This window comes from Capra hircus, chromosome 8 (genome assembly GCF_001704415.2).
Source record: "Capra hircus breed San Clemente chromosome 8, ASM170441v1, whole genome shotgun sequence".
Lineage (NCBI taxonomy): Eukaryota > Metazoa > Chordata > Mammalia > Artiodactyla > Bovidae > Capra > Capra hircus.
In genome coordinates, this window is record NC_030815.1 from 110,739,073 (window position 1) to 111,020,313 (window position 281,241).

At 55.6% G+C, this 281,241-nt stretch overlaps 3 protein-coding genes across 5 annotated transcripts; 2 read left to right on the forward strand and 1 right to left on the reverse strand.

The window, feature by feature from the left end:
• ADI1 (acireductone dioxygenase 1) lies at positions 4,146–12,540 on the forward strand. Its single transcript, XM_018052723.1, has 4 exons — positions 4,146–4,370; positions 6,124–6,243; positions 10,454–10,633; positions 11,561–12,540. Exons 1-4 carry the CDS (start codon positions 4,251–4,253, stop codon positions 11,678–11,680), a joined length of 540 nt encoding a protein of 179 aa, XP_017908212.1. The 5' UTR covers positions 4,146–4,250; the 3' UTR covers positions 11,681–12,540.
• TRAPPC12 (trafficking protein particle complex 12) lies at positions 19,822–57,991 on the reverse strand. 3 transcript variants are annotated; one of them, XM_018052724.1, is made up of 12 exons: positions 57,894–57,991; positions 49,637–50,851; positions 44,089–44,205; positions 40,206–40,319; positions 38,547–38,685; positions 30,798–30,910; positions 26,504–26,576; positions 25,805–25,878; positions 24,115–24,213; positions 22,222–22,322; positions 21,550–21,637; positions 19,822–21,439 (listed from the first exon to the last, which is right to left on the reverse strand). In XM_018052724.1, exons 2-12 carry the CDS (start codon positions 50,843–50,845, stop codon positions 21,197–21,199), a joined length of 2,370 nt encoding a protein of 789 aa, XP_017908213.1. In that variant the 5' UTR covers positions 50,846–50,851; positions 57,894–57,991; the 3' UTR covers positions 19,822–21,196. The 3 variants fall into 3 exon arrangements, with proteins under 3 accessions (XP_017908213.1, XP_017908214.1, XP_017908215.1); XM_018052725.1 differs by having other exon boundaries at positions 57,861–57,984; XM_018052726.1 differs by lacking the exon at positions 57,894–57,991 and adding an exon at positions 56,325–56,346.
• TSSC1 (tumor suppressing subtransferable candidate 1) lies at positions 60,941–128,614 on the forward strand. Its single transcript, XM_018052728.1, has 9 exons — positions 60,941–61,111; positions 70,087–70,170; positions 77,719–77,851; positions 104,907–105,063; positions 114,515–114,614; positions 121,090–121,226; positions 123,590–123,757; positions 125,003–125,170; positions 128,150–128,614. Exons 1-9 carry the CDS (start codon positions 61,070–61,072, stop codon positions 128,322–128,324), a joined length of 1,164 nt encoding a protein of 387 aa, XP_017908217.1. The 5' UTR covers positions 60,941–61,069; the 3' UTR covers positions 128,325–128,614.

Genomic DNA, 281,241 nt, shown 5'->3' on the forward strand with positions numbered 1-281,241 from the left:
ACTATAAAAGAACGTGCTAGTGTTGTTTTGCCAAAGGAACACAGGAGAGGAGGGGTTATTTTGGGATAAAAAGGGATGCCTGAGACCCCTTCGATGGCCACTTCTGAAGGTTGGAGAGGGCCCTTAAAGGAGGTTAAAAGTGAAAAGGCCGCTTCAGCGTCTGTTAGGAATGAGACTTTGTGTCCAGCCACCGTGCCGATTACCCAGAGCTCCGAGTCTGTCTGTATGGGGTGGCCTTGGGGTCTGGAGCTTGGGCTCCGTCACTGGAATAGTTCAGGCGCACCTGGGTCATCTCTCACCTCATCCGAGGAGCCGTGGTCTGGGGTGCAGGGCCCCCCAGAGTCTGGTTCCCGGCCCATTGTTGTTGGGTCTGGGGTGGACCCTGAGATTTGATGGGTAGTGTCTGAGGACAATCCATTTTCCAGGGACCCCATTGTTTGCAGGTGGGGCAGGGTTTGGTGGGTGGCCAGGAGTTTGGGCAGAATTTGGCCCATCGTCCCATTTGGTTCCATCTAAAGCAGGGGCCTGGAAGGTTAGGTCCCATACGGGTGGGTCGAGGTTGGCGGGCCAGAGGGGTTGAATCTTTTTCTTGAATAGCTGCAGCGAATAAAGCATATTTGGTCCTACTTTCCTTTTCTTTTTCCTTTTTCGCTTCTTCCTCCCTATTATTGAAAACTTTAAAGGCTATTTCTAGGAGATCTCGCTGAGGGGTTTGGGGGCCCTTTTCTAACTGGCGTAGTTTGGGGCGAATATTGAGGCTGACAGACTTATGAATGGGACATGTAAATATGGAAGTCCAGCAGGGGTGGAAATATCTAGATTAGTGTACTTTTGGACTGCCTCAGCACGCCATGGAAAGGGCAGGGTTTTCATCCTTTTCTTGAGTCACTTCCCTAATCTTATCGTAGTTAACATGAATGTGAGAGTTTTTAGCATTCCTGTTAGTAAACAGGTGATCATATGATGTGGGTACCGGCCGCCGGCGTTGCCGGCTTGGTACGTCCACCGGGGCTCGGTTAAAGGGGCTGCATCATCAGCCCCCGGATCAGCCCTGTCTCGGTTATGGAGCTGGTCAGCGTGAGTCTGGGCTGCCTGCCACATCTGTTCCTTTTCACCAGGGGCTAATGCGGCGTTTAGGATGTAATAGAGATCATTCCAGGTTAAATGGTATGCTTGTGTGAGGCAGAGGAATTCCTTCCTGTATCTAGTACGATCTTCTGAAAAAGACCCCAAATTTTCTTCAATTTGGCTCATATCAGAAATGGAGAAAGGCACATGGAGGGAGCCGTGTAGGGCCCTCTGGTCCCGCTACCTCTCTGGGAGGAAACAAGTGTTTGCTTTGGGGCCTGGTTGATGGAGGGAGGGTGTAAATCTCTTTTGGGGTTTTGGGGGTCATTGCTTCCCGACTTGGAGGAGGAAGGAATAAAGGGTGGGTCTCGTCTCTGGAAGCCTCATTTCCGGGATGGTAGGGACGAGGCTCATCTGCCGGGTCGAAATCGGGGGCTGAGGGATTAGGGGGCCTTTTAGGAGCTTTAGATTTGGATTCTTTTGTAGTGGAGGGGGAGAGAGGGCACAGGAGGATTTGACAGGTAGAACAGTCCTTGTGTTGCAGGAAGGGGGACCCCTTCCAGGGCCGGAAACTGGGCTCTTGTCTAACACTCGGAAGTGAATTGTCCGAGGAGACACATGTGCTGACGGAGGAGGAGATTTTACTGGGACATGGCGCCTGGGTGGGGAGAGGTAGGGTAAGGGAACCCAGGAGGGCCGCTCTGCCACATGGCTCGCAGTCTCGGGTTTATGGTGATGGGATTAGTTTCCAGGTTGTCTTTCGCCAGTCATTCTGATCAGAGTCCTTCCTGGTGGTACACGCCTCGCTCAGCCAAGATGGAGGCCAGTGAGAAGGATTCTGGGAGGTGGTTGGACATGTGGTGTCTCCTTTTGACCTTTCCTGAACTCTTCCGGTTGGTGGCGGCTTATTAGTTCCGTGTCCCTTACCATGACCTCCTGTCGTGAAACAGCTCATGCAAGTGGTTACTACGGTGCCTGGCCGGGGAGTGGGGGTGGGGGGGCGGTGTCAGTCAGTGTGCCTCCCCTAACACTTGCAGAGAGAAGGAGGGCTTCTAAGCTCCCAGAAGGCTTCAGTATAGGGGACCTCCAACCATCTGCCATTCCATTTGAGTAAGTTAGTGAGATCTGATAAAATATTGAAATTGGAAGTTCTGAACTCAGGCCAGCGGTTTTGGTTATCCAGTTTGTATTGAGGCCAAATTTGAGTATGAAGTGACCTCAGTTTATGAACCTTGAGGTCGGTCAAGAGTAGAGGTTTGAGGTTTCGTTTCACACAGGCTAAGGGACAGTCGCACGGGACGGATTGGCTGCTGCCGCCAAGTCACTTCAGTCATGTCCGACTCTGTGTGTCCCCACAGACGGCAGCCCACCAGGCTCCCCCATCCCTGGGATTCTCCAGGCAAGAACACTGAAGTGGGTTGCCATTTCCTTCTCCAATGCATGAAAGTGAAAAGTGAAAGTGAAGTTGCTCAGTTGTATCCGACTCTTCATGATACCATGGACTACAGCCTACGAGGCTCCTCCGTCCATGGGATTTTCCAGGCAAGAGTACTGGAGTGGGGTGCCATTGCCTTCTCCGGATTGGCTTGACCCCATAGCAAATGGCTAACGACTGTCTGGTCGAGAGAAAAGGTTGTCACCTAATCTTTTGATCGGGCAAACAGAGAGAGAGAGTCTCTTAAGGAGGGATGGGCGTCCCCCAAGTACCTCCCCAGAGGGCCTTTGGGCCCGAGGGTTCCCTGGGAATGCAGAAAGGATGATAGTCTACGGCGCCCTAGAGTACCGTCCGAGCTTCCCTGGGCTACTGGGTCAGGTGAGAATTTGTGGTGGATGGAGGGAGGTCGAATGGCAAAAGGCCTCTGTCCTGGAGTTGGTCAGTCTTGCAAAACAGAGAGTGTAGAGAAAAGAGGAAGAGAGAGAGAGAGAGAGAGGCCAATATTCCTTGGGGTTCATGGGAACCAATGAAGGTCCTCCCGAGGAGGTATTGAAAGCCCGGGTGGGAAAGTGATCGAGGCAGGTTTCCACGCTCCGAAGGGCTGGCCGTGGAGAACGAGACTGAGAAGGAACCTCAACCTCCCAGGTTTCGGCACCAAAAAATGTAGGCTAAGGGAGTTACAGAAGCCGAGGTTCGGAGAAAGAACGAGACCGGCACTTTACAGGAACAGATCACCTTTAATGAGGCGAGAAGGGCAGCAGTCAGGTCAGTGGGCTGCTGAGCCAAGTCAAGAAGAGAGCAGGTATGTACAGAAAACATATATGCGGAGATACATCGTTTTGAGGGGGTCTGCTTTTCCTCAAGATTATTTTTTATTAGTTAGCTTTCAACAACTGGGGCAAGGAAATCCTGAGACCTGCTGGAGACTGGGATTGGCTGGGAGCTGAATGTAATCAATTTTAATGTCCATTCCTTTCTTTAGGGGAGAAAGTTCTTGAAAGCTGAGCGCCAAAGAATTGATGCCTCTGAACTGTGGTGTTGGAGAAGACTCTTGAGAGTCCCTTGGGCTGCAAGGAGATCCAACCAGGCCATCCTAAAGGAGATCAGTCCTGGGTGTTCATTGGAAGGACTGATGCTGAAGCTGAAACTCCAGTACTTCGGCCACCTGATGCGAAGAGCTGACTCACTGGAAAAGACCTCAGTGCTGGGAAAGATTGAGGGCAGGAGAAGGGGACTACAGAGGACGAGATGACCGACTCAGTGGACGAGTTTGAGCAAGCTCTGGGTTGGTGATGGACAGGGAGGCCTGGCGTGCTGCGGCCCATGAGGACGCAGAGTCAGACACGACTGAGCCGCTGGACTGAACTGAACGAACAGTGGGGAGTTTTAACCGGGCAGCCGTTCCCTCCTCCAGGGGATCTTCCCAACGCAGGGATCGGACCCAGGCCTCCCGCGTTACAGGCGGATTCCCTACCAGCTGAGCCACAAGCGAAGCGCAGCTGGAGTTTCAGCGGGCGGCTGTTTCGAGCCCTGCAGCTTTCCTCCAGGGACAGCGCCTCGCGCCCGGAGCCCGCCCGCCGGCGGGAAGGAGGCGCTCCGCCCCGGGCTTCCAGGCGCGCCCCGCCCGCCCTCCCGGGGAGGGGAAAAGGGGAGGGAGGGGAGGAGGAGGGGCGCCCGCGTGCGTCCAGGCTCAGGCCCCGACTCACCCTGCCTACCCCGGCCCAGGCCCCGCGCTCAGTTCGCGGCCATGGTGGAGGCCTGGTACATGGACGAGGCGGCCGACGACCCGCGGCTGCCGCACCGCGCCGAGCCCGCGCGCCCTGTCGGCCTGGAGCAGCTGCGCCGGCTCGGGGTCCTTTACTGGAAGGTACGCGGGGCCCGCGCGGCGGCACAGGCGCCCCTCCGGCCGCGCGCGCTCCGCCTTCCGGCCGGCGGGGCTGCGGAGCTCGGGGCCCGTGCTCAGTGCGCAGGCTCGGCGCGGCCGGGCCGGCCCCCGGGCCTCCACCGCGGGGCGCGCCGCGTGCTCGGTGCCGGGGATCGGCGATCGTGGGGCGGCGGGGTCGGCGTGAGAGCGGGCCCGGGGCCTGCGGGTCCCCGGCGCCCCAGTAGGAGGCCCGGGCCCTGTAGGCGCGGGCCTGTCCTCAGGGGCCCGGGCGGGGAGGCGGGAGGGCGGGTGGGGGTCCCTGAAGGGTCCCCTGTGCGTCTCCCTGGGGTGGGGGGCTGCTCGACGGGAGGCGCCGTTTGTTCAGACTCTGCCCTTCGGTCTCGCTGTCCACGGGACAGTTTTGGAGCAGGAGTGGACACTGGCCAAGCCTTGAAAGTGTCTGGGGATAAAGTAAGGCTGTGTTTTCAGCTCCTCCGCCAGGTCGAGTCCGGCTCCTCCTGGCTCCTGGTTATCCTGTGGATGGGAAGATCCAGGACTGTCAGAATTAAACTTGTATACTCGATCAGTCTTGCCCCACTCTTCGGGACCCCATGGACTGCAGCACGCCAGGCCTCCCTGTCCATCACCAACTCCTGGAGTTTACCCAGACTTAATGGCCATCTCATCCTCTGTCGTCCCCTTCTCCTCCCGCCTTCAGCCTTCCCCAGCATCAGGGTCTTTTCCAGGAGTCCTGTAGACTTGTTTACTCTGTGCTTCCAGCGCCCTGGGCCTTTTTGCGCTTTATAATGCCTTAATCTGGAGCAGGACAATAGTTGGACTGTTTGCCTGTGGTCTCAGTGAAGCGGTAGGGTGTGGGAAACTGTCACCCGGATGTGAAGGTGCACTGTGGGGGTCTGCTCGTGTGGGGGTGGTCGTTTAGAAATTCACTGCTCCGGCTTCTGGGCGGCTCAGCGGTAGAGGCTGCCTGCTGACGCAGGAGACACAGGTTGGTTTGGATGCTCTCACGTGTCTGGGGCAAGGACGCCGCAGCTGCCGGGCCGGCGCTCTGCAGTCGGGGAGCTGCAGCCACTGGGCCCATGTGCCGGCTCGCTGCAGCTCCACGAAGCCTGCACACAGCAGTGAAGACCAAGCAGAAACGCGTAAATAAAACTTGAAAGAAAGAAAAGGCAGCTGGGCCCGGGGTAGAAAGCCTCTTGTCTGCCTGTGGAACTTGGGTTTTATTTGTGGGCTCAGAGGGCTTCAGGTGTTTCGGCTCGCTGAAACAAAGTGACCATGGAGTTGCCATAGAGACTAAGGTCAGGCCGCCTTGCAGAGTGGACAGGAGGCGGAGGGACAGGACATGGCGGTGGGGGGAGGTGCCGTTACAGGCTCCGGCGATCGGAGCTTCCCCGCCTCCTGGTGGCGGGACTGGAAGCGTGCAGTTTCAATAGACTCCCTGGCAGCGCTGCTGGAGAGAAGGGAGGTGGGAATTCAACACAGCTGCAGGTTTTAGCCTTTAGGGGAAAGCATGCCAAGAGACAGAGAAAGGAGGGGAAGAAAGGTGAGTTTAGGACCAAGGACCAAGTGATATCAATGCAGTACATGTGGAGTATAACTATCCTGGAGATCCAGAATGTGGACACGGGACTAGGTAATAAATTCCAAGTATAATCGTATTGGAGATCCAGAAAGAGACTGTTTCGGTGTTTTGGTGTGTTCACGTGACCTCCTGTTTGTTGCTTGTTTAAACTTTTAGCTGGATGCAGACAAATACGAGAACGATCCAGAATTAGAGAAGATCCGAAAAGAGAGAAACTACTCCTGGATGGACATCATAACCATATGCAAAGACAAACTACCGAACTACGAGGAGAAGGTAAGGGAACTAAAGGGGAGTTGTTAATTACTCACCATTAGTAAATACGAGAGAAGGCAATGGCACCCCACTCCAGTACTGTTGCCTGGAAATCCCACGGATGGAGGCGCCTGGTGGGCTGCAGTCTGCGGGGCTGCATAGAGTCGGACACGACTGAGCAGCTAACACACACACACATTGATAAATGCAAGCCTTTCCTTCTTTTTAAATGTCTTTCGTTTTGGTTTATATGAGAGGAATGCTGGCCTTAGAATCAGCTGAAAAGTATTCCATCCTTTTTGGTTTTTTGGAAGAGTATGTCTAGAATGGTTTTACTTTTTTCTTTAAATGTTTGGCAGATTAGCCAATGAAGCCATGTGGTTTTTTTGTTTGTTTGTTTAGTTGCTAAGTCGTGTGTCGGACTCTTGTGACCCCGTGGACTGTAGCCCACCAGGCTCCTCTGTCCATGGGACTTCCCAGGCAAGAATACTGCAGTGGGTTACCATTTCCTTCTCCAGGGAATCTTCCTGACTCAGGGATCAAACCCTTGTCTCCGTGTCTAAAGGTCACGTTTTGTTCTTAGTGCGCTTGGTTATTATTGATTGGATGCCCGGCATTGTGATTATTCTCTTGGATGTTGGGTCCTTTTGTACCGGTAGAAATATTCTTCGGGTTTCTTCTGGAATGCATGTAAGCTTATTGGAAACAATTGGATGCTTTTGAGCCTTTCCTTTAAGATACGTTAGGTGTCCCTGAGCGGTGCTGGGTGTCGTTTAGCCGCTTTCTCAGGCTGACTTTCTTGGACTCTCTTGCGATCCCAGGGACTGTAGCCCCCAGGCTGCTCTGCTCCACCACACAGAGCCCCTGGGGTAGTGAGGTTTTTCCAGTCTGACTGGTGGGACAGGCTCTGTTCCCAGGTCGGCAGAGGCCCAGGAACTGTTCTTTTCAAACCTGAGGCTTCTCCAGCCGCAGCTCCTTTTCCTGCACGCGTGTGTGCACAGACGGGCTCGAGAGGAACCCTTGAGGGAGGCCCTCTGCAGGCCTCTGGGATTTTGCCATGGAGGTCTCTCCCCTTGGGCATTGTGTCCACACCAGCTCCCTCCGTCTCCCCAGATTCTCAATCCTGCTTTTCAGCTCAGGGTGCTCTGCCTGGGTGCCCACTCCCAGCTCCGCATCCCGAGAACTCTCTCCCAGTGGAATGCGGAGCAGGTGTGGGGTTCACCTCGCTGGCTTTCTGCCTCCCGAGTCACTCTCTTCCCTTCCCTGGTGTCTGGTGTTTTGCAAACCATCAGTTTGTACATGGTGTTTGTTTTGACTGTTGGAGGTGGGAGGGGAAGTCCAGTTTCTGTTACCCCATCTTATATGGAAGTGGGAGTCAGTTATTTTTTAAATTCTCGGTTTGTGTTGGTTCCCAGGTGCCTGTTCCTGGAGAAACTCACTCATCTTTGGCCAAGTGAGGAAACAGACATGCAGAGTTTGTAATGAGGCTGAATGTGTTCAAGTTCAAGGACGGCCTTGTTTTTGGAATTGTTGTCTTTGCTTTTTCAGGAGTAAGGTGACTCCGTTATGAAACGGCCGTGGCAACAGCAGTAGTCTCAGGATTTTTCTGTCTTGGTGAGCTTCGGCAGCTGTGTCGCTCCCAAGACTTCCTGTTTCCATCATGCTGAGCTACGAACTGGGAAGCCACGGCCTTAAGCCACTCAGCGTAGCCTCTTTCTCTTACCTGTGGACACCTGGAGGGGGTGAAGACCTCTTCCCTGGTTGTGTTGGTAAAGCCAGGCCCAGAACCCAGTCCTCCTGGTCCAGAGTCTTCACCGACCACCAGGAAGGCTGCCTCCACCCACACTGCCCCTCGCTAGCTTGGGTGTCTTCTGTGTGTTTTTGAAACAGCGCCTTGCCCTAGGATGGGAGCGGCGCAGCGACACCCAGGCTGCCAAACCCAGGCGTGTTCCATGGCGTTTCTCCCTTCACTCTGTTCTGTCCCACGTGATTCCTGCTGGTTGGAGTTCAGGCGTCATAGTACCTTACAAAAGGCCGAAATTTCTCACTGAGTGCTTGCAAGTCCTGATACCCTCTTAGATTTAAATTTTATGTTCTTACTTGGAATTTTAGACTTCCTGTCTTCTCACCAGTCCCCTTCCTTCCATAGGAGGGGCTTGACGGTTGTAAATCCTGGCTGTTAGATTATTCTTATCGTTACCACCTTCTATTTTATTTTATTTCTCCTGAAATAAAACCCTGTCCCTAACACCAGCTTATCTCTTGTTCTTGTAAAACACACTTCTTTACTCTCTGATTATCTCACGGTTGTCTTAGGTTAACACGTTTTGGGCAGGAATCCTGCGGAAGGAGTGCTGCATCTGCTCAGGGCACCCCGCCCGGAGGCCTGTGCCCGGGGTGGGGTGGGGGTCCCAGTGACCATGACGCAAAACTTGGCTAAACTGGTGCCCATCAGGGTTCCGTGTTGTGATTGGACGACTCTTCCTGCTCTAAGGAAGGAGTCTGTGGAGACTGACTTTCTGCCTGTGACTCTTCTGCTTGGTGTCAAACTTGGACTTGGTGTGAGTGAATCTTGCTGACCCCGCCCTGAGTCAGTTACCCTGTCCCTCCGTCCATCATCTTCCTGTACTGACTTGGCCGGCTTCTCTCCCGTCGATGCCCGTCAGTATGGGCGTGCGGATTCTTGGTTTCCTCATGGGCCCGTGTCCATTCCTGCCGCGATCCACCTTGATGTTCAGATCGGTCCAGACTCGGTGAGGCGGAGGCGGGGTGGGGTGGGGCCCTCTCTGTGGTCCTGCCGCGTCCCCGCCGTGTTCCCAGCCCCTCCATGCTCCCTAGCTCAGGTGTCAGGGTGTTCGTGCCCCCGGGCTCCTGCGGCTCGTCCTCGGGTCTCTCTCCTCCTGCACACACCACGGTGCCCAGTGGCGGCTGCATCCACACCGTTGGGATCAGCAGGCCTGTCCGTGGAGTTCCAGGCGAGTCGCGGTCCTGCCTTACTGAGGGTGTAGTCAGAGAGCTGTGTTCAGAAGCACTTAGGAGTTTTCTCTTCCTCCTGTGGTTGTGAGCATATGGCTTGATTCCAGATTTAAGGTCCCCCCCTCCCCGGGGCCCCAAGCTTGTTTTATTTTTATTTATGACTGTAAGATGTAAAGTGAAAGTGAGTCGCACAGTCTTGTCCGACTTTCTGCAAGCCCGTGGACTGTAGCCCGCCCGCCTCCTCTGTCCTTGGAAGTCCCCAGGCAGGAGTCCTGGAGGGGGCTGCCATAGCCAGGCTTAAAATGAAGACTCTACCAGAAGGCCCCCTCAGCTCCCCTTGGCTGGCCCGCGCTGCGCCGCGCCCTGCTGTCGGAGCCCGCGTGCCCGTTGACTGTACCATCCCGCTCTGCTCCTGCCTTCTGGGCGTCTCCAGTGTTCCTCAGCGACAGACAGCAAGCACAGCAGGGAGCGGCGCGTGCACAGCAGGGAGCGGCTCGTGCACAGCAGGGAGCGGCTCGTGCACAGCAGGGAGCGGCTCGTGCACAGCAGGGGGCCGCGCGTGCACAGCAGGGAGCGGCGCGTGCACAGCAGGGGGCGGCGCGTGCACAGCAGGGGGCCGCGCGTGCACAGCAGGGGGCCGCGCGTGCACAGCAGGGAGCGGCGTGTGCATGTCTTTCCGTGCTGTTGGAGGCGAATCTTCAGGGTAGATTCCTAGATGGGTGGCGGGTCAGTGCGTGTCCAGCTGTGCCCACCCCTCCAGGGGCTGTGTGCCCAGCAGCGGGGGGACCTGTCCTCACGGCCTCGCCTGCCCGAGAGGCTGCCGTTCTCACTGGAAGCGGGGATTTTCCAAATGTCTGTGGATCGTTCAGAAGGGTGGAAGCATTACGTGAGGAGAGCTTTGAAACCCTCTGGGACGAGAGGCAAGAAGTGGGGAATCTTAAGAAGGCCAGTTAAGGAGAAAGGTGAAGGTTGCGTGGGTGTTTACTGGCGCGTGCTTCCAACGTTCGTGCACATTCGAGCATTTTTATTGTGAAATGTTAGAGGATAGAGCCCCAGAAGACAGGCCAGGTAGGGATGAGCGGGAGGTGTTTACTGAGCGCCTTCCTCAGATGCACACGCCACTCCTGCCCCGCCGGGGTGACCACGTGCCTTCGCATCTCGTGGGGGTGGGCCGGGTGGTCCGCGCTGGGGCAGGGGTGGTTCCGGCCACCTCCCCCCGGGGGCCGCCAGCTCACAGAGCCCCCCACCCCCTCAGATCAAGATGTTCTTTGAGGAGCACTTACACCTGGACGAGGAGATCCGCTACATCCTGGACGGCAGCGGGTACTTTGACGTGCGGGACCGGGAGGACCAGTGGATCCGGATCTCCATGGAGAAGGGGGACATGATCACCCTGCCCGCCGGCATCTATCACCGCTTCACGCTGGACGAGAAGGTGGGCTCACAGCCGCTCTGCTGGAGTGTGGTCTGCGCGCCTGTTGGATGCTCAGCCCTGGCAGCGCCAGGCGAGGAAGCTGCCTCAGCGAGCGGCTGAGGGTTCACGGGGGCCGTGAATGTTCACTGGGCACGTGCCCAGGCCCATGGGAGGCGCCTCTCCAGGGGTCCCTGCTCCTTCATCATTCGAGAGCATGTCCGTTGGGCCTCAGCCGTCGGGCGCTGGAGCCATGGACACGGTCACAGAAGCAGGAGAAGGGTGGTCTGGGGCTCCCTCCGTGGGCTTGGGACTGACCTGAGACTCAGGGTGTGCTCAGCTTAAGGCTCAGGACTCGGAGAGGGCGTGTGAGGGAAGGCCCCAGCGCCTCTCCCTGAAGGTGGCCGTGACCAGGCCCTCAGAAGTCTTCTCAGAGAGACGGCTCGCTTGGCAGGCGAATGTGAGTCGTGCCCAGGAGCCAGCTGACTTCTGTCGGGGGTGGCGCCCCTCTTTTCTGCTCACTGCGCTTCGGGACGGTTTCCTGTCGGCATATAGACAGCCCCGGCCTGTGCGCAGCTGCCTGCTGGCCACTCTGGGACACACTCTGGTTTACTTGCGGAGTGGTGACCCCGAGAGATGGGTCCGCTAGCTGTCTCCAGTTCTCTGGGTTCCGGGAGAAAGAACCTCACGCGTTTGCCATCGTGTCCCCTGTAGGACACACCCCCGGACGTGCACCCTGGCTGGACAGGGGTGCAGGTTTCTAACCGTGCTGCGGGAGGGGCCCGCGTGCAAGGCGTGTGTCTGTCGAGAGCGTGGGCCCGATGCTGCCCTGTGGCTGCCTGAGCGTGGGGCCTCCTGCCTTTCAGAGGAATGTGCGTGAGAACGGGGGTGAGCAGCATAGAGCGTGACCTCACGGCTGTGTAACCAGCACTGCTGTCTGTGTCTCCCCAGAACTATGTGAAGGCCATGCGGCTGTTCGTGGGAGACCCTGTGTGGACGCCGTACAACCGGCCGTCGGACCACCTCGAGGCCCGGACGCGGTACCTGGAGTTCCTGGCACGGACGGCTTAGCGGCCCCTCGGGCCCCTCATGAGGCAGCGTGGAGTCTGTCCCTTCCCCCTGCTTCAACGCTGCAGGCTCGAGGCTGGGGAGCCTCCTCTGCAAGCTTGTCAGATCAGAACACTATTTTTTTGATCAGAACATGTTTAATGGACGGAGCTATGGAGCTGGTTGGATGTGCAACCAGCTGGAAATTTGGGCAGGTGATTCACTTCTCTGATTCGGGGTCAGGGGTCAGTGGCCCCACACTAGCTCGAGCCTTCAGCTCTGACCAGTGAGTTTCATCTCCCCAAATACAGCCACTTGCTGCCTGATTCTCGGGCTTTTAAACAGGTGCCAGGCGAGGCCATACCTGCCCTGTGCAGGCATGTGACAGTGGGTGCCAGGACGGGTGGACAGGTCACCCACTTTTCTCCCAAGACACAGGGGTGCTGGGGGGAAGCTGGCATGTTGGGGGACACGCACTCGCTTACGCCACTTTCTTGCTCAGAATAAAGGAGCTGCCTTGATGCTCTGCTGGCGGCTTGGAGCTGCCTTATATTCTGGTGCTTGTGGTTCCTTCAAGTCGCCCCGTTCGCCTCCATCCCCTGATGCGTGTGCGTGTGCGTGTGCGCAGCTGTGTCTGTGTTTCCTGGGTCAGCGCTGCTCCGCGTGCGGTTTCTAGGGTAAACTTGAACAGTAAATGTCTTCTACAATCAAGCCTTTGCATTTTAACAAGAATTGGTACATCGTTTGTATTTTTGATCAACAGTTTTGAGATACAATTATCTCATTTGTTATAATCATAGAAAACCCCTGAATTAGCCTGAGATTTGAAGGGCAGTTTGCTTTGGGTATTCTTTTAGGCTGGATTAAAAATCTTTCTGTGGAAATGGATATGTCATTGCTTCCACGTTGGTTTTGGCATGTTTCCAGGCACGGAGGGACCCCAGGCCTCGCTGTGTGGGTGAACGCTGGTCTTAGGGTCAAGCTGCGTGCTGGCCACACAGGGGTAACACCGTCAGCCCCCCGAGTCGGGGGCTGCCCCTCCTGACAGGGCTCAGGAGACGAGAGGGCACCTCGGAGCAGGGGTGGCTCCTCCTGTGGGCACCGTCAGTCAGAGAGACGATGGTGGTTTATGGATTTGCAGTCAGGGGCTCCAGGGGCACCCGCCTGGGGGCCGAGCTGTCCGTGTGGACCTGGGAGCACTGCTTGGTGAGGGAGACACGTCTCAACAGGTCACTGGACAGGCGTGCCCTCCCTGTAGGTGTGCAGCACTCAGGGGTGGCGTGCGGCTCACGAATAGACAGTGCGTTAAAGCAGAGACATCACTTTGCCTGCAAAGGCCCGTCTAGTCAAGGCTGTGGCTTTCCCAGTGGTCATGTACGGATGTGAGAGTTCGACCGTAAAGAAAGCTGAGCGCCGAAGAATTGATGCTTTTGAACTGTGGTGTTGGAGAAGACTCTTGAGAGTCCCTTGGACTGCAAGGGAATCAAACTAGTCAATCCTAAAGGAAATCAGTCCTAAATAGTCATTGGAAGGACTAATGCTGAAGCTGAAACTCCAGTACTTTGGCCACCTGATGCGAAGAACTGACTCATTTGAAAAGACCCTGATGCTGGGAAAGATTGAGTGCAGGAGAAGGGGACGACAGAGGATGAGATGGTTGGATGGCATCACTGACTCAGTGCACATGAGTCTGAGTGAACTCCAGGAGTTAGTGATGGACAGGGAGGCCTGGCGTGCTGCAGTCCGTGGGGCCGCAGAATCGGATACGACTGCGCGACTAAGCACAGATGGTAAGGAGGGAAAGTTAGCAGCAGAAACGCAAGCCAGAGGCAGTGGTGGTGCCCCACAGGCGATACTGTTTGCTGATCTGCAGGAAGTTGGGAGCAGAGCCCGACCTCACAGACCTCAGACACGCCTGGGCCCGTGAGCATCACTGTTCCTCCAGGCCCAGCTCCTCTAGGGGGTGGGGTTGGGGGGTGGATGCTGAGGGGAGCTGCTGTGCTGTGCCTAGTTGCTCAGTCGTGTCCGACTCTTTGCGACCCCATGGACTGTAACCCGCCAGGCTCCTCTGTCCATAGGATTCTCCATGCAAGAATACTGGAGTGGGTTGCTATGCCCTCTTCCAGGGGATCTTCCCAACCCAGGGATTGAACCCCGGTCTCCTGCATTGCAGGCAGATTCTTTACCATGTGAGCCTCCAGGGAAGTCCAAGAAGATGAGTGGGTAGCCTATCCCTTCTCCAGGGAATCTTCCTGACCCAAGAATCGGCTGAGGGCTCCTTCATTGCAGGCAATTCTTCACCAGCTGAGCCACCAGGGAAACCCTGCTGAGGGGAAGGGGGGGCACATCTCAGGAGGCTGAGCCCAGGGGTCTGCCCCCTCCCCCGGAGACCCTGATGTTGCTTCTCCCAGGAGCTCAGGCCGAACAGGCTTGCAGGAGCGCATCTAGGTGACCCCGGAGCCTCGCCCTCTGGCCTCATTCTCTGCCCCTTACGGAGGGGACTTGGTGTAGCCCGGTTTGGGGGCTCGCTCCTCGCACTGCTCCCTGCTCGGCTCTGGTCTCTCAAAGCTGGAGGCTTTTGTGTCTGCCGAGGGGGCCGGGGTCACTCAGCCTTGGAAGAGGGGCGCCGGGTGTCTACCTGCTGGAGGGCCAGCGTGCAGGATGTGACTGCCCCCTCCCAATGCCCCACAAGGTTCTAGACTCCAGCTTCCCTCCAGGGCGAGAGACTGGCCTGATGCTTTGCTCGGGGAGCCCATCTCCCTGGGTCTGAGATGTCCGCGGCAGACCTGGGGGCGGCAGGCTGGTTCCGGGAGGCCCCTCCTGGCTGCATCCTCACGTGGCGCGGGGCAGGGGCGGCAGCCCTGCCGGGTCCTCTTGAGACCACTGCCTGGGGTGGTGGAGGGGGGGCCCGTGAGCTGGGGGCCTGCGGACAGGAAGCTGACACCGCTGGTGGACAAGGGGGCCCGGGACCGCTGGGTGGGGTGATCAGCGCTCCTGATTAGAGACCACAGGCAGCACCGTCAGGACTTCATCACCAGCGCTAGTGCTGCGGCTGCAGGTGTGGGGGGAGTGTGTGTGTGTGCATGCACACGTGTGTGCAGGGGCAGTGTGTATGTGTGCACACGCGCAGGGGAAGTGTGTGCAGTGTGTGTGTGCGTGCATGTTTGCGCATGTGCAGTGTATGTGTCCACGCGGGGGAAGTGTGTGCACGTGTGCACGTGTGTGTGTGCAGGGGCAGTGTGTGTGTGTGTGCGTGCGGAGGGGAAGTGTGTGTCTGTGCATGTGTGTGTGTGAGGGGGAAGTGTGTGTGTGCGCGTGGGGGAAGTGTGTGTCTGTGCATGTGTGTGTGTGAGGGGGAAGTGTGTGTGTGCGCGTGGGGGAAGTGTGTGTCTGTGCATGTGTGTGTGTGAGGGGGAAGTGTGTGTGTGTGTGTGTGTGCACGGGGGAAGTGTTTCTGTGCACGTGTCTGTGTGAGGGGGAAGTCTGCATGTGTGTGCGTGCGCGGGGGAAGTGTGCGTCTGTGCCTGTGTTTGTGTGAGGGGGAAGTGTGCATGTGTGTGCGTGTGGGGGAAGTGTGTGCGGGGGAAGTGTGTGTGCGGGGGAAGTGTGTGCACGCGTGGGGGAAGTTTGCGTGTGTGCACGAGCGCATGTGTGTGCGTGTGCAGTGTGTGTGCGTGCATGCATCCGCATGTGCTGATGCAAATGTGCAGGGGAGTATGCTGTCACGCAGCGTTTCCAGGTGTTCTCCAGGCTCCACCTTAGGAGGCGTTTTCCCAAACATCCTCTTAGATGTCCAGGGGGTCGCAGAGTCGGCCACGACTGAGCCACTGAACTGAACTGAGTTCTTGGGTGCGGTGGCAACCGGGAGGACACCCAGGTGGCCTGGGGCCCATGTGCCCTGCGGCCCCTTCTGGAATGGGGCCTGCCTTTCTAAGGAAGGAGGCCCCCTACTCAAACCCCCATCCTTTGGTTTCCCCTCCTGGATTTTAATGAATGCATTTTATTTTTCAGGTTTCAAATGCTTGTTTGATTTGTGCAAACAGTTCCAAGAAATCCGGGGGCCAGACGGAGTCTCATCTGAGGACGCAGGAGCCCCACAGAGGCGCATCAGTGCAGTCCGGGCAGTCTGCGGGCACACCCGTGTCTTGGGGCCCGCGCCACCGTTAACTAATCCTGATGGCTGGCTGGTGAGGCAGGCCACTGAGGGGGGCCCACAGGGACACACGGGCAGAAGCACACCCTGGGGGTCCGCGGAGAGCAAAGGTCCCAGGGGGCGTCCGGGAGGACCCTGGAGTGGAACAAGCCTGTTTCCACATCTTGAGCGCTGCCAGCAGGCGTCTCGGGCTGAGTGCCCAACACGGAAGCCTCCCGTCGCTGGAGCCTCGGGACCTGACCTTACTTGGAAATGGGGTCCTTGCAGGTGTGACTGCACACGGCTCCCAGGGAGGTCCTCCCGGTGAGGGTGGCCCTGAACCTAGACCCGGGGTCCTTACCGAAGAGGAGACAGGGGGCAGAGGCCGCGTGGGCACCCTGAGGGCCAGGTGGGGCTGTGACTGGAGCCCCCCGAGCCAGCCTCGCAGAGCCCGGAAGCGCACTGCTGGCCTGGACTGAGGTGCGGACTCGGGGCACGTCCAGCTGCTCATCCGTGGGTGTCTGCTGTGGCAGTGTCAGCAAGCTGAGCCCAGCCCGTCCCCCATTTCTCAGGCGAGACCCGAGGCTCCGAGTGCTCAGCTCTCCACCCGACCTCCTGCAGGTCCCCTGGTCCCCAGACGCCCGTATGCAGGTGACCCCCAGTCACGTCCTTCTTCGAGGACCCCGAGTGGGAGACTCACAACATGGTGAGCCCACCCTGCTCACCAGCCACACGAGGCTGCCCGGCATGGCAGTCACCCAGGGGCACCTTCACCCTTCTTGCCCTGCACCCACCAAGTACCCTGCTCTCTGGAGTAACTGGGCGGGAAGTATGGGGGGAGCTCAACGTGGGGACAGTGCTCAAATTGCAGCAGGGTCCTGGATGAGGGGCCCTGAGGTCCGAGATGCTCTGTGATCAGTTACTGGAAAGGTTGGATCCATTTTCTCTAGGAGGGGGTCGTGGACAGGGGGAGGCTGGCACGTATTTTACCTGCTTTATTTATGCGTCTGTAATGGGTAATAGACTTGTCTGAGGTTCAAGGAGGGCCAATTTGCACATAATTCCCAACACCTGAATTGGCCATCTCCTCCTACACGTGAGACCGGCTGAGAGGACTTGGTCACCAGCAAGCTGGGCTGGATGCGGTCACGGGCGGGGGGTCCTTCCCGCCTGGCCCAGGCCTAGCCCTGGGGACAGCCTGGGTCTGCCTGCTGGTGAGGAGGCAGGCGGGGGTGGGGTGGGTGCCGCCCTGATGTGTGCTGGGGATGGAGGGGTGTGCAAGAAGCCCCCTGCCCTCACCTCTGGAGGGACAGAGGCCCTCTACCCGGGGAGAGAGGGGATGGCCTGCTCCACCCCTGCTGGGCATGGAGCCCTGCCTGTGGGCTGGCCCCCCGGCCTCCCCCCCGCCCACAGCAGCTCTTTGCTTGATGCTCTCGGGACTGCTGGCCTCGCTGTCCATGCCAGGCCAAGGTGCCAGAGGGTATCCTTGTCCTTAAACAGCCCCCGGCGCCCGTGCCGCTGGCAGTCACTCTGAGCCACGAGGCTCCGCATGTGTTTGTCTCCAGTTCTGCAAACGTGCATCTACAGATGGCTTCCCCGCTGGTCTGCTGGCTAAGAATCTGCCTGCCAATGCCGGCAGCGAGGCTCCAGTCTCTGCTCAGGGAAGACTCCACACGCAGCAGGGCAGCTAACCACGGCTGCCACGACTGCTGAGACCTGCGAGCCTAGAGCCGGTGCTGGGCAAGGAAGAGGCCACAACCACGAGAAGCCCCCACGGCTGCAACTAGAGAAAGACCACGCGTGGCAAGGGAGACCCAGTGCAGCCAAGAAACCACCACCACCACCACCCACGAAAAGATCACGTGTATCTGCAGTGTTCGTGTTGCTGTTCAGTCGCTCAGTCCTGTCTGACTCTAGGACCCCACGGGCTGCAGCACACCAGGCCTCCCTGTCCGTCACCAACTCCTGGAGCTTGCTCAAACTCGTGTCCATTGAGTCGGTGACGCCATCCAACCATCTCATCCTCTGTCGCCCCCTTCTCCTCCCGCCTTCAATCTTTCCCAGCATCAGGGTCGTTTCCAATGACTCAGTTCTTCACATCAGGTGGCCTAAGTATTGGAGCTTAAGCTTCAGCGTCAGTCGTTCCAATGAATATTCAGGACTGATCTCCTTTAGGATGGACAGGTTGGATCTCCTTGCAGTCCAAGGGACTCTCAAGAGTCTCCTCCAACACCACAGTTCAAAAGCATCAATTCTTTGGTAATCAGCTTTCTCTATAGTCCAGCTCTCACATCCATACATGACTACTGGAAAAACCATAGCTTTGACTATAGGGACATTTTGTTGGCAAAGTAACGTCTCTGCTTTTTAATATGCTATCCAGGTTGGTCATAGCTTTTCTTCCAAGGAGCAAGTGTCTTTTAATTTCATGGCTGTAGTCACCAACTGCAGTGATTTTGGAGCCCCCACAATAAAGTCTCACTGTTTTCCATCTATTTGCCATGACGTGATGGGACCGGATGCCATGATATTAGTTTTCTGAATGTTGTTTTAAGCCAGCTTTTCACTCTCCTCTTTCACTTTCATCAAAAGGCTCTTTAGTTCCTCTTCACTTTCTGCCATAAGGGTGGTGTCACCTGCATATCTGAGGTTATTGACATTTCTCCCGGCAATCTTGATTCCAGCTGTGCTCCATCCACCCTGGAATTTCACATGATGTCCTCTGCATATAACTTATATAAGCAAGGTGAAAATATATAGCCTTGATGTACTCCTTTCCTAATTTGGAACCAGTCTGTTGTTCCGTGTCCGGTTCTGACTGTTGCTTCTTGACCTGTATACAGGTTTCTCAAGAGGCAGGTCAGGTGGTTTGGTATTCCTGTCTCTTGAAGAATTTCCCACAGTTTGTTGTGATCCACACAAAGGCTTTAGTGTGGTCGATGAAGCAGATGTTTTTCTGGAACTCTCTTGTTTTGATGATCCAGCGGATGTTGGCAATTTGATCTCTAGTTCCTCTGCCTTTTCTAAATCCAGCTTGAACATCTGGACTGTTGAAGCCTGGCTTGGAGAATTTTGAGCATTACTTTACTAGCATGTGAGATGAGTGCAATCGTGCGGTAGTTTGAGCATTCTTTGGCACTGCCTTTCTTTGGGACTGTTTCCAGTCCTGTGGCCACTGCTGAGTTTTCCAAATTTGCTGGCTATTGAGTGCAGCACTTTCACAGCATCATCTTTTAGGATTTGAAATAGCTCCACTGGAATTCCATTACCTCCACTAGCTTTGTTCGTAGTGATGCTTCCTAAGTCCCACTTGACTTCGCATTCCAGGATGTCTGGCTCTAGGTGAGTGATCACACCATTGTGATTATCTGGGTCATGAAGATTTTTTTTGCACAGTTCTTCTGTGTTTTCTTGCCACCTCTTCTTAATATCTTCTGCTTCTGTTAGGTCCATCCCAATTCTGTCCTTTATTGTGCCCATCTTTGCATGAAATGTTCCCTTGGTATCTCTAAGTTTCTTGAAGAGATCGCTAATCTTTCCCATTAAAGATTCGCAGTCAGCAACATATCTATTTCATTTTAAACATGAACGGCATTTCAGAGTACACACATCCCTAACCCTGACACCTGGAGGCGCGGGCACGCCCACACTCATGCATACTTGGGTCTCCCTGGTAGCCACTGTGTGCACTCCTCAGCTATGGGCATGGCACACTTTCACTACCTTCTCTAAATCACTGCTTATTTTTTAAAGGCAAAACATTTACCAGTTTCGGTGACTTTTTCCCACTGGTTATAACACACACACACATTATGTAGAAACATAAGCATAAAAGGGAAAATAGAAATGCGTTTCAGCCCATCCTTCCTATGACTGTAGTTTAACATCAAGTATTGGTCTGCAGCCTTTTCTATTAACATATGTGTCGTGTAAACACACATTTGAGGACTTTTCCAGGTCATTAACTTTTTAAACGACATGGTCTTGTGTGAACGCCCCCCAGGAATGCGTGGTGATGAATGGAAACACCCTATTATCACAATTTCTGACTCCGTTGCCAGTTTATTTTCCATAAATGCTCCATGGTTTTTCTGCTCACACACGTGTGAGCGTGTGTTCCCACAAGGCTCCCCGACAGCTGCGGGGGGTGAGCAGCACAGCCCCCAGGGGTGTGGGTGTCTCAGCTCGGGTGATGAGCCCCGCAGACAACAGCTTCAGCAACAGATGCTGACCTGTCGTGGCCTGGGGGCTGGGGCTGCAGGGTGGTCCCTGGGCCTCGCTCCTTGCCAGGTCCTCTCCTGTGCGTCCCTGTGCGCCGACCCTTGGGACTCCATCCCACCTGGACACCCCCTTGGAGGCCCATCTCTGCAGAGAGCCATGCTGGGGTTTGGGGAGGTTCCGGGGGAGCAGCTTTTGGGGTGCCTCCTGGGTGTGTGATGTGCAGTTGAGGCCTGGATCTGGGATCGGGGAGCACGGGGTGTGGGTCTCCCCTGGGCTGGGACCCCCCCTCCCGGAAGGCAGGCTAACAGTACTTGATGCATTTGGTATAGAAACTTACAGGAAAACGGCGTGAAGCAGGCAGACCCCAAGGGTGAGCCCAGAGGCTGCGGACGCTCGGGGTGGGGGTGGGGGTGGGGGTCCCCTCCCTGCCTGAGCCGGAGGCGCCCCTCACTCTCTCTGGAGGTGTAGGCCCGGTCCTTGTGGCGGCCTCTCCTGTCTCTCCCATTTCACAGGGTAACTAGTCTGTTTCAACGACTGCTGAGACCGTCTGCCCAGGAGATGCCGCATTTGTGTGTTTACCATGGAAATAACTAGAAATACAGCTTGGCTCTGCTTTATGCAATACACGTTTATATCAGAATCTTGAGTGAACTCTGTTTTAAAACGTACTAGCAGAGCTCGGTAACTTAAAGGGCCCCTGCCAGGGTTCTTGAATCAGGTGCGTTAGACACTTTAATGGCAGGAGTGACGGTGTAAGTACGGAAGCAGACAGCGACCCCCAGAGCTGAGAGCAGTGACCCCTGTCCTGGCCCCACTGCACATGCAGACCCCTGTCCTCGCCCCCGCCCCTGTGCTGGAAACACGCAGGACGAAGAATGGATCCGCTCCCCCGGCACCAGACTTCTCCGAGGGGCTCCGCAGAGGCTGGAAAAGGCCCCAAGGGAGCAGCGTGGAGCTGCAGCTCTGGGGCAGGGGAACGGGCCCTCTCCCTGATCTACGAATCTCTAGAACGCTCTGGCTCGGGCGAGAACTGTGTGTGTTACGCGGTCAGCTCTCCCCTGAGGCTGCTAGGAGTGGCCCCGGGTGCCCCCGGCCCCTGTGCGTGCGCACCCCGTGTCTGCAGCCTGCCTGATGGAGGAGGCGGTGGGCAGACACCGGGCGGGAGGGCCGGGGTGTGCGCGGGGGCGCTAGGCCAGCTTGAGGCACTGCGTGTTGAAGCAGTCGCCCTCCGTGCCGGCCACGGCCTCCAGCAGAGCCTGCTTCTTCTGTAGGCTGCGCGACGACTCCAGCTCGTACATGGTGGTCAGGTTGAAGAGCACGCTCTCGTGCAGGTGCTGCCGCGGGTCCCGCCGGGCCATGGCCTCCAGCTGCCGCAGCGAGTCCTTGAGGCGGCCCAGGTACAGCAGGCACACAGCTGCGTTGTTGCTGGCCTGGGGGGCGGGGCAGGGCTGGGTGGGTGTGTGCGGGTGGCCCAGGGCCCCCCAGCCCTGGAGGGTGCCTGACACCAGCAGATGCGCCACCTCTGCCCGGGGCATCTTACCACTGCATTCGACGGGTCCACCCTCAGGATCTCCGTGAAGAACCTGTGCGCTTCGGCGAAGTTATTCTGACCGAGGTAAAGGAAAGCTCTGCAAATAAGCAACACAGGAAGGATGATCCAGAAGTCAGATGCAGGCGGGTGTGTGGCGGGGACACTGAGGGGGCAGCTCCATGAAGTGCAACCTTGTGGGGAGGGCGCGGGGAATGCAGTCTGTAATAACGCCTTATCTTTGTGGGCAGACAGACCATGACTAGACCAGTCATCCTGATCAGTGCGAAAGAGAGAGAAACATCAGGTCACTATGCTGTGTAACAGGAACGGATGGTGTTTCAGGTCAGCGACACTCGAAACAAACTCACAGAGAAAGGTTCCATCTGTGGCTACCAGGGGAGGAGGGCAGGGGCTGGATGAAGGCGGGCCGAAGGTACAAAGCTCCGCGTGAACAGGCGCTCAGCACCGCGAATGCCATCAACACCGCTGCGTGTTGCGTGTGACGTTGGGTGCGCCCCGTCTTTAACTTTGTGTCTGTGTGAGATGATGAGTGCTCTCTGTTCTGTGGGCATCATCTCACAATGCATGGAAACCAGGTCGTTCCTGTCCACACCGTAAACCTGCACTGCGCTCTTACCTACATCTCAGTGAAGCTGCGAAGCACAGAGCAGCAATACACACCTGTTCATCAAGACCGTGACTGTGCCCTGTGGTCCATCCAGTTTCTGTGTTACTTTCTCTACGTCTTGAAAGTACTTTTCAGCTGTTTTTATGTCTCCAATCTGCTTTGAAAAAATGAAGCAGTCAATTCAGGTGACAAACGCTAAATCCACACCCACACAGACAGCTCCCCAACGCCAGGTGAGGATGCTGCAGACATGATTAGACAGCAGGCACGGCGGAACTCTGGAGCCACTTACTAACTGTCATTTTCCATTAAAAAACAAAAAGAAAAAGCCATTTAGGACGGAGCAGGATGTCAACATCTGTCCACGTGTCAGAAAGTGAGTGATTAAATTATATAAAAAGGCAATTAAAAAGGCAATATAATAAAAAGTACTGTGATATGTCTAGTAAGCAAATAAACAAACCCAAACTAGTTATTTGAAGAAAAAACATGAGATAGTAAGTGGAAGAACTAATCAAGGAAAAGAAACCGTAAGTAAAATAGAATTACAGATATAACAGAAATGACCTCAGGTAAGATGAAGCCAAAGTGATTATGAAAGAGGACTGCTTCACAGAACTCTAAGCAGATGCATGTGAGCACATGGAGCAGACATGCGATCTTTATTTTGACACTCTAAGTGAAGAAAGCTGAGCGCCGCAGAATTGATGCTTTTGAATTGTGGTGTTGGAGAAGACTCTTGAGAGTCCCTTGGACTGCAAGGAGATCCAACCAGTCCATTCTGAAGGAGATCAACCCTGGGATTTCTTTGGAGGGAATGATGCTAAAGCTGAAGCTCCAGTACTTTGGCCACCTGATGCGAAGAGTTGACTCATTGGAAAAGACTCTGATGCTGGGAGGGATTGGGGGCAGGAGGAGAAGGGGACGACAGAGGATGAGATGGCTGGATGGCATCACCGACTCGATGGCTGTGAGTCTGAGTGAACTCCGGGAGTTGGTGATGGACAGGGAGGCCTGGCGTGCTGTGATTCATGGGGTCGCAAAGAGTTGGACATGACTGAGTGACTGAACTGAACTGAAATTGCCAAAATTGATCCCGGAAACAGAGAAGAAACCTCCCCCACACATGGAACACTAAAGCTGTTAATAAGTTGTCCCACAAACCCCAGGAGTGTGGCTCAGGCCTCTTTGAGTCAGGTATTCACATCTTCCAGCAACAGATAATTCTACAATTATCTGAGAACAGAGAGAGAAAGAGCAAGCTACTTCTATGAAGACAGAAAACAGATACTAAGTGCTGCTGAGAACAGTGGGTACACACACGCACGCACACACACACGCGTACGTGCACACACACGTGTACACGCACACACGCACGCCCACACACGTGCACACACGCACACGTGTACACACATGTACGCGCACACGCGCACACATGCACGCGCACACACGTGCACACACGTACGCGCACACACGCACGCACACGCACGTGTACACACACGCACGCGCACACACGTGTACACACATGTACGCACACACGCATGCACACACATGTACGCACACACACATGCATGCACAAACCCAGACCAACGGCAGCTGCAAAGAGCTGGGCCCGCCCCCGGAGCGCAGCCCTGCGTGTTTCGGTGGTGGGAACTGAAGATGCTCCCACACCTGCTTCTCCCTCCTTCGCGGGGAGGAGGGCGCGAGGGGCCCTGGGGGGTCTGGGGAGGGAGAGGAGCCCACGGTGGCCAGGTCCTCGCGTCAACACGTTTCTACTGCAACAGGGCAATGCCTCAGTCACCCGTCTCTGCGCTGCCTGATGGAAATCTACGTACATTCACATGTAGCAAGTGGCCTCCCCATCACATCGAAGCTGGAGGCTTGATACTCAGTACCTACAGGACTCGCGCTGAGGTGCAGCCCCCTGACCCCCTAGTCCCTCGCACCTGCAGGAAGATGCGGCCGATGCAGCTCAGCACCTGCGGCTCCTGCTCTGGGTGGAACTGGACGACCGCGCGGTACGCGTCCACGGCCAGCACGTAGTCCTGCGGGAACACTTGAGAGTCAGGAGATCCCGCTCCGCGCACATGGAACACACAGACCTCGTGAGAGGGGACACAGCACCCACCAGGAGGGGGGTGGACAGCCCAGCGGGCCCGGCTCCGGGGTCTGGGCATGGCCCCGGTCCCCAGAGCCCTCCTCTCCCGGGGTCTGGCTGTGCGCTCGGCCTGGGGGTCTTTCTCCTTCCATCCACCGAGCAGCAACTAGCATTTCACCCGGACCAACTTTTTCCTGCTTCTGTCAGGCTCTGGGGCCCAAGCTCGGACGGCAGGCGGCCTGTCCTGTCTGTGGACGCCGTCCGGGGCTCGTGCCAACAGCTCGCTGTCTCTTGACGGGTGCGGTCGCAGACCACAGGCCTCCACGGTCTGTCAAACCCCTGAAGGTACTTCTCTCTCTTTACTTGCCTCCACCTTCGTCCTCACGCAGATGGGGACTGCAGTCGCTAGTTTGCTGACTGGGGTGTTAGATGACCGGGGACGCTCCACAGGAAAACCAGGCGCAGACCCGCCAGCCTGGCACCTTTGAGTGAAGCTCACTGGAATGAACTGGACCCCTGGTGCCTGTGGGGAGCCGGCCACACCCGCTGCCCATGCCCCACGCGTGTAAGTGCCCGTGTCCATGAGAGCGTGCAGTGGGCGAGGGCCTTATCCTGGGGGTGCGGTGGCCCCGGGCCCCTCAGTCTTGGACGGGAACCCTGGGGCGGCTGCAGCGCTGGGCTCAGGTGTGCTCCCAGGAGACCAGCCGCCCGTGACCCAGAGCCCTGCCCAGAGCTGCTGTCGGCCGGAGGCCGTTCCTAGAGACAGCCCCCTGCTGGGTGAGGATACGCTGCCCCTTCAGGGACATTAGCTGCACTGAGCTCTCCAGGGAGAGTGCCGTCCACTCTGGTCGGGCAGCCGCGGCCTGATGGTGCCGTGAGCGGCCAGCGCACAGGGCTGGGGAGGGCAGGGTGACCCGTCTCGGGGCTGGGGGACGTCTAGGCCGTGACTCGGGCCGCTCTGCCTGACAGCGTTCCGGGCGGACGTTCGAGGCTGAGGCATACGGATGGACAGCTCATCATCAAAAAGGTAAGCGACTGTCAGGTCACCCGGCAGAACTGATGCCAGAGCCCACTGCCCCCCACCTGCGAGGCTGGCTCGGCACCACGGCCTCACGCTGCTGTCTAAACGGGCTTGCCCGAGGTGGCAGCCGGATGCACGTGTGCCAAGGCTGTGACCGCAAGATGCTTCACTCCTTTTTAACTCAAGAACACGAAAGAATCATCTAAAATTTCACATTAAACCGCATTTGTAGTACAGGCACTTCTGAAGCACCGTGTTGGTTCTGTGCTGGGTTCCAAGAGCACAGATAGCAGGCGGAGTCAGAGCAAGGGGACCCCCTTGGCGAGCACAGGGTTGGGAACCCGGGGAGCACAGAGCGCGAGGACTTCAGGAGCCCCATTCAGACCCGAGTCTGCGGGGCTTAGTAGAAACTGAAGCACGTGGACCCCAGGCGTGCCGCTGGCCCCTCTGCTTGCAGGCCGCATGGGGGCCCTCCCCCTCCGAGGGCCTGGGGCTCCCCACCTCTGGGAAATGGTACCTTCATGAGCAGCAGGCAGTTGGCCATGGAGCACGTCACCCGGCCCAGGCGGGACCGCCACAGCTGCACGGAGGCTGCAAGAGAGGAGGGGTGAGCGCCCGGGGACGCGGCCAGCAGCCCAGCCACCGACGTATGGAGCCCCCACGTCTGTGGCCCTGCCCTGGCCACGGCTTCCTGTGCGGCCTGGCACACTCCTCGGGCTGTGCTCTCGACGGCCGCCCAGCTTCAGGGGGACAGAGCCTGACTGGACCAGGAGACGAGCCCGTCGTGTAGCAGGGCCGCCCCGGAGGGTTGTGGACAGGAGGGGCTCCCCACTATGGGGCTGTGGGCAGTTACACGTGGGTGTCAGCACCGCAGCTCTGGTGACAGCAGCCTGCCTGCCCGAGGCCTGGGTGTCCCACCCGCTTACGTGGAAGCATCGGTTACTAAACCAGCTGCCTCGCCGGGCTCTGAGGGCTGGCGGGGGAGGAGACGTGGGGTGGGAGGGCGGAGAGGCTGGGGCAGGCCAGGCCCCGGGAGGACCCTCCTCCTGCTGCCGGGACCAAGGAGCAACTCTGAGGTAAGAACCTCCTAGAAAGGATGCTCGTTCCAGGAGGAAAGCAGCGAGGAGACGCGCGCGGGAGAGGGTGAGTGACGCGGATGGAGGCTGCGACCCGGAGCAGGCGGGGCCAGCCCGCCGGGGACGCGGGCAGCACTGACCTTGCCTGTTCTCCTGCGCGATGCTGCGCGTGGCCCCGTCCTCCGCCAGGCCCTGCTCCAGGTTGGCCAGGATCTGCGGGACACGCAAGGACAGGAGTAAGTCTGCCTCTGGGCGCTCTGCTGAGATGCTCCAGGAGCAGCAGGTTTCTCTGTCGAGGAGGGTTTCCCGGGGACACGAGTCAAGCATCGCCGCTCGGCACGCACGGGGCGGACGGCAGAGAGAGCGGTGGCCCTCTGGCTCGAGGAGGGTTAGGGCTGATGATGCCCGCAGAGCGCCCGAGGAGCCCAACACGCGGAGCGTGCGCCCGCTCTGTCTGGGAAGCTCCAGGTACGGGACCCAAGAGGACGATTTCTCACTCCTGTGAAGCATCAGTCTCGCTCCTCCAGGGCGTCTGGGCCGCGCGGCCCTGTGTCAATCTATCGCTTAAGTTCTGAGCATCTGTTACTTTGCACCGCTTTTCCTGTTTGGCTCATGGCCCTGAGTCACTTCTTTTGTGACTGTTCCCCTGGAAGAAAGGAAGCTGCTGCCCTGGGGATCTGGGCAAAGGGTGGATCCTCACGGCGGCAGAAAGAGGAGGACAAAGCTGCCAGCAGTGAACGCTGTCTGCTGGGGAGGAAAGTGAACCCATGTTAACAGGAGACGGGCGGAGGGCTCCTGGCTCTGTGACGACGCGCTTCAGGCACGTGCTCTGCAGAGACACCCTCGCTCTGCGGCTCACCCTGCCCTCCGCGGCTCACCCCAGAGGGGAAGCTCGCCGCCAGCAAAGCAGCTGCTCCAGGCTCTCCCTGGCCTCGTCCCTGTGCCCAGGATGGGCCACTGGGCCTCCTCGCCCTCAAGGGGCTGCGCTTCACACCAGGAGGAGGACGACGTGCCGTGAACACAAAGGCCTGTCCTACCGTGACTGCTCGGGACACACCTGTGTTACAAGTGTAACAGCTGCAAAGACGAGCTAGTTGGTCCAAACCAGGCCACATTTTCCAGCTACTTATCAGCTGACTCCTGACCAGGAACAGCAGTCTTGATGGCCCACTGAGAGGGGACTGCCGGGAGCCAGCATGGGGAATCCCGCCCATGGCAAAGGTCATGAGGAAGGGGGCCTGACAAACGTAAAGGCGGGATCAGGCCTCAGGGGTTCCCCCTGACTTTCTCGAGCATCTACCCCCAAAACCAGAGTCTGCCTGCTTTCCTGCGTTCTGCTTTCCACCTACTCTTCTGACATTTAAGGGGGCTGTCCCCCACCGCCTTCCTCTGAAAGGAGTTAACTTGGAGCTCCAGGTAATAAGTCTCCTGGGCGGAACAAGCGTGTTTCAGTCCAAAACCTCTCTGACGGCTCTCTAGCCTGCGTGACAAGTTTGTCCGGCCTCTTACAATCACACGTAATTGTTCACAGCCTCCCAACCGTGAGAGGCACGAGATGTTTTGAACTTTCCAAATACAGAGTCTTTTGAGAAGTTATAAATTATTAGTGTAGTATCAGTGGGTTGTTAGAAATATACCGGTGGAGGGTTTCATTGTTGAGCCAATATTTGCTGCTAAGTCTCCAGATCCCTTGCCCCTTAAATACATTAATTGATATAACTGGCATATGGAAAAATAAGTAGTGACCTTTGATATTAATCATGTTAGACCTTAAGCTAGTAAATTCTTTTCTTGATTATAACCCACCGCACCTTTGCCCTGTCAGGAATGCAACTTTATCTGGTGCCTTTGGAGGGTGGCACCTGGTTTAAGAAAAATCACCCTTGGAAAAAATAAGTTTTCTGGTTGACTGACTGTTATCAGAAAGAAAAGGCCATAAAATGTTAGCAGGCCCCTGGCCAGAAGATGATGTAAAACCACCTAAGACCTTTGTATGCATGCATAAAGAGTGCCTGGTCTTGATAAAGGTCAGGCCTGTTGACCCCGCGTGACTTTGTATTATCCATTGATCTCTATGTATAAAAAGCTTTCCTGAAAAATAAAGAGTTGGACCAGTTCCTGGAAAGACTGGTTTCCCCGTGTTGTCTCTTCTCTCCCTCTCCTTTTCAGGCTGAATTCCCATCCGGAACACAGAGGCTTGCTGTGTCTACTAATTTTGCCTGGGCTTCTAAGACCTGAACGGGGAGGCGCTTTGCGTCTCCACTCCTTCGGGAGACCGGGAAGGCGCCTGCGGCCTCACATAGACGGTGCAAGTCTCTTGTCTTGAGACTTTATTGGCTTCTCGTGTAAACCAAGGAATACATCCTCTTTTCCCTATTATTTTCTCCACTACATTATTCTTCCCTAATCTCTCTTTATATCTCTGAATAATTATCAAATCGCCGACGCCGTCCCCGCTTCAAATTCCCTGGATCCACTGGGGCTGGACCCTGGCAGGGGACAGTTACAAAGCAAGGCTGGAGGCGCCGAGGAAGGGGAGCAGGGGCCTGGCTCTCCCAGCCCAAGGGCCGGGCAGGCTCCGGTGGGCCCGCAAGGCGCAGTAACGGGTGTGGGTCGGAGGCCGTGAGCCTCTGCCTCCCAGAACCACCCAGGCGGGCGGCACCCAGTGCGCTCAGCCTGGGAGGTGCTGGTGGGGGGCAGGTCAGCCCCACCCCAGCTCCAGGCCAGAGCACACAGCTCCCAAAGCAGCTGCAGTGCCGAAGTAACAGTGGCTCTGAAAAGTGAAGATGCTGCCTGGAGGTGAGGCGGGAGGACTCAGGAGAACATGTGGGTCTGGGAGATGGTCCTCCACCCTGCGGGCGGGGCTGGCGTGACCAGAGCTGAGAGGCTGCACCTGACCACCTCGCCCCCGCCCTGGGTCCAGCTCATCCTGGGCTGGTCCTGGGTGGGACAGGCACCCTCAGCACCACGGACAGCAGCGGAGGGAAGCCCAGGGCCCAGGAGGCTGGCGCTTGTCGGTTCTGTCCAGGAGAAAAAGGTCAGCCTCTCCTGGGCTGCGGGTGGGGATGGTCTAAGGACTGGGTTTATGTATGAAGTGTCCAGTCCTCAGACCCCTGGGCGCTGGCCCTGACGACTCACTAATGACCCACTGAGTCCACAGAGGGGCTTAGATTCCCCTGGAGCATTCTGGGACCTTCCCAGACCTACCAGTCTCTTCCAGACTTCTGGAAAAGAGGCTTTTCAAAGTGAGAAGAGGCTTCTTGGAGCCGCCCCAGGCCACTGAAGGAGCATTAAGCACTCCCAGGAGCCAAGTGCTGGTCTGCATCCATCATCTGACTCCATGGCAGCCTAGAGGAGACTGGGGACATTCCTCCTCCCGACACGAGGCACTCAAGGCTTCCAAGGGCCAGTCATCCCGCTAGGAAGAGTCTGCCTGGCTCCGAAGTCCCTCCAACCACGGCCTGTTGATGTGCCCGGCGAGCATTATACTTTGCAACAACACTCTTCCCAGTCAGCTCAGAGTGAGAAACTTCAATGACAAGGTAAACCAGCCCTCACTTCCTTCTGGGAACCCAGAGGACCACCCAGGAGCTCCAGAAGTGTCCACCAAGAGCAACTGGGGACCGGAGGAGTTCAGCAGGTACAAATAACCCCATTTTATGAATCTGTCAAACGTCGCCACTCCTAACTGCTCACAGTCACAGCTCCGAAAGCCCCCACCCTCCAAGAGCACTGCACCTGGGCCAGCTGGCAGGGGGCGGGCAGGGGGCTGGAGCCGGGGAGACCCCAAGCCAGACATCTCCGCCCCAGCGCTCAGGGGAGCAGCCTGATCTGCTGACGCCGCTCGACGCCTGCCACGTGACTGTTGCTTTACAGCCAAGAACAACCCGGGATGCAGCGTTGAACCTCAGCTGCCTTCGGAGCCAGAAATACGAGCGGCAGCTGCCACGTCGTCATGACGGAGTCGTCATGAGTGTGATTTGCGTTCACTCTGCAGCGCTTCCAGCCTTATCTCCTTAAATCCAGCTGCAGCGCCTGCGGGACATGGAGCAGGCGCCCGGAGCCTCCGCAGGCGTGCGGGCGGCCGGCAGCCCGGGCACACGCTCACGGGTGTCGTTTCTACACCAGAGGAAACGCTTCTGCGGCACATGTTCACGGGTGTGACTTTACACGAGAGGAAACACTTCTGCTTTTCATTTACTGAGGGCACCAGGAAGCAGGGTTTGAAGCCTCGAGCTTTGCCAGAACCCACCCACCATCCCCCAGAACAGCTTCAGCAGGAAGAGCAAGCAGCAGGGCCACAAGGAGCTCGGCCACCTGCCTTCCTGGAGGGGGACGCGGGGGTGGGGCTGGGGGCAGTGTGCTGTGAGGGCGGGCATCGGGGTGAGCGCTCCACCAGGCGGGCGGGGGCGGCCCAGCCGGAGCGGGGCTTACCTTGCTGCAGACGGCCTTCACCCTGTGGAGCCGGTCCAGGGACTCCTGGGGGTTCCCCAGGTACTGCTGGAGCTCCGCGTGCAGGATCCGCATGGAAAAGGGGACCATGGAGCCTGGAAGCAGAGCCAACGCGGAGTCAGTCTGTCGGCCGCCGCCGAGCGCAGCCGGGAACCCGCCCCGAGCACAGCCGGGAACCTGCGGGTGTTCCCGAAGCAGGGAGGACAGCCCCTTCATTTCCTGGCGAAGCGCACAGTGATGCCGGTTCTCGAATGGGTCCCAGCTCCCTCGGTAAAGCGTGTGTCACAGACGACGACCACAGGAGGGCTGGCCGTCACCTCCTGCCCACAGCTACGCCCCAAACGTGTGGAGGCTCTCACAGTGAGAAAAATAGCAGAGGCCACCACCCTGCTCCAGAACAGGACACTCGTGGACCCTCTGTGAATAGGCCAACATCTATTTAAGAAGTTAAATTAATAAGTAATAACTTTCCAAAACAGAAGGCACCAGGCTCAGACGGTGGCACTGGTGAGTTCTATAGAACATTGAGGAAGAAGAGGTACCAATTCTCTACAGTTTCTTCCGGAAAATAGAAGTGGAGAAGATGCTTCCTAATTTATTCTATGAGGCCAGCACTGCCCATGTATCCAAACCAGACACTATCATAAGAAACAAGAACTACAGATCAACATGGCTGATGAACACAGATACAAAAATCCTCGGCAAAATTAGCAAGTCAGATCCGACTAAATCGAATATACCAAAAAATCAGAAGTCAGATCTAACAGTGTATAAGAGAAATTGTCCACCATGACCGAGTGGGACTCATTCCGGGTGTGCAAGGCTGGTTCAGCGTTCAAAAATCCATGTAACGCATCATGTCAAACAAGCTAAACGAGAAGAATCACACGATAAATCCAGAGGAACAGAAAAAGCATTTGTCAAAATGTAACATCCATTCATGATTAAAACTCTCAGCAAATGAACAGTAGAGGAAAACGGCCCCAGTTTGATAAAGAACGTCTACGAAAACTTACAGCTCAGCTCAGTTCAGTTCAGTCGCTCAGTCGTGTCCGACTCTTTGCGACCCCATGAATCGCAGCACGCCAGGACTCCCTGTCCATCACCAAATTCCGGAGTTCACTCAGACTCACGTCCATGGAGTCCGTGATGCCATCCAGACATCTCATCCTCTGTCGTCCCCTCTCCTCCTGCCCCCAATCCCTCCCAGCATCAGAGTCTTTTCCAGTGACTCAACTCTTTGCATGAGGTGGCCAAAGTATTGGAGTTTCAGCTTTAGCATCATTCCTTCCAAAGAACAACACCCAGGACTGATCTCCTTTAGAATGGACTGGTTGGATCTCCTTGCAGTCAAAGGGACTCTCAAGTGTCTTCTCCAACACCACAGTTCAAAAGCATCAATTCTTCGGTGCTCAGCTTTCTTCACAGTCCAATTCTCACATCCATACGTGACTACTGGTAAGTGACCTAATTAATGGTGAGAAACTACACGCTTTTCCTCTAAGCTCCTGAATAACGCAGGGACGTCCCCTTTTTACTGCTCGTACTGAACGTGGCACCGGAAGTCCTCACTAACACAGAGCAGAGAGCCAAGAGATCGTGCCTGCACGCTGTCTGCTCTGGGCCCTCACGCCACCGTCTCTCCACGCAGCGTCCTCCATGGCCTCGAGCCCCCACCAGGACACCCGCCCTGGACCAGGCTCCCACAGCCCAGGAGGTGGACAGCGGTGGCCCTCCATGTGCCCCCGTGACTTGCATCTGGAGTTGGGACTCTACTCAGACCAGAGTAGGAAAGGTGGGCAAGGAATAGCCAGCACCGGTGTCCTGTAAACACGTCACCCTTGCCCGTGACCTTCCTGGGGGGCCCGAGACGGCCGGGCTCAGGTGGGAGTTGGCTTCCCCCTTCCTGGAGGGCCCGAGACAGCCGGGCTCAGGTGGGAGTCGGCTTCCCCCTTCCTGGGGGGCCCGAGACAGCCGGGCTCAGGTGGGAGTCGGCTTCCCCCTACCTGGGGGGCCCCGAGATGCCGGGCTCAGGTGGGAGTTGGCTTCCCCCTTCCTGGGGGGCTCCGAGACGCCAGGCTCAGGTGGGAGTTGGCTTCCCCCTTCCTGGGGGGCCCTGAGACGGCTGGGCTCAGGTGGGAGTCGGCTTCCCCCTTCCTGGGGGGCCCAAGACGGCCGGGCTCAGGTGGGAGTCAGCTTCCCCCTACCTGGGGGGCCCCGAGATGCCGGGCTCAGGTGGGAGTTGGCTTCCCCCTTCCTGGGGGGCTCCGAGATGCTGGGCTCAGGTGGGAGTTGGCTTCCCCCTTCCTGGGGGGCCCGAGACGGCCGGGCTCAGGTGGGAGTCGGCTTCCCCCTACCTGGGGGGCCCGAGACGGCCGGGCTCAGGTGGGAGTCGGCTTCCCCCTACCTGGGGGGCCCGAGACGGCCAGGCTCAGGTGGGAGTCGGCTTCCCCCCTCTCTCTCTTGGTGCCACTGGGCTGGTGCAGCTCACACATCTCAAAGGACAGAACCCACACAGGAAGCACACACAGTTCATGACACACACAGAGAAAAGTGCCCCTCCCTAGAGAAAAACACGGCTCAGAGTCAGGACAAGAAAAGGGGCGGCAGGAGAAACGCCGCCTGCTGCTTCCAGCTTGAACAGCGCAGCGGGAGAGCCACTCACTCAGCAGGTTTTGGTGCCAAGCACAAGTGCAGGCGCCGGACGCACAGATGACGGGACGTGGCCACTGTCCCCAAGCAAGCCCTGCAGGCCCGTCGATGAAACAGCAGACACTGCTTTGACATAAGTCAGGCCTTTCCTACTTTTGTTTGTTTGTCTTAAAGAAGTACAAACAAAAGTACCTTTAAACTGGCTCTCGGTTCCGCAAACCCGGCCTCGCTGTGTGTGAAGAGACACCGGGAATCGGTGAAACCCTTCACGCCAGCGGAGTCCAGCAACACGACCTGCACGGCACCGTGCCAGCCAGGGGCCCGTCTCCCCAGCACGGAGCACGCACCTTGAAACAAAGCACGCGTCAGAATCTGGAAGGAAACTGACATCCTGGAAGGTCCCGTGTGTGGTCATGACCTGCCGACTTCTAGGTTAGTATAAACACTGTAGGAGTGCTTCCATGAATCATTTAGGAAACGCTAAGTGCAACTGCCCCTACGCTGTTCACGGTCTGGAGTCCCCTGCAGGACTGCAGGCCCGCTCGGCCGCCAGTGCCGCAGCAGGTGCCCGAGGAATCACAGCCCGCTGGGCAGCGGGCCTGGAAGGCAAAGCAAGAGGAGGGATGCCAGCCTGACCCCAGGGGCCTGCCTCCCTCAGCAGGCGCAAGACTTCCCGGTGTGGATGGGCTGAGCCTCTGGCCACCCACTGGCCCATGTGCTGGGCACGCAGTGCCTTCCCTCCAGCGCTCCGGCCACCCACATGGGACAGGGAGCTGGACATGGCCAGGCTGCTGTGGGGCCCAACGGGCAGACGCGACGGCACGGTGCCTGCCGGACACCCAGCAGAGCACAGACTTCGCGGTCAGCAGGCCCAGCTCGCCCCTGCAAAGCTGGGCAGGGCCTCTCGCTGTCCAGGCGGCAGGGCCCGCTGCCTGACCGCTGCTCTGGGCTCGCTTCCCTGCACCCTTCCTGGTCTCCCTGACCCCTGGCACCCCAGCTTTCTGTGCTCCGACGTGGGGACACAGGTCGGGGACATCTGTGCCGGGCTGATGGCATAGTATCTCTCACCCATGCCTATGCTGGAAACAAAGAGCCAGCCTGAGAGAGTCCCAGATAACTCATTACTAAGGCCCCAGGGACGGGGAGCCTGGTGGGCTGCCGTCTATGGGTCGCACAGAGTCGGACACGACTGAAGTGACCTAGCAGCAGCAAGGGGTTATTCAGTGCTGCCCCAAGCCCCGCGGCAGACGGGGAGTTCAGGACGGGCCAGGCGCCCCGGTAGCATCTCGAGTGCTGGATCTGATGCAGGCCGTGGGCACGTACATATCTCCCTGTTTACTGCATGTGGAGGAGGGCAGAGGCGGCTTCGCCCCGCTGTCCTGATGGAGACGGAGCCCGACCGGAGGCCGTGTCTCTGACCGCCTGTTCCAGGAAAAGACTGCAGACACCAGAGTCCGCAGAAAGGGTGAGCCGTGTGAAAGGCGGCAGGACCCCGGACCAGCCTCCTCAGACTGAGGAAGACACGCCTGACTCGCACCCCTTGGCAGAGTGCTGGCAGACAGAGGTGAGCCGGAAACCTGACCTGTACAGAGGATGTTCACCCCGGGGTGGGGTGAGGGAGGTGAGTGGAAACCCGACCTGCACAGACGTTCACCCTGGGGTGGGGTTAGGGAGGTGAGCGGAAACCTGACCTGCACAGGGGACGTTCACTCCCGGGGGTGGTTCCGTCGCCTCACGGGAAACAGAGGGGGACACCTGGAACGTGCTGAGCGGTTAATTCTCGGCCACCGCGTGAGCTCACCTACTGATCAAGTGTCTGCATCCGGCCTGGGAACCAGACATGTGCGTTGCATGATTCTGGAGGGAGGGCAGGCAGGGCCTAGAGAGCAGTGGCGGCTCACCCTTGTGGACGCGGGCGGGAGGGGGCTGACGGGGGCCATGGGGCCGGCAGAGCCGGGTGTGGGGACACGCGGGCCCAGGGGAGGCGCGAGCTGTCTGCTCACGGGCCCCAGTCGGGGCTTGTACACACCGCGGCCGAGCACCGCACAGATGTGAGCAGCCTCCGACCCAACCTGTAGGCCCCGACGTACAGGGACGCACCGACAGCAAGGAGGAGAAGTGGCGATCCAGGGGGAGGGCGGAGGGGGAGGACGCGGACCAGGGCCGCGCGGGGAGAGGGCCACAGGAAGGGCTCCCCAGGCCCTGCCCCAGCCCGCTCAGGCCTGGGTCTGTTCAGTGACCTGTCATCACTGTTTCATGAGAACAAGGAGAGATTCCAAACAATCAATTAAAAGGCAGCCTCAGTGTGTGGAAACCACACTCCCCTGCAAGGAACTCCATGAAATCGCTGCAAATATCAGAGAAAGACAGAAGACCAATGAAAAACGGAAATTTCATGATATTAGCTCGTGATTGGTTATGACTTGTTATGAATACTCTGAATGGGAAAAAGCTATGCCCAGTATTTAAATAAAACATATTAAAGCTCATTCATAAAGGTTATTTGTTTACATCGTTGTAGCTTCTTTTTTACAGCACAGTTTAATGACCTGCTTTGCTTATGTACTGCAACCTAAAATGAAACAAATGAATCAAAATATCACATTTACGCTTGTTATACCACAAAATGGAAAGAAAAATTGGTAAACGTTGAGCATACCACTATGGAGGAACGTTAACACACTTTAGCTAAAATGTATGTATGATTTATGTCTATTTCATAACTTAAATTAGCTGCTTAATGGTGCAGGGCGACCAGCTCCTCTTTATCCCTAAGACAACAGGCTGCAATTCCAGCCGGGATGGGAAGCCTGCTCAGTCTGTGTACTGATGTCCCGAGAGCTGGGGGTGGGTGGGTGATGCACTGTCCCATGCCTGGGCCCGAGGGCCTGGGTTCTCACTTCACAGGAAGCTGGGTGTCATCTCTGCGAACCTCTGTCCCCGAGGAGAGGGAGCAGGACCACGGCGCCCACAGGACCTGGTCCAGCGCCCTGCCTGGTATCATCGACCAGGACCCCGGGGCTGCGGAGTGCTCGGCATGGTCAGGGCTGGACGTGTCCGCTGGCCACCCTGGAAATACCTCCTTCTCCGCCTGTCATTCTTTGTTAGAAAACATGTTTGTTTATTGACCTGTGCCAAGTCTTAGCTGTGGCACATGGGCTACAGGGACTGAACCCATGTCCCCTGTCCTGGGAGCTCGGGGTCTTAGACACTGGCTGTACGGGAAGCCCCAGCTCGTCTCATTCTTAGCCTGCAGTAAATTCAAAGTAGCTGATGTATGAACAGTTGTTTGAACTTACAATTTACGTGGGCCTCAGCAGGAAAAGAAAATCCGCGTCTTTACGCAGCTGTGAGCGTTCGGGCGCCTGCCTCTGTGCTTGGAAGTCTGACTCTCTGCCCACCCCTGGGCCCAGCACAGGGTCCCACTCACGGTATGGCTGGGGCACCCAGGGGCAGTGAGGCTGGGCGCAGGGGGTGTGCAGGCCAGGCAAGGCTGACCTGCCCAGAGCTGGGACACGGTGCCAAGAAACTGTTTTTCCTTTTCCCAGGCTGGAGGGAAACATGGCTGCTCCTCGTCAGAAGCACGGAGAGCCGTCTCTCGATCATCAAAGCTTTCAGGCAGAATCTTTTGAAGAGAAACATCCCAAACCTCCCCTGTAAGGTGCCCCTCGCCTCTCCCTGTAAGAAGAGGTGACAGAGCCTGACGCTGAGGGGGCAGGAGGCTGCACACTGTCTTCTCTGGGAGGGACGGATCGCGAAGGCTTGGAAATATGGACGAGAAAGTTCTGGCACTCACTCCCCAGTGGGGACGCGGCCCCCGACCGCAAGGGGACGCTGGGCCCCTGTGATGCACCTTACGGAACAGAGGGGCTGCGGCCTGGTCCCTGGGCTGAGGGGCGTCCCGGTGAGTGTGAGGGGGGTCACAGAGAGACCAGGTCGGGGGGTCCTGGGGTGAGTATGGGGGGGACACTGAGGGACGAGGTGGGGGCTCCTGGGGTGAGCGTGGGGGGGGACTCTGAGAGGAGGTGGGGGCTCCCTGGGGTGAGCATGGGGGGGACTCTGAGAGGAGGTGGGGGCTCCCTGGGAAAGTGTGGGGGGGACTCTGAGAGAAGGTGGGGGCTCCCTGGGGTGAGTGTGTGGGGGACTCTGAGAGGAGGTGGGGGCTCCTGGGGTGAGTGTGTGGGGACTCTGAGAGGAGGTGGGGGCTCCCTGGGGTGAGTGTGTGGGGGACTCTGAGAGGAGGTGGGGGCTCCTGGGGTGAGTGTAGGGGGGACACTGATGGGCGGGGTGGTGCCCTGCCTGCCCCGTGGAGACACCGTCAGATCCACCGCAGGGGTCATGCTGGGTGGGACAAAGCCAGGTGGGCATGGCTCCCACCCATTGCTTAATGACCAGGACCGTCCGCTCCGCCCGGGGCTGCACCCCTGAATGTTGCTTATGGGGCTCCTGGCTTTCATCCCTTCCCTCTTGGTCTTCTGGAGACCTTCTGGACCTGGGGGCCCACTGGGGGCTGGACGTTTCACTAACGTGGGATGGGGCCTGCTGCCCCTCCTGTGTCCACACCGCCCGGCTGCCTCACCACCACCATGAGCCAGCTTCGTCAGGGCGACCACCGGACGCCTGCCCTGTTCCGGGCTTGAAAGCCTGCCTCACCGCCTCCTCCATGAGGGCGAAGTTCCCGCAGTCAGAAGGAAGAGACAGAACTTTAATGCCAGGGAGGTTAAAGGTCTCAAAGTCCCCCACGCTGAAAATCCTCCTTCAAGTCTGGGGAAACTCGGGGCAACACAGACCAGCTCCCGTCAGCCTGTTACGTGAGTGAGACGGTGACGATGGAGAAAGCGCCAGGAACTAAGACAGCGCAGCACCAGCCTCCCCTGCGTCTGCAGAGACGAGGCTGAGCTTCAAGGAGACACAGCGCAGAGAAGCAGTCGAGCCACAGGCCGAGGGGAGCCCAAGCCACCTGCCCCCTTAACCCCACATCTGCACAGAGGCGGGGCTGAGCTTTAAGGAGACACAGTGCAGAGAAGCAGCCGAGCCACGGGCCGAGGGGAGCCCACGCCACCCGCTGCCGCCCCTTACCCCTGCGCCCCGGGTACACGTGTGGGTAGTACTCGTAGTAGAGGTCCGGCTGGTCCAGGTTGCCGAAGGGCTCGAACTCCATCTCGGCGTTCTGGAACAGGCCCAGCTTCACCAGCAGCGCCAGCCTCACAAACCAGAGCTGAAAGCACAGAACATGAGGCACGCGACGGTTACCTACGCAGAGCAGGCCCAGCGGTTCCTATTCCCCACTGAGTGCTTTAAAAACGCAGGGGCCTCTTTAAACCTTCAGTTTACTTTCACTTAGGCTGTGCTGCAAGGCCTGTGGGACCACCGGACCGGCGAAGTCCCCAAGGCCCTTAATCTGATGTCAGAGCTTGATTTCAAATAGGTTTAAACAAGGGCTAAACTAACAATCCCTGGGGGCTGAGCTGGTAGGGAATACCCCTGCAACGGAGACCTGGGCTTGATCCCTGGGTGGGGAAGATCCCCTGGGGAAGGGAAAGGCCACCCACTCCAGGATTCTGGCCTGGAGAATTCCATGGATTGTACAGTCCATGGGGTCACAAAGAGTCCGACGTGACTGAATGACTTTCACTCACTTCACAAACTAACGCTCTTTCTTAGAAGTTTGCATAACTCCAAGTTTATATACATGGATGTGGAAAGAGATGCTCCCTGCCTGAGGGAGGGCAGAGTCCAGCGGGGGTTGGGGAGGGGGGTGGAGGGGGGCAGCTGGGCTGAGCGGGGGAGGGAGGCGAGGGCACTGCTCAGGGACCTGGACTGTCCATGGGAAGTGGGGAGACCCATGGGCACACGATGGGAGCAGGGGGGGTGCACAGGCACACGATGGGAGCAGGGGGGGTGCACAGCCAGCTCCAAGTGGCTGGAACACCGGGTCCCTTCTGGAAAACGATGGCCGCCAAGTGAGAGGGCAGGACTGGAGACCCTGGCAGCTGCGGGGGCTGCGGGGGTGACCCGAGTCAGCCTCGTCCCACTAATGAGAGAAACGAGGTTCAAAGAGACCACGTGGCAAGGGACAGACAGAGAGGCTGGGCCCGTGGGCTGCCTGGTGCAGGGGGCAGGGGCGAGAGGCTGCCTGGGGCAGGGGGCTGCCTGGGAGCAGGGGGCTGCCTGGGAGCAGGGGGCTGCCTGGGAGCAGGGGCAAGGGGCTGCCTGGGGCAGGGGACTGCCTGGGAGCAGGGGTGGGGGGCTGCCGGGGGCAGGGGCCTGCCTGGGAGCAGGGGCGGGGTCTGCCTGGGGCAAGGGGGCCGGGGGCGGGGGTGGGGCGGGGTGGGGGTGGGGGGTGCCAGGCGGCAGGACTCAGCGGTGCTTTCGGAGCAGCCGTGGAGAGAGTTGGGCTGGGCCCATGGCAGCTGAAGCCGCGTCCGCTGAGGACTGCCCTGGCCGCGGGCACGGTCCGGGAGCATGGCCCAGCCGCTGCGCCCGGGGCCTTGGAGCCCAGCCCCTCCCCTCCCCGGCTGTCGAGGGACAGCCTGGGGGACGGTCTGGCTGGGGAGGGGGCTTCCGGGGACGCCAGCATGAGAGACCACGGCCGGGGCGGCGGGCTCGAGGACTCAGGCAGCCGCCCCCTCTCCTTGGAGGGCTTTCCTGCCGTTCAGAAGCCCACTCTCTGCACATGAACCACTGGAGCCTTCGCTGTTTCCAGGTGACGGTGGCCTGGGGAGGATGCGGCCGTACCTGCAGGGAGTCCGCCGTGTGGCTGGTCGGCAGCCCGCTCTTGCCGTAGCCTTGGCCGTGGGCCGTGAGTAGCCGCCCGCACAGGTCCACCGCCGCCCGCCAGTTCTTGCAGCTCTGTACGACACGGAGAGTCACCATGGGGGCCACGCCGGGGCCGGTCACCCAGGGGTCACGGGACGGTCACCACGGGGATGGTCACCCTGGGAATGGCCACCACAGGGTCACGGGGATGGCCACCATGGGGTCAGTCATGGGGACAGCCACCACAGGGCCGGCCACCATGGGGATGGTCACCCCGGGGACAGCCACCACGGGGATGGTCACCCAGGGGTCATGGGGACGGCCACCACGGGCTTGGTGCTCAGACGTGCAGGCCACACAGGCACCAACTGCAGACGCCCTTCAAGACAAGCCAAAGATAAACCCTTAAAACGTAACCACTGATAGAACCCCAGGGGCAAAACTCTTGTTGGAAAGCCCCGCTCTGCCCCCAAACCCATCAGGCTGTTTCCTGTTTAGCAAGGTAACTCCACCTTGTGATTCTTCTTAAATTAAACCACAGTCAATGTTTCACGCTAACCTGCCCTGGACACGTTTATTTGTACCTAAGGTCTGCATGTGGCCCTAAGTGGTTCTAAACGTTTAACAGGACTCTGTGCCGTCAACATGAAAAACGACCAGTGAGTCGTGCGGACACATCGCGATCCAGGCTGCGTGTCCACACGCAGCTCCCTGTCGGGACTGGACCCATGGGAGCCCAGCTGAGGCGGCACGGGGTTCAGGGACTTGGTCTCAGCTGCTCGTTGCTGCCCGAGGGACGCAGGAAGGAGGGCCACCAGGCCGACGGGAGGAGGAACGCCATCAGAGGGACTGTCCAACCCCTGAAGACACTGGAAGTGGACGCCTGGTGTGCAGTCCCCAAGGACAGGCAATGCCCACTGCCTTCAGCGCACAGGCCGGGCCTCGGGGCCGCCTGCGTGCCGGAGCGGGTGGACACTCACCCTGGGCCCTGTTAACCTCAGGCCAGAGAGGGAGCCGGACGTTAGCCTGCTGTGCCCCTTTTAAAGGATGCTCTGGGCACTCTGTGCTTGCAAAGTGCTTCTAGAACAAGAAGCTGAGGGCACCTGCAGACCGAGTCAGGCCTCCGGTGTCCTCAGCGAGAACTCACGTTTCTTCTCATGATGCAGTCAGCACCAGCTCCTTGAGGAGGAAGCCCCTTTCCTCGTCTTCCTGTGAGTGTTGTGTATTAGTGTGTGTCTCTGTCTCCGTGTCTATGTGTGTGTATGTCTTTTGTGTCTGGGTCTCTGTGAGTGTGTCAGGGTGTGTTTCTGTGTGTGCACGCACACACACCCAGCATAGCTAGCGCAGCTGGATTGGGAAGCGTGCTGGGCGGCCTTACTCCCGGCTCCGTGGTCATCTGGCCGTATGCCCTAACACACCCCACCTGAGCCCCCGGCCCCAGGCTCCTCAGGGCTCCTCCTGACTCAGCAGTCAGGCTTGTTAGCGCTGAATGACAGTCCACCATCATGGGACTCACCACCACCAATTCACCTGCTGAAAGGCAGCTTGCGTGCCTGACTGCTAGGTTGCTTCAGTCGTGTCTGACTCTGCAACCCCAGCGACTGACTGTAGCCCGCCAGGCTCCTCTGTCCATGGGATTCTCCAGGCAACAAGGCTGGAGGGGGCTGCCATTCCCTCCTCCAGGGGATCTTCCCCACCCAGGGATTGACCCTGTGTTTCTCGTGTCTCCCGTGCTGGCAGGTGGCTCTCTACCACTAGTGCCGCTGAAAGGCACCTTGATGGCTTCCGATTTTTGGCCAAGGCGAATCGGGCTGCTGTGAAGATGTGTGTGGAACCTGTGAGTACAGGGCCGAGGCGGGGGGTGGTGGTGACTGATTCAGTCGTCCGTAAGAAGAAACTAACAGGAATATTAACACGTTTGCTTATTATCTTCAGTTAGGGAAGAAGCCACTTTTTAAAACACATTAACTAAAATTTATGGCAGGACCATAAGGCTTTTCACAAGGTACGTTTTACTATTTTTAATCATTCATTCGGCTCAGGCGCTCGGTCGGGTCCGACTCTTTGCAACCCCATGGACTGCAGCATGCCAGGCCTCCCTGTCCGTCACCAACTCCCGGAGCTCACTCAGACTCACGTCCATCGAGTCAACGATGCCATCCAGCCATCTCATTCTCTGTTGTCCCCTTCTCCTCCTACTTTCAATCTTTCCCAGCATCAGGGTCTTTTCCATGTTTGGTGAAAAACCTGTTTTTTAAAGCTAGAATTTAAATATACTGTTCTAATCTTTAAGCACTATGGAGAAAATCTTATGAAAATCTCTTCATTACTGTATACGACATGCAGAGCTCTGATATTAAAGGTAGTTATATATGAGAAAAAAGATCTAAATTTCAAAATATTGGTTTTTAAAACTAGGAAATAAGATATAGACTCTGTTTGAGAAACTGAACATATTCCAGAACTTCCAGAAGAGGAGAAAAACAGTCCAATAAAAATCACTCAAGTAACTAACAGTAGGCACCCAACTTTTCCCACCTGTGACTCAAAGGCAGTCATCAATGTCACAGGTGACACCACGGACGCGATTAAAATGTCCCTCTCCACGGGCCGCGACATCATTTCCCCATAAACGGCAGTCTTGGAACACTCTGACATTACTCAGGAAAACGTGTTGAGAAACTTTCCTAGTCTTAAAGACGAATGCAATTATTTTAGGATGCAATTAAAATACCAGGGCAAGGGAATGGTCTTTCCTCGAAGACATTTCCCGCCTTGAACAGGCCTCCGTGCCAGCATTGTTACTGTAATTGCTACCGGCCTCAAGTATTTTCAAAGTATGAAAAAAATCAAACCAAACCACATATACTTGACACCAAGAATGATGAAAAGATGTAAAAAGATCGCCTGAGGACTAATGACAACGTCTGTGTGAGGCTTTGCGTGTCCCGTGCCCCGTCCAAGCTCACAGTTACAAGCCACGCTTCAAATGCAGCCGCTGGCTCGTGACGCTGCCGCACAGCAGGAGTTCAAGGCCATGGAAAGGAGTGACAGCGGCCGCCCCCAAGGCAGGAGGGCCGTTCCACTGACGCACGCGGCCGTGCGCACCGCCACCTCCCACACCTGCGGCTCCATGAGCAAGGGCCAGTGCACGTGGACTCACAGACACCTGCAGATGAGCCCCCCTCTCTCCCTTTTAGAAACTGAGTATCTCCTCAGCTCTCCTTCCCACAGCTTCTCATTCATGGGAAGAATTCCAGAATCACTTCAATGGAAGAAACTCAATGAAACGTGTGATCTACATTTACTTAAAAAAAAAAAAAAACCACCACCTAAACTTTACTGTGAAAATGTCAGCAAACCACCTCGGCGAGTGTTTCTTTGCCCTTCTGTAACAGCATGAAAGATGCTGTGGGGCAGACGGTTTCCAGCGGTCACAGGCCGCTGGCAGCACCGCCTGCCCAGGTCGGGGTGCCTACGCTCAGTCTCCCCGTCTGCTCAGCCAGGGCGAATGCACTCACTCTTGTTAATGAGTAAAGAAAGGCTTTTTGTGCGCTTCCGGGGAGTCTGCTAATTTAGTACTAAACCTTCCACACCAAGTGTAGAGTTCTTTCAGAAAATCAACGCACGGTGGCTTCGCTCTAGTTACTTTGATGGAGCAGATTTAGTCACAGCATATACTGCCTCACAGAATTCACATGTTCTATGATGCTCTCTAGTGCTCAGGACTGGTTATCTGATCCAACAAAACTCCATTTCTGTGCAAGGGCTCAGGATGAGACACTGAAAGTGACCGGCCCTTGGAAAAACATTATGAAGGGAGGAAGAACTTACAGGGAAAATCAGATACACTGTTACTTACAATGAGCTGCTTCAGTCCAACGAAAGACTGCTCCACCGAGCTGGCGGTCAGGACCTGTCTCTTTGCCGCAGCTTTTTCACCCAGGAAGCGCAACATTAAGTCTTTAACTGCATCTCCCTGGAAAGATTATAAGAGAAATACGTCAGGACAACAGAACGCTAATTAAACTCAGCTAAGTGATACTCACAGCTAACCAAATATTTTTTTCCCCCACTGGCGTATGGAGGCTAAAATGCAGTTATGGTACAGCTGAGCTGCAACTAACCAGACACTATAGCGCCCCGATCGCTGGTAAGACGTGTTGTTTAGAGTTGCTTTCTCCTGGAGAGGAGGTGGTAAGTCAGGAGTGGCTGTGCCGCGCTGGCCGGGGTTCGTGGTGTGAGAGGGGACACTGCCCCTGGGAGGAGTACGGTGCCCGGCGGGGCCCAGGCTGGGCGGGCAGGCCTGAGCCTTCTGCCCACAGCCCACACCACAGCCCCCTGGCCTGGGCCTCTGGGGGTCCCCAGGGCTCAGCCAGAGCAGTGAGTGGTGGCCTGGGGCATCGCCTTCCCCTAGGGCCATGACCCCCAGCCCAAGGAGGGCCCTCTGCCAGAGGGCAGCTGCACAGGACTCTGCACAGGGGGGCCTGGCCCGGCCTCGGGTCAGCCCCACCTGCGCCCGGGCTGAGCGACTGTAGGGGGAGCATGGTGCCCAGGGAGAGACTGGGAGGGGCGGGGACATGCCACTGATACAGAGGCTGACAGGGGAGAGCCTGCAGCTCCAGGCAGCCTGTGCCTGCCCAGGGCCCCCGACTCCTTCCCATCAGGCTGCGGAAACGAGTTGAAGCAGCTCTGCTCAGAGGCAAGGCTCCTCTCCCATGATTGCCTGCATGGCCGGTGCGGGCCGGGCACGCAGGAAGGCTGCAGCAGGCTCAGCTGCCTCCTGCTGCTGGAGGAGGGCAGTGGGGGTCCCGGGCCCTGACCCTGGAGTTCAGAGGCCAAGCTGCACCTCCTCCTCACACGGGGCAGAGGCCTGGAAGCAGCAGGGTTACGGCTTCTGCCTCCAGAGAATAAGGTGAAATATTTTAAATGCCAGGCCCCGGCAGGGGCTAACTGATCCCAGAGGGTAATCAGAGGGCGGAGCAAGGAGGCAGGCACACGGCTGCACAGAGCTCTGCACACAGGCGCCTCCGAGCAGACCAAGAGCTGCATCTGTGCAGAGGGCCTGAGAACCAGGGAAGGGCAGACTCACCTTAAAGCTGCGGAGCTTGGAGGAGCAGTCTGAGTCCTCCGACCTCGCAGCGCCCTCAGTAGCGAGCCCACACTGCAGATGCCACCTGCCCTTTCGGTTCTGCCAGTCAGTTAGCACAGGACGCTCAAGACAGGGGCACCGTGGGGCTGACCAGCACTCACCCTGAAAGCCCACAGACAACAAAACCTCCCGACACAGATCGGCTCCCACCGCGTTGCTCGGCTGGGGCGGTTCTGACACAGGGGTCCTGGCGCCTTGGCTGTAGACCCTCCACGGTCACTGGAGTGAGGCGAGCGGCTTCCTCCCGTGATGTCTGGAGAGCTATCTCCCTGCACCTGGGGAGGACCCACCTAGAACCCCACGGACCCCTTCCACTCAGCACTCCCTCGGGTGCGCCCAGGGCAGGGCAGTGGCAGACCGTGCGAACGGGAGTCTGTGGCTGGCCCTCCGCGTGCAGAGGATGGGCCGCTACCCTCCTGCTGTGTGCAGACGGCTTCAGCGGTGCCTTGGAGGTTTTAGTGGATGACGTCCATGTGGAACACAGAGCGGCTGACTCACGGGGCATGGCCTCTAAGCTCTACCGTCGGGGATGCCCGGTCACGGGCAGCGGTGCTGGAAGGACAGCGCCCGGCCATGAGCAGGAAAGCGGTGACGGCGTCTGCCTGCCTGCCGGGTGGGACTCCCATCACATCCACATTGTGGGGGCTGGGGGTAGGATCCGGGAGCAGAATCAGAGCCGGGTGGAGGAGAGGCCCGGCCTTAGGTCCAGATGTCGGGTTCACAGAGCCCCCTGCGAGGCCAGAGCACCCCAAGGTCCCCCACTGTCCCCGTCACCCCCTCACAATTGGCACCAACTCGCTGCCAACTCTGGTCTGTGGAATTCCCGCCACCCCCCCACCACTGAATGACCTTCACAGAAATACTTTCCAACTTCCATCCTTTCCTGGTCTGAACATTTCTGAATAGTCATCTCCCCACCAACTTTGCATCCAGTTCTTCAAGAATACAGGCCACCAAGACTCTGACTAGTTAGAAATGCCGGCACTCCTCTTTTGAAGCTTCTGTGGTTGGATGCAGTTAGATGCTCACCTGCATGGCCTCAACCTTAACTCAGACTGCTCTAAGAAGCCACTTCACAAAGAAACAAGATAACACTTCGCCGCTGCCCACATTCCATCCCTTAAGAAGTGAAAGTGACAGAGAAGTCGCTCAGTCGTGTCCGACTCTTTTGCAACCCCATGGACTGTAGCCCGCTAGGCTCCTCTGTTCATGGGATTTTTCCAGGCAAGAATACTGGAGTGGGTTGCCATTTCCTTCTCCAGGGGATCTTCCCAACCCAGGGATTGAACCCGGGTCTCCCGCACTGCAGGTAAGCTCTTTACCGTCTGAGCCACCAGGGAGCTCATTTGGTACCAACGGGTGAGCGATCTGGAAAAACTGCGAAGTATTTCAGAAAGCTGCTGTAGTGCTGCGCCAGTAACAGTCGCGTGGAGAGGGACGTGTGAACAGGTAAACCCAACAAACACTTGGCTGGCATCTTAAAAGCCTGGTGTGCCGTGAGTTACCACACCTGTTGGGCCGATCTAACTCCTCTGGAATATAAACACAGCATTTCTGGCGTAAACCACACACTTTTTCTTTTCTATGAAAAGTTCTCTGAAAGACAATACACGACTGAAGAGACACAGGTGAAGAACTGACCGGCACAGTGGTTCCATGGGAAAGTCCAAGGCCTTTCGGGAGCTTTTCTGAATTCGTATTTCAGTCTACCATGAAGCTTCCAAAACAATCACTGTGGACTACAAGAGGCACGGAAGACACCGCTCAAGGATGTTAAGGGAGCAGAAAGGACACGCAGCGTCTCCCAGCGGCCGCGGGGTGGGTCCTAGCCCAGCAGCGGGCGCCTGACCCTGGCTGACCGCCGAATGTCCTGCTTATTCCACGATCAGCCACGTGGAGGCATCAGAGCTCCAAGGGGCTGTCACAGACCCCAGGCTTCCCACTGGCAGGAGCGGCCTCCAAGCTCGAGTCGCCTGGGTTCACCCGGCAGCAAGCATCAGCACTTTGTTTCTCGGCTCAGGAGTCACCGACCTGCTTCCCTGAAGGGTGTCACGCGGCGTTCAGCGCCTCTGGCCCACGAGAGCACCACGGTCAGCCCAGCCCTTCGGGTGGCCAGAGTGAAGCAGCTCTGTGCGGCACCAAACACACCCAAGGAGCCCTGGGCCCCGGGACCGCTCCACAGACCACAGGGTCAAGGCATCAACGCTGACCCACCAACGCCCCTGACATCTGAGCCCATAACTGGGATTCACTGAGGAGGCCCGGGAAGGCAAATTTACGCCCAATGCATTCTGCTGGAGAGGGCAGGGAGGGTGCCCGGCGAGCCCCCAAGGAAGACGCGTCTTGTCAGCAAGTACCCGAAGAGAGCACGCAAGGACGCCCACATCTGCGGGCTCTCACATCAGCTCCCCACAGAGACCTGGGTCGGGAAGGTCTGCTGGCTAAGGGATAGGCTGCCCGCTCCAGTATTCTTGGGTTTCCCTTGCAGCTCAGCTGGTAAAGAATCCGCCTGCAATGTAGGAGACCCTGGTTCGATTCCTGAGATGGGAATATCCCCTGGAGAAGGGAAAGGCTACCCACTCCAGCAGTCTGGCCTGGAGAATTCCATGGAGTGTGTAGTCCATGGGGTTGCAAAGAGACTCAGAGACTTTCACTCACACTCCCCAGAGAGACAGCCGGCCAAGCTCACCTCTCCAGCAGCCGTGTTGCTTCTCCACAGGATTGGCCTCGAGGGGCCGGGGCCCCACCCAGCGTGGCTTTCCGACCAGGCCACAGTGGGGGAAGGGGAACGCCTGCCCTGGGAGGGGCCCCTTCAGTTCCCGGAGTGGACAGCTCAGGACAGGAGGCACAGACCCTGCAGAACCCAGCAGACACGCAGCCGAGCTCACCTCAGGGGGATGTGCACACAACCATGAAAATGCTCCCATGTAAGGCATGCTGTGCGCCTCCCTGTACCTGGGCTCTCAAATCTAACAAATCAAGGATCTCACTAAGCTTTTTATTACAACATCATCTGCATTTTTCACAATAAATAAAAAGACTTATTTGAATATAACATCATTTTTGTGCGCGCATGCGTGCCAAGTCGCTTTAGTCGTGTCCGACTCTTTGTGGCCCCGCGGATTGTAGCCCGTCGGGCTCCTCTGTCCATGGGTTTCTCAGGCAGGAACACTGGAGTGGGCTGCCACGCCCTCCTCCAGGGGACCTTCCGGGCCCGGGGACGGAACCTTACCCCTAGGTGTCCTGCACGGGCAGGCGGGTTCTTCGCCACTAGTGCCCCCAACGAGACCGTAGCATCGTTTTTTCAGTTGGATATGTAAATATTCCACTGAAGAGACGAGAAGTGGTGAACACATTCAACTAGCCTCCCGGCAATGGACTCTGAGATGCTTTCAGATTCTTTCTAATTTTAAACCTCACTCTGATGGGCATCCTGAAAGCTGGCTCTTCATACACCAGTGAGATTCTTTCCTCATAAATAATGACTCGGGGTGGGGTTTCTGGGTCAGAGTGCGTGCATTTTAAAATTTAAGAAAGTTTGTGCAAATTTTCAGCCCCCTCAGGGCTGCCTAAGCTGGCTATTTCCTCACATTCTAATCGACACAGAACAATAAATAACTCGGACAACAGAAAGGGAAAATAACTTCATCTTCTTTGATGACTGGTAAGATTGAACTTTTTAATGTTGTTATTTACAATATATAGTATTTATTTTATGACTACATATTTATAATCTTGTGATTTATCGAGAGACCGTCTGTATTTTTTTTAACCAAATCGGTAAGAACTCTTCCAATATAAAGCACCTTGCGTGTAATGCAAACACATTTTTCCGTATCTAAAAGGAGAGGAAAGGGGATTTATTATCCACGGGAGCTCAGCACCTACAATAAACTGATCACACAGTTTACAATTTCTCCAGAGACCTGTCGTGCAGCTGCCTTGCTGGAAACTATTTCTAAGACTCGGATTAGCACTTTAAAGACCTTCAATCAGAGAAATCAACAGGGTTCCAAATTACCTAGTGGCATCACAGCAAACACTCTCAAGATTAAGAATCTCGGGAACTGCTGAAAACAATCAGCATTTTTCAAAGCTCAACAGGCCTTTTCCGTATGAACATACATGAAACAGAATCAGATGAGAAGCAAGGAGATTGGCCGGGGCTTTCCCGGCTCGCAGAGTGCGCCCACCGGCCCACCTGTGTGCCGAGAGCGCCTACCAGCCCACCTGCTCGCTGAAGACCCTCCGCCCTCACCTGGATGTTGTCGAACTTTAGGCCAGGCATGGTGAGGTCCTCCTTGTCCACGAACACCGTGCCGTACTGCTGCGTGGCGACCGAGGTCAGCACGCTCCTGGTCGCATCCCCAGGGATCCAGGCGTCGCTTCTCCGGTCCATCTCGCTCATGCTCAGGGCGGTGGCAAAGGGGTCCTCGCTGCCAGCAAACACCGCCTGGATCTGTGAGAACGGCTTTGGGGACTGCGAGATCTCCAGAGGAACCGTGGGGACACCCGACCCTGACCTCTGCAGCCCTGGGGAGGAGGCAGCTTCCGCGGGGCCCGGCGAGCTTCCTCCCACAGGGGTAGCGGCCAGTGGGGACAGGCTTTCCGGAATGGAAGGGCTGGCGTTGGGGTTACTGACGGAGATGAAGGTGGAGGTTGTGAAGGAATCAAAGAAGTCCGAGGCCAAGGAGCTGCTGCCGGTCGGGTCGCCGAAGAACTTGCTCAGGCTGGGGCTCGGCTGGACCACCTGGGGTGGGGTCCTGGGGGCAGCCTCGCCGGCGCTGCTGAAGCTGGGGGATTTCACCATCTGGGACTCGAAGCCGTCACGCAGGGACGGGGGCTGGGCGCCGGGGGGCGGCTGGCTGAAGATGGTGCACATGCGCACCTGCTCGTCCTTGGGGGCGGGCTGCCGGGGGGGCGCGCCCGACGGTGGCCCTGCCGCGGGCTCCCGCGCAGCCCCCGAGCCCGGGTCCGCTCCGCCCCTGTGTTCAGAAGCAGGCGGGTCTCCCTCATCGCTGCGCTTGGGGCCCTCTCTCAGCGATGCTCTGCTGTCAGGGGTCATGTCCGAGACGTCCTGGGGCATGGTCCCGCCATCACTCTCACTGCCGTCGCTGAGTGAGCCCAGCTCGCGCTCTTCTGCGCCGGGCCCCAGTCTGTGATCACCGCTGCCCTCGGCGGGGTCCGCCATGTCCTGCAGACACCCCAGGTCACCTGCGTCGTCCTCGCTGTTGTTTGGGGAGTCGGAGATGAGCACACTCTCCATCAGGGGCTCATCAAGCTTATCTGCGAAATTATTCGAGTCCTCGGACTCGAACTCGTCTCCGCCGAGATCAATGGTTTCCTCGTGGTAAAGAAGCTGCCCCTGGTCTCCCTGAGGCCCCTGCGGAGTGATGCTCTGGGCTGGCCCCTGGGCAGGCGTGCTCTGCTCGGGTACGTGCTGGCTGGCACCTTCGGTGTTCTCCATGGCCACCTGAAACAGACAGACATACGTCAACGTTAACAGCTTCCGTCTCGGTCACTATTAGAATGCCTTCGTCTTACCGAAATCTAGATGGCCCTGAACTACATTCCACAGGGCAATGCAGTAAGAGAACTCGTCATTAACCCATCATTACATAGACTGGATCCTTATGACAAGAAGCAACGACTTCAGCAACAATTAAAGAACCCCATATTAAAGCTACGATTCTTCAAAATCTGACCTGTGAAGTTGGCATAGATTTTTAGAATGGACAGTTTTGGGGAATTTATGGGATACTTACTTATTGATAAGGGAATGCAACCTTTCTCAAACACCCTCTTCCAACAACACAAAAGAAGACTCTACACATGGACATTACCAGATGGTCAACACCAAAATCAGACTGATTACATTCTTTGTAGCCAGAAGTGCAGAAGCTCTATACAGTCAGCAAAAACAAGACCTGGAGCTGACTGTGGCTCAGATCATGGACTCCCTATTGCCAAATTCAGACTTAAATTGAAGAAAGTAGGGAGAACCACTAGACCGTTCAGGTATGACCTGAATCAAATCCCTTACTATTATACAGTGGAAGTGACAAATAGATTCAAGGGACTTGATCTGATACACAGAGTGCCTGAAGAACTATGGACAGAGGTTCGTGACACTGTACAGGAAGCAGTGATCAAGACCATCCCCAAGAAAAAGAAATGCCAAAAGGCAAAATGGTTGTCTGAGGAGGCCTTACAAATAGCTGAGAAAAAGAGAAGTGAAAGGCAAAGGAGAAAAGGAAAGATATACCCATTTGAATGCAGAGTTCCAAAGAATAGCAAGGAGAGATAAGAAAGCCTTCCTCAGCGATCAATGCAAAGAAATAGAGGAAAAGAACAGAATGGGAAAGACTAGAGATCTCTTCAAGAAAATTACCAAGTGAACATTTCATGCAAAGATGGGCTTGATAAAGGACAGAAATGGTAAGGACCTAACAGAGACAGAAGATATTAAGAAGAGGTGGCAAGAATACACAGAAGAACTGTACAGAAAAGATCTTCACGATCAAGATAATCACGATGGTGTGATCCCTCACCTAGAGCCAGACATCCTGGAATGTGAAGTCAAGTGGGCCTTAGAAAGCATCACTACGAACAAAGCTAGTGGAAGTGATGGAATTCCAGTTGAGCTATTTCAAATCCTGAAAGATGATGCTGTCAAAGTGCTGCACTCAATATGTCAGCAAATCTGGAAAACTCAGCAGTGGCCACAGGACTGGAAAAGGTCAGTTTTCATTCCAATCCCAAAGAAAGGCAATACCAAAGAATGCTCAAACTACCGCATGATTGCACTCATCTCACACACTAGCAAAGTAATGCTCAAAATTCTCCAAGCCAGGCTTCAACAGTATGTGAACCACAAATTTACAGATGTTCAAGCTGGATTTAGAAAAGGCAGAGAAGCCAGAGATCAAATTGCCAACATCCATTATATCATCAAAAAAGCAAGAGAGTTCTAGAAAAACATCTACTTCTGCTTTACTGACTATGCCAAAGGCTTTGACTGTGTGGATTACAACAAACTATGGAAAATTCAAGAGATGAGAATCCCAGACCACCTGACCTGCCTCCTGAGAAATCTCTTTGCAGGTCAAGAAGCAACAGTTAGAATGGGACATGGAACAACAGACTGGTTCCAAATAGGAAAAGGGGTACATCAAGGCTGTATATCGTCACCCTGCTTATTTAACTTATATGCAGAGGACATTATTCGAAACGCTGGGCTGGATGAAGCACAAGCTGGAATCAAGATTGCTGGGAGAAATATTAATAACCTCAGATATGCAGATGACACCACCCTTATGGCAGAAAGTCAAGAGCTAAAGAGCCTCTTGATGAAGTGAAAGAGGAGAGTGAAAAAGTTGGCTTAAAGCTCAACATTCAGAAAACTAAGATCATGGCATTTGGTCCTATCACTTCATGGAAAATTGATGGGGAAACAACGGAAACAGTGAGAGACTATTTTTTTGGGCTCCAAAATCACTGCAGATGGTGACTGCAGCCATGAAATTTAAAGATGCAAGCTCCTTGGAAGAAAAGCTATGACCAACCTAGACAGCATATTAAAAAGCAGAGATGTGACTTTGCCAACAAACGTTAAGTCTAGTCAAAGCTATGGTTTTCCCAGTAGTCATGTATGGATGTGAGAGTTGAACTATAATGAAAGCTGAAAGTGAAAGTGAAGTCACTCAGTCGTGTCCAACTCTTTGCGACCCCGTGGACTGTAGCCCACCAGGCTCCTCCGTCCATGGGATTCTCCAGGCAAGAATACTCGAGTGGGTTGCCATTTCCTTCTCCAGGGGATCTTCCCAACCCAGGGATCGAACCCAGGTCTCCTGCATTGCAGGCAGACGCTTTAACCTCTGAGGCACCAGGGAAGCCGAGCTGAGTGCCGATGAATTGATGCTTTTGAACTGTGGTGTTGGATAAGACTCTTGAGAGTTCCTTGGACAGCAAGGAGATCCAACCAGTCCATCCTAAATCAGATCAATCCTGAGTGTTCATTGGAAGGACTGATGCTGAAGCTGAAACTTCATACTTTGGCCACCTGATGCGAAGACTGACTCAACTGAAAAGCCCCTGATGCTGGGAAAGATTGAAGGTGGGAGGAGAAGGGGAGCGAGGATGAGATGGTTGGAAGGCATCACCAACTCAACGGACACGAGTTTGAGCAAGCTCTGGAAGTTGGTGATGGACAGGGAAGCATGGCATACTGCAGTCCATGGGGGTCACAAAGAGTTGGACACGACTGAGTGACTGAACTGAACTGAGTCTTTCTGGATAGTTCGGCAAAGAATAAAACTCTCTGACAAGCAATTCCATGTTTACCAACTCACTTAAAATATGTTTTTAAAGAAAACACCATCTGAAAGAAAGCAAGCCAAGTAGAAAGGAACACTCAGTCTGTAACAGTATTTTGAATCTCTTCAGTATCTTTGTTTCTATTCCAATCTGACTCTGAAAAGTCAAGTCCACCTCTTTCCTTGTGATACCGTCTACACAGATGATGCCCAACCCAGGGTAAAAATTAAATTGTTTACCGTAATTTCTAAATAAAAACTACACCTTTGTTAGAAACCATTACCAGAGGTTGAAGTGTTGGGCCGAAAAGTCTCGTAAATCAGTCATTGCTATCAGCTGAGCCACTGTGTCTGAGTCATTACCCTGCACTCCATGAAAAGACAGGAAGCTAAGTTACCGCGACACACGTGCCACCGCCTCTCGCCCCCGCCACGAGAGAGGGATCTAGGTGGAAGTGGGCAGTAGCGAGAGCCCCACCTCAGTCTTCCGACTTCTTTCCCCAGAAAACCTTAGAAGGTGCTTGTCACTCTGACTCTTCTGAAGGCACATTTTCTATAAACCATTTTTATCAAACACTGAGTGATACGATATTTATCACCTGTAGCTGATACAATACATCCTAACTCTCTTTTCAGCCCTCACGTTCTGAGATCTGTCCTACTCTTGTTCTTCTTTCATTTTCCAAGTGTATTTCCTCAAACCACGTTAGAGCTTTGCTTTGTACCTCAATTTCTCCTCCGCTTTTAACCTTGAGGCTCATTCCTGCAGCAGCACGAAGCTGTGAGGCCTCAGTTTTGCTGACAATGCTCTACTCTGAGATGGTTCCACAACCTCGTATCCATTCTTTTTTTTTCGGCCACGTCATGCGGCACCTGGAATCTTAGCTCCCTGAGCAGGGATCGAACCTGTGCCCCATGTATTGGGAGCACAGAGTTTTAACCACTGGGCCGCCAGGGGAAGTCTTGATATATCTATTCTTCTTGAGGTGTTACGTTTTTGAATTCAAACAGTGCTGCTATGAACATTCCTGTACATGCCTCCTGCTGTACGTGTGAAAGCTCATGGGGGCGTTGTGGAGAGTACAATTCTTCGCCAGGTAACTCCGAACTGTTTTACTAAGTGCATGTATCAATTTCCATACCTGGCAGTGGTGAGTGCAAGTGATCTTCCTGTTCCACACAGTCACCTACGCTCGATATTTTTACACTTCTTAGTATCTAGGTATTAAAAATGCCTACAAATCAACAGGATTATAAATGATCCAACAGAAAAGGATCCTGAACAGAGATCTGAACAGGGTGAGAGAGATACACATCTCACAAGCATTTGTCCTGTGACCTAAACAGCTGTACAATTTGATTTTATTAGGATGATTCCATGGTGTACCAATTGTTACAGTAAAATTAAGCACCTCTCTTCAATCTCAAGAGGCCTGGCTGAGACAAATATGGTCCCATTACTTGTGTGTCATGGAGGAAGTCCTGCACGTGGGCACCACAGGCTGTGATCATGAACGCTATAAACAGGAAGTCCAAACAAAATGCCGCCCTCTTCCTGAAGATTTAAACCCTGGAAACAACTGCCTGTAGATACCATAAGAAAGGGAGAGTAGTACACTCAAACTGCAGTGAAAATGAATGAGCTGTCCTACAGCAAAGGCTTCAGTGCTTGGGCCTCACAAATCTAATTCTACACACAGAATGGGCAGAAAAATAAACAGTACGACGACTTTCTACCTGAAGTTCAAACAAGGATATCGAACAGTATATTATTTTGGGAATACAAACAGAAAAACGAGGTGATGAAAATGCACCGCTGGACTGGGGAGCGGGCTGGAAGAGGCCTCGAGGAAAGGTTCGAGGGGGGCGGCGCACGGGTCTCAGCCGTGGGCAACGCTGGTGCCAGGAGCCAAGTCTGCACTTGACTTTGTGTTTCCACGTCTGTTACATGCAGCCTTTGCATCTCATACTCTAAAACCTGAAAAGCACATGTATCTGTCCTTGATTTGCATGAGATACAAATCTTCGCTTCTCCTATTGATTTAATAAATGCCCACATGGCAGTAGCGGTAAAGAACACACCTCCAGTGCAGGAGACTCAAGAGACACTGGCTTGACCCCTGGGTTGGGAAGATCCCCTGGGGAAGGGCATGGCAACCCACTTCAGTGTTGTTGCCTGGAGAGTCCCATGGACAGAGGAGCCCAGTGGGCTACAGTCCATGGCCGCAGAGTCAGACATGATGGACCGAGTAACACACAGCAAACTCAAAACCACAGGCGTGGCTTTAAGCTCACACCAGCATCAAACGCTAGCAAAGAAGTCAGACTTTCTCTTTGTCTGGTTGATTTCTTTGCACATGAGCTTAATTAATGCCTTAAAATATTTTTTAAGTGATTTAAATTCGCTAAGAACAATGAAAACTACTGCTCTTTAGGCTCCCTTTCTGGACACAAGACTGCAATTACAAATCTGTTACCACACTGCAATAATGGAAACCGTATTTCCATGAAAAAACTGTGCCATGAGGTAGGACTCTAATTACAACCTGAAAAGCCCCCATGCGGAGCACACTCACCAAAGAGCAAGCATTTTACATGTATTATCATATTTAAGCCTTAGGACCAACTTACAAAGCATAAGCTCCATCACAAGCACAGGCCAAGTGATTTGCCTGATGCTGTCAACGGATGCGGACGGGATTCCTGCACAGGAATTCCTCTGCTGTTCTTGTACGGCTGCTGAGACAGGTCAAGATTGAGAGCAGAGGGTGAGGCAGGGGGAGCCTGGAATGACTGCTTGAGGCTTGGGCTCACTACCAAGTAAACTGACCTCTGAAAATGACTTAATCCTTTAGTCTCTGCTTCCGCATCTGAAGATTGGGATCATAAAGATTAAATAGCAACGGATGCACAGGAATCAGTAACTATCACTTTAATGAAGAAGCAGAGTGGTAACACGCTGTCCTGGAACAGTGAAGATCCTGCTAGGGCTCACAGAATGTGAGCACTGGTGACCGTGTTATTCTATTTGCAGCGGTCCTTCCCCCCAGCCCATTACACAGAGAGCTGAGCTTACTGCCATACAGCACAGCCTCCTGAATTTGCAAAAAGAAACAGGTATTTAAATATGATGTTTCCCAGTAGCCATAAGCAGGTGTGAACTGCAAGTCCAAGGAAATGCTTCATTGGGGTTAAACTCTTGTGGACTAGGTGAGAAAGACAGGCATAGAGCACTTCTTTTAGCCTTACGCTCTACATGTTTTCAATTCTTCTCAGCATACATACTCCACCAGCCAGCTCTGTCCTGCAAGACGCTCTGGAAAGCGTCAGCCAGCTTTTACATAGAGACTGACAGGCCTTTACACGGACCATCGCGTCCTGTCCTCACGACAGAGTCCGCTTGGGCAGGTTACTGTAAACGTCCATCTACAGAAGAGGAGGCCAGGAGGAACGAGTCACCGAGTACTACAGCTGGGCCCCGGGACGCAGACCCTTCTGAGCTTTCGGCGCCCAGTGTGGGGGCCGCTCCAGGGGTGTGGGGGCCGCTCCAAGGATGTGGAGCCAACGGCCGCCCCTGCAAAGCGCAGGCACCCAAGGCTCGCGCTCCGGCCATCCTGGGCCCCGAGGGAAGCGGGTCACAGACGAGTCCCCGGGGAGGAGAGAACCCCGGGCAGGAGAGACCCAAGCCAGGAGAGACCGAGGAGCAGCGGAGACCTGGGGGAGAGACCCCAGGAGAGACCTCCGCGGAGGAGAGACCCCCGGGAGAAGAGACCAAGGGGGAGGGGAGACCTGGGGGAGAGACCTCCGGGAGGAAAGACCCTCGGGAGCGGAGACGTGGGGGCAGAGACCCCCGGAGGAGAGACCTCCGCAGAGGAGAGACCAAGGGGGAGCGGAGACCTGGCGGAGAGACCCTCGGGAGGGGAGACCCCCGGGAGGAGAGACCCAAGGCAGGAGAGACCGAGGAGCAGCGGAGACCTGGGGGGAAAGACCCCCCTGGGAGGGGACACCCCCGGAGAGACCTCCGCGGAGGAGAGACCCCCGGGAGAAGAGACCAAGGGGGAGGGGAGACCCCAGGGGAGGAGAGACCCGGGAGGAGAGCCTCCCACCCCAGGGGCTGAAGCTTGAGACGGCATGACCCCCTCTCCATAGCCGGGGACCTGTGCTCACCCGCCCCCTCGCCCCCCGGGGTTGGGGGGTCACCTGCGGCTGTGACCCGGGTGCGGGAGAAGCTGGAGGAAGCCGGGAAGCCGGGACCGGACTCGGCGCCTCCCGCGGCGTCTGCGCCTGCGCGCGCCTGCCCGGTGCAGAAGCCGAAGGCCGGCGCAGTTCCGGTTCCGGCCGTGGTGGGTGGGGCCTGGGGGCGGGGCGGGGCGGGGCGGAGAGCGCCCCGCGAACCAGATGGACGTCGCTAAACCTGTGGCAGAGGGAGCTGGGAGCGACCTTTTTTTAAGTTCGTGGCCAGTGCATCCTTGAAGTACTTATTTTCAGGGATGTGTCCTTGTGCCTATATGTGTTTTCAACTTTTCTTGTTGAGAATACATCCATCTGTACTACTTATGTAGTCACATTAAGGATAAAAGTGGTAATAATAATAATACCAGTGATAGCTGGGTGGAATTAACCCAGCAGTATGGAGATCCTGAATGCCTTAGCGCCGCAGCTCAGTCTCAGGCAAGCGGAGCGGCCGAAAGGATGCCCGCGTCTGTGCTTCCTGCTTGCTTGCCTTCCGCTGCCACCCTGGAGATACCCCGGTTCATCAACCAGCCTAAGTGTCAGGCTCGGCGCCAGGAGCCGGAGCACAGCTGAACCAGGCCACACCCAGCCATTTCCTTCTGATTCTTTAATGATTTAAAATAGTTTTATTTATTTTTACAAATAAAAATCGTTTGTATTTAAGGTGAACAACGTGACGTGCTGATATACCTAAACATTGTGAGACGGCCACAGTGGAGCTAATGCCCTTATCCACCACCCCACTCATTTCTTGTGTTTGTGGTGAAAAGATTTAAAATCTATTCTCTGCAAATCACAAGTATAGGATACATTATTGTTAACTATGCCTGCAGACCTTATTAATCTTATCATTGAAAGTTTGTATTATTTGCTCAATAGCTTCCCTTTCTCCCAACCCTCGGCCTCTGGTAACCACCATTCTACTCTCCTTCACAATGATTTCAACTTTCTTTTTCAGATCCCACCTGTAAATAGAATCATGCTGTATTCGTTTTTCTGTATCTGGCTTATTTCAATTAACACAGTGTCTTCTAGGGTAATTTATGTCACAAATGACAAGGCCCCCTTCTTTTCTAAATTTTATATAAAATTTAAAATTTTTCTTCCTTTTTACAGGTTGAGTAATATTCCACATATATGAAAAAGCATGTTAAAAAAAAAAACTGGCCAGCTTAAAATAGTTTTCCTCCTTAAATAGAATTGATTAACCAAATCTTGAGTTACTTTACAGACAGCACTCAGTTCAGTTCAGTCGCTCAGTCGTGTCCGACTCTTTGCGACCCCATGAACTGCAGCTTGCCAGGCCTCCCTGTCCATCACCAACTCCCGGAGTTCACTCAGATTCACGTCCATCGAGTCAGTGATGCCACTACACAGGTACAAAAGGGGAACCCCATGTCTCCACAATGACTTTCAAGTGAAGAACCTTCAGAAAACTAACAGAAATGTCACTGGAGCCCTTTTACGAGGCAAGAAATCTTTCAATAAGGAAAACCTGGCTTCCAGCAGACTGACTTGAGACTACACAATCAGTTCCCAAGTTTGAAATTCCCCTAACCCCTTAAATTTCACCCTGAATGTTGGATGGGGGAGACAGACCTGAGACCTGTTTCCCGTTTCCTTGCTGGTCAACCTCACAATAAGCCTCATTCTTTCCTCAAAAGCTGATGTCACAGTATTGGCCTCTATGATCACTGGGTAGTAATCCCTTGGTTGGTAGCGCAGGTGTGGGCGTGTGTACACACACACACACATTTTCCCTTGGTTGGTAACGCAGGTGTGCGTGTGTGTACACACACGCACACACACTTTCCATCCAGCTGTGGATGGACACTTTGGTTGTCTCCGTATCTTGGCTACTGCAACTAATCCTGCAGTGAACGTGGAGAGCAGGTGTCGCTTCAAGACAGTGAGTTCATTTAGGCTGGATCACAGAAGTGGGCTTTCAGGATGATATGGCAATCCTATTTCAATTTTCCGAGGACCTACCGTACGGTCTTCCGTAGCTGATGTACCAGCTTACATTCTCACCAACAGGGTACAGATTCCCTGTTCTCCAATCCTGCCAGTGCTGCTGGCCCTTTCCCTTTTTGGTGATGGCCACTTTAATCGTGTGAGGCGGTGGCTCACTGTGGTTGATCTGCACTTCCCTGATGATTAGTGAGCCTGAGCATCTTTTCATAAACCTATCCCAGACCTCCTTACCTGAAACACAGATTAAGGGGTGATGAGAGGAAAGTTAAATGATCACACGGGTGGAGAAACTGCATGGCCCTAGACTCTGTGGAAGCCAGGACACTGAAGAATGTGCCTGCGGCTTTCCGGGGTTCCATGCAATGTCACTCCTGTCTGCAAGAGCACTGCCAAACGTCAAGGCATGCGCTCTGGCGGAGTCCTGGACGGAGGCAAACCTCTGCAGCGTTGACAGTCCTTGGAAACTCAAAGACGCCAGTCTATCCACCGGACTCCCTTCAGAGGCAAATAAATGTCAGGCGTCACTTACCACCCCAGCACTGGCAGTGCGACCCTTGGCCGCGCCACGCACAAGGCCGGTGGCCTGCAGACACGAGCTAGCCTGGCCTCTGACCCTAAGGCTCCTGGGCCCAGCCCACCCGAGTATGCCAGCCCAAGCGCATCCCCGAGCCCGCCACTGTAACCCTCAATGTCCCCGAAACGAGCAGCGGTCGTCTGCAAAGCCTGAGCTGCCGCCTTGGCTGGTGGGCCGGGGAGAACTTAACAGCGCCTGCAGAGCGCTTCCCGGCGCCCGGCCATCCCACGACCGCGTCAGAACCCTAGGGGAACCGTAGAGCGGCAGAGCTGCGGAGGTTCCGACCTGCAGCCCGCCCGGCAGGGACCCCGGGCAGGCCCCCCCACGTCAGGTCCTACCGGGCGTGGAAAGCCCGGATGGAGCCAAGTGCGCATGCGCAGGAGCCCGCCGCCGCCGCCGCCGCCGCCGCCGCCGCAGCCGCCGCGGAGCGCGTTGATGACGTGTCCGGAAAACACAGGAAGTGAAACCTACGGGAGCCGCAGTGGCTCAGAAACAGTCGCCGCGCGACGCCGCCGGGGCTGGAGCGCGTGAATGGGAGCGGAGCTGGGGCGCGCCGGCCCAGGGGACCCGCCTTCAGCGAGGGCGCTGCCGCAGCATGGAGGACGACGCGCCCGTGATCTACGGCCTGGAGTTCCAGGTGGGTCCCGGAACGGCCCCGCGGCGCCCGGTGCCGCCGAGGTCACTGCGGGGAGGCCTCGGGGGACCAAAGGCCGCGGTCATCCAGGACCGGCCGAGGGCCCGCTAGACGCCCGGGGGGCGCGGCGGTCCGGCCCGCGACCCCCGGCCGTGGGAGACACCCGCCGCCTGCCTGCCGCCCCCGGCGTTCCCTGGGGCCTGACTCTCACGGCTCGCTTTGCTGTAATGGCTTGTGAACATTTCCGAGAGCCTTGCTGTTCCTGGAGGCAGGCGCTGTATCTGTATTACTATTACTGTTCTAATTTGGACACAGTGTTTAAATTTACACTAAAAGTTGCCAAGATGCAGGGGGAGTTCTTATATCCCCTTCACCGAGTTTCCTCTAATGTTGGCGTCTTCCTGTGGCCCTGGGCACAGTGACCAAAGCTTCGAAATTAGCTCTGAAACCATCCTGTTACGCTTCCCTGGGGGCTCAGATGGTAAAAGAATCTGCCTGCAATGTGGGAGACCTGGGGTTCAATCCCTGGGATCAGGAAGATCCCCTGGAGAGGGGCATGGCAACCCGCTCCAGTATTCTTGCCTGGAGAATCCCATGGACAGAGGAGCTGACTTTAACTTCAGTTCAATTCAGTAGCTTAGTCGTGTCCGACTCTTTGCGATCCCATGAACTGCAGCATGCCAGGCCTCCCTATCCATCACCAACTCCCGGAGTCCACCCAAACCCATGTCCATTGAGTTGGTGATGCCATGCAGCCATCTCATCCTCTGTCGTCCCCTTCTCCTCTTGTCCTCAATCTTACCCAGCAGCAGGGTCTTTTCAAGTGAGTCAGCGCTTCACATCAGGTGGCCAAAGTATTGGAGTTTCAGCTTCAACATCAGTCCTTCCAATGAACATCCAGGACTGATCTCCTTTAGGATGGAGTGGTTGAATCTCCTTGCAGTCCATGGGACTCTCAAGAGTCTTCTCTAACACCACAGTTCAAAAGCATCAATTCTTCGGCACTCAGCTTTCTTTATAGTCCAACTCTCACATCCATACATGACCACTGGAAAAACCATAGCCTTGACTAGACAGACCTTTGTTGACTAATTAATATCTCTGCTTTTTAATATGCTGTCTAGGTTGGTCATAACTTTCCTTCCAAGGAGTAAGCGTATTTTAATTTCATGGCTGCAGTCGCCATCTGCAGTGATTTTGGAGCCCCCCAAAATAAAGTCAGCCACTGTTTCCACTGTTCCCCCATCTGTTTGCCATGAAGTGATGGGACCGGATGCCATGATCTTAGTTTTCTGAATGCTGAGTTTTAAGCCAACTTTTTCACTCTCCTCTTTCACTTTCATCAAGAGTCTCTTTAGTTCCTCTTCGCTTTCTGCCATAAGGGTGGTATCATCTGCATATCTGAGGTTATTGATATTTCTCCCAGCAATCTTGTTTCCAGCTTTATCCAATCTTGATTCCAGCTTGTGCTTCCTCCAGCCCAGTGTTTCTCATAATGTACTCTGCAAATAAGTTAAATAGCAGGGTGCCACTATACAGCCTTGACATTTCCTTTCCTTATTTGGAACCAGTTCAGTTTTCCTTGTCTGGTTTGAACTGTTGCTTCTTGAACTTCGTACAGATTTCTTAGGAGGTGGGTAAGGTGGTCTGGTATTCCCATCTCTTGAAGAATTTCCCACAGTTTTGTGATTCACACGTCAGAGGCTTTGCCGTAGTCAATAAAGCAGAAGTTTTTCTGTAGTTCTCTTGCTTTTTCCATGATCCAACAGATGTTGGCAATTTGATCTCTGGCTCCTCTGCCTTTTCTAAATCCAGCTTGAACATCTGGAAATTCTCGGTTCACACAGTGTTGAAGCCTAGCTTGGAGAATTTTGAGCATCACTTTGCTAGCATGTGAGATGAGTGCAACTGTGCAGTAGTTTGAGCATTCTTTGGCATTGCCCTTCTTTGGGATTGGAATGAAAACTGACCTTTTCAAGTCTGGTGAATTTAGCATTCAGTAAGTGTTATTTTGATTATTATAATGAAACAGGATTCTTATAGGTGAGTTCTGCACACGGCAGTATCTCAGTGCCTGGGAGTAGGTGAGTTCTGCACATGGCAGCGTCTCAGTGCCTGGGAGTAGGTGAGCTCTGCACACGGCAGTGTCTCAGTGCCTGGAAGTAGGTGAGCTCTGCACACGGCAGCGTCTCAGTGCCCTTGGAGTAGGTGAGTTCTGCACACGGCAGCGTCCCAGTGCCCTGGGAGTAGATGAGCTCTGCACAAGGCAGCGTCTCAGTGCCCTTGGAGTAGGTGAGCTCTGCACACGGCAGTGTCTCAGTGCCTGGGAGTAGGTGAGCTCTGCACACGGCAGCGTCTCAGTGCCTGGGAGTAGGTGAGCTCTGCACACGGCAGCGTCTCAGTGCCTGGGAGTAGGTGAGCTCTGCACACGGCAGTGTCTCAGTGCCTGGGAGTAGGTGAGCTCTGCACACGGCAGCGTCCCAGTGCCAGGGAGTAGGTGAGCTCTGCACACGGCAGCATCCCAGTGCCCTGGGAGTAGGTGAGCTCTGCACACGGCAGCGTCTCAGTGCCCTGGGAGTAGGTGAGCTCTGCACACGGCAGCGTCTCAGTGCCTGCGAGTCAGGAGCTGTTGTGCTTGTCAGCTGGCTCTCTCACACAGGGCTTCCCCTGTGGCTCAGCTGGTAAGAATCCACCTGCAATGCTGGAGACCTGGGTTCGATCCCTGGGTTGGGAAGATCCCCTGGAGAAGGGAAAGGCTACCCACTCCAGTATTCTGGCCTGGAGAATTCCACGGACTGTATAGTCTATGGGGTCACAGAGTCGGACACGACTGAGCGACTTTCACACACGTGGTCTATCACTCAAGACTGATGCCTTAGCGACCAGTTGAGAACAGAGCTGTGTCTTGGGCACTCTGCTTAACATTGTACATACATTTTGTGCAGTTCTGACATCAGTCATATTGTTCAGTCAGTTCAGTTCCGTTCAGTCGCTCAGTCGTGTCCGACTCTTTGCGACCCCATGAATCGCAGCACGCCAGGCCTCCCTGTCCATCACCATCTCCCGGACTTCACTCAGACTCACGTCCATCGAGTCTGTGATGCCATCCAGCCATCTCATCCTCGGTCATCCCCTTCTCCTCCTGCCCCCAATCCCTCCCAGCATCAGAGTCTTTTCCAATGAGTCAACTCTTTGCATGAGGTGGCCAAAGTACTGGAGCTTCAGCTTCAGCATCATTCCTTCCAAAGAAATCCCAGGGTTGATCTCCTTCATAAAGGACCGGTTGGATCTCCTTGCAGTCCAAGGGACTCTCAAGAGTCTTCAACACCACAGTTCAAAAGCATCAATTCTTCGGCGCTCAGCCTTCTTCACAGTCCAACTCTCACATCCATACATGACCACAGGAAAAACCATAGCCTTGACTAGACGGACCTTAGTTGGCAAAGTAATGTCTCTGCTTTTGAATATGCTATCTAGGTTGGTCATAACTTTCCTTCCAAGGAGTAAGCGTCTTTTAATTTCATGGCTGCAGTCACCATCTGCAGTGATTTTGGAGCCCCCAAAAATAAAGTCTAACACTGTTTCCCCATCTATTTCCCATGAAGTGATGGGACCAGATGCCATGATCTTCGTTTTCTGAATGTTGAGCTTTAAGCCAACTTTTTCGCTCTCCTCTTTCGCTTTCATCAAGAGGCTTTTTAGCTCCTCTTGATTCCAGCTTGTGTTTCTTCCAGTCCAACGTTTCTCATGATGTACTCTGCATATGAGTTAAATAAGCAGGGTGATAATATATAGCCTTGACGTACTCCTTTTCCTATTTGGAACCAGTCTGTTGTTCCATGTCCAGTTCTAACTGTTGCTTCCTGACCTGCATACAGATTTCTCAAGAGGCAGGTTAGGTGGTCAGGTATTCCCATCTCTTTCAGAATTTTCCACAGTTTCTTGTGATCCACACAGTCAAAGCCTTTGGCATAGTCAATAAAGGAGAAAATAGATGTTTTTCTGGAACTCTCTTGCCTTTTTCCATGATCCAGTGGATGTTGGCAATTTGATCTCTGGTTCCTCTGCCTTTTCTAAAACCAGCTTGAACATCCCGGAGTTCACGGTTCACGCATTGCAGAAGCTTGGCTTGGAGAATTTTGAGCATTACTTTACTAGCGTGGGAGTCATATTGTTCGATGTTATTTTTCCTGTGGTTGGAGTCCTCTTAACTAGCGAGTGATAGGGATTTTGGCTGAGATGGGCTTTCCGCAGGTGCACACGTGGGCGCTTCCAGAGGGCGTCCGTGGCTGAGAGGCGCTTCCCTGACCTTGCGCTCCGTAGCGTGCATCCCATGCTTCTTAATGACTTTGCAATCTCTTTAATCCCCCAAGTAACCTAGAGGTTTTGATCTTTGGTATTGGATGTTTGAGGTAACTAAAGTGTTGTTTCCTGGGATTTTGGACAAATTAGTGGAGTGAATTCTTGCCTTGGGTCTCAAGTATTTTATCTGAATATCTTTTCTTATCTTAAAAGAAGGAGCTGATTGTTGCACTTCTTTACACAGCTCTTTGGGCCCCGGCTTTCTTGAATCTGAAGAGTAATTACTGCGTGTGGGGAAAGAGCAAGTTAGCCAAGATGGTGGTGCTCAGGCTCTCTCGCCCCACATTTGGTAGTACGTGGTTCCGTAACAGTTGAGATAAGTTATAGCTCTGTGCCTCTCAATGTCCCCGCCTGGCCACCGCCATGTCTGTTCTGTAAGCACACATAAGCCGTTGAGGCTGCCTGATGACTGCGTCCGCTGGGTCAGCCCCAAGGGAATATGGTGTTTTCTGCTGCTGCGGCTGCTGCGCCAGTCAGGAGAGAATCAGCATGTCGGCAGTTCTTAGAGCTCCTCGAGTTTTCCTGTAGGCTCCCCGCTGGCGCTGTGCCCGCCCTGGGTTCTGCAAACAGTGTGCGCAGCGAGGAGCAGTGGGACAGCTGAGGTAGTCAGCAGGATGGACAGCCAGACGCAGGACCCGCCCCAGCGGAGAAAAAGAGAAAACGCAGCCACAGCGGAGAGTTTAGAGCTGGGCCAGGCCTGCTGAACCCACGCCTGCGGAGCCCCGAGGGTCCCTTGGGCCTGTGGACAGCCAGAAGGGACGCTCAGGAGGGCAGGTGAAGCACAGACAGTACGAGGAGGGCCTGGGTGACGACGGGGAGAGCAGCACCCTCGGCTTCTGCTCTGGCCCGGCAGGCGCAGGAGCCTCTGGAAGAGGGCGGGCGTCTCGCAGCAGCACGCGGGCAGCCGCCCTGAGCAGCGCCCCGTCCGCCTCTTCCGGCTCCTGACTGCTCCCTGCTCGGGTGGCAGGCCTGGGAACGTCTAGGGATGGCAGCAGGCAAAGGGGCTGCACGTCTGGGCCGATGCGCTGGCAGCGGGAGTTGACAGAGATCAAACGGAAACAGGGGCCGCTGCTCTGCTCCTAGAGCGACGGAGACAGCTGAGGCCAGAGCGGCAGACGCTCGGTTTGGAAGGGCCACAGCAAACGGTATAAGCAGGCCAGGTAGAAGACGACATGGCGTCCGTGGACCTTCCTTCTGATGCCTTTCACGGGCTGGTCCTTAGATTGGATGGCTCCCTGTGCAGAGGTCTACGGTAAAGGCTGTGTCCTTACCTTTGGAAACTGGATCCCTCCCTACGTGGAGGCACACTGTACAGGCTGTGTCTGTGATGTGCTACTAACCTCTGAATTTTCTCACAGATTTAGGGCAGTTTGAAAGCCTTTGGAATCGTGTGTGGGCTGTGAATGCCACAAGATTCCCTCTTTGAGGGGGAGGGCCCAGCGCCTGTGGGGTGTTTGAAGGTCTTTAATAAAACCTGTCGGAGAAGGCAGTGGCACCCCACTCCAGGACTCTTGTCTGGAAAATCCCATGGACGGAGGAGCCTGGTGGGCTACAGTCCATGGGGTTGTGAAGAGTCGGACACGACTGAGCGACTTCACTTTCACTTTTCACTTTCATGCATTGGAGAAGGAAATGGCAACCCACTCCAGTGTTCTTGCCTGGAGAACCCCAGGGATGGGGGAGCCTGGTGGGCTGCCGTCTATGGGGTCGCACAGAGTTGGACACGACTGAAGCGACTCGGCAGTAGTGGCGGCAGCAATAAAACCCGTGGAGGCTTTCCTGCCGTCTCCCAGGGACAGCCGGCGGACTGCACTTGGCCATGGGGATGGCGTCCCTCCACGTGTGCTGGGAGGCCCTTCCAGCCCCGTGAGGGCGAGGGCTGCAGCACGAGGTCAGGTGGCAGCCGACACTGAGCTTGCTGCGTCCCGGGGACGGAACTGTCTGCTGCAGCGTCTGCTGCTGTTGCAGAATGTCCGTTCAAGGGTCAGCGTCACTCACCAAGGAGGCATCACGAAGATGGACTGTGTGCAGATTTTGAGGCCAGAGGCCCTGAGTGGGTAGACTGTGGGGAAGGAGCACATTGGCCAAGGGGGCGGTGGCCAGACCCTCTTGGCCCACAGCCTCTTGCTCTCGCCCGGCGGTCTGTCAGTGCGGTTCTGTGACAGCTGGGATCACTCACAGCGCTGCGTGTGTGCGTCGCCGTGTACCCCTTCGGCCACGGGGAAGCACATATAAGCTGTCTGTAAGTGTATATAAGCTCCACTGAAAGCCCCTGAAGCTGCGTTCCATCTGTGTCTGCCAGGTCAGCCCCGAGAGGAGGGAACGCAGCGTGTCCGCTGCTGCGGCTGCGGCCCCCGTGTCTGAGCTCCCTCGGCCCCTCGAGGGTTCTCCTAGCGTCCCCGCTCGCGCCTGCCTGCCCTGTTCAGCAAGCAGTGTGGACAGAGAGACAACTGGTGTCCTTGGCAGAATGATGCAGCAAGACGTTGACCGCTGCCTGAAGGTCACGAGGTCTGGAGGGTAAAAGGAGGCACCGCTGTGCCGATAAGAGGCAGAAGAGCAGTGTAGAGCGGCCGCTGAAATGAGAAGGTGCCGAGCACGTTCGCCTTTCTGCAGCCCTTTGACTTGTGTTCATGGTTTTCGTCCTTTTTTGTGTGTTTAAAAAAACAAGCAGTGCTTTCGAGGCATTTAAGTCAGTTACTGAAAGTCTGGTTAAAATCAGCAGGCCCTAAACCTTCCCTTTCCATCTTATCTGGTGAGAATAACCTCTCTCAGCGTTTCCGAAGGTGTTTCTTCTGGTCTTGACCTGCCTGCTCTTACCTCCCGGACGTAGCCTGGTGACTGGACGCCGTGGCATCTGAGGATTTTCGGCTTTTCCCCTGCTCTCCTGTCTCCCGTCAGACTCCCAACAGTTAATCACAATCTTTTGCCAAATCTTTACTCAGGTTTCTCGTGTTTCTAACTGCAGAATGTTATGTTGACTGCTGATTCAAGGAGGGCGCTCTGCCGTGTGCAGCCGGCACTTCAGGACTTTTGCTTGGGGACAGTGAGTTTAGGCTCAGTGCCTTATTGTGTGTGTCTTGGCTTCTCCGTTTAACGCCTTGCTCACTAGCGGTGCTCACAGCGCCAGGTTTCTCTCCCTGGAGTTTCCCCTCCCTTGTCCTGCGTGCTTTTGAGCCGGTGCCTAAGTTCCTGTGTTTCTGTCACCACAGTGAAGAGCAACTGCCCAAGATGCCGTGGTCGGGCGCCCTCGCCCTCGTTTTGTAGGCTGATATTTTAGGGCTTAACAGTAATCGTCGTCAATCCGCCAGTGGATCTGCTGCTTCCAGACCGACGCACAGGGACGCTCGCTGCCTTTAACCTAATGAACCGAGGCTCAGGGCCAGCCGTCTCACAGTTCCGTCTCATAGACCTGCGGCGTCTTCCGAGGCTGCGGGAGTTCCTCTTCCGGGGTTTCTGCCCTTGCACGGCACGGGGTCTGGTTCGCGGTCCCCCGCGCCACGCCGGCTCGGGTTCAGCTGTCTGGGTGGCCTTGCCGAGCCGCTCCGGTCTGTTCTCCCTCTCGTTTGAGGAGGTGATTGCTCTCCAGTTTTGTGAGTGTCCTTGTGTCTGATCGTGGGTTCTGGCCCTGCCGTGGCCCGTCCGCCTGGCGTCTGCACCTCCTGAAGCCTTTTCCCTTGTCTCCCTGCGGTCCTCCTTGCGGAGCTCCAGTGCTGAGTCCTCCCGCTGTGGGCTCTGCAGGCGGAGGCAGCCCGACCTGGCCCAGGCTGACGCATGCTCGCGGCTCCGGGTGTTGCAGGGCTCGTTTCCCCTGGGGGCCCCCGGGGCAGCCCCCTGCTCTGCCCCCACGGAGCTCCGGCCGCCTCCTGAGATGCCAGGAGGTCCCCGCCCTGCTCTAGCTGGCGCCCCGGCGTGTGGGGGACCCCTGTTCTGGCTGCCCCCTCCGGCGGTTCCCGCACGGTCCCCGCGTTGCTTGGGGCGTGGCCGCCAGCGTCTTCCTCAGCATCTTCTCTCAGCGCCGACCTTCCCCACCTCGGAGGTGGTGTTCCCCCGGGCACTTTGGGATTGTAGACTCTTCACGCCCCTTCCTGCCCTTACAGGGCTTCCGGAAGTCTGAGGAGGGTGGGGCGAAGCCCAGGTGAACGTGGGCAGGCGGTCAGCCCCGCCCCCAGCTTCCTCCTCTGCTGGGCCTTGCAGGTCACGCCTGTGGCAGCTTCCTGAAGCCTTGAAACGAGCTCAGGGTTTTGAATTGAGTTTTTCCAGTTGGCTCTGCAGGAGACTTGGCTCAACCCCCCTGCTTTGCCCTCAGTGGGAGCCATCTTCTGCTCTGTTATTGAAGAATAGTTTGTTAAACCAGTCGATGACTTAAATAATTTTGTTAAAAATGGTTTATATCTTTACTGTTTAATTTTTGTGTCCAATTACAGTTGTTTCCAGATCCTTCGGAAGCGCAGTTGGGTCACAGCTTGTACAAGAGTCGAGGGCTTCTCCTGCACGGTTCTAAGCTGCCTGGCGGACCCTCTGCCCCTGGGGCTCCCCCAGCAGCGGTGGAGGCGGCTCGGCCTGCGTGGTCTGTCCATCCGCCTCCAACCACGTGTGCCCTCTCCTTCCCCCTGCAGGCGCGGGCCCTCACGCCTCAGACCGCGGAGACAGACGCCATCCGGTTTTTGGTTGGGACGCAGTCTCTAAAGTATGATAATCAGGTAAGTGTTTCTGACAAATGGATGCATGTTAATTACCAAGCCTGTTCTTAGTTTTATAGCCATTTTGTTCTTGAATTTTCAAGCCGCACATGAGAATTAATGCCACGCAAACAACAGAGCTTTCACTGGGATTTACATAGCCACCTGTACGAAGCGACTGGACGAGGGAATTTAAACGCACTCTGCAGCATCGCAGCCCTAGTGTGGCGCTTTGTGGGTGCATCGGGGTCCCCGCGCACGTGGTCGAGGGCACCAGGGTACCTGGTCGGTGTCACCCCTCAACCCCGGCCTGTGGAAGACTGGTTTGATGGCTCACGGCACTTTCTAGCTGAGGCTGGACGAGGCCATAATCCCGTCTCAACGTGGAGTCTAGGCCGTCACTGATGCTCGATCCAGGGAGAGAGACAGGCTGTGGCCCGTGTCTCTAGGATAGAAAGAATATTGGGTTCTCACGAGGTCAGGTTTTCAGCTTGGCCTCGGCCAGACCTCAGCTGTCTGGCCTTGAACGAATGGACCAACCTCGCCGGACTTCATCTTCCTCGTCCTCAAGTGGCGGCGGAGCCATGGACGCAGGTGCGGGGATGTTGCGGAGACTTACCCCACTCAACCCTGGGGGAACGCAGGCGAGGCCTTGCCACGTGGCGCAGCCCGCCTCCGTAGCCCCGCCCCCGGGGGCTGGTGTCAATCGCCTTGCTGGACTGTCTGGTGCGGATGGGTGTGGTGAAGCCACTCCTGTGCGGACGCACGACTTCGTGTTGGCACGGTCACTGAGAGGTCATTTGGTGATACCCGTCTAGAGCTTCACACGTAAATGTTGACAGTATTTAACCTGTATTCCATACACCGAAAACATCGAGAAAGCTTTACCTACAAGGAGCATTATTGGGACGGTACAGAGGGTGGGGAGAAAACGGGAGGCAGTCACACTGTGCAAAGGTTAGATTGCAGAGTAGGACGTTCCAGTTGTGATGGGAGAGCCACGTGGTTACCCTGGCTGAATCTCCTTCCTTTCAGAATGGTGTTCACTCACTGCATGCACGAAAGCTGAGGCTTTTGAAAGCTGAGTCTCCTCAGAAGCATCTCAGCTGAAAAATTCTTAAGTGATTTAGATGTTAAGATCGTATGTAGTGTGTGATCACTAGTATGTAAATAAAAAAAATTGCAATATATACAAATATCAAATCACTCCATTGTATGCCTGAAGCTAATGTCCTGTCAACTATACCTTTATATAAAAAAGGCATATAAAGTACAAAATTGCATCTCTGCATAGAAAAAAGACTAGAAATAGGTCAAAAGGGCCCAAACCCGGGGCCATGGTTATCTTCGGGAAATGTGAGTGTGATGTGAGTTGTTTCCTTATAATTTCTGGTTTTCTGAGTTTGTGTTTGTGTTGCTTTTCTCCTGGAAGATGTCAGATGGGACTGATTTACTTAGAAAATGAGTTAGCCGTGGCCGTCCCAGAGGCAAGAGCCTGGGGTGCTGCTGGGGGGCTGGGGGGAGGAAGGCGCCCAGTGCCAGTGGGGAGGCACGTGCCTCCTCTGGAAGGACCAGTGCAGCGTGTGGTGGGAGCGCTGAGGCTCGGGCACAGAGCCAGTGCACGACCAACTGCCTTCTCCCCAGCTACTTGCTTTTTAGTTCCACTCAGTTCCGGGCCTGTACCATTGACCTTTCCGGTAGAATATCAGTTTTTTGTTTTTTTCTGGCCGCATGTGAGTTTGCCAACCAAGGGTTGAGCCACGTGTGTTTTAAGATGACGAGCCCCCCTCCCCGAGTGTCCCTGTCCCCTTCCCTGTGCTGCCCTGCTTCCTGCAGCGAGGGCGTCCGGGCCTCCCTCTGTGTCCTCTCCACCCAGCGAGTCGCGAGTGTCCCTGTGTGAGTGCTGCGTGCATCCCCCTCCTGGGAGCGCTCGCAGCCGCCTGCAGCCTCAAGCTGATGAGAGGCAAAGGCACACGCTGGGGGAACGGGGACTGGACAGGTCCCGGGGGTGTGTGGGGTGGGCAGGTGCCCTGGCCCTATCTCCAAACAGAAGACTTGGCCCTGAGTAGCTGCGTGGTTCCTCCCAGGGGCCCGGCTGGACTGTGGCGAGGTGGCCACTAAGCACCCCGTCTCCCCCGCCCCGCGCGTGCCGGCACTGTGACACTCGGGCTGCTGAGGTTTGCTTTCCAGGCGGCCCCAGGGCCAAGCCCCCCTGCCCTGCAGCTGTGACAGTGGCGTCGCGTGACCCCCCAGCCTGCCGGGAAGCCCCCCGCCCCTGCCCAGGCTGGGCCCTTGCTGGGAAAGGGGGCTGCTGGAGGGTCTCTGGCCCCGGGCTTCGCCTCAGGCCATCAGCGCCTCCCAGCAGCCGGGGAAGTGCCTGGGGCTGGAGTCCATGCTCTTAATTCAGCTCAGCACTTTTTCCTGAAAATTTCAGGAGCTGTCACAGATGCCGGCCTCTCTGTGTCTGATGAGCTGATTTATTCTCTGTGCTTTTCCTGTTGCCCGGGGCCCTGCCTGTGGTCAGAGCCGGTCAGGCCATCCTGGAGCCTCCTCTGTCGTGGGCTCCCCTTCTCCCGGGGGGAGGTGCTTCTCTGGTTGGGAGCTGGGCCTTTGCACCTGGAGCCTCCTCTGTCATGGGCTCCCCTTCTCCCGGGGGGAGGTGCTCCTCTGGTTGGGAGCTGGGCCTTTGCACCTGGAGTCGCCTCTGTCGTGGGCTCCCCTTCTCCTGGGGGGAGGTGCTCCTCTGGTTGGGAGCTGGGCTTTTGCACCTGGAGCCGCCTCTGTCGTGGGCTCCCCTTCTCCCGGGGGGAGGTGCTCCTCTGGTTGGGAGCTGGGCTTTTGCACCTGGAGCCTCCTCTGTCGTGGGCTCCCCTTCTCCCGGGGGGAGGTGCTCCTCTGGTTGGGAGCTGGGCTTTTGCACCTGGAGCCTCCTCTGTCGTGGGCTCCCCTTCTCCCGGGGGGAGGTGCTCCTCTGGTTGGGAGCTGGGCTTTTGGGGGTTTATTTGCTTCTGCACTGGGCTTTCCCTGCAGAGGCCGCCTGCACATTGCTTGTCCCATTGAGGAGCAGCCAGGCTGACTGCTGCGGGATCTCCATGAGGCCCTTTCAGGTCTGCGCCTCAAACCCACCCCACGTGCACTTGCCCCCACCCCACCCCGTCCTCCCATCTCACTCTCAGGAATCGCTCCCCTCTTTGTGGTCGGAGAGCTCTGGTCTCACCGTATTGATCACATCCTGTGTGTCCTGTTTGAAGCAGTTCTGCTGCGTGTGTTTCTAGCTTGTGGGTGTACGTGTGGTCACGAGGAGTGAGCTGGCCGATTGTCTCACTGACCTGCTCGCGCCCCAGCTTTTCCCTGGCCCCTGACCACATGTCCCCTTGCTGTGGGCTGAATGCTGTGTCCTCCCCCCGAACCCGCACATGGGAGCCAGCCCCGACGTGACAGCGGCAGGAGGGGCCCCTCTGGAAGGCACTGGGGCTGTGAGGATGGAGCCCCGCAAGGGCAATCTCCTGGCTGGTGGGAGGGCTGAGATGCTGTGAGAATCCCCAGCAAGTGACGGAGACGTGAAGTGAGCAGGCGCCGCTGCAGAAGCGCCCCAGTGGCCCTGCTGGGGCTGGGCGGCTCCAGACCTTCAGCTGGGAGCCACGAGGAGCCGTGGGCGCAGCACCTGGGATCACCGTGGCACGAGCCAGCCTGCCTGCCTGAGGAGTTGCCTTCCCGAGCTGCAGCCTGCACAGCTGGCTTTGGATCCGGACGAGAGGCAGGGCGTGCCGGCAGGGAGGCCGTGGCACCTGCTGGGGGCGGCTGAGCCGAAGCTTCTTGCCCTGCGGCCCCGTGGAGGGCCGCGGTCGGTGCCGGGAGGACTTCCACGGGAAGATGCCGATGCTTTACATTTCCTAGGGGGGAGCTTTCGCTTTTTAGTTTCCAGTTTTGCCACATTTTTTTTTGCCTCTGAATTTTCGAGTTTACTGAGTTCCGTGAGAGATGAAATGGACAGGGTGCATCGGCCTGGGGTCACGTGCTCACTTTCAGGACAGGGGCTGCTTTCTCTGAGCCCCGAATCTGTGAGAACTCAAGCGGCCTCGATTAACAGCACCTTCACAGGCTTCCTAGTAAGTTTGAAAACCCAGGCTCCTAAACCCTTACAGAGTGTTATCTATGCCCTTAGCTCTGCACAGCTAAGTCCAACGGTAAAATTTTAATAATGGTAAGGCAAAGTATGAGTTTGAGCTTCATTGAAAGTCAAAGTCACTCAGTCATGTCCGACTCTTTGCTTCCCCATGGACTATACAGTCCATGGAATTCTCCAGGCCAGAATACTGGAGTGCGCAGCCGTTCCCTTCTCCAGCAGATCTTCCCAACCCAAGGATCGAACCCAGGTCTCCCGCGTTGCAGTCGGATTCTTCACCAGCTGAGCTGCCAGGGAAGCCCTTGTGCTTCATTTCAAGCAATTAAAAGCATTTTAAAAGCCTCAGCAGGGGCGTGAAGACCTCAAGTAACACTTGCACCCCAGCCGAGCACATGTGTTCCCCCCTCGGAGCCAACGGGAATTACTCTGTCTTCCTCATACCCCTCATTTTTGCCCTCACCGTAACCGTAGTGTTTTCTCCGTGATGTAACTTGTTTTTGTAACTGGCCTGCAACTGCACGTGTCAGTGCGTGCACACGTGACGTGAGCGGCACGCGTGGCGGTGCCCTGCGCGTAGGCAGCTGGGTCACAGCCTCTCTGCTGGGATGCGGAGCTGCCTGGTCCTCCGCTGACCTGCTGTGGTGCGGAGCCCAGCGTTGTGGCCTGGGGGGTCCACGGCGCATGCTCTGGGACGAGCCTCACTGCTCCAACGTTGTCAGCCCCGGTTTCTTCCCCTGTAGCCGTGGCTAGTAATGATAGATCATCCTGTCACCACCGAGCTCTTTTCAGGATTAGAGGAGCCAGCGTGGCACAAAAGCTCGCGTGCCTGCGGCGTATCAGTCGCCATTGCTTCGACCCCTGCTTGTCTGCGGTGCTGACGCCCCCTGCCCTGCCTGAGCGTACCTGACGGAGGACGTGTCCCGGGGCCCAGTCCGTGAGCCTGCTGTGGGCGAGGACGTGTGGAAAGAGCCTGGACTCTGAAGCTTAAAGGGCACATTACTAGAGTGAGATTAGGAGAGGTGGGCCTGGCGGGGGTGGGCTCCTCCCCACCCGTGCCATGGAGGGCGGAGGCTGACGTTTCCCCGCCGAGCGCCTCGGGGACAAGCGGAGGAAGACCCGCGCAGACCACGGGCCAGAGCCCGGCTGGACGCCCTGCGAAAGAGGAGCCTGCCCCAGGCGCGTGCGGGGACTCTGCGGCAGCGGGAAGTGCGGGAAGGGGTCAGGCTGGAAGGACGGCTCCCCAGCCAGGAGCCGCCCGTGTGCAGGGGAGGGTGTGCGCGCCCCCGGGTCCACGGCCCCAAAGGAGGACCCGGAAACCAGCGCTCCCGCGCTCCCGACGCGGGGGTCCTGATGGTGCTCCCGGCTGAGGAGTATAGCTCAGCGCATCCTTTTCTTAGCGCTCACGGATTTTCTGATAAGGAGGAAACGTGTCAGATACTTAGAAGCTTCTTGCTCACTCTTACAACACAGAAATTGTTGCTGGTTTTGTGTGTTGCCGTTCAGTCTGGGTTCCCATGTGACTGTGACTGTTATGAACTTTATGTAGAAGCTCTCCACCCGGAGTATTCCCAAACCCACTGTGAAAACTACACTGGGCTATGAGTGCTGGAGAAACTGACTGAAAATAGGTTCAAAGATTAACAACTGTGTTGCTGGTGTTTAACCTCCTCACTGCCCCCAGCCTCTGCCTCTGCCGGGCTGCGTGGTCCCAGCAACCCCGGGACCTTTTTCCCTGCACGGTCATCGCACTTGGGGACACTGCAGCTCGGGTCGCACAGGCTGTAGGGGGCAGTGGTGGGCTTTGAGTTCTGCCCAGGCCGGCCCTCGAGGCACAGGGGAACGATTCCATGTGAGAACGTGATACGAGGGAAGCAGCCAAGGACACAGCCAGAGGCCCTGGGCCAGCAGGGGGAGGTGCTTCGGGTGTCATGGAAACGTGTTTTAAAATAGCATTTTAGTGTTTGTTCTGACTGTAAAACAGTGCTCGAAAAAAATTTAAAAATAAAGCCAAACCACAAAGAAGTAAAGGAAAAGCCTCTATAATTTCATCACTCAAAGGTAACCAGTCACTTTCTGATTCTCTCTCTGGGACGTGCTTACTTTTTAGCAAAAAGCACCTGGAGCGTTTGCGTGGCTCTTTTACCGGTCTTCTTTCCTTCTGTCCCCTGGAGAAGGGATAGGCTGCCCTCTCCAGTGTTCCTGGGCTGCCCTGCTGGCTCAGCTGGTAAAGAATCCGCCTGCAGTGCAGGAGACCCTTGTTTGATTCCTGGGTCAGGAAGATCTGCTGGAGAAGGGATAGGCTGCCCTCTCCACGATTCCCGGGCTTCCCTGGTGGCTCAGCTGGTAAAGAATCCGCCTGCAATGAGGGAGACCTGGGTTCGATCCCTGGGTTGGAAGACCCCCTGGAGGAGGGAAAGGCTCCTCTCCAGTACTCTTCGCCTGGAGAATCCCATGGACTATATAGTCGGTGGGGCTGCGAAGAGTCGGACACGACTGAGGGACTTTCCCTTTCACCCTTATGCATGTTATGGACCCTCCTCCCGGCACTGAATGGTGTCCAGAGAAGAGAAGCTGGCTTCACAGTGCTGTGTTACAGTCGGTTCACCTGAACAGTTCCCCGTTGCTAGGCACATATGTGGCTTCTGTGTTTCCCTATGACAGTCAGTGCCACAGCGAACATTCCTGGTTGGATATAGGTCTTTGTGCAGATCCATGATTATCAGTATAAATTGATTTAAAAAACTGTAAATTTTATTTTCCCCAGTATTGTTAAGAGAGTGAACGTGAACATCGTTTTCATTCCTCTAGAAATTACCCGGAAGAGCGTGGCACCAGCATGTTTACCTTTTCATTTAGTGACTGAAACACGACGCTGCTGTCACTGCCGCATGATCAGAGGCGTCGGCGGCTGTCCGTCTTGTCCTTAGGAAGCGTTTTAAGCGGTGCTGACCTGACGTGCAGCACTCTCTCACCCCTTCCATCCTTGGTGCTTCCAACATGAGTTGTGTCTACTGTGGAGGGGCCCGGTCAGGGCTAAGCCTGGTCCTCGGCAGGCAGCAGCGCCCTGCCCCGCTCAGCCGAGCCACAGGCCTGGGACGGTCGCAGCGGGCTGCCCCTTCTTGGAGGCTCTGGCCCTGACGCCGGTCGTGGCCTGACTGTGCCCCATGCGGGGCGGGGGCAGAGCCTTCCGTGTCTCATTTGGAGGGCTGGGCGTGGCGGGGGCAGGGTCCTCCGCTCCCAGGCTTAATCCTTGGCAGGGATTCCACACTTGTGTTTTGAGAGGCATAGAGTCAGACGCATGTGTAGAAGTAAATGCTTTTAGCACAGAACGGAGCTGGCAACGGTGTCTAGGGTGCGCTCGGTTCTCCTGCCAGTCTCTGTGGTCTGTGAAGGTGAGTGGGAAGTCTGTGAGCTTCTGACCGGCTCTTCCCTTGTGTCTGTAGGTCCACGTCATAGACTTTGACGACGAGAACAACATCATCAGTAAAACTGTGCTCCTGCACCAGGCGGGGGAGATCTGGCACATCAGTGCCAGCCCCGCAGACAGAGGCGTGCTGGCCACCTGCTACAGCCAGGGTGAGTGTGCCCGGGGCCTGGGTGCCCGCGGGTGGCCTGCTCCAGCCAGGGGGAGTGTGCCCGGGGGCCTGGGTGCCCACGGGCGGCCTGCTCCAGCCAGGGGGAGTGTGCTGCGGGCGGCCTGCTCCAGCCAGGGGGAGTGTGCCCGGGGGCGGCCTGCTACAGCCAGGGTGAGTGTCCCTGGGGGCCTGGGTGCCTGCAGACGGCCTGCTACAGCCAGGGTGAGTGTGCCTGGGGGCCTGGGTGCCCGCGGGCGGCCTGCTATAGTGAAGTGAGTGTGCCCGGGGGTCTGGGTGGCTGTGGGTGGCCTGCCACAGCCAGGGGGAGTGTGCCCAGGGGCTGGGTGCCCGTGGACCACTTGTTACAAGAGTGAGTGTCCCTTGGGGTCTGGGTGCCTGCGGACGGTCTGCTACAACAATAGTGAGTATCCCCGGGGGTCTGGGTGCCCGCGGACCGCCTGCTACAGTGAGAGTGAGTGTCCCCGGGGGTCTGGGTGCCCGCGGACCACTTGTTACAAGAGTGAGTGTCCCTTGGGGTCTGGGTGCCCGCAGACCACCTGCTACAGTGAAGTGAGTGTCCCTGGGGGTCTGGGTGCCCGTGGACCACTTGTTACAAGAGTGAGTGTCCCTTGGGGTCTGGGTGCCTGCGGACGGCCTGCAACAGTGAGAGTGAGTGTCCCTGGCGTTCTGACTGCCTGTGGAGGGGTGGGCGTGTGGTCCCTAAGCTGTGTACTCAGGGAAGTGCTGCTTCAGAGAGAAGCTGAGATACTGCGGGTAGAGAGAGACTGTAATAAGCGGTTATTATAGTCCAGAGCCCAAGAAAGGAGGCTGGAACCACAGCTGTGCCCTGAGCATTGACCCCAGGGCAGGGGAGGGACAAGCCTGAGGGCCTCCACTGGGGGCCGCAGCCACCCTCATCCTCACTCTCCCGCACCCTCAGAGGGCAGTGGGCTTGCGTTAGGGATCAGGGTCCGGGAACCACGCCTCTCATTGCGCATGCAGGCTGCAGGCTGCGTGCTGCCACGCCTCCACGGGCTTCCGCCCGGCCCACCGTTTCCGAGCAAGCCGCCCTCCCACCTGTCCAGCACCCGTCGGGGTCACGGGAGGACTGGGGACAGTGCAGCGTGTGCCCGCACGCTATCGATAGGAGCTGATTCTGACTTCAGCTGGCCCGTGTGAGTGGGGAACTGTGTGCTCACTGCCCGGGTGCGGGAGGGGGAGCCGTGTCAGCAGTAATCCCCTGGGACCCTCTTCCATGTGCAGCTTGCTTGGGGCTCCTGGGTTCAGGGCCGGGCACGGGGTGCTGGGGGTCACCGCATCAGCCACGTTCGCTTCTCAGTAACCAAAGTGTCACGTGTCGTGTCCAGTGAGCGTCGTGCTTCCAAAGGGGAGGCAAAGCACGTGCATCTGCTGACCCCTGGACTCACGGGGTCCCTCAGACAGGTCCCCACGTCTGGCAGGCAGACGCAGGCTGGTCTGCAGGACGGCTCTCTGCCTGGCTCAGGGGCGGCCCGGCGCAGCCTTAGGCGGGGGCTCTGTTTAGGGGACTGAGGCTTCTTGTGTTGCTGGAAGTGCTTGGCGATGACCCGCCCTTCCCTCCCCGGCCCCCCTCCCTGCAGGCGGCCTCCAGGTCCGGCCACCGTCTCCAGGCGACGGGTTGGCGGGTGTCCCTGCAGAGACGGCCTCCTCTTCCCTCGGCCTGTGGTCGAGCATCCTGCCCTGTCCACACCAGTGGTTGTGATCAGGGCCGCAGCAGCGCCCCAGGCCCAAGCGGGCTCCTCTGAAGGGTGAGGGTGACCCAGGGGGTCCCAGTGCCCTGGCTGGTGCAGCGAGCCACTTCTTAGGCCTGAAACCTTTCACTTCTCCCTCAGTGACATGCCGTGTGGAGTGGGTGCCGCTATGGGCAGGGAGTGTGTCCTTTTATCACTCCGAGAGGTTCCGTGTGGGCTTCAGAGGCTGGAGTTCTTCCTCCTCCTTGTAAGCACCGAAAGGAACCGTGGTATAACTTAGCACATCTGCCAGTTTCTAGGTCCCCAGCAGGAGCAGAGGCTGTGCAGGCTTTATGGTCTTATTTTTAAAACTGTTTATTGAACTATAGTTGCTTTACAACGTGTTAGTTTCTGGTGTGCCGCAAAGTGACTCAGTCACACATGCGTACGTATTCATTCTTTCGCATCTTCTTTGTCATTATGGTTTATCACAACAGATGCTGAGAATGCAGTTCCCTGGGCTGTGCAGTAGGACCTTGTGCATTGCACATATAGTAGCCTGTGTCTGCTAATTCCAAGTTCCTGATTCATCCCTTCCCACCTTTTCCCCTTGGACAGCCATGTGTATTTTTTCCCGTGTCTGTGAGTCTGCTTCTTTTTGTACCTGAGCTCATCTGCATCCTGTCTCAGCTTCCACATGTAGGCGATGTCCTGTGACACGTGTCTCTGGCTCCCCTCGCTTAGCGGGCAGTCTCCAGGCCCACCCCTGCTGCTGCAGACGCCATCACTTCATTCCTTTTCGTGGCCGAGTCGTCTTCCCTCACATATACGTGCCACCTCGTCTTCATCCGTTTATCTGTTGGCAGATATCTGGATTCTTCCTTGTCTTAGTGATTGTAAATAGTGCTGTGATGAACCTTGACGTGCATAGATCTTTTTGAATAAAGAGGTGTTTTCTTTCCCCAGACACCTGCTCAGGAGTGGGATCCCTGGGCCGTATGTCAGCTCTAGGCCAGTGTTTTGGGGAACCTCCTCCTCACTGCTCTCCACACTTCTGCACCAGTTTCCATTCCCGCCAGCAGTAGGAGGGCTCCCTTTTTTCCACACCCTCTCCGGCATTTATTATATGTAAACTTTTTGATGATGGCCATTCTGACTGGTGTGAGGTGGTGCCACATGACTTTACTCTGCATTTCTCCAGTGATTAGTGATGAGCATCTCTTCACGCGCCTGTTGGCCATCTGTATGTCCTCGTTGTATAGGCTTTGTATGGGCTTCCCAGGTGGGGCTGGTGGTAAAGAACCTGCCCGCCAATGCAGGAGACATAAGAGATGTGGGTTCGATCCCTGGGTCTGAGTCGGGAAGATCGCCTGGAGGAGGAAAGGGCAGCCCGCTCCAGTATTCTTGCCTGCAGAGTCCCGTGGACGGAGGAGCCTGGGGGGCTGCAGTCCATGGCGTTGAGAAGAGCTGGACACGACTGAGTGACTGAGCACGGCACACAGCACGTGTTTTCTTTGCAGAAATCTCTATTTAGACGCTCCGCCCGTTTTTTGATCGGGTTGTTTTCTTGATGTTGAGTCGTATGAGCTGTTTGTATATTTTGAAATCAGGCTTTTGTCAGCTGCATCATCTGTAAGTATTTTCCTCCCGTCGTGTAGGTTGTGTTTTTGTTTTATCATCTCCTTTGTTGTGCAAAAGCTTATAAATTTGATTAGGTCCCATTTATTTATTTTGGCTTCTGTTTCTGCTGCCTTGTGAGACTATTACTTTCTTGGTTTTAATGGATCTTGCCACATTTGGTTTATAGACCTGGTCTGGTGAGTGATAACTCGCGTTTAAGCTCGTGACAGCTGTTCCAGCAGAACCACCCCTGCCCTGTCAGTGGTCACAAGAGTGGCGGCAGCTGGCACGAAGGCTGGTGGCCCGGGGCATCAGCCGCTGTTTCAACACTTCAAGGAGCGGCCGCTCGCCATGCGCCATTTTACTGATGAAACCAAGGCTTAGGAAGGCTGAGCGACGGTCAAGGTTGCCTGTCTGGTGGGGACAGGGTTGGCATTTGGCAATGGATACTGTTCCGGGTGGTGCCCTTGACAGCTGACAGCGTCTCTTTGGTCAGAGTCGCACCTGGGGAGGAGGGGGCCTGTTTAGAGCCGCCTGATCCGTCTGGGGGCCCACACACTGGCGCAGCACGGGTCTCCGGCTCCAGACATGCATGGTACTCCCATGTTTAAACTCACCATTCCTCTGAGATTTTCTTTAGCGTGGGATGTGGAAAGAGGGAGTGCCTTTCCTTCAGGCAGTAGGTGCTCAGCTAGGAGGCGAGAGGTGAGTCTTCTCCCCAGATCCAGGTGCTGAGGATGAGCACGTTGAAAAGAAGTCAGAAAGTTCTCTGGGGAGAGCAGTCTCTGGGGAGCCCTTGGGAGCTCTGTGCTGACCCCAGCCCTGTAAAAGTGGGGGTCCCCACAGGGCCGGCTCCGGGTGTCCTCCGCAGCCCAGACTGAGTACAGCGGGGCAGGAAATGGAAATGGTCTGCACCTCGTTTTAACATTGTAGGTTTTCTGGGCTCTCTTGCTCTCTGGCTAACAGATCCGACGGGCTTCTCACTGGGAGGGCTGTGTGCTGACCAGCGTCACCCAAAGATGATGCTGCGGGGGCAGGATCCTGGGTGAGGGCCTGCGGCTCCGTGGGGGCCGTGCATGGGGGGTGCGTGTGCTGCGTGAACGTTAGATGTGTGTTTCGCCAGCTCCTCTTCCGTCTGGGGTTCACGTGGAGGTCGCTCACTGCGGTCACTGTGTCTGGTGAGAAATGGGAAACCAGCCACGTGGAATATTATCTTGAGATCAAGTTACTGTTTTGTTCCAATGCTGTTTCCTTCAGGATGTAGATACGATTAACTCTTCCTTGCCATAAAAACTGCGTGTTTCTTTGCTGCCTGTTCGCCTGAATGGCTTATCCGTCATTGAGGAATATAAGGTGGCCCTGGCGAAGAGAAACACACACCCGCCCATCTCCGGCTCACCCGCCACTTGCCTGCCTGCACAGAGGAAGCAGAGCTTCTGCACAGCCTGGACCGAGGGGTGCAGGGCTGAGGGGTGGCCCATTAGAGGGCCTGGCTGGAGGCCGGTGCTGGGCACATGGGGTGTGGTGCTCGCCTGGAAGATTTGGGCCGAAGCCCCGCCCCGTGGCTCGTGGGGGCTGCCGGGCAGGTCACACACTGCTGCTGGCTCTTACTGACGCACCATCCCGTTCTGCACGTGAGGAAATGTGGTGAGCATGACAGCTACCTCTGAATGCTAAGGTGCCAGGCGCGGGCAGTTCGTTTATTAGAGGTTTTTCCAGTTTATTGAGATATAATTGACATGTGACCTTGTGTTAGTTTCCGGTGTACACCATAACGATTTGAGTCACATGCAGTTAAACTCTCTCAGCGACCTTCAGATACGCAGTACAGATGAGATCAGGGGCGTTCAGGGTGGCGTGGCCACAGACTCAGATGTGCGGTACAGTGTTCTCAATTGTGGGCTTTCCAGGCTCCGCGGTGGTAAAGAATCTGCCTGCCAGCGTAGGAGGTGCGAGAGACACGGGTCTAATTCCTGGGTCGGGAAGATCCCCTGGGTCTTGGGCATGGCTACCCACTGCAGCGTTCTTGCCTGGAGAATCCCATGGACAGCGGAGCCTGGTGGGCTGCAGTCCGCGGGGTCGCAAAGAGACGCTTTGATCACCAAGAACAGACACGGCTGAGCACACAGCACGTGTTGGTAACTGCGGTCGCTATCCTGTGTGTCACATCCCCATTGTTCTCATAACTGAAAGTTTGGACTTTCTGACCCCTTTCACCCAATTCTCCACAGCCCCCAAACCACCTCTGGCGACCATCGCTCTGTTCTCTGTAGCTGTGGGCTCTTTTTTTTCTCTCCTAGATCTCACATAGACGTGAGTTCATACAGGGTTTGTCCTCATGTGATGCCTCATCTCACTTAGCGTAGTGTCCCCCAGGCTCATCCGTGTTGTTGCTAATGAAGGTTGCCTCCTTTTTATGGCTGAGTAAGGGTCCGCTCTGTGTCCACACCACGCCTCCTGTGTCCACTCGCCCGGCGCTGGGCGCTGGGGTGGCTTCCGCACCTTGGTGTGGCGATGGCCCTGCCGGGAGCATGGGGCGCCCAGTGCCTGGTTTAGCCCTGCTTTACCGCACCTCTAGCAGGACCTTGCTGTGCTCATTTGTCGCTGATTCCAGAGCCCCTGACCCACATCTGGCCTCCCCCTGTCCCCGGAGAACATTGTTTCCAGGGCAAGGATTCTGTAAACACTCCTTGTTATAAAGATATTTTCTTCTTGTTGGTTTTTGTCACCAAGAACAGAGACATAAAGGTCCCCACTTTTGAGTGATGTTTGTGATGATGCTCAAATCTTGGCGTTTAGAGGCCGATGAGATCAATGATCTTAACACAGGGCCTTGATCTCTCTTTAGAAATCGATCATATTTTATAGGCCCAGTATTTTGTTGCTTGCCCAAATATTCCAGACCTGCTGGGGTTATTCCTCTCAGCACCGAGTTGTGTGACCTGTACCATGTTACCACAGCCTCTGTTGGCCTCTTATTTTTAACTGGAGGATAACTGCTTTACAACCTTGTGTTGACTTCTGCCGTACAGCATCGTTGAGTCAGCCGTAAGTACACATACATCCCCTCCCTCTTGAACCTCCCCACCCATCCCAGCCCTCTGGGGGTCACAGAGCATCCTGTGTTATACAGCAGCTTCCCATCAGCCATCTGGCTCTGACTTTTGGACCGCAGGTGAGGAGGGTTCTGACTGCCGGGTTCATCTCAGCCAGGCTCACTGCTTCTGGTTTCCGATTTTGGGTATCAAGGCCGGGACAGTGAGTTCAGACAGCAGGGCTGCCTGCATTGTGCTTGTGTAGCCATCTGATGGGAGTTAGATGGAGCTCCAGAACATGGGGCAAGTTTTTAATTAGCTTCTCTTCTTGGAGACGGAATCCTGGATTGCTTCTTACCCTCCTGACTAACCTCTTTGGATCCCATCTGCCTCGTTTCTCTGCCCTCACTGACTCCCTGTAGCACCTCCAAATTTAGCATCATCTGGAAATTTAATTACTGTGCTGTTCACCGCTCCTTCCAGATTGCTGATGAAGATGCTGACTACGATGTGGTCCCCTGGGCTGGCCGCTGGACGCCTGCTCACGGCCTCATGCCCCGTCGTGTGTCAGTGCACCTTGTCCATGTCCTTTCTCCAGGTCTCAGGCCACGAGGGGGTGCTTAGGCAAAGCCCAATTTGAATTAAGTTTTCCAGTAAGACTGTAAAAGACCCTTGTTCTTCCCTGCCCCGCCCCATCACCCTGTCCCCCTCTCCCCGGAGATGTAGGTGGTGCCGCCAGCTGCCCTGGCTTTGTGAGGCTGGACCTTCTCGAGGTGGCTCCTTCCACGGTGCTCTGCCCTGCCCACAGTCTCCATCTGCTCCGGTGTGCACGACAGAACCCACAGGTGTGCGCGAGCAATTGCAGCCTGAGGTCCAGGGGTCCTCCGAGGGCCCTCTCCGCGGCTTCTGCTCATGTGGCCGTCCCTCTGGGCCTGGCTGTGTCCCGAAGCCCTTTTCTCATGTGGATGCCGGTCCTTTCGAATCAGGGCTCCACCCTAATGACCTCATCTGAATCGCCTCTTCAGAGGCCTTGTCTGCCTGTACAGCCACATTCTGAGGTGCTGGGGTGAGGGCTTCAGCACGTGAGTTTGTGGGTCGGGGGGAAATAGTTCAGTCCTTGAGAGCGGTGGATTTGTGACTCACTTATTTATGTGAGAGGTTTGGAAAAAGGTTTGGGGAGGGCTTCTATCCTGATTAGGTTCTCAGACCCAAAGGTAGGTAACCAGCCTCCATCACTCGGCATGTCCCTGGGTTCCAGAAGTCAGCCCACCCGTCGGGTGTGCCTCAGGCCTCCCTGCAGACACTTTGCTGTTGTGTTTTGACTAGAGGTGAGACCTTAAAGGCCTGCCTTCTATTTTGATGACACTGTTTGGGATGTGGGAGGGAGCATGGCCAGGCAGGGCGTGGCCTTGATCGCAGCCGTGGGGAGGCTTGGCTAGAAGGGGGCGTGGCTGGTAAGGGGCCTGACCTTGAGAGCCCCGTAGGGGCCTGGCTGGGGTGGGCGTTGCCCTTGAGGGCTGCCCTGGGGAGGCGAGGCAAGGAGGAAGGTGGCTGGAAGGGGCGGGGCCTTGAGTGGCGGGGGCGTGGCTGGGCGGTGCTGGAGGGGGTGGTGGGGGCAGGCGCTGTGCTTGCATCTGTAGACAGCTGGGGGGCGGTGACCACCATGTGCTCTGGGCCCACTGCGAGAGCAGGACTTCCCGGGAGGAGGCTGGGGGTTAGCAATCACTGAAGGGCCGGCCGGAGTGATGCACCCGAGCCCCCCCGGCCAGGCGGTTTCGGGGTCAGATCTGCAATTTTACGAGATCCAGATGGACGGGAGGGGGTGGAGGAGGGGGCCCTGACCCCGAGGACCGTAGGAAACCCCGCTCCTGCTGGCAGTGTCATCCATGTCACTGTGGTCCTGTGACTCGCCAGACGTAAAACCCTGTGAAAGTAGTCTTTAAAGAAAGGTGCACGTACCTGAAAATGAGAAAAATCTTCTCTGCGTGCTGGTGAAATTTCAGGAAGACTAACAGGCGCTCTATTTTTTTTTTAAGAAAAGGTGAACTCAAGATGGAGAACAAAGGTAAAAGGATGCACACGGGGGCGATGAGCTGGGGCTTTTAGAAGCTCCCATCCAATGGGCGCAGGGCTCTGCGCCTCCCTCAGCCCCGGGAAGGCTGGCTGAGTGGCAGCTGGGATTACCAGCAGTGGAATCAATCTCACGCCCCCGCGCGCGGGGGAGAGCAGCCCACGTCAGGACCAGATGGATTTTTCAGCAGCGGAAGGTGAAATGTCAGAAAGACTGTAGATCACGGCAGCGCAGGGTCCTCGGGAAATTAGAGCAGTGAAGGGCGGACAGAGCGGCGGCGGTGAAATACTGCTGCCGTGTCCGCCTGCTCTCTCTGCAGTGAGCTGAGGACGACCGCCCGGCAGACCAAGGGCCCAGCGTCTGTCCGGCCCATGGTCAGGCGCGCAGTTTGGGGATGGCCCAAGGTCTTGCTGGGGCTGAGGGGGTGGGTGGGAGTGAGAGGAAGCCTGAGGGAGGCTTGGGCCTGCTGATGAAGACTCCAGGGTGAGGGCTGAGGGTCATATGCACGTGCTGAAGTCTTCCTGGCCTCGCCCCCCTCCTCCCCCACCTCCCATCTCCTCTCCTGCCCAGGCCCCAGCTTGGGCCTTCAGGTCTCACATTGACCACTGTAATTTGACTCCTACAACAGATTTTTTTTTTTAAGCACAGACGCAGGCTCTCCTTTGACTTCACCACCAGCCCAGAGCATCTGGGAGCCTGTCCTGGCCCCCTGTCTCCCCCTGACCTGGAGCACTTAGGGCCCCTCCTGGGCTTGTCTGTGTCTGTGAAGCAGAAGTGTAACTGTGGGCTTCGGGTGCCCGGTAAGGGGCTGTTCCACCTGCCCCGCGCTCTCCGGGAGCCGACCCCGCGCTGTCCAGGCCCCGCGCTCTCTGTTCCACCTGCCCCGCGCTCTCCGCTCTCCGGGAGCCGGCCCCGCGCTGTCCAGGCCCCGCGCTCTCTGTTCCACCGGCCCCGCGCTCTCCGCTCTCCGGGAGCCGGCCCCGCGCTGTCCAGGCCCCGCGCTCTCTGTTCCACCGACCCCGCGCTCTCCGGGAGCCGGCCCCGCGCTGTCCAGGCCCCGCGCTCTCTGTTCCACCGGCCCCGCGCTCTCCGTTCCACCGGCCCCGCGCTCTCCGCTCTCCGGGAGCCGGCCCCGCGCTGTCCAGGCCCCGCGCTCTCTGTTCCACCTGCCCCGCGCTCTCCGCTCTCCGGGAGCCGGCCCCGCGCTGTCCAGGCCCCGCGCTCTCTGTTCCACCGGCCCCGCGCTCTCCGGGAGCCGGCCCCGCGCTGTCCAGGCCCCGCGCTCTCTGTTCCACCGGCCCCGCGCTCTCTGTTCCACCGGCCCCGCGCTCTCCGCTCTCCGGGAGCCGGCCCCGCGCTGTCCAGGCCCCGCGCTCTCTGTTCCACCGGCCCCGCGCTCTCCGCTCTCCGGGAGCCGGCCCGCGCTGCCCTTCTGCTCCGCGGTCGCTGCACTCTGCCAGTTCTCTGGCGGATCTTCATGCTGATCCCTCCTCCTCAAGCATTCTTTCAGTTGCCTGCCTGGCACAGTCTGTCTGTCCTGAGCCAGCCTGTTCCTCCACCGCCGCGCGCCGGGCTGTGTGTGTCGGGAAAGGTGGGGGTGGGAGATGGGGGCTCTGCTAAAGACGGAATGTCCTAGAGCTTCCCTGAGCTCCCGGTGCTGTCCAGGTCAGGGGAGCAGACGTCTCCGGAGGTGAGTCCGTGCTGACACGTTCTGTCTTCCCTGATCCTCTCCTGGGTTGCCTCCACTGCTGCTGTTCTGTTAAAGAGGGCGTGGGTGTCATTCGATGGGAAGGGGGTGTGGCCCCCGGAGGCCTCTCTCCCGGGCGGCGCGCAGGGGAGCCCCTCCCCCCCCTCCCCCAGGATGCCCTGCGCGTTTGGAGGTGAGCTGTTTTGCTCACGGCTTATTGTTGGGGCGTGTGTATGTGTTTAATCCATCCTGCTGCTCTCTTTTAATTGGTGTATCTAGACTGTTTATGTTTTAGGTGAAGGGTGTGTCAAGGCTTTCCCGGTGACTCCGTCAGTAAAGAGTCTGCCCGCAGTGGGGGTGACCTGGGTTTGATCCCTGGGCTGGGAAGATCCCCTGGATAAGGAAATGGCAACCAACTCCAGAATTCTCGCCTGGAGAATTCCATGGAGAGAGGAGCCTGGCGGGCTACAGTCTGTGGGGTCGCAAAGAGTCGGACGCGACTGCGTGGCTGACTCACTGTCACGCTGTCTGTGTGTGAGTTGCGCGTGCGTTGGGGCTGACTTCCTGTCACGCTGTGTGTGAGTTGCGCGTGCGTTGGGGCTGCCGCGGCCGTTCTGCTGTCTGTTTTCTCTGCCTTCCCTTCCTTTCTCGTCGCTGTCCCTTCCTTACCTTCCCGCGGCTACGTCAGCAGTTTGTGAAACCTCACCTGATTTATTTGCGATGTTTCTGGAGATGCTGTTTTGTATCGCTTTCTTGCTGTTTGCTCCACGCACATGACGTTTCAGCTCTGCTCCTAGAGCAGTACAGACGCTTGTAGGTCTCTCTGCCCTCCTCAGTGAAAAGACGATTCTCTCAAGGTTGCCTTGACGGATGCTGACATCAGATGTGTCGTTTTCTGTACACGTGTATAGTTGTGTTTGTATTGTTTTTGTCTTTTATTTTGCCTTTGGTTAAAAAATAGGAATTTAGTTTCCTAAGTGGTCCCCCCTCTGCGCTGTGTTACAGGAGGTGCCCCCGCCCTCTTCCCACCATGGCCTGGGGCCACTTCGCCATTCCAGTCGCCGTCCTTACCTCTGTGCTTGGGGACGGTCCTCATTCCTTAACGAGTTACAGTTAGAAAAGCAGGGAAAGTGTGGCCATTCAGAAAGTCTCCGTCTTAGACCATAAAGCCGTTTCTGCAGGTTGGCTTTGAGTGACGGGGTTTTATGGTGACCACTCTTCATTAGTCAGTCTGATGTAATTGTGTGAGATTTAAAGCCTTCCATCTGAAATCAAGCAGGAGCTGTCTGCCCGGGTCTCTCCCTTGTTGGCTGCCTCTTTCAGCATCTGTGTCAGGTGGCCTGACGGGCGGTGGGCTCGGCCAGCAGAGGGCGGAGCTCTTCCGGGGTTCCCTGGTTCCCCTCACCGGTCTGGAGGTTTCCCTCGAGCCCAGGGCAGATCACTCACGTTTTGAATTTTCTTCATGTATTTGGGGGAGATTCCTAGGTTATTAGTACTGTTTCCCCTCATGGAAATAAATCAAGTTTACAGTTTCCCTTCCCTCCTTTCCAGTTTCCAGGCTGGGACACAGCACGTGACCTAGGCTCCTCGGGTCAGAGGTGGCCACACGAGAGGACAGTGGGGTCGCCAGTGTGGGGGCTGCAGAGTCGTTGGCTTTGGGGGTGGGGGGCCGAGTGGCCGCAGAGCCATGGCCTCCAGGTGGGAGCAGGTCCCTGGCACTGCGGTGGGCCTGCCTGTCGATGCTGCCGCCGGGCTAGTCCCTGGTATGTTTCCAGCACTGCCCTCGACGGCCAGACGGGGCCCGGTTCTCGTCACAACTGACGCGCCCACTCATTCCCCTGTGTCCTAAAGTCATCTCTTTTCATCGATGGAGGCAGCTTTGTGGATGTGGCTGAGGCCTGAGGGCTGTGCGCTGTGCCGGGTGCTGGGTCACCTCCAGTTACCACCCCGGGTCTGCAGGGGTGGCGTGGAGGCCCAGCCTGTTTCCGTTCTCACTGGGCCGCCCAGGGCCCCATGTGCTGGCCGCCTGCATGCCATGTGCCCCTTGCCCTGTTGGGAGGAGACCCTGCCCTGTCGGGAGCTTGCGGTTGGGTGGAGAGGACAGGAGCTACCCGGTACCCCTGCAGAGGTGGTGCCTAGGGCAGGGGCTGGTGGGGATGGTCAGAGACGGGCCGTGGGCCCAGTGCCAGCTCTCCTGGTAGTGACCACTCTGCCGAGGCACAGGCCTGCCCTTCCTGGACACCCGCTCCTCCCCGTTCCTCCACCCAGGGCCAGTTGTTGAGCTCGCTTCCTGCGGCCCATCAGTGCGCTAAGAGGCCACACAGACAATATAATGGACAGAGAGGAAACCCTGGGGCAGGGAGGAGGGCGGAGCCGAGGGCCTGGACTCAGAGGAGGGGCCTTCTGAGGGCGCCTGGGAGACGGCAGTTCCCCACTGGCCACATGCGTCGCAGTGGTTCCGGGCTGTGAGTGACGTGAGACCACACATCCTTCCAGTGTGTTGACGTCTGTTTTTCCCTTTTGAAGATCAGCTCTCCCTGTGACCTGAGAGGGCAGGGCCATCCTGCTCCCTGAGCGGGGGCCGGGCATCAGGCAGGGGCTCCCTCCTCCAGACACCCCACGAGCACCCGCATTGGTTCCAGGGCTGGTTGGGTTCAGGGGAACTGGTTTTTCTGCTGCGGACCCAGAAGTTTCTGAACGCCTAGCTGCAGCGTCCCCCTCCGTTACCGCGCAGATATTCTCTGCAGGGGTTCTTCTCCCTTCCACTCTGGAGAGTTTGTGCAGCTGTGTGGACTCCAGAGCCAGGTGAGAAAGTCCCCTGGGAGTCTTCTCTAGCGCACCTAGACATGAACTCTCAAACCAATACAATGTGACCAGAAATGCTTTCCTGAGAGTTGGGTTTGAGCCAACGTGGTTCAGCTGTGTTCGCCCAAGGGCTAGCACGTGCATCGTGAGCCCCGGGGTGAAACGGGCTGCCCCAGCTGGAAGGGGTGAGCGCTCCCTCCGACCGGCGGCCTGCTTAGGAGAGTCCCGTGGCCAGCCGTGAGTGCAGGCCTGTTCTCTTTGGGGTCTGAGGGCCCGCCTCTGCCTGTGGAGGGTGCAGGCCTGTGGAGGGAGAAGACCTGTTCTTCTTGGGGTCTCAGGGACCCCCACCTCTGCCTGTGGAGGGTGCAGGCCTGTGGAGGGCGTGGGCCTGTTCTCCTTGGGGTCTGAGGGCCTGCCTCTGCCTGTGGAGGGAGAAGACCTCTCTCCATCAAGTCCCCCGTGTGTTGCTAGGAGCCAGGTTGATCCCAGAAGGCGAGCTTAAGAAGGAGGTGATTTATCATCTTCGAGCGGAACCTAGCCGTTAAGGACCAGCTTCGTCATCCCCTGACAGTGCCCTTGGGGTGAAAGGGCGCACGGTCTCTTTCAGGAGCACCAACCCCGTCACGCAGCTCCGCTCACGACCTGATACCGCCCAAAGGGCCCCCTCCTGACACCGTAGCACTGGGGGCTGGGATTTCAGTGCAGGAACTGGGCGGGGGTGCAGACTTTGAGTCTGGTAATTTGTTATGAAGAAATGGGCATTGCTTCCGTCTCTCCCCACTAGGGCTGTCGTCTTGGCAGAAGCTGCCCGAGTGCAGCTGGTCATTTTCAAGCCTGTTGTCTTTAACGGAACTTACATTATAAATACTCTGGTAAAACTTTTAAAAATATACCTTTTTTATAGTATTATTTTGACCTATGTCATAATGCATTTAGCAAGCAGCTATCTTTCCTAGCTTCCCTTTGAAAGCAGAAAGGTTACAAATGATAAATATTCAGGACCCAGCAGACTCAGATACAGAGAAGGCATTCAGGTATGTAATGAGCTGTGCACTGCTCACACAAGATGCCATCCCCTTTTGCCTCCATGTGAATCCTAATTACAGAAAAATTGAATTCTTGACCTCCAAGGGTCTGTGCGGTGACGCTGGGTGTGACTGTGAGCTCTCCCCGAGCTGCGCCCGCCCCCGCCCCAGCCGTCCCCACCGCTGCGGGCGCTGGCGCTCACACCCGGCGGATGCTCAGTCCTCGACGTGGAGACTGGGTTCAGAGCCACTGAGCATGCTCATCGAAGCCGGGGAGTCTCAGGAGCTCGAGAGAAGCTGAAGGTCAGGTCTCTTTTCCATCCTGACCGGAAAGCGGAGGGCTGGCTCCCCAAGGGTGGAGAGGTTCCCCAGGCCTGGGTGCTTCCCCCTGGAGCCCCAGCTCCTGGCCTGGCCTGTAGTGTGAGGGGACGAGACAGGCTTCCTCTGTCCCTCTTGTGGCAGAAACAGACACGTGGTCCAGTGGCCTTTTGCCTGGCTGGTCACAGAAGGACAGGGGACATGGGTGCCCTGGCCCTGTGTCTTGTCCCCTTTCTGTCCCCGCCTTCCCTGGGCCTGCTTCGCCCTCGTCCCCATCACCTTCCTCCTGGGCAAACCCTGGGGCCAGATTCAGCGCGGACAGCCAGGTGGCAGCCGGTGTCTCGAAGCCCGAGTCAGAATTAACACCCTTTAGGAAACACTCGCAGAAGCGTCAGCAGAGTGGATTGCTGTGACCGTGGCTTAGGGGCGGCTTTCTCTTGACTGTGTTCCGAGTCCCTGGGAGCGTCTGCTTTCCAATCGCAGTCTGACCGCCCACACCACCCCCCCCCCCCCCGCCGCCCACGCGTTAGTGACAAAAGCACCTTCCCTGCAAGGGCCGTCGCTTTGTATCTTTCTGCATTTAAACACAGGTTTTGTGTCTCTGATGTGACGTGACGATGACCACTCAGCTCTGTCCTGGGCCGTTTCCGCCCGCCGACCTGGGTCTAGACCTTGATTGGGCACTGGCTCACACGCACGTGTAAACACAGACCCTGTGGAGGAGAGCGTCGGGAGGCACAGCAAGAGAGGCCTGGGCTCTGCGAGGCTGGGCGTGGCCGCGGGGCAGGCTGCCCCACGACGAGGGGCAGTTTGAGCGCCCGCAGGAGAGGGGACAGTGCGCGTGTGCATGTGTGCACGTGTGCATGTGTGCGTGTGTCAAGCGTGTGCACAGATCTGGGAGACTCCGCTCCAGGGCCTGCCGAGGGCCTGAGCTGGGCAGCGTGCCAGAGTCCAGGGAGCGGGCTGGGCTGCCGTGTGGGTGGGAGGCTGGTGGCAAGGGCTCTGGAGGGCCCGGCGGGCCCAGCTCTCAGGGTGGTGGGGCACGCGGCGGGGAGGGGGGGCGTGCGTCCGTCCATCCCACGGGCGTTCGTCCAGCTGCTGCCTGCTGTGCATGTCCAGGGCTTGAGGAGAACAGGCCCTCCCAGCCTCCTCCCGTCCGCACCCAGCTGTGGGGCAGAGGTCGGGCGTGCCAGCCGGGGCCTCTGGTGTGCGTGATGCCCCGTGTCAGGAGCGCCCTGGCCTTGGCCCTGACTGTAGGGGTGGGACGCTGGGAAGCCTGGACGAGGAGCGGTTTGGGTTCAGCACTGGACAGGGAAGTGTGTCCTGCATCCGGCCAGCGGGCTACAGGGAGGTGGGTGTGCTGCCGCTTAAAAGGAGGTGCCGTGGGCATCTCTGCGGGTTGAAAGCTGAGGCACTAACGCCGGGTGCAGACCAGCCCTGGGCCTGCGGTGCCTGCCGGCGGTGAGGGCGGGGGGCTTGTTCCGTGCCCCACGAGTCTGGGCTCGGTCTGCTTGCTGCACGACAGGCTGATAATGGAGAGACGGGCTGGCGGGGCAGAGAGTAGCAGCTTTACACAGAAAGCCAGCAGACAGAAGACGGTGGACTTGTGCCCCCCGAGGAGCCGTCTTCCAGAGTCAGAATTCCTGCTGCTCTGATACTAAAAGGGGATGGAATAAAGTCAGATGCTTCCTCCTTCCCTTTGGGCCCCTGGAGGAACGTGTGAATTTCTTCCTCCTGGAGCCGTTCACAGGTGGTCAAGAGAATTCCTGTGAGCTAAACCAAGCTTGCTTCACGCTGTTACCTGGGAGCAGGGTTCCCGGAGATGGGCCATTGCGGATAACTGGAGCCTGGAGGCAGCATCTCTTTCGTGAGGAGCGTGTGATGGAGCGCAGAGGTTCTTCCTAATGACCCCCGGTATCCCGGCTAGGGCGTCAGCACCCAGGGCACTCTCAGCCTTCGCCTGCCTCCTGGGCCTCCGTCTTTGCCCCAGGTTCCTGCTGTTGGTTGTGGAGGGGTACCTGGGTGTCTGAGTCGTGTCAACTCTCCTTCCCTCTGTCCACACAGAAGGAAGGGACATTCTGAGGCTGGCGTCCTTTGTTTAAAGCCAGATAGAAGGCGAGAGTGGCCTCAGGGTGGCTGAGAAGGGAGGCAGAAAGTGGGTGCCCAGAGGCCAGGGAGGACGGTGGCAGGGGCCTGACTCCAGCCTCCCTCGCCATCTGGTGGGGAGATGGAATAGACAGTTCTGTCCTGGGAAGAGAGCCCCGCGGGCAGTGAGCGCTGCAGAGTGAGCCTGGATGGGAATCCTGGGTGTGGAGGACAGCGTCTGATCCGGGAGATGGTGGGGGGCGGGGGAGAGCGCGCTGCAGCCACGGCAGGGTGGCTGCTGCCTGTCCACGTCCAGGTGTGGGGACGCGGTGGCCTCGACAGACATCCAGGCTGCGTTCTGTGAGTGCCCCCTCTCAGCCACTCGCTTCCTGTGAGAGGAGGGCTGATGGAAGGCCTTGGGCCCTCCTTTGAGAAGCACCCCCTTCCAGTAGACTTTCCGCAAGCGCAGGGCCCCCCCGCAAGTGCAGGTCACCCCTCCCTGCAAGTGCAGGGCCCCCCCTCCCCTCAAGTGCAGGCCTCCCCCCCCAAGTGCAGGGCCCCCCTCCCCTAAAGTGCAGGCCACCCCTCCCCGCAAGTGCAGGGCCCCCCCTCCCCGCAAGTGCAGGCCCCCCCCTCCCCGCAAGTGCAGGCCACCCCTCCCCACAAGTGCAGGCCCCCCCCCCCGCAAGTGCAGGGCCCCCCTCCCCACAAGTGCAGGCCACCTCCCCCCCCCCCCGCAAGTGCAGGGCCCCCCTCCCCGCAAGTGCAGGCCCCCCCCTCCCCGGCAAGTGCAGGCCACCCCTCCCCTCAAGTGCAGGGCCCCCTCCTCGCAAGTGCAGGCCCCCCTGCCCCTCCCCCCCCCCAAGTGCAGGCCCGCTGTTGTGTGTTTGAAGTAAGATGAATCTGTTTTGAGAGGTCAGGCTCCGAGGTGGGGTGTGTCTCTGCCGTCCTACAGCGTCTGACCCAGTTTTCAGCAGAAGCTTTTCTCCGAGATGGTGAGGATTGCCCCTGGGATCTTCACGTTTGGACTCAAGTGTCTGCCACCCGGACGTGGCTAAGGGTCCAGGAGTGACACTTGAGGAGCCTGAGGGAGGGTGGGGGAGGGGAGCGGAGGCGGGCCCTGTTGCTTAGCGACATTCCCAGCCAGCATCTCTTCTTCCAAGAAGCTGGCCGTGGCCTGGCTTTGTAATGGCAGCACTTTGGTTTTCACAGTAGTGTCCCTGATGGCTGTCATCTGCTTGATGCTGCCAGTCAGAGAGGCAGAAGGACTTCCCAGACGCCCTGGCAGACCTTTTCCAGCTGTATCGTTTGCTGTTTCATCATCGTCTGTTTTCAGAGGAGTTGGCTAACTTTAATGAAAATTTCTGAAACTACTGAAGGGCCCCCAAATCTGGTTCAGATTCAGTGTTTGAGCCCCCTTTCTGTTTGGGGGTGAGGTCATGGTCTGTGTTTTATGGAACCTCTGTGTCACTTAGCAGAGGTCGAAGAGCAGTTGGAGAACGGCCTGCTTTTCCAGCGAGGACTCCGGGTCGTGTGGGGCCCTCTCCGCCTGCGGCTCCTTCGGCTCCTCGCTGTCTAACTCACCTTCGAGATCTCTCTACTCGCCTCGGAGCCGATGGGGGAACAAAGCCCTGGGTGGGGGCACACTGGCAGGGCCCCCTGGGAGCCGGTGGGGTCCTGTGCTTCCACCCCAGAGGCCGCGTGTCCAAGGTTTCAGAGGAACCGCTGCGGGGGAGGGACAAGAAGGGTCTCTGGAGTGGCCGTGGGGTGCAGGTGAGGTGCAGCGTGGAGGCCGGCGGCCTGGGCGGGGCCGGGGGGTGGCACAGAGCGGAGCTCGTCCCCGTGGGAAGGGCCTTCCTGGTGGTCCTCTGCTCTCGGGAAGACAGGCGATGCTTTTACTCGGCTCTCCTGGTGGCTCCCTGCACAGAGAGGGAGGCTGAAGGAAGGAGCACACTCCTGAGAGCAGCGTGGGGGGGGGGTGGGGAGGAGCCTGGAGACCTCGGAGGGGCGGGGCGAAGGGGGGGCGGGGCGAAGGGGCGGCCTGGATGACACACCTGCGGGCAGGTGAGTGGAGGGGGCGGGTAGGCCTGTCTCCTGCGACCATGCCTGCGGACTCGGATCCTCGGATCCGTCTACCCAGCCCTTCCCCAGCATGTCGCCTCTCGCCGGGGAGGAGGGTCAGGTCAGGTGTCAGCAGGAAGTGTTACCTGGGTCCACCCCACAGATACTCCTCTGCATCCACCCGCTTCTCAGCCCTCGCCGTCAGAAGCTTGAAAATCGCACAGTGTGACTAACTTCAGCTGCCTTTGGACTTTGCAAAGATCTAGCACTTGAAGCTTGTCCAGGAGAAAGTACTGTAAATATGTAAAATGTTATCAAACCTTCCAAGTAACTTGTGTGTGTGTGCGTGTGTGTGTGTATGTTTCATGGAAAGATCCAGAATTTCCAAACAGTGACCCTGTTCATTTAAAAAAGACTGATGATCACACAGACGTGGTTTAAGTTGGTCTCTTACTTTCGTGTTTCGGAATCCCCCCTTCTCGTCCTGCGCTTCGAGCCATTCTCAGTAAAATAAAGAGAGGAAGGAACGAGGAGCATTTCCAGTGAAAAGAGGACGGTCGGTCGTTCCAGGGCTGTGCGCTCATTTCTAGTTGGCAGGGGTTGTTTCGTGAGTGAATGGCCCAGAGATGGCTCCTCTCCGCTCCGTGCTTTGCTGGGCTGGTGAGGGACGCTGTGTCCCCTTGTCAGGCTCCGAAATGAGCCTGCGTGTCCGCGGGCAGAGTCAGGCTTCTGAACTGGCACTGGCCCCATCACCCCGAGAACAGTAATGGGCACCAGCGGGGTTCCCCGCGCCTGTGGAGGGCACACGCTTCAGTGGCCGTTCCCTGGGCAACGGTGACCCGAGCCAGCTGGCTCCATCCCCGCCCGGCAGCACCCGTACCTGCCGGGAGCCAGTGCTGCAGCCGTAACCGTCTGTGGGCTCTGATGGTGCGCGTTGCAGTCAGGTGTCAGGGCCCAACACGAGGAGGAGCCCCTGGGCGGCAGGTCTCGGGGTGCTGGGCCAGACATGTGGCCGCAGCTGTGGGGTGTGAAAGGTGCTGTGTCTGCAGGAAGTCGGGTCAGAGAAGGGCAGAGCTCTCTGGGGTCTGCAGTGGGCCTGCTGGAGGGTGGGGCCTCGGGGCAGCCCTGCGCTGCAGACCTGCAGGGTCAACGGTCAGGAGGGGGCCCTGGCTGGCCCTGACCTGCTCTCTGCCGGGCGCCTGTGTAAGGGCTGCGGGGCAAGAGGCAGGCAGCCTGGGTGTGTCCCTGTGGTTGCTCAGCGCCACACACGGGCGCTGCTGGACAGACTCGGAGAGTCAGGATGGTGCTGGAGCCTGTGGAGTCCAGCTACGGCTGTGAACGTCTCTGGGGGTCTCAGGAGTAAGGATGGCGGTGGCCCCAGCAGAGCTGGGGACACAGGGCCGGGCTGGAGCTCTGGGGTGAGTGAGACCATGGGTATGCACCTGTGCTTTTGGGGCCACTTGGCTCCACCTGGCTGGGTGTTGGGGCAACACAGGACTGCGGAAGGGCCAGCAGGCCGGCTGGGGGGGCCAGCCGGGGCTCTGGGCTGGGAGGCCACAGAAAGGCTGCCAGCTGGAGGCAAGGGGGCCCGGAGGTTTGAGGGTTCTGGCCCACTCGGGGGTCAAGCTCCCCGGACACCTGGCACCGCACCACTCACGGGACCCCTTGCAGAGCCCGCCCCCCACCCCCGCAGCACCCAGACCCACCACCGGGAAGGCCTGGGAGGTGCCTGGGCAGCTGCAGTTGTCACGGAGCAGGCTGCGGCCAGCGCCTCCGGAGCTGAGACAGGAGCCCACGGAAGGCGGCATCCCAGCTTTGTGGGCACACGGGCCCTTCTCAGGCCCTTCCCGTCACCTCTGCTTCTCCTTTAAAAGCAGCCCCATCCTCTGGTGGGCCCCCGAGACAGGCAGCCCCTGGCCTGGGTTGGTGGCTGTGGCAGGCGCACCGGGACGATGTGCTGGGGGTAGGGAGCCGCCCGCCCTGTGGCGATGGGCCGGCTGCTGGTGGTCCTCTTGAGGCCACTGTGCCCCCGCGCCACCTCGCGTCAGGGACAGCAGCCTCACCACCCGGGGAGCCGCTCCTGGAACCTTCTGCTGTCTTGCAGGTGCCCCGTGGGTTTAGCGTGGGTGTGAGGGAGCTCCCCCCACAGGGGCCCCACAGTGTTCCGAGGGGAAGGGGACGTCCCGCTTCCTGTCCCACCGGCTCTGCTGTCCCTGGAAGGGTGGGGACTGTGCTCCCTTCCCGTTGTACCGTCTGGAGTCTGCACGCGGTGCAGACTCTGAGAGGGGGCCCGGCCCGCCGTGTGTGGGTCTGACGGTGAGACGGGGTGCGATGTGCTGGGCAGGGGTTGCGTCAGCTCTCACGGGCCCCTTTCCTCCTGCTGCTGCTGCCCCGGGAGTGGCTGGCTTCCCAGGGGAAAACCTGCAGGACGGGGTGCTGCTATGGGGTCGTTCCTCAAGGGTTTCCCAGAAGGCAGGGCCCTGTCCTGTGAACTGTCTCAGGAGCCGAGTGAGGGGCAGTGACTCCACTGTGGGGACTCAGGGCAGGTCCCACCTGGTCGGTCTCAAGTCTGCAGTCACACCCACCAGGCGCTGGAGGACCGGGCCCACCTCCTGTCTCCTCTGTGGCACGCTTCCTGCGTGTGCCTCCTGGCGCTCACGGCCTGTTCCCCCACCCTGCTCCTGCCGAGGCACCGCCCTCCTGCCCTCAGGCATCTCGGGGAGGCACCGCCTGCCCGCCCTCAGGCATCTCGGGGAGGCACCGCCTGCCCGCCCTCAGGCATCTTGGGGAGCAGGGTTCCCACCGCTGGAGAGACGCCTGGCTGCCCTTTGTCCCTCACCGCAGGTTCCTGCGGCACCTGAAGGCCAGGTCTGGTGGGGAGGCGTGGCGGGCACCTCCCTGGGCGCTGGTGGGCCAGCCAGGTTACACCAGCTCAGCTGGATCCCACCTCGTCCATCCTGCTCAGCCCGTGTCAGCCGGCGGAAGTCTCTGAAAATAGCCTCAGATTCCGAGTCACCGTGCCCCATGGAAGCCTCCTCACCTGCAGCTGTGGATCAGACTGTATCCCCGGCCCCGGCCGGGCTTTGCTCAGGCTTAGAAAGGCGCTAATCTCCTCCGAGTCTGTGAAGCCTGGACTGCTGCTCCCCACCGCAGTCCGTGCCCGGCGTGGGTGCACTTGGCACCCTGGAGGGCGCTCTTCCACCCATTTGCCCGGTTGCCTTTTTTTCTCACTAAGTGCCTTCAGCTCGAGCGTCACGTGTGAAAGGCAGGCTGGCATCAGACGGGCCTCCGAGACACAGCTCTCAGCGCACGCTTTCCCTTTCAGAGCGCCGGGCTGTTCCCAAGCCAGGAGGCTTCCGCTGGCTCTGAACTGGCGTGAATGAGCCCCGTGAGCCAGGGGTGGGCAGTTGGGTCCCTGGGCCTCGGTCTCCTCATCTGAGAATGCGGGGCGTGGTGGGGAGTTGCCTGCGCCGGGTCGTCTGTGGGTCTGAACCTGCAGTGAAGACCGGGCTCGTAGGAGGTGGCCCTGTCCATGGGGCGTGGGGTTGGGGGCTCCCCGTCACCGGAGTGGAGCAGTAACTGGCAGTTCCCCTGCGGGGCCTGACTTCAGGGTAGCTTTGAAAACAGAGATAAAAGAAGAACGCCTCGGTGGTCATTACAGCATCTTTCTTCTAAAGATCGGGTTTCCTTCTCAAAAGCACCTCGGGCTCTTTGATAGCTGGTGGATGTGTGTGGAATGCTCAGTTGAGATCCATGCAGATTTGGAAACCTTCAGAGTTTCAGAGCCAATTTGCGTGTCTCGATGGGTATACCTCCAGCGTTTCTCATTTAGCACTGTTTACCTTCCATTTCATCTGCTTCTGATGACTTGGAGAGTTTCGATAACGCTGACCGTATTCCTTGGACTGAGAGCGCACCCTGACAGTACTCTGCAGGTCTGCACGTCTCGGGTGATGTCTGCAGGCGCCTCCCGGTGGCTCTCTGGTCTTCCTCAGGATGGGTCTGGTGTTTGTCGTTCAGTAAGGGGCTTCGGACTTGCCTCGCGCCGACGGAACTCTTCCCGCCAGATGCAGTCTGGTTTCAGAACCGCCGGCCTCCATCCCTGGTCTGAAGCAGGCCCTCCACACGCCCGACTGGTCCCCAGGCCCTTCCTGGTCTGGTCCTTGGAGGCGCCAGCCCTCATTTCTCTTGGTGTTAGTTCACCTTGTTGTATCCCACATGGGAACGTTAGCCATGCTCCACGCCCTGAGGTCCCCGGGCCTGTGATCCTGCTCAGAGCGCCTCTGTGTCCACTCCCACGTGCCCACACCTTCCTGGGGACACGGGTGGGTTGCTCCGGTTCCCAGCAGCTTCCTTTGACTCCCCCGCAGGGAGGGCGTCTCCTTCCTTCAGCACCTCGCCTGGATTCGCAAAGATCTGGACCTCGTGTTACGCAGCCATTTGCTCGTGCTCTGCACCCTCGTGGGCCGCGTCTGGTCTGGCTGGGCTCTGTGTCTCAGCTCCCAGTCTTCTCCTCTGGGCTTCTGGCCAGACCGTTGCCTCCAGCCTCAAGTGCGCAGGGCAAGGGGGGGCGGGGTGTGCCTGTCCTCCTCCTAGCCCCCCGAGTGCAGCTGCCCTGTGGCTATTGTCCCCAAGGCCCCGGCCCTACGTGCCTTTAACTGTTGAAGTAGGCCCATGTCTCCACTGCCTCTGACAGGGAGAGGGACACTTTCTGAGGCCTCCACCCACTGACCCCAAAGGCCACGGGGCGGTGGGCCTTTTAACCCCTGCTGTGTGTCCACCCCATGGAAACGGCCTCTCTGGGTGGGTCTGCAGGCCTGGCGCATCTGCTGTGGCCTGGCTTTGTCCATTTATTGCCTGGCCCCCCGTGCCCCAGTTTGAGGGGGACATGGGACACTTTGGGTTCAGTGAACCTTGAGCTGCCAGGGTGTGGCCCTCTGCCCGGTGTGTGAGCAGCAGCAGGAGGTCCCTGGAGGCCAATGGGGGTGGGGGTGTCTTGTTACAACCTGCCTGGTGCTGTGGGGTCCTGCCTGCGGGGCCTCCGGCCGTGTTCCCAGCAGTGGGTCCCGTGTCTGAGACCAGCCCAGCCCAGGCCTGGGTAAAGGATTATGACCTCAGTGGAGTGACTCCCCTCAGCCTCCTGCTCGTTCACTCCTGTTTCCCTTGGCGTTTGTGTGGACGTGTGCCTGTGTGTGTGTGTGTGTGTTGGGCGGGGCAGTGATACAGGTGCGGAGGGCCATCTGCTCCGTTTCTTGGAGGCCGTCTCCCATTGTCTGTCGGCCAGTTGGCCTTCCTTGGCTGGCACCCTGGCCTGGTGGGTCGTTAGGATAATTGCTGCCCCCTGGCTTCTGGCAGTCACCTACCACCAGCAGGCCACTCTTGCTTTGGGGCCAGGTTTAACTGCTGGGGTCAGAGGGTGGTCACAAACCTGTTACCAACAAGCCACGCTTCCCGACAGCTTCTCCTGAGAGTAGGGTTGCTGGGTACATGGACGTTCAACTGCCAACATGTTTCCAGAATGTTTGAATTATTTCACACTCGTTCCAGCAACGCTTGCGGGGCACGCTTGCCTTTATACTGAATTCCAGCCGTCCTGTCAGGTGTGCAGTGCGTCTTGTTGCGGTTTTGTTGTGCGGTCACTGTTGACGTTGAGCGCCTTTTCTGGTGCTTATTGGCCATTCAGATGTTTTCTTTTGTGAAATGTCTGATTCAGTCTACTGCCTGCTTTCGAAGGTTGGGTTACTTGTCTTATTATTAAGTTGTAGAAATTCTTTATATATATTAGATACAAGCCGTTTATCAGGATACAGATATATGTATTCTGAATATTGTCTCCAAGTTCTGCTTTATTTTTAAAGCTGAGTCTTTCCAAGAGCGGCAGTTTTAAATTTTGAGAAAGTCCAGTGACTTTTGGTGAATGAAGTTCTTAATTATAAAACAGCCTGTTATCAGTCTTTCCCTTTGTCATTTGGGTTTTTCTGCCTCATTTAAGAAGTCTTTGCTAATTCCAGAGTCAGGATATTCTGCTGTGTATTCTAGAAAGATTTGTGTGGTTCCATCTTACTCAGGTCAATCTCCAGTGTACCTGGAGTTAGTTTTTGGATGTGTTGTGAAGTAGAATGCAGCTCATTTTTTTTTTTTTCACATGGATACATAACTGATCCAGCATCTTTTATTGAAAAGAGCATTCTTTGTCCACTCCAGTAAGTATCATTTTGTCATTTTGTTTTAAATCAGGTGACCATCTCTGTGGAATCTATTTCTGGATTTCATTTTCTTTCTCTGGGCTATTTAACTGGGTATCAGCAGTAAATTAATACCAGATTGTAAACCATCTAGTTTGTTCTTCTGCGTGACTGTCTTGGCCATCTGGGTAGTTCACATTTCCATGGAAGTTTTAGCATTTCTTCCAAAAAAAAAAAAAAAAAAAGCCAACTAGACTGTGAGGATTTGGGGCTCTTTGCAGTAGAGAAGTTTCCCGTCTGTGGACGTGGTGTGCCCCTCCCATCAGCGCGGCCTCTGCTCTGTTAGCAGTGTTTTGCATTTCGCATCTCTTTCATTTGAGATATTATTGGATATTTCATTTTCTAATTAATCATTAATAGTTCTTCAAATTTTGTTTTTAAAAATCTTTGTGACTCTGTAGATACCAGTTGCATTTTATACATCGTCTTTGTGTCTAGCAGTTTTGCTGATTTCCCTTTGTGTTTTTACCGTCTGTGTGTGTAGATTCTAAGCTTTTTACACATATAGTCGTTAGCAAATAATAGTGCCTTTATTCTTTTCTTGTTCTTACAGCTCTTTTTTTTCTTGCCATGCTGAAGTTAGGACCTCTGGTGTGACATTAACTAGAGGTGGTAGCACAGAGTATTCTTGTCTTGTTCCTCTTCTCAAAGGGGAAGCGTGTAACGTTCACCCCCAGCAGCCATGTTTGCCAGGTGAGCAGGCAGCTGTAGGAAGAGCTACCTTTCCATTCCGGGGCAGAGCTCCCAGAGGGAGCAGAGTCCCCAGAGGGAGCCGAGTCCCCAGAGGGAGCCGTCCGCCGGGCCCAGCACTAGCCGCGCCCCCCGCGCCCCAGCTGTGGCTGCTGTGCCGCGCGCTCCTCGTGCACACAGCCAGCGTTTCGCTCTTGGGTCACTAGTCCCATCACTTTTCAGGGAGGAGCTTTCTTTCTCTGTCATTTAGGAAGATTAATGTGATCTGTGCCTCTGCTGGGTGAATGTTTTGGGCATTTGCTGCTGCTTCCAACTCAGAGTCACCAACTGTCTCTCCAGTTAGTTTTCTCAGGAGTTCCATTGCCAACCCCAGGGGCTCTGCAGTGAGACTGTGGAACTTAAAATCTCAGCAAAAAAATGCGTTTCTCTCGTAGACAAGAACTGTCATGCTCTGCTTTGCATGGTTAAAGGTGGATGTGTCTACATAGGATTTTATTTAAAAGCTGCAACTCCCTGCTCTGTTGGCCCCAGTCAGACACACGAACAGAGAGCTGAGACTGGGGTCAGAGAGCCGTGGTTGAAGGCCTGACCCTCCTGCTGACCGTTTGATCGAGGGTGGTGACGGTGCTGTGATAACAGCACCCGGGCGGCCAGGCATTTCCCCTGTGGTTACTGCTGTGGGGTTCCTGGTTGATTAGTTTGCGGTTTAGATTGAAGGACCATTGCATGTTGTAAGAAGTGGGACGTTTTCTAATGTATGGTAAGGTCCTCACCCTCCACCCCCAACCCCTGCGCTGCCTTATTTTTTGTGTAGGAATGACTACTCATGGGCATTGTTTTCTACAAATATTTCATATTCTTCACTTGATACCAATTACTGATTTAATGTTGAAGCCTATTCATTGTTTTATTACCATTTATTAAAGACCATTTTTAAAGGGGAAGGTGTTTAGCACACGTACTGTTCAGAACCAAGCAGCAGATTTTGGAAGAGTTTATATTTAGGAGTTTTGGTTCAGCTTTTAATCATATAATGTTAAATCTGTTTCTTTCATCTCATTTGTGTCTTTCCACCTTATTTTGTGTCTCACTGAAAAAATCTGTTCACAAAAGAGGACTTGTTTAGAGGGCAGAAACCTGGAGCCGGCGCTCTCCTTGCAGAGGGGACCCTCCTCTCTGTCCACACAGGGGTCTTGTGTTGAGGTCGGGCCCCGCGCTGCTCTCTGCCAGGGCTTGGCCTGTGGCCCCTGGCCCGTGCTTATGGCTTCAGTGGACAGGGGTCTGCACCCCCACTGACACCATTTAACACATATATGTGAGCACCACACATGTGCTCCCCCGCCCCTGAGCCTGGCGCTCTCGCGGGGCTTCCAGGGAAAATGTGTTTAGTGCAGCCCTCTTCAGACAGACCCTTTGCACCCGCAGTGATTTTAGCCTTAGCTGCAGCCTCCCCCCCCCCCTGCCTGCCCCATCTCCCTCCCTTGTTTGAAGAACTATTGAAGAAGAACAGGAGGAAATCGATTTTGAGGAAATTAAATTTTCTTCAGTAGCAGGATGGCGTGGGAGCAGGGGAGCAGGGGCTTGAGCTGCGTGGCCGGTCTGGGTTCTCAGGGCAGGGGTGTGGGCAGTGGGCTGCGTGTGGGGCGCCGTCTGCGGGCTGTGGGGCAGCATGCTTTGCTGACGTCTCCCTCGTCCTGTCCCGCAGCTGCAGACAGCAAGGTGGTGACCTGCGCCGCCGTGTGGAGGATGCCCGCAGAGCTGGAGCCTGGCGGCCAGGAGTCCCCCGAGGATGCTGCGAGCCCTGCACACGCCCTGGAGCTGCTCTGTCTCCTGGAGCCTGCGGCCCGCGGCAGCACCGCCTGGTAGGCCATGCCCCGCGCACCTCTGGGGGCAGGTGCCCCTGCAGAGGCCACTCCATGTGGAGAGGAGATGCCAGTAGCTTGCCTTCGCTCTGTTTAGTGCCGGTCGTCCTCCAGATGGCGCGTCTCCGAGGGCCCTGCTGCACACACACCGAGCGGAGCTGTGTCCGGGGCCTTTCCCGCTAATGTCAGTCCTGCTGGTACCTGCCGGGAGGACGGTCAGGCGCCGGCCAGCCCTGAGGCACTCCAGTGCTTCCTGCCTCATAAGTTCACGTCTCCTCAGCCGTCCTGTGCATGAACTGGCCTCTCTGTAGCCCTGGGCTGAGGGCTTCGGGTGTCACCTCTGGGGACCCGGTGGATGCCCCTGTGCGGGTCATGCTGTGTCCCAAGTCCTTGGAGGCTTTGTCCTGAATTTATTTCCCCAAACGTCCCACGCAGTGTCAAGACAGAGACGCCTCCCTCAGGGCTCCCTGGCGCGTGGCTGCCCGTGTCCGTGGTGACGGGGTGGCTGTGCCTCTGGGGTGACACACAGACCGACCTCAGAACACGCCAGCTCACCCCTCAAGAAGCCGCGTTTCCTAGACGCGCCTGAGGGAACGTGCCCTTGGGATGGGTGTGTGCGTTACAGCACGAGTTGTTGTCCTGATGCAATAGCACTCCCGCGTGTGCGTGTGCGTGTGCGTGCGCGTGTGTGTGCGCGTGCGCGTGTGCGTCTGTGTGCACAGCCCCTTCCCAGCACCCCCGCCAGTTAAACGCATCTAGTCCAGCAGGTGACTGTTGGGCACCTGCTGCACAGCCTGCCTTGCTCCAGGGTGATGGGCTGGGGACCTGGCCTCCAGGAATCAGGCTCTCTTGGGGGAGACATGGTGTCAGCATCCACCTGGGACCTGGGCGGGTGGGCAGGCTGGAGTCATGAGTCCTGTGCACAGGCCCCGAGGGAAGAGACACGAATTGGCGAGGACGTCTCTGAGGAGGTGACGTCTGGAGCTGGGGCTGATCCTGGTTTCCACCATCTCCCCATCTGGGGGTGGGAGGTGGGGAGCAGAGTTGCAGCCTGGGAGGCCTGTCGGCCCGGGGGTGGGGGAGGGGTGTCAGTACACGCCAGGCTTCGCGGGTCTCTCCTGCCCAGGGGATGAGCCGTCTGTGCATCAGGGGTGTGAGGGCCTGTCCTGTCCTCCAAAGCAGAGCTGCCCTGCACCCCACATGGAGCTGTTTGGAGGCGCATCTCAGACGGCAGCCCCGTCAACAGCCCAGTCTCCCCAGGAAGTGTTTGCACGTGTGTGTGTGTGTGGTCCTGCTCGAGGAGGACCCAGGGGGATGGACAGCCTGTGGATTCGTCCTCGTGGAGGCGCCCCTGGGTCTGCAGCCTCGGGCTGCTGTGAGCTGACCCTGAACAGCCTGTGAGCACCCGGGTCTCTGCTCCCATGCCCAGCACCCAGGGGCAGCTGCTGGGCTGGGCGGCGCTGCATCAGCATTGTGGGGGCAGGGGCTGCGCCTGCATTGTGTGCGGGCCCCGTCTCGTCACCCTTGCTGGCACGTGGGGCGGGGGTGTGTGTGCGGGGCCCTTGCAGGCGTGTGGGGCGGGTGCGTGCGGGTCCCCTCTCGGCGCCCTCGCTGGCGCGTGGGGTGGGTGCGTGCAGGTCCCCTCTCGGCGCCCTCGCCGGTGCGGGTGCGTGTGGGCCCCGTCTCGGCGCCCTCGCTGGCGTTTTGGGCGGCCGCACCTTCTCTGGAGTGTCTTCAGTGCGGTCGGTTTCCTCCCGACACGCGAGCTTGAGTCTGAAGGGGCGTGGGGGTGAGGGGCGCTGCCTGTGGTCGCGGGCGCCGCAGGCAGTGGTTCCGTTCCCTTGCTTCCTCTTCTGACTTGTTACCTGTGCTGAGAGCAGATCTCGGAGTGTGGCTCCCAGCCGTCCTGACCATCAGCCTCTGCTGCCTGTGGGGGCGTCTGGGAGCGCTTCGCAGTCCCAGGGCCCCAGAGCGTGGCACTGCCCACCGGCCGAGGCCCAGGCTCCTGTCCTCAGGGCAGCTGAGCTTGTTCTGTCCTGAGCAGCCCAGACTCTGGGTGGATGGCCCCCATGTCTCCACCACAACAGTCAGGGTTGGGCAGTGCCTGGCGGCTGATGCTCGTGTCCTGAGCCTCCTCCAGGGACTGGCCAGAGCTGAGGGGGGACATTTTAGAGGGCCTGTGACTCCGTGTGCTTGGTGGGCACGTGCTACATGGGGGACCGACTGCTGACGTGTCCTATGTGGGCCTGGTCTCTTGTGCTCACCCGTCCCAGGTGGTGGTAGGGTCACTGAAAAGTCACCAGTCTGTCTAGAGCAGGTCTCCATTCCTGCAAAGGAGGTGACGTTTCTGGTCGTGGCGGGGCCCCTGGATTTGTGGTATTGTCTGTAAGTGAGGCAGTGAAGGGGCTGGTGTAACGTGCCCCCCAGACCCTTCGGGGCCTGACTTCCCACTTCTGCTCATGGGGACACAGGTCCTGATGTCGCCTGGAGGGGCCGCCTGGGGAACTGCAGCCCTCGACTCGCGTGGGTGCAGTGTTGCCTCCTCAGAGAGGCTCTTCCTAATGGTTCTCTCCGGATGACCCCTGTTCACCCCCACTCAGGCCTTTCTGTCGTTTTGCACGATTTCATCTTTTGTCACAGCCGTCTCTGCTCCCTGGCGCTCCACTGCGCTCATGCTCCCGTGGATTATTGTGTAGGCTGAGCTGCTTTCATGGAGGGGCCCTCAGCACCAAGGACAGCGCCTGGCTTGAGGCTGCTCGGGGTGCTGCGGGAGAGGAGCGAATTCAGCACCAAGGACAGCCGCCGGGCGCTGAGGGGAGAAAAGGAGCGACTTCAGCACCAAGGACAGCCCCTGGTGCTGCGGGAGAAAAAGGAGAGAATTCAGCACCAAGGGCAGCGCCTGGTGCTGTAGGCGAGAAGGAGCGAATTGGGGCCGCAGTGATGACGCTGAGTCCAGACCCGGCCCTGGGGGCGGAGTTTACGCCCATCGCCTGGTGCCTTTCTCACAGCGACCCCATAAGTGGGAACCACCACAGACCCCCGAGTTCCCCGGGCTCCTGCATCCCACCTGTTCCCTGCTCACCCCAGTGTCTCTTGCAGCCCCATGAAGGGGAGGGCTTCGGGCACACGGCAGGCAAGAGCAGGAAGGGGTGGCGGTCTCCTTTGCCAGCTCCCATGAGGTCTTGGCCGTATCACAGTCGCCATTGGGTGGAGCGCTGAGTAGCCTCCACGGGAGACTCGGCCCTGTGTCTCCTCCCAATGTTGGAGAGGCTCTCGGGCTGCTGAGGGGGTGCACTTCAGCTGCGGGCCGGTCCCCCCCGCCGACCCGGGGAGCAGAGTCCAGGTGGTGGGAGCAGGGCTCCCGGGTGGTGTATGGGGGCAGGAACACAGATCATGGGGTCCTGTGGGTGGTGAGCATCTGCTTAAAGGAGGCGTCACTGAGATTAGAGCGCAGCAGCTTTGGGGATGGAGTGTGGTTATGACAGTCGGCTGCAGTCCCCTCTCTATGCGCCCTGCTTCCCCCTCGAGTGGAGGGGTCAAGACGGCTGGGGAGCCTCACCCAGGGTCACGCTGGGTCTCCCTCAGCGTGGGAGGATGGTCCTCCCAGATGCTCCTGGCCCTCGACGGGGGACCACTGGCCTTTGCTTTCTGCGCCAGCTTTTAGGGGAAGTTCCCTCTTCAGTGTCAGTTCAGTTCAGTTCAGTCGCTCAGTCGTGTCCAACTCTTTGCGACCCCATGAATTGCAGCACTTCAGGCCTCCCTGTCCATCACCAACTCCCGGAGTTCACTCAGACTCACATCCATCGAGTCTGTGATGCCATCCAGCCATCTCATCCTCTGTCGTCCCCTTCTCCTCCTGCCCCCAATCCCTCCCAGCATCAGACTCTTTTCCAGTGAGTCAAGTCTTCACATGAGGTGGCCAAAGTACTGGAGTTTCAGCTTTAGCATCATTCCTTCCAAAGAACACCCAGGGCTGATCTCCTTCAGAATGGACTGGTTGGATCTCCTTGCAGTCCAAGGGACTCTCAAGAGTCTTCTCCAACACCACAGTTCAAAAGCATCAATTCTTCAGCGCTCAGCTTTCTTCAAGTCCAACTCTCACATCCATACATGACCACAGGAAAAACCATAGCCTTGACTAGACGGACTTTAGTCGGCAAAGTAATGTCTCTGCTTTTGAATATGCTATCTAGTTTGTTCACAACTTTTCTTCCAAGGAGTAAAGTAGGCGGAGGTAAATTTCAGGCTGACATGCCAGCCCGGCTGAGGGTCGGGGATCCTGGAAGGTGGCGTCCATGTTACCAGCCTTATAGGAGGAGGAGAAAGGCAGGTGTTTGGGTTGAGCGTGGAGGCAAACACGAGAAGAGAAGCTTGTGCATGTCCCCGAGCACTTGTGGTGGCTTGGCCAGAAGAAGGGACAGGGCCTCATCTCTGGTTTTGTGGCTCTCCGTTTCAGTCCATGTAATGGAGGAGTTTGCTTTGGTTCAGGTGAATGTTACACACAGTGAATTCTAAGCCATCCTTAATATCTTCCAAAGCTGTCTCAGAGGATAAGTAGAGAAGATGTTTGAAGTTTTCAGAGAGCTGACGGTGTGACTCTGCTGTCATTGAGTGTGGAAAGGCCTCCGAGATTGCAACAGCGTCGTCGTGGGAGACTTAGTGGGTTTCTGTAAGACTCGTGTGGGCTCTCGCTGTCACCCGGTCTGGATGTCCTTAGGTGTGAAGCTTATGAATTGGAGCTGAGCAGTCACTCTCCTGCTGGAGTGGCCTCTGAGCTTCGAGAGAAGTCTGGAAAGATGCCTACGTGTGTATATTAAGTCACTTCAGTCGTGTCCAGCTCTTTGTGGCCCCATGGAGTGTAGCCCACCAGGCTCCTCTGTCCATGGGATTCTCCAGGCAGGAATGCTGGCATGGGTTGCCGTGCCCTCCTCCTCCTTTTCCTGACCGAGGGATTGACCCTGCGTCTCTTATGTCTCCTGCATTGGCAGGTAGGTTCTTCACCACCAGTGCCCCCTGGGAAGCCTCGCAGCTCGCTCTTTGTGCAGGGAAAGAACAGTCGGTGGTCTCACAGGACAGTGTAAAGATGCCGTCCCCTTTCCCTGTGGCCGACGTCTCCACGTCAAACGGGATGGTTGTCAGAGCCACCTGCGGAAGGAGGACAAGACGGGAGCCCCAGGGGTTGGTGTCCATCAGCTCCATGTCCACCCTGCGTTGTGATGGGGCCTCAGATGAGCCCACCCAGGGGGCTTCTGGGGAGGGCAGGTCTTCCCACCCACACACCGTCCATGGCTGGACTCTCAGTGTGAGGGTGTCTTTCTGTTGAACCCTGCACGTGGGTGATGGGGGAGTGCAGGCAAGCGTTGTTAGAATAAACACGGGCCTTCAACAAGTAAATCACTGGTGTCCAGAGCCACACACCCGTCTGTTCTCGGGAAGGGGCCCCTGGCTGGGCGTAAATGACCGTGTCACTACAAGCGTCCATGTGTCATGGCCACAGGAAGCCTCGCTTCCCTAGATTTGATCGAAGGGGGCTTCCTGGCTTAATGGTGTGACTCTTAAAGGGGTCTTTCTTGAAAAAAGTCTTTATAACATGTATGGAAAGCTAACTTACATTCTGCTGTGAATTTTTGAGCAAGAAGAAATTAACCAGGTTGCCAAATCTGTGTATTTCAAGAGAGAGATATATAAATTGAGGAAATAATGTATTACGTTCTTCTTGTAAAAGGTTTTCAAAACTTGGCTGGTAACCACTGATACAGTCACCAGCGGCTTGATAGCTGTGTTTCTTATTGAAGGTTTTCCCTCTTCAGTGAAGTAACGAACGGGAGGGTTTCGGAGCAGCGCTGGAGCCGAGGTCCTTGCCTCGCTCGCGTGCTGTCTTCAGCTCCGTGGCATGTGGTGATGGCCGTGTCACGTGTCTCATATTTGGCGGTCTCCATGCTTTTAGCAGCTGTGCTGCCCTGACAGCCCCCCACCCCCCCGCCCGCCAGAACGGGCTTCGGGGGTAGGTTGGAGAGGTAAATGACGTGGATTGAAAGTAACCGCAGCTCAGGTGGTGATGAATCTGCCTGCCGTGCAGGAGACCCATGTTCGATCCCTGGGTCAGGAAGATCCCCTGGAGAAGGAAAGGGCAACCCACCGCAGTATTGTAGCCTGGAGAAGCCCACAGACAGAGGAGCCCGGCGGGCTTCAGTCCACGGGGTCGCAAGAGCTGGACACGACTCAGCGATTGAGCCGGCACCAGCAGTGGCCTCACGTCGGGGCTGCTTCAAGCGTTTCTCAGGGTCCTTAGAGCGTCCTTAGCCCAGGCGCCAAAATCTAGTGTGTGACTCATTCTGGAACCGCTTGTCTGAGGAAGAGAAGTGTGTTTTGTCTGGTCATGTGCGGCCTGTGAGATCAGGACCCTCACTCCTGCTACCCTGGCCTTGTTAACTGCACAGAGAGCTTTCATTTCTCTCGCTTGGGTTTATTTGCAGAGACGGCCCTTTCCCCGTGTTTCTCTCCCAGTGATAATGAGGGGCTGCCGTGTACATACATTAGGTGCGTGCTCTCTGGCTCCTGACTTGTTAATACAGTTTTACGTCGCTCACATCTATGGAGAGAGAGTGAAAAAGCAGAAATGTGGGTGACTTCTATGAACAAAGAAACAAACGCCCTAGTTTGGAGCAGCAAGTGTGGCAGAAATCCGGGTAATTTTCCTGTGTGTACAGCGCTGGTTCCCTGGTGATGATGCGTGATGCAGTAGGATTTCCTTTTTTATTGCACTTTGCACGCCCTGCTTATTCTAGTCTCTCTCGACCGCAGGGGTTGCTCCCCGTAAACCCACCATACGTTCTGTCAGATGCGTCACCCCCAGGTGGACAGTAAACAGCAGCTCTGCCCAGCGGCTGGGCCCTGAGTGAGAGGGGGCGTCTCCTCTGGGGACGGTGCTGTCTGTGTCCACCTCAGGCCCGCTCTTCTTTAGCAAGGACCCCAATCGCCTGGCCGTGCCGACTGTCTGGAGACAGACACACACCCACCCTGGGTTTGTTGTTTCCATGGGGGCAGAAGTTGTAGGACAAAAGGGAGACACCTGGGCGGAGCACAGTGAGAAGGCGGGAGCCGGGAGCCGGGGTGAGGCTGGCAGGCAGCAGGCGAGGGCTCGGGGTGTGTCTCATCAGTTGTGGCCGTGCGGGACGGTCCGTGCGTCAGGCCCGCGGTCACCCTGCTCAGTGGCCTGGGAAGCGCACTTGTTTTGTCTTCCGATCCTCAGTCCTGGTTTTCCTTGATGCAGCTCTGAGTCGCGCCCTCTGTGTGCTCCTGTGGGGTTTGGTTTCTCCTGATAGTTTTCAGTATGAGCTGTCCCGAGTCGCCCACCGTGTCAGGTTTGGCAGACGCACATCCCAACCACAGCCTCCCTGAAACATGCCGGGCGCCGGCCCCTTTCCCGTCTGTCTGGGGCGTCTCTCCAGGCCCTGTGTGGGAGCCGGGCCTGCGGCAGCAGTGAGAACGTGTCCCAGACCTGGACCGGCGTGTCCACCGGTGGTTCTGTGCCCTCCCCGAGGCCTCACACTGCCCGGGTTTCCAGCGCACGGGCTGTCTCTCCATCCCAGGACGGCTGGTGGCCTTCTCCTCAGTCTCGTCTCTTTCACAGGAAGTTACTGTTACTGGCGTGATCCAGGTCAGTTTTCTGAGGAACCCGGGTTTTCCTTCTGCTTCTCTCCTTTGGGCATCTCTGGTCATGCAGGTGGGCTGCCCGGGGGCACAGCGGCAAAGACTCCTCCTGCAATGCCGGAGACTCTGGCTCAACCCCTGGGTGGGGAAGGTCCCCTGGAGAAAAGACTGGCTCCTCACTGCAGTCTTGCCTGGAGAGTCCCATGGACAGAGGAGCCTGGCAGGCTGCAGTTCATGGGGTCACACAGATTTGGACCCGACTGAGTGGCCGAGCAGCAGGCAGTGTTGTGATAAAAGTCGTAACAGCGCGTTGGCAGTCTTGAGGGGTCGCACTAGGGAGGTGCCCCGGTCTGGTCAGTATCGTGCTCTGTGTGGAAGAGAAGCTGTGAGGGTCTCCATCAGTGTCTGCAGTGGTCACATGTGGGACGATGTGAAATGAAGCTCTCTTCATAGCTCTGAAGACAGAAGTTCACCCCTGTGGTCACCCTGAACAGTGCTCAGCCTCTTCAGGCTTCATGTCCTGGGCAATGTGACTTTCGTCTTGTTCGTTGTTCAGGTGTGCACCACGTCGGTTAGGACGGCTCTGGGTGACAGGAAACCGTGGCTCACATAGGCTGCGACAGAGAACATGGTCTGCCGTCCCGGGCCTGGCGGTGACCAGGGCTCTCAGCTTTGCCCTCCCAGGAGCAGGCAGTGGACAATGTGGGCACCACCCACCTGGGCCCCTTCAGACCCAGCCCCCAGCAGGCCGCCCAGCATCTCAGCGGCCAGGGTCTGTCGGCTGTCCGTGCCTTAGTTCCTGGGAGAAGCCGCCAGCAGGGCCTCAGCTCAGGTGCCCTGATGAAACTTACGGCTGGGGGCCTACAGGGTGCCAGGGTTGACTGCTCACAGTTCTCGGGGCTGGAGAGCTGCGGTCAGGGTGTGGGCAGGTCAGGGGCTGCAGCGGGCTCTTTTCCCGACTTATAGGTGGCCGCCTCCCCCTGCATGCCCACCTGACAATGGGGGAGAGACGGAGACGCAGAGAGACGGAGAGGCAGAGAGAGACGGAGACGCAGAGAGAGACGCAGATGCAGAGAGACGGAGACGCAGAGACGGAGACAGAGACGCAGAGACGGAGACAGAGACGCAGAGACGGAGACGGAGAGAGACGGAGACGCAGAGAGAGGCGGAGACGGAGAGAGACGCAGACGGAGAGAGAGACGGAGACGCAGAGGGAGACGCAGAGAGAGGGAGACGGAGAGGCGTAGAGAGACGGAGACGCGGAGATGGAGACACAGAGAGACGCAGACGCAGAGAGAGATGGAGATGGAGAGAGAGACGCAGACGTAGAGATGGAGACACAGACAGACGGAGACGGAGAGAGAGACGGAGACGCAGAGACGGAGACAGAGACACAGAGACGCAGACGCAGAGAGAGACGGAGACATGGAGACGGAGACGGAGATACAGAGAGAGACAGACATAGAGACGGAGACGGAGAGAGAGACAGAGACGCAGAGACGGAGATGTATAGGAAGAGAGAGAAGCAGAGAGACAGAGACATAGGTACACAGAGACAGGGAGCCTGGGAACTGGTGTCGGTCCACACCAGGGCACTTACCCCGTCGCAGGCACCCATCCTTCTGACCTCAGTGAACCCTAGGGAGGGATGTGGGCACTCAGGCCTCAGGAGCGTGGTAGCTGCACCGGGTCACTGCCCCAGGTCACGCTGCCTCCCCTGCTGACGGGGGCTGGGCAGGGCCTTGCTGAGGGCCTCGGGGTGGGCATCTCGTAACGCTGGGCTCCCTCCTTCCCGCAGCGTCACCTGGGAGCCCGCAGGGGACGGGAAGAGAGTCGTCTCACTGGCCGACAGCCACATCCTGCTGTGGGACTTGGAGGGAAGCTCCAGCCAGGCCACGGTGAGTAGCTCAAGCTGCGCGGTTTCTGTCCCTCCAGGCGAGTTCAGAATACACTCGTCGGTTCATACATGTTTAGAATCTTGACACTGTGAAATCACTAAGAAACGGACTGGGTTGTCGTCAGTCAGACGACAGCTCTTTCGGGCAAAAAGATTCCGATTCGGGTCTCCGGGCCGGGTGCAAATATAACACGGAACCTGGATGTTGACAAAACTCTCCCCTTTGGCTGTAATTTGCCCCGAATCGTAGTCTTCTCTTTCACGTGTGAATCTTTTTAATGAAGGGTTTTCAACATGTTTTTGGTTAAGGTCACCTTTCAGAGAGGAGCATTCGTGACACAGAGGTTTCCTGGTCATGAAAATAACAGTTGACCGTGACCCGCTGACCCCTCAGCCTCTCAGGGTGTGGCTGTCGGGCGTGTCCACCTTTCTGTCTGGGTGGCCGTCATCGTCCCGCCCCGTCAGGCACCCGTGTGTCCCCTGAGGTCTCGCCCTGCAGCTCGGGGGCAGCTCTCCTTCAGGGTCCCGACCAGGAGGCGGCGTCTCCCCCAACGGCCCGTTCGCCCCCAGACCTGCTCAGTACTACGCACCAGCCTTCTTGGGAACCGGTCTGGCTTTCGTAGTCCTCGCTTCAAAGAGTGTGTCTTTCATAGACTAAATGCTCCACCCATTGGTGTGTATTTTTTCATACATGATCCCTTAAAATGTTCTCTCGTCAAACGTCTTGTTTCACGTGGATTCGTAATTTCAGTGCATTTGTTTGTGGAAGCTGCAACTTTGGAGGGAAGGTGAAGCACTTGGCAGGACTGTAGCGCCTCTGATGCCCCCACGCCTGGGGCCCCGCTGCCACCCTGGGGGGCGTGAGAGGCATGCTTCTGGGAGACCCGTTCAGGAGCCGTGTTCACCTTCTGTCCTCTCGTGCCCGGGACGCGTGCTCAGCTCTCTTGCCGCGTGTCTTCACCTTCTGGGTTGAGGTTGCATGTGTACTGATGGGTCGTTATTGACACACGGCCCAGAAGTCAGACTCATCCCAGTGTGGAGTGACCTGTCCACATACAGAAACCGCACGACCGGAAGGACCTCTCACAGGCTTCAGTGGGAAGTTAAGAGGCAGCCAGTTTCCCCAGCACAGTCATAATTCTTCAGGAAAGAAATCACTGTCTTTGTTAAAATTAAGAAAAAAAATAAGACATATCTCTATCCTGGAGCAGAAAGCAGATTTCACCCAAACTGAGGCCCAAGTGGGAACCTGAAGGAAGCTTCCGACGTTGCCCCGTGGGCCCCTGAGTCTGGGTCAATGCCTCCACAGTCCCCCCCTCCCATCCCTCCGCCTTCCAGGGTACTAGGCAGAGCATCCAGACGAGAGTCCAGGGTCTCCCCTCCTGCCCCCTGCCCCCGCCTGCGCTCAGGGGGCTGTTCCCCGAGGCCACCTTTGAGCGCAGAAAGGGACATGGCTGTCCTGTGAGGGTGCCGGGCCTCGCGGCAGCACTGGGCAGAACGCCAGCCCCGCTCCGGGGATGCGCGGAGTGACCGGGGAGGGGATTAGGAGTCCACTGCTCTGGGGCCCCCACTGTGTGGGCCTGTCCAGTCATCAAAGTGTGAACGGCTCTTCAGACCCTCCGTCGTCTCAAAATGATTTTATGGTAGGGTGATTAATCTGTAACTGATTTTCTGCAGGGACCAATTCCGTTTCTCTCCCCTTTTTTTATCTGCTGTCAGCAGTTCTGTCGATACCATTTTGCGACCCCGGGGCCGAAGTATTTAATACTGAAACCTTCCTATCGATTCCAGCCATCTTCACGCCCGGCTCCTCAATTTTTGTCCTTATTGTTTGAGGATATTGCCTTATGCGGTGAATCTAATCTTATGCTCACTGCTTCATTACCTTTTGCAATTAAATCGGAGGCTCTCTGCCATTTGTAATCATTAGTGGAGCCCCAGGGAGGCCTGCAGGGGGTGCTCCGTGGGTCCCGGGACCCTGAGGCGTTGCCTGCCGGTTTGGGTCTGTGCGTGCTCACACCCGGGTTCTAGGGCTTTCCCCGGCTGTGGGGAGAACTAGCTTCCACGGGGTGGAAGGGCAGCTGGCATCACCCGCATACAGGCCTGAGGGCCGGTGCCCAGGGGAGCATTTCCTGGGAGGAAGACAGCAGGCTTCAAGGACACGGTGTGCTTCCAGAAACCTCTAGTGCAGGTTTAAAACACTGTAGGAGGCTGCAGCCCACGCCGGTGGGGAGTCTCTCCCCGCAGCCCTGCCTGCTGTGCCCGCGCCCAGGGCAGGCTCACTGCCTGGGGACACAGGCTCAGGGTGCAGCCCAGGCTCCCCGCCTCCTCGCCCACGGCCCCCCCTTCCCTCGGCTTCCTGGGCTCCGCGCGTGGCCAGCGGGGAGGAGGGCTGGCTCCCGGAGACCCCAGGTTAAGAGTGGAAGGCGCAGAGAGCCCGTCTCTCCTGCACCTCACTCGTGGCTCCTCGATGGGACAGGGACACCGGTTACCTTCTCGCCCATCTCGGCCAAAGACCTTAAATCCACCCTCACAGCCTTCCCTGCTTGGAGTCTGTTTGGAGATCACACCCGCGTCGGTGGGTGTCAGACACACGCTTCTGTCCGCGAGGGGGGGTTGGCTTTGGTGCAGCAGCGGGGAAGCCCTTCTCGCTCTCTTCTTCCTGCAGTAGAGTCAGCTCTGCTTAAAATGAACTGCAAATGCGTCGGAAACCACCTCGGGCTCCTCACCCTTGCTGGCACCTGCTGCTGTGCTTGCGTTTCCTAAACACGGGGACTCTGGTTTCCAGGAGGCCGCTCTCAAAACCTGCGGAGCCGGAGCACTGCTGGGGGGCAGAGTCCTTCCCGGGCATGGGAGCCGCCAGCCCTGCCGGGTCTCGGACCATTGTGGGCCGGGGCGCGGCGCGCAGGGGGTAGCCCGCCTGCCCTGTGACCCTGGGGCGGGGGTGGGGGTGGCGGGACCCTTTCTTCCCCCTTCTGAAGGCAGCGATGGGCCTGGGGTGTCCTGCCGAGTCCCGTTCCCACGACAGTCCTGAGGCTCCTCCCTGGGCCCAGAAGACAGCGTCCCCGTCCCTCCCCCTGGGTCCCTGAAGGCAGAGCAGAGCTACGTGCCGGGGTGGTGCTTTGTAGGAGTTCGTCTTGTTGGGTCCTCATAGCCTTGGGGGCAGGTTCTTTGATATCTGTCTTACAAATGAGACACAGGAGAGAAAGCCAGGCCTTAGAGAGACACAGTAACTCGTGGTCATTCACTGGGAAAGCGGGGACCCACTCGGGGGTCTGGCTCAAAGGGGGGCTGCCCTTCCCTGAAGGCACCCCTGATGGCGTCGGCTCAGAGGGGCATCCTGGGTGTGTCGGTGAGAATGCATTTGGCTGCAGCACATAAGAAGTGACTTAGATAGAGAGGAGGTTTTATTGTCTGCTGAAACAGAGGCCCGGGTTCAGGGTCTTCATCAAATCGAGGGCCTAGCGACTCTGTGTGTTTGCCCTCTGCCGTGTCCGCCTGTCACTGCTCTCCCCGTCATGACCGAAAGGTGGCTGCAGAGGTTCCAGCCGTCACATCCAGACTCCACAGCACCCTTGGTTTGTAAGGAAAGCCTTTCCTGGAAGCCCCTTTGTCACCTTTTCACGCGTGACTGTGTGTCCAGGCCTAAGCCCGTCTTGGAGGGGGAGCAAGCCCACCAGGCCTGGCTCAGGGCCGTCTTAGTCCCCGGGGGCTGTGCAGGGCGTTCCAGGGAGAGGGGCTCCCACGGTGGGGGCTGCTGTGTGACCGGCAGCTGGGGCCAGGCTCACGGTGGACTCGCCTGCATGGACGCGGCGTCTCTTGTGCTGGAAAGGCCACAGCCCTGCAGTTGCTTCACGTTGGTGGGGTTAGGGGTAGGATAGTGGCACTTGCTGACCTCTGTGGTCCTGAGGGACATGTGCTGGGCCCCAGATTCTTGAGTCCTGCCACCGCTCCACGCTGAGTCCTGCCACCGCTCCATGCTGAGTCCTGCCCTCGGCCCAGGTCTGCCGAGTCCTGCCCCCTGTCCACGCTGAGTCCTGTCCCCTGTCCGTGCTGAGTCCTGCCCTCAGCCCAGGTCTCTGCCCAGTCCCTGCTCCACGCTGAGTCCTGCCCCCAGCCCAGGTCTCTGCCCAGTCCCCACTCCATGCTGAGTCCTGCCTCCTCTCTATGCTGAGTCCTGCCCCCGCTCCATGCTGAGTCCTGCTCCTGGCCCAGGTCTCTGCCCAGTCCTGCCCCCCGCTCCACACTGTGGGGCTTGGCAATGAGGGTGCTGCTTGGGTCTCTGGAAACCACGCCGAGACTCTCCTTGAACTGGCCCCGCCGGCTTGAGTCCCAGCATTTTGTTCTTTGGCGGCGCCTTCTTTGTTCTTGTCCTGCACCAGTGGCTCTTCTGAGAGGGTTTGGGGGAGCCTTTCATCACTCCTGGACCAGGAAGCACTGAATATTTCTCTTTAATGCTGGAAGCAGATTACCGTGTGCACTGCACCCTCTGGAGTTCTTGCTGAGTTCTGTCTCCGTGTCACCAGGAAACCAGAAAAAGTGATTGATTAACCTTACAACGTGCACCATGCTGGCTGCCCCAAGTAGCCCCTTAAAAAATTGATGGCGAGCTGTCTTTCGGGTTTTCATTAAAATCTGCCTCGCAGACTTCTCAGCACCCGTGGGCACGGCGCTCTGTGGTCCTGGTGGTTTCTGTGTTGGAGTGAGTGGTGGAGCGGGAGCTGGACCAGTTCTGCAGGGCGGCTGTGACCTCGGGCGGGGCCCCTGCCCTCTCTGTGGGGGTCCCCACTGCTGAGTCCACGTGGGGTCTTGTCGGTTTCCCATGCTCCCTGACAAACGCCCCCAAGTTAGCGCCTCCCACTGGCCATCATGTGGCTTCTGTGGGGACCGTCAAGTCTGGAGCCTCAAGGCTGGTGAGGCTGCGGGCCAGGTGTCAGCGGGGCTGGGGTCTCATCGGAGAGCTCTCGGATGTGCTTGGACAGAGGGCCTGGGCTCCTTGTGGACTGCTGGCCAGAGGCCACTTAGTGTGGGTGTTGGAGGCAGACAGTGCCGGTTAGTTTCGCGGCCTTTCCTTCCCTTGGAGCCCTAAAGAGTCAGCGTAGAGGCAGCGCGGGGAGCTTGACTGGCGGTGGCGTTTGTTAAGGGTTCAGCCTGGTGCTTGCTCCTGGTCATGGAGTGGGGTGCAGGGCAGGCACCCAGGAGGGCTCCCCGTGAACCCGGATGGGTGGCCGTCTGCGAGTTACCTTAGAGATGAGACGCTGTCCTGACCCTGTGGGCCTCTGTCCGATACTCGGGGCACGGACTCCAGGCGTTCTGCCCCCGGGAGAGGAGCGCGTATGCCCGTGAGGACTAGCGCCGAGATAGGCTGGCACGAGGCCTGTCGTCCACGTGGTTTGCAGAGTCGGTGAGGCGGGAAAGTGGGCTTTGGGGAGAAAGGTTTTCTGGGACAGGTTGAGACTGTCCAAGGGAGAGGTGAGGTGCCTCCAGTGGGTCAGTGCCTCCTGGGCGGTGAGCCCTGGCGCTGCAGTCACACCGTAAATGGGGCCCTGGCTCAGTCACTCTTAAAGCTGTCTCTACTGTCAGATTTCTTAATCGGGCCAGGCTCCTGGGAGAGGAAGCAGGTGGTTCTCCCCAGGTTCCGGTCGAATCCCCTTGCACTGACCGTCTGCCTTGTGGGCCATGCCTGGTGGGGCTGAGTCTGGGCCTGATGAATTCCTGGGGCCTCCGTCCAGCACTGCGGTGGCCACCCCGGACCCCTCTCAGAGGTTCTGCAGGGCAAGGCTGGTGTTCAGGGTTAAGTGAAGTGGGTCACAGAGGGGCGAGTGTCTGAGGGCCACAGACAAGCCTGGAGCCGCCTGTGTCCATCCCCACCAAGTGACAGGCCTTTGTGCAGAAGATTGAGGGCGGGTGGGCAGCGGGGTGGGGGGCCCGTCTCCCAGGCTCCCCCAGGGCCGGTGGTCTCCAAGGTCTCCACTGTTACCTACTGGGGTTAATTAACCCCCAGGTAACAGAGCTGGAGACCCTCGAGGCTGGGCGGGCACTGTCTGAGCATGTGTGTGGTCAGGTCGTGGCTGTTGGCCCGTCGGCACCTGAGGCTGCCCATGCGGACCCCTACCACCTCATCCTTGTTTTTGGAGGAAGCTGATGCTCGGCCTGTTCCGTATCATTGCCTCAGATTTGAGCAGATCCTCTAATCACACACCAGCAAATCCTGTCTGAGAGAGGCTCTATTAATACCCTTGCTATTTTTCTTGCTGTGCTCCATTTTATAAATGTATATATATATATATGTTTTTTGCAAATATGGTTCAAACATTCTTGCCTTTTAAGGGCAGAAAACAATGACAGAGCTTCCTAATTGTTTTCAATAGTTACCTTCAACGATATCCTGTACAAGATATCCTCTTAAACGTTCTGAATAGAGTTCGAATTACTTCTCTTTCCTTCTTCCTTTGAAAACATCCCCAAACCCACAGCTGGCCAGCTCAGCGTCGCTGGAAGGGAAAGGACAGCTGAAGTTCACGACGGGCCGCTGGAGCCCACATCACAACTGCTCCCAGGTAGCCACGGCGAACGACACGGCCATCCGAGGCTGGGACACGCGGACCATGAGGTCAGTGTCGGCTGGGCCGGACTCGCGCCCGGAGAGCCGCCCGCCCCGCCCTATCCTCGACTCGGTTGGGTCAGCTCTGCTGGGGGCCACACGACCGGGCTGTTGCGGTCTTGGTGTTGTAGGGTGTTGCACAGCCGCCTTCCTCTTCCGACCCCGCCTTCAGTACACCAGGGGCTGTGGGTCCGAGCCCCTCTCCGGCGGCCTGACTCCTCCGGGTGCCCTTCAGCAGCCACAGTCTCCCATGGAGATCCGGGTCAGGCTTTCGCAGCAGCTCAGGCCCCAGACGGTGACCGCAGGCTCCCGGGCCCTGTGATGGGCAACTCCAAGGGGAGGGCTGCCGTGTCTCCGGGGCGCATGCCCGGAGGTGATCACACTGTGTCACCTAAGTCGTTACACAGATAGCCCGCGCTGCTGGCGGAGCACAGAGAGCAGCTTCTCTGCGCCAGGTGTGGGTTGACAGGCAGAGGAGTGACGGGGGCGCTCTGTTGCCATGGCAACGGGAGCACGGCAGTCTTTTCTAAGGTACAGTTCATCCCCTCAGCACACTGTGATTTATCACTAAGCTGCAGAGACGGAGGTCGGGAAATAATTCCTGTTGCCTTCAAGGGTGGGGGCACCGCCTTAAATCTCGGTCCGGGGCTCCCCGAAAGTGCAGGGTAATCCGTAATCGACGTGTGTGTCTGTGCCAGGCTGTGCTGGGTTTGCTGTGAGGTGCTGGAAGCTCTGGGCTTGGACTGTGGGGACTCAGGACCAGAACGCGTGCCTCCAGGGCCCATGGCCGTCTTTCCCTGTTCTCATCATTCCCTGAAGGATGCGAAGGTTTTTGGGGTCTATATGAGAACCTCTAAGGCTAACCTCACAGACCCCAAATCCAAGGCCTGGGGGGCGGCGCCCTGCAGCCCGCTTGCCCGCCGTCCCTGGAGGGCGTCCCTGGGTTTCTGGCAGCGGGTGAGCTGGGCTCTTCTCGACACGGTCTCTCTCCTGCCCACAGCCTGTGCGCCTCCTCAGCCAGCTGCTTCCCACGCTGCTTGGGGTGTGCGTGGGGCTTTTCTGTTCAGGCCGCCACGCCAAGAGCTGGCAGGAAAGCCTGAGTCAGCATTCCGCAGGCCCTGGGACCTCAGCAGGCTCGGTGTTATCCATTTTCCTGCTTCCCTCGCAAGATCTTGAGGCTTGGGCTTCTTGTTTTAGGAAGAAATTACTAGGCTCTTGAAAAGGTACAGGATGTAGAAACCAGTTCCCGATTTAAAAGTGGCTTTGGGCTGGAAAACCTGGCCTGTGAGAAATGATGGGAAGGATTAAAGTCGTTGCCCTGAGCGGGAGCATGGAGGTCTGGGGTGCCGCCCCCCGGGAGCTGCAGGGAGCACGTGACCCAGCACCTGCAGGAGGGGACACTTGAGAGGCAGCTTGGAGCTGGGTGGTGGGGCATCAGTCAGGTCTGTGCGCGCGTGTGTGTGTGCACCTGTGTGTGTGTGCCTGCTCTTCTGTGCACGTGTGTGGGCATGTACACCTGTATGTGTGGGCACATGTACCCGTGCGGGCACACACGTGTGTGCTGCGTGCATTGCGTACCTGTGTGCACACCTGCGTGTATGTTCTCCACACATGCGTGTGGGCATGTTCACCTGTATGTGTGGGCACATGTACCCATGTGGGCGCACGTGTGTGTGTGGTATGTGCATTGTGTACATGTGTGCACACCTGCGTGTGTGTCCTCTGCACATGCGTGTGAGCATGTATACCTATATGTGTGGGCACGTGTACCCATGCGGACACACGTGTGTGCTGCGTGCGTTGTGCACATGTGTGCACACCTGTGTGTATGTCCCCTGCATGTGTGTGGGCATGCACACTTGTATGTGTGGGCACGTACCCGTGTGGGCGCACGTGTGTGTGTGCTGGGTGCATTACGTACACGTGTGCACACATGTGCACGTGTGCCCTCTAGGCAGCTGTGGCTCAGCCCCTCCCACCGGCGTGTCGGCACCCAGGCTGTGTGCGTGGTGAGGGACAGGCCCGGCCGGGACGGGCAGCGTCTCCCTCAGCGTTTCTGAGGTTCCTCCTGCTTCTCCTTCCTCTCCTGTCCCTGCGCCTCCGGCACCGTCAGCACCGCACCCTGCTTTCCGCCCCCTTTCTGTCTCTCTGGTCCTTCTGGACGTGGGCTGTCCAGTCCCCTCTCTCTGGCTCCCTCTCATCAAGATGCCAGGTCACCCCCTTGAGAGCTGCCAGCCAGCCCCCATCACAGGCACCGACCGCGCGCGGGAGCCCCCGGCCCGGCCCCCGCCTGGCCGGGGTCTGGGAGAGGCTGTGGGGGCCGGTGCTTCCCGTGTCCCCCCCTTACCTGTGTGTCCACCCCCCGCGCCCAGCCAGATCTACTGCATCGAGAGCGCTCACGGCCAGCTGGTGCGGGACCTGGACTTCAACCCCAACAAGCAGTACTACCTGGCCAGCTGCGGGGACGACTGCAAGGTGAAGTTCTGGGACACCCGCAACGTCGCCGAGCCGGTCAAGACCCTGGAGGAGCACTCCCACTGGTGCGTGCCGGCCGGGGGGGCAGTAATTAGGTGGTTTACTTTGCTGATTACGTCACTGTTTGGAAAGGCAGAAACCAGCCTAGTTTGTGCTGCTGTGACTCATTCAATCAACCAGTTTTATTTTTTCTTTAGGAAAAAATTCCAGATCTGAATGTGATTCATAAACGTAGGAAAAGAAAAACATTAGACTCTGTCTCCTCTTGAAATAGTGCTGGTTCACGTATGCAACAGTGAGTGTGCCCAGATGCTCCTGGGGCATTGTGTGCCATGCAGGGGGTGGAGAGCCCAGTGCCCAGAGGCAGGAGGCCAGATAGGCCAGTCCAGCAGCATCCATGGGGAGGATGGTGAGGCCGGGCTGGGCGTGCAGCACGCAGCACCCCCAAGACCCGCCGTTCTCCCTAACGTGCTGTAGCTGTGTATTCACCACGTGCTGGGGCTTTTTGCTAAGTGAAAGAGATCAAGTCGGAGAAAATCGTTTTCATCCAGATAAAGCCTGTTGTGTGTGCGTACATGTGTGTGCATGCGTGCTTCTGTCTGGATGCACACGTGTGCCTGAGTGTGCTTATGTCTGCACGTCAGCGTGTGCTGCTGCGTGTGTGTACACATCTGTGTACATAAATGCACGTGTGTGTGCTTGCATCTGCGTGCATATTTGTGTACTGCTGTGGGCATGCACACTTCTGTGTGTGCTCGTGTGTATTTACCACTTGAATGCTGGAGTACAGTTTAGACAGTTCGGTCATGCCTGCAGTCCGGGAAGAAGCTCCTGTCCCCTGGACCCAAGTGGGCTGTCTGGCTGTCCGCTGCCCACCCCCCCAGCCCCGGGTCTGCAGCAGCTGCCTGGCGGGCGGCTCAGCACAGCGAGCTCGGGTCCTGTGGGTCAGAAGGAAGCCGGGCCGAGTGACCAGACCAGACGGGAGGGCTGCGCTGGCCGGGGCAGTGCTCCTGGAGGCTGCCTGGGGCGGGCTCGCGTCTCCGTCCTCTCTGGTCCGCACTGTGCTTCTCAGGCGGTCACGGCCTCCGGCACTCTGGGAAGCCTGTGTGCCCGCTGCACAGGAAGCCCAGTGAGCCCCCTGCAGTCCCTGCTGCCGTCTGGGTGTGTCTCTGTCGGTTGGGATTTACAAGGTTTCAGGCTGCGCCGCGAGCCTGCCCCTGCTGACCACCACCCGGTGCTGGCCTGAGCGGGATGAGGCTGCCCCGTCCAGGAGGGCTGATGGTCCCAGCGCCCTCTCCCCCCACCCCCAGGGTGTGGAACGTCCGCTACAACCATTCGCACGACCAGCTGGTCCTCACGGGCAGCAGCGACAGCAGAGTCATCCTCTCCAACATGGTGTCCATCTCCTCCGAGCCCTTCGGCCACCTGGTGGATGACGACGACCTGAGTGACCAGGAGGAGCGCCGTCTGGAGGAGAAGTAAGCGCGTGCGACAGGCGGCCCCGGCGTGCGGGAGCGTCTCCGGGTCCCTGTGGTGGGGGCGTGGGTGATGGGGTCGGGTGGCTCAGCAACGCCGTCTGGCGTGGCCTCTGAGATGCGTGTCTGTCCACATTCTTGCTAAGCTTCACAGGTGAGGTTGTGAGGACCGTGGCTGGTCTGCACCCTCGGGAGTGAGCCGTGGCCCCCGCTGGCTCTCGGGATGCCCCTTGGGGCAGACTTTGCTGGGCATCCCTGCTCACTGTGCTGTCCTGGGTCAGGTTCGGCCCATCTGCCCTTGCTGGCAGGGGGCAGGGTGGGACCGCAGGCCCAGACCTGGTTCGTCCCCCACCCTCCTTCCCCTGAGGGACCCTGAGGCGCTGCTGGGACCTCAACGTGGTGCCTGCCTTGACAGCCGCACCATCTTTTCGTGGTGGCGTCTTTTCCCCGGACCTTCCAACCCTACTTGTGTCTGCTCAGGGGCCCTCTCTTCACCCTGGGGCCCAGGCCCCGAGACTTGTGGGGGCCTGGGCTCTGGGGCTCACGCAGGGTGCCCTAGTCCAGGGCGGCGGCACCCAGGAGGGCCGGTGCCCTGCGTCAGCAGCCTGGGTGTTGCAGGAGACGCCCCTTGCTCTGGGGAGGACGTGTCTCTGTGGCGGTGGCTGCCTTCTGGTGTGAGGGAGCGTGCTTCAGGCCTCCCTGGAGTCGGGTCTGGGGCCGGGGGGTCTGGAGCAGAGCCCGTCGAGTCAGGCAGCCTGTGCCCTGGAGTGTGAAGAGGGCTTGTCCTTCTGTCCTGAGCTTCCTCACTCTCTGCTGTTGTCTGATTGCTTCTGCTGCCCGCCGACCGCCCAGGTGAAAGTGAAAGCCGCTCGGTTGTGGCCGACTCTTTGGTGTACCCCATAGATACACAGGCCATGGAACTCTCCAGGCCAGAGTACTGGAGTGTGTAGCCTTTCCCTTCTCCAGGGGATCTTCCCAACCCAGGGATCAAACCCAGGTCTCCTGTATCGCGGTCTGATTCTTTACCATCTGAGCCACAAGAGAAGCCCAAAAATACTGGAGTGGGTAGCCTATCCCTTCTCCAGTGGGTTTTCACAACCCAAGGATCAAACCCAGGTCTCCCGCATTGCAGGAGGATTCTTTACCAGCTGAGTCACAGGGAAAAATCCCCACGTGAGAGGCTGACTTGGCAGTGACCTACTGATCGTCTCCCTTGACGCCATTGTTTTCCTGTTCAGACGCTGGGAAAGACAGCATTTAGACACAGCTGCGGTGGCTTCAGCCCAGCGGCCTGCCACGTGCAGGGCTCAGGGCCCTCTGCTGTCCTCTCTGCTCTCGGCCAGGCAGGAGTCTGCGTCCTGTCTGTATCGGAAACAGAGCCAGCAGCCGCCTTGTTGGCGCCGAGTGGTCCTGGGGTCCCCCCTGTGCGCGACAGCTTCAGACAGGCTCACCAGGAGGGGGGCAGGCATGTGGCTGGCAGGCATGCCCGGAGATAGTGGCACTGTGAGCTGGCCCAGTTTCCTGCTAGCCTGCTCCTGGGATTGGTCCTCACATCTTAGTGAATCGGGGGAGTGGGACCCCCCTAAGGACTTGTATGAAGGGTTTATACCAGGCTGCCTGCTGGCCACTGCAGGCCGGCTTCCTGGGAGGACAGGGCTAGGGGACGAGTGGGATCCTGAGCCCAAGACCAGGGGGCACGTGGGGCGGGGTCTCCCGAGAAGGGCTCCAGAGCCCGAGACCAGGGGGCATGTGGGGCAGATCAAGGGGCAGGCAGGGTGGGGTCTCCCGAGAAGTGTCCCCAGAGCCTGGGAGGAGGGGGCACGCCATGTGGGGTCTCCTGAGAAGGGTCCCAGAGCCCCAGATCAGGGGACAGGCGGGGTGGGGGTCTCCCAAGAAGTGTCCCCAGAGCCCAGGACCAGGGGGCACATGGGGTGGGGTCTCCCGAGAAGGGTCCCAGGGCCCCAGATCAGGGGATAGGCGGGGTGGGGTCTTCCGAGAAGTGTCCCCAGAGCCCAGGACCAGGGGGCACACGGTGTGGGGTCTCCCTAGAAGGGTCCTGGAGCCCGGAAGGAAGGACTCGTGGGGCGGGGTCTCCCGAGAAGGGTCCTGGAGCGCAGGGACTGTGGATATGCAGGGTGGGGTCTCCCGAGAAGGGTCCCGCGTGCTGAGAGTCCTGTGGGCAGGGAGCGTGGGTGGGATGGGAGGCAGCGCCCCAGGCCCTCCGGCGGAGAAGCAGCTGGCGCGCTGCAGGCCTGTGTTCTCTGCAGCTGGGTGGGCGGCGCAGCTCTGCGAGCTCCCGGGGGTCTGCGTGTGTGAGTGCTGTCCGGCCGGTGTCCCAGGGAAGGGGTGCGTGAGCCCCGTTTGCAGGGGTTGATGGGGAAGTCACAACCCCAGCCAGGACCTGCTGGCCCTGCCCGCAGGCTCCAGCCAGCCCCGCCCCCAGTCCAAGCTGTGCTGTCTGGTCCCCAGGTCCCTCTGTCAGACACCACGAGACCATCAGCCGTTCTCCACCCAGCCACCGTCCCCCTGAGCTCAGGCACGTCCTGCTTCAGGGCTAATGGAGGAGGTGTCGGGCAGCGGATGGTACCCCACCCTGCCCCGTAGGGCCCTCTGGGGGTGGCCCTGGGGTCCTGCCCCCAGGAGGAGGTGTCGGGCAGTAGATGGCCCCCACGGCCCTGAGACCCCTCTAGGGTGGCCCCGGGGTTCTGCCCCCAGGAGGAGGTGTTGGGCAGTAGACGGCCCCCACAGCCCTGAGACCCCTCTAGGGTGGCCCTGGGGTCCTGCCCCCAGGAGTAGGTGTTAGGCATAGACGGCCCCCCACGGCTCTGAGACCCCCTCTGGAGTGGCCCTGGGGTCCTGCCCCCAGGAGGAGGTGTCGGGCAGTAGACGGCCACCTCCCCACCCCGCCACCCCTCGGCTCCTGGGACCAGGCCTGTGGCTGGGGCAGGGCGCCCGCCCCTCACGTGTGTTGGTGCCTTGCAGGAGCCAGGAGCCCCCGCAGGATAGCGTCATCGCCACCTACGAGGAGCACGAGGACAGCGTGTACGCCGTGGACTGGTCCTCAGCCGATCCCTGGCTGTTTGCCTCCCTGAGCTACGACGGGAGGCTCGTCATCAACCGCGTGCCCCGGGCGCTGAAGTACCACATCCTGCTGTGAGCGCCGGGCTGCCTAGGGACTCCAGCCGCGGCGTGTGGGGCCCAGGCTTTCCAGGCAGAACCCCGTCGGACATGGGCGCCCACAAACAGTGGCAGGGCCTCTGCCCGCTGGCCTCTGCGCCTGCCGTCTCTGCCCTGGAGACAGAGGTGCCCAGGCCGAGCGGGGCGCCTGCTCTCCTCCGGCTCTGAGGGCTGTTGGGCATTTCCCTGTGATTTGTTTCCCTGATGTCGACCTCGTCTTCTCGCGAGATTAAATGGAATAAAAGCAGCAGGGCGGCCCCTGGCGTCCTCCCCGGGGCTCCGCTCGGCCTTCGCCGTCTCAGCCCGGAGGATGGGCGGGTGGGCCTGCTGCCCCCGGGGGGTGCTGACGCTGCAGGTGCCCCGAGTCTGCCCCGGCCAAGGCCCTATCCCTGGCCGCCACACTCCCCGGGGTTCTGTGCTGGAGGCTGATGGCCCCCACGTCACCGCGCGGTCAGGGCCCGCCTCGGTCACTCGGACGCCTTCCCGCTAAGCCCTAGGTTGTTGGTGAACCCCTCCTCCCCTGGGCACCCTCCATGGGGCAGGCGCGTTCAGCTCGGAGAGGCTGGTCTGCGTGCGCCCCCCGACTGGAGGCTGGAGGACCAGCAGCGTCACCTCACTCACACTTGGCACCGACTGAACGCGTGCGGATTCTGCATGGATTGGTGCTGGGATGCAGGCCCGGGCTGGCCCTCCGGCTCTCGGCAGTGGTCCCTTCCAGTCCGCGGACAAGGTGGAACCCCAGAGTCAAGGGAGGGAAGGTGGGCTGCAGACCCTCGGTCCTTCAATCCAAAAAACCGAAGTGGCTCCCTGGTGGCCCCGGCCAGAGGTGGACCTGAGCCCTGCCTGGGACCGTCCACGCGGCCACAGCGGGGTAGCACCCGGGCCCACGTGCCCAGGAGGGTGCCCCCGAGTCCAGCTGTCCTGACGCGGACACGCGGTGGCCTGGGGTTTACAGCGTCACCGTCGCCCAGTCGTGGCGGCTGCCCCGCCCACCTCCGCCCAGCGTGGTGTCCCCGGCCCGTCCTCTGAGACCCAGTCCAGCTGTCACCTCCCCTCTGAGGCGCCTCCCAGGACTCCAGCCCTCGGTCAGCCTCGCGTCTTCCCACCTGAGTCGTGTGCAGAGGTTCCTCGAACAGCCAGTTGCCCCCATGGCAGCTCAGCCAGCGCACCCTGAGCCTGCTGGGGTCCAGCAGGACAGCACGAGGCAGGCCCCTTCCGCAGAGCCGGGCAGAGACGGTGAAGGCTCCCTGCACAGGGTTCTGGGGTGCAGGCCCAGCCCAGCGCCGGTCATGGCGTGTCCCCGGGGACACCTCGGTTACCTCCCATGAGAGCTGGATGCCTTCACAGCTCTGTGCGGGAGTAAATTAATGTATCCTGTAGCCCACTTAGGACCCTAAGTGTGTATGGCCATTAATGGTCATCTTAGTAGGAACACTAAGGTCAGTTAATTTTAAAATATTCTAAAATTCCAAAAGATCAGAAATCATATGTGTTGGGAAAGGTAAAATCTGTCTCCCCTTTCTAGTTTCTTCTGTCTGATCTAAGAATTAACAGGAGACAGACGACAGGAGAAAATCAGATTTAATTCCATAGGTGCAGAGATCCCACGAGCAAACCAGGCCCAGGACGGGCTGGGCACGAGGCTCCTGAGCATCTGGGTTTGGGGGAGTCTCACGGGGAGGAAACGGTTTGCTGGGCCGCGTGGAGAGGCAGGACGTGGCAGGACTTTGGTCTCTGTGAGTTCCCCCTCCTGGCCGTGTACTGTGTGGGCATCTCTGGTGATTCTGCACTCCGTGGGCCGGACTCCCCTAGGCAGGAATAAAAGCCAGACTTCCGGCCCGCATGTGGGCTGCCTGGGCCCCTAATGGGCGACAGGAGACGCTCTCACACTGTGAGCAGGGCGGCGCCAGGCTGCTCGGCTCGGCTGCAGGCGCTCTCTGCGCTTACTATCCGTATGGGAAGACGATGAAATGGCAGTTTTCCAGGTTTCACGAGAGAACAGGACGCGCTCCCTGGGTCAGGCCGCACTCGGGGTATGTTCCTTCCTGAGCCGGTGCGTCCAGAACTCGGTGTGACCCCCCCTGACTCCTACCGCGGGGTCAGCAGGAGGTGGGCCAGCTCCCGCGATCGGGACGTCGCAGCCCGGAAGGTTCCGGGAGGATGGTAGGTTCTCAGCACCCAGCTGGCGTGCGGCTGTAAGCTGAGTCGCTTCCTCCAGGCGTCAGTGTTGGCAACATCGGAGCTCACTGGTCCCTTTGCTCTGCCCGCTGGCGGTGCCCCAGTGAGCTGGGCGACCCTTCTGTCTCCTGAGACCCACATCACCCCCGAGTGCAGGGCTGGGGCAGGGAAGGCCCCCGGGAGAAAGCCCAGCTCGGGCGGAGACCTGGGCCAGAGGCTGGGCAGAGGCTGTCAGATGTGTGCAGAGCCCCGCCGGCCGGCACGGTTGCCGACTTGGGCCTTGCATGCCTCCAGGGGCAACAGATCTGATCTTCGGACACCCCCATAAAGTCCCCAGGTTACCAAACCTGGGGGGACATTGGATGGGCAGGAGCAGGGCGGGGACATGCGTCAGAACAGGGCCGGGCTCTCCTATCCGAGGTGGGGGTGTCCAGAGAGGCTGCAGCCGCGGTGGGGGGGAGGGGGGAAGCGGGTTGGGAGGGTCTTGGGGGTGGAGCCCTGGCCCCTTTGCCCCCGGGTCCACGTGCTAGGCCGAGTAGGGGTAACTTGGACTTTTTTTCCAGCATCGCTGCGTTCTCTGCCCAGCTGATGAGCCCCCAGCCAGGCCAGAGAGCTGCCCCCGCCCTCTGTCGGCCCCAGCCGCTGCTGCCCTCCCAGGACTGGCCTGTGGGGGGAGGGCCGTGGGTGGGGGCCTCATGGGGCCCCAGAATCCTGCCCTGCCTGTCAGGTGTCTTCATGGGGTCAGCAGGGACGACTGCTGTCGTCGGTCACTGACCTCCTCAGTTAGGGGGAGCGGGGTGGTGCGTATACTCCCACATTAGAGAGATGGGCCCGGGACTTACCCGCGTCCCACGCATACCCTAGGAAGCCGCTCATCACCAGGGCTCACCGGGCTCTGCTGCACAGGGAAGCGTCCTCGTCTGTGGCCCCGACTGTCTCGGGAGGGAGGCGCTTGCCCCGGGGGCAGGCGGTGAGCAGCAGTTCACAGGGGCCAAGGCAGGAGGACACCAGCCTGCGTCCTGTCACTGCAGGCCACGAGCCGCTCAGGCTAAAGGAGGGGAGAACCGCTCAGCGGCCTGGCCCAGAGGGGCCAGTGTGGCGTGGGTGAGCCCCGGGCCCGTGGCTGCAGGGAAGGCCGCGACTGCCCAGGCGGCCCCCTCCCCATCCCCGCCCCCGACGGGCAGCTGCAGGGTGTGCAGCAGTCAGCGGTGTGGGTCTGTGGTTTCCCTGCCTTCCAGCTGTGCGGTCGCCTCTGACCTGCTCGGAGTCAGAGCTGACAGGAGGCCAGGTCGCTTGGCGGGCTCTGAGTCCTGGGTCTTGGCAGAGCTCCCCACACGCGATGGGACGTGACGGGCCTTCGGGGCTTGAGGGAGTCCCCGAGTGCCTGGAGGCTGGTGCCTGGCCTGGGGAAGGGCTCCGTGGGGTCGTGAGCGGGTGCAGGGACGTGAAGCCTGTCTGCAACGCGGAGGCCACACTGGACCCTCAGGCCACTCCCACCCTGCTCCCCGGGACCCCTCCCGCAGGGCCTTGTACAGCAGCTTCCTTCCCCAGCCTTGTTTTTTAAGTGTGATAGAAACAGGCTATTATCCTCTCCAGTAACAGAATCCAGACCCCGAAGAGAGGAGCTCGTGAGCGCTGTTTCCGCCCAGCAGCTGCCTTATTTTCAGCTGTCTGAAGCTGATGGCCCATCTACTTTTTGATGTAGCCATGATGGGTTTAGGAGATTTAGACAGGATTTTTTTTTTTTATAGCGTGCAAAAAGAAAAATAGGGCTGAACACATGAGAATGATGAATCCTTCCGGCTTCTGTGTCTAAAATGGCTTCGAGGCAGGAGTTCTTGCACAATAATTCACGCCTGTTGTGTCTTATGCTTAATAAGCGTGTGGGAAACGGTTATGTCGGAATTGCCTTTCCCTTCTCATTTGGTGCCGTCTCAATGGTGCTTGCGTGGTGGCTGCGGTGGTGGGGGGGGCTGGGTGCCCCTCACAGGAGCTGCTCGGGGTCTGGGCACCTGCGGCCGGCGGGGGGACAGCTTGGCCCGTGGCAGGACACTCCCGTCCTGCCCCTGGGTGCTGCTGAGGGCATGGCCAGTTGGCCCTCGGCTGTCTCCAGGCCGCGGGGTGGCCTTCAGCTCTGACGGTGACCGGGGACGTCGCATTCTCCCTGGGAGGCACAGCCGTCCTGAAGGACTGTCCTGGAGCCAGGCCTTGGCACAGATGCTCGTGTTTATATAGGGGACCAGGTCTGCCATCCCTGGGGGAGGTTCATTGTGTTCGATTTTGATCAGCCAGCTGCAGGGCTCCAGGGCGCCTCTGAGGGCCGAGGATGGCGGTGATGTGGGCAGGTCCCTGACGCCACCCGGACTGCTGTGCCGCTTGCCTGGGTGAAGCCAGGCTCTGCGCTGACCCCTGGGCCGTTCACACCCGAGACGGGGCTGCAACGGCCCTGCTGACCCTGCACCTCTCACGCCAACCTCACAGCAGCATTTCAAGCAGAAACGGGGAACATGGGTTTGCAGCCGGAGGGCCTGGGTTAGGCTCACAGCCCCTTTGCTGATGGGCACGCGGGGGAGTCTCCATGTCCCAGGCCATGGTTTCCTCGTTTGTGGAAAGAGAAGGCCCTTATCCTGAAGGCACAGCTTAGATTGGTTGATGAACACAAGGCCCAGGTGTTCAATAAACTTACTCCAGACGTAATGACTGGGAGGGTTTTGGGGACTGGTTCAGTCTCCTCACTCACGGTTGGTCTGTGTAGAATTTCCATTTCTTCTTGGTAGGTTGCATGTTTCTCGGAACGTCCTTGTACCTTCTGGGTTACCCCGTTTGTTGGCATTTAACTGTCGATAGTGACCTCTTGTCCTTTGTGTTTTTGTGGTATCCGTGATATCACCTCTCATTTCTGTTTTTTTTTTTTTTTTTTTTTTAAATTTGCATCCTCTCTTTTCTTCTTGGGGAATCTGGCTGAAGGTTTGCCAAGTCGTTTAACTTTTCAAAGAAATGGCTTAGTTGTATAGATCTTTATTGTTTTTCTGATTTCTGTTTTATTTCTTACCTTTATTATTTGCTTCCCCCTGTTAACTCTGAGCTTAGTTCTTTTTTCTAGTTCCTGAAGCTGAAAAGTTGCTTATGTGAGACTTTTCTTTTTTCTTAATGGGAACATTTTATGCTTATCCTCAAATCATCTGTACCTCGCACGGTGCTAAGCAAACACTGGGTGTTTGGGCAAACGCTGGGAGATAGTGAGGGACGGGAGGCCTGGCCTGCTGCTGGCCATGGGGTTGCAAAGAGCTGGACACAACCTAGTAACTGAACGATACTTATGGCTTAGCTGGTAAAGAATCGCCTGCCGTGTAGGAGACCTGGGTTTAATCCCTGGGTTGGAAAGATTCCCTGGAGAAGGGAAAGGCTACCCACTCCAGTATTATGGCCTGGAGAATTCCACGGGCTGTACAGTCATGGGGTCTCGAAGAGTCGGACACGAGTGAGTGACCTTCACTCATGAATAGCAACATCAGTCGTAGCAGCATGGAGCTGGGCCCATAAACCTCGAGTAAGTGTTGCTGCTCAGAGAACAGAGTTCACACCAGAAACAACCTGCACTGTAAGCAAAACTAAAAAGCTTTGAGGGGATACTGTTAAACTGGGGTGGCGACAGGTAGCTCAGTGTCTTGCAGGCGGTCAGGGCAGAGCGCCACAGGATCGGCCACACAGGGCTGTGACAAAGTAGCATCCGAGGCCTTCCCTTCAGCAAACATGGGCTTCCCAGGTGGTCAGTGGGTGAAGAATCCATCTCCCAGTGCAGGAGACACGGGAGATGCAGGTTTGATCCCTGGGTTGGGAAGATCTCCTGGCGGAGGAAATGGCAGCCCACTCCAGTGTTCTTGCCTGGAGAATCCCATGGACAGAGGAGCCTGGTGGGCTGCAGTCCATGGGGTTGCACAGAGTCGGTCACGACTGAGCGTCTGAGCGCAGCACTTGAGCAGATGTGTATTAGGCTTGGGCCCTGGAGATACGAAATTCTAGGGATGGAAAGCAGAGAAAACTTTGTCCTGGCTCAGAAGAGCTCACAGTTTAGTGTGTTCATTCAAAGCAACAGAGGATGTCAGGACACCCATGTTGATGACCCCGAGTCTGAGCCCGGGGGCCCCATGCCCTAGCAGGGATGGTCCCCACGGGGTGCTGGTAGACGAAGTGGGGACAGGAGCCCTGGGCCCTGCGCCTCCTGTAGTGCCGTGCGCCTGTCTGCCTCCTCAGGAAGGTTCCAGGGCTGACGCTCCGTGCTCCCCTGCCTGGGTGATTAAGACACGAGTAACTGCTTCACAAAACGCTGATGGGAACAGGACCCCACGGACGTTTGTGCCCCTGCAGCCGGTGCGGACCCCAGCTCGTGGGGACCGCGTGGACTCCCCGGGGACACAGCCCCTCGGGCGCACACACCGCGGGCACTCTGTCTTTACGACAGTCGGGCTGCATCCATCATCCTGCCGCAGGGATAAATCCGTGTGACCTTCACACATCCTTGTCTAAAAACTGCTAATGTGTGCTCCTTTTGAAATATTCAAGATGTTGGGTGTGATTAAATGGGAGACAGGTTAAGGTGAGTTACGGCTTTGTTTAAACTTCAGCACGTTGGGGTCGACCTATTACGTGAAGGGACTGAAAGCGCTTAATAACCCAAGAGGGCAGGCCTGGAATGGATCAAGACGTGACGCATCGCTGTGCAGGTTAGAGTCCATCCCGGGCGCCTTCAGGCAGGCATTCTGCTGAGACCTGGATGGGAGCCTGGCGTTGCCTGGCCCCCCGGGGGACTGGGCCTCATCCCACATGCTCCTGGAGGCCCAGGGCGGGCGGCGGGTGGGCATGTGCCTGGGGCTTAAGGCTGCAGGGCAGCGTCCCGGAGCACCCCCGGCCTCACGCTCTTGGAGCCCTTCCTCCTCCAGACCGCCTCCCCCGCCAGTGGCCGGCGCGCTGGACAGACCAGCCTCTGAAGAGCAGAGGGTCCATCCGCAGCCATCTGAGTTTCGTGAAGTCCTAACTGTCAATCTCCCCGCCTCATGCGTCAGAAATGTCCCCTCCCCCCGGGCTCCCTCCGAGCAAGAGTCCCCCCTGGGACCCACCCCAGGGGAGGAGGAGCTGGATGAGGACTGAGGAGTCCCTGTCGGCGTCTTCACTACACGCACGCTGCTTCACCCACGGGGAGGGGAGGATTCGCTCAGCCCACCTGCGGGGTCGGCAGAGGTCTGGACAGGCTGTGTGTGTGGGGGGCCTCGCGGAGCTGGACTCCCGCCTGAGCCTCTTGCTGGCGGGTGACCCACCTCCTGCATGCTCTGTCTCCCCATCCGTCAAGTGGGGTCGTGGTACCTACGTGCGTAGCTGTGTCCTCGGGGTTCACGGTGTAACGTGTGGGAAGGACAGCGCCTGGCCTGGTGGAGAACCTCAGCAGGTGGCAGCTTCTTACAGGTGGTCCCCACGACGGCACGGTCCCCCGGACCCTCGCCGCCGCTGTGCAGCTCAGAGCCTGTGCCCGGGACCCTGGTTCCTGGGGACAGTCCCCTCCCGACGGGCTGTGTTTCCCAGGTCGGGTTGCTCTGCCGTCTGTAACCGCACACACGGCCCCCACAGTGTCTTACCTTGTGCGTCCGGAAAACTCCCCTATTGGATTCCTCTGAAGTGTGTGTGTGATGCCGCCCCCCCAGACCCTGTCACCGAGTAGAGTTCATTTCCTGGTGGAAGCAACCAGGGCGTCTCCCCTAGTTTCTCTTATGACGGGTCGGCTCTGATTGGCACTTTGTAGGTATACACCCTGGCATGAAAATGACAGGGACAGAGTGAAGGGACGAAGTAGGTGATGAGGTAGTGACTCCCACCGGGTGACTGTGAACAGAAAAATACAGGAGACCCCTGTAAGGTAATAATCACTCAAGAAAGCAGGTTTGCTTACCCACAAAACCACACAGGCTTGCTTAGCAAGAAAACCATGCAGCAGAGGCCTGACTGCCTCTGTGACCCCAGGAACTATACAGTGCATGGGATTCTCCAGGCCAGAACACTGGAGTGGGTCGCCTTTCCCTCCTCCAGGGGATCTTCCTGACCCAGGAATCGAACCGCGTCTCCTGCACTGCAGGCAGATGCTTTACCGTCTGAGCCACCAGGGAAGACCCCAGGACGCGTGGAAAACAACAGCGTGTGGACCGAGTTCCACCGTGCAGGGCAAGAAGACTCCGCTGCCCAGCTTGGAGGAGGAGCTGATGATGGAAGCATGGTGTCTACTCAGGAAAGAAGGTCTTCTCCCCGCCCCCACTTGGTCACGTTGATCACTGATGTTGGCGATCGCGGCCAAGACGGAAGACGCGTGTGAATCGGTCTCACTCAAATGTCAGTGTTGCACACGCCCACCTGCTGGTTTACTGAAGTCAGGAGTCTTTACGCTCTCACGAGGCCCCAGTGGGCCAGCTCCCTCCCCAGCCACCTGGTCTCCAGACGTCACTGACCGCGTGGTAGACTGTCTCCCGCAGATCCAGCATGGACCGTTCCTCTCTCTCCCCATCCACGGGGGAGACAGACAACTCTCATTCCCGTCTCCTGCCTGCTGTGTAAACTGTTTCTTCTTGTTACGAAAGAAAGAGGATTCTGACTTGCTGCCTCAGAACGACCCAAAGACCAGAAGCTGCAAGTTGGGATCTGGCCCGGGGGATGAGGCGGGGAGATGCCGTCAACCCCACGCTGAGGGGCCCCTATGAGTGCCCACGCGGCCCGAGCTCTGGTGGGGGGCACCTTTGGGACACACTGGGGGGACCCAGGGGTCTGTCAGGGAGGGCCGCTCAGCCCATTGCACCTGCTGCCATCCAGTGGGGGTGGCACCCACAGGCAACCCTCACCGTCCACTGGCTGCTGGGTGGGGTGGGGGTACGGGTGATGAGGCGAAGGGCTCTGCCTTTTGAGAAATAACATGAAAACGTTCCAGAGCGAGACCTCCGCTCTCACTAGGCCTTCAGTTCGGTCGCTCAGTCATGTCCGACTCTTTGCGACCCCATGGAAGGCAGCATGCCAGGCCGCCCTGTCCATCACCAACTCCCGGAGTCTACCCAGACTCATGTCCATTGAGTCGGTGATGCCATCCAACCATCTCATCCTCTTTCGTCCCCTTCTCCTCCCGCCTTCGATCTTTCCCAGCATCAGGGTCTTTTCAAATGAGTCAGCTCTTTGCATCAGGTGGCCCAAAGGACTGGAGCTTCAGCTTCAGCATCGGTCCTTCCCTTGGCTCCTCTCAAAGCCTCGCTGTGCTTTCCCGGGCACGTCCCTTGCCTGCACAGCTGCAAGTCAACCCCCCACAGAGTCCGTGCTTCTTGGGGGCCTCTCCCTGCAGAGTTCCCCAGTGCTCCCGAGACCCAGATCTTTGGCTGGGAAGTTCCGGTTTGGCTGAGTCTTAGTTAGATCCAGCCCTCTCCCTCCCAAGTTGCACAGGACTGGGTGGATTTCAGGGCAAATGGCAAGAGAAAAAGAAGAAACAAAAGCAAGGTCCTCCCCCAACCCCAAATCCTCTGGGACGCAGGGGCCAATGTCCCAGTTCCCCAGAGAGAGGCGGGTTTTTTTCTGGGCAATTTAGGGGCTTCCCCCATGGTTGAGACTAGCTTTGTGGTTGGAGCCCCCATGGGGCAGGCCCAGGAGACAGAAGGAGAAAGAGACCCTGGGTGCTGGACCCTCTGCCTCTCGGAGCCCCTTCCGCACCTCCCGGCTCCCTGGGACTCGGAGCCCAGCTCATGGGGCGAAGCCGAGGCAGAGGAGGGAGGAGGTGCAGCCGCCTCCCGGGCTGGCTGCTCTCTTCTCGCCCCCACTTTCTGGCGGTGCTGCTTATCGGGGTCCTGCATGGCCGTCCGGGTCCTGTCCAGGCATCCTGCTCTGATCAAGGCAGGACAGCCCGGGGGACCCGCTCCCTCTCAGCTGGCCCCAGAGGCGACTCGTCATCTTTGTTAAGAAGTAGAAAGGGAAGGAGTGAATCTGGGGGGTGGGTAGCTCTCTTTAGAAATGAGTGGACCCTGCTTTCTTCTCTTGGAAAGCGGAAGTTCCGTGTGGGTTGGCACGAGGTATTTTCATGTTTTCTCCTCTTCTGATGTGCTTCCTGAAGAAGGGGGTGGGTCCAGAGGCGTGGGGGCGAGACGGCGGACGCACCGCTCCGGGTTCAGAGGTTCACCTACATCCTGGGGCCTCGCAACTGAGGCCCAGGCCCGTGGGGCGCCCGGTTCCACATCCCACAGGCCTCATCCTTCCTGCTGCCGGGAGGTCCTCACTGCCGGCCCAACACGGAGGGTCAGCAAGGCCTCCGTGGCTGGTCTGGTCCAGCCACGCGTCGGAGGAACCCTGGGTCCCTGGGGCCTCGTCAGCCTGTGCTGTGAACGGCAGTGGGTGTGGCTCTCGGCTGAGACCTGCGGATGACTGCTGTGCACCAGGATGTCTACCCTGATGGACCCTGCCTTACTGGGCAGTCGCAACCCCTCCCTGCGCTGACCCCTGGGAAAACAGCAGACTGCCGAAGCACTGCTCTCCACCTCATCTCAGTGTAGCCCCAGCTGATCAGGCACGTGACTTTGACATCTTAGTCTTGCGTTTTTTTTTCCTTGGCACAGCAGCATGGCAAGATAAGCTGCAGCAATCTCTGGAAGGTTTTGAACTCCTTGGAGCAAAGACTCCCTAAGACAAGGTCTTATTATTCTCATAATTTTGAGGCAAGTACCAATCTGCCAAGTACACAGAGAAAAATTATTCATCATCCCTTAACTTGGACAGAACGTAAGTACTGCCTTTGCCATTGGGATCTGCGGATCATTAAAAAGCATGGAGCTCTGCCTGCCGATCCCCACTCTCCCCCCGTCACCGCTGCGCCCTCGAGTCCCACCCTTCATGGGCATCGAGCCCGCCACGGCCGTCGGGAGCCCAAGACGTGGATCTGCTTGGGGCGAGCCCAGCATGCACGGGCTGTCCCTGCCGCTGGTGAGGTGCAGGTTCATTAGGCCAGGCGGGCCCGGCAGGGAAGACCGTGCCACCTGCCATTTGATGAGTGAGGTGCTTACCGTGTCTGGAAGCTCCTTGAAGAAGCCAGGTGCTGAAGGCGATCAGAGAGCCGCTCACTTGCCTGGTCATGTGAGATGCAGCCGCAGGCGCTCGGCTCGGTGCCAGGCGTCCTGGGGCACGGCCGCCCTCGCCTCCTGTGAGAGGGGGCCAGGCTGCAGGCGTCATTGCCCTGGGTTGGCCCTCAGTCCCGATGACCGCAGGTCCCTGGGTAGTTCATTCTGTGTCCCTCTTCAGACCCAGCCAGACCCGCAGTGTCAGGACCTCGGGGGTAAGAGAAGAAATCCGGGCCCTCCTTTATTTTGAGTTAGTGTCTTAGTTCAGTGTAGCTATGGACGCACACCGATCGTAAGAAGTAACGCGGAGAGCCGCCCCCTCCGCCATACTCTGCCCGGCTTCCCTCAGCAGCGCCTGGCAGGCCTGCAGTCAGTCTCACACCTGGATGTGGACCCGGATGCCGCCCCGCGGGCTCCTTCCCACGTCCCTGGTCTCCTCTGGGCTCGTCTGTAGCACCTCACACAGGTCAGAATGGCCGTCATCGAAAAACACCTACACACAGTAAGTGCTGGAGAGGGTGTGGAGAAGAGGGAGCCCCCCTGCACGGTGGGAGGGAATGTAAACTGATGGAGCCCCTGTGGAGACCCCAGGAATAAACCCACCTGTGACCCGCAGCCTAGATGTCCATCACGTTCTCAGCAGTTTCACCCTGTGTATCTGCCCCCGCCCCCCAGCTTGGAGACGTCTCCACCCGTCTGCAGCACCCAGAGCGCCCTGGGGACGGGGGGACCCCATGAGGCTTTGCTGAGCGAACCGTCCGGCGCCCACGGGTGAGGGCTGCGGGCCTCTCCGCTGAATCAGAGTAATCAGGACGCACTTGGCAAAATACGAGAGACCCTGCAGATATCTCATCCGGCCACATGGCATGAGACAGTGTGCGGTGAACCTCTTCTGATGGGAGGTGTGGGTCTGTCTGGACGTCCGTCTGTGCGTGTGATGTGAGACAGACACAGGTGAGTCTGCGTGAAATCATGAAAACTTAAGGCCATTCAAAGCGTCTCCAGGCACCCACTGCCGGGACTGACGCTGGGCTACTTTTGCTGAGTTGCACTGAAGTCGGGGACTGTCGGCGGACATGTCCCCCTGGAGATGCTCTGGGCACCCTGGGATCTGGTTTCTGTTTGCCACTCCCCAGGGAAGGGAACCCCTGGGACCCGTGTGGGAGGCTTGTTCAGTCACCTGGCCTCATGAGGGTTTGGACCAAAACAGCTCGAACTCAGGTCCTGTAGGAACAGGGTGTGGAGTGCAGACCTCTGTGTCCTATCCACGTCCAGCAGCATTTTCCCAGTGAAGGGCTCCTTGCCTCCTGCTACTGATCGGGCATCAGTTGTTGACAGTAACTTGGTGGTCGCATGGTGTCTGGAGACGGCTCAGATGTGCTTCCAGGAGCCCTGCCTTTGGAGCCGAGCAGACAGAGGTTCAAATCCTGGTCATTGTCCTCAAACCCCAAACTCTGTGCATCAGTTTCCTTTTTGTGCATTTTCTTTTTTTTTTTTTTTTCATGCTTTACATATCTTTTTATTTTCTTGCTTCTAGCTTAAATTTCTTTTTTTTTTATTTATTTATTTATTATTATTTTTTTTTTAAATTTTAAAATCTTAAATTCTTACATGCGTTCCCAAACATGAACCCCCCTCCCACCTCCCTCCTCACAACATCTCTCTGGGTCATCCCCATGCACCTGCCCCAAGCAAGCTGCACCCTACGTCAGACCTGGACTGGCGATGCTCCTCCTTTCCTGAGGAGCATGAGATGAGAGTGCTTATGAAAAGGGCGGCACGGTGCTTGGTCTATAGGTGAAAGAGGTCTCCAGGTTTCCGACCCTCAACTGGAAGGAACCAGAAATCACGGCCCAATAATTTCTGGAGCGTCTAGTCGGAAGCAGAGCGGGAGGCAGCGTGGGTCAGCTCAGGGGCAGCCTGGCCCATGGCGTGGGTGCTGGCACTGCCCAGGACATGTGAGACCTTCCAGTGGTTGGAAGGATGGAGAAGCTGGGTCATCCTCCGTGGTGAGGTAGAGGAGCTCACAGTTTCAGGGGAAAACCTCGGTAACAAGCGTGCGCCCCGCGTGGTCTGCGGAAACCAGGGCCAGTCTTGACCATCGGCCGTGTAAGGAGGGACCGCCACTGGAGTTGGCCCTGGGACCCTCTCTTCTGGTGGAGGACGTCTGACCCGGAGGCCGCACGGTGCACGGTGTCAGGACTCACGCCCCAGATGCCGGCCTGTGGGCAGAGCAGGCGGGGTGGATGCGGGTCCCGAGGGCAGGCGCCGGCCGCGTGCCTGAAGCCATGCTGCACCCCCCGCCCGGCCCGGACTCCCGCTCTGCGGAGGTGGACCTGGTGCGCGGGGTGAGCCTTGTGGTGGGTGGATGCCCTTCTGGGGGACCCTGCGAGCGCCCTGCTCCTTGCCTGCGGTGAGGACACGGTGGGAGACGCCATCTGTGAACCAGGGTGAGGGTCCTCACCAGACTCGCGTCTGCCGGCTCCGTCTTCAGGCCTCAGGCTTCCGCCCCGGCGAGGGGCGTCCCGTGCCCGCCGCCAAGCAGGAGAGGGTGGGGAGGCTTTTATAATATCGAGACGTGGATTCCTAGTTTATAAAAGCTCATATTATTTTTGGAATGAGGTTTGAAGCTCCTTTTGCAATTACTTTTTTGTTCAAGAGCCATTGCTGTGTAGTTGACTGTATGCATCAAGGCAGGCATTTTCTGGGGGAGGCAGCACGTACCCCCAGCCCGCTGCCGGAAGGGGCCCAGGCCCCGGGCGCAACCCCCCCGCCGCCCCCTGCCTCCAGAGACGGGCATTTCTCCGCACACGTCCCAGGGCTGTGCGAGCAGCCGCGTCCCCTCTACCCCGTCCTGCTCCTCACCTCCTGGTGATCCTCCCCTCCCGGTGGTCCTCCCCTCCCAGTGCTCCCCGACCCCCACCCCATCCTGTTCCGTCCCCTCCTAGTGCTCCCCGACCCCCACCCCATCCTGTTCCGTCCCCTCCAGGTGCTCCCCCACCCCATCCTGTTTCGTCCCCTCCTGGTGCTCCCCCACCCCCACCCCGTCCTGCTCCTCGCCTCCTGGTGGTCCTCCCCTCCTGGTGCTCCCCCCCTCCTGGTGCTCCCCGACCCCCATCCCATCCTGCTCCTCGCCTCCTGGTGATCCTCCCCTCCTGGTGCTCCCCGACCCCATCCTGCTCCTCCCCTCCGGGTACTCCCCCCATCCCGTCCTGCTCCTCGCCTGCTGGTGGTCCTCCCCTCCCCGTGCTCCCCCTACCCCATCCTGCTCCTCCCCTCCGGGTACTCCCCCCAGCCCGTCCTGCTCCTCCCCTCCCAGTGCTCCCCGACCCCCACCCCATCCTGTTCCGTTCCCCTCCCGGTGCTCCCCCACCCCCACCCCGTCCTGTTCCGTCCCCTCCCAGTGCTCCCCCACCCCCACCCCATCCTGCTCCACCCATCCCGGTGCTCCCCGACCCTCACCCCATCCTGCTCCTCGCCTCCTGGTGGTCCTCCCCTCCCCGTGCTCCCCCCACCCTATCCTGCTCCTCCCCTCCCGGTGCTCCCCCCAGCCTGTCCTGCTCCTCCCCTCTGGGTGTTCCCCCCAGCCCGTCCTGCTCCTCCCCTCCCGGTGCTCCCCCCAGCCCGTCCTGCTCCTCCCCTCCCGGCTGTGGGGTCCCGTCCTGCTCCTCCCCTCCCGGCTGTGGGGTCCCGTCCTGCTCCTCCCCTCCCGGTGCTCCCCCCAGCCCGTCCTGCTCCTCCCCTCCCGGTGCTCCCCCCAGCCCGTCCTGCTCCTCCCCTCCCGGCTGTGGGGTCCCGTCCTGCTCCTCCCCTCCCGGCTGTGGGGTCCCGTCCTGCTCCTCCCCTCCCGGCTGTGGGGTCCCGTCCTGCTCCTCCCCTCCCGGCTGTGGGGTCCCGTCCTGCTCCTCCCCTCCCGGTGCTCCCCCCAGCCCGTCCTGCTCCTCCCCTCCCGGTGCTCCCCCCAGCCTGTCCTGCTCCTTCCCTCCCGGCTGTGGGGTCCCATCCTGCTCCTCCCCTCCCGGTGCTCCCCCCAGCCTGTCCTGCTCCTCCCCTCCGGGTGTTCCCCCCAGCCCGTCCTGCTCCTCCCCTCCCGGCTGTGGGGTCCCGTCCTGCTCCTCCCCTCCCGGCTGTGGGGTCCCATCCTGCTCCTCCCCTCCCGGTGCTCCCCCCAGCCTGTCCTGCTCCTCCCCTCCCGGCTGTGGGGTCCCGTCCTGCTCCTCCCCTCCCGGTGCTCCCCCCAGCCTGTCCTGCTCCTCCCCTCCGGGTGTTCCCCCCAGCCCGTCCTGCTCCTCCCCTCCCGGCTGTGGGGTCCCATCCTGCTCCTCCCCTCCCGGTGCTCCCCCCAGCCTGTCCTGCTCCTCCCCTCCCGGCTGTGGGGTCCCGTCCTGCTGCCTGGGCTGGTCCTGTGCACCCTTTCCCACCAGCTGAAGCCACCACCCCGTGGGGTGGCATGGGTGAGGGGTGACCCCTTCAGAGTCCTGTGGGGCTTTCAGGGGGGCTGGAGGTGTGTGGCCGGCCTAGCAACCTGCCTGAGCTGGTGAAGGTTGTGTCAGTGGACATGGGCCCTGACCCCTGGGGCCCACGTGCTGGGGGTCACTGCCACCAGGACAGGAGGGGACTGGGAAGCGGTGGCCCTGCCGGGCCTCCAGGACTGAACATGGGGAAGTCCCTGGAGACAGAGTGGCACCCGGGGATGTCACCTGAGGACAAGCTGGCATCCCCAGGGGAGCAGACCCGAGGCTGGAGGGTCAGGCAGGACCCCCCAGACGTGCTGCTCGCCTCTGTGGGCCGGGGAGGGGGTCCACACGTCAGGGAGCCGGGAGGGGCCCTGAGTGTTGAGGCAGATGAGGTCTGAGTAAGAAATGGAGTTTTCTAGAAAGCCTCTTCCTGTTGTCTGAGACAAGTCACTGAACTCTGGTGCTTTTGGTGGAGGAAGCCTGGGCGTCTGCAGGGCGCCTGGCTGTGTCCCCGCGGTGGAGTGGAAAATCGCAGCTGGGTGTGGATGCATATTTAATAAAGCCTTTCTCTCCCCTCCAGCCATCAGCCTGTGGCCTCTCTGAGCTCAGAGAAGTGCGCGGAGGGGGCATTTGAAGGTTACTTGGCTGCTGTTCTAATGGAACGGAAGAGCATGAATTCAGTCGTTAAAAATGTAAGAGGCAGAAAGGGGCTCCCTAGAGATCAGGGCATCGGAGGCCAAGCCGTTGTGGGGCCAGCGAGGTGAGCGAGGCTCCTGCCAAAGCTCCCATCTCGGCCTGGGGACCTGGCATGGTCTGCAGACTCTGACTGTCCCGGTGTCCCTGCGGTGGGGAAGGGACCCTCAGTCCCTCCAACAGAGGCCGCCTCCGGGCTCTTGCTTAACCTCCTTGTGAGCCCATGGCCCCAGCGGAAGCCCAGCATTCACGCTGGTTCCAAGCCCACCCTCTCCTCCTCCCCGGAGGACGCGCCCGCTCGGACAGAGACCTTGGTTGCTGCTACTCGAGTCGGGCCCCCCGCCGGTGGCACCGGTGCCTGCAGGGCTCAGGCCAGATCCCGAGGCGGGTGCTGGCAGACAGGGTGAGGCACCCAGAGCATCGCAGACACAGGGGAGCCCCGGCCTGTCAGTTCAGTTCACTCGCTCAGTTGTGTCTGACTCTGAGACCCCGTAGACTGGTGGTCTGTCGAGCAGCCTTGACGTTCTCTTTAAGGAGCTGCTCACGGTTCTCTTCTCTGCTCCTCACGGCAGCTGCGTGAGCTCCGGCCATCACGTCTGTATCACATACAGGGGTTGAGGCAGGATCTGGGCATCAGTGTCCCTGCTGCCCTGGTCCTGGCATGCAGTAGGTAGATCCCCGAAGTCCTGACTCCTCTTGGGACGAGGTTCTGCCTCGGTGCGACCCGCAGGGCCAGCGCCGGGGGAGGGACACGTGGAGGACTGGCCCATGGTGTGCGATGACGTCTCCAGGAAAACAGAAACGCGGTCCTGCTTCTCTAGCCGCCTTAAAATGCCCACCAGCTACCTGTCCACCCATCTGTCCGCCTGAGGGCTGGGCCTCCCGCCGAGTGCCAGGGGTGCACAGACCTGCAGGCTCTCGGGGTCTGTGGGCAGGGAGACAGGGAGCCCTTCCCCTGCTCAAGGCTGGGCACTGCCCCCAGCCTGGTGACGGGCACTTCCAGGGCCCCAGGCTTCCAGGCTTACTGCAATGCACCTGGCGGGGACAGGTGGCTGGGATGGCTCACCGGGACGGGGCGGCCTGCTTCCCAGAGCCTCCCTCTCTGCTGGGAGGAAGAGGCACGTCCTTGCCCACCGTCTGCAGCCCCCACGCCGCCGTGGGGAGAAAATCACTAGGGCCGCTGATGCTTCCCAGCTGGAGCCGTGAGGCTGGGCAGCCGGTCCGTGAGCGGTGGGGACAGCACTGACCGCGACTGTCTTCTCCGAGGGCGGGGGCGGGGGGCTGGTGGGCGCGGGGTCGCGATTGATGCGGGGTCCTGCACGTCGAGGTTTACCGAGTGTCTTCATTTATTTACGCTGGTTCATCTCACCGAGGGCCCGCCCCGCTGATGGGCAACAGCGTCAAGCACCGTGCGGTCAGTGAGTAAGGAGGCTCAAGTCTGGGGGGTGAGGAGGCGAGCTCGGAGCAGGAAGGCGGGAGAAGCTTTCACCCTTGCTGCCGTCTGCGCTGGGGGCAGAGGCGTCCGTGTGTCCATTGCGGGTCCCCCGAGCTCAGGCCCTGTGCACCTGTTCCGTCGGCAGGCCAGCCCTGAGGAACCGATGCTCCTGCCCCCCGGATGTGCGGGGAGGTTGGACCCTCGCCTCGCCGGGTCACACGCGGGCCTGACTTGGTCCAGATCGCTGTCCTGGGTGAGCTTCCGCCCCCACCCCCGTCCCGCCATGCGACTCGCCCAGGAGGAGCTCACACAGCTGGGAAAGGACGGCTGAATCTCAGTCCCCTGGGGCCGGGCAGTGAAACCGGAGGGACGCTGTCACGTCTGTGCTGGGACAGCGCAGCCATCACTGGCCTCCGCCTGGGGGGACCACTGTCCTTGGCTTTCTTGATGGGCCTGTGAGCCATGTGTGGGCAGACCCTGTCTACTGCCAGGTCCCCGAGGGCGTGACTGACCTGCTCCAGGTCACGCGAGTGGTGCGTGCAGAGCTGGGAGTGCAGCGTGCCCCACCCCAGATCCAGTCCCTGGGGCGCCCCCCTCCCAGGGCTCAGGCGTCGATAGGGGGCCCATCCTGGTTCCAGGCGAGTGTCTAAGGAGGTGAGGACCATGGGGACACTCAAAGGCCACGCAGAGGCCGGCCAGCTCGTGTGGCCTGGGGCCCTTTCCCAACCGCCGGGCCAGCCGCCTCTCCTGGGTGGGGCCACGTCTTTTGTCCACGGCCCGCCTCGGATGCTCGGAAGGCTGGGTGTGCTGGCGTGACCCCTGCCAGCTTGGTTGTGGGTAGGGGGGCTGCCTGGCAGTCCTGCTTTTCCTCTGGGACCCTGGCTCCACGCTGTCCCCCTGGAGAAGGACACCACGTGGATAGAGAGACACCGCCAGAGAACAGACGTGCTCCAGGGACAACCCTGGCAAGACCCCGCAGGTGGGAGGAAGCCGGGAGGAAGCCTCTGGCCCACTAAGCCGGCGGCAGACACCTGTCCAGGGAGCCCGGCTGAAATCGCCGACCCTCCGTGTTGCGAGTGATGATCAGGTGCGTAGGGAAGCAGCGGGTTCTGCAGTGGTTTTTAAAAGATAAGTCATGTGCACTGTTAACTCATGGAGGGCGGCAGGCAGATGGGGGTGGGGTGGGGGCTGAGGCCGTGGGTGCTCCCCGATCGAGCTGGACACACACCCAGGGGCCGCGGGGCAGGAGGAGGGGTGGGCTTCCGACTGGTGACCGTTCGTGGAGTAAAGAATCAGACTCAGCGGGGAGAGGCAAACTTAGCTTGTGGGCCCTGGAGGAGCTCTTGGAGGGTCTCCACCCGGCCGCCTCTGCCCCAGACTGGAAGGTAAGGGAGGGCATCCAGGGGCCAGAGGGACAAGCTGTCACTGACCGAGCCAGGGGCCAGGTGTGGAGGGGGCAGTAAGCGCCCTGCCCAGCTGAGCATCGAGGAGGCCTTGCCCCCTGGGCGTTTTCTTGGCAGGAAGGCTGTGTCCCAGGGTAGAGACAGGACGCGCTCCGTGGGGTTTCACTCCCGCTGATGCCCTGCGGAGCTTGAATAAGGGGGCCGTGTCCGCGAGAGGCTGAGGGTGGGTCCGCCAGCGAGCGGGTCTGGAGACGGCTCAGCTGCTGCCGGAGGCTCGGAGAGGCTGCCGGAGGGCCTTGAGCACCTGGGATGCAGGCGGCTTTGTCCTCCCTGCAGAGCCGGGGTGGGGGGTGGGGTTCGGGGGCTCCGGCGTTCTCAGTGCTCCCTATTGGGGAGGACAGTTCTGAAGGTCAGACTGAACACGAAGCTCGGAGTTCTTGCAACAGCAGCAAACGGGTGAAGAAACTCTAGCTCAGGGCTTCCTGCGGTTTCAGTCTCATTTCTCTCTGAGAAGCTCTCGTTCCCATCTGGAGTGTCCTACCTCCGCCTGCCGGCGCCCCAGGCTGGGTTTGGTGCTGGTCCCTGCGCTTTCCATGGCCTCCCTCCTAGGAGTTCAGCGCTGCCCTCCCCCTTGTGAGGCTGGAGTCGCTTGGCAGCCTCTCAGCAGCTCATCATCTCCCAGGAAGCCAGGCTCTGAGCGCCGGATCTGAACTTGAATGCAGCCTAATCAGGGCTTCCCAGGCGGCTCACTGGCGAAGAACCCGCCTGCCAATGCGAGGGACATAATGGACGTGGGTTCAGCTGTGGGTCGGGAAGATCCCCTGGAGGAGGGCATGGCAACCCGCTCCAGTGTTCTTGCCTGGAGAGTCCCATGGACAGAGGCGCCTGGTGGGCCACAGTCCCCGGGGTCGCAGAGAGTCAGACGCGACTCAAACAACTCAGCACGTCCTCAGACTAACCACCTTGAGGACACAATTAATTACCTTGTTTCCTCGTCTGTAAAACGGGGTTACGATGACTACAACACAGGCTGTTCTGAGATTTAAATGAAATTAAGTCACCAGTAAGCCCTCAACACCATCCCTGACACGTGATAAATGCTCAGGAGGCTCCATCTTGCTGCTCTCGCTGTAACGATCAGCCTGCTTCTGCTGCCTGGTGCTGCTCATAGCACCTCAGATCCCAGAGGGGCCGTGCATCTACACCTGCAGTGCCGACCTCGCCTGGGGCGGGGGAGGTCACCTCTACACCTGCAGGGCCGACCTCGCCCGGGGAAGTCACCTCTACACCCGCAGTGCTGACCTCGTCTGGGAAAGTCACGTGTCTACACCCGCAGTGCCGACCTCGCCTGGGGAAGTCCCATCTACATCCGCGGTGCCAACCTCGCCCAGGGAAGTCACATCTACACCCGCGGTGCCAACCTCATCCGGGAAAGTCCTGTCTAGACCCGCGGTGCCAACCTCGCCCGGGAAGTCCCGTCTAGACCCGCGGTGCCGACCTCGCCCGGGGCGGGGGAGGTCACCTCTACACCTGCAGGGCCGACCTCGCCCGGGGAAGTCACCTCTACACCCGCGGTGCTGACCTCGTCTGGGAAAGTCATGTCTACACCCGCGGTGCTGACCTCGTCTGGGAAAGTCACGTGTCTACCCCCGCAGTGATGACCTTGCCCGGGGAAGTCACGTGGAGATGAAGAAGGCTGAAGCCATCTGCTGGTCCCACGTCCCCTGGAGTCTCCATGGATCCGCAACTGCCCTCCTTTCAACCAATGCTGTGATTTTCGCTGTAACCTCTGTCTCTTCTCTCATAAAAGATGCATTTTGCGTGAGAGCCGGAAAGAAAGAAGGAAAATTAGCAGTGAGGAAGAGCCGTAGAGCCTGAGGGTCCCGCTGGGCTCGGCACCCTCTGACGAGCCCCTAGCGCTCCTCTGAAGTGCATGGGTTTCACGATTAAGGCTTTCTTTCTTTCCTGCTGTAGCGCTGATCCTCACCCGACAGAAGGGGTGTGACGCTCAGAGGAAGGGCCCTGGTTTGCTGTTACAAACAGCTTTATGGAGTTGAGATTTGCGTACACTAGAAAGCTCACCTACTCCTAGCGTACAGCTCAATGAGGGTTAGTATGTTTGCAGAGCTGTACAGCCAACCCCAGTGTAGCTTCAGGACTCTGCTGGCACCCTGAGAAGTAATGTCAGGCTGCTTATTCTCACTCCCCGGCAACATCAGCCCTGGCTTAAAACTCAGCATTCAAAACATGAGAACCGTGGCATCCAGCCCCATCACTTCATGGCAAATAGACGGGGGAAAGTGGAAACAGTGACAGATTTTATTTTCTTGGGCTCCAAAATCACAGTGGATGGTGACTGCAGCTACGAAATTAAAAGACGCTTGCTCCTTGGGAGAAAAGCTATGACAGCCCTAGACAGTGTATTAAAAAGCAGAGACATCACTTTGCTGACAAAGGTTCGTTTAGCCAAAGCTATGGTTTTTCCAGTGGTCGTGTACAGATGTGAGAGTTGGACCATTAGGAAGGCTGAGGACCTAAGAATTGATGCTTTTGAACTTTCCTGTTGGAGAAGACTCTTGGGAGTCTTCAGTCGTGTCCGACTCTGTGCGACCCTATGGACTGTATAGCCCGCCAGGCTCCTCTGTCCTGGGTATTCTCTTGGCAGGAATGCTGGAGTGGGTTGCCGTGGGATCTTCCCGACCCAGGGATCACGCCGGTGTCTCTTCCGTCCCCTGTGCTGGCAGGCGGGGTCTTCACCACTAACGCCGCCCGTACTTTACTCGGGACCTCGTGTAAGTGAAGCCACACGTGCCTGTCTGTCTGTGTCTGGCTCGTTCCTCTGAGTTCAGTGTCTTCAAGCCTTGTCCGTGTTGTAGCGTGTGTCAGAATTTCCTTCCATTTTAAGTGTGAGCAGTATTCCACTGTGTGGATGGACCGCATTGTGTTCGTCCATTTATTTATCTGCAGACACGGGGTTGCGTCCACCTTGGGCTGTTGCAGTAATGCTGCCGTGGGCTCAGTGTACAGATGTGAGCCCTGTCCTTTCGCTCTTTGGGGTGCACTCAGGAGCGGAGTGCTGGGTCACCTGGCAGTTCTGTTTTTGTGTTTTTGAAGAACACCCACTGTTTTCCCCAGCGTTGCTTCCCCTTTGGCCATGCCCAAGGGGTCCAGACCTGGCTTTCTCTCCAGGGCTGGGAGCAAAGGCTGGACGCAGGTATCCTGGAACCTCCAGGCGTCCACGGCCTGAGCTCCCAGCTCCAGGGAAGATGGTGAATGCTCAGAGCCGGGGGGCCCGCCTCCTGCTCAGGGGGTCCTAGGTCTGGGGCGGCGGCGTGGAGGGAGCAGGAGGTGTCCTGCTTGTGGTGGATGTGCTGCATGGAAGGTGGGTTGGCGGGGCTGAAGCTGGAATTACGGGTCTCCCTGATCCCGGAGCCCAGGCTGAGGGGCCAGCATCCCAGGGTGGGCAAGCAGATACTGCTGCCGGGGCAGGGAGGTGCTTCAGGGTGCCCACTGGGCCCCTGTTACAAGGTTTCTGAACTGTGGAGCCCCTGCGTGTGGAAGGAAAGGGGGTTAAAACCTCATGTCTGCTGAGAAGCGAGTCTGACCGTGATGGTCTCCCAGCCTCAGCCTAGTGAGAAAGACAGATGGCAGTCAGCGATGCTTAGGGCGGCAGCGCCAGCCTCCAACCCTGACGCCTCGCACAGACTGCTGGCCGAGTCCCGCCAGACACCTGCCACCTGCCGAAAGGCCTCATGTCACAGCTGGGGGTCGTGGGTTTCTTTTTTTTTTTTCTCCAAATGAAGTGGGTATTGTGGGGCCGGATGGCTGACACCTCTGTAGAGACTGGAGTCATTCCAGCCATCAGCTAGGTGTTCACGTGTTTATATGTGTCCATATGTATGTACATGTGTGAAATCATGTATGTGTGTACATGCATGTGTGCTCGAACACATGCATTACAGGTGATCACACGTGCACACATGCACGCATATGCATATACATATATGCACACACATGTGTGTATGTATGCACACATGACCATGTGTACACAAGCGTGTGCATGTGCATACACAAGCACGCGCATTTGTACATGTGCATGTGTGTGCACATGCATGCACGTATGCGTGTGTGCACATGTGTGTATGTGTGTGCATGGGTATGCATGTGTGTGCATGAAGCTTATACTGTGCTTGGATGCACAGGACTCAAAGAGGCAGGTCTGTGTTTTCTCCTGACTGTTTCCTGTCCATTTTTCATTTTATCATTTTAACGAAGCCCAGGGCTCCTCGGCTCCAGCCTGGCCCCCGTCTGGACCTTGCTGGTGGAGCGTCTGGTGACCCTGAAAGGCAGACGTGGCCTTGGGCACCCCTTCTCAGGGCCCAGGGCTGCGGCCCTGCTCCGTCCCCGGGGATGTGCTGATTTTCTGAGCTGGCATGTCCTACTTTGTGGGAAGCAGGAAAGTGTAAACGCAGGGCAGAGAGGCGAGGGGGGCTCAGCCTCACGGCTTCTGAGTTAATGAGTTTTTCACCACCTTCTTCAGTCAGGCGGTGTGTCTGTGAGGAGACCGGCCTGTGAGCATGTCCTCTGAGGCCACAGTCCCTGCAGCTTGAACTGACCTTGTGCAAAGCTTCTCCTCTCGTCCAGCTATTGATTCTTTAATGGTGTCTAATGATGTAAGGAAGCTGCTGGCTCGGAGTTTCACTGCCATTGATCGCGCCTTAAAGGGTCACGTGGGACCCACTAGCCCGCATCCTGGGGTCTGAACTCCCATGGGCCCAGCCTCACCCCAGCTCCCCCCACCCCAGGGCCCCCGTCCTCCCAGTTCCCCCCACCCCAGGGCCCCCCATCTTTCTCTGGTGTAGGGCTCCAGGCTCCTGGCCATGTCCCTGCTCCCGATGTACCCAGGGCACATCCTTCTTCATCTGTCTTGGTCCTACCTGTACTCTCCAGACACATCTCAAATATCATTTCAAATGTCAACTAACAGAGTGATCTTTAGAAAATATAAATCAGATCATGTCATTCTTGTGCTTAAAGCCTTTAATGTGCTGGTCGCTCTTTCTGCCTGGCCCAAGGTTGCCCTGCGTCCAGGACCTGCCCTGGCTCCCACCCGCCGCACCCCCCTGGGTGTGGTCCAGCCCCCAGGTGTGGTCCAGGCTCCCCGACACTCACCGCCCTGGGCCCTTGCTGCCTCTGCGTCCTCGGGGAGGGGGGGGCTCCCCCAGTCCTCCGCATGGCCAGCTCCGTCTCCTACAGTCACGTCTGCATTTAAACTGCTGACCACCTGCTGGAGGGCAGCCCCTCAGAGCAGAGCCCCCATTTTTGGCTCAGCAATGCAGCCACCATGTCCAGGGGCTGCTGTGAACTCCCTTTTGGGGGGAGGGAGGAAGGTCCAGACCCTGTAAGACTCAATCAGCCTGTGGCCTGGGTGGACAGATGCCCACTGCGCTCTAACACCTCGTCTCGATCTCCTCTGCCTGGCACTGCCTCCGACCAGCCAGCCTCCTTGGGCACCGCTGGCCAGGCTGGTGAAGGTGACCGTCAGGGGTGGAGGGGCCTGGTGACCTCAGCTCGCCAGACAGTGTGGAGCACCCCCCGCAAGCGCCCCATGCATTCCCCCGACAGCAGCTCTGTCTGGGTTCCTCCGGCTCTGCGAGGTTGGTGGGGAGTAATCTCAGGGATGGGGCGCTGTGTGGTGGCAGGATGGTCTCCAGGGGTTTATTTATTTACAGGAGCAGATGGTCTGGACTTAGGAGAGGAGCCAGGCAGCCGCTTCTCCCGGAGACCCGCTTCCTGTCTGGCCAGTGCCAGCAAACCAAAGACAAATCCTGCAGAGGAGGCCGTCAGCCTTCCTGAAGAGGAAATTGCGAAAGCGAGGACACAGCCCAAGACAGCTGTTCTGAGCGGTGTGTGCTCGCGTCTGCGCTCTATCTCAGCAGGAGCCGCGGGAGAAGCGGGCACCGTGCGCTCTCAGAGGACGCCGGGCCCAGGGTCCCTGTGCGGCCACGTCCATCAGACGCTCCAGCGAGGGCACCGGCTGCCACTGCACCCTGGGCGGGCGTCTCCCTGATCCCGTGGGAAGGCGCCCGGACGCGGCATTCTGACTTCGACCTGAGGCTGTCGGCCCAGGTCAGGCGGGGATGGGTGCTCTGCCCACCCTGGTGTTCGGTTCCTGGGGTGGCTGACTGGCTGGGAGGGGGCCATGTGCCGTCAGCTGTCCCCGCGTCGCCGAGCGTCTCCGCTGACCGCCGCCCAGCCCAGCCCAGCCCGGCCCCAGGGCCACTGTCTGCCCCTCTCATCAAGGAGTCAACCTCTGTTTCCAATCAATCACGTCCAGGACAGCGGCCTGTGGACGGGGCCTTATTTCCTTTCCTTGACTGATGACAATGGACAATTGATTTCCTGTCTAAAGCCGGGTACTTCAGCGAAATTAAAAGAGTCATATCTCTACGGAGAATAATATTCTAATCTTGCTCACCCCATCGCCAGCAGGAGGCCCGCATTTCATGTCTCTGGAAGCAGCCTTTCATTTCCTGTTGGCTCAAACCCCGCTGCTCCTGGGACTGAGGTTGTGATGCTCACCGCTGCTGTGTGTGACTCACACGACCTCTTCCCTGACCCACTCAACCCCTCTTCGACCTCCCACAGCCACTGTCTGACCCGCATGACCTCTGGCCCTGACCCCACAGCCACTGTCTGACCTGCGCAACCTCCATCCCTGACCCCATACAACCTCAACCTGCACAACCTCCTTATTGAAAAGTCAGCCTAGCGACGAGGGTGGGCTCTGGCCCATTTTACAGATGACAGGTTTCAGTAAATTCACAGAATCTGGCCGGGGCCAGGATCTTCAGACAGTGGGCAGAAGGGGCAGGAGGGAACCTCGGTCCTTTTGTGCAAATCCTTTGACAGAGGGACCACACCTGTCCCCCTCCCTCCTTCCTGCATGCCCGCCCGGGGCCTCCTCCACCCTGGGGTCAGTCCTTGGCCTGGCCCAGCCGGGGCTGTGCGTGGTCCTGGTGGATGGTGTGTCATGGCAGACCAAAGCTACCGTCCATCCTCACAGCCTGACGGTCACTTAACTCCTGCCAGACGACAAGAGGGTCCTGACGAAGAGGGCGTGGATGGTGGGGCCGCCTGGTCAGAGCAGGGGCGTGTGTGGGGAGCAGACGGGAGAGGCGGCCTTTCCTGCCATCACCTGGGACCCAGGCTCTGAGCACCTCCCTGGAGCCGCCCACCCCTGGGCCCTCGAGCAGGCAGACCTGGGCCCCTCCTGCGAGTCCGCACTGGCAGAGCTTTGCTTCCTTATCTGAAAGGTGGGTGCGCGGCTCCTCTGGGGGGTGGTGTGATCTGCTAACGTGCATCTTAGGTCACGGAGCAGGTCGCTCTGGGGCCAGACAAGCTGCTGCCCGGGCTAGGGGTGGCTGGGGAGACACGCAGGAGGGAGGTGTTGGGGGGTTACACCTGAAGCAGATGCCCCCCCACCATGTCCACCTGGGGTGGCTGCCATGTCAGTTGCAGCCGTTTGGTGATTTTTAAAATCCCTCATGTCCTTGCCGAGGGCACGGCATCTCCAGGGGCCTAGAGTCGGCTTGACTTTGGGGTCAGCAGCCCCCGGGGATGAATCTGAGCACCTCCCGATCCGCCGATCCGCTGTCAGGCCTGTCGGCTCCTCTGGAGGCTGGACTCATGCTGTGCCGTTTCCTCCTCTCATACCGCTCTTCCTGAGGAACACGGTGTCAGACTTCAGTGCCTCGTATTTCCTGCAAATGGGAGCCTGAGCTCGCAGTGCAGGGGCAGAGGCAGGGAGGCCTTGCCCGCGCGTCCATCACAGCCTGGGGCGGGGTGTGGGCTGGAGCTCCCCTGAGCACAGCACTCATGCTCTGGGATCCAGGTGGACTCTGTGGTGCTACAGAGCAGATGTACTTCCTTAAAAAATAAATTTTTTAATGTGGAACAAGGATGATATTTATTGCATATAGTTTAGCTTTTCCATTATTGTTTTCTGAAGCTTCCCGTAGGCTAAAGGCTGGGGGCAGAGGAATTCCTAGCCTCAGGATGGAGATTATTTCTGCCCCGACAAGTTGATCTTCGCTTTGGGTTTGTGGAGGGTCTGGATCTGGTTGCATTGACCCCAGATGGAAACTGACTTGCTCTCAGCGTTTCGAGGCTGCTGATTCTGAAAGCTGCTGCCTCTCCCGGGTCTCCCGTCTTGCATCTCACCGCCTCCCTGCCTGTCTCCCTCCCTGGCCTGGGGGCGTCGCCCTGAGTCTGTCCCTGCACTGGGGGTGCTTTGTGAGCATGGTGGGTCGTTCAGTGTCCCCCACTTAACGCACTCCTCTCACCCCTCGTCTATTTCACGTCGCGCGCTGCATAGACCCCTCTCTGCACCAGGTGCCCTGTGGAGGCTTTCACTGTGGACGCTGCGCCCCTGGCTTCAGGGATGAGGGAAGCAGTCACACGGGTGGCTCAGGGCCCCCTCAGCAGACGTGGAGGCAGGTCCTGCCCAGCTGTCCAGGCGGCAGCCCGGCCTCCCGACTGACCACCGTGTGCCCGGGGCGTCACGCCTGATGCCGGCCCCCAGCATGCCGACTACTGACAGCCGCTCTGAGCCCTGGGGCCCCAAGGAGCGGGGTCCCGGTGCCTCCAAGTGATTGCCCTCCATTCCCTTGTTCTCCTCACTTTCCTCACAGCCTTCACGGCCAACTCGATACGAACAGCTCCATTACAGTTCTCATGGAGCTGCACCCAAGTCACGAGTTAGTTTGGTAAGCGTGTACATTTTAACACCAGTCTTCTGATGTGGAAAGGGTGTAACAGTCGCTCAGTCGTGTCTGACTCTGCGACCCCATGGGCTGTAGCCCACCAGGCTCCTCTGCCCATGGGATTCTGCAGGCACGAATACTGGAGTGGGTTGCCTTTCCTTCCCCAGGGGATCTTCCCGACCCAGGGATCGAACCCGGGTCTCGTCATGACGGGCAGACTCTCTGTCATCTGAGCCACGGGACACCCTCTGATGCAGAATACACTGTGTTTATCCGCTGGTCCAAACCTTTCCCTATGTTTCTCTGCTCTGCACGCATGTGGCTTTAATCCTCTGAGCCTGACGTACATTTTGTGAGGTTCGTTTCCAGATATTCAACCGTACTACCGCAGATAGGATTCTTTCACCATTTGCCCAAACTATTCGGGCTGGCTGGTAGGAAAACTATTGCTTTTTTATGTTTGTATTTGTGGGATTTAAAAAGTTAGTGCATCTTTGGATTTTTTTTGGGTAGACAATCACAGCATGTTTAAGAGATGACAGTTTTTCCTCTCGCTTACCAATTAAAAAAAGGCAAAATTATCTCTCTGTAGCTTTTCATTCTTTTCCAGTCTATTTTCCCATTCCTCATTCTGTTGTGGGGCCGCAGGACGTTGGCCACAGTTGGCAGAAAGGTCTTCCTTGTGGGTTGATGTTGAGCGTTGGATGTCGGCTTTGCGGTTCGAGGATGTATTTTTAAGCTTGTCAGGATAGTGTTACTCTTCCTTAGCCTATTTAGACATTTCTTAAAAAGGTAGACTTGTCTGTCTTTGGCTGCGCTGGGTCTTGTGTGCCTCTCCAGGCTTCCTCTAGCTGCACAGAGTGGGGTTACTCTCCGGGCGTGGTGCACGGCTTCTCTCTGCGGCGGCTTCTCTTGCTGTGGACCACGGGCCCGAGGCGTATGGGCTTCAGTCGCTGCTGCTTGTCGCTCAGTAAGGAGTGGTTTGCGGGCTCCAGAGGGCTTCCTCAGTATATGACGCACCAGCTTAGTTGCTCCAAAGCCTGTGAGATCTTCCTGGACCAAGGATCAAACCGGTGTTCCCTGCATTGCAAGGTAGATCTAACCACCGGACCACTGGGGAAAGTGAAAGTGTTAGTCGCTCAGTCGTGTCTGACTCTGTGACCCCACGGACTGCAGCCTGCCGGGTTCCTCTGTCCATGGTGATTCTCCAGGCAAGAACACTGGAGTGGGTAGCCATGCCCTCCTCCAGAGGAGCCCCTGTTGAAACGTTTTGACAGATAGACCCCTCGCCCACGGACGCGGTGGCGGCGCTGCTCTCCTTTCCTTTGTATTTGGGGTGAGTCGTCAGCCGGTGTGAAAGGACCCCGCTCCGGGTCCATCCCTACTGTTTCGCGTTCGTAGCAGATGCACTCTTGTTAATACACTGCTATCCTGTTTCCTGTGTAGTTTTTGCATCTGTCCTCGTGAAGGACACCTGCCTTCAGTCTCCTTTTCAGCCTGTCCTCGCTCGTGTCTCTAGGATATGCTGGCTTTGGGAAATGAACTGCTGGGAAGCTCGCCATCTTTCCGTGTTCTCTGGAAGCGTTTATCCAGCATGAAGACGATCTGCTCCACAGCACTTGGAAAGCCTTGCCCGTGAAATGTCTGGGGCTGGTGCCTCGCGAGAGATAATTCTTGAACAACACTTTCAGTTTCACCCACAGTGTTTTGCTATTGCTTATTGATTCAATTATGGTGACTCATTTTCCTGGAAAAGAGAAAAGCATATATTGTCTAAATATCAACATTAAGAATGAAACTTGTTTATCGATCTTGGCTGTTTGAGTTGGGCTCCTCTGGTGGCACAGATGGTAGAGTCTACCTACCGTGCAGGAGGCCTGGGTCATGAAGATCCCCTGGACAAGCAAATGGCAACCCCTCTGGTGTCACCGAGCTTGCTTGCATGAATCGAGGGACCTGGTTCGTTTATTTTTTGACCTCTCCTTCTAGCTGCTGTGTGTTTCCCCACTGCGTTATCGCCAGGCTGTCAGCTTTTACATCCAATGTTTCTACTTTCAAGAAAAACACATAACAGGTGCGTCTAATTTATAACAATGGTTCAGGGCTGTTTGATGATGTGGCTTGAATGCCCTTTGCCAATATTTGCTGGCCTGGGTGTTAATTCTGAAACCTTAGCTGGGTATAGAATTTCAGGGTCACCACTTTCCTTTCACTGTTCGGTGAAGGTTTCACTTTTTTTCTAGAATTTACTGTCGTGGAAGGGAAATTGAGGCCAGGCTGATACTTTAAAGAAGAAACCTGTTTTTTTAAAAATCGGATTGTTGAAGGAAGCTTTATCCATGGAAGCCAAAATTTTCTCCAGGTTTTGATGTGGGTCTCAGACTCTATTGTAACTGGCAGGTGGAGTGTCTGTTAAGTGTCCAGATGTGTTTATTTGTTTCAAGGACTTTTCCCCACTCACACAGCTGCCTTGGTGAAGAGGGAGGGTCAAGTGAAAGGGGCCCCAGAGCCCAGGTGAATGTGGCGTCCTGGGGTGTGTGTGTGTGAGCGCCGCACTCCTGGACACTTCCTGCCCCGCTGGCCTCTCGCCTGTCTGACACTGTGGAACAGCCTCTGCCCTGTTCCTCGCAGGTGCAGCACCCCTGGTAGGAGGTGATTTCTGTAGCCCCCACTCCAGCTTCTGTCCTGGGACTCAGTGCCTCTGCATAGACACGCCTCTGATCAACTGCCCGGATTAAAGCCCAGTCGCCCCTGTGTTGGCCATGCCAGCCGCCCCGCTGCCCTGGTGGGAGGAAGGCTTCTGCCTCTGGTGTCCTTTCTCCCTGGGTGGGGGTGAAGCCGTTGTGTCAGCTGCTCCAGCTCGTTCACCTCCGTGACCCCATCTCCCAGGTGTGGCCCTCCCTTCCCATGTTTTAGCTCTAGTGTGGATTCAGGGGCTTCAGTGAGTTCTTACTTTCATGCAAGTGAATTTTGGGAGTGGACAAGGAAACTGCACGTGCCAGCTGGACTGTTTTGAAAGAATTCAATGGGACAAGTGTTATTGGGAAAGATGGAGAAAGAGGTGTTTGGAGAGCAGGGAACGGCTTGGGTTGTGATGATGGCTGTCCCTGCAGGGAGGGAAGGGTCAGCTCCTGTCCTGGATCCAGCTGGGTTGGCCGGCTTCCTTATTTCTCTCATGCCCCTTCGCCCACTTCACATTTGGAAGATTTTTGTCCTCTGCCTAACTGGAAGCAAGTGGGTCCCAGCTCCCATGGGCCCTCACATCGTCCTTGGAAAATATGGGGGGTAAATCAGTTAATTATTGTTTTCGAACTGATGAGCTAGTCAGGCTTCTGATTTATAATTTAATTGTGCTGCTGGAGGGAGCTTCCAGTTTCTCACTGGATCCATTCGAATACACTTTGTGTTGTATCTCAGTATCAGCCGAAGGAAGATTAAAAAGTAAGCCGGAGAGTTTCGTAGCTTTGTAACAATGGCATGAAATGTGGAATAATGAACTGTAAATGTGTCTAATTACATAAATAATGCATTTGTGTAATTGTCAAGTAAGGGGGTGTGCTAATGAATCAATTATTTTTAATTGTAGGATGCTTGATTGTTTCAGAAATATAATTGATTGTAATCAAGAATCAATTAAATGTTGATAGTAATTATGTTTATCAAGCTTAAATACGTGACATCATTACACTGTAACTGCTTCAGGAAGAAGAAGCGAGGATGAGGTTATTATAAGTGAAGGAGGAGTAGCTCATGTTTATGCCGGCAGCTCGGCAGCGGTGGATGCACCGTAATGAGGTAGAAAGAGACGCTCTTCAAGGCTTATCAGTCAAGGCTGATGGAGGCGAACTGCTCCAGCTGTGAGCTCATCACCGCCCGGAGCCGAGCGAGCAGCTTTCTGCCTGGGGGCAGCCCTTGGAGGTGAGGACCACAGGTGTGCCGCGGGCACGGCCCTCACCCTGTGCAGTCCCTGGTGAACCCCTCGATCCCAGGAGGATCTGGGCTCTGGGAAATGGGTGGCGTCTGTCTCGGGCGCCTTGTTTGACTCACGACGCTCAGCGCTGGTGAGGTCACTGCCAGGGGATCAGGCAGCAGGGGACGCACGTAGCCATGTGAGGGGTGTTGAAACACACGCGCGTGTGTGTCCCCAGTACCTGGGCACAGGAGGGAATTTATAGAACCAGTCATGAGTCATCGGGTCGTCAGGGTGTTGCTGGGGGCGGCTGCCCTTGTCCTCAGTCTGACGCTTGACTCCCCCACGCTCCTCCCCTCATTATCATTATTTCCTGAGCACCTGCTCTGTGCCCAGAGCTGTGCCAGAGGTTCAGCATCCATTGTTTCACAAGTCAAGGTGGTCCTTTCCCTCGTGAGTTCACAGTACAGAGAGGGAAGCAGGTAACGAAGAAGTCATCGCAATGGCTCTCAGTGGCCTAGTCCACCAGGGACTTGGAGGGGCCAGCTCGTCCCGCTTGCACGGATGCTGAGCGCTGGAGCAGGCGGGTGGCACCTGAGCCAGTCTCCTCGCCACTGTGCCTCGTGGGGTCGTCCTGGTGTTGGAACCCTTCGTGGGGCTCTGCGTGCAGTTGGCACTTTGGCCTGCTGGGCTGGGCTGAATTAGTGCTGTCCCCCCTGGGAACACACATCCTTCAGTCTGGGAGATTTTCTTGCATTAATTCTTTGATGATTTCCTTCTCTGCTCTTCTCTCTTTCCTGGGCTGCTACATTTTTTTCTCCTGATACTGAATCTCCTGAACCGTTACTGTACTTTTCTTGTATTTTGTATTTCTCATTTTCCACCTTTTTTGTTTTGTTCTGCTTTGTACTCTAAACTTATTATTGTGTTTTCAATGCTTGCTGTTCTGCTTTTTAATTCACAAGAGTTTTTTCCTTCTCTCTGATTTTTTTTTTGGGTAGCATTTGTTGTGGTTCAGTTGCTACATCATGTCTGACCCCCTTTGACCCCATGGACTGAAGAATACCAGGCCTCCCTGTCCCTCACCATCTCCTAGAGTTTGCCCAAGCTCAAGTCCATTGAAGTGGTGATGCTTTCCAACCATCCCTCCATGTAGTGGTCTCATTTTGCAAATTCATTTTCTGTTCTTTTCTTTATGAGCAAAGTAATGATAATTTCTTTTAAAATTCTTCTTATATTCCTATCTCTAATTGTTTGCCACTCCCCACTCCCATTTTATTGAGATATAGTTGACATACAGCACTGTATATATTTAGGTGGAACTATATGATTTGATTTAAATAATGTAATGATTATCACAAGGTTCCCTGGTGGCTTAGATGGTAAAGCATCTGCCTGCAATGCAGGAGACCTGGGTTCGATTCCTGGGTCAGGAAGATCCCCTGGAGAAGGAAATGGCAATCCACTCCAGCACTCTTGCCTGGAAAATCCCATGGATGGAGGAGCCTGATAGGCTACAGTCTGTGGGGTTGCGAAGGGTCAGACATGACTGAGCAACTCCACTTTTTTTCACTTTTTCCACCTTTCTCATCACCTTACATAGATATCATCCCACATAGACACTACACATACGTATCATCTCACATGGATTCTGCGTAATGTCACATCATGTAGGTAATACATACTTTCATTATCTCACATAGATAATACATACATGTATCACCTTACGCAGATCCTACACATATGTGTCATCTGACATGGATTCTGTCTGTGTATCATCTCACACAGATAACACACACACACATTTCCTCACATAGATACTGTATACATGTATCACGTTACATAGATCCTACACTTATGTATCATCTCACATGGATTCTGTGTATATATCATCTCACACAGATGATAATGCACACACATTATCTCACACAGATAATACATACATGTCTCACCTTACACAGATCCTACACATATGTATCAGCTCACATGGATTCTGTGTATCATCTCTCACAGATGATAACGCACACACATCTCACACAGATAATACACACGCGTATCACCTCACACAGACGTCGTCTCACACGTGTACTGGACACACACGTCATCTCACCTGTATGCGTATGGCGCCTCACGTAACGGACTGCGCGCACGTGTGTGGTCTCACGCAGGCGCCTAGACCCTGGCGATGGCGCTCCGGGATGCCCGCTGTTTCCCGCGTGTTCAGGCTTTGCCTGCTTTCGGCTTGTAAGCCGGCGTTAGGCCCGCCTCCGGCGCCGGGTGGGCGCGGCGCGCCCCGTGGCTGCGCGCGGCCGGCTGAGGGCCGCGTGTGCCCGGCGGCTCCTGCGGGGCGCGGGGCTTCGCGCCAGGGGTCGGGTCTGGGGAGGCGGCGCGGGGGGTCGCGGAGCCCCAGCGGACAGGCTCCGCAGGCCGCTCCCCCAGGCTGGGCTGCCTCAGCGGCGGGCGCCTTGCGGTTAGCGCCCGCGCCTGCCGCCCCCTGCCTCCGCGCCCCTCTGGAGAAATAGGCCCCGCAGGCTTCAGTGGGGCGTGCCCGCGGGCCCGGGAGCTCCCGACGGCTCTCCTGAAGACGCGGACAGCTTTCATTCTGGGAGACTGTGCTCCATACTGAAATGAGAAGAGCCCCTGATTTGACGTCAAGAAAGTGAGCTGGGAGCGAATCCCTGAAGCTCCCGCTGGAGTCTGGCAAAGCTCGCTCGTCATTCCCCTCCCCGCCGAACGGGCTGCATGTTTCTGGGAATCTATAAATCATGAATAATGCATGAAAACCCGCTTTTACAGGAGTAGGGAAAGAATAAAATGTACCCTGTGAGGCTCCCTGGAGAAGACAAACGCGTGCAAATAAAATGCATGTGAACAGTAGGGGAGCGCTGCCCTGAAGCCAGGGCTGTGGGGGTGGGGGGCAGGGGGCTGACCCCAGGGAGGATGCGGACCCCCGGAGCAGGGAGCAGCCCGGAGGAGGCGGGGTGTCCCCAGCACCACGGCGTCTGCCCTCGAGACGCCTGGCAGGCTGGCAGGGCATGGTGCTGTGTCCTGGGCAGAGGTGGGCACCGTCCGGGGCAGTGTCGGGCCCCCTCCGGGTGGACAGGCCAGGCCGCGCCGACCGGGACCTGCCCCGCCCGCTCCTCCCTGCCCCTCCTTGCCTTCCCACCCTCTCTCCGTGGTCTGCTCTTTTGATTTCCCCTCGTTCTTGCCTTGAAACCAGGCTCCAGTTTAAGCCAGTGGAGGACTCGCTTCGAGGCTCTCTCCCCAGTTCCAGCATGCGGGCCTCAGTGCTTGTTTAAGCATCTCCGCTGCTGAAACCTGGGGGCGGTGGTGGCTGAGGGTGGGCCTGGCCCCTGGGGGGCGGTGGTGGCTGAGGGTGGGCCTGGCCCCTGGGGGGCGGTGGTGGCTGAGGGTGGGCCTGGCCCCTGGGGGGCGGTGGTGGCTGAGGGTGGGCCGCCCGGCCCCTGGAGTGGTGGCTGAGGGTCTGGCCCTGGCCCCTGGTGGAGGTGGCTGAGGGTCTGGCCCTGGCCCCCGGTGGAGGTGGCTGAGGGTCTCGCCTGCCCCCCGGTGGAGGTGGCTGAGGGTCTCGCCCGGCCCCTGGTGGAGGTGGCTGAGGGTCTTGCCCGGCCCCTGGTGGAGGTGGCTGAGGGTCTGGCCCTGTCCCTCCTGGGGCACACAGTGGGCACAGCCACGGCAAAGAGCTCAGGCCGCGTGGTTCACCAGAAGGGCTTCCTGCTCCCCTCTGCTCGCCCTGCGCGCATCTCCAGCCTCTGCAGACTGTGGGATGTGCCCATGTGAGTGGGCAGGGGCTCCCACCGGCGTTGACAGCGTGGGGCCCGTCTCTCCTGGGGGCCAGCCTCTGAGCAGACCTGTGATTCATTGCTCCTTTGTGGCTGGATCTTCTGAATACGTTCTTTAACTTCCTCGGGGAGATGATGGCCCTCACCCCCAGTTTGCCTTAAATAAAGGCAGGGGGTTCCTGTTCCGGCCGGCAGCCCCGAGTCTGCGCTCTGGCTCTCTCAGGGAGTGTAGCCTTGGGTTCCATGTGCCCAGGGCCAGTGTGGACCGAAGGCTGATGACACAGCCATGGGGGTGGGGGCGGCCAGAGGTGTGGTCACCTGCTCCCGGACCAGCGCCTCCTGACGTTTGAGACAGTGAGGCCCTTTTTCTTCTCAAAAACTTCAGTGCCCCTACCCAGCGCTTTTGTTGGTTATCTTTAAACATTCGCTGATTGAGAAAAAAAAAAAAAATGCTGTATAAAAACTATAAAAAAAAAAACACAAGTAAAGAAAACTACCATGCATTTATTTATACTTTTAAAGCAGAACTGTATTTCATAAAATGCAGCAGCGTCCATACTCATCTGAAAACAGTCAGCTATTTAGTTCGTGGCCATTTCCCGAACTCCCACAGCTTAGTGGAGCCTCACAGGGACTCTGAGGGGATGATGTCTCTGGAATCTGCAGGTTGGAGTCTGTTGCTTTAGGTCCTTTGAATGCCCCCCTTAGACGGAGCTGGGCCAGTGAGGCCTGTGTGTGGGCTGTGTTTTATCAGCCTCCGTTCCCTCCAGAAAGGTTTCTCTGCTGAACTGCACTCTGTGGGGATGCTGTTGGCCTGAGGACACCGTGGGGGATGGTTCCACGGAACCCGTCTGCAGTGAGAAGATGTCAGACGCTGTTACGTGGCTTAGACAAGGTTCCCAGCCAGTGATCCCAGCTGAGCCGGGAGAAAAGTGCTGAGTAAAAGACACGGGGAGGACTTCGGCTTCTGGCCGAGGCAGGGAAACTGATCCTGGACTGACTCCACGCTCCCCAACAAGAAACAGCCAGGAATCTTCATGTATCCCAACAAGAAACAGGAATCTCCATGCACCCCAACAAGAAACAGGAATCTCCATGCACCCCAACAAGAAACAGCCAGGAATCACCACACACCCCAACAAGAAACAGGAATCTCCATGCACCCCAACAAGAAACAGCCAGGAATCTTCACGCACCACAATAAGAAACAGGAATCTTCACGCACCCCAACAAGAAACAGCCAGGAATCTCCATGCACCCCAACAAGAAACAGCCAGGAATCTCCATTCACCCCAACAAGAAACAGCCAGGAATCTCCACATACCCAACAAGAAACAGCCAGGAATCTCCATTCACCCCAACAAGAAACAGCCAGGAATCTCCACATACCCAACAAGAAACAGCCGGGAACCAGGCAGCATTTATGGAACATTGTGTTCAGCCATGGACGACGGGCAGTGAGAGGCTCTGACCCCCCAGGTCAGGGGGCAAATGGCAAGGTGTGCCCTGTGGCTGCCCTGGATCTTGGCCTGGTTGAAGCTCCCCATCTGGCACCGAAAACTGGAGTCCAACGGAGCAAGCTGGTTCCACTGGGCTGAGAAGGCAAAGGTCGGAAGTGGGGGAAGCTGAGCCCTTGGGATCAGCAGGGCAGGGGAGAGGAGGGGGCCGTGCAGAGGGGCTTCGGGGTCCAGTGTGTACTCTGCCTGCGATCCTGGTTGGGGCCTGGCTGCGTGTGCCCACGCAGGACACGTGGGGCCTGCTGGGGGCAGCTCCCGTGTGCAGGGGATGGGACAAAGGTTTCAGAGGTCAGGAGTGCCAGGGGACATCTGGGCCCAGTGCAGACGGATGCCGTTAGTCTCACAAACGTGGTGAATGTGTGATAACAGAGCCAGGCCGCACAGAAGGGTCTCCGCTGGGGAGAGACCCTTGTTTCATCTGCCCTTCCCTTCACCTGGGCCAGGCGGTCACGGAGGGTCAGCCTGGGGCTCATCATGGGGAGGGGCAGGGAGACGGGTGGGGTTGGGGGGAGAACTCCTTGAGGGGGCTGAAGTGCAGAGCACCTCGCCCTCCACCCAGAGGCTGTGCAGTTATCTCCTCAGCTGCCCAGCAAGTTACCTCCTGGCAACGCTCTCAATTTGTATAGAACTTAGATTCCTTACGGTGAAAAATGATGTTTATTCACCATGAAGGTTAAGAAAAACAGCCCTTGAAAGGGAATGAGCTTTTTTCGGAGGGAATTTTTTTTTTAATGAGCAGGATTATGTTTCTACAATAGTGCCTTTTGCATGCACATTTTTCCGAAAAGAATGAGGACTTTTCAGAGCAAAATGAAATCCTTTAATTAGCAGGCATTTGAAAACGCAGAACAGGAAATAATACCACGCTCCAGCCCTGCCTGTGTCTCCTTGGAGGCCTGACAACATGTGCCAGATTGTGGGGCTTTTCTGCAGAAAATAACCTTGTCGTCCGGGAGCTGCGGCTTGGAAAGAGCAAGGCTGTTGAGACGGTCTGGATGGCGTGGAGCCTCAGACGTGTGCACCCAGCTGTATGAGCGTGGTCCCCAGGCCGCACACGGAGGAGATGCCAGCTCGGCAGTCAGGAGGCTCCGACGGCTTGGAGAGGAGGGTGACTGTTGAGGGGCAATGGAGTCCTGACTGATGGAGGGGGGTGGGTTTGGGGGCCTCTCTAGACTCCCTGGACCCGTGGGAAAGTGGAGACCCCACGGGGCCATCATTCACCAGATCAGCGGTTGTCAGCTGGAGGTGGTTTGCCGGTTGGTGATGTCTACAGACATTTGATCCTTGTGGCTGCAAAAGGCGTTACCAGCATCTGATGGGTGGAGGCCCAGGAAACTGCTAGGCATCCTCCAGGGTTGGAAAGACAGTGGAAAGTGTTAGTTGATCAGTCGTGTCCAATTCTTTGCGATCCCATAGACTGTAGCCCGCCAGGCTCCTCTGTCCATGGGATTTCCCAGGCAGGGATACTGGAGTGAGTAGACGTTTCCTTCTCCAGGGGATCCTCCCGACCCAGGGATCAAACCTGGGGCTCCTGCATTACAGGCATATTCTTTATCTTCTGAGTCACTGAGGAAGCCACCAGGCCTGGGATGGCCCCCACAGAGAATCATTGTGGCTAAAACGTGTCACCAAGGCCACTGCGGAGAAAATCCAGTGTAAAGCCCCGAAATCCCGACTTGCAGGGCTGTGTCTTTGCTAGAAAGTTCTGGTTGACTGAGGAAGCAGGTGCACAGCTGCCTGGGCCTCACCTGGGAAAACCTGAGGGGCGAGTACTGCGCTCCCAGGAGCAGTACTGGCCTTGCAGACCGCATGAGAGCCGCGCGAACACAGAGAAGGGGGCTCAACTTCAGGGATCCCACCTTCTGGCCGCCGCACACGGCCCCTCTCAGGCTACCCGACGTTCAAAGCGCCAGCTCACAGCCAGCGCTGAGCTGATGGAGCAGCTGGATGCACAGGCGCCGGGGTCCCCGCTTATGCCAGCCCCGAGGTGAATTGGGGTCACTGGGAAGGCAGCCTCACCTCCCTCACTGGTGAGCCAGCCCTTGGCACTTACTCACCTCCCAGACTTCGTTCTTGTTTTAAAGACGGTAAATATGAAAATACCCCAGGCAATGGTCAAGTGGAGACTCTTGTTACCCTCTTAGCCTCTCCTGTGAATGAGCCTGTTGGTCCCAGGCCGTACCGATCGTTGGCTTAAACCAAAGGATTTCTGTACTGATTGCTGGCCGAAGGCCCTGAAGACTGGACAGAAGGTTTCTGCTGAGTGAGGGGCAGGCTTGGCTGGCAGGGGAGTGTGGGGAGGGTCTTGCGGGTCCCAGGAGGTGTGGGACCCAAACTGGACTCCGGGGAGTGGCTGACCGTGGGCCGAGAGGCCCTCCTGCTCGGGCTTGTTCTGGGGGCCTGGGGGGAGCTGGGAACGAAGCAGGAGCTTCCCGGAGGCTGGGCTGAGTGTCGCTCACGGTCCCTGCTGGGGGCTGGGATGCCCCCTGCAGCAGGAGGTCTCCATCACAGTGAACCCTGGCCAGTGTGGGGGAGCCGCCAGTGTGGCCCCGGGGCTGGACCAGAAACCCCCCTGGGATCCATTTTCTTCGGGAAGCCAGTCTTTCCAGAAAACTGAGGATTCCGGGGGGATGTTGAAGACTGGTGACTCTGTAGAGCGGGCCGTCACACCGGCCTTCAGCATGTTCTCCAAATCGAACCTCCACGCGGCTCCTCTTGTCTGAGCGGCTGCCGCCTCCTGCCTGGGCGTGGCCGTGGCCCCAGGCAGCCCCGGGGGCCCCTCCCCTGGCCACTCTGCGGGGACTGCCTCGTGGACCATGCCTCTGACCGTGTGGCTCCATCACTGGGCCTTCCAGCAGCTCCATCAGTCACCGCTGCAGTCTGTCTGCTCCCTCCTCTGCCCCTTTCTTGGCGATGCTGAGACGGTTGGTCCCAGATCTTCGCTCTCGCTGCGGCCTCTGTCAGAAGCTTCTCTCCCATCCGCGTGGCCCGTTCCTTCGGTTCACTTGAGCCTCCACGGGGTGTCATCCCTTTAGAGAGGTGTTTATCTCATACCTCGGCGTTTCTCTTCTCTCTTACCCTTTCGTTTTATCAGCACTGGAAACCGCATTATTTATCTGACGGCCTTTTGTGATCTGGTTCCCCACTAAATCTTCCGCCACATGTTGGCGAGAGCTTTGCCTTTTTCATCCATAGTCCTGGTCACTAGGGCAGTGACTGGCACTTGGTAAGACTAAGCCGACATCTGTTAAATCTATGGCTGAATCACCAGCAGAAGGACATGGGATAGAGATACTTAAGTAAATTAACTTAAAAATAAAATTTAATTAATAAATGCAATGAAACAATAAAACTTTGTCGGTAAGTGTAGGGTTGCACCCTCAGGGAAACTCTTACATATATGAGGAGACATGCATAAAATCGTGTATTGCAGAATTGCTTATAATCACACAAAATCAAAGCAATCTGAGTGACCATTGACAGATGAATAAGTTATGATATATTGAGAGGTTAGCTTTATGGTAATTAAAATAGATGAGCGTAAATTCTCTCTCTCTCTCCTTGCACATGTGTTTGTGTGTGTATAGTGTAGGTAAGCTTCAATAATCTAATGGTGAAGAAAGAAAGCTAATTATAGAGCAGTCCCTACGGCCTGGCCTATGCATGTGCAGGACTGGTCTAACAACACGTTTGGGGGGATAAATGCCGAGTTCAAGAGAGTGGTTCATTCTGAGGAAATGAGGCTTACGGACACTTAGAGGGGGCAGTGAAGGTTCAATTTTTGTCACTGATGTTTAAATATTTTTTTCTTTTAATATAAATCGTATAAGGCAAAATGTCACCATGATAGAGCTGAGCGGAGGACATTTGGGTGTTTTTTTATCTTCATCCTCTGTATGTTTGCATGTGTTTGATTTTTCATAACGTGACTGATTTCTAAATGGGCTGAAATAACCAGGTACACAGAGGAAATAGTATCATTTCTCTCCATAGATTATTTTTGAATGAGGGGCAGCCGCCCCTCCTGCGGGTGCCCCAGCTCCTCCAGGAGCCCTCCTTGCTCGCCTTGCAGGAAATGGGGGACCCGCCTCTTGGCAGAAAGAGGAGGGGAAAGCCTTGGAGGCCTTCCAGAGGACCCTCTGCCCGCCTGAGCTCTTCCTGGGGCTCCACCAGTCCTCCCGCTCCTCAGGGTTCCTTTCGAGTTTCTCTTTTCTCTCCGTGTGGTTTGGTTCAGATAATGGAGTGACAGCAGCTGGACCCGTTCTGCCTTTCAGTAAATCCAAAATTCAAGACACAAGCAATTTCTGTTCAACATCCTGTGACAAGGAGGAAAAATAGAGTTGATTAAAGCCTGACTATGTGAAACGGCGGAGAATGTTACGGCAGGAGCCATGGCAATGAAAATAACCAGGAAAGCCCTGAGGTTTAAGAAAAGATTAATATGTGCTCATACATGTTGTAATTAGTAATTAGAAGGCCCAATTAACCCTGAGGAAATAATTGTACTTCTAACCCTTGGACATAGGATATTTGATTATGTTCAATTTTTCTTTCTAATTATGTGAGGTTTTCAAAATAAAGAAACGTTTAGATTTTTGAAGTGTACAAGTAAAGAGATTATGTATCATAATTTTGTCATTTTAGGTAAATATGGTGGAAGTAACTTGAAGATGCAGTATTAAAGATTCACAGTGACCCATGTGATGGTATTTACTAAAGTATAAATATGACTTATTTGGACACATGCTTGCTTCTCTGCACAGAGAGGCACCCAGTCCTTTGGCTCAAGCTGGAAACAGTGATTCTTGAGATTCTCTCTATAGACAATCATGTCACGGGTATTAATTCTTCCTTCCCGGTCTGTATGCCTTTTATTTCTCTTTCTTGCCATAATCACTTGAAAACTGGCCACCTGACACATCATAGCGTGGCACCTGTGGGGTCACCCCTGTCCCCCACCAAGGCTTTCTTGTTGCTCTTGTTCGGATCGTTTAGTGCCTTTTCCTATGTGTCTCTTGTGAAGACGGTGTTCTTCGTCATGTGTGGCCGCTGCTGTCTCTGCTCCACGATGCTGCTGGTCTGAGAGATTTGGCAAAGATTTTCTTAAATGCCTGGGGCCGAAAACAAAGAAGCCAGCCAACCAGACCTCCTTCAGGCTTAGCTGGCTGTTCTCACCCTGCCACAGTCAGGTTCTCTTCTCAGGGAGCCTGAGCCTCAGGCAGAGGTGAAGCTGGCGGTCCCGCAGGCAGAGGTGAAGCTGGCGGTCCCGCAGGCAGAGGTGAAGCTGGCGGTCCCGCAGGCAGAGGTGAAGCTGGCGGTCCCGCAGGCAGAGGTGAAGCTGGCGGTCCCCACAGGCGTCCAGCCCTGCCTGTCTGTGGACTTCGAGGCTCCCTGGGGTGTGCAGGTGCTTTTCAAAGCCCTTATTCTCCCAAGCATCTCCTCCCTCCACCTCTCCCTTCCTGGCATTCCAGCATGTCTGTTGCTGTCCAAGTCAGGCACACCTTGCTCCAGGTGGCTTCAGATACCACATGTGGCTTTAAATACTTTGGGCAAATATCTCCTGGGTGCTGGGTCATCCCTGGGAGGGGTCCCCGGCAGTGGAACCAAGGCTGGCCCTGAGTCAGTCCTTCGGGGGCCACCAGGGAGGGAAACCCAGGCACTGCTTATTCAGCATGAGGGCCATACTGCTCCCTGGGGGGCCTTCTCTGAGCTGGGGGGAGTGGGAGATGGAAGCAGGTCAGTTAAAATATCAAAACACTTTTCCTGAAATTCAGCAACTTCCTTCTTCATTAAGAAAGAAGCTTCCCCTGGGTGTTGTACATTTTTTTACTAGATTCCCAGAGTTTCCAAAAGTCAACCTGTTTTTGCCAGTTTAATCATTGCTTTCGTGGAGAGAGAATGTTTGGTATTTCTCTCCTCTGCCATTTTTGGCGGCGGCAGATTGTTGACGAAGGCACAGAAGCAGTTTAATGCAGAAAGCAATGCTATTTTAGCAAACAGTGCTCGAGCAATTGAACATCTATATGTTTTAAAAAAGAAATCTGATCAAAACCTCATGCCTCAGAAAATTTAACTCAAAATGGATCACTGGCTTAAATGTGAATGCACAGCCATCGAATTTTTAGACGAAACCAGAAAATTCAGGACCCAACTCTAGTCTTTAAACTTGACACCGAAAGCATGACCCATAAAGAAAAAAAAACGGATAAATTGGACTTTATCAAAATTTAAAATTTTCCTGTTAGGAGAAGAAAGATGACAGACTGGGAGAAATATTTGCAAATCGCGTGACTGAGAAGGACTTGCGTCTGGAGCGCGTGAGCGTCAGTCTGAAGAACCACCATCTCCACCGACCCACCTAGAAAATGGCCAGATGGCAAGTAAGGTCGTAAAGAGTGTACAGGGTCGTTAGCCGTTGAGGAAAGCAGATCAGACCGCTCTTGGTGAGATTTCATGGCACACCTATCACAGCGTGTGAGACAAAAGGCTGGCAACACCCGCTGCTGGCAAGGAGGTGGAGAAGCGCAGCCCCCTATCCTAGTGGGGTGTGAATAGTTCAGAGTCTCTGGGAAACTGTCGTTATTAATAAAAAACTAAACAGGCAGCTACCTGTCGATGCTGCAACTGCGCTCCTGAGCATTTATCTCAGAGAAACAACACCTGATATTCATGCACAAATCTGTACGTGAATGTTCATAGCAACCTCGTTTGTAGTAATGGGAGAATAGAGAAACCTAGCTGTGGGTGAATGGCTATCCGCATAGCACTCCATGCTGTGGACGCTACTCAGCAGTGGAAGGGGACAGACAGCTTTCTTGCAACAGCCTGGATGGATCTCAGGGGAACTGCGCCAAGTGAAAAAAGACACCACACTCCCCCAACTGGTGAAGCTGGAGAGCTCTGTGGAGCTCCTGGCGACGGCTCCCCGCTGGTGGCCCCACACTGTCACTACACAGAAACCCTCTGTTCCCTGAACCTGCCTCATGCCTCGCCCGCTCCCCGCCAGTGCCCCTCCTTCCGCCCGTCTTGCTACATCACTCTTGTTCCTCAGCCTCGCTCAGCCCAGAGCCTCCTTTCCGTGAAGCCTTCACACCCAGCTGCTGGAACGTGTTTCATTTTAAAACTCCCTTTTTTTGGTTAAGTTGATAATTGTGGGGTTTTCTAAACATTTGTTCTTTTTATCTTTAAAAAAAGTATTTGTCTGTTTTTATTTTAAACATTGACGATGCGAAAGAGGAGAACAGAAGAAATCTCTGTCTCCACTGAGACATTCAAACATTAAAATATCTTCGTTTCCCAGCTGTCTCCAAGTGAGTGGGTTTCTCTCCTCCCGTTTCTGCTCTATTTCGAGAGCTTCCCTTGGGCCTTTGGGAGAAAAGCAGAGATTGTGTGACCCCAGGGTCCGCCCCTCCCCTCCAGGAACCACCCTCTGAGCCCACAGGAGGTCGGGGTGCAGAGCCTTCAGGGTTAGAGCTGGGGTCCTGAGAAGGGGGCTTTTGAACCCTTGGGGGAACCTGACATCTTGACTGGAAATCCCACGCTGACTCTGCACCACGTCCAACCAGGGACATTGATGGGTACGTCTGAGTTACAGAACGTGTCCATTTTCCTCCCAGCACACAGGTACAAGGGGAGAAAATTCTCCTAGTTCAGGAGACACAGAATAAAAAACAAAATCCTTCCCCCGTGCTCCATCTCACCAAAGGCACCTACTGAATTTCCACGATACTTTCACAGAGAGAACTGTTGCTGCTAAGTCACTTCAGTCGTGTCTGACTCTGTGCAACCCCATAGAGGGCAGCCCACCAGGCTCCCCCGTCCCTGGGATTCTCCAGGCAAGAACACTGGAGTGGGTTGCCATTTCCTTCTCCAATGCATGAAAGTGAAAAGTGAAAGTGAAGTCGCTCAGTCATATCCGACTCTTAACCCCATGGACTGCAGCCTACCAGGGTCCTCTGTCCATAGGATTTTCCAGGTAAGAGTATTGGAGTGGGGTGCCATTGCCTTCTCCGAGAGAACTGTTACTTATTGTAAAAATGTTTAAGTGAAAAACATAAGGTACAGCAGTCAGCGCCTTACTTGCCTTTTTTCCTGCTTAAACCCTCCTGGGGCCTTCCTGCACCGACCCCACCCCGCTTTGCTTCTCACAGCTGCAGGCGTCCGCCTCTGCCCGCCTCTGCCCACTTCTGCCCTCTGTTCATGGACACCTCAGTGGTTTTAGTGTTTTGCTATTTCAAAGAAAGTTGCAATGAATGTCTTTCTTTTTTCACGTATATTTTGGCAAATATTTCGGAGCCTGTGCAGTAACAACTAGCAATGGACAGCTAAATTACTTTAATTTTCCTTTTTTTGCAAAGATAAGGTAAGTCATGTTCAAAACTAAACCATCAATTGTATAGTCACAGAGTAAAATATAAATCCTCTTCTTGTATACACTCTGGGCCCTTCTCTCCCCTCAAAGGGAATAATCTTTATTTCTTTAAAAATAAAAGAAATTCTTTATTTCTTAAAAAAAAACATCTTTAAAATGTGCCTGCATGCTTAACACATTGCACTTGATAAATCTCAGTTGTTCAGAGATGTAGATTTTATGATTGAGAAAAAAATGCAGAAGAAAAACACCCCCACGGAGGGTTTACATCTCCAAACCTGGGGAAACATGGATTCCCAGGGGCACATGCAGAAAGGGAGGAGAAATAACCACGCCTGCTTCTAGGCCCTGAACTGAGACCTGAGATCCAAACAGTCATGAATTGAGTCCTCCTGTTCAGTTTCACGGGCCAGAGCTTCCGGGCCAGCCTGATCCCACGGGCGCTCTGGCCCCCTAGTGGCTGTCAGGAGCCCAGACGCACTGAGGGGGTGTGGGTGTGATGCCAGAGGGTCCTTGCCCTCTGTCGAGGAAGGGCTTCTGACAGCCTGGCAGGGACGGAGTTGGGGCACTGTCAAAGCACATGGACTGGAGACCTCGTGGCTCGGGACAGAGCCGTGTGCTCAGCCCCCCGTCCTGAGTGTGTGCTGGGGGGTCTCTGATAGAAGCCCCACCGTGTTCTCAGCACCCCCGTCCTGAGTGTGTGCTGGGGGGTCTCTGATAGAAGCCCCACCATATTCTCAGCACCCCCCCATCCCCGGGTGTGTGCTGGGGGGTCTCTGATAGAAGCCCCACCGTATTCTCAGCCCCCCCCTCCCCAGGTGTGTGTTGGGGGGTCTCTGATAGAAGCCCCACCGTGTTCTCAGCCCCCCCATCCTGAGTGTGTGCTGGGGGGTCTCTGATAGAAGCCCCACCGTATTCTCAGCACCCCCCCGTCCCCAGGTGTGTGCTGGGGGGTCTCTGATAGAAGCCCCACCGTGTTCTCAGCCCCCCCGTCCCCGGGTGTGTGCTGGGGGGTCTCTGAGAGAAGCCCCACCGTGTTCTCAGCCCCCCCGTCCCCAGGTGTGTGTTGGGGGGTCTCTGAGAGAAGCCCCACCGTGTTCTCAGCGCCCCCGTCCCCAGGTGTGTGTTGGGGGGTCTCTGAGAGAAGCCCCACCGTGTTCTCAGCCCCCCCGTCCCCAGGTGTGTGTTGGGGGGTCTCTGAGAGAAGCCCCACCGTATTCTCAGCCCCCTCCATCCCCAGGTGTGTGTTGGGGGGTCTCTGATAGAAGCCCCACTGTGTTCTCAGCGCCCCCGTCCCCGGGTGTGTGCTGGGGGGGTCTCTGAGAGAAGCCCCACCGTGTTCTCAGCCCCCCCGTCCCCGGGTGTGTGCTGGGGGGTCTCTGAGAGAAGCCCCACCGTGTTCTCAGCCCCCCCGTCCCCAGGTGTGTGTTGGGGGGTCTCTGAGAGAAGCCCCACCGTATTCTCAGCCCCCTCCATCCCCAGGTGTGTGTTGGGGGGTCTCTGATAGAAGCCCCACCGTGTTCTCAGCCCCCCCATCCTGAGTGTGTGCTGGGGGGTCTCTGATAGAAGCCCCACCGTGTTCTCAGCGCCCCCGTCCCCGGGTGTGTGCTGGGGGGGTCTCTGATAGAAGCCCCACCGTGTTCTCAGCTCCCTCGTCCTGGGTGTGTGCTGGGGGGTCTCTGATAGAAGCCCCACCGTGTTCTCAGCACCCCCGTCCCCGGGTGTGTGCTGCGGGGGAGGTCCGTGTTAGAAGCCCTGCTGTGTTCTCAGCGTCCCCCACCCCGGGGTGTGTGTTCAGGGGTCTCTGATAGAAGCCTCGCCATTTTCTCAGCCCCCTGTCCCAGGTGTATGTTGGGGGGGGTCTCTGGTAGAAGCCCCGCCGTGTGCTCAGCTCCCCCATCCCCGGGTGTGTGCTGGGGGGTCTCTGATAGATGCCCCGCCATTTTCTCAGTCCCCCGTCCTGGGTGTGTGTTGGGGGGTCTCTGGGGGGTCAGGGGCAGCAGGCGGGAGAAAGAGCGACGAGTCCTTGGGTGCCTGTGCCGCACCTCCTCATCCCCTTTGGGCTCTAGCCGGAAGCACCTCGCTGCGGGCGGGCATGAGGAGGGAGGCCCCGGGGACAGAGAGGCAGGTCAGCCTTGGGGCACAGAGCTCACCTGAGCGCTCTGCTTCAGGGAGTCAGGGCGGGCCCCCAGAGGGAAGTGGTTCCAGAAAAGCCTCTGACACAGGTTTGGGTCCATCAAGGGTTCATCTGCCGCACCCCCAAGTGGTCACCGTGGAGGTCACTCTCTCCTTGGCACTGAGCCTCGCGCCGTCAGCTTCCCCTGGGGGCCAGGCATTCCCGGAACAAGCTCGGGACTACATCCTGCTGCCCTTGGAGGGCGGGGCTTCTTATTGTTTGGGGGGTCCTTTGGGGGAGGTCTGGGGGTGCTGAGAGCACGCAGAGGTCAGGCAGTTAACCCTGTGCGTGGGGGTCTCAGGATGAGTGGTCCTGGGAATCAGTCCTGCCTGGGGAGGGCCGCTTGCGCCCTGAGCTGAAACAGCTTCTTATTTAGAAACGGCACGTGCTGCTCTCAGGAATGGCTTCCCAGGCGGCGCTAGTGGTAAAGAACCCGCCTGCCAGGGCAGGAGACAAAGAGACGTGGGTTCCGTCCCCGGGTCGGGAAGGTCCCCTGGAGGAGGGCATGGCAGCCCACTCCAGTGTTCTTGCCTGGAGAATCCCATGGACAGAGGAGCCTGGCGGGCTGCAGTCTACTGGGTCACAAATAGTCGGCCACAACTGAGCAACCGAGCTTTTAGGAAAACGGAAAGAGGAAAGGCTCTGGGCTTGGGGTGGTGTGAGGTTGTTGGCCTCGGGGGCCGTAAGTCCCCCTGGGGGGCGTTCCACTGCTTTTGTTACCCTCCCCCACCCACATCTGGCTCTGGCTGGTGACGGGCTCCAACCTGGGAGGCCCCGGAGTCTCCCCTGCCCCGTTTAAAGGGACTGGAGCCGGGGGCAGCGGGAGGGCGGTGGCAGATGGCAGCTGCTTCGGTCAGCAAGCTCGCCGGCTCCCCACGAGCCCCGTCCTCTGAAGCACCCAGGCATCTCTTGTGCGGCTCCGGGAAACAGCCTTTGTTCCCCTGGGGCCTGGAGAAGTGGCCTCCGTCCAAAGCCCGGCCTGCCGCTCGCCCAGGTTTATCCTTCGGTGCTTGTCCTTGCGGCCGGCATCCCGGGCTTGCGTTCCGGGCCTGTCACAGAGGCCATCTGGCTCCCCGTCCCCAGCGGGCAGTGACATTGAGGCCCTGTGTCCTTGGCTGACCTGGTGCCAAGTTCCCAGTGCAGTTAGGAGGACCTGTGAAGAGCTCAGGGTTTAGGAGCCGCCGCCCAGAGGAAACAGAGCTCCCGGGGCGGGGGGCGGGGTGGGGGGGTGTCCACGGTCCCGCGACTCCTTCCCTTCTGGCCGTGAAGTGGCCCAGGCGTGCGGGCACACCTGTGCATTGTCTGGCCCAGGACACACCTGGCTGGCCTCCTACGCTCCAGAGTCATTGTCTTTGCTGGCGGGTTTGCCAAGGTTGTGTGAGACCCGCCCTATGGCCAGGGCGCTGAAGTGGCTGGAGGAGGGTGAGGCGTGAGGCCGGACTTGGGGGGCTTGCCCTCTCCCCTCCAGCAGCTCCTTTGTCTGTGAGGACGGTGCAGCTGCTGCGAAGGGCGTCTGCTATGCTTCCCATCTCGCTTCTCCACCCAGAGATTCAGCCTCATCGCCTCCCCCTCACTTCCGATCCCCCCGCCCCAGTCTTCTGCCTGTATTGGTGTTTATTTCAGGCAGGAGACAGGAAAGGAAATGACTCCGTTTCATCGGGACGAGGCATTGACTGGCAAGTGTGCTGCGCCACCCTGATGGTCTGTCTGTTTAGAGCAGTGAGGAGATTCCCTTGGTCTTTGTGTCTCTGTTCAGCATGAGACTCTTGCTGTTTTGCATGAAAAATAAAATTTCAGTGAACTGCAGTTTAGCTGTGACTCTGGCTTTAATTGCAGCTGATTTGCATAGTGCCTGATGTGCCAATTATCTGTGGCTTTGGGGTGATCTGTGCTAAAACAAGGGGCCGCGCCTGAAGTGTCGGGACTACCAGCAGCCTCGGGATGGAAAGGCCCCCAGACAGTGAGACTGCACCACGCAGTGTTCCCACCCTCCTGCTTGAGTGTGGACGTGCTGCTCGCGCTAGAAATTGGCTTCCCAGAGGGAGCCGGCGTTGTGGAGACTTGATCCAGGAGGTCCTGGAAGTGCCTGGGGCTCCTCCCAGCAGCCCCAGGTCAGCCACAAGCATGACCGGCCCTGCACTGTGGCCGAGTTTGCACACAGGCCACGGTGTGGATGGTGTCCCCGGGTTGTTGGACCACACTGTGCACACACCAAGGTGTGAATGGTTTCCCCAGGGTTACTGGACACACTGATGTGTGTACACAGACCATGGGGTGGACCACACTGGTGCATGCACACACACCAAGGTGTGGACAGTGTCCCTGGGTTACTGCACGCACTGGCGGCGGCAGCCCCAGGACTGTGAAGTCCACAGAGAAACCAACGATGCTGGGCTGTCTCTGGGAGCTCCCAGGTATTTTCAAGTAAGTGCGGTTTCTTCTCCTGCGTTGCTGGTTCCTCTGTGCTGCTGAGGAAGGTGGCCTTCCCCTCTGTGCCGTGGTGTGGGTTAACCCTGGGGTTAACATGAAGAAACGAAAGGCACAGGGCCCCTGAGGGTCTGCCCTCAGCCGGGGCAGAGTCACTGCTGTCTGTGTGGTCCGGGCAGGAAGCGCTTCTCTGGTTTGCCTGTCATCCCGGCTGGAAGTGCCCGCCTGCTCTGACCCCTCTGAGGGGTCGCCCCCCGCAGGGTGAGGGCCTCGACCCTGTGCCAAGATGCTCAGGAGGCAGGTGAGGCCTCAGGCCTCTTTCCATATTGTCATCCGTTATTTGCATCGACTAGGCTTTGCTTTTTCCTTTGAGAAAGTGTTCATAGTAATCTAGATGCCCCTCTGAGTTAAGCAATAGTTAAAAACACAAACTAAAGCCTGCTCCCTGCGGCAGTGTTTCCTCGGCGCCCAGGTTTCGGATCGATTTTGCAGCGGCCTCACTCTGCTGTGGATGCAGATTGTCTGGAGTTCATCAGAGGGTCCTCAGTCAATACCCGGCGTTCCGGCTCCGAGCCCTGCGGGGCAGTGCACACGGCAGCCCGGGAAGTGAGAGAGGCGTGTGGTTTCTGCCAGCCCCAAAGCCTCCCTCTAGGGTTAAAATCCCATTACACTTGAGCTGTGCTTACCATCATCAAATAATAGTGCCTTCCATCACCTTTTATGTGTTGCTGTTTCAAAACCTTCAGTTTGAAGAAGGTCATAGAATTCCTTGCTAGAGAAAGACTCAAGGACCCATGTGAGTGGAGTCCTCAGTTTACCAGCGATATTTGAAAAGCTTTTAAGAATTAAAATCATGAGGCCTTCATATCACGACTTCCTCTCTCTCTTTCTTTCTAAATACTTTGGTGATGTCTTACATTCAATATGGATCCATTATTTCTTTAGATTTGCCTAACTCCAAAGGGATTCGGGGTGGCTCACATTAGATCATATGTGAAATAACGACCATAATAATAAGAATCAATAGATAATAATACATAAATTAATAATCACGAGAAGGGGGAATAAGAATATCTCTCAGGATTGGAGAAAGTTGCTAACACTGGATGTTAAATTTTGCTCTCAACTTTTTAGTAGCCACTTGAGAGGGAGGGAGGGGAGTGTGATGACACACAGAAGGGAGGGGCGACGCGGAGAAGGGCCGTGCCGGGGACAGTGGGAGGGAGAAAGGGCTGTCCCTGAGACGCAGAGTGCTCCCTCCTGACTCCTGATCTGTTGTTCAGTTGCTAAGTCATGTCTAACTTCTCCACCCCATGGACTGCAGCACACCAGGCTTCCCTGTCCTTCACAGTCTCTTGGAGTTTGCTCAAGTTCATGTCCATTGAGTCAGTGATGCCATCCAACCGTCTCATCCTCTGCTTCTCTCTTCTCCACTTGCCTTCAATCTTTCCCAGAATCAAGGTTTTGGTTTTTTTTTTTTTTTCCCAGTGAGTTGACTCTTCACATCAGGTGGCCAAAGTATTGGTGCTTCAGCTTCTACATCAATCCTTCCAATGAATGTTTACAACTGATTTCCTTTAGGGTGGACTAGCTGGATCTCCTTGCAGTCCAAGGGACTCTCAAGAGTCTTCTCCAACACCACAGTTCAAAAGCATCAATTCTTTGGTGCTCAGCTTTCTTTACTGTCCAGCTCTCACATCCATACATGACTCCTGGGAAAACCGTAGTTTGACTATATGGACTTATGTCAGCAAAGTGATGTGACTACTTTTTAACACGCTGTCTGGGTTGGTCATAGCTTTTCTTCCAAAGAGCAAGCATCTTTTAATTTCCTGGTTGCAGTCACCATCTGCAGTGATTTTGGAGCCCAAGAAAATAAAGTCTGCCCTCTCCCTTCCTTGAAACTAGAGAGCAAGTAGAATAGATTAGCTTTTAAAAGATGTGTTGAGTCGCAGAAGCAGCGTCAGGTGAGTGAGATGTCCGGTGTGGTGGTGGTGAGTGAAGGGGCCTGTCCAGATGGGCAAAGGCCGGGGCTGGGGCAGTGGAGTTTGGGGGTGAGGGTCCTAGAGGGTGGGCCTGGCAGGGGGGATGGGTCCCAGTGGAGGTGTTACAGCGAGAGTCCAGGGGGAGAGCGAGGTAGGCCTCATCCTAGGGACTTGGCGGCTGTAACAGAAACACCACAGACTGGGGGATTCCGCAGCAGACGGTGATTTCTCGCAGCTTTGAGGGGGGTGGTCAGGGAGGGAAGTGCAGCTGTGGTGTCTGGGCAGGAGTTCCTGGCCCGTGGACGGAAGCCTCCTGACCATGTGCTCACGCAGGGTGCGGATGGAGCTCTAGGCTCTCTGTGTTCCATCCAGGGCACCAGCCCCATCACAGGGTGCTTCCCTCATGACCCCATCTAACCCTGATCACCTCCCAAAGGGCCCCCAGTGCCACCACACTGGGGGCTGGGGCTGCAGCCTGTGCGTGAGGGCTGCAGACATACAGCCAGCGACAGGCCAGCCCAGAGGCCGCCTGGGGTGACTGACCCTTTGGACGTTTCTGCTTCTAACACTAAGCAGCCCCATGATCTTGAGCAGTTGGACCAGCTCTCTGCGTCCTGCCCCCAAGTCCGTGAAACGGCACAGTAATTTGGGTGGAACTACATATATTCATTAGGTTCCCTGGGGGCTCAGTGGTAAAGAATCTGCCTGTGAAGTGGGAGATCCAGGAGACACACGGGTTCGATCCTTGGGTGGGATCGAAAGATCCCCTGGGGGAGGGCATGGCAACCCACTCCAGCATTCTTGCCTTGAGAATTCCACAGATGGAGGAACCTGGTGGGCTACAGTCCATGGGGTCGCAAAGAGTCGGACACAACTGAACTGCTTGAGTGTGCAAATATATTCATTGGATGGAAAGATTAAATCTGTAATTGAATTTTATTGTGGAATAGACAACTGCCCCCACCCCAGCTCTCAGCCGCTTGCCTGCCACCCCACTGGGACAGATGCAGCCAGGCCTGCCCCAGTCCCTGAGATCCGAGGGGCCTCCTGGGCCCGCTTGGGGCCTCTGGGGGATGCTGACCCCTGGGGATTCAGACTCGACGTCTGCACGTTTTGCCTGCTTGAGTTCCGGTGGATTCTGCAGGGGTTCGGCTGCCTGGAAGGGGCCGTGCAGGGGGTTTAGGGGTGGGGTCTGGTGGGCAGCCGGGGGGTGGGCAAAGAGTGGGATGTTTGCGAGGCTGAGCCCGGAGCTCCCCGTGGGCTGACACTGACTCCTGGGGCGTAGACTCTGTGCTGTGGGCCAAGCCTGCCTCTCTATTTGCCTGTTCTCCAGACGTGGGGCCACATGGGCCTAACAGTGGGGACGCCGCATCCTGAGGAGGGTCTGGGGGCACCCTCAAGCAAGCTGCAGAAGGTCTGGGTCTGGGCCAGCAGGCACCCTGTCCACCCCGGAAGCACTGGACATGCAGGGTTGGGTGTTGCCCCCAGTGATGGCGCTGTCTGAGCTGCGGGCATTGGAAGAGCCTGCGGGGATCAGGGCCTTCATCCCCAAGAGCAAAGCAAAAACGTCTACACACAAGTGTTCGTGATGAGGATTCGCTTCGCACTCTAAGGCATTAGAAAAACAGAGACATAAAACATTTAAAAAAAAAAGTCTAATTTCGGACCTGACACTCCCTCTTTAGTACTTTATTACTTTTTAAAATTGCTTTCTGTGTCCCGAAGAAAAAGTGTCCCCACAGTGACAAATGGCTTGCTTGTCTTGGGATCCAATTGTGGCCATATTAACTGGTAGAAGCGTTTGGGTTAATATCAGAAGGCCTTGGAACAGCGTGCTTTTCTCTGAACCTGCGTGGCGTCACCAGGCGTGCTCACCATTGGCGCCACGGCCCCCTCTGTCCTGTCTTCATCCCCTTCCTGCTCTGGGGTGTGAATCTCGCTGGACCCTTTGCCCACGTGGAGAAGACACACACCCAGGAAGTTGGCAGAAGCAGGGGCACAGGAACCTCACCGCCCGGAGGCTCTTTAGGGAAAGACGAAAGCCGCCTGGGATGACTTCTGCCCTCTCTGAACCGCCTTGACCTCCACCGGTTTGTCCTCCCTGGGGGTGCCCACGTGGTCTCACAAACACGGGACCCCTGTCCCCTTCATCCCCTACCTCCCACTGTCCTGGGCAGTGTTTATGCATGATTTTCTTCCCTGAAAGGGAAAGGAAGAAGAACGTCCCCTGAGAGTGGTGATTGGGAGAATGCGGGACATGGAAGCCCATGGTCCGACCAGGCCCTGTAACCACCAGCTCTCCTTTCAACCCATTTACATGTTTTAGCAAATAAGCGTCCAGCGCAGCTCCCTGGAGAGGGGCCTGTGGATGTTTGAGGAGAGTAATCAAACGACCTGATATTCGCGTTTCCCTCTGTGGTACCTTCCCTACCCTGAAAAAAACCCCACTGTAAACAGACAGGGCTTCGGAGCCCCCAGCTCAGTGGGGACCTGGTCCTCAGCAGCTGCGGTCACCAGCGAGAGGAATTCGGGGTGAAACCTGGACGAGACCCCTGCGCTCCATTCAGCAGGCCGCCTGGTCATCAGGTGTCCGTCTCAGGGAGGACGTTAGCTCCTGGCCCCCCCCACAGGAAAGAACTAAAATCCTCGCCTGGGGGCTCTGCTCTGGGACCTGCCGGGCTCTATCACCGAGTCGCGTGCTTGCCCGCGCGTCCCCAGCCGCGGTCCGTGTGGACTGTGTTTATGCATGGGCACTCAGGTCACAGCTCAAGGGGAGTGCTTGCCTTTAACCTGGTGACACCCTCTCTGCACACTCGTACACGTGGGAGGAACGCCCTGACCACTCCCCTCCCAGAGGCGAGGAAGTTACAGAGCCCCCAGGGGTGGCCAGGCTGGTCTGGGGGCCGTGGACTGGGCCCCGTGGTCTGCACGCTCCGTCCAGGGGGGCAGAGACTGGACGGGGGGCCGGGCTGGCCTGGCTGTCACAGGTGTCCCCTCCCCTCGGCCCCTCGAGGCCGAGATACCACCTCCATCACTGTGTGCCTCCACCGCTCAACCTCGAATGGGCCAGGAGCAGAGGCTCAAAAAGTCCTGAGAATCTGGAATTCATTCGGGGATAGAGGGTTCCTCTCCACGCTGCCCTACTGTGTGCCTCTCATGCTGCCCTGTGCGGGGGCAGACTGAGAGCTCTGTGCTCCTGGCCCCATCCTTGACTCCAGTGACGAGGCGCCCAGTCAGGGAGAGGCTGAGGGAGGGCACAGGGTCCGGCAGCGTCTCCCTGGCAACAGCCTTCCCCTCGTTCCCAGGGCCAGGGACCACTGTCAGCAGCCCGGACACTTCCTCATTCTGTCCTGTTCCTTTAAATCTGCCCACACTGATACAGCGGTGCCTTTGATAATCTTAATTAGGCCCCTTTGGGCTGTGCTCGTCACCTCTTGCTGGGATCCCCCTGGACAAGGAACGGCTCTGGGTCTGGTTTGCTGTTTTCAGAAGATGCCTCTGTTTACTCCTTTGAGAAATAAATGTAGGAGATTAGTGAGGAAACAGAGCTCTCTCCTGGCAGTGTAGCCGCTCCCTTCTGAGCCTGAAGCACAGGCCTTCCGGTCCTGGGGCCACCCGGCGTCCTGCTGACAAGGTGTTGAGATGGCTGGTGATGTAAGTCAGGGGGCATCGCTGCCCTGGGGGCGCTGACGGAGTCCAGATGCAAGCGCTTCCATGGACCATCTTCCGCAGGGGCCGCCGGCTCTGATGCAGACCCGGCCTGTCCTCTCTGGACAGGGGCTCCAGCGGGGGTGGGGGGCGGGTGTTATTCCATCTCTCTCCAACCACTACTGGGGACCTGGCTCCCGGATTCCCAGCCAGGACATTTGCTGAACGGATGCTAACGTCTTCCTGAGCCAGGCAGACGCCCCTGCCCCCGCCCCAGCCCCCAGAAGCAGACGTCCAGGTGCCGCTGCAGCCACGAGGCGCACGTTGTCAGAGACGCGAGTTTTAACCGACTGGGTGTAGCCTTCCCAGTTCAGAAGGCACACCAGGTGATTTTCCTCCCTGAAGATGGTTTTCCAGTATAAACTGCAGTTCATAGGTGTAACAAAGTGCAACACCAGTCTGCCTTTAAACGTTACGCGGCACGTAAACGGTGAATAGTACAAGGCTGGCAGGAACGTGGAGTTCTTCAGGTGCGTCTTTTGTCAAGCTGGGTGCTGGGGCACGAACAGGCTGCCTGTTCCGTTAAAGGAAAGCAGCTGTGTAACATGAGCATAGACATTCTCCTGCTGTTTGTGATTGTGGGTAATGTAATTTATATTTTCATTTTAGATACTTCAAATCCATATATGATTATAACTAATAATAATTCACCATATTCAAGATAAAAATAAAGCCTGTCATTTCCTATCTTACAAGCCCCATGTCTTTAATTTGGGATTGCTGGGTGAACCGCTCTGCAGAATTGATAGTTTTAACTTTTAATGTCTTTTTCATTGGATGCAGTGATGAGCATTTGTGAATCCTTTGCCCATTAATCAGGGGTATTTCACTCCCATCGAGAAAACACGGTGTGCATACACATTTTCATTTAGAAAACTCATCCCAACGTTATAAGAACTGACGTCAGAAGAGAGAGAATTTAGAAAGAAGAGGGAAGTGGAAAGGGTGTCGGGGGAACCACATGAAAACATCGTTATAATCATCACTGTCACCATCAGGACCCCTATCGTCACCACCACCGTGACCACCACCACCACCATCATCATTACTACATCTATCACCACCACCACCAGCATCAGCACCACCACCATCTCCATCAGAACCATCAGCAACACCACCACCACCACCAACACCACCACCACCATCACCACCACCACCACCATCACCACCACCAACACCACCATCACCACCACCAACACCACCATCACCACCACCACCATCACCACCACCATCACCACCATCACCACCACCACCACCATCACCACCACCATCACCATCACCACCACCACCATCATCACTACATCTATCACAACCACCACCATCACTATCACCATCACCACCACCACCATCACCATCACCACCATCACTATCACCACCATCACCACCACCATCACCACCACCACCACCACCATCACCGGTCATCACCACCATCACCATCACCATCACCACCATCACCACCAAACCATCACCACCACCAACACCACCATCACCATCACCACCATCACCACCATCACCACCATCACCACCACCACCACCAACACCACCATCACCACCACCATCACCATCACCACCACCACCACCACCATCACCATCACCACCACCACCACCATCACCATCACCACCATCACCATCACCATCACCACCATCACCATCACCATCACCACCACCACCACCATCACCATCACCACCATCACCACCACCACCACCACCATCACCATCACCACCATCACCATCACCATCACCACCACCACCACCATCACCATCACCACCATCACCACCATCACCACCACCACCACCACCATCACCATCACCATCACCACCATCACCACCACCACCACCACCATCACCATCACCACCATCACCACCATCACCACCACCACCACCAACACCACCATCACCACCACCATCACCCATCACCAGCCACCACCACCATCACCATCACCACCATCACCACCATCACCACCATCACCACCACCACCCACCACCACCAACACCACCATCACCACCACCATCACCACCATCACCAGTCATCACCACCATCACCATCACCATCACCATCACCATCATCACCACCATCACCATCACCATCACCACCATCACCATCACCATCACCATCACCATCACCACCATCACATCACCATCACCACCACCACCACCATCACCATCACCACCATCACCACCATCACCACCACCACCACCACCATCACCATCACCATCACCACCATCACCACCATCACCACCACCACCACCACCATCACCATCACCACCATCACCATCACCATCACCACCATCACCACCATCACCACCACCACCACCACCATCACCATCACCATCACCACCACCATCACCATCATCACCATCACAGGCATTACCAGCAGCGTCATCATCATGAGCGTAGGAATGACGGTACTCAACAATTACTGACCACTTACTCTGCAGTACGTGCCATTGAATGTGTTTCCTGTAACGTTCCTCTTTTGCTGTAACCTTTTCAGGCACGTAGATTCTCGTCTCTATTTTACAGATGAGGGCTGTGAAATATAAACAGGGAAGATTAATTAAATTGGCTAACGTCTGTCACCTAGCCAGTGGTAGAGCCTGGATTTAAATACAGCTGACTGAACCCAGAGTGTGTACCCTTCGTGGCTAAGCTGCAGTCAAACATGTGTGCAGGTGAGCACAGGCCATCATCTCATAGTGTCACACCTCACACAGCATCACCTCACACAGCATCACCCTCACACAGCATCACCCTCACACAGCATCCCCCTCACGCAGCATCACCCTCACACAGCATCACCCTCACACAGCATCACCCTCACACAGCATCACACCTCACACACAGCATCACCCGCAAACAGCATCACACCTCACACACAGCATCGCCCTCACACAGCATCACCCGAAAACAGCATCACCCTCACACAGCATCACCTGCACACAGCATCACCCACACACAGCATCACACCTCACACACAGCATCACCCTCACACAACATTACCTGCACACAGCATCACCCTCACACAGCATCACCCTTACACAGCATCACACCTCACACAGCATCACCCTCACACAGGATCACATTTACACAGCATCACCCTCACACAGCATCACCCTCACACAGCATCACCCTCACACAGCATCACCCTCACTCAGCATCACCTTCACACAGCATCACCCTCACACAGCATCACCCTCACACAGCATCACCCCTCACACAGCATCACCCTCACTCAGCATCACCTTCACACAGCATCACCCTCACTCAGCATCACCTTCACACAGCATCACCCTCACACAGCATCACCCTCACACAGCATCACCCCTCACACAGCATCACCCTCACTCAGCATCACCTTCACACAGCATCACCCTCACACAGCATCACCCTCACACAGCATCACCCCTCAGCATCACCCTTATATAGCATCACCCTTACACAGCATCAGCATTACACAGCATCATCCTCACACAGCATCACCCCTCACACAGCATCACCCTCACACAGCATCACCCCTCAGCATCACCCTCACTCAGCATCACCCTCACACAGCATCACCCTCACACAGCATCACACCTCACTCAGCATCACCCTCACACAGCATCACATTTACACAGCATCACCCCTCAGCATCACCCTCACTCAGCATCACCTTCACACAGCATCACCCTCACACAGCATCACACCTCACACAGCATCACACCTCACACAACATCCCCCTCACACAGCATCACCCTCACACAGCATCACCCTTACACAGCATCACCCCTCAGCATCACCCTTACACAGCATCACCCCTCAGCATCACCCTCACTCAGCATCACCTTCACACAGCATCACACCTCACACAGCATCATACCTCACACAACATCCCCCTCACACAGCATCCCCCTCACACAGCATCACCCTCCCACAGCATCACCTCACACAGCATCCCCCTCCCACAGCACCTCACCTCACACAGCACCTCACCTCACACAGCATCACCCTCCCACAGCATCACCTCACACAGCATCCCCCTCAGCATCCCCCTCACACAGCCTCACCTCACACAGCACCTCACCTCAGTGCTGGCCAGCCAGGAGTGAATAGCCTGCCTGCCACAGCAGTCAACCAAGAGCCTCAGGGGCACGTACGGTTTGTTTTTTCCTCTCTGTTAACTCCCTTCTCTGGATGATCTCGTTCCTCCCTGCCGCTGACGTGGCCACTGTTTCACTTGTGAGGCAGTGGCGCAGGGCACCCTGATGTCCTCAGAGGCACAGGTGGAGTGACTTTCTTCCAGCTTGGCTCTTTCCTCTGGCCCCTGCTCTAACAACGTGCCAGGTCAGCTGGCCAGAGGGCGGTGAGGGGCGTGTGGAGGATGCTGAGTCCTCTGGCTGCCGAACCACACGGCAGGCGGGGGTCCCAGAGCGTGACTGAGCCCAGCTGAGATCAGTGGACTGCCCAGCAGATGTGTGATGGGTGAGCAGTGAAAGATGGAGGTTCTTTAGAGCCCAAGGTTTGGGTGGCTTGTTACGCGTTACTGTCACTGCTGAAGATAATCCATCCAGCACATTACTGGAACCAGAATTGTACATGGAAAGGACGGTGCCTTGCCAAACAGCAGAGCTGTGGGGTTGCTGGGGCTGAGTGGGCACGGCACGGAGGTCTCTGAACCTCTGCTGGGCTCTGTGCCGCCCCCTTCCCCACCTCCCCTAAATGCGTCTTCCTCTCTCTCCATCAAGCTGCCTCTTCACTCGGTGCCCTACTTTTATTTTCTGTCCAGACAACTGTTAAGTTCTCAGCAGCAGGCACAGAGAGGTCGAGAAAGGTGGCATGGTGGAGAGGTGGGCCCAGAGGGAGGACGGGCCATCTCCTCACCGGCACAGGGCTGCTGTGAGCACCACCAGCGGTCCCTGGGGCGCAGAGGCGCGGGAGTGCCAACGGATGCCTAGGGGAGCGATGTCACCATAACCCTCCTCTCAGGTGGCTGAAGGGCAGGCAGGGTGCCTTGGGGTTTAGCTGTCTGTGTAGCCCCTGGAGCAGGGTCTCTTTCATCACCTGGGCCCCTGAGATGTCCCTGCTGCCTGGATCCTCTGTGTCCAATCACAGCGCAGTCTCAGCTTTGCAATGTCAGGGGCCCTGTGGAAAGGGGTGCAGAGCTTTCTAAGACGAGAACAAGAGCAGAGCTGGGGCAACCACCCCCAGTGTGGGCTGACTGCTGTGCGGACGTGGTCATGGAAGGGTTTCTAGGGCCTCTGCTTCCCTTTGCCCTCCCTGGCCCTGGTTCTATTTCCATTTTCTTAGTTTAAATTCCTAGCTGTGAGACTCCATCAATTACAGAATCGATCACGCAGGGTGACAGGAAGGCAAAGGCAGGACAAATCCTGCTGGAATGGCCTTTATGTGAATCCTTGAAGTTTATCTTGAAAAATAAAGGGGACTGAAATCGTCCTGTTAAACTCTATCAAAACCCTGCAGAAGGATGCCCTCTCTATTTTATTCCCCAGAAACGGTCGCCCTGTTGATGCTGGTTCATGGGGCCTGTTGAAGGATGGTGTTGACATGAGCTGCTGGTCTTCCAGGTGTTGGCGTCCTGCAGGACACACATCTCGCCAGGACTCTCGGGTGTGTGGCTTACTTGCAGGGTGGAGCACCAGTTGGCTTTCTCCATCCTGCCAAGCGAGAAAGATGTCAGGGGGATGGCTTCAGGCCCAGCTCTGCTGCCCTCGCATGCCCCGACCCCAGCGCTGCTGGGCTCCAGCCTGAAGTCGGCTTCTCCGGGGGCACGGAGGTGACTGCGTGCACGCCTGTGGTGGCTTTGGTCGTGTCTGGCTCTCTGCGGCCCCACGAACTGCAGCCCGCCACACTCCTCTGTCCATGGGATTCTCCAGGCAAGAACACTGGAGTGGGTTGCCAGGCCCTCCTCCAGGGGATCTTCCCGACCCAGGGGTCAAACCCACATCTCTTAGGCCTCTTGCACTGGCAGGCGGGTTCTTACGACGAGCACCACCTGGGAAGCAGCGAGGTACCTACTGGCTTGCCAGACCTCACCCAGGGACGAGAAGCGACTTCTCATGTTTTCAGTTCAGCCACTCAGTCATGTCCAACTCTTTGCGACGCTATGAACAGCAGCATGCCAGGCCTCCCTGTCCATCACCAACTCCCAGAGTTCACTCATGTTTTAGTTCTGCCCAAAGTCAGAAGGAGGCTGTTCTTGGCCTGATTTGGGTCTCATGCCTGCAGAGGAAGCAGATAGCCTCGTGTGGGTGGGGGTGGAGAGGGGGTCCAGGGTGGGCTGCATCTGGATGAAGTGGATGGGGCAGGATTAGTCTGGGGGAGGGGTTTCCCCATGGGAAAAAATTCCAGCTAGACAACCACACTTGTTCTTTCAAAAGGGACCATGCTTTAAAATAAGTTATTTGGGAAAAGAATTTGGGGAAGTGGCCCCCATACTCAAGTTCTGGGTCTCCATGAGACACTGACGTATTCTGTGAGCAGAAGGGAGGGATGTGATTTAGGGTAAAGGACTGTCATGCTAACGAATCTTCAGACAAAGATCGACCCATCACTGGACACTCATTAAACCCCTGGCCCTGTGTGAGCTGCGAGATCGATCCGAACAAGACGAGGTCCCAGCGCTGAGAACTGTGTCAATGACTGACACCGCGAGCCAGCTGTGAAGAGTAGGATTTGAGACGTAACTGTTTGCCCAGATCGCTGCTGTGTTCTGCTGCAGCATGGAATTGAGCGGGGAGGGAGGGACATGGATGGGCACCCCCAACAGTCCCCACAGGAGGAGAGCTCTGGCCCAGATGTCAGAGGGGCAGGGCTGGCAGGGAGAGGTGAGTGCTCGCGCAGGGCGGCCCTTGGCCTCTGCGTCCCCTCCCTGCCTGGATGATGGTGTCCTTCCGGCGTGATCTGAGCCCGGCACTGACTAGGATTTATTTTGCTCTGTTTGGCTTTGTCACGGATGCTCTGCACGAGGCTCTGCTTGGTGTCACTCAGCCAAGAGGTCCTCATACCACCGCCGCCTCATTGTTCAGTTGCTCAGCTGTGTCCAACTCTTTGTGACGCCATCAATGGCAACAGGCCAGGCCTCCCTGTCCTTCACCATCTCCCAGAGCTTACTCAGACCCGTGTCCAGTGATGCCATCCAACCATCTCATCCTCTGTTGTCCCCTTTTCCTCTTGCCTTCAATCTTTCCCAGCATCAGGGTCTTTTCTAATGAGTCAGCTCTTCCCATCAGGTGGCCAAAGTATTGGAACTTCAGCTTCAACATCAGTCCTTCCAATAAATATTCAGGACTGATTTCCTTTGGGATGGACTGGTTGGATCTCCTTGCAGTCCAAGGGACTCTCAAGAGTCTTCTCCAACACCACAGTTCAAAAGCATCAATTCTTTGGTGTTCAGCCTTCTTTATGGTCCAACTCTCACATCCACACATGACTGCTAGAAAAACCATAGCTTTGACTAGATGGACCTTTGTTGGCAAAGTAATGACTCTCCTTTTTAATATACCGTCTAGGGTTCTCATAGCTCTTCTTCCAAAGAACAAGTTTCTTTTAATTTCATGGCTGAAGTCACCATCTGCAGTGATTTTGGAGCGCCCCAAAATAAAGTCTGTCACTGTTTCCACTGTTTCCCCATCTATTTGCCATGGTTTTTGAATGTTGTGTTTTAAGCCAGCTTTTTCACTTCCCTCTTTCACCTTCATCAAGAGGCTCTTTAGTTCCTCTTTGCTTTCTGCCATAAGGGTGGTGTCATCTGCATATCTGAGGTTATTGATATTTCTCCCGGCAATCTTGATTCCGGCTTGTGCTTTGTCCAGCCTGGCATTTCACATGATGTCCTCTGCATACAAGTTAAATAAGCAGGGTGACAACATGCAGCCTTGATGGCCTCCTTTCCCGATTTGGAACCAGTCCATTGTTCCATGCCCAGTTCTAACCGTTCCTTCTTGACCTCCATACAGGTTTCGCTGGATGAAGATAAGGTGGTCTGGTATTCCCATTTCCTTAAGAATTTCCCACAGTTTGTTGTGATCTACCGAGTCAAAGGCTTTAGTGTAGTCAATGAAGCAGAAGTAGATGTTTTTCTGGAACTTTTTTGCTTTTTCTATGATCCAACAGATGTCGGCAATTTGATCTCTGGTTCCTCTGCCTTTTCTAAATCCAGCTTGAACATCTGGAAGTTCTCAGTTCATGTACTGTTGAAGAGTACCTTGGAGAATTTTGAGTATTACTTTGCTATCATGTGAAATCTGTGCAATTCTTTGGCATTGCCTTTTTTGGGGATTGGAATGAAAATTGACCTTTTCCAGTCCTGTGGCCACTGCTGAGTTTTCCAAATCTGCTGGCATATTGAGCACAGTACTTGAATAGAATCATCTTTTAGGATTTGAAAAAGCTCAGCTGGAATTCCATCACCTCCACTAGCTTTTTTCATAGGAATGTTTCCTGAGGCCCTTTTGACTTCACATTCCAGGATGTCTGGCTCTAGGTGAGTGATCACACCATCGTGGTTATCTGGGTCATGATGCCTTGGTGGCCCCTTTTGCCCAGAGATTTCTTGCCTGGTCGGTATAGACAGAAATGTCCTAGAGCTTAGCCTGGGGCTATAAGCCCTTTGTTTCTAGAACCTTGAGGTGAAGTGGCCTCACTCTCTCCCATTGGTTGTATGAATCTGTTGTTGTTCAGTTGACTTGGTCATGTCTGACTCCTTGCGAACCCATGGACTGCAGCAGGCCGCTCCCCTGTCCTCCACTATTTTCCAGAGTTTGCTTAAACTCACCTCCATGAGTCAGTGATGCCATCCAACCTTCTTATCCTCTGTTTCCCCTTCTCCTCCTGCCTTCAGTCTTTCCCAACATCAAGGTTTTTTCTAATGAGTCAGCTCTTTGCATGAGGTGGCCAAAGTATTGGGGTCAGCTTCAGCATCAATAACCTAAGATCCAGGCCTTTAAACCAGAGCTCAGTAAGCCCCCTCTCCCTTCTTGTGCCCTTGACTGCATTAGCGGCCTCGGTGCAGGCAGAAGAGAGTGGTCTGTGGTCTCTGGGTCTGTTACCTAGAAACACAAGAAGCAAGAATCTGTGTTATTCTCCTGATGACCTCGGATGCGCCCCAGACAGTCACTGTTGCAGAGGCTGTAACACACCAGCCTTCTCTGTGGGGTGGGAGCGCTGAGCCCTGACACCCGACTCGGGCACCTGAGTCCCCGCTGTGTTGGTGCTGACCTGTGCGTTTGGGCAGACCCGGAAACAGCTGCTCCCATCATGCCCTGGGCGCTCCCTCCTCTCACGACGCCTAGTTGAGACTGCGTGCAACGGATGCTTCGGATGCTTAGGAACTGGGTTTGGAGTGGCTCGATTTGGTGACCTTCCATGTAGGCGCTGATTCATGAGCAAAAAGCACCACCAAGTCTATCTTGGTTCTGACCGCTGGGTGTCTCAGTTGAAAATTTTTTTTAAACTGTCTTGGTGAAGTAAGAATAGAGCTAATTCCTTAGATTTTCTTTTTAATCCTCACATTGTTATGACTTAAGAAATATAATCTTCTCTTCTAAAAATCTTTCTTAGTCAAATGAAGTCTTGTCCCTTTTCTGTAGAACCAAATATCCTTTGTTCACAACTCAGACAAGCTTAACCTCTCCGGAGGCCCCTGCAGGCAGACAGGACGTCACAGGGACCCGTCTGCTTCAGCAAGCATGGGGGTCACTCCGGAAAATCCCTACAGGAGGGCGTCGGGGCCTCGAGAAAAGCGCCTCAGGAGTCAAGCAGGCAGATTACTCGTATGTCTCAGATCCGTGCTCAGCTTCACAATATGCTTCGTTTCTCTGGATTCCATGGGGTTCGGGCTCAGCCACGAGGCCAAGCTCCCATCTCCAAAGCTGAGGACCAGCCCTTCATAGTGCTTGTCTTTGGGGAAGAAGTTGTTGAGAAGGTTCGGATGCCTTGGCTCTTCCGTGTTGGCCAAGTCACCCCACAGTCCTTCTGAGCAGAAGCCTCCCCTCTGGGCGGGCTGCAGCTGTGGAGGAGGGAGGGAGCTGGTTTGCCTCGTGTTCCTGCTGCTCACCGGCTCCGTGATCTTCGTGGCCCCTCTACTAGTTGAGCCCCACTCTCCTGTCCCGTAAAACACGACTCATTTTCTGCCTCGTGTGGAGAGATGAGGGTCAGGTCTGTCTCGGCCCTGCTCTGGCCCTTGGCTCTGAGCAGCAGCACGATCCCCCAGCCTCGGGGCTCATGGGCGGAGGGGCAGGAGGGACCCAGTGGCCTGCCCGCCCTGGCAGGGCCTTCCGCTCCAAGACCCAGTGCTCCAGCCACAGGCTGCCACACGGAGCACCCGGGACATCCAGCTCACTCTCACCTGGGTCCTTGGCCTGTGGAGACGTAGGGGTGCTGGACTCAGAGGCGAGGACGGTAATGGCAGCACACACATGAAGACACACACATGCACACACATGAATACACACAAGCATGATGCACACATATGCACGCACACATGAAGACACGCACAGGCACACAGCACAAGTAAACACACGTGCACACATACACGAACACACAGGCATGATGCACACATATACACGCACACACGAAGACATGCACAAGCACACGGCACAGGTAAATACACACGCACACATACATGAACACACAGGCATAATGCACACACATACACGCACACATGAAGACATGCAAGGCATACATGCACAGATACACACACATACATGAACACACACAGGAATACACAGGCATGTATGCACACATACATGCAGAGACACATCGACACATATGCACATAAATGCACACAGAAGTACATGCACACACACAAATGCACACATGCATACATGCACACACAGATGAATACATGTACACACATGAACACATACACATGCATACACGCACAAACACACACACATAGATGCGCATGCCTACATGCATATGCATGCACACACGTGCACACACACATACAGGCACACGCACGTATACACACAGGCACGCACACTTAGACACACACACCCCGCAGGCCTGCAGCTGGGCGTCTCTGAGGCAGGCGCTCTCTTGGGATGCTGCCTCGTTTCTGATGAGAGGCTGCGGTCGCTGGAGGAACTTGTTCAGGGTTGTTTTCTGCTCCGCGTCATTTTCCAGTATGTGTGCAGCGCATCTGACAAGCGCGTCTGATGTCCACGGGGAGACCTAGCACTCAGGAAGGGCTGAGAGTTAGAGGCCGTGGGCGTCCTGCATGCTCTTGTCTCTTCCGCAGGCCTGCAGCTTCAGGAAGAAGCTGTCGGGTTGGCAGGTGGGCGAGGTGCATAACCAGCAGGAACGGACACTGCGTCTCATCACAGCTGTGGACCCAGAGACCACACGTCCAGACCGGGACGCCCGCAAAGACCTGGATGGTGCTCTTGCAGCTGGGACAGGCAATCACAGCTGGGGCCCTAAAGACAGAGAAACATCTTTGTAAATATTTTTGGAATTCTTTGCTTAATTTTTAATATTGTCAAATAAATTTTCCCATATTTTATCCTAGACCACTGGAGTTAAAAAATTATAAAAAATACAATTAAAATGTCTATCTTTATTTTCATGGCATGAGTAGTATTCCAACACTCTGCCTCTCTCTTCTTAAATTGAATGTTAAATAAAAATAATATGGAATCCTGCTCCTTTTCTTGGCAACCCAGTTCAAACATTGTGAGTAAGACTGAATATTTGATTGCTGCTAGTTAACATTTTTGGAGTTTTTGCATGCATAATTACTTGATATGACTCCTTGAAAGTTTTTGAGGCATTAGCTATTTTTCTGTTAGAAAAACTGTCATCTGACCTTAGTGGGCCTGCTGTGTGTGTGGTGATTTTTGGGGTCTTAACCCTCCAGTTATAAGAATGAGGAGAGAGGAACAGCTTTTGTCGCGAGGGTCTCAGCCCCCGTCCAGCGCCCCCTTCCCCTCCCTGTCTGCTTCTGCTCGGAGGCGTCTCTGGCTGGCTGCACCTCCACCCTCTCCCCTCCTCTGCTCTCTCTCTTCAGGGATGGCGTCTAGGGCCCTGGCTCCTGCGTGCCTGCTTTCTGACCCATTTCTGTCGTCCTGACTCTCCCTGGAGCAGCGCCCCACCCCCGGCGTCTGTGGGCGTGCAGGAGCCTCGAGCAGGGTCCCCCTCGCCCTTTCTCATCCTGGCTGTTGACGCCGTGGTCCACCAGGTGACCGAGGGCAGAAACCTGGGAAGCGTCCTCCAGCCGCTTTCCGCTCAGGTCCATGCGCCATCCGTTCCGTGGCTTCACCTCCAGGCCTGCGCCGTCTGGGGGCCCCACCCTCACTGTCCACCGATGTGAGCAGGAACCTGCCCCCATAGCAGCATCCTAAAGGCCCCTTGGCAGCCACAGTCCATTCTCCACTTGGGAACCATGGTTATCTTTATAAAATGTAAATTACTTTACATCACTGCCCCTTGTAAAGCCCTGTTAACCCCCTTCTCTCCCACTTGGAATAAACCCATAATCTCCACCCTGGCCTGTAGGGCCTCACAAGACCTGGCATAGATTTGTCCTTAAAATTTGCACGGTGACTGTAGCTAAGCCTCTGCCCAGTAAATGTTCCCATTGTTATGGTTATTATTTTGGTATAGCTTACATGTCAGTTGTTATCAGTTCAGTTTAGTTACTCAGTCGTATCTGACTCTTTGCGACCCCATGGACTGCAGCACACCAGGCCTCCCTGTCCATCACCAACTCCCGGAGCTTGTTCAGACTCCTGTTGGTTGAGTCAGTGATGCCATCCAGCCATCTCATTCTCTGTCGTCCCCATCTCCTGGTCAGTGATTATGAAAGTGAAAATGTCAGTAGCTCAGTTGCGTCCAACTCTTTGTGATCCTGTGGACTGTAGCCCACTGGGCTCCTCTGTCCATGGAATTCTTTAGGCAAGAATACCAGAGTGGGTTGCCTTGCCCTTCTCCAGGGGATCTTCCCAACCCAGGGATTGAAACTGCCTCTCCCACATTGCAGGTGGATTCTTTACCATCTGAGCCACCAGGGGAAGCTCAGTTGCTACAGAGGTGACAAAACGGGTATTTTATCAAGAAATTATATTGGTGGTATGGCTCTTAACATATTTGGATTATTCTAATGGATCCTCTTGAAATATCTTTAAAGACATGATTTCCTTGAGGTTTATAATGGGAACCATGGGCTTGCATGAAGTTCTTCTCTGCATTTTCAGTTCAGTTCAGTCACTCAGTCATGTCCGACTCTTTGTGACCCTATGGACTGCAGCACGCCAGGGTCTCCCTGTCCATCACCAACTCCTGGAGTTCACCTAAACCCATGTCTATTGAGTTGGTGATGCCATCCAACCATCTCATCCTCTGTCGTCCCCTTCTCCTCCTGCCCTCAATCTTTCCCAGCATCAGGGTCTTTTCTAATGAGTCAGCTCTTTGCATCAGGTGGCCAAAGTATTGGAGTTTCAGCTTCAACATCAGTCCTTCCAATGAACACCCAGGACTGATCTCCTTTAGGATGGACTGGTTGGATCTCCTTGCAGTCCAAAGGACTCTCAAGAGTCTTCTCCAACACCACAGCTCAAAAGCATCAATTATTCGGTGCTCAGCTTTCTTTACAGTCCAACTCTCATATCCATACATGACCACTGGAAGAACCATGGCCTTGACTAGACAGACATTTGTTGGCACAGTAGTGTCTCTGCATTTTAGCTGGAAGTATAACCTTGTGTCCTGGACCAGCTGGTCTGGTTGGGGGAAGCTTGTCCTCAGCTCTGCTTGTCCCGGGTCCCCTGGGCTCTCACCCTCTCCCTTGAGCACTAGGCTGCTTCCTGCCTCCTGGCGCCCACCCCCCGCCCTCTGCCCCAGGCCTGGCCCCCAGCTCTTCACTGAGAGGCACCTTCCCACCATCCAGGCCCCTGAGGACAGAGGCCATGTCTGGGTGCAGTGCAGGAAGCTACGGCTCCTGGCGAGCCACGCAGCTTTCCCACGGTGGTCTCTCCAGCATTTGGTCAGCAGTGGTTGTGACCTTACTGGGCGCAGGGGGTAACCTGTGTGAATAACCCCCAGAACAGCTTGGTCCTCAATAAACCCAGGGCACCTGCTCCTCCTCCTCGACCCCCTGTCTGCTTGCCAAACACTGAACTCTCTTATGGGCTTAGTGTGAATGTCACCTGGTTCTGAAGGCTTCCAAGCCTCTGGCACCATCGGACCATCCCAATCTCAGGAAAGAAGGGTCCCTGCCCTCAGCACTGGAGACAGGCACTGGGACGAGTCGCCACAGGTCTGGTCTGTCCTGGGGAACTCGGAACATAAGTGGGAAGATCTTTAATTTCTGTCTTATATTATTACCAGTTGTCTTCATAATTAACCATGAGATTGTAGGTTGCTTAGGGATGGAAATACAAGAGAATCAGTATTTTAAACAACTTCTCAAATTGAACAATAACATGTGGATCGATTTAAACATTTTTGTTTTTAATGAATTTTTATGATGCGATCACTGCAAATCCACATGTAGCGGTGACAGACGGCACCGCAGGATCCTGGGGACTCTTTCGATGGTCTTCCCAGCGGTGACACCCTGCACGACCACAGCACAAACCTCACAACGGGGCGACTGACAGGCGTGCTGTTGAGAGGCAGAGCATCGCAGCCCGTGTCTACCTGCTGCCTCTCGTGGGAACGCCTCTTCCCTCCTTCTCCACGGCCTCCTTCGTCTCTGCCAGCCACCAACCTCTCTTCCACTTTTAGAATTTTATCACATCACTAATTCATGTAAATAGAATCAGACCTCTTGGGACTGGCTATTTTCACTGGAAATTCATTCATTCAGATTGCTCTTTGCATCGAGTGCTGTGTTCCTTTTTATTGCTGAGTGGTATTCCGGGGTGTGGACACAGTAGTCTGTTGAACTGTTCATCCTCTGAAGGACAGCGGGGTTGTTCTCCACGTCTGGTTATTGTAAACAAAGCTCCTGTGAATGTTCATGGACAGGTTTTTGTGTGAACACGATTGTGTTCGTTTAGCAGCACAGGGTAATCGCAGCACGCACCGGGGGCTCAGAGCCGCAGAGCGCGCCGTCTCACAGCTCTGCAGACCAGAAGGCTGAAATCAGAGTGTCGGTGGGCTCGGTCCTGCTGGGGGTCCTGCCCAGCACTGTCCCACGTCTTCTCTCAGCGTCTGAGGTCGCCTGTGGTGCTCGGGGTTCCTGCTTTGGAGACGTGTCACCCCAGTTCCGGCCTCCATATCACTGGTGTTCTCCCGGCGTGTCTCTCTCTTTTCTTCTTATGAGGCCAGCCGTCGTATAGGAATTAGAGCCCTCCTTGATAACTCAGCTGGTAAGGAATCCGCCTGCAGTGCAGGAGACCTGGGTTTGCTCCCTGGGTTGGGAAGATCCCCTGGAGAAGGGAAAGTCTCCCCATTCCGGTATTCTGGCCTGGAGAATTCCATGGACTGTATAGTCCTTGGGGTCGCAAAGAGTCGGACACGACTGAGCTGGTTTCACCGTCACTTTCATCCAGAATGACCCCATCTTAACGTGACTGCATCTTCTAAGTGTCTATTCCAGTCCTCCCTGGTCTAGTCTGACTTCCTTGTAACCAAGTACATCTCTAAAGACCTTATCTTTGAATAAAGTCACATTCTCAGGTACTGGGGGGAGGCTTTCAACATAGCTTTTGGGGGGCACAATTCACCCCACAAACAGAGAGAGTGGGTGCATGAGGCTGGGGCCTCTCCCAAGTGGGCAACGTCACTCTTGGGGCAAAAATGCAGAGAGGCTTTTGCAGGGAGGCTCCTGGCTACAGGAACGGGACTTCAGACACTATCCAAATGGTCTCAGAAAGAAGTGAACTTCTGAACCAGCGACTGGGGCTTGTGATCAATACTTTTCTGTCTGGAATTCAAGGCCCCTTTGCAGGCCACCCTCCACCGCTGGGGCCAGGTGTCTGAGCTTTGCACGCCCGCGTTTCCTGCCTGCCTCCCCGTCCAGCTGGGGGCCGAGCTTACCTGTGATCCAAGATGGAGACAGAGCAGCTGTGCCCCAGAGCCGGTGGGAGGCGAGTTTGTTTATGCAGATTCTGTTTTATTTCAGCCTTTCCAAAGACTGCCTTGAGGCTCTCGTTCTCTGCCAAGGGCAGGAGAGAGAAGGCTTCACTGCTTAGATGCAGGCGTTTGGGATAAGACGTGAACAAACATCGCTGCGTAACAAGTGAGCCTGTCCTGGGCCCTCCCCTTCCCAGCTGGGCTGTGTGTCTGTTCTCACTGTGAGTCAAGCTCGAGTTTCCTCTTTGATTCCGCAGCTTCATTTAGCTTTTGAAATAGTCTTTTCAAGTGCGTCGTGTGACTCGAGTACACATTCCCTTCCTTTGTGATTTTTCTGAGCCCAGGCTACAGCAAAGAAAGCACCGCCACGATGGATCCGCAGGTGCTGACGTTCTCGTAAATCTGCTCTAAACACAAGTCCCCATCTTTCCAGACCGCACGTGGGGAGTAGACAGCCAGGGAAAGGACACAGCCGTCTGTCAAATCAGCCTGCTTAATTAAATGTATGAGTGTGGTGAGCGTGAGAAGCATGTCTAGGGTGAGTGAAGCGTGCCGATGGAAGCACATACCCCTTCTCTCACAGGGCCTCGGGAGACAGGGCGCCGAGATGCAAGGTGGAGGCGGAGGGCCTGGCAGGAGCCGTGTGCAGATGCCCGGCCTGTGTGGACCCCTGACAGCCCCAGCGCCCTGGGACCCGAGGACCCCGTGAGCATCTAATCCACGTTCCCCCCAAACCGTCCCAGATCCCCCAGCCCCAGAGGAGGTCTCCCCTGGGGAGGACCACGTTCACAGCCCTGGGATCAGGACCTGCTGCTCTGGGGCCAGGCTCAGCCTGCCGCGCCCTCTCATATTCTGACTTGGCCCCACCAGCGCTGGGGTGTCGAGGGATCAGAAGGGCTAAGAACCGTCTTTCTGGACTGCATGGACGGGATGCGATCCTGCTTTGGTGTCTTCAGGCTTTGGCGGACCCTCAGTGTGTGGTTTTTTATTTTTCTGAGCATTCTCAGATCCCCATCTTGCCCCGGAAACAGGATGCAAGAGGGGGCTTCTCACAGGCAGGTCAGGCGAGGCCTGTGCCCGGCGCTCGCTCGTTTTAAGACAGATAACGATCGGGACGCACCCGCTGTTTGCTGTGGTTCCCGCTGCTGGTCCTCCAGTGGGCACCGCATCCAAGGTCACACCTGCCGCTCCTGAGGACCGGAGCCCCTCCTGACCTGCCGACTGTGAGCCCGTCCGGGAGCCTCCTGTAAGAATTATCGTGCAACATACTTCACACGCACACGCACAGAACTTACGCGTGCAGGAAAAGGATAAACTGGCCCACCAGCAATTTAAGGGAGGGGTGTTGCCTGAACTCTGAAGGGCCTGTGTACCCTGCACCCCTGTCCGTCATGAGCACAGCTAATCCCCTTCTAAGTTCTGTGTCACGCAGTTCCTGCCTATCCTTTCAAGGGTTCAGTTTCATTCAGTTCAGTCGCTCAGTCGTGTCCAGCTTTTCGTGACCCCATGGACTGCCGCACGCCAAGCCTCCCTGCCCATCACCAACTCTTGGAGTTTACCCAACTTATGTCCATCGAGTCGGTGATGCCATCCTACCATCTCATCCTCTGTCGTCCCCTTCTCCTCCTGCCCTCAATCTTTCCTAGCATCAGGATCTTTTCCAATGAGTCAACTCTTCACATGAGGTGGCCAAAGTATTGGAGTTTCAGCTTCAGCATCAGTCCTTCCAATGAACACCCAGGACTGGTCTCTTTTAGGACGGACTGGTTGGATCTCCTTGTAGTCCAAGGGACTCGCAAGAGTCTTCTCCAACACCATAGGTCAAAAGCATCAATTCTTCGGTGCTCAGCTTTCTTCACAGTCCAACTCTCACATTCATACATGACTACTGGAAAACCCATAGCCTTGACTAGACAGACATTTGTTGGCAGAGTAATGTCTCTGTTTTTAACATGCTATCTAGGTTGGTCATAACTTTCCTTCCAAGGAGTAAGCGTCTTTTAATTTCATGGCTGCAGTCACCATCTGCAGTGATTTGGAGGGTAACAGGTTCTAAACTTTGAGTTTACTTTTGTTGGATTTGATCCACGAGTGAAATGAATAATTCCAAATGAGTCTCTCATGGAGAGACTCTCTCACTGCTTTTTTCCACCGAGCATTTGGTTGCTGAGATTTGCGAGCACTGACCGCATTGGACTTCTCTGGGTGTCCAGTTGTCACTGTAGGCCCCCACTTCTGTGGGTGCCCTGGGGGCTGAGAGCTTTAAAGGAGGGACTGGGGACTGGGGAGGGTGTGTGGGGGACGCAGGTGAAGTGGGGAAGTGGTCCTTGAAAAGCCCACCTGGGCTTGCCATGCGGCGTTCAGGGAAGTGGGCCCCTGCCCTCCCGCAGAGGCTGGTCGCGGGGCTTGTCAGTGTCAGCTGGCTCCCGGAGTTTCCTCAGGCCCTGTAAGGGGTCCAGGCTCATCCTGGGGTGTGGCCTTGAGTTGTTAGAAACTAGGTGAGTGTTTTTTCAGGTTACTACAGGTGCAGTTGAGGGCTAGTTGAGAGGTCAGAGGGGCCTGGCTGGAGCTGAGCTGAGAGAGTCTTTGCCGATGCATACATGTACTTCTGTTTATACTGACCTTTGTGGTTTTCGGTGAGGTCGCATAGTTTACTCCATAAAGCCTTGAAATTTTTGTTGCATTTCTTACTGGAGATCTTTCTTCCATTTGCTATTTAAATAGCATCTTTTCATTTCCCACTTTTTGAAAAATTAAAACCTACAGTGAAGTTACCAAAATAGCACCGTGAGCACGCACATGCCTTCTCCAGGTGCAGAGCTGGCAGCCCTGCTTGTCTGCGCTGCTGGTCTCTCCCCCACATGAAGGCATGTGCACGTTTTGCCGGCCTCATGCCACTTCACGCTAGCTTACATTAGCTAAGAGCAAAACCATAGACACAGTGCAATGGTCACGCGTGGAAATTTAACATTAACGCTTTATTACGCAGCACGTAATCCACATTCGGGGGTTGCCGATGGTCCAGTCGCAATAGCCATCGTGTTTCCTCCCTCTGATCTGATTTAGGAGCTGACCAAGGACTGCTCTCTCCTCTGAGCCGTTCCTGAGAACGGCCCAGACAGCAGACCAGGTGAGTGTGCAGGTGAGCCGTCCCCCCGCCCGTCAGAGGGAGGCACCTGTACACTCACCTGGGAACCAGATGGGAACTCAGAGGGAACCACAAAGGTCAATATAAACATAAATACATGTATGCATCGGCCAAGACTCTCTCGGCTCAGCTCCAGCCAGGCCCCTCTGACCTCTCAACTAGCCCTCAACTGCACCTGCAGTAACCTGAAAAAACACTCAACTCAAGGCCACACCCCAGGATGAGCCTGGACCCCTGGCGTCACCTTGTCTCGGTACTGGGGTGGGGGGCTTGCCCGCTTGGCTGAGGTGGCGTCTGCCAGATTTCTTCCTGAGGAAGGCACCTGTCGCTGTTGTAACTAATAGCTGACTTAGGGAGCGATTCTTCGAGACTTTGTGAAATCCCGATCCCCGCCTCTGGCCCCTGGTGGCTTTAGCGCTGGCTGCTAAGTCCCTGCTGGAGGCAGAGCATTGGTCTCCTGTCCCACTGTTTCTTCCTAGTTATCAGCATTCTCTGGAAGACTTCACTCCCCACTCTTCCATAATTCTAGTGTCAGAATAGATTGATGAATTCTTTTAACTGATTCCAAGAATTACCATCCATCCTGTCATCATTCATTTTGTTGTTCAAGGTATTCCAGATTCAGCCAGGGGCACCCTCCTCAAGGTGGCCTCTGGGTCCTTGTTTGTGTCCCAATCAGCGTTTGAGAAATGAGAGGTGTCCTTTGAAAGTTGCAATTTCTTTTTTTTTAATTTTAATTTTATTTTTAATTGTAGAATGATTACTTTATAGTATTGTGGGTTTTGCCATACATCAGCACGGATCAGCCGCAGGCATGCGTCCGTCTTCTCCCTCTGGTGCCCCTCCCCTCCCTGCCTCTCCCGCTGTCTAGGTTGTCACAGAGCACCAGCTTTGGGTTCCCTGCATCAAACAACCAACTCCCGCTGGCTCTCTCTTACCTATGGTAACATGTATATTTCATTGCCGTTTTCGCAAGTCACCACACCCCCTCTCCCCCTGCTGTGTCCAAAATCCGGGCTTCCTGTCTGCGTCTCCTTTGCTGCTCTGCACGTGGGGTCGTCGGGGCTCGTCTTTCTAGAGCCTATATATCTGCATCGCCATGCGATTTTCCTCTTTCCTACTTCCTTCATCTGTGTGATAGGTTCTAGGTTCACTCACCTCATTAGCATGGACTCAGATGCATTCCTTTTAGAATAGGCCCCACCTTGCACATCCCCCTCGCCCACCGCCCCCTCTGCGGTCCAGCATCCCCCAGCCCAGCGCCCCCTCTGCGGTCCAGCTGTTGCTGACCCAGGGCCCGCCCAGCGTCCCCTCTGCGGTTCAGCATCCCCCCGCCCAGGGCCCCCTCTGCAGTCCAGCTGTTGCTGACCCGGGGCCCACCCAGCGTCCCCTCTGCGCTCCAGCATCCCCCCGCCCAGCACCCCCTCTGCGGTCCAGCTGTTGCTGACCCAGGGCCCGCCCAGCGTCCCCTCTGCGCTCCAGCATCCCCCCGCCCAGCGCCCCCTCTGCGGTCCAGCTGTTGCTGACCCGGGGCCTGCCCAGCGTGCCGCGCCCCTGGCTTTCTGGCTGATGTCTGTGTCTGCAGCCTCTCCTCCCCCTGCTGTTCTCAGAGCTGAGATCCTCCTTCGTCTTCAAGATGCAGATGAAACGCCTGTTTTCCCGGATAGACCCCAGCCGGGGATAAACATTGCTTCCTCTTCTAAGACTCTTAGCCCGTCTGCCTTGAATTATACATGTGCGCTGGGGAGGACCCCTTCAGGACAAGGATGCTGACTTATTTATCTTCACATTTCCCCGTCACCCCCTCCGCCCCAGCCCCTAAGGCAGCGTCTGGTGTGTGGAAGGTGCTCAGGATTATTTATTAAAGCGGAGAGGAACTGCTCCTCCTGGTTTGTGTGCTCAGTGAAACCGTTCAATTCAGGGAGAAGTGATGCGGCCTCCGGAGAGAGAGAGGAGCCCTCTGCCTTCTGCCCCGAGGCTAGAGGGGTATCAGGTCTGTCCCCCCCCTCCTCCCCACCTTGCTCCGGCGTCTCCCCGCTCCCACCTCCGTCTCCCCGCTCCCACCGCCTGCTCCTGCCTGGTCCCGGCCCCCGTGGGCTCCCAGCACACGCGGGATCTGGCCCAGATGTGAGGGGTTTCCGTGAAGCCTCGGAGCAGTGCTCCCAGGAAGTGCCATTGTCTGCATTCTCATGCCCGTCACACCTTCCTGCAGAATTAGCCGAAGGGCTCGAGAAATGATTCCTCCACCTGTCCCTGCCTCGAACCATCCCAAGGGGTGCTGGAGGTTTTCAAAACAAAGCTAATTGCAATTCCTGATGATCACACACATATTTAATGCCACACCACGCCGAGCCTAAGAGGCCTGCGCAGAAATTGAAGTGTCGGAACTCCAGGAAGATACGGGTTCAGAGCAAAAGAATCAGTCTCCTCTGAAGAAAGAACAAAGCCCCTGAAACAGTCTGATTGGACACTCCCGAGAGCCGACAAGCCCGCGTGTGTTCAAGAGGAAGCCAGGGGCCAGGAGACCCTCAGGGCCCAGTGGACGCCTGCTGGAGCCCTTCTAAGCCACGGTCCTCCCGGAGCAGGTTGGCTGGGATTTCAGATGTGTATTTGATGAGTACTGTATTCAGTCATATTTGCATTTATTTGGTACCTGCAGTATGCAGTGTTTCCGGTAATCCTGATCACTGGGCCCTTATGTGGCATTTAAACACGTACGAGCAGCCTCTGCCGGCCCACAGCTCCTTCCCGGCCACAGCCCCTTTCTTGCCCGCCTGCCCCCACCTCTAGGCACCTGCAGCTCGCCTGCCCCGTGAGTCTCTCTCTAGGGTGACCGTTGCCGTTTCCCCTCTAGGCACTTCTCGGTCTTCACTTCCTCAGGACCACCATCCGAGGCACAGCCGTCCTGTGTGGTCAGTGAGGGAGAGGCGTTCAGCGGGGCCACAGGGCTCACCCATGTCCCCCGTAGGTTTGGGGACCCGCTGCGTGTCCAGCCCCTCACTGACCAAGGACGCCCTGCCACCCCATCCCTCCAGGCCACCCTTCACTCGTGTGACGTCACCGCGCCCAGACCCGGGGCCCCCTGGCTCCAGGGGAGCTTCCTCTGCGCCCAGCCCCAGTCTCTGCGGGGTGACACCGTCCCCGCCCTCAGTCCCCGCCTGACCCCTGCCTGGGCGTGTCCCCCTCCCTGCACCCCCAGCTCCTGCCCTCCCTCTCATACTTTGCCTTCCCCGGTCCTCTGCCTGCGGCCCTAGACGTGGGATCTTTGCTCAAGGTGACCCTCTATGTTGCTGCCGAGTTGGGACTCCTTGGGGAAGAAACGGGAGCATTGCCCTGACGCCTGCAGAGCAGCCCTGGTCCTGCCGGCCGTGCTGTGGGGATGCCCTGTTTAAGGGGACGGCCATGTCCATTCTCTGTTTTCCCATAGCGCTTAGAACACCTCTTGGAATATCGGAGCTGACGAGCCCCTTTTAAGTATATTTGCCAAACGAGTGGCAGATGGGGCATGCTTCCAGACCGAAGGGGATGGTTTTTACTGTGAGCTCGCGCGGCGAACTATGCTGTCAGCAGCCGTAAGAATGATGGTGTTGCATCGATTCTTATTGTAACTGTTAGAGAAACACGAGACAGGCATGATCACAGGGGGCAGCATTTTCTGCAGCAAGAGGACCGATGGGCCACGGGACTAGGATGTGCTGACCTCTTGGTGTCCACTGTGCAAATCAGCAGATGGTGAGAGTCTGGGCACCCGGGACGGGGGACCCCGTTTTCTGATGAGGAAACTGCCGCCCAGACAGAGAATGGAACACACAGACCTCCCGGATGCTGAGCAGGCACACTTCCTGCTGAAACTGTCTAATAAAAGAGAAACACGGCTGTGGTCTGGTGCAACGGATTGTGTTGATGGGGTATAACACACACTCATGGCGCTGCCCTTAGTTTGGGCAAATAACCTGAAGAGATATTGAGTTGTTGTTGCTGACTCAGTTGTGTCTGACTCTCTGTGACCCCCGTGGCCTGCAGCACGCCAGGCCCCCCTGTCCTTCACCGTCTCCCAGAGTTTGCTCAGATTCATGTCCACTGAGTCGGCGATGCCATCCGACCAGCTCATCCTCTGCCGCCCTCTTTTCCCTTGTCCTTCAATCTTCTCCAGCGTCAAGGTCTTTTCCAAAGAGTGGGCTCTCTGCATCGGGTGGCCAAAGTGTAACTTCACCTTCAACATCAGTCCTTTCAGTGAATATTCCGGGTTGATTTCCTTTAAGATTGACTGGTTTGATCTCCCTGCTGTTCAAGGGACTCTCAAGAGTCTTCTCTGCACAATTCAAAAGCGTCAGCTCCTTGGTGCTCAGACTTCATGGTCCAACTCTCACATCGTGCACGACTCCTGGGAAAAACCACAGCTCTGACCAGACGCACCTTTGTCAGCAAAGTGGTGTCTTTGCTTTTTAATACACTGTCTAGGTTTTCACAGCTTCTCTTCCAAGGAGCAAGTGTACTTTAATTTCATGGCCGCAGTCCCCATCTGCAGTGATTCTGGAGCCCAAGAAAATAAAGTCTCTCACTGCTCCCACTTTTCCTCCTCTTTTTGCCATGAAGGGATGAGATCGGACCATGACTTTAAACAGAAACTCTCTGCGCCTCCTCCAAAGCCACGCATTTGGAAATCAAACTCACATTTGTGAAGAAGTCCTCGTAGTCACGATATGATCTCATTTACCTAAAGTTACATGTGTGTGCACGTGTGTGCACGTGTGTGCACAAGGACACAGGGAGGATAATGCTCAACAGTGGCAGATGGTCATTTCAGAGTGGTGAAATTTAGTTTTTTTAACAAACTCTCTTCATTTTTAAAAAGTTAGTCGTTGTGTCCATAGCATATGGTCTATTTATAGAATTTTTATTCTGAAAGGCATTCTAAGTGTTTGTTTTAAAGATAAAGTTGAGATACAACATGCTTTGCTTCAGACAACAATGGCTGCGCCATGGAGCAGGATGGCTAAGGGATGTTCAGAGCCTTAGACGTGCACATTGAAGCACAACTGCTTGATAAGCCAGAGTTCAGCTGAAGAAAGTGGAAAATGAATAGCTGAATGATTTCCAAATAAAATGTAAGGGAGAAACTGATAAATACAAAGGCGAAATGAAAATAAAAAATTAAGGATCACTAGAGCTGGCTTCAGCAACATGTGAACCGTGAACTCCCTGATGTTCAAGCTGGTTTTAGAAAAGGCAGAGGAACCAGAGATCAAATTGCCAACATCCGCTGGATCATCGAAAAAGCAAGAGAGTTCCAGAAAAACATCTATTTCTGCTTTGTTGACTATGCCAAAACCTTTGACTGTGTGGATCACAATAAACTGTGGAAAATTCTGAAAGAGATGGGAATACCAGACCACCTAACCTGCCTCTTGAGAAATCTGTATGCAGGTCAGGAAGCAACAGTTAGAACTGGACATGGAACAACAGACTGGTTCCAAATAGGAAAAGGAGGATGTCAAGGCTGTATATTGTCACCCTGCTTTTTAACTTCTATGCAGAGTACATCATGAGAAAAGCGTGGCTGGAAGAAGCACAAGCTGGAATCAAGATTGCCGGGAGAAATATCAATAACCTCAGATATGCAGATGACACCACCCTTATGGCAGAAAGTCAAGAGGAGCTAAAAAGCCTCTTGATGAAAGTGAAAGAGGAGAGTGAAAAAGTTGGCTTAAAGTTCAACATTCAGAAAACGAAGATCATGGCATCCGGTCCCATCACTTCATGGGAAATAGATGGGGAAACAGTGGAAACAGTGTCAGACTTTATTTTTTGGGGGGCGCCAAAATCAGTGCAGATGGTGATTGCAGCCATGAAATTAAAAGACGCTTACTCCTTGGAAGAAAAGTTATGACCAACCTAGATAGTATACTCAAAAGCAGAGACATTACTTTGCTGACCAAGGTCCGTCTAGTCAAGGCTATGGTTTTTCCAATGGTCATGTATGGATGTGAGAGTTGGACTGTGAAGAAGGCTGAGCACCGAAGAATTGATGCTTCTGAACTGTGGTGTTGGAGAAGACTCTTGAGAGTCCCTTGGACTGCAAGGAGATCCAACCTGTCCATTCTGAAGGAGATCAACCCTGGGATTTCTTTGGAAGGACTGATGCTAAAGCTGAAGCTCCAGCACTTTGGCCACCTCATGCGAAGAGTTGACTCACTGGAAAAGACTCTGATGCTGGGAGGGACTGGGGGCAGGAGGAGAAGGGGACGACCGAGGGTGAGATGGCTGGATGGCATCACGGACTCGATGGAGGTGAGTCTGAGTGAACTCTGGGAGATGGTGATGGACAGGGAGGCCTGGCGTGCTGCGATTCATGGGGTCGCAAAGAGTCGGACACGACTGAGCGACTGAACTGAACTGAGAGCTGGCTTAAAAATTAGCTCTTCCAAAAATAAAAATGAAAATATCAGAGAGAAAAAAGTACATACAAACCCACATTAGAAACACAGAAACCATCAGGCCCCGAGTGCTGGACGTCGGCGTGTGGGTTAGCGAGGATGTGCAGATAAGCAGTGCTCAGGAACCTCGCAGGTACGGTGGACAATGACTCACTTGCCCCCTTGTCTGAGCCACCAGCATCTTAAATGCATACCTGGGCTCCTGTAAGCCTCTTGTGACGTTTAGGAGGGTGTGAGTGCCAAGTTGCTTCAGTTGTATCCGACTCTGTGACCCCATGGACTGTAGCCCACCAGGCTCCTCTGTCCATGGGATTCTCCAGGCAAGAATGCTGGAGTGGGTTGCCATGCCCTCCTCCAGGGGATCTTCCCGACCCAGGATTGAACCTACATGTCTTGCGTCGGCAGGCGGGTTCTTTACCACTAATTAAGAAGCATTGGTTCACACTGGCATTGCCGTAGTTTGTGTTTGGCTCTGATTACTTGATCGGAGCTGAGCTCAGGTGGGCTCACAGCCGCCTCGTCTCTGAATCTAGCTCATTGTCTTCCGAGCAGGAACGGGTGAGCAGAGCTGCCGTGAGAAGGAAGAAGAATCTGGATGCTGAAGCAGTCTTGTCTGTGAGCAGGCTGGCAGGAGGTCTGGGCTCTTCTCGTGGATGCTGGTCCCAAGAGTGACCAGCACATGAATATTTCAAAGATCTAGTCCTATTGATTTGTGGCCTGTCAGTATCCAACCGGTTAATTTCATTCGACGCAAAAGCACAAGGAATTGGGAGCTAACCCATGTCTGAGCGGGGAGTCGGGCGGAGCGTGTTCACGATTGGAGAGAAAGCCGCACCACCTGCTGGCGGGGGGAGAAGCGAAAGGCAGTGAGGCTCTTCCGTCAGGTTCAGTGGAGGGCGCGCCCCTGGAAGGCTTCAGGAGAGGAGGACTTACTTTCCTTTGCCTAAAATGATGGAGTGAGTTCTTTATACGCAAAAATATCTGAATTACAAAAACCGACTGACCACACCCAGGCTAATGTGAATGACCAATTTTTAAGTGTGTTTTCAAAATAAAACTCTAAAAAAAAAAAATAGGCTTGTATCGTAGTGCCTTCCTCCCCGGCTCCCCCAAGAGGCTCTGTGCCTGAGCAGAGGGTGAATACTTTGGGCTCTGGAGAGCTGAAACACCAAAGGAAATTTGCAAATTTACACAACAGGCAGGTGATTTTTCAGTTTCTTTGATTCGTCTTTGATCTCCGCTGTTTATTCTTCAGTTACTTTCTAGATTATTTTTTAAAGTTTGACAGCATCAAGAGTAACAAAAATTCTGTTTGTCTGAAAGTGGTACCATTCCCAAACATCCCCCTCATCTCTAGTTTCCAACAAGGGTCGCCTTACACGACATCAACCCCCAGGGGGCAGGGAGAGTTTTAGCAAACAATCTACATCCTTTTGAAGGAAAGGACTCTCTCTTGACAAAATGGAACAAGATTCTCATTTAGAGAAACACCACCACCTGTGTGTGAGAAACAACTCTTAGAGCCAACAGAAGCATTGCTTATAAACATGAAAGCCTGACGCTCTGACCTGGGACTTGAGAGAGGTAACTGGTTAAATATGTGGTGTTTTCTGATAAAGGTGGGAAAGTCTAGTTCTGGGAGGTAAGCTACCACCTGGGAAGACTTTTTCTAAGGCAAATTGACGAGCGTCTCAGGTGGACAGAACTCTCAGCTGGCCCCGCGATCCCTGACACACATAAATGAACAGACCTGTGCAGCGTCCACTCTGAGTGTGGGGCACCCGGGGCCGAGGGGCTCACTTCCTGGGCTGGGTCAGGTCATGAGACACAGGCGACACCTTTGCATCAAGCAGGGCTCCAGCATCACAGTCTCCTGCTGGCCTGATCTGCCCACCCAGAGGCCGTGGACCAGGACCCAGGAGTGACCTCTAAGCTGAGGGTGGTCTCCAGTCAACAGCTGAGGGAACGGGGGATCTCATCGGACAGCCACAAGGGCTGAATTCTGTCACCAGGGGCCTGGAGGTGGTACTTTTCTAGCTGAGCTTTCAGATGAAGACACAGCCAGTGGGCATCTTGATTTCAGCCTTGTCAGACCCTGAGCAGAGGACCCGTGAGAACAGGCTGGACTCCTGGCCCACGGAAGCTGTGAGATGGCAAATAGATGTTGGTGAGGGCTGCTGTGCTCCTCATACGCGTTACACAGCAGCAGAAAACAGATAAGGGGTCTACAGGACTTAAAAAATTCGCCTTTAATGTACTGGTTTTGTTGTGGTTTCATTGCGAAGCTGTGTCTGACTCTTGTGACCCCAAGGACTGCAGCCCGCCAGGCTCCTCTGTCCACAGGATTCTTCAGGCAAGAGTACTGGAGTGGGTTGCCATTTCCGTCTCCAGGGGATCTTCCCGACCCAGGGATCAGACCCGCATCTCCACTGGTAGGCGTGTTTTTCCCACTGTGCCACCTGGGAAGCCCTAGACTGAAGTGACCCTGTTTTATTAAGGCTCCGATTAGACAAGTCCTGGCTGTGTTCATGTGTGCTCCTTGCACAGTAGAAAGAACCTAGTGCCTAATATCTGCGTCCCCTACTTATTTTTTGAATTTTTTTATTGAGCTATAGTTGATACACAATGCCGCGTTATGTACAGTTTCAGGTGTACAGCGAAGTGATTCGGTTATATACACATATATTCCTTTTCAGGTTCTTTTTCATTATAGCTTATTACGAATTTGGCCACCTGATGCGAAGAACTGCCTCCTTGGAAAAGACCCTGATGCTGGGAAAGATGGAAGGCAGGAGGAGAAGGGGACGCTAGAGGACGAGATGGCTGGATGGCATCACCAACTCGATGGACATGGGTTTGAGTCAGCTCTGGGAGTTGGCGATGGACAGGGAGGCCTGGTGTGCTGCGGTTCATGGGGTTGCAAAGAGTCGGACACGACTGAGTGGACTGAACTGAACTGATTACGAGGTATCGAGTTTGGGCCGCCGTCCTGTGCTTACAGGAACCCGAGGGAGGAGGTGTCATGTCCCGCCTCCTTTCCTCAGGGTGGATTCAGGCTTGGCTTTAGCCATTCCTCTGCATGTTCATCACCTGGGGTTGGACAGGAGGCCTCAGAGCCCCGGTCTTTCCCTATCCCTGCAGCTCTGGCCCGGCCTGGGGTCCCAGAGCTCCCTTCTCTGCCTTCCTGCTTTTCCTGAGTCGCTGCAGCATCGTGGGTCCTTTCGGAAAGGCACTGCCCACGGCCATCTGGCTTCTTCCGTCGATGGTCCGGCCCTCGTATGGACACACCCGTGAGGTTAGCCTGCTCTGAGAAACTCCGCCAGGAAGTCCGGAAGAACAGGACAGACGGGGCCGGGGAGGGTCTGACCGCCCAGCCTTGACCTGGCCTCCGATTGCCTCTGCTGGGAAAAGAGTGCCTCTGGTCTCCATTGGATGAGACGGGAGCAGCGATCATTGGCCACCGAAGGGGGAGTGGTGACTAGTCGGCATGTGTTGCATTAAATTGTCAGAATGATTTTGCGCCTTTCAAGAATCGTGGTGCTCTCTAGGAAGGCAGGGCCACCTGGAGGCCAGGGCTGCAGGCCAGACGGTGGGCTTTCTGGCAGCGCTTCCTCTCCTACCCCCAGTTCACCCGGGAGGGACGCGCCGTCAGGGTTCGGCAGGTCCCCTTGGCTGTGGGATCTGTCCTGGAGCCGCTCTCACGGTGACGTCAGGGGAGAGGGCTGGTGTCCACTGCTCCGAGACCTCGTGTCCCGTTGAGGGTTCTCAGGCTCCGTCTGAGTGCCCTGGCGTCTGCGGGGTGAGTTACTCAGTGGACACCACCCCGTCCAGCCCTCCCCCAGAGATGCCCTTCCCGAGTCAACGCCCATCCTTGTCTTCCAGCTCCAAGACAGGTTCTCAGACAGACAAACCCCTCACCTGAAAACAGGCTTCATGACTGCTGCGCGGGCCTCGAAATGCCCTGATCTTCGTGGTGGAAGGTGCTTTTTGCTGGGCTGGGTGTGTAGTAGGATGTGGTAGACACTCACCTTCTTCCTTTAAGGGCTGGAATCCGAGCCCTCTGCGCTTGAACAGATACGTAGAGCGCTCTGGCTATCTCTGACTTTGAGAAAAAGTAGAAAACCACGTCCTCGGGGCTTCTCTGCTCCCCAACTTTACTGAGGCTCCGGAGGATTGTTCACCGTCAAGTGAGAATCCTCAGATCGAATTAAAAATGACACACTGCAGGAAAATTCTAACACTGATAATGTCCTTGTGATGTACGCTGTTATTAATTGCTGTCGCTGACACATTTGGGATAGCAGCCACCGGTTCCTTGCTGGGGAGGTGGGTGGGGGGATGCGGGGGTGGTTTGTGAGCCCCAGGAAGGGTCCCCCAGCCCATTTCCCTTTATCTGAGGTCAGACTAAGGCCGTGGGACAGAGTGTGGGTCCTCGCTGCTACTTAAAAGGATTAAAAGGAATCTCACTGTTTTCCTCTTCATTCATTTGTAGAAGTGAAAAGCAATTAAAAATCGAGCAATCCTCGTCTCTGATTCTGGCGCTGGCTGCTAAGCAGGGCGGCAGGGGGTGAAGCGCTTTTGCCCTGCACGTCGGCACCCGGAACCCCCAAGAGCTGTGGGCACCCGCGGGGCCACCGGATCCCGCCGGCCGGCGATCGCGGCTGGCGAAGCGGTTAGCTCCACCGCCCTTTCTACTGTTTAAATCTGCCGAGAACCGGGAAGAAAAAGAGTAATATACCGAGCTCGCGTGTGAGTAGGCAGTGTCACCCCCTGTTGTACCGTCTTAGAAGGAGTGACGGACAAACCTCGGGGTGCACACGAGGGAAACGTGGAGTGGCCGGCCCGGGAGGCCGTGGAGGCCCGTGCAGCTCTGAGAGCGGAGGAAACAGTCCGGGCGAGTCCGGCGCAGGACGAAGCCCGGAGGCGGAGGGAGCCGGGGTCCCGCGCGGGCGCAAGGCCCTGTCCCCGACCACGCTGGTCCCCGCGGAGTTTCTGCCTTCCCCTCCACGCCGTGTGCCCGCTGCCTTGGAAGTTGGCTAGGCACTTCACTTTATCATCATTTTATTCGCATGTTCTATTTAGTTGGCTGCCTCCGGCCTTCGCTGTCCTGTGGGACTTTCGTTGCAGTGCGCGGACTCTCTTGCCGTGGTGCGTGGGCTTGATTGCTCCGAGGCACATGGGATCTTAGTCCCCCAGTCAGGATCGAAGCCTTGTCCGCCGCGTTTCAGAGTGGATTCTTCACCACTGGGCCCCTAGGGATGTCCCATTTTATAATTCTTAATGGAAGTACAGTTGATGTCGTGTTAGTTTCAGGGATACAGCAATTCAGTTATATATATATATTTCAGATTCTTTTCCCTTAAAGGTTATTACAAAATATTGACTATAGCACCTTGTGCTATACAGTAGGTCCTTATTTTATATATGTTCAGTTCAGTTCAGTCGCTCAGTCATGTCTGACTCTTTGCGACCCCATGAATTGCAGCACGCCAGGCCTCCCTGTTCATCACCATCTCCCGGAGTTCACTGACTCACATCCATCGAGTCAGTGATGCCATCCAGCCATCTCATCCTCGGTCGTCCCCTTCTCATCCTGCCCCCAATCCCTGTTATATATGTTAGCACGTATCTTTTAATCCCAAACTCATATAATTTGTCCCATCCCCTCCTCTTTCCCCTTTGGTAAACTGTAAATTTGTTTTCCATACTCAGTACTTTATTTCCAACGTGTTATATTAAATTGTGGAATAAATATGTCTATTGATTCTAATCTGTATTTAGAACGTGTGGCGGTCGCCCTCAATTTGCAGATTCAGGTGGAAGTGAAGGTCAGTGTTTCAGGAGAGTGTCTCATTCCATGTATGCAGGGCTGACGGGTGGCCTGGCAAGAGTGAGGGTTACATGGCTGTGCTGGCGGCCCCAGCGCGGGGGAGTGAGAAGTGTTGTGAGTCACTCAGTCGTGTCTGACTCTGTAACCCCGTGGACTGTGGCAGCCAGGCTCCTCTGTCCATGGATTCTCCAGGCAAAAATCCTGGTGTGGGGTGGCCGTTCCCTTCTCCAGGGGATTTTCCTGACTCACCTGCGGGACTCACCGTGGGGTCTGCTTCATCTTAAAGAGCGCCGCGGCATTTTGCCCCCGTCTGTGAACCGCTCTCCTTTCAGTAGGAACTGAGAGAGGAGAAGCAAAGCAGAGCAACGGTGAGCGGCTGTCATTCGTAAACACCCAGGACAGGAGCTGCGGCCGGCTGGACCCCGGGGGCATCCCCAGCCTGAGTGGGGGTACTGGTCTCAGCTTCTGTGTTTTTCTCGAGAGCTGCCCTAAGGAGGAGCCGCAACTGCGTGCCTTCAATGACAGAAGCGTCCTCCCCCCGGATTGGGACCTGAAGTCCAGACCCGGTGTCTCAGGGCCCCGGTCCAGGCCTCCCCCCAGCTCCTGGGCGCCCCTGGGCCGGGGGCAGCCTCAGTCCTGCCGGCACAGGGCGTCTCCCTGGGTAAGTCTGTCTCTGTGTCCACATCCCTCCATTTTAGGATACGGAGTTTATTTAAAATCACGCTAACGTGTGACATGGGCATTTGGAACGAAAGGCTGGAAAATGAGCTGAGCGCATCCGAGAAAGCATCGGAACTGGCGTCGCTTTAGACGTGAGGCAGCCAAGCCCCCGAGGGAAGGTCCTGGCTGGGGCAGATGGCGTTGGCGGCAAGTCTGTGTGAGAATTTGGATTCCCTTCTTCCCACCCCGGGGCTCCTCCTCACAATGAATGCGAGGCTGACGTGGTCTAGAACCCTCGACCCCTCTCCTCCAGCCTCTAGGGGACGGCGAGACGTGGGAGGAAGGAAGGGGAGCCGCGGCATCTGGGTCCGTGACACCCACATCCAGCATTCTCTCCCCTTCCCACACCCATGCCCTGGTGCCAGCCCAGTGCCTGCCCAGAGATTCCGGCAGGAACTTCCAAGCTGGTCTCCACGTTCCCCCTTTAGGAAGGACAGCAGTCGTGCCGGATTCGGGTCACCCTACTGCTATGAAACCTCATTTTAATAGTTCCGTCTCAAAGGCCCTGTTTCCACATGAGGTCACTCTCTGATAAGCTAGGGATCGGGACTGTCTTGTACAAGTTTTGGGGTCTGAGTTTTGGAGGGCATGCAGTTGCTGAATGAAGGTGGCAGGGGCTGCAGTCTACCCCACCCCGTCCCCACCCCCTGCGAAGGGTGCCTCTGACCTCCCTCCTTAGGGGCACTAGTCCGTCCTCTCCAGCCCAGGGTGCAGCTGGATCGCTGGGGTGCTGGGGCTGTGCTATTTCTGACCTGCTTGCTGGCAGCTGGCTTGCGAAGGGGCCTGTGCATAATAACTCTGACCCCTGAAGTTCCAGGTCCTGTGTTCTGGCCTCTGGCCGTTGTTTAAGGGGGTGGCATCGTCATCACTCCAACCTCCCCTTGTTGCCATGGAAACCTGAGGAGGAAGACAGGTTTGCCAGGGCGTCAGGGTTCAGTGATGGAACCCCTGAGTTGCCCAGATGACCCCAGCACCTGCCACCTCTCATTCTGGGAGACAACATGTTTCTGCCTTTAAGTTGTTTTGGGTTCCTCGAACTTGATAGCCTGAAATATATTAATGAGTAGAGTGTAGGTATAGTATTCATTCAGTGCTCAGGGCATTTTTAGGTTTTAATTTTTACTTTTTTCTCATAGGCAACTTCACATCTGGCATTGCACACACCTCTGTGTATCTGTGTGTCTAAATGCAGATGTACACGTGCTCACTGTGTCTGTGTGCAGGTGTCTTGTCCTGCTGGGGTTTCACTGGATGAAACGCAGGTCACAGGCTGGCCGCCATGCTAAGCGTGATGGATGCTTCAGGACGATGTCCCAAGACCGAAATCTAGTCAGCAAGTCTGACTGTGCTCATTGCCTGCATCCTTACCGGGACTGGAATTATTCAGGTTTTAAAAGAAATCGGTGCATCTGCTGATAAGCGTGTATGTCTCTCCTTTCTTTTCTCCCGGGGAAAGTGAGGTAACGGGATCACATGGGGTTGTCCTGTTTCTTCTTTCCTGAATCACCTATTGAGGTCCTTGCCCAGTTTTCTTTTGGTTAGATTCCACTCTTCATCCTTGTTTTCCCGTTTTCCCCACTGTCATAGCTACCTCTTAGAATACATGTTTGTATAAAAGAGAAAGATTCCCATTCAAGTAGAAAATTACCCTTGAGTAAAAGTTTGGAATTTTCTTGTCATGTAAACTGAATTCATCCTACCTCTAACCCACTTCGGATTTGAGCCAAGTTGCTGTTTGATGAAATCAAAATTAAAATATTGACTTGGGCTCATTTGACTTTATTTCTTTAGTAACTATGTAGATATTGGAAAGAAATGAGAGATACTGGAAAATTGAAGGATATTTTAAAGGTAATTTGTTTGAAGCAATCTGTTCAGTTCAGTCGCTCAGTCATGTCCGACTCTTTGTGACCCCATGGACTGCAACACACCAGGCTTCCCTGTCCATCACCAACTCCTGGAGCTTGCTCAAGCTCATGTCTATTGAGCCAGTAATGCCATCCAACCATCTCGTCCTCTGTCGTCCCCTTCTCCTCCTGCCCTCAATCTTTCCCAGCATCAGGGTCTTTTCCAATGAGTCAGTTTTTCACATCAGGTGGCAAAAGTATTGGAGCTTCAGCTTCAGCATCAGTCCTTCCAATGAACACTCAGGACTGATTTCCTTTAGGATGGACTGGTTGGATCTCCTTGCAGTCCAAGGGACTCTCAAGAGTCTTCTCCAATACTGCAGTTCAAAAGCATCAGTTCTTCGGTGCTCAGCCTTCTTTATGGTCCAAGTCTCACATCCATACATGACTAGCAGAGAAAGCATAGCTTTGACTAGACGGACCTTTGGCGGCAAAGTAATGTCTCTGGTTTTTAATATGCTGTCAAGGTTTGTCATAGCTTTTCTTCCAAGGAGCAAGCATCTTTTAATTTCATGGCTGCAGTGATTTTGGAGCCCCAGAAAATGAAGTCTGACACTGTTTCCCCATCTATTTGGCATGAAGTGATGGGATGAGATGCCATGATCTTCATTTTTTGAATGTTGAGCCTTGAGACAGCTTTTTCACTCTCCTTTTCCACTTTCATCAAGAGGCTCTTTAGTTCCTCTTCTCTTTCTGCCATAAGGGTGGTGTCATCTGCATATCTGAGCTTATTCATATTTCTCCCAGCAATCTTGATTTCAGCTTGTGCTTCTTCCAGTCCAGCGTTTCTCATGATGTACTCTGCATAGAAGTTAAATAAGCAGGGTGACAATATACAGCCTTGGTGTACTCCTTTCCTGATTTGGAGCCAGTCTGTTGTTCCATGTCCAGTTCTAACTGTTGCTTACTGACCTGCATACAGGTTTCTCAGGAGGCAGGTCAGGTGGTCTGGTATCCCATCTCCTTAAGAATGTTCCATAGTTTGTTGTTTGAAGCAATAGTATTTTTAATTATAGATACAACTGCAGGTTTTCTTTGCTGTGAACCATTTTATTGACTGAAAACTTCATTTTGGTTTTCTGGTATGACGTAGTGTTCATGCCTTTAATTAGATTTCTCAAAACTGATACTCCTTCCTGAGCCTTGGTGCTTTTAAAGGAAATACCTGCTCAAAGACATTTGAGCAACAATTGTGAAATGGTTCGATTTAGTCCACTGTGGTCAATTGAAAGGAACCGTCGACTCTGTGGCTGGCACTTGTTTGTCTAACAAACCTGCTGGCCGCCTGGCCGGCGGGCCTGATCACTCGGAAGGGAGCCGTCTGCTGTGCTGGGTCCTTGGATGGCTTCTCGTATTCTGGGGGGAAATACAGTGGAGTGCTCTTCTTGGCAGGCGATGATTTCCCCACATTTCCTTCTCAATATGCAGAAAGAAAAGGATTGTTAAGTTGAATCCCTGGGGAACTGAGCTCCTTTGTCACTCTTTTCTTCAAGAGCGCACCTTGTCCTCTGCCAGCGAATTGCTCATTAATCCCCACGGAATGGCCAATTTTCCAGTGCAGCCGCTCAAGTGCACTGAAGCCATAAAAATCTCCTGAAGACCCTGGCTGCCGCTAATTGCTTGCTGCGGCTTTTATGAGGCCCCGTCTCTCCACCGGGGACACTGGGTCCCCGCCGATCCCTAACCCCTGGCTGCGTTCTTGCCACGCCAGGAACAATGCTTTCAAAGCCCCATGTGGCTGAAGGCGGATTTTCTGGGCACAGAATGCCCATGACCTGGTCACTCAGGGCGGGGCTGAAGGGTTGGGTTGGCACAGGTGGGGGAGGTGGTGAAAATGAAGGCCGTTTGGGGAACAGCGTGTATATTAGCTGTGCTGACCCTCTATCAGAGAGGCAAGTGGAGCCTGAGAAGGGGGGGTGGCGGCACAACCTGATGAAGGGGAGTGGAATCCACTGGAGAATCAGGGCAGAAGGGTTCGGCTGACCCAAGGGACAAGGTCACCTGGGGTGGACTAGGACGTCTGGGGACCCTCCTCTCTCCTGTTGGCTGTGATTTGAAGGTGGTTTTCTCGGGAAAGTGTGTACCTCTGGAGGGAAAGGGATGAAGCGCCCTGTTTCTGGGATCTGGATTAAGGCCCAGTGGGCAGGCACTATGGCAACCTTGACAATCACGAGGCAGGAAATTCTCTTAGCACCTGCTTTTAAAAATATAAACAGAATCAATTTATTCAAATGTGTGCTAGGCTGTGCTAAGTTGCTTTAGTTGTGTCTGACTCTCTGTGACGCTATGGACCGTAGCCCACCAGGCTCCTCTGTCCACAGGGTTCTCCAGGAAAGAACACTGGAGTGGGTTGCCATGCCCTCCTCCAGGGACCTTCCCAACCCAGGGATCGAAGGCACCTCTCTCATGTGGCCCGCACTGCCAGGCGGGTTCTTCACCACCAGTGCCACCTGGGAAGCCCATTCAAATGTATATCCACATTTGAAGCCATATTTATTTTCTGTTATCACAGATTTAGCAGCTTGCAAGAACACATTTTCTCAACATTTTGTATTATCGCCGATTTACCATGCTGGGCTGGTTGCAGGTGTGATTCCGTCCCATGTACACATGCATCCACTCGCTTCCAGGTTCTTCCCCGTGTGGGTTGCTCCAGAGCCCTGAGCAGAGTTCTGCTGTTCTCTGTGCGGAACAGGAGGTCTGTGCTGGCTGTCCGCTGCATGTGCAGGAGTACGTGTGTGTTCATCCCAAGCTCCTAATTTACCCCTCGCCCGGCACCTGCGTTTTGGAAAGGCGGGTGTCCTCAACCCTCTCTGTGCTGTAGGTGGGGGACCTCAGGGTCCAGCCTAGGAAGCGACTCTGCTCCAGGCCCTGGACTCGTGACCCCCTGTTCTGGACACATTCCTTTCCTGTAAATAAGAAATAGCCACCTAGGAGGGTCATTGTGAACCTAAACAACATACCACGAAGGAGGGCGTTCTGTAAACTGAGAGGGCGTGAAGGAGCGTGAGGAGCTCATGTGGCCGGGCCTGACCGTGACCCTAGCGTGCGAGGGTCCCGGCCTGCCCTGCCGCTTCCTGGATGGAATGTTTGGTAACAACAGCACACGCACACGGTCTGAAACAGCAAAGAGCAGCAGGAGAGCAAGGGTGCTGGTCTCCAGCCCCCTCCAGCTCTGCCCCCTGCGACCGACGACCCCGTGGGGCCTTCCTGCCTTTCCTGAACCAAGCGCTTGTGTCACTGAAGTTGGTTCATCAATTTTACACCGTGTTTGGTCACCTCTTTCTCTTCAGTGTCAAGACTTCACTGGCGTTTACCTCCCCTTCCCAGCTCCCTCACTTCCAACATTATTATGTCACTTCAGTTCAATTCAGTTCAGTCGCTCAGTCGTGTCTGACTCTTTGCGACCCCATGAATCGCAGCACGCCAGGCCTCCCTGTCCATCACCATCTCCTGGAGTTCACTCAGACGTCCATTGAGTCCGTGATGCCATCCAGCCATCTCATCCTGGGTCGTCTCCTTCTCCTCCTGCCCCCAATCCCTCCCAGCATCAGAGTCTTTTCCAATGAGTCAACTCTTCGCATGAGGTGGCCACAGTACTGGAGTTTCAGCTTTAGCATCATTCCTTCCAATGAACACCCAGGACTGATCTCCTTCAGAATGGACTGGTTGGATTTCCTTGCAGTCCAAGGGACTCTCAAGAGTCTTCTCCAACACTGCAGTTCAGAAGCATCAATTCTTTGGTGCTCAGCTTTCTTCACAGTCCAACTCTCACGACCATACATGACCATTGGAAAAACCATAGCCTTGACTAGATGGACCTTAGTCGGCAAAGTAATGTCTCTGCTGTTGAATATGCTATCTAGGTTGGTCATAACTTTTCTTCCAAGGAGTAAGCATCTTTTAATTTCATGGCTGCAATCACCATCTGCAGTGATTTTGCAGCCCCAAAAATAAAGTCTGACACTGTTTCCACTGTTTCCCCATCTATTTTCCATGAAGTGATGGGACCAGATGCCATGATCTTCGCTTTTTGAATGTTGAGCTTTAAGCCGACTTTCTGACTCTCCTCTTTCACTTTCATCAAGAGGCTTTTTAGTTCCTCTTCACTTTCTGCCATAAGGGTGGTGTCATCTGCATATCTGAGGTTATTGATATTTCTCCCAGCAGTCTTGATTCCAGCTTGTGCTTCTTCCAGCCCAGCGTTTCTCATGATGTACTCTGCATATAAGTTAAATAAGCAGGGTGACAATATGCAGCCTTGACGTCCTCCTTTTCCTATTTGGAACCAGTCTGTTGTTCCATGTCCAGTTCTAACTGTTGCTTCCTGACCTGCATATACGTTTCTCACGAGACAGGTGGTCTGGTATTCCCGTCTCTTTCAGAATTTTCCTCAGTTTATTGTGATCCACATTTTTAGTTAAATCAGTAATCAGTGTTCATATCATTAAACCATGTAAAATTGCTCTTTGGAGAGCCGAGACGTGCACTACGATTATAGTTTTTTTTTTTTTCCAAATCTTGATTTAATGCATCTTTTTTCTACTTGTAATCTTTCAAATGAATATCCTTACTTTTCCAGATGGTTTATCCTATAATTTACTGTATTATTTGACTGTATAAGTGTTGTTCTCTGAAGAGCCACATAGTGTACCATGACTGTATTCTGTCTTAGATTTCCCCCTTGATTTAACAGTTGCGCCATGTCCCCTTGCTGAATTTCCCAGGAAAGCACCGGTCGTCTCTCCAGAGAAGCTGGTGTCGGCTTCCCGGCCTCGGCCGGGCCCCGGTCTTGTCCTGGAGCTGCTGTCTGTGGTGGCACTTCCTGCTGCCCCGGGACTTCTGTCCCCTGCCCTTCGGGACTGGCTCTGTCTCCTTGGTTTGCTCCCTCGTCTTGGAGCATGCCCTCCAGCAGCCTCCGGAGAAATGGTCCTTTGGAAGTCAACCTTCTCCCTTCTTCTCATCTCAAGATACTCTGATTAGTGTGCACCTTGGGTTGGTAGCTTGGATAGGTAGAGAATTTCTTTAGGATTTTTCATTGAGAGCTTGCCTTTAACAAGTATGGAATCTTTTTGAGTTTTTAACCCAGAACTGTTAACCTCATTCTGGTTCTGATTCTTTTGGATGTGATGTAAATGAGATGAGAAATAGGGTCTCCTCTTTTCTCTGTAATTCCTAAGGGTTTTATTCTTTATTTCTGATGTTCTGATAATTATTAATGAAGTAAGTTCACTGTAGACTTTCCAGTCTTTGTGCTGGACACTCAGCTGGGCCATTCTATCTCAGGATTTATATTTTTTCAATATGTGAAATTTTCTTGAATTAATTTTTCCAGGATAGCTTTCGCTTGGTGTCTCATCACCTTTTTGAGATACCTCTTGGTTCTGTATGAGATCTCTTCAGCACACCGCTTACGTCTCTAGCGCATGCTCACAGAATTCCGTCATTTTGTCCTACTTCCTGAGAGATTTCCGTGTTATCTTTCAGTCATTTACTGAAGCTTCAAAGTTTGCTGTTGCTTTTTGGTTTCTAAACTTTATCGCTCTTCTCAAGTGTTCCTTGCCTCGTCTCCTCGTGGAATGTTGAGTTATAACGCTGCCTACACTAAGATGCTCTTGAGGGTTTCTTCCGCCTTTTGCGTTAGAGACTTTTCTTAACGTCTGGTGGGCTGTGTGTTTGTCTGTCTCTCTGCTCTGTCCCCCTGCAGGCGTGGCTGGGCCCTGGCCGGGGTCTCTGCAGACACTTCCTTGCGTGTCTTCTCGCCCGCTGCCCCTCCTCACGCTGCCTGCCTGTCAAACGTCAGCTGAAATTGCTTGTCTGCTAACATTCCCCTTCCCATTTCCCTCGGAGGATTTATACCTCTTTATTCCTTTAGCTTTTTGGAGGTGAGGTCACAGGAAGGGGAAGATAAAAATTTATGTTCTCGGCCCTTTGCGTTTAACAGAAGCCCAAGAGCCATCTTCCTGCAGAGAGGCTGTTGAAGGTGGGCTTCCTGGGAGAGAGTTGAGGAGACGACACCCCCCGGCGTGGGGCTGGGGGCCTTAAGTTTGTACCCCCAACATAAAAGTCAATCCCATCCTTAATCAGATACAAATGCATTACCACTGGCCTGCAGATCCAGCCAAGGGGAAGCCCGCTCACCCCCAGGGAAATAAAATCTGGATTAGAAGCCGAATGACTTCTCAGGGGTCGAGGTGAGCCTCATGACGAAGGCTGACGGTCCAGGCGGTTCTCCTCCTGGTGGCTGGTGACGGGGTGTGAAGGGCGCTCGGGAGTCGCGCTGGGCTTGGATGTCAGACGCTGGGTTTCTGGAGGACAAAGCGGAGCGAGTGCCGCTGCGGAATGAGCTGGGCCGTAGTGGTGGGCTGTTGGTCAGACTGGACGGGTGGGTGGCCGCCAGGCAGCAGGCGGGGCTCAGGCGCTCTGTCTTTTAAAGCTAAACAAATCGGCTATCATTTTCATTACCAGTCCTGGGACCACAATACAGGCAGAGATAAAAGGCAGACAACAGCAATAAACCCTCCCCTTATGCGGCTTGTCTTCACACCCTGTGAGCATCTCCCTGCAGTCACCCGGATGGCCTGCAGCCCCTGTGAGCCCCATGGCCGGCCGGCACTCTGCGGCGGCGGGTGTGGGGGGGGGCCTTGCCCTGCCCCCCACCCCCAGGACCGTCCCTGTGACCCTGGGGCAGGGGAGACACCCGGGGAGCCACTTTCTTATTCTCCCATAAGGTAGGTGGGGAGAATAAGGTCCGCCTCCTTTGGTTTCTGTGAAAGGGGTGCCTTTGGAGTCATGTGGGAGGGATGTTGCCACCCGTCTGATCTAGGGGAAGAGGCTGCGGTGGGGGTCGAGGTCGTCCCAGTGAGTGCTGAGCAGACTCGCCTGGGCGGCGGGTGTGCGTGGTGGGCTAGCTCAGACTGCTGCCACCCTTACGGGACTTCTTGTTCAGCTGCCCGGTCTTGGCTCTTGGAGATATTCTGACGGGCGGGATATTCCAGGCTGGCTGTACGTTCAGTCCGCCCTGACGCCCAGGCACCCTCTAATGTCAGTGGCTGTGGTCCCAGCGGTGAGCTCTGGAAGGCTGTCCTTCGGGGCTGGGCCTTGGGGCTAATAGCCATCGGGACAGGTCAGTGCGGGCCCACCTTGCCTCGGGGGAACACGCGCACCTTTGGGATGAGGGCAGCCTGCCCGCTCAGGGTGGTGCGGCGGTTCAGCCTCTGTGTTGAGCACTTGGTCCGCAGAGCTTGGCCAGGGCCTCTGCATGGATACGGAGCTGAGAATGGGGCAGTTGAGAAGGAACGAGACAGATGAGACGGTTTCTCAGCACGACCAGGACGCTAGGACACGGGCGTTTGGATGCCCGCCCTTGTCCTGCCTGATGATCCAGCCCTGGAGGGACGGACAGGACCCCCCGTCCCCCACCGCCCGAGTTTGCTGTTTCCTCCTCCTGTCTGCTCTCCACTCTCCACTAGTCCAAAGGAGGAGAAGGGACGACGGAGGCCGAGATGGTTGGATGACATCACCAACGCGATGGATGTGAGTTTGAGCAGGCTCTGGGAGTTGCTGATGGACAGGGAGGCCTGGCGTGCTGCAGTCCATGGGGTCGCAGAGTTGGACATGACTGAGCGGCTAAACTGCGTCCATAGTCAGGTGTGGCCCATGCCGGACACGTGCGCTTGGTGACACCTGCCTCTTTTTCTTCCTGAACTGTTGTTCCAAATACTAATGAAGTTCAATACGCTTCTTAGGAAAGGGCCTGGTTAGGAGACCAAGTAAGGAGCTTGGCAGACTCCCTCCCAACAAAGCAATGATCATGTGGTGAAATGATCAAAACCAACATAAGTCTCTGGGAGTTGCCCCAAGGGCCTGGGACCCATGGGGAAACACTCATTCCAGGGAAGCTGGTGGATCTCGCCGAGAACCGTGAGGGTCCAGGGCATCTGAGCCTGGTCTCAGGCCCCCACATCCCCAGCCCAGTGCCTCCCAGGCGGGCAGAGAGGGCCCACCGCTCCAGCTCGAGGTCCATCTGGGAGGAGGAGACTGCGTCCTCACCCCCCTCCCCACCAGCCCTGTGTCGAGCCTGGCTTAAGCACGGTGTCCTTTTTCATTGGACTGTAAAGACGACGACTGTCCAAAAGCACGGTTTCATAGGATACAAATGAGTTGACCCCATTTCGGATGAACGCTGAGCTCCTCGCAGGGTGTCACAGAGGAGGTGGGGAGTCACCGGCAGGGGTGTTTGGTGAAAGAACCAGAAAGGCCGGTGTATCTGTCGAGGCGGCTGACAGCCTGTATTTACCCACTGGATGCGTGCGCACACCCTCCTAAGCACCCATTCAGCTGACAGTCTGGGAAATGTCAGCGTTCTAATTAACTCCAGCCGGTGAGGCCGCGCTGCGATTCGCCACCCCTTTGATTGATGCCGCTGCCATTAGGGCCTGGCGCCCTCCCTGCAGAGCATCGGAGCAGGAGGAGGCGGGCTGGCCCTCTGCAGAGCGCCCAGGGCTTTGTCGGGTGCTCGCAAAGAAGCTGTGTGCCTGGGGTCTTTTCCCAGCCTCCCCCCACCCGGACCAGGGGGTTTGTTGCTTTTGTTGGAATGAGAAGAACTGCACAGTACCCTCTGTTTCTGCAGATGCTCCCTTATTCAGGGGTTCTAAGGACTTGAAGGCTGTTAACGCTGAATCCAATCGATTTTTCCTCATCCTTATGAAATGCATTGACAGGAGTGTCCTTATTTATATTTAGCTTACAGATACTGATAAATGCTATGTCTAAAATCTCCCGATTAAAAGGATAGGGGGACTTCCCTGGTGATCCAGGGGTTAAGACTTGGCCTTGCATTGCCAGCCTGTGGGTTTGATAAACAGCAACAAAAACATAAAAACAGAAGCGATATTGTAGCAAATTCAGTGAAGACTAAATATAGTCCACATCAAAAAAAGAAGTCTTTCACAACGACAGGATTAAGGCTACAACCCAGATATCCAGAGATGCTACGTAGATGCCGATACACTAGAGGAGAGTCTTCCCTCAAGAATGAATTCAGCAGATCAGAGCTCTGTGGTGACCTGGTCTGAACCACAGCAGTGCTGGGGAGCTGCCCAGACGAATACGTCATTGCCCCGGACTTTCGGGGTCATGGAGGCGCGCAGGTAGAGACAGCGTTGTCCCCAAGGCCTGAGGACATCTGGATGAGAGCTTTGATAGTGTTGGAAGGGGGCCCGTTCTGACTGGCAAGCAGAGATTCCAAGAGGAGGGACCACTGGGTCAGCCTCTCATGCATGGAAAGAATTTCTGTAAGGGACGAGCCGAGGGGTGGAGCTTCCAGCAAAGTCATGGCTGAAAGAGCCTGCAGGCTGTGTTTGGGTGATGGCCGCGGCGTCCCTGTGCTGAAGGTGGGCCTGAGAAGGGGCGTGGTGGGGAGCGGGCTGCAGAGGTGGGCAGGTCACGTTGCGAGGAGCCTGGGACGCTGCGGCTTCGGAACTTGGTTTAGGTTTGGCGGGTGCTGGTGGGGGCCACTGTAGGGCTTCAGTAGGGCTGGTTTGTGTGACATCAACCAGTCTACAGACAAGCTCGTCCCCGCCGTACAGCAGGAAGGCTGGAGGCCGGAGAGCCAGCCGAGAGAGAATGCAGCTTCCTCTAGAGCAGTTAGCAGGGGCCGTACTGGGTCAGCAGCCACGTTTCTCTAGGTCAAGGTGAGTGTGGCTCCTGGGACTGACTGGCTGGTCTGAGATAAACCTGAGAGATGACGCTTGGACAATCACGTCTCAGTATGGAGACTGGCGCCTCCTCTAAGCTCCAAAACTCAACTAAGGATAAAGGCATAGCCCCGGTCCTTAGAAAGCAGAGTTCCAGTTGATACGAGGGAAAGACGGTGCTGATGGGGAAGACGATGGGAGTGAGTCTAGCTCTGAAGGCAGGTGAGAAGCTTGGCACCTCCCGCAGAGCTTGGAGGTTCCTCCTCATGCTCCTCTCGGGGTCTGGACTGGGTCTTCTTGTAACTTGCTACAATGCAGAGCTGAGAGGGATGCTTTTGACGTATGACAATTAGCCTTGAGTCAACCTGACTGGGCCACGGGGTGCGGAGACCGTGAGTCAAGCAGCGTCTGGGTGTGCCTGCTGGGTGTGTATGGAAGAGACCGACTCCGAGCAGAACAGAGCCGATGGCCCTCGCCAGGGTGGGGCCTGGTCCAGGCCACCGAGAGCCGGGAAAGAACGAACGGAGGGGGAGGGAGACTGTCCTCGCCAGGCTGCACCAACTGCACACAGGTCCTGGCCTTCCTCCGGGCTCAGGCTTAGAGCAGAGCTTACGCCGCCGGCTTCCCTGGTTCTCAGGCCTGTGGGCTGCACTGAGCGTGTTCCGCTGGGCCTCCTGGGTCAGTGGCAGAAACCAACTCCTCACTCTCCGTGGTCACTCAGCCAGTTCCTTACAGTCTCTTGATATTTCCTATCGGTTCTGTTTCTCCGGAGAACACAGATTAATTCAGAAGTGTTAATTTCCTGTTCAAAAATTTTTAATGACTTCACTATTTTTATATAATAATAATACACATTATAAAAACAATCCAGTAACATAAATGAGAACAGAAATGAGAGCCAAAAACACTGCTTAATATCCTAAAATATTATTCTAGGGCTAAGAAAAATATTTTGAAACATTCAATAAGAGCATGGAATTATCATATTTTTAACTGTGTTTTAATTTTAGCTCTTATCAACTTGTGGCTGTGAGAGATGAGAGAGCTAGCACTGTTACAATTCTTGCCAAATTCCCTCCTCTCCCCTCTGATTGTTGTATTTATAATGTTATTGTTTTAACATTGTTAAGGTTTCTAACATTTGCAGAATTGCACAGTGGTTTAATATTATATTAATAGATGTGATAAGATCAACAATGTAAATAAATAGCCTTTTATGGGCTTTCTAAAAACTGTGAAAAAGGAATTTCATCTTCATTTTCAGGGAAATTGTTTTTGTTTGTATTTGCTTTTAATTTGAAAGAATTTACTCCTTATGATTGTGTTGTAGGGGCAAGATATGCTTATGAGCTAATAAGCTTCATCCCACGTTTGATTTATGAATATGCTGCTGTTCCGCTGCTAAGCTGTGTGACTCTTTTCGACTCCGAGGACTGCAGCACGCCAGGCTCCCCTGTTCTTCACTGTCTCCAGGAGTTTGCTCAAATTCATGTCCATCGAGTTGATGATGTCTTCCAACCATCTCATTCTCTGTACCCCCTTCTCTTTTTGGCTTCAGTCTTTCCCAGCATCAGGGTCTTTTCCAATGAGTTGTCTCTTCTGCTAACTATAATATATATTTACAGGTACGTATACATATACATATTTCCTTCGAAGTTCTTTTCTGTTTGTTACACATGATTTCCTCATATAATTTTGTAAGATCGCTAATTTTTCCATTTTGCTCATTTCCTGGACTTCAGGTTGCCCTGGAATGCAGTTAGAACTGGACATGGAACAATAGACTGGTTCCAAATAGGAAAAGGAGTACGTCAAGGCTGTATATTATCACCCTGCTTATTTAACTTCTATGGAGAGTACATCACGAGAAATGCTGGGCTGGAAGAAGCACAAGCTGGAATCAAGATTGCCGGGAGAAATATCAATAACCTCAGATATGCAGATGACACCACCCTGATGGAAGAAAGTGAAGAAGAACTAAAGAGCTTCTTGAGGAAAGTGAAAGAGGAGAGTGAAAAAGTTGGCTTAAAACTCAACATTCAGAAAACGAAGATCATGGCATCTGGTCCCATCACTTCATGGGAAATAGATGGAGAAACAGTGGAAACAGTGACAGACTTTATTTTTTGGGGCTCCAAAATCACTGCAGATTGTGACTGCAGCCATGAAATTGAAAGATGCTTGCTCCTTGGAAGAAGAGTTAGGACCAAACTAGGTAGCATATTAAAAAGCAGAGACATTACTTTGCCAACAAAGGTCCGTCTAGTCAAACCTATGGTTTTTCCTGTGGTCATGTATGGATGTGAGAGTTGGACTATAAAGAAAGCTGAGCACCAAAGAACTGATGCTTTTGAACTGTGGTGTTAGAGGAGACTCTTGAGAGTCCCTTGGACTGCAAGGAGATCCAACCAGTCCATCTTAAAGGAAATCAGTCCTGAATATTCATTGGAAGGACTGATGTTGAAGCTGAAACTCCAATACTTTGGCCACCTGATGCAAAGAGCTGACTCATTTGAAAAGACCCTGATGCTGGGAAAGATTGGGGGCAGGAGGAGACGGGGTTGACAGAGGATGAGATGGTTGGATGGCATCACCGACTCAATGGACATGAGTGAGTAAACTCTGGGAGTTGGCGATGGACAGGGAGGCCTGGTGTGCTGCAGTCCATGGGGCTGCAAAGAGTCTGACACAACTGAGCGACTGAACTGAACTGAAGTTGCCCACACTAAGTATTAATACATCCACTGAAATTTTGAAGACTTTCTAGCTACTGGGGGAGAAACAGCATAAGCAAATGCTACCTTTGGCGAAAACTGACTAGTAATGAAAGCGCTATTTTTACTGGAAATCATCAAAGGTTACAAATAGAGTCTTACTTGTATTTTAACAAAAGCGCTAAAGTCTATGATAGATATTTGTTAAGGAGCTGTCTGTGGGCTGCAGACCCAGGAACACTGAAGCAGTGCATCCTGACTGCAGGGCGGGGCAGGACCCAGGTCCCAGCTCGAGCCGTCAGACAGAGAACCCAGGCTTCCCCCAGCTCTGTGCTCCGTTCACATCCTCAGCAGGCAGCACGTTATCTCCACGCTGCAGAGGGCAGATCTCTGCTCAGTCTTCAGAATCAAACACTAGTGTTTTCCACAAGCATCCTCACAGGACACCTCAAAATCATGTTAAACCAGACATCTGGGCTCTCTGTGGCCCAGTCAGGTTGGCGAAAAAAAAAAAAAATATATAAATAAACCATCTCATGTGGATTGGGCCTCTGGTTACATCACTGTTGGGTTATTTTCAACCCTGATTGGTTAATCACCACTCACATTATAGCACATTTTTACTCAAATTTCCTATTAAAAAAATAGATGTAAATAATCTGTAAAAATCCAATAGAATTACTCTGTTTAAAAAATGTTTTGGGGCCATGCTATGTGGCATGTGGGATTTTAGTTCCTTGACCCAGACCCTCTGAAGTGGAAGCGCAGAGTCTTAACCACTGGACCACCAGGCAAGTCCCAGAACATTCCATTATTTTTGAACATTTCTCAGAACAATAATTTTCTGCTGTAAATAACATCCACAGAAGAAACACATAAGTTAGCATGATGACAAGAAATGTAAACGCTAGCGTGGGGTTTCGGGGGCCAGGCAGGTGTGGTTCCCTGGAGGAGGCGCTGGCGGTCCGTGTGGGCGGCTCGGCGCCAGCCTATCGGCCCCAGGAGGAAAGGACACTGCCAGGGGCTCTAATTTCTCAAGAGACAAGGAGCATCTTCTTTCTGTAGGATATTTTTAAAAAATGTTGGGTCCCTTAAAAATGCCGTGTGGTTTTACAGTGATAAGAGAATAGACTCTGTATGATTTCAGTACCTCTGGGTGAGTGAGTGAGTGAGTGATGCTCACTCATTCGAGTCTGACTCCTTGTGACCCCATGGACTGTAGCCCACCAGGCTCTTTTGTCCTTGGGATTCTCCAGGCAAGAGCACTGGAGTGGGTTGCCATGCCCTTCTTCTCAAACCTTTAGACCGTGACATTTTTGCACCTGGTCTTATCTTGGGTATTTCCCAGCATCTCCTAGTTTATCGTCTGTGCAAACTTAAGTAGAGTTTGTACCCCGCTGCTGTGTGGAGATCGCATGAGTCTTAATTGTGCTGAAACGGTTCAGAGCGCTTTTCAGATTTCCTGCACCCTTCTACTTCTCTGTATGTTCGTTCTATTAATTTTTGAGAGTTTGACATTGGAATTTCAACTGAAAATCTTGATTTATCTATTAAAAATGATTGTAATCTATAGTGGAATTATATGTAACTTCACGTCGTATTTTCTAAGTCTCTTGTAAATGTGCTCTCACATCCTCGTAATTTAAAGAATAAAAAAGAGGAAAAATGAAGAGCGTGTATGGTTTCCGAAGCCATGTCTCTGCCTGGGACGCAGCTGGAGGGCTCTGGCTGGACACTGTTCTAGGGAGAAAGAACGGGCAGAATCCGGTCCCTAATCCTGAAGTGAGTCTTCACTATTTCATGCTTATTTTTGTGCCTCAGGCAAGGGATTCCACCTCTGTGATTTTTGGTGTTCTCCAGTATAAGGTGCAGTTTCTTACTGCATTAGACAGAGGGTCTTCACTGCTTCGCCTGGCTCTGAGGCATCCACAAGTCAGCACGTCCTGATGTGAACTCATCATTTCTCTCAAACCCACATGCCTTTCTGGCTCCTCCTTGAAAGCCACGACCACTCAGACGCCAGGCCGTCCTCAATGCCAGCGTCATCCTAAGTGCAGAATATTATCTTCCTTTGCTTCCAAAATCCAACCCCGAGTCTTGTTAATTCCAAATTTTCACTATCTCTTGAGCCTGCTCTTTTCTCTCTAAATCCACTGACTTTCCTTCAATTAAGAGCGTCGTTGTTGATTTCACGGGTTATTGATACTGCCTTTCAATTGGAATCCTTGCCCCTGACTTCAAGCTCATCCATCATCCTGTTGGCAGAGTGGTCTTTCCAATTTATACCTTGGACCAAACCATCTCAAAATTCTGATCACAGAATTCTTCTCGAGCCAAACTTGTATTCTCAGCACTGAACATAGCTCTTCATGATGTTCAAGGACATATGATGGATGAGTGAATAAATGAATGAAATAATTCTTTGCTAAATCTCATATTTTATGTACAAAAATTGTACTCCACCTCTGGACATTGATTCAATTGCTGGCTTAGGACACTGATGGTATTTAGGGTTGGATCAGAAAATATTTTGAATTTCTTATTAAGTCTTCTTTTAAGCTAGGCATTCAGGCCAATTTGTGTGGCTAAATGTTCAATTCTTGAAAAATAAAAGTTTTATCACTGGGCTTCCCTGGTGGCTCAGATGGTAAAGAATCTGCCTGCACAATTAAAAGAATATATATGTGTGTGTGTGTGTGTATTCATGACGTAATGCTTATTTTGAACATATGCCTGTCTCATGAAAATCTAGGTTGCATCCTTCTCTGTACAAAATCTGAATTTCTTAATAGATGGATACAAATCATAGTGGTTTTTCTTCTTTATAACTTTGGAAATAAAAAGATTGTTACTGGACTATTTTTGTAGCAAAATTCCTTGTCACAGGAACAGTGTGTCCTTAATTTCTCTATTTGGGTTTCTTGAAAGAGGGACGCAGGGCGTGTATTCCCCACAGTCCAGGTGCTCACATTGTGGAAGGGCCTGCAGTGACTGCCCTTCCACAGAAAATCTGTCCTATTCTTGAGCCAGATTGTATGTAAAGTGGGGACTGAAGCGTTTCATTGCTAATTCCAGCCTTCACTCACTGCGGAGCGCACTTGCTCATAATGGCCAGCTTAGTGCTTCAAAATGTCACCGAGAGAGTGCAGTGAAGCCCTGGGAATTAACCACTCACACTAATTATAGGTCCCACTGATGGATTCATTTGCCTTTGACCTGGGAAGGGAAGCCATAAATTCGCACCCACGAGCGCGGGGGGAAGTCGAGGGCCACGCAGCGCGAGCCCCTTATTTGTGTGCTCAGCCTTGCTTTCCGGTTCTGCAACACAGTCCTGTCAGGATTGTTCTCGGGTTATTTGTCTAGAGTCCACAGGAAGGTGACTTTGTGTATTTGGGGGATTTACATGCCATTCTACAAAGTAATCTCTCTTTAAAAATGGATAAAGTAGATTGCATTTAAACCAGAAAGGAAATATTAGTTTTGATTCTCTTCGTAAGCCAAGTTGATTAAGGAAAGCATTGTAGGAAAAGGGTTGGACTCCGTTCTGAAAGGAGAGCTCCGGGAGTTGTGGTTCTCTGTGTCCCGGGCGTGTACACACCGCAGAGCTGGGCGGACCCCCGTCCAGTGGAGGGGCCCACTGAGGAGGGGGCTCTTGGGTGGAGGGGGCCACGTGTGAGTCCGAGGATTTAGGTCCTGCCCTGCTCAGAGGTTAAAGCGTTTGCCTGCAAGGCGGGAGACCCGGATTCAATCCCTGGGTCGGGAAGATCCCCTGGAGAAGGAAATGGCAACCCACTGCAGTATTCTTGCCTGGAAAATCCCATGGACGGAGGAGCCTGGTAGGTTACAGTCCATGGGGTCGCAAAGAGTCGGGCACGGCTGAGCGACTTCACTTCACTGCTCAGCCAGTGATCAGTCGGTGACCCTGGGTGAGTGAGCTAACCTTTGGGCGTCTTGGTTTCTCAGCTGTGAATCAGGGATAAGCACCCGCAAGTTTCTTAGGAGAGAATGGAAGGATGTGGAGTGGATTTGAAACCTGAAGGTGTTGCCCAAACGTCAGGAACGGCTATTGCTTTTCTGACTGCTGGGCTTTTAAAGCTAAATGCACGTCCGTGACCACAGCTACACGCTCCCCCATCCTGAGCCTGGCCTGCCTGGTCTGGTCACCAGGAGCACCGTGTGACTCTGGGCAAGTCTCACGGGCTCTGGGACTTGGGCGCTGTTTATACTGACATCGGAAGTGAGTCTCTGCCAGAAGCCACTGTGCTGTGTGTTTCCTTCTTTCAAGCTGTATCTTCGGGAGTTTTATGATACAGTCTGTCTCTGGTGGCTCAGATGGTAAGGCGTCTGCCCACAATGTGGGAGACCCGGGTTCAATCCCCAGGTCGGGAAGATCCCCTGGAGAAGGAAATGGCAACCCACTCCAGTACTCTTGCCTAGAAAATTCCATGGATGGAGGAGCCTGGTGGGCTACAGTCCATGGGGTCGAAAAGAGTCGGACACGACTGAGCGACTTCTCTTTCACTTTCACTTTCTGTCAGCGTGGACTCACAGGCTTCCCTCATGTTCGAGGCAGCAGGAAGCAGAGAGTCAACTGCTCGTTACGTTACAGCCAGGGAACCTGAGGCCAGGTGACCGAGCGGAGGTGAAGGATGGACTCCCGCGCCGAGGCTTCTTCAGGCGTCTGCTACACAAAGCTGCTTAGTGCCAAGGAATGGAAACCAGTTTTGCGTGACTTAAAGGGGACATTCGCTGAAATGACTAAGGGACCCACAAGACCACCGGGAGGGTTATGAGCAGGCTCCGAGGGCATCTGCAGACCTCATGGCCGAGCCAGTCAGACTGGGGTGCTGCGCGCTGCCCTGAAAACACCCCAAACATCCTTCTCTTCAGGCCTATAGGCTCGGGAAGGAACGTCCTGTCTATGAGCCAAAGTCACTGGTTGAAACCTGGCTGCCAGGGGTGGGGGCGGCTGGCCTTCCCCATCAGCCCTGCAGGTGGGCATCTCTATGTACACTGACGCCCAATTCTATTTTTACACAATTATTATGCAGTTCTATAATGGTGCATATTCTACACAGCTATATAATCAATGTACATTAATTGGGCATTAGTAATATTTTCAACTCTGGAAAAAACCGCAACGTTAAACACAACCAGCACATCGCAAACAAAAGCAAAAATAGTGCGCAAGGCTGTGACCCTGTGATTCACGATAAATCCACACCCTCCAAGTCTTTGAGCTCCTTTAATAATATTATTATTTTAAAATTTATTTATTTTTAGTTGAAGGATAATTTCTTTACAGTTGAGTTTCTTATCCTTACATATTCTCCTTTCTCTAAGACATTTCTGGGACTTCAGCTTTCTGATGGGGACCGTCCGTAAGCTCATGCTTTGTGTAACTGCTGACCAAGCGGTTAGAACCACTGGACCCCTCAAGCACGTTCCCTGGACCCAGAGTCTCTGCCAGTCATGTCCAGAACCACGTGTTTAGTGAGACAAGCCGTGTGTGCTTCCCACCGTCCTAAGCATCGTCCGCATGCAAGGGCACAGCCACCGCTGAGCTTTTACTGATATAAGTCGACGAGTTTTATTCACACTTGGGCTTTCATTTAATTTAATTAATTTATTTAAAGATTTTTTTGGACGTGGACCATTTTTAAGCCTTAATTGAATTTGTTGCAATATTGCTTCTGTTTTATGCTTTGGTTTTCTGGCCTTTTTATTTCCTGACCAGGGTGGAACCCATACCCCCCTGCATTGGAAGGCAAGGTCTCACCTCCTGGACTGCCAGGGCGTTGCGCTGTAAAGCCTTTCCTGGGTGTGGGCCTGCGTTGGCTCTGCGGGGTGCAGTGGGAATACAGATCCGTTACAGGGCTGAGGTCAGGGACACGTAGGTGCACGTGTCGCGTGTGTGCAGGGCATAGGAGGGTCTCTGAAGGCCCCCAACCCTGCCGCTGAGACGCTCTGTAGCCACTTGGTTTTGTTAGTCTGTGCTGTGTGCTCAGGGACACTTGAAACCGTCACAGTCAGAACGGTGCTTGTGCTGAGGGCAGAGCGTGAGACGCTGTTTCCCTGGTGAAGACAGAGTGACAGGCTGCCGCTGAGACCTGGCTTCCCAGGGGGAGCTGTCGAAGACTGAGCCCATCGTCAAGGAGGGTGGAGAAGAGTCTGAAGAATCGTCCGCTCGCGGTGCCCAGGTGAGGGTCCCCCCTCAGTGCCCTGGTGAGGGTCCCCCTCAGTGCCCTGGTGACGGTCCCCCTCAGTGCCCTGGTGAGGGTCCCCCTCAGTGTCCTGGTGACGGTCCCCCTCAGTGCCCTGGTGACGGTCCCCCTCAGTGCCCTGGTGAGGGTCCCCCTCAGTGTCCTGGTGACGGTCCCCCTCAGTGCCCTGGTGACGGTCCCCCCTCAGTGCCCTGGTGACGGTCCCCCTCAGTGCCCTGGTGAGGGTCCCCCTCAGTGCCCTGGTGAGGGTCCCCCTCAGTGTCCTGGTGAGGGTCCCCCTCAGTGCCCTGGTGAGGGTCCCCCCTCAGTGTCCTGGTGATGGTCCCCCCTCAGTGCCCTGGTGACGGTCCCCCCTCAGTGCCCTGGTGACGGTCCCCCTCAGTGCACTGGTGAGGGTCCCCCTCAGTGTCCTGGTGAGGGTCCCCCTCAGTGTCCTGGTGATGGTCCCCCTCAGTGCCCTGGTGAGGGTCCCCCCCTCTGTGCCCTGATGAGGGCTCCCCCTTGCAGTGCCCTGGTGAGGGTCCCTGCCCTGAACTGGTGTGAATGCGCCCGTCCCTCTCGATGGACTCTGAGCCCCGTGGAGCAGCAGGCCATGAGCTCTGGGAGCTTCTGTTGCCCACCCTGCAGGGCACAGTGAACGTCTGCTGTGTCAACCGCCGTCTGGAAAACTAGCTCAGAAGGTACGCACTCTCGCGGCACTTTCTAAGTCAAGGTGTCAGTCTATGCAACCAACAAAATGTCTCCCCAGAACAGCAGGGCGTATTTTTAAGAAAGCACCAGTAACAAATCACATTTCTGCTTCTGGCGCTCGGGTCCAGTTTTGTGTTGAAAGGCGGGAGGAGGTCATGTGCTCCATCTGGTTACGTTGAGCTTGAAGGTGGGCCACCTCCTGCCACCTCTTCCGGTCTGGAGGCAAAACAGAACAGTGAAGCCAGTTACTCAGAAACAAGGTCCTTGCTTTGGACTCTGCGGGGGCCTGGCAGCAGTGTGCGCGTGTGTGCGTGTGCACGCGCGTGTGTGTGCACGTGTGTGTGCACGCGCGTGTGCGCGCGCGTGTGCGTGTGCACGCGTGTGTGTGTGCACGCGTGTGTGCTGTACTCTGTTGTTCAGTCGTGTCCCACTCTTTGCAACCCCATGAACTTCAGCCCACCAGGCTCCTCCGTCCATGGGATTCTCCAGGCAAGAATCCCGGAGCGGGTTGCCATGCCCTCCTCCAGGGCATCTTCCCCACCCAGGGATTGCACCCGCATCTCCTGCATTGGCAGGTGGGTTCTTCACTGCTGGGCCATCTGGGAAGCCCCTGGCTGCAGCGTGAGGTCCCAGTAATGACCAGGAGGGACAGCGTCTGTCCGGGGCAATCCCCTGGGCAATCCTCAGGGACCAACAGCGTCCTCAGCCGAGAAGAGCGAAAGTGGCCCTCTGCCAGCAGGACTGATTCCTGCCCCAAAGCAGCTCAGGAAAGTCGCCTTCTTTCCTGGAGAAGAAGGGGCCTCACGGAGGTGGCCGGGGAGGGCGGGGAGCCTCCCCGCGGGGTCACTCTGTGTCCACACGTCCCCCTCCCAACCCCGCCCGCAGGAGACGGTGCACAGGGTGCATAGGTGGATAGCCATGTGGTCCTGTCTGGCTACTGGTGAACATCTTTCACGGTTCAGCTTTGGGCTGCTTCTCCAGGGCGTAAAGCAGTGATGACGCTCCCCTGAGCTCGATGAAGGAGCAGACGCGGCTGTTCCCTTCTTCACCATCCAGGCATTGGAACTGCCTGGGCCGGTGTGGGGTCCACGGCGCCCACCACGGTTCCGCCTCTGGTGGGGGTCCCTCGAGGCCCTGGGGAGCAGCCTGGAGCCCTGGGGTGCTGTGCTGACGGCCTGCAGCGCCACCTGGACCGAGTCGCTCTGCTTCTGAGTGCTTCTCACTGTCAGCTGTGAGAGGACAGGGCCATAAGTTCCCAGAAGTGCCCTCCAGATGGGCTGAGTCTGGGCTGGGAGAGCTCACCTGGCTCCCTAAGAGCACTGGGTTCCTCAGGCTTTTTGTCTATCTTCCTCTGTGAGGTTTCAACAGAAGCTGTTAAAGGTTGGTGTCTACAGACCCTTGTTCCTCGAGACTTTTTAACTATTAGGTAGGGAGATTTTTTTTTCATTTTTACTTTTAAAATCATTGAAACACTTAAAAAAAAACTTTTATTATGAAAACATTTAACCATGCACAAAAGTAGAAGGGTTAACAAGTCAATAACCCTCATTCCCGAACTCAGCCTCCACCACTGTCCACCTTGTGATGACCGTGGTCCATCCGTCAGCAGAAGGGGAGGTTTTGAAGGAGGCATCTGTTCTTCCCCAGTGAAAACTAGGTTTCCCTCTTCTAGAACATTAGCATGTTAAAGATTAAAAAATAAAATATCCATCCTTATCTCTTGCACCAATGCTATGTTGGATTAACTATTGGACCTTTAGGTTAGGTCTGAAAACCGAGACTGTAAAGTCTCCAACTTGTTCCTTCTCCAAGGTTATGTTTGGTATTCTTTGCCATTTGCATGTCCACATAGAGTACATTTATCAATTTTCATACACACAGAAAATTCCAGTGAGACTGTCGATGGGGATGACATTGAATATGCAGATGATTTGGGGAGCAGCAGCCGCTTCATCCTTTTCTCTATATTCTGCTTTGCAGCAGTGATTTCCACCGTTCTGTCCTCAGGCCACTTATCCGTTCTTCTGCCTCAGTTGCTCTGCTATTGATTCCTTCTATTGTATTGTTCCTTTTTGGGTGTTAGTTCTAAAAGGTCTTGTAGGTCTTCATAGAACCGTTCAACTCCAGCTTCTTCAGCGTTAGTGGTTGGGGCATAGACTTGGATAACTGTGATATTGAATGGTTTGCCTTGGAAACGAACACAGATCATTCTGTCGTTTTTGAGATTGCATCCAAGTACTGCATTTCAAACTCTTTTGTTGACTATGATGGCTACTCCATTTCTTCTAAGGGATTCCTGCACACAGTAGTAGATACAATGGTCATCTGAGGTAAATTCACCCATTCCAGTCCATTTTAGTTCACTGATTCCTAGAATGTCGACATTCACTCTTGCCCTCTCTTGTTTGACCACTTCCAATTTGCCTTGATTCATGGACCTGACATTCCAGGTTCCTATGCAATATTGCTCTTTATAGCATCGGACCTTGCTTCTATCACCAGTCACATCCACAGCTGGGTATTGTTTTTGCTTTGGCTCCATCCCTTCATTCTTTCTGGAGTTATTTCTCCACTGATCTCCAGTAGCATATTGGGCACCTACTGACCTGGGGAGCTCCTCTCTCAGTATCCTATCATTTTGTCTTTTCATACTGTTCATGAGGTTCTCAAGGCAAGAATACTGAAGTGGTTTGCCATTCCCTTCTCCAGTGGACCACATTCTGTCAGACCTCTCCACCATGACCCGCCCGTCTTGGGTTGCCCTGTGGGCATGGCTTAGTTTCATTGAGTTAGACAAGGCTGTGGTCCTAGTGTGATTAGATTGACTAGTTTTCTGTGATTATGGTTTCAGTGTGTCTGCCCTCTGATGCCCTCTTGCAACACCTACCGTCTTCCTTGGGTTTCTCTTACCTTGAATGTGGGGTATCTCTTCACGGCTGCTCCAGCAAAGTGAAGGGGCTGCTCCTTACCTTGGACGAGGGGTATCTCCTCACCGCCGCCCCTCCTGACCTTGAATGTGGAATAGATCCTCTAGGCCCTCCTGCCAGTGGTGGCCTGTGCAGCCACCACTCCTTGGACATGGAGTAGCTCCTCGTAACCGCTGCCCCGGCCTCGGACGTGGGGTAGCTCCTCTCAGCCGTTCCTGTGCCGTCCTTTTCATTCTAGGGGACTGGAATGCAAAAGTAGGAAGTCAAGAAACACCTGGAGTAACAGGCAAATTTGGCCTTGGAATATGGAATGAAGCAGGGCAAAGACTAGTAGAGTTTTGCCAAGAAAATGCATTGGTCATAGCAAACACCCTCTTCCAACAACACAAGAGAAGACTCTACACATGGACATCACCAGATGGTCAACACCGAAATCAGATTGATTATATTCTTTGCAGCCAAAGATGGAGAAGCTCTATACAGTCAACAAAAACAAGACCAGGAGCAGACTGTGGCTCCGATCATGAACTCCTTATTGCCAAATTCAGACTCAAATTGAAGAAAGTAGGGAAAACCGCTAGACCATTCAGGTATGACCTAAATCAAATCCCTTATGATTATACAGTGGAAGTGAGAAATAGATTTAAGGGCCTAGATCTGTTAGACAGAGTGCCTGATCAACTATGGACGGATGTTCATGACATTGTACAGGAGAGAGGGATCAAGACCATCCCCATGGAAAAGAAATGCAAAAAAGCAAAATGGCTGTCTGGGGAGGCCTTACAAATAGCTGTGAAAAAAAGAGAAGTGAAAAACAAAGGAGAAAAGGAAAGATATAAGCATCTGAATGCAGAGTTCCAAAGAATAGCAAGAGGAGATAAGAAAGCCTTTCTTAGCGATCAATGCAAAAAAATAGAGGAAAACAACAGAATGGGAAATCTCCTCAAGAAAATTAGAGATACCAAGGGTACATTTCATGCAAAGATGGGCTCGATAAAGGACAGAAATGGTATGGACCTAACAGAAGCAGAAGATATTAAGAAGAGGTGGCAAGAATACACAGAAGACCTGTACAAAAAAGATCTTCACAACCTGGATAATCATGATGGTGTGATTACTCACCTAGAGCCAGACATCCTGGAATGTGAAGTCAAGTGGGCCTTAGAAAGCATCACTATGAACAAAGCTAGTGGAGGTGATGGAATCCCAGTGGAGCTATTTCAAATCCTGAAAGATGATGCTGTGAAAGTGCTGCACTCAATATGCCAGCAAATTTGGAAAACTCAGCAGTGGCCACAGGACTGGAAAAGGTCAGTTTTCATTCCAATCCCAAAGAAAGGCAATGCCAAAGAATGCTCAAACTACCACACAATTGCACTCATCTCACACGCTAGCAAATTAATGCTCGAAATTCTCCAAGCCAGGCTTTAGCAATACATGAACCGTGAACTCCCTGATGTTCAAGCTGGTTTTAGAAAAGGCAGAGGAACCAGAGATCAAATTGCCAACATCCGCTGGATCATCGAAAAAGCAAGAGAGTTCCAGAAAAAGATCTATTTCTGCTTTATTGACTATGGCAAAACCTTTGACTGTGTGGAATGCAATAAACTGGAAAATTCTGAAAGAGATGGGAATACCAGACCACCTGACCTGCCTCTTGAGAAACCTATATGCAGGTCAAGAAGCAACAGTTAGAACGGGACATGGAACAACAGACTGGTTCCAAATAGGAAAAGGAGTACGTCAAGGCTGTATATTGTCACCCTGCTTATTTAACTTATATGCAGAGGACATCATGAGAAATGCTGGGCTGGAAGAAACACAAGCTGGAATCAAGATTGCCGGGAGAAATATCAGTCACCTCAGGTATGCAGATGACACCACCCTTATGGCAGAAAGTGAAGAGGAGCTAAAAAGCCTCTTGATGAAAGTGAAAGAGGAGAGTGAAAAAGTTGGCTTAAAGCTCAACATTCAGAAAGCGAAGATCATGGCATCTGGTCCCATCACTTCATGGGAAATAGATGGGGAAACAGTGGAAACAGTGTCAGACTTATTTTTTGGGGGACTCCAAAATCACTGCAGATGGTGACTGCAGCCATGAAATTAAAAGATGCTTACTCCTTGGAAGAAAAGTTATGATCAAACCTAGAAAGTATATTTAAAAGCAGAGACATTACTTTGCCAACAAAGGTCCATCTAGTCAAGGCTATGGTTTTTCCAGTGGTCATGTATGGATGTGAGAGTTGGACTGTGAAGAAAGCTGAACACCAAAAATTTGATGCGTTTGAACTGTGGTGTTGGAGAAGACTCTTGAGAGTCCCTTGGATTGCAAGGAGATCCAACCAGTCCATCCTAAAGGAGATCAATCCTGGAATTTCTTTGGAAGGACCGATGCTAAAGCTGAAACTCCAGTACTTTGGCCACCTCATGCAAAGAGCTGACTCATTGGAAAAGACTCTGATGCTGGGAGGGATTGGGGGCAGGAGGAGAAGGGGACGACCCAGGATGAGATGGCTGGATGGCATCACCGACTTGATGGACATGAGTCTGAGTGAACTCCGGGAGATGGTGATGGAGAGGGAGGCCTGGCGTGCTGCGATTCACGGGGTTGCAAAGAGTCGGACATGACTGAGCGGCTGGATTGAGCTGAACTGACTGTATTGTTCATCTGTGTGTTTGTTCTTTAGACCTTCTAGGCCTTTGGTAACATTTCTTGTATCTTCTCCATTCCATTTCTGAGATCCTGGATCTTCACTGAGAATGAGTCACTTTAAAATACTGTCTGCAATCCACAAACCTGATATACATCTTTAATTTATGTAGGTATTCATTTTTTGAGGCAAACTTCATCTATTGTAAAATTTGCCATCCTAACCCCTTTAAAGTATATAGCTTGATGTTTTTCATGTATTTACAACACTGTGTAGTCAGTATCACTATCTAATTCCAGAATATGTCATCCCCCGAAAAGAACCTCATACCCGTCAAGCAAGAGCCCTTCGGCTCTCTGCCCCTCCCCTGCAGCGACGCATCCTCCTGCTGGCAAGGAGTTTCCTGCTGTGGGCGTTCGGCGTCAGGGGCGTCATGCAGGCCGTGGCCTTTGCGTCTGTCTGCTTTCACTTAGAATGTTTTCCAAGCTCATGCATTTTGGAGCGTGTCTCAGTCCTTCGTCTCTTTCCGTGTCTGAGTAAGGGCCCATCGTCTGTATTCACCACAATCTGCTTATCCGTCTATCAGTTGAGGGCCAGTGGGGCGTCCCCACTGGTTGGGCTGCTGGGCTGTGCTGGTAGGCTCGTTTTTGTATGCGTCTTCATATGGACCCGTTTTCATTTCTCTTGGGTAAATACCCAGGGGTGGAATCAGTGGATACTTTTCTGGGAAAATGCCCAGCTGCCTCCTGCAGTGGCTGCTCCGTCACACACTCACACGAGCAGTGTATCACATCTACACGTCATTGCTAACCGCTGTTATCTCTGGGTTTTTGGTTGTAGCTGTCCTAGTGAGTGTGAAGGGATCTGTCATTGTGCTTTCAATTTTCTACTGACTAAGGGTATTGAGCATCCTTTCATGTGCTTTTTGCATATTCTTTAGAGAAACGCTTTTTCAAATCCTTTGCCCATTTTCCATTTAGGTTGACTTGTCTGAGATGAGTCCTTTATACACTCTGAACATGAGAACCTTGGCAGGCGTATGACTTGCAAATAAGTTCTCACATTTTGTGGCTTGTCTTTTCACTTTCTGATGGTGTCCTTTGATGTCCCAAAGTTTTTAATTTTGGTCAAGTCCAAACTATCAGCTTTTTCTTTTGTTGTTTGTGGTATCATGTTTAAGAAATTGCTGTTTAACCCGAGGTCATGAAGACAATTTCACCTGTGTGATGTCTGTATTTTTACTCCTCATGGGGTGGTGCGTGTCTGATCTTTTTTCACTATGTGTATTAGTCTTACTAGGGATTCTTCTTCTTGCATTTTTAAACAATTAACTTTTGACTTTTTGATTCTTTTTAATACTTCTTTCTATTCATTATTGATTTTCTTTTTCTACTACTTTTGATATGGTTTATAGTTTTTTAAAAATCAGCTTCATGCAATGGATAGCTAACCCTTTATTTTCAACAATACTTCTTTTCTAACATGCATTTATACCTAAAAATTTTCTCTAGGCCTTCTGTCAGCTGTGCGTATCTTCATTACTATTTAGGTAAAAATATATTTTAATTTCCTTTTGAACTTTTCTCTCTTCATGAGTTATTGAGAAATATACTACTTAATTTGTAAAAATTAAAAAAAATTTTAGTTATCCTTTTGTTATTAATTTCTTGCTTGACCCTCTTGGGTTTGAGACTGTATTAAATCACTTAAAATGCATTTAGACTCATAATACAAACAATTTTTGAAACTATTCCACCCAAATTTGAAAAGTTAGGTCCATTTTTTTTAATTGAGTTTTCCCATTTTTTATATTGCTATTGATTCTTTGTTTGTTCATCTTAACTTTTATAAAGAGAGTTAAGATTTATCCATATGATTTTTCTTCTTAGTCAAATGTCAGTTTTGCTTGAAATTGTGTTATTGGGTGCACATAAATTTAGGATTTAATCTTCCTATTAAATTTTCTTTTTTTAAAAACTTTTGAAATGTCTCTATCTAAAAATACACACTGCCTTAAAATCTGCTTTATCTGATATAGGTTGTGCTATGTCAGACATTTTTTGGTTCGTGTTTTCAATGTGTATCTTTTTCAATTATTTTACTTCAAATTTTCTGTATTTTTATATTTAGAACAGGTTTCTTATAAGCAGCATATACTTGGACTTTAAAAATACAGGTTAGAAAACTTTTGTATTTTATTTATATTGTTTATATTTTCATGTAGTAAAATTAATTGCATTCTTGTGTTTAAATGCATCATCTTGCTACTTTTCCTATTTGCACATCTGTGCTTTGATTTCATCCTTCCTAGCTTTGTTTTTAATTAACAGTGTGTAGTTTCAGTTTTACAGTTGCTGTTTATTAATTCATCAGTTACGCAATGTCTATATTCTCTCAGTGATATTCTCTACAGTAACAACTGTAAGACGCATCCTTGGCTAATTAGTGAGAACATCGCTTTATTTCATCAGGAGGCGACCAGGACACGGCAGCGGTGTGACCGCTTTGTTGTGCAATTGTTTTCATGTGCTTCCATTTTTCATATAATTTAAATCTTACAAAATTTAAAATCTTTGTATTACTGATATTCCATATTCAGTTAGAGTTAACAACGTATTTACCTTTTCTAGCGTTTTTCATGCTTTCCTGCGTTTATGTGCTTCTTTCTGGGGTCATTTTCCTTCTGTTGAAAACTCTTTTTAGCTTATTTATTTATTTATTTATTTTGTATTGTTCTATTCACGCTGAATTTTCAATTGTTGTTTGTCTAAAAATGCATTCATTTTACTTAATATTTAAAGGCTCTTTTTGGCATGTACTCAGTTCCAGTTTGGAGATTTCTTTCCCCAGCATTTTAAAACTGTCATTTCATCGTCTTCTGACGTCTCTTGCGTATGTTGTAGAGGCGCCTGTTGGTCTGACTGCTGCGGCTTTGAAGGACAGGCTTCTTTTTCGCTCGCTGTGCTGTGCTTAGTCGCTCAGTCGTGTCTGACTCTTTGCGGCCCCCTGGACTGCAGCCCACCAGGCTCCTCTGTCCATGGGGATTCTCCAGGCAAGAACACTGGAGTGGGCTGCCATGCCCTCCTCCAGGGGATTTTCCTGACCCAAGGATCCAATTCAGGTCTGCATTGCAGATGGGTGGATTCTTTGCCATTTGAGCCACCAGGGAAGCCCAAGAATACTGGAGTGGATAGCCTATCCCTTCTCCAGGGGATCTTACCAACTCAGGCATTCCCATTTTCCTTTGTCTTAGCAGTTTTACTTTGCTATGAATAGTCATTGCGGTAGGTGGGTGGTTCTCATTCTGGTACAATCTCCTCTGCTTCATGCATGTGGCAAGAAAACGCTTCTGGGATTATGATACACAAAGGGACTCTGCAGGTGTAATCAGGGCCCCAGATTAGTTCACCCTGAGTTACTCAGCAGGGAGACTGTCCTGCTTGGGTCTGACCCAATCAGGTGATCTCTTTAAAAGTCAAGTTTCCCCAGCTGACTTTGCAGGGAGAACACAAGGCCCACGTGTGTACAGATACACGTGCCTGTAGCTGAGAGGGGTCTCCAACCACCAGCTACAGAGAAAATGAGACCTCCATCTACAACTACAGGGGACTGAAGTCCTACAAGTCTGGATCACGACCCCATGTTCCAGATGAGACCACAGCCTTGGTGGGCCCACTGTGAGAGCTGAACAGAGAGCCCAGCAGAGCCGGCCCTGGCGCTGTGTCCTACAGAGCTCTGGGATGATAAGTGGCTTAGATGCTGCGACCCTGCTGTTGTGCAGTCGCTAAGTTGTGTCTGACTCTTTGTGACCCCACAGACTGCAGCACACCAGGCTTCCCTGTCCTCCACTATCTCCCAGAGTTTGCTCAAATTCATGTCCATTGAGTCAATGATGCCGTCCAACCATCTCATTCTCTGTAGCCCCCTTTTTCTCCTGCCTTCAATCTTCCCCAGCATTAGGGTCTTTGCTTCTAGGTTTGTGCTAATTTGTTACACAGCAGTGAGAAACTATTATTTTTATTTTGTTCACTGGTTTTTAATTTAATATAGTTGACTTACAATACTATGTTAGTTTCAGGGGTCCTACAGAGTGATGTATGTTTGCGCACAGCAGGAAATGACCACCATAATCTAGTAATCATCTGGTCCTCTGTCCCTGCAGTCATCACAGCATTATTTGACCGCGTTCCTACGCTATGCATTACCTGCCCGTGGCTGCTCTATGGCATGACTGGAGATGCGACCCTCTTTGTGGTTGTTCTTGCTGTTGAGTCGCTGAGTCGTGTCCGTCTCTGGCCCCCTGACCGCGGGTGTGTTGGGGTCTGTTCCCTTTATGCCCATTTTGCTGGAAGCTTTTTTTATCATAAATATTGAATTTTGTCAAAAGAGCCTTTTCTGCGTCTGTTGAGATGGTCATAGGCTTTCACGCTTCAGTGTGTTGATGTGGCGTGTCACACTGGCTTATTTGCATGTACTGAAATTTCTTGCCTCCCTGGGATAAATCCCATTTGATCATGGTATGTGATCCTTTTAATATATTGTTGAATTTGGTTTGCTAAGATTTTGTTGAGGATTTTTGCGTCTATGTTATCAGTGATATTGGCCCCAAATTTTCTTTTCTGTGATATTTTTGTCTGGTTTTGGAATCAGGGCGACGCTAACTTTGTAGAAAGAGTTCAAAAGGGTTCCTTCCTCTTCAATGTTTTTTGGAAAAGTCTGAGAAGAATAGATGCTAACTCTTCTTTAAATGTTTGACAGAATTGGCCTGTTTGCATGTTTTTAATCTTTCAGAGAGTTCTTACACCCTTTGAACCCATAGATCTGTATCTTTCATCTATTCCGGAAAAATTTTTTGCCAGTGCTTCTTCAGATATTGCCTCCATTCTGTTTTTCCTCTGTCTGGGTGTCCAAGACCCATGCATACTTATCCTCACGATGTCTCATGGATTTTATTTCAAGAGCAGATTTTTTCGCATCTTGATTGAAAGCTTAGAACATCCATCAGGTCCTGCCTCCACCTGTGTGGGATCTATACTCTAAATTTTGTCTCCTCGGCTCAGTGTGTTTTCTGAAATGGCTACATAACTTTTTAGCATCTTAGCAGATGCTTTCTGTTTTGCTTCTTGGCTAGTTAATTCATGCTCAGTTAGGGTCAGTGAACTACTTCAAGGGGAAATTGCACTCACTTCTCCACGTTTCCCTTATTTCTGTGATCTTTGCTCTTCCCGTTCAGGCTGGTAGTCCTGAACTCCGGATTTCATTTCTCCAACTCAGGACCCTTCCATCAGTTTCAGGGTATAGTTTTCTCTTGAGCCTCCCTGTCTCCAAGTGCACATTAGGAAACGACTGCGGAGGAGACCTCTGGATTGAAAGTTCGGATCACCTTACTTGGCTTTTCTTCTCTCTGGAGCCTTGGCCCTTTAACTTCTGGTTGCCTTTATTGATCTCTGGCTCTTCCAATGCTTTTAAAGATAATTGCACAGCTTTTGAAGTTGTGCTCCATGGGAGGAGTCTTCTAACACAGCTGCTAGATCTTAGCTGGTAGTGAGACTAGTCGGACAACCCAGACAGTGTGAACAGACAATTTCTAAGAGAATTCCCATGGTCAAATACTTCTTGAGAATTTCTGCGAATTAACTAAAGAGACCAGGTACAACTGAAAGAAACAGGCTCTTGGTTAATAGGAAGCATGTGCGTGACTTAGGGTTGAAACATGTTTGTAGTTCAGTAAGTTTGCAAGTAGGTCGGAGATGCAAATGCTTCAAAAAATATATAAAACGATGCTGTTTAAGGTCAGTATCAGGAGAAACAGTGAGGAAAGAGCAGCTTCGGTTCAGAGACTGAGCCCTAAACCGCTTCCCTTGGGTAATTCGAACGATGCATGACCTCATGCGTAACCTTCCTGCCTTTTGGGTGGCTTTGAGGCACACCCATGCCTTTGGGAAGTTAATCAGCTCCGCCTTGATGACTCCCGTCCATTCGCCCTTGAGCTTTGGCGAGGAGAACCTCGCAGAAGAGGTGTGGTGAGGGCACGTGGGCTTTGGAGGCAGGGTCTCATGAAATGAGGTTGGATTGGCGCTTTATCCACCCACATTGTTTTTTTCTTAACTCTTTATTTTATAGTGAAAGTGAAAGTTGCTCAGTCCTGTCTGACTCTTTGTGACCCCATCGACTACACAGTCCATGGAATTCTCCAGGCCAGAACAGTGGAGTGGGCAGCCTTTCCCTTCTCCAGGGGATCTTTCCAACCCAGGGATCGAAGCCAGGTCTTCTGCGTTGCAGGTGGACTCTTTACCAGCTGAGCCACAAGGGAAGGGGATTTTGTACTGAAGTGTAACCGATCAGCAGTGTTGTGATAGTTTCGGGTGGACGGCAGAGGGACTCAGCCGTGCACGTCCATGTGTCCCTTCTCCCCCAGACTCCCTTCCCATCGAGGCTCGGCGTAACGCTGAGCAGAGTTCTCGGTGCTGTGCAGTAGGTCCCGTTGGCTGTCCATTTTAGATACAGCAGCATCCACCCGCATTCTGCATTGACCATTTGCTCACATTCTGCCTTGGTTCACCGATGTGTGGAATCACCGATGTGTGGAACGAAGGTTGTTTCCGCGGGGGAGGCAGAGCCTCTGTCTGCAGCCCGGCGCGCGGTGAGCAGTTGGCAAGGCGTGCGCTTTGATTCCCGCTTCCTTTAGGCGTTGCTTTCCCACAGCCAGCGTTCTTACAGATGGACACCTCTCTGGTCCTTGTTTCTTACATCCATCTGTCTTCAGGAACTTTTTCTCAGGCTCGAGGTGTGAGCTTCCGGGGAAAGCTGGCTTAGACAGAGAAGGGCAGTGGGAATTTCAGTTCTGATGACGTTCCCTGGCCATGTCTCTTCCAAGCACAGCCCGAGCACACAGCAGCGGCTGCCAGGGTCAGCCTGGACCTGGGGGGAGTGGGAGGCAGTCGATTCCAGCTCAGCAGGGGTGGTGGCAGAGTGACCACCTTTGTGTGGGGACCCTGTGATAATGCGGTGGGCCCAGCACAGGGGGGTTCCAGTGGGACATGGGGCAGGGCTGCAGAGGCCGCGTCGTGGTGGGTGATCGTGACTCATGGACACAGGGCAGTCTGAGGCTCGGCCAGGCAGGTGTCTGGGTGAGCGACCAAGGAAACGGGAAATTCCTCACTGGTGTCTTGATGCAGCAAAGCACCTGTGGAGCTGGCGGTGGGGTCCCCAGGGCATGGGGGTCCCCCGTGTGCAGGGGAACGTGGGCCGGGGCAAGCAGCGGGGGCAGCGAATGGGGGAGACGTGCCGATGAGGTCAGTTTCCTCCGGGTTGGCTTGCCCCGAGCAGGAGGCGAGAAGGGCTTCAGAACTTCCCTGAACCTGAAGCCAGCATGCTTGGAAAGCCTCCACACCTTCAGGCTTCTGCAATGTGTGAGTGCTCACTCTTCCTCTAGAAAGGGGGCTTGTGCTTCCTTTTTTAAAGTAGGAGGTCATGGCTTACCGAAAAGCAGTGTGACCCCAGCCTCCATACTGCTGCCGGATTTAATCACAGAGCGTCATAGACGTGTGAGGAGCCCGCTGTGCCGGGGCTCACTGAGAAACGAGTGGAGGACACCCTGGGCCTGGGTCAGAGGCCCGGCCCCTTTCTTGGGAGCACTGAAGATGGGTAGTGGGGGGCTCGGGAGACAGGTGGGTGGGGGGCTCGGGAGGCGGGTGGGTGGGGGGCTTGGGAGGCGGGTGGGGGGCTCGGGAGGCGGGTGGGGGGCTCGGGAGGCGGGTGGGTGGGGGGCTCGGGAGGCGGGTGGGGGGCTCGGGAGGCGGGTGGGTGGGGGGCTCGGGAGGTGCCGTGCATGGGACTCTGAGCTGCTGGATGCTGTGTGCATGTTTACCCGGAAAGTTGGTGGAGTCTGGAGTGGGTCCACGTGGACTTCACACGGGCAGAGAGGCCAGCAGCCGTGGGGAGGATGGTGGACAGAAGGGCAGACATCCGGCCGCTGTGACCACACAGAGCTGCGTCTGTCACTGTTTCCGCCCCGTCTGTGCACCAGGTCCAGTGCATCCCTGGTGTGTCCCGCCCGAGGGACAGGCATGGGAGGGTGGGGGGCATGGCCTTGCTTCTCGGGAGAGGAGGTGGGCCCACCATTTCTTGCCTTAGCGCCCCCGTCCATGAAAGAGCTGTAATCTCCTTCTCTCAGAGCCAAAAGCAGCAGGATCAGAGATTCCAGAGGCGAGAAATCTCCCCTCCTCCAGTCAGTGTGGGCGGGGCAGGTGGGAGGAGGCTGATGCCGGGGGGGCAGAGCCAGTGCAGGGCTCCTGTGCCCACATGCTGGGCTCCAGGCCTGAGTGCCACCCTCTCTGTTCCATCGCAGACCTGACTGTGCCCTGGCCCCGGGGATGGAGACCAGGTCTCACGGGCAGGTACAAAGGGGCGGTTGGTAGGCATCTTCAGTAAGTGGATGGATCAATGCAACCCGTCTCTTCTCCTGGAAAAGCAGGAGCCTCGTGTGGGGAAGTCGTGTTGGCCTGGAAGCCAGGCGGCCTTGCTACCAGCCATGCGGCTTGAGAAGGCCTCCTTGGCCATCCGGGGCCTCCGCTTCCTGCTCCGTGCAATAAGGGGACACCAGGTAGCTGGTGGGACTGGGGCGCAGGTTGAAGCGAGCTGTGAACACACACACCGCGTGTTTCTGAGGCCCCGGACCCCTGGGTGTCCCCAGCTCTGACCTGGTGCCTGACTGCGGCCGGGGTTTGGGGGTGCTTGTTGGGCGGAACCATGCTGGGAGGGGCACTCATGCTCTGGTGGCCTGCGCTGTCTTTGGAGGAGGAGGGGGTGAGAGCTAGAGCACAGCTGTGTGCCGTGCCCTGGAGGCCTTGGGGGTGTGGGTGTCCCCCTGGGGGACAGAGCGGCGTGGCCTGGCACATAAGCCCGCTGGAAAGTCATCGCACCTGGTGGCCGAGGGGCTTTGGAAGGTGTGAGTCCTCCAAGGTGCTTGTGGCTGGAAGAGCTGACGTGGCTGGCGCTGTGTGTCAGGTGGCGCAGCTGTGACCCAGGGCCCCAACGGCCCGCGCCCTCCGCAGGGTCGGCTGCAGCCCGATCCCACAGCTGGCAGGCCACCGTGGAGAGTGGGCAACGCTCAGGAATCCGATTTTGCCGGGGAACGCGTCGGATTTGCTTCAGAGATGAAAGCTGTCTTTGACGCTCGGATAGAGGATGAAAGTGATTTGGGTCTGGATTTCACACTATCTCCCGTCTAGGTGGGAAGACTGTTTCAGAAGTCACCGTGGTGAGCGGCTCAGACACTGCAGATGTGGGGAAGGGAGACGGCAGGGGCCACGGGGAACAGCCCGCCGCGCGTCTGGAGAGCTCCTCTGCGGGCGGGAGCTTCCTGCTCACTGTCTGCTGGATTGCTTTCCCAATAGCAACATGCGTTGGCTGGTGTCCATTTCACAGACGAGGACACTGAGGACGTTCCTCACGACTTCACATCACCCTGCTGGACGTGAGGCTGACGGAGACTGGTCTCTGAGCTGTGTTAGAACAGCGATGTCCTCCCTGTGCTTTTTGTCGTCAGTTAGGCAGACAAGCTCACAGTACAGTTTGCAGGCGCGTGGGGCCTGGGGTGTCCGCGGGCAGGTGCAACCTGGCCATCCCCACTTCTCAGTCATGGGTCGCACTCAGCCCCTGTCTCCAATCAGCTTAGCGGGAATAGATCTTCTGCCTCAAAGAGAGAAGGAAGCCGCCTTGAAAGACAGAGGTCAATTGCGCATTGCTTTCTTCGTTTGCCTGCTGATGATAAAAGAAGGTGTAGCCCCCTGATTTAAAGAGATACTAATTTGGGCTTCACAGAAGAATAGCTGATGAGAGCACGCTTCTCAAACACACAGCTCTGGCCTTCTGGCCAGAATAATTTATCTCAAAGCAAGTGATTAATGACTGCATTATCTTTCTCCTAATATCTCTTGAATCCACCCGTTTTTCTCCAGTGCACAGCCATCGCCCCATCTGGGGCCCCCACCCTCTCTTCCCTGGATGACCGGAGACTCTGGTCTCTGATCTGCGCTCCCCCCGAAGTGGGAGCGAGCGTTAAAAAGCGCACATTTACTCCAGTGCTGTTGGACCTGCGATAGCCGCATCGCCTGCAGGGGGACGTCACCCCCGGCCTAGCACTCAAGGTGCCTGTGCGCGAGCTCAGCCCACCTCCCCAGCCCCATGGAGCTGCTGACGGGTGTTTCCAAGGCCCCGTGGCCCCCAGCCTCCCTCCCACGTCGGCTCCCTCTGAGTCCAGAAGAACTCAGCCCACCTGCGTCTCCTTTAGCTCCTGGCCCCCAAGCCGTGCACGCGTGGCGTCACCCCTCCTTCTGCCGCCCCAGCCCCCGCTGCTCACGCTGCGCTCTAAGCCCCACGCTGCGCTCTAAGCCCCACGCTGCGCTCTAAGTACCCATTTTACCTGACTGGTCTGGACGAGAGTCGCAGCTTCTCTGCTTTGAAAATTCAGGTATCTACGTATTTACTTTTGGAGGTGCCGGGTTTCATCACTGCCTGCAGGCTTTCTCCAGCTGCGGCCAGTAGGGGCTACTCTCTCCTGCGGTCACAGGCGTGTCGTTGTGGGGGCATCTCTTGGTGTGGAGAACAGGCTTCAGCAGTCGTGGTGCCCAGGCTCAGCTGCCCCAAGACCCACGGGATCCTCCCCGACCAGCGATGGAAGCCGTGTCCCCTGCCCTGGCAGGTGGATCCTTAGCCCCTGGCCACCAGGGAAGTCCTGTTGCGTCTTAACTCCCCTGCTCAGCATACTGTTTGGTGCAAAGTAGCTTCATTGTCAGTTTGTGGATCAAGCAGCTTGTTAGGCTGTTTGTTGGGCCTATTTTATGCCATCTCTTGCTGTCCTTCATCAGACGCTCACGGAGCAGCTACGGCGTGTCAGGCAGCAGGTTGCTGAGATTGCAGGTGCCAGGTTACAAACACGGTGCGGATGAGACAGTGGGGGCTCCTGGGAGACGAGCGGGGAGCACCCCCAGCTTCATTCTTAAGATCTCTAACTCAGGTGCCTCTAAGGTGTGCAGAGTGGGGTGCCCAGAACTGGCCAAGTAGTGGACCGTTAGCCCCGCAGCCTTGGAAGGGTCTTAGGACCGTCTGGTCTGTGCTTTCAACTATAGTTTTAGCAGTGGTGTCCCACATGGAGCTTTATAAAAGAGCGAAAATACTGAGCTGACCTGGCCGGCACTGCCCTGGCGTCTTGCCACCTCCCATCTCCAGGTGCCCTGGCAGATGCTCTGGAAAATGCAGGCCCGGCCCGGCTCGGACGGCAGACAGTCTGCCTGCAACGCAAGCTGCCCAGGCTCGATCCCTGGGTTGGGGAGGTCCCCTGGAGAAGAGCACTGGGAGCCCACTCCAGTGTTCTTGCCTGGAGAATCCCATGGTCAGAGGGGCCTGGCGGACTGCAGCCCATGGGGTCGCAGTCTCGCATGACTGAGCGACCTCTTAGGCGCGGGGAGGAAGCCCAGCCTCTGGGAGGGAGACGGCCCGTCTGAGCCCGTGCGGCAGGTGGGGCCGGGCAGCCCCAGGATGTGAGGGTCTCTGCTCTTACCTCCATGTCCGTCTGCTTGGCCCTGCATCTCACAGATCCTGACCTGTTTATCTCTGGATTCTTCTGAACGACTTTGGTGGTGTCTGCCTTAAAAAAAAGAGGTGTCCTGGAAGGCTGTCTCCTCAGGGTCTGGGCTGGCCCTGCTCTGACCTCAGGTTCGATCCCTGGGTCGGGAAGATCCCCTGGAGAAGGGAATGGCCGCCCACTCCGGTATTCTTGCCTGGAGAATCCCACGGACCGAGGAGCCTGGCAGGCTGCAGTGCATAGAGTCGGGTGGGGCCTCCATCCACTCACTACGCAGTCTCTTCTGCCAGTTCCTCCTGCCCACACGGCCCCTGTTTCCTGCAGATTGCTTTGCTTCTGCCTGACGGTTCTGGTCGCTGGCTTCCTTGTTAGAAGCATTCCTCAGCCGTCTGGTACTCCTTGACTGTCTGCTTGTGATGGAGGCTGGCAGGCTGATGGTTGCTGGGCAGCTGGGCGCGTGGGCAGAGCTGATTGAGCGTGGGCCTCCCTGGAGAGTGGGGGGTGTTGGCAGACCCCCCGCCGTCAGTTTCTGCTCTTCCCAGTTTCTTGATTGGGTTCTCCAGCCGAGGTTCTCCTGCTGCCTGCGTGGACAAAAGTGGTCTGGTGTGTCTTGGCCACTGAGTGTCCCTGTTCCAGAGTGCTCTGTGCAGGCACACGGGGACGTTATGACTGCCTTTCTGGAATCCTCATCCTCTTTCCTTATTTCTCCCTCCCCAGTGCTCAGATGTCAGCGCTTGTCTCAGACACCTCTGCAGATGCAGAAGGGTAATGACTCTGCCCTGTGGCCTGGCCCCTCTGTCCCCATCGCCTCCAGGAGCAGACGCGAGACTCTGGCGCTCAGCGTGCGGCTCTGCGCTGCTCCGTGGGGACCGTGGGTGGTGGCAGGCCTGCCTGGCTCAAGCTGATTGAGGAGCCACAGTAAAGGGGCCACCTCGCCCGCCCTGAGCGGGGAGGACCCCGCTTCACCTTGCATGGGCCCAGGCTCTCCTGTGCAGGAGGGGGCTTCCATTCGGGGGGCCCAGGGGCCTCATGCAGCCACACAGCCGACCACTCGCGGTTGAGGGGCTGGGCCCCAGTGCTGGAGAGACGCAGGCCATGGCCTTGTGGAGTGTCCCCACATCCACCGCCTGCATTGGGGTCGCATCCTGCCTGGCCCTTGCCCCCATGTCTCTGGAATCCTCTCAGTCTTGTGGGGATCTTGGTGCCCGCAGTGGACAGGTGGGCACTTGGAGGCCAGAGGGTTGAAGGGCCGTGCTGGGGAGCCAGGTTGCCGTGTGACCTGGCCTCTCCTGAGTTAACGCCTGCAAGTCAGGGCCCGAGGGCTTGGTTGGGATGAAGCTGAGTGACCGGAACGCAGTCCCCGTAGCCCGCAGGTGTGAACTTGGGGCGGCTGAGCACCATCAGCAGACGTCACCCTTCCACCCTGCCGCTCCCCTGGATGCCCCGACCCTGCAGTGCCTGCGGGCCGCGGGCACCGTGGCCTCTGAGGTGCCTGTTCTCCGGCTAGCTCATCCGCACTGCAGGAGGATGTAAACGCTGGCCCAGCGCCGTGGGTGAGTGGATGGGGGTTGTGAACGCGCTGAGAGGCTTGGCTGTGGCATGTAAGGCCTGCGGGCGCCTCTGATGGGACCTCCCAGGCCGTGCTCTCGGTGTGGGGCATGGGGAGCTGGGACCATGGGCTCCGGGAGCCTCTGGGCCTCCAGGCTGCGCCGCACTCGCAGTCTGTGCAGACGCGTCCCGGCTCTGCCCCGCCTCGTCCATAGCGCCTGCTTTGTAGTGAAGCCGCACATTACCCTCTGGGCCGCACAGACTACAGTTTTGACCTCCCCGATTAGACTATTCACCGGAGCCTCTTAGCAGCGTCCGGATGCAGCTCTTAGCATTCCGCAGGGCCATCCACGTTAATGTGTCAGAGGATGTGGGTGCCGCTCGTGTGCAGAGAGCTTGAAGAATGGCCAGACAGAGGCAAGCTCGCGCCGCGTGCTGTCAGCCGCGCCAGCAGGATAATAAATCAACCTGTCTCCTGTCAGGGGTCAGTCGGGTTGATGTGGAGCGCGTCTGGGCCAATCTAATCAGGCCGCCCAGCCGTCTGACTGGAGCCACCAGCGGCCCCCTCCAGGACCGGGTGGTGCTGGGCTCCCCCGGGACCTGGGCCTCCGAGCTGGGGGTTGGGGGTGCTGAGAACAGTGGTCTGGAGTCCAGAGTGGGACCCCCCTGCCGGGCCCGTGTGCGCGGCTGTCGAGGGGAGGGGTGCTGTTAGCCGAGGGTGGGGTGGTAGCGCTGAAGGGCTCGCTCTGGTGGCTCCTGGGTGGGGAGCCGGGGGCTGGCCTCACAGTTTACAGGTTTCTCTGCAAGATGAAACCGCGGCCATTGTTCCGAAAGCTGGACCGAGTGCACTGAAGTTTGTAAGGTGCAGATCTTCCCTTTTCTTCCACGGTTTCTCCCCTGACTTGCCACGTTGCCTTTATGGATACTTGATGCAGTAACGAGCTCACTCCTCGTTAGTATAGTGGTGAGTGTCCCCTCCACCATCACGCGGGAGACGGGGGTTTGATTCCCCAGTGGGGAGGAGTGCAAAACCTGTTGGACTTCCCTGGTGGCTCAGATGGTAAAGCATTTACCCACAATGTGGGCGAGCCGGGTTCGATCCCTGGGTCGGGAAGATCTCCCAGAGAAGGAAACGGCAACCACTCCAGTATTCTTGTCTGGAAAATCCCACGGACGGAGGAGCCTGGTGGGCTACAGCCGACGGGTCACAAAGAGTCCGACACGACTGAGCGACTACACTTCCTTTCCTTTCTTTCTTTCTTTTAATGCAGTTTTAAGTAAAACAAAACGAAACAAAACAAAATTTTGAATTATTGGCATGCCTTTCACCTTTCATCTCTGTGCTGTGCTATGCCAGTCTTCAGTGAAAATAAAGGGACGTGAACTCAGGTGTAGAGTCACGCAGTCCCTTGATTCATGCTTGTGGCTTGCCCCAGGTGGGTGCTGCCAGCCAGCTGGTTGAGACCTGAGCAGAGGGACTCAGAACGGTTGAAAAAGGACGACGGTCCCCTGGGAATGGAGCTGGTGAGGGCACTGCCCCAGGCTCGGGCTGTTTTCAGGCCCCAACAGGTGCCCGGGGTCCACCCTGACTCCTAGACCTGGAGGGGCCAGTACCTGGGGATATTTGGCCAGGCGCTTCCCCTTCCGTGCCTACCTCTCCAAACCGCTGCAGACAGGGGTCTGGAGAAGAATGCTTAGACTTGAGGTGAGAATGCTCTGGATGCTGCTCTGTGGGAACAGGCTGGGCACCCTCAGCGGGGGTGGGGGTGATGCTGTACCTCCGGGGGTGAGGCTGTTCCCCCTCACCGTGCAGGCCCTGCAGAGGTGGGGCAGCTGTGGTCGCCAGCGTGCTGGGATCAGGGGCAGCGAGGCCCAGGATGCCCAGGTGGGAAGCCAGGAGCTGTTCAGGGAGGCTGGGGGACGGTGCCAGGTGGGTCTGAGCCTCCCGGTCTCCTTGTCTCTCTGATTTCACTTAGAAGACACAAGTTCAGAAGCAAGGTCAAGCATGTAAGGCTGTGACCGCAGAGTAGCCTTCTGAGCGGGCAATGGGGTGAGGCCAGCTCTGCTCAGCAGTGTCTGACTCCTAGGGAGCTGCCGTCCAGAGCTACCATGACTTCAGGTGTGCGTCAGGAGGATGGAGGGTCGCTCTATGCAGTTGGGTCTGAAGATTCACCCATGAGTCCAGGGAAACCACATGTCCAATTCAAATCCACATGCATGAATTTGAGAAGAGCTTGCCCCAAGCTCAGCGAGCCTGGGCTGGGAGGTCAGCCCAGGCGGCACATGGGCTCCTTGCCCCGAGGCGGTGAGCCCAGCACCCCCACCTGGAGGCAGGGAAGACGTCTGGCCCGAGCCAGCACTAGGCCAGTGCCGAGTCATCCGCATGTGGTGCGGTGGGGTGGGGGTCCTTCTTAACGCCGAACGTGGCCCTTGGCCCTCCCTTCACTCCCAGACGGACTCTGGGGGAGGTCTGCGGGACCCAGAGGGGGTTGCAAGAGGACAGAGAAGGGGGAGGCACAGGTGAAGAGGCCAGCAGAGACGAGGAGAAGAGATGAAGCACTCCTGGAAGGGATGGAGGTCAGAACCCCAAGTGCAGCCTGCTTCCTGTCGGAGGGGTCATCCAGGCCCTGGGAGTCGGTTCTCCAAGCAGCTGGCCACCAACATGGACGCTGGCCAGCTGGAAGCCTCTTGGGTGCGGATGCGGAGTCCAGGTGGAAAGAGAGAGTATGGGGAGGCGTCTGCCTGCTGCCCTCCTGTGAGATCCAGCGGGGACTGCTGGTGAGGGAAGGAGCTGAAGGGACCCCCATCCTGGACACTTGCCGACGTCCCCAGGAGGCTTCAGAGTCTGTGTGCCCAGGACTGGAGCTCAGCATGTGGTCAGTGGGACAGAACCATGTTCCCGGCCTGTTTGCCTCTTCGGGCACGAGGAAAGGGAACTCGCTGCTGAAGGCAAGGCTGCTGGGAGGCCAGGGAGGGCAGGTCTCAGACCCAGGTGCCACTCAGTGTGGCAAGCTGCAGACTGCAAGGCAGTGCCCTCCTCCAGGTAGAGTCCAGGTCCAGCTGGAGGCCCCGGAGGAGCTTGGCGTCTCCTCCAGGTGCCATTAGCCCCTGCTGCCCTGGTGGGAAGCAGCCAGCGGGAGGTCCCACAGAGGGACTCAGCAGAGGCTGAGCACTGGTGCTTCCGGGCCCTGAGGGCTGGGTGTGTGCGGATCGGATCACACGTCCAATGCTGAAAATTTTGCTTTCTGTGAGTCAGATGGTGGTTTAATGTCAGGCTCTATTCTATACGATTTTTGTGTTGTTTTGGTCGATGGTTTCCTTTCTTGAATGTTCTTGTTTCCAGTGGGCCAAAGTTCAGAAATGAACTTTTAGGTTCAAGAAAATGTTTCAAAGGGTAATATTTCATATGCTCATCTTAGTAGAGTGACGTCATCATGTTTGCGGAAGAAGGCAGGTCTGACGAAGCGCAGGGCTTAGGGCCAGAGTCAATGGCAGCTCCGCGGCGGTGGGGGTGCGGCGGCCTCGGGGCTGGGGGTCAGGTGCCGCTGGGGGCTCGTCCTGCCGCGATGATGCCCCGACCGACACTGCGTTTGTGGTTTCAGCGTTCCGAACACGTGGCTGCTAGAGCTGCCGTAGCGGTGAGTCAGAGACACACGGGCGCGTGGACACGCCCCCGTGTGAGTGTGTGGAACGCCGGTGCTCTGATTAGGCTGCTTCTGAGGTGGGTCTGTGTGGAGCTCTCTGCGACTGGGTTTGGGAAGGTGACCTGGAGCATGTGGACGCGGGGAAGACGGTGATCCTGTTGGGGTGATGCAGGGAGGGACTTCTCTATGGCAAATGGAGCCCCAGGCACCAGCCCCGGCTTCACCAGGACAGGCATGAGAACCAGGTCCCACACCTTCCTCCGCGTCCCCTGCAGCAGCCACCTGCCTCTCGTTGGCACGTTGATGCCGTCTGACAACATCCACTGATTTTCTGGGGATTGTGGTCAACCCGGGGGACCCCTGGATCACTAGGGTGCACTTGGTGAGTCACTCCAGCCCAGCAGCCCCGTGCTGGGGGCCTCGCTGTGCAGAGCACGCTGGGAGCAGAGATGCTCCTCCCAGGCTGTCGACTGGCAGCCAAGGCTGAGAGCAATCGGGGCCCCTGTCCGTGGACCTGGGAGTGGATTCTCTGCACTCCTGGCCCGATCACGCGTTGCTGTTTTCTCTTTCAGGTGGTGCGATGTGAGCCGGGGGAGAGTTCATACCCGTGGAAAGGCTGGCAGCGACAGTATCGCCCAGATCCTGCCTCACCTGTGCCCACGTCACCGTCACCATGCTTCTGCACTTGCCCCACGCTCCGAGAGCAGCTCATCTCTGCCTCAGCTTTAAGGTCTCCATAGAAACCTCCCTGCCGACTCGGAGGCCACCATCTCGTCACACTGGGGTTTTCCTTCCGAGACAGCTGTGGGCTCTGCTTGCTTTCTTCTTGCACGGCCCCTCCAGGCCCCTTGAAATGGAGTCATAGGCGGGAGCTCGACTTCCCGGGGCCGGGACCTGCGTGAGATGCTCACTGATCAGCACTGAGGCAGCAGGGCCTCCCCAGCCAGGAACCGGGGCTCCTCCAGCGCTGGGCCACGCCCTCCCGACACTTGTGGGGACAGAAGGGTAGTGAGGGGAGCCCTCAGGGCTTCCTGGTGGCTCAGCCATAAAGAATCTTCCTGCAGTGCGGGAGAGGCAGGAGACAAAGGTTTGATCCCTGGGTCAGGAAGACCCCCTGGAGAAGGAAACGGCACCCGCTCCAGTATTCTTGCCTGGAAAATCCCATGGACAGAGGAGTCTGGCAGGCTACAGTTCATGGGGTCGCAAGAGTCAGACACAACTTAGCAACGGAGGACTTGTTATGCCAGGAAAGCTTCACACCTCAGGGAGATGCAGCTTCATGTTCAATTAGAACAAAAATTGTCCAAACTGTATTTTGTGGCTTCATGGGTACAAAGATGGATAGATTGACACTATATTTGAAAACATTTTCTTCAGTCTAAAGTGAATTTTTATCTTCTGCTTTGAAAAGTGTTGTGGGCCTGTGTCTTTCATCTTATTTAGTGCTGGGGTACAGTTATTACCAATGTTGCCTTAGTCTCAGGAGTTCGCAGAGTGATTCAGGGACACATGTAGCTGTTTCTGTTCTGCCCCCACGTCCTGTGTTGCCTCTGTCTAGGAATGAGGCTCTGGCCAGCCAGGCCCCTGGGGAGACAGGGCCACTGAGAAAATGGGCAATGAGCAAGTGACTTTTAATAACGTGTCCATTTCCCATAATGTCAGAAGAGGAGTTCTCACACACTAAGAAATAAATCGCTCTGTCTGCCAATAAGATTGATGGTATCTTTGCCAAGAAAATTTCCCCATGTTTAAAATAGAAATGGTTGGAGATGAGTTATATGGTGCCATCTGGGTATTTAACAACACGGAATGACTTCTCTTCTTTCCTGACCCAAAAAAATGCATCACAGTGGGAGAAACAGACTGCCCAATTATCTACTGGGTTCCCAAACTGGGTCATGTTGGAGGAAAAAAGTGTGAGGCTGAGGCCCACCTGGCATTCTAAGCAGTGCATTTCCTTGGATGAAGCCCAAAGTGAACCAAATTCCTCTTGCACAGAGTTAGCATGATTCACACGACAGTCTGTACAATGGGAATTTGGACCCCAGAACCCTGACCTCTAGCCCCCTCATTGCTGCTCAGTGACCTTGGGCAAACCTTCACTCTCAAACCTCAGCTTCTTAGGAACCTGTAAGTTTATGACAATCCTGGTTCTCGTGCTGCGGCGCTGTGATGCTCACCTGAGATAAGGCGTGAGCAACCCATTTGTGAGGAATAGAGTACGTTGTTCAGTTGCTCAGTCACGTCTGACTCTTTGTGACCCCATGCACTACAGCACGCCAGGTTTCCCTTGCCTTCAATATCTCCTGGAACTTGCTCAAACTCATGTCCATCGCGTCAGTGATGCCATCCAACCATCTCATCCGCTGTCATCCCCTTCAATCTTCCCCAGCATCAGAGTCTTTTCCAGTGAGTCAGTTCTTCACATCAGGTGGCCAAAGTATTGGAGCTTCAGCTTCAGCATCAGTCCTTCCAATGAATATTCAGGACTGATTTCCTTTAGGATGGACTGGTTGGATCTCCTTGCAGTCCAAGGGACTCTCAAGAGTCTTCTCCAACACCACAGTTCAAAAGCATCAATTCCTCGGTGCTTAGCCTTCTTTATGGTCCAACTCTCACATCCACACATGACTACTGGAAAAACCATAGCTTTGACTAGACGGGCCTTTGTTGGCAAAGCCATGTCTCTGCTTCTTAATACGCTGTCTAGGTTGGTCATAACTTTCCTTCCAAGGAGCAAGAATCCTTTAATTTTGTCACTGCAGTCACCATCTGCAGGGATTTTGGAGCCCAAGAAAACAAAGTCTCTCACTGTTTCCATTGTTTCCTCATCTATTTGCCATGAAGTGATGGGACTGGATGCCGTGATCTTAGTTTTTAAATGCTGAGTTTTAAGTGGGCATGTATAGAGCATGTTCAGATCTTATTATGGGATTTCCATTTAGTAGCAACCTGATAGGTAGCTTCTCTGGACCTTGGCTACACCAGGCAGGTTCACAGAGATACAGGGATGGAAGTTGGGGACTGAGTTTGGATTCCCCCACCCAGTTTCATGATGTAACTTTTATTGTGTAGAATGGGATTCTCCAGGCCAGAATCCTGGAGCGGGTTGCCATTCCCTTCTCCAGGGGATCTTCCCAACCCAGGGATCGAGCCCAGGTCTCCTGCATTGCAGGCAGATTCTTTACCAACTGAGCTATCAGGAAGCCCCCCGGTGGCTCAGTTGGCAAAGAATCCACCTGCAATGCTGGAGACCCCAGTCTGATTCCTGGCTGGGGAAGATCTGCTGGAGAAGGGAACAGCTACCCACCCCAGGATTCTTGGGCTTCCTTGGTGGTTCAGCTGGTAAAGAATCCGCCTGCAATGCAGGAGACCTGGGCTCGATCCATGGGTTGGGAAGATCCCTGGAGAAGGGAAAGGCTACCCGCTCCAGTATTCTGGCCTGGAGACTTCCATGGACGGATAGTCCACGGGGTCGCAAAGAGTCAGATGTGACTGAGCGACCCTCATCCAGTTTCATACACTGAAGCCTAAACCCAGGTGACGGTGTCGGGAAGTGTGGCCTTTTGTGTGGTTGGGTCATGAGGGTGGAGCCCTCGGGGTGGGATTGGGCCCTTATATGAGGCCAGAGTGCTGTGTGCCCCGTCACCCCAGGGTGGGGCTGTCAGTAAACCCCACTTGGTGGCAGGCTGGCGTTCCTGCTGACCAGCTTCCCTGGCTCCTCTGGGAAACACTTGGCTTCCAAATAATGATTAGAAAATTTCACCAGACATCCCTTCAAAAGCTCTGCAAGTGAAAGAGTGGAGCGAAGTACTTCAGGAGCTGAAAAAAGGCTCATCAACCTAAAGTTATGGTCCAATAAATTAATTATTCAAGAGCAAAAGAATTGCTCAGATAAACAACAATTGAGGGAATTTGTCTCCAACAGACCAGCCTTATAAGAAAAATTTTTTAAAAAGTACTTTGGAGAAAAGGAAAATAGGCCATGAACCTGCATCTACAAGCTCACAGATGCAGCCCCCGGATCACCAGCGAACCGGGCTCAACAGTGTTTAAAGGGAATTACGTGCCATGATCAACTTGGATTTATTCCAGGTGTGCTGGGCTAGTTGAACACTCAGAAATCAACTAATATAATTCATCACATTGATAAATTAAGGTAGAAAAATCACATGATCATATCAATAGATGTGAAAAGGCATTTTGACAAAAAATGCTTTTGACAAAAAGCAGAAAAAGCATTTGACAAAATTCAACACCTGCTTGTGATAAAAACTGTCAGCAAACGAGGGTCAGAGGTCACCATAACACAGTATCTCAAACTGAGGATTAGACGACAGAACGTCTCTTAATTCTGGAGGCTGCATGTCTGGGATCAGAGAGATGGCAGGGCTTGTTTCTCCCTGAAACTCTCCTTGGCTGATAGGTCTTTTCTCTGCATGTGGCTACATCCACATAACCTCTTCTTACAAGGAAGCAGTCATGTTAGACTAGGGTCCATCCTAATGACCTCATTTCAACTTAATTCCCTCTTTAAAGAGTCTGTCTTCAGATACAGTCACATCCTAAGATAGTAGGGCTTAGGACCTCAACATATAATTTAGGGAGACACATGTGGTCAGTAGCAGAGGGAACTTCCTCAGCTTGATCAAGAGCATCTACAAAAACCTGGCCACTAGCATCATATTTCATAGTGAGAAACTAGACACTTTCTCCCTAAAACTGCGAACAAGGCAGGAGCAACCTTCTTCACCATTCCTATTAGATATTGTACTCGAATTCCCAGCTAATGCTACAAGACAAAAGAGAATGAAAGCATTCAGATTAGGAGGGAAGAAATCAAATTGTCTGTTATTTTTAGATAACATGATTGTCTTCATAGAAAATCCCAAAGAATCAGCAACAAAAAGCCCTGGAATTAGTAAGCGATTACAACAAGGTTGTGGGGTGCAAAGTTAATACACATATGTTTATTGCTTTCAAATATATTCTCAGTGAATAATTAGAATTCAATATAAAAGACATCATTTGCATTCATACCAAAAAAGAAAGAAATTCTTATGTATGTACAACGTCTAGATGAGAAAACCTATAAAACGCTGATGAAATAAATCAAAGAGCTTTTAATACATAAATGGAGAGAAAATCCACGGTGTTGTGTAGGAAGATGCAACATTATTGCGATGCCATTTCTTGATTTACAAGTGCAATGGAGCAATGGAGATGTCTTGTCTCTGTGGCAGATAAGGCGTGCGGCCATGGGTGGAGGAGGTGGGGGATGTAGGGAGGTCAGATGGGGGCAAGAGTGGATAAAAGACGTGGGGGCTCCAGATGAGGTGGGGAGGGACCAGCCCTGAATCCATGGGATGTGGAATCCCTAGATTTAGAGATTAATCAGGGGCTGCACTTTTCCAGCTGCTGAGCAAGTCTGTCTTCACTCACACTGCTCACCTCTCGTGAGGCAGGGGCTGGAGCTAAAGCAGCGAGTGGAGCGGAGCCTGCCTCTTTTCGTTTGCTGGGCGCCTGCCACGCACTTTCACGTCTTGTAATCTGCGTTGTTCACAGGAAGTGATATGCCAGACGCAAATCTTAATATTTTTACAGAATGACTTTCAGGTGTTCACTGCGTCTTCCTTTGGAGGCTGCTCTTTTCCTTGGAGCTCCTGGCAGGTACTTTTGCTTGCTTTCTTCAATTCAGCCCCGATGCTGTTGGGGCAGCGTGACCTCTATTCCAATGAGCCCACTTTGCTTAAGTCTTTAAAAAATGAGGAATTGATGATGACCTTTGAGTTAATATTTCTTGATTCTAACATGCATATTTTCACCTCTGTTTCTGAAATTTGAATGTGGCCGATAATTGATAGTTGTTTTTATTATAACAGAGCCTCTTTGTTTCCTGAAAAGCTGCTCATGAGTAGATGGTGCATCTTATAACTGATGGCATCTCAGTATCAGGAAATGTAATTCTCTGCCAGTGGCGCTATAGAATGGAGTGGTTCCATCCTGACCAGCACCAGGAATTCCACCCCTCAGAGGGTTTGGCCAAGGAAAGCTGCAACAGGAAACCTCACCAAATGTTATACAACTTCCTTGTTTTACCCCTGTATTTGGTGGTTTGAGATTACTTTCTGGTTTCTATTAAAAAGGCGTTTTCTCCTCCCATTCAGTCACAGAACTGGAGGCACGAGACCAAGGCCCCCGATTCACGGCTCCTGTTGAAAGCAGGGTAGCTGCACCAGCTGCACCCCGTCGCCCTTCAACGCACCCCAACCCCCTTCCTAGTTGGGGGTTTCTTTTCTACACGAGAAATTTTAGGCTCCAAGCCTGCTACTGGACTATCCTTGGGGAAGGCGTCTATTTTACCGACAACGTAAAAGCCAATGCTTAAAATATGAGGACATTTCACCTGGCAAGAAACACTCTCCTTGCAGATAATGGCAAGATAATTGATTAAGCTTGTTATTTATGAAAGAAATAAAAAGGGCAATGCTTTCAAAAGGGGAAGGGGGAAGTTTTTAGATATTTTTTTCCCCCCGGAAATGGATGGCTCTTTTCTTCCTTAATGGACAGGTTAGCGATTATTTAAAAGCCACGGCAGATTTGGAGCCATAAGACGTCAGTATTGCCCTAGTCTGGCCGTCCCGACCGCCCTGCTGTGACAGGGATGGGGGTTGGCGGGCGGTCGCTGCCCTGGGTGGTGGTGGGGGCTTGGGGGGGGCGCGGGGGTCGGGAAGACGCTGCCCTGGGCTACAGGACAGTTGGGGGGGTGCTGGCAGGGTGCTGTGGGGCCCGAGGCAGGGGGCAGGCAGACGCTGCCCTGGGCTGCAGGGCGGTGGTTGGGGGCTGGGTGGGGGCTGAGGGGCGGGCATAGGCTGCGCTGGGCAATGGTGGGGGCTTGGGGTGCTGCGGGGGTCGGGTAGATGCTGCCCTGGGCTGCAGGACGGTGAGGGGGTGGGCTGGGTAGGGGCTGGGAGGGGCGGGAGGAGGGGGGCGGGCAAAAGCTGCCCTGGGCAGTGGTGGGGGCTGGGGGGGCTGGGGGGGCTGCGGGGGTCGGGTAGCCGCTGCCCTTGGCTGCAGGGTGGTGACGGGGCGGGGGTGGGCTGGGGGCGGGGGCTGGCGGGGTGGGAGGCAGGGGGCAGGCAAACGCTGCTCTGGGCTGTAGCCGCTCCTTCTGGTTCAGAGGATGCTCAGGCCGTGCTGCCGGCGCTGAGCGCGGGGACCGGCGCTTTTGAAAAATAGATGCTCGGGGAACCCATCTGGACCCAGAAGGCTGCCAAGAGGAAGGGAGGCTGCGCTTCTCTCTTCCTTGCTCTCTTCCCCCCGGATCATGGCAGCCGGTTCCGTGGGTTTCTTGTATTTTTAGAGCACTTGAAAGCTGGATTTCTTGTGCTTTAAGGACAGAAACCCTGCCGTGTCAAGTCCAGCGCCGTCAGAGGGCGCTGAGCGCAGGAACCCAAGCGAAGCCTCTGGGAGCGCGCGCCCTCCCCGCCCGCCCAGGAGGAGGGGCGGCCTCAGCGCCTGGCGGCTTCTGCGGGTGCAAGGGACACACTCGGCCGAGCGCGTGGCTCGCGCACTGCCAGCAGCAGCCTGGAGTCTGCCCACCTTGCTACCGAACCCCTCCTCGGGTTCCCGCTGGGGTCTCCGCACCAGCGCCAGCCCCGCCGGCCCCACCCAGATGAGCTGCTGTGACCAGGCGCCCGCGTGGCTCTGCTCAGAAATCTCCCCAGAGCCCCGCGGTTCCCGCCGCCCTCCTCCCGGGCATCGCAGACCCTCCGCCGCAGGCGCCCATGGAGGCCGAGGCCCCTCTGTCACACCCCGCGTCCACCTCCTCTCGGGTCCCCGGTGCCCGCCGCTGTCTGATCATGAACTGTTGTTTGTTGAGAGAAAAGAGGCTTCGGAAACGGGCGGGTGGGCGCCTCGCTCACTGGGGCGTCGCCCCGCCGGCCCGGGGCTGTTACCGCCTCTCCTTACAGTCCTGAGACCCCGGCTCCTCGTGTCTGCGTCCGCTTCCCGCGCCCGCCTGACGGCTCAGTAAAGGGCGCGGCTCCTTGCTGCCTCCTTTCCAGACCGTCTGCTCTCCTTCCCTCCTCCTGGCTTGGCTCCGCGGTTTGGTGTTCTCCCGCAGGGGCCACCTGAGCTGTAAGAGCCTGAGTCTCCTTATAATACGCTGTTTATAATAACGCATCAGTGGGTGATGAGCGGGGTGTTTCTTGACTTCGGGTTTCCTGCGTCTCCGTTGGCATCTGTTCCAAGACACCGATTCAGGACTCCCGCCATACCGGCAGAGCTTAAGCCGTGCGGGCAGCCGGGCCCACCTCCCTCTGCTCATGGAAAGTGCTAGAAATAGCCATAGACACGTCCAGCAGATTACCTCAATTTACAAGTGAGAGAACTGGGATCCTTGGAGGGAAAGCTATTTGTCCAAAGTTCCCACAGCCCAGGGCCGTGGACGGGCAGCCCTGTGTTTGCCCTTAGAAGGGAAGGCAGTTTGCGGGTGGTGGTTTCTGATACGGCCCAGTGACAGTGTCCTTAAGCTTTCAGTAGTTTCATTATCCCTGTAACCACGGGGTATAAAGAAATACTGAAGCAAGAACCAGGTTCCAGAATATCAAGGAAGAGTTCTACCATCCAATTATCCGTCAGTGTACTCTTGACTGAGTAATCTAATCCTCGTGGCACGGATGACATACAGTATTTTAGAGTATGCCTGCTTTCTATGAAAAAGAAGAAAGCATTGCCTTTTATTTAAGAGTCATGTGGGTTGTTAAGGTGAAGAAGCAAACCCTTGTCTGTAAATGTCAACGAGCGTGCTCCAAAGGTGCAGAAGGAAGGCGTGGGAGACGATGCGTCTCTGCTCAGCACCCCACGGGCAGATAAGGCACCAGCCCCACGCGCCGCTGTGGGTCGGGGTCTCGCATGGGGATGCCCCCAGCCCTTCCCTGCTTTGCTGTGATCTGCAGCTGTGGGTGGCAACGGAAAGTGCAAAGAAAAAAGAAATTAATACTTCCAGGCCAGACTTGGAGCAAGAAAACAAGTAAACCCCTGGAGGAGAGGCTCCAGCGGCAGAATGTGGGGAGGCAGGAGTGGCGCTGACTTGGGGTGCCCGGGGTCCCCGGAGGCCCAAACAGGGCACCCCGCGCAGGATCTGCCGTGAGCTGAGCGGAGCTCCCGACCACGGAAGTGAGCGAATGGCTGTCGCTGTGCTTTTCATTTTTGTTTCCTCTTCTGGTTTCTCCTTTGTGATAACAGAACCGTCACAATAAAAATACCAGCATGGTGGATCTCAGGGGCAGAGAAGACGGATGTTTATGAGACAAAGGAGGCTTGTCCCTGGCGAGGTGGGGACAAAGTTTTTTCCAGGTGTCACCTGCCGAGAGGCCCATGCGGGCTGCTCTTTGCCCTGGTCCCCGAGCTCCAGCCCCCAGTCCATGGGGAGGGAGACCCCTCGTGCCCAGGGGCTGTGTCTGCTGTGCGTTACTCGGGCAGAGGCACTCCAGGTGAGCAATAGTGTGGACGCCAACCAGTTGCCTCATTGAGTCATCAGATAAAATTCATGAGCGTCTATCAGGTAGCTTTCGTGTGTAAATCACCATGTCAGGAACTAAGACAGACACACGTTCCCTGACCGCAAGGAGCCGAACTTTAGTAGGGGAGGTAAAATTAAACGTGGCTGAAGATTGCACGAAATTGGAACATGGCTGCACGTGACTTACACATTAGTTACACAGACCCTCTCATGACACGGTTTTATTAATAACTGCTTATTGCCTCGTGTCCTCCCTATCGGGTTTCCCTGGTGGCTCAGTGGTAGAGTCCGCCTGCTAACGCAGGAGACGTGGGCTCAGTCCCTGCACGGGGAAGATCCCCTGGTGTGGAACATGGCAACCCACTCCAGTGTTCTCGCCTGGAGAATCCCGTGGACAGAGGAGCCTGGTGGGCTGTAACCCATGGCGTCTCAGAGAGTTGGACATGACTGAGTGACTAAATAGCAACCTTCCTGTCACCACACCATAAGCTCGGATAGCAGAAGAGGGTCTGCTGTTAGGCTCGCCTTCCCAGGGTCAGAGAGTGGGGAGGGTTTGGGACACACTCCTTCAGAGAGGAAATAAATCAATGGACGGACGCAGCCACTGGCTCAGGGCAGGATGGTGCGGAAGAAGCACCAGCGGAAAGGTTTGCGAGCCGAGTCTTGAAGGCAGAGACCCCCCCCGCCCCAGGGGGCTAGCTTGTGGGGCCTCAGCCTGGGGGGCCCACTGACAGACGGGATCCTGCAGCCTCCCTGGAGCCCAGGTCAGCGGGCGCCTGCATTTCCCCTGCAGACGCCTCAGGCCAGGCTTCCAGGGTCAGTCCCAAAGGGGAGTTACAGGTGTAATGGGGGTATTACACGGAGAGGTGCCCGGTTAAACCCCAGCTGTCACTGGAGGTTGTGTTTGCAGGGCTTCAGGGGGATGGGTTACAGGTCGGCTTGGTGCCAGGCGGGAAGCGGGGCCTTTGTCTTGAGCCACTGGCTGGACGACGCCCCTCTCTGGATGCCCAGAGTGAGGAGGGCTGATCCCTGGGCCCCTGTTAGGACGATGCCCCTCTCTGGACGCTCAGAGTGAGGAGGGCTGATCCCTGGGCCCCTGTTAGGACGACGCCCCTCTCTGGATGCTCAGAGTGAGGAGGGCAGATCCCTGGGCCTGTGTTAGGATGGTGCCTGGCGTGCTGCCCACAGGAGCTCGGGTCAGCACCCGTGGTGGCCAGGACACAGGCCTGCACACCCAGGAGTGGCCTGAAGTCTGTCCCGTGACGTCATAGGGACCACAGCCCCGCCCTTTTGGGGGCAGAGCACCAGCTGCCTGGTAGATGGTTGTGCCCACGGACTTCGCTCAAGCCAGGTGGGCCGAGTGTCAGCCCCTCCCTTCCTGCTTTGAGATGTAGTTCTTGGAGACTCGCTTTCGCCTGTGTGTGACTGTTGGATAGTTACAGGGGTCAGAACCAGAGGAAGTGTGGCCTCCGGCTGTGCCCCGGGAGTGATGGCCTGGCCGCAGCACATGGCTCACCAGCGTTTATTCTGCACTTAGGCGTTCCGGACACCTTCCCCGGGGCCAAGGCCACAAAATCAGCGGAGACGGCGTTTCCAACCGCAAAGTGCTTTCTCACATTGAGTTTAAAAATTTATAGACATGCGACTTCCGGACCTGCAGTGTCTGATTTTGCATCATCTGCAACAATTCAAGACAGAGGTGTGTTTCCCAGGGTAGTTCCCCTTCCATCTAGTTCTTTAGGAGACTGCGATGAGAGCTTAGCAGAGGACCCTCTGACTTCTGCGTTGATGGCTCGCTGGGGGGAGTGTCTTTGCTGCGGCAGCCGCCCTCGGAGGCTCTTCCCCTTTTCTGACCTGTGACGTTCGAGCTGTGGCTTTTCTGCCTCCTCCGGGGGGTGGGCGATGCTCGTCGGCAGGTGACCAGGACCCTGGTGATCAGCTGGGACCCTGAGCTGTGTCCTTAGCCTTGCCCAGGCTCCGGGACTTTACATTTTTGCCCCTGGAATCTCTTCTGAGGCTCCTGATGCTTCTGCAATCCATTCTGAGTCTTACCATGAGGACGGATCCTCCTAAGTGGTCTTGTTCATTTCACACTCCTGCAAGGACCTTCAGGAGAGAATGGTGGGCCTGCCATTCGAACAACCCGGCCCCCACCCTTTCCAGATGTGCCGCGCACTCACCCGCTCTTCCTTGGGGCCTCAGACACACAGAACCCACCCCACCTTGCCTGTCTCGGCCTCGTCCGTGGCTTGTGGCTCTGCTCACCCCTGCTTTCTGGACTCTTGTCCAGCGGGTGCCCTTTGAACCCCTCCTGTTCTCTAAGGCCCGATTTTCCTGATGGATGGCATCTTGGTGTGTATGTGGGTATGTGTGTGAATCATTTGGTCACGTCTGACTCTTTGTGACCCCATGGACTGCAGCACGCCAGGCTCCTCTGTCCATGGGATTCTCCAGGGAAGCACCCTGCAGTGGGCTGCCAGAGCCTTCTCCAGGGGTGTCTTGGAACACGTGGTAAATGTGAGCTTTGGAGGTTTGCTCAGGGAACCCCAGTAAGAGCTGCCTCTGTGCTCTGTCAGGAGTGGCCTTCTGGCCAGCATCTCTCAGAGGCTCTGGAGTCTTTTGTGAGGGTGCTGGGAGGATCTGGAAGGAAGGCCTGGGACTCAGCCCGGCAGCCGCCCGAGGTGCTGACCGTGACCTTGTGGAGGCGATGGGCCTGGACTTTCTCTTAGGGGCAGATGGGGCAATCAGGAGGCTGCGCGTTCGGCTCCTGGAGTGGCCCTGGAGGTCATGGCTGGGGGTGCCGTGGGTCTTTTCAGGCATGTTCCCAAGGCCACGGTCTCCATTTCACGTGAGTCGAGGCTGTGGGTTTAAACCTGTGATTTCTCTACGTGCCCCGGTGATTGGATGAACCTGTGCCATAGACGGCTTTGCTGCTGCTGCTGCTGCTGCTAAGTCACTTTAGTCGTGTCTGACTCTGCAACCCCATAGATGGCAGCCCACCAGGCTCCCCCGTCCCTGAGATTCTCCAGGCAAGAACACCGGAGTGGGTTGCCATTTCCTTCTCCAATGCATGAAAGTGAAAAGTGAAAGTGAAGTCGCTCAGTCATGTCCGACTCTTAGCGATCCCATGGACTACAGCCTACCAGGCTCCTCCGTCCATGGGATTTTTCAGGCAAGAGTATTGGAGTGGTGTGCCATTGCTTTCTCCGAGAGACGGCTTTACGTTTGGCAAAACTACAGACTCAGGTGAGACACACACATGGTCACTTGGAGGGAGTTCGTTGGTGGGAAAGCACCTCTAAGCAGCCTAGGGGTCAGCGAGGGGGGCAGAGGAAGCTGCTGGGCGGCCGAGGGCTGAGTGGAGAGGGACCCACAGGGTTTGCATGGATGAGCCCGGGGAATGAGGCAGGGTCTAGACCAGAGGGTGCAGGCTGCAGCTGCTGGGAGGGGGCCTGCAGCACTCAGTGAGACCAGGAGCTGAGGCTAGGACCTTGTATCTACCTGTGGGCCTTCACGAGTGAACAGGGAGACACTCAAAACACACCTCGGGATGCAGTTCTTGGAACAAATCCGTTGTGAGAGTGAAGTTCCACCGAGTTATCCTATATCTCGTATTTTTCTCACTCAGAACAGGGGTTCACACCTGCCCAGGACATGCAGCGTTGAGGTCACGGTGTCCCTGAGGGAAGGCATGCCTCGAAGCAGTGTGGTCTGTGTGTTATGTTAGATCAGCCAGCGTGGTCTATATACTGCATTAGATCAGACACTGTCTCATAGCAGCTTGGAGCAAGGAAAACTGGTGGAGGCGTTCAAGAAAATTCACAGGGTAAAAGCCTAAAATTAGAAACTTTCCATTTATTATAACCTGCTGTGTTAATGATAAAGACATCATTATAAAATTCAGGATAAAGCCGTAATTCAGAAGTGAGATTATATTGTGTGCATGTGTGTGCTTAGTCATGTCCAGCTCTTTGCAACCCCGGGGACTGTGGCTGCCCAGGCTCCTCTGTCCATGGGATTCTCCAGGCAGGAATTCTGGAGTGGGCTGCCATGTCCTCCTCCAGCCGACCATCCTGACCTGGGGACTGAACCCACGTCTCCTGCACTGCCAGGCAGACTCTTAACCACTGAGCCACCTGAAGTCCGTGTATTAAGCATCTACTTTGTTCTAGGAAACTGATAAGCGTTTCACTTCGTCATGACTGATCCTTCCCACAGCTTGGAGAGGTGATTTGTTCTCGCTTTCCAAAAGAGAAATCTGAGGCTTTGAGAGGCTGATTACCTTGCCCTGAAGTCAGAGGTGGAGCACGAACTCAAGCCCAGATCTGTCTGACTCCACACCTGCGTTCCACTTTGCGGTGGCCCAGGCCAGCCCTGGTGCCAGGGGGCACAGGTTAAGAAAACGCTCTGACGTCCAGAGATGACAGCGCCTTCTCACGCGTGGGAGAAGCATTGAGCCTTTGGCTCATCCCCTTCCTCACACGCTGCCGATGGCCTGGGGCCAGAGCTCTTCTCCAACCCCAGTGGACACGCCTCTGCCGCCTGGTCTCACTCTAACGACAAATGGGGCACAGCCTTCAGAGGCTGGGGGATGGGGCTCCACGGCAGCAGGAACTGGGTGGGATGCTGAGCCCAGCCGGGTCCAGTGGTCTCTACACAGGCCAACCTGCCCTCATTCTGAAAAACTCAAACTCATTAGTCAAGACTTGGCTCGAGGGTCATCACCTCCACCTGGAAGCCTGCCCTGACCACCCCCTGCCACGCCCCCGTACCCCCTACCCCCTGCCACCCCTGGCCCTGCAGGGTTTCTAGTGTTTTATGTCCTGAGATGTTTCTGTCTTTCCTGCCGACTTGTCCCCCGCCCCCCCTCCCAGCCCACTGATGCTGCCGGTTTTGGAGCAGGAAAGCTTCAGGCTTCTTACTTCCACATTAGCAGATTCTTGACAGAGAGCAGGTGGATACTTAGTATACATTGGACGGATAAAGTAAGTGATCTCCTTGTGACTTTAGATAAGGGAAAGGCTTTTGTTGAGAAGATAAATTCACTGTAAAGGAATTCGCTGCGAGCATGCATTGATTTCTCAGCAAATATTTAATGAACACATTTTACGTGTTTATCATAAAGCGGCCTAGGATGCCGAGCAGACTGTGCTTTTTGTGAAAGCTTGGAGGAAAGGGGTGTTTGCGGGGCTTTGTGAAAATTACTGTATCTGCGGTTTCTCAGTCAGAACCTACCGTGTCCTGAGCACCTGATACGCATTCAGAATGAACATGAATGAATGAAGGGCTCTGGGGCTTATAATGACTTTTCACATGTGTGGTCATTTCATAATTCAGGCAAACCTCCCCAGATGAAAGGTACATTGATTATTACAACCCTAACCTGGGAAAACTCAGACTGGGAGTCGCCAAGTGACCAGCCCAGGCTGTCTGCGCCCAGGGGCGTCTGGACCAACCCGGCCTGTTCTCTGACCTCTGCGCCCTCTGACCCCTGGTCTGGAAGCTAGGAGCTCATGGACATGATTCCTTGTTCATTCACCAGACTCTCCCGGGCCCCTGCAGCGAGCAAGCACCGACCTGATGGCTGAATCACAGGGAAGGGAGCGGGGCAGGGAGGCTGCCCCGGGGCGTGTGTGTCTCTCACCCCGTGGGTCTGCGTGTCCTGGCTGTGCAGGCAGCCCTGGGCGCTGGGGGTGGAAGGCGCTCCTGGCGGCCAGGCTGCCCTGGGTGGGGGTTCCCCGTGCAGGGGGCAGAAGAAGCCAGTGGGGATCAGCTTGGGCTGCGGCCCTGCGTGGCTGGGGCATGGGCTGTAGCCCCTGAGAGCTGATCACGCACGGCAGGCAGGCCTCGGACGAGGTCTGTTGGGGACACAGACGGAAACTGCCCCTAGAGGAGTTCCAGCTGATGGGGAATACGGATGCAAGCTGAGAGGTGTGCAGGGTTAGGGTGGGCACAGGAGGTGGGCATCAGGCCCCAGTGCGGGGGACAGGGGGCAAGTTCCAGGAGGAGGGATTAGCCCAGCCGGATTCGGGGGTGGCGGCGGGGAGGACTGGGTTTTCCGTGTGAGGCCTGGGAGCACAGCTCAGGGGGAGGACGGAGCACACATTCCGGGCTGGTGGGAGACGAGCTGGAGGCCGGGCATGGGGCCCGGGGCAGCACAAGGCAGCGGCTCTGGGCCCGGGAGGCCGTGGGCAGGACTGGAGCGCGGGCGGACCCCCGGTGAGCCTGTGAAGGCCTGGACTCGTCTGTGCAGAGCACGCGGGGGAGGCGGGCAGCACTGGAGCGCGGCGGACCCCCGATGAGTCCGTGAAGGCTGGGCTCGTACGTGCATGAGCACGCACGGGAGGCCGTCAGGGGCGCTCGCAGCTCCCCGCGGGCCAGAGGCAGCTCCGCCAGCACGTGCTCCTCCCAGAGGGGCCGGCTCTGACCCCGAGACCCTGGCTGGCGCTCCTCCAGGGCCAGGCTGCACTTAGCGGCCACCCTCGAGGCACAGCGGGGCGACGAGGGCCCTGTGGGAGGAGTGTGCCTGCCTCTTTGCCCGGCCCTGGGCATGCCTGGCTCACCCGGGGAGGCAGAACCCGCCTCATCAAACTTGCCTCTCTCCCCCGGCTCCCGGTGCCCCAAGTCCTCCGAGTCGTGGTCCTGCCCCCCCACTCCTCCTGTTTGATTGTAGTGACCTGTCGAGACAACTCAGCATAAGTTTGGTTCTTGAACCTCTATGTGTCGAATAAACATTGAGCTCAGGCGATGCCTTTGATCTCCCATCTCTGGCTTGGCCAGATGCTTCCACAGCCTTGATCTTCTGGGAACCTCCCCCATCCCCAAGGGAAGCCTGCTTCTTCCTCCTCACCGGAGGACTCCCGTGCTGTTTCTGAGTCACATCCTGGAGTCTGGCTCAGGCCTCCTCTCGGCGTCAGGAGGGTGAGAACCCTCAGGAGGATGTGCAGGGTCTCTGTGCCCTGTTTGAGTCTGGCAGTTGGTGTCTCCCCACCCACCCCGAGTGCAAGGTTGTGATTGCTGCCTCTCCAGCTGCAGAGCCGACCTTGGTCTCCATGGAGACACACATCCTGAGTGAGCACCCACCAAGGCTGCTCTGGAAGTCTGACTTTCCTTTTCCCTTTCAAGGATTCTCTTTTCATAATCACTTTCAAAGCCCTCGAGGGGGAGACGTCAGGCGAAAGCTGTGAGTACAACTCCTCTTTAGCTGAGGGGACTTCCTGGAGCCACTTGACAGGCGCCCCGACTGCTGGCCCCACCCTGGAGAGTAAACCACCCTTTGCAATCCAGTCAGATTTAAAAACAAGCTTGGGGGCATGCTTCAGTACTGGCTTCTCCGGGGTTACGACAGAGAAGGGGCGTCTCCCCCGCAGTGCGGCCAGGACGGAACCCATGTGCTTCTGGGGGAGGCGGACGCGTGTCCCCGCCTCCGTCGCCCCTCTGTGGCGCTGGGATCAAGTTCGGGGTGACGTGCGGGCACTCCTGCCGTTGAGTCGTGTTCAGTGACGGGTGGGGGGATAACGAGGGGTCTTCACGTCAGTAAAAGCCGCACTTCCCCGCTCTCCTTTTCAGTTGCACAGGGAAGAAGTCATTTCCTGTAGAGCCGGGGTCCTGAGCTGAGTCTGGTGGTGGAGATGCTGACCCCCATTCTGTCCAGAACTCTGAGTGGGCCTCGCGAGTCCCTTGCCTTCTCTGAGACCCTTTCTTTTCAGTTAAAGGAGCGACTTGTCCAAACGCATGCTCGGTCCGGGTCCTGTCATCGCTGTCTCCGAGGGACCCGCTCAGCTGGGTACAGAAGGGTGACGTCAAGCAGGTCAGTGGCAACAGTCACCGCCTTCCCTCACGTTGTTCTGTTTGTGTCTAGTAAGTTTAACCAGAAGGATGGCGAATTACTCACACTCATGATAGAGAATTAGGAAACAGAGGTCCAAACCCACGCCTGGACCATCCCTCGCTTCTCCTCTGTGGCAGGCGGCGTTGTGAGGATGTGAAGGCATGGTGCTTATCTGTGGGCGCGTGTGCTTGTGAGCACTTCTGCTTGTGATGAACCTGGCCTCCGCTGCACCTCCCGCTCGCCCGCACAGACAGACCCGTCGGCCGTGTGAGCAGCGCCGGGTGCTCGTCACTGCGAGGGTCTCCCCGGACGGGCCCTGTCACTTAGCTCCTCCTGCATTCCCAGAGTGTCTCCGCCACAGACGATGCTGGGAGGAAGGTGCTCGGAAGCAAACCTTTTTCTACTTCTGTGATAGTGTATCTTCCCAAGATAAATCCCTAAGAGTGGAATTGCTGGGTGACAAAGGGAGCTTACCGTTGCAAGCCTTTGGCTGCTTACTGGCATATTCTGAGAGGTCTCACTCGCGCCCATTTCCACTGGTATGAGATGAGACTGGACATTTCTTTACAGTGTCCCTGTTTGTGTTGTTTGCCCTCTCAGCTGTGTCCGACTCTTTTGTGACCCCATGGGCTGTAGCCCGCCAGTCTCCTCTGCCCATGGGATTCTCCAGGCGAGAGTACTGGAGTGGGCTGCCATTTCATCCTCCAGGGGATCTTGCCGGCCCAGGGATCCAACCTGGGTCTCCTGCATTGGCAGGTGGATTCTTTACCACTGATGCCACCAGGGAAGCCTGCAGTCCCCTCACTTAATTGTTATTAGAATAATTTCGGCCCATTTCAGGATGAAAGCGTTGTACTGTTGTAGTTTTGAATTACATTTCTTTAATTTCAGTTTCGAATAGCAATGCAGGTGATGAAGGATGCGAATTTCCCCTGACTACAGTCCATGAGTTTTCATCTGTGGCCTTCAGTGTGGTTCAGTTCAGCCGCTCAGTCCTGTCCGACTCTTTGCGACCCCATGGACTGCAGCACGCCAGGCCTCCTGTCCATCACCAGCTCCCGGAGTTCACTCAGACTCATGTCCACCGAGTTGGTGATGCCATCCAACCATCTCATCCTCTGTCGTCCCCTTCTCCTCTTGCCTTCAATCTCTCCCAGCATCCGGGTCTTTTCCAATGAGTCAGTTCTTCATGTCAGGTGGCCAGAGTATTAGAATTTCAGCGTCAGCATCTGTCCTTCCAATGAATATTTAGGACTGATTTCCTTTAGGATGGACTGGTTGGATCTCCTTGCAATTCAAGGGACTCTCAGGCGTCTTCTCCAATGCCACAGTTAGAAGCATAAATTCGTCAGCACTCAGCTTTCTTTATAGTCCAGCTCTCACATCCATACATGACTACTGGAAAAACCATAGCTTTGACTAGATAGACCTTTGTCAGCAAAGTAATGTCTCTGCTTTTTAATATGCTGCCTAGGTTGGTCATGGCTTTCCTTCCAAGGACCAAGCGTCTTTTAATTTCATGGCTGCAGTCACCATCTGCAGTGATTTTGGAGCTCCCCCCCCAAAAAAACTCACTGTTTCTAATGTAGTTTTATCACCATTGATTACTAAGTTGTTTGTAGTAATAGTTTTGCTTTATTTATCTAACTTAAAAATTATTTAGATTTTTTTCCAAATTCACCTTTTTTAGTTTTGTTGCCCTGAGGTAGAGATTGCAGCCTGTATCACCCTTCTTCACTGCGCATCGCGCGTCTGATGAGATTGTTGGGACTTCTGTGCTCCTTTTAATGCAATTTTCTCATATGCTTCATCGTTTATGACTCCTAGTCTTACTTCCCTCTGTTGTTTATATCTTTTGATGTTTCTTTGTTGATTTCGCAATTTTGAACTGTGCCCTGTCATTTTGGTTTAGGTGGATCTCTTCGGCATTGCAGTTGTGTGTGGTTGCTTTTTAATTCTAAATGTCTTTGTCATACTTGCGATTTCTGGTTGTTTTTTTTTTTTTAATGTTTTAATGGTTGTATTAGAGTTTTATTTTTGCAGTTTGATATACGCAATGCCCTTTCATCCTGGAGAGATAACATGTTTTTTCAGAGCACATCAACATCACGAATGTCTTTTTTTTTAAATTTTTACTGTTTACAGCAGAAACATTTTGTATTGGGGTCTAGCCGATTAACAATGTTGTGGCAGTCTCATGTGAACAGGGAAGGGACTTGGCCACGCATACACATGTATCCATTCTCCTCCAAACCCTCCTCCCGTTCCTAAGAAGAGACACTCAGTGTTTTCGTTCTAATCGATCCTTCAGTCAGCGCCACTGTCATCGCAGACCTGGCTGCCGACAGCGCCGTCATGTCACTAGTCGCTGCCGTTGGGCAGCTCGTCGCTAGTCGCTGTCCGCCCTGGTTCTGGTCCAGCCTCACGCTCCCCTCATCACGCTGCCTGCTCTGTTCTAAATGCTCTGCTCAAGCATCTTCTAGTTTTAAATTCCACTCTGACTTGACTGTTTTCAAAAGTTCCCGTCGTAACTCCTATAATTAATTTGTTTTTGGGCCAGGCCTTTTTGTTAGCCTTGAATTTGAATATAACCTTTAGTAAGTAATAATCTTTGAAAGTTTTAAAATTATTCTCACGTATCATGTTTAACAGGGACCTGATTATTTTCATTTGTAGGGAATCTGTGACCTCATTGCTAACGTGGTCATTGCTAATGACATTGCTAATAGCTTTGAGACTATTTATATGAGATCGACATATCTCTACGATGCCTAATAACTCTTCCATGATAGTGAATGACCCTTCCTGACGGTAATGTCTGAGTCTCTCGGTTCGCCTGGGATGTCTTCAGCCTTGACCTGGTGCTCCCTGCTTGCTCAGAATTCTAACTGGGGCTCTGAGGCTTGCCGCTCGCAGGCTCTGTCTCGCAGTTCACATCTCCTTGTCTTATCCTCCTCTGAGGCCCTGAATCACTGGCTGGTTTTCTGAAGATTCCTCTCTACCTCTTCTGCCTACATTTCGGTCTTTAGTTTAAGATGCTTGTTCTATACACGTCACACACTCTTCCTGATTCCAGATCTTGCTTCCAGGTCCGAGGGTAACAAACTGGAGAGCGTGAGCTCTGAGACCACAGTTTGGAGACAGTCGAGTGTCGTGTGCCTCTGGGCAGGAGGCTCGCTCTCTGTAAAGGCAGCAGGTGCCTCAGGCTGCAGCCTGGGAAGTGGGGCTTCCAGGTGAGTCAGGGCCAAAGACACAGGGGATGGGCGTGACGCGCAGGCTGGTGACAGAGGTGTGTCGGCGAGGAGTGCCCAACCTTGCGGGGGGATCTTGGCAGGCCGCTCAGGACTGATCGTGGGAGGTGGGTCTGTAAGGATGGGGAGGGGTTGGCAGCACAGCGGATGACGCTGCGGGCATCAGAGGGTGCGGGGGGAGCCCGGCCACTGTGTCGTGTTCAGGACTTTAAGAGAACGGTCTCTGGAGGCTCAGCGTGGGGTTGGCAGGGGGACTGGAGGTCAGGCCCGGTGAGGAGAGAACTGTACCCGGGGAGGGTGAGGTGCACGCTCCGGGAGTCGGGAGTCGGGGCTCTGGCAATGGGAAGAGGCTGAAGAAAGTGAGAGATAGAGAGGACTGCCACGCTCGCATTTTACAAAGACGCGCGTGGTGCCGTGTCAGGCAGGGTGAAAGACGCGCGTGGTGCCGTGTCAGGCAGGGTGAAACTGGAGAGCAAGAGGCTGGGGCCCGCAGACTTCAAGGCAACGCTGTGTCCTGGGATTCCGAGAGGAGAGAAAGGCAGACGCGACGTGCAGGGGGGGCTGGCTCTTCTGTCTGCTGAGAGGCTTGGGTGTGCCTT

What these genes read in the sequence shown, in the direction of transcription:
- TRAPPC12 (XM_018052724.1), bottom strand. Translation starts at nt 50,845, where the DNA reads ATGGAGAACACCGAAGGTGCCAGCCAGCACGTACCCGAGCAGAGCACG. An exon ending in TAAAGTTCGACAACATCCAG is followed by an intron (nt 44,206 to 49,636) that starts GTGAGGGCGGAG and finishes TAATCTTTCCAG; the next exon opens with GGAGATGCAGTTAAAGACTT. An exon ending in ACTGCCTGCTGCTCATGAAG is followed by an intron (nt 24,214 to 25,804) that starts GTACCATTTCCC and finishes GTGTTCCCGCAG; the next exon opens with GACTACGTGCTGGCCGTGGA.
- TSSC1 (XM_018052728.1), top strand. Translation starts at nt 61,070, where the DNA reads ATGGAGGACGACGCGCCCGTGATCTACGGCCTGGAGTTCCAG. An exon ending in CTCTAAAGTATGATAATCAG is followed by an intron (nt 70,171 to 77,718) that starts GTAAGTGTTTCT and finishes TTGTGTCTGTAG; the next exon opens with GTCCACGTCATAGACTTTGA. An exon ending in TGGGACACGCGGACCATGAG is followed by an intron (nt 121,227 to 123,589) that starts GTCAGTGTCGGC and finishes CCCCGCGCCCAG; the next exon opens with CCAGATCTACTGCATCGAGA.
- ADI1 (XM_018052723.1), top strand. Translation starts at nt 4,251, where the DNA reads ATGGTGGAGGCCTGGTACATGGACGAGGCGGCCGACGACCCGCGGCTG. An exon ending in TACCGAACTACGAGGAGAAG is followed by an intron (nt 6,244 to 10,453) that starts GTAAGGGAACTA and finishes CCACCCCCTCAG; the next exon opens with ATCAAGATGTTCTTTGAGGA. An exon ending in GCTTCACGCTGGACGAGAAG is followed by an intron (nt 10,634 to 11,560) that starts GTGGGCTCACAG and finishes GTGTCTCCCCAG; the next exon opens with AACTATGTGAAGGCCATGCG.